Source organism: Vanacampus margaritifer, chromosome 10, assembly GCF_051991255.1.
Source record: "Vanacampus margaritifer isolate UIUO_Vmar chromosome 10, RoL_Vmar_1.0, whole genome shotgun sequence".
NCBI lineage: Eukaryota > Metazoa > Chordata > Actinopteri > Syngnathiformes > Syngnathidae > Vanacampus > Vanacampus margaritifer.
The window spans coordinates 19,718,840-19,942,876 of record NC_135441.1 but is presented as its reverse complement, the minus strand read 5'-3'; the positions used below and the strand labels follow the sequence as shown (position 1 = coordinate 19,942,876).

The following is a 224,037-nucleotide window of genomic DNA, read 5'->3' as shown; positions in this document are numbered from 1 at the left end:
ACCAATTTTTGTGGTTGAGAAGTCATTAACATAATCAGTGTCCTCACATAAATAAATGTCATTACTCTTAACTATTAACAAGTTTTTTTTTTTTTTTAAATAATTGATTATTCTATCGATTACTCCAGCAATCACCCACGTTTCGAGGCATACATTTTTGTGTCAACCAATTTTTGTGGTCAATTTAGGCATCCCCCGCCCCCATCCCAAATAATGATAATAATAATAATAACATCTGATTAAATACAATTTGAGCAAATTTGTTATTTCAAAAGTGTGTTTGAAACTGGCGGCCCTTCAGACTAATCAAAAGTCAAGAAGGAGCTCTCAGCTTCAAAAACACTTACAGTTTTGTGAAGGCATTATTATTTTTGGGATTGTGTTGGATTTCAAGTCTTTTTTTTTTTTTTAAGCGATAAACATAAATAGTTGTGTGGATCTATTGAAAAGTCCATTTCAGTTTATTATTTGTTTTCAAAATTAAAAACATAAATAAAAATACACATACATATATTATGAATTATATATTGTATTCATGAATGGAAATGATTGAATAGAATTATTTATTTATTTATTTGACAGGAAATTAACATACAGATTTATTTAAATAAATCAGAATATCGACTTAATATTAAAAATAAATTATTACATTATTTTTTTTTTAATTAAATTGGAAAAAAATACATTTAATAAATAAAACCAAAAATGAATTAAATATTGGAATCGGAATATCATAACTAATAGGATTTTGTGATAAATAACATCACTTAGCTAATTGTCACGAGAAGCATTCACGAGTTACATCAGTACGGCGTGATTACGCTTATTGTGATTAAAAAAGCCCGTCATTTTTTTTTTATTTATTGTACTGTGCTGCTTTCCTGCTTTATTTTCCTCCCTTTTAAAAGACCCCGGCTGTTTCGGCTGCAACTTAAAAGGCCGGTCTCAGTTTGCCACTTGGATGGTGCGACTATCACCAGCAGTAAAGCCTCAACGTATGAGCGGGCCTTGGGGAGAAAACAGTCCCAGAGCCGCACGGTCTCATCGAGCGGAGGTGTCACCGAAGGCGCTAAAGGGCTGCTGGATCACAGCTGACAGCTTGGATTGTCTAACTGTCATCTATTATTGTCAGAGGTGGAAAAAGGAATCATAGCCTGTACGTCAGTAGAAGTACAACTTCAGAGTAAAATGGACTACGGTAGTTCCAAATTAATTTTTATTTTTTTTATTTTTTTTACTGTTTATAGCGTTAGCACAAAATGTTCAAACTCCTGCTAGAGTAGAGAAAAGCAGAAAAAGCCTACTAGAACATCTGAAATGTATTTGGAGTTAATCAAAGACACTAAATATGAGTTTGAATGTGGTTCTGAACACAGACATATCCCGGTGAAAAGAGGGTGTGCACACTTTTGCAACCACATGACCTCAGTTGGATATTTTACTTCAGGTTTTTCAAACAAATATATTTGAGTTGTAAAAGGCCATATTAATGGTGGGAATAGTTTTGAAGGGGTGTGTAGACTTTCCTTAGCCACTGTTTATAACATTTGTTAAACAGGCAAACTGTTTAGTTTGTTATTCAGAGCGTTTAGTTGTGAAGAAATAGCTTCAGCGGCCATTACTTTGATATGAATTTCATCAGAAACTCAATTGCTTTCCAAACAATAACAACATGGTTTTGAAAATTTAAGCTTTGCAAACCACCAAGGGAATATTGTTATTTTTTTCCCAAGGATCAAACTTGTTGATTATTTTTTTTTTTTTTTTTAATTATGAGAATAAATCCAAAATAAAGCCCGGGTATAAAAAGGATAATAAACACAGTTAAAGTTTTGTTTATTGCACCTGGAAAAAAAAAAGTGGATTTTTGTGGCGCACACCTGCCAGTGGAGCGGAATTTTTTTTGGGTTGCCCCCGTGGGTGTTTGCTCGAAGAACATCAAGCTATGAATGTTAATTTATTAACTTTTTTATCATCTCGAGAACACGCCGAACAGTTGGAGAAAAGACAAAGACAAAAGCAAATTTAAATGTGATCAAGACTATGTAAAATAATCATCATGCTCGTCAAGTTAATTGACGTCATTTGACAGTCACGCCCAGCCAGCAATGACAAATTGACAGAAGATGTCAGACAATGGCAAAATTGTGGAGAAAAACTTATTCGAACCGTATCGAACCGTTCTGCTCTGAAAAATATTGTTTTTCAATCGAATCGCAACCTGTGTATCGAGATACATATCGAATCGGACTCATGTCGGAGATTCCCACCCCTAATACGAAGTTCCTCAACCTTCGGCAACATAGTTCCTTGGCAAAAAGATACTAGAAGATGGCGCCAAAGCACTATTTGAGTTTTCCTAAAAAGGGTTAGAATTGACTATAAATGTCATAAAATGGCGATTTTGGTATAATTAAAGCTCACCTCACTTCAACATAGTTCCTTGGTAGAAGATGTCAGACAATGGCGGCAAAGCACCGCTTTTGTCTACACGAAGCTCCTCAGCCTTCGGCAACATAGTTCCTTGGCAACAAGATACTAGAAGATGGCGCCAAAGCACTATTTGAGTTTTCCTATAAAGGGTTAGAATTGCCTATAAATGCCATAAAATGGCGATTTTGGTATAAATAAAGCTCACCTCACTTCAACATAGTTCCTTGGCAACAAGATACTTGAAGATGGCGCCAAAGCACTATTTGAGTTTTCCTAAAAAGGGTTAGAATTGACTATAAATGTCATAAAATGGCGATTTTGGTATAAATAAAGCTCACCTCACTTCAACATAGTTCCTTGGCAACAAGATACTTGAAGATGGCGCCAAAGCACTATTTGAGTTTTCCTAAAAAGCGTTAGAATTGACTATAAATGTCATAAAATGGCGATTTTGGTATAATTAAAGCTCACCTCACTTCAACATAGTTCCTTGGCAACAAGATACTAGAAGATGGCGCCAAAGCACTATTTGAGTTTTGCTAAAAAGGGTTAGAATTGACTATAAATGTCATAAAATGGCGATTTTGGTATAAATAAAGCTACCCTCACTTCAACATAGTTCCTTGGCAGAAGATGTCAGACAATGGCGGCAAAGCATTGCTTTAGTCTATACGAAGCTCCTCAACCTTCGGTAACATAGTTCCTCTGCATCAAGATATATATATATATATTAAACAGAGAGCAGATGTGCTAATCATTAATATGATGCGAACATTGTTTTCCAAAAATGCATGTAGGCTCTAACTAATGAACTAACTAACTACGGTTGGTAAAAACATACCTTTTGATGGCAATAATAATTTGCCATTAAACAGGGAGGTGGCTGTCAGCCAATTTTTGCCCCCCCCACAGAAGCTTGTGGAATACGACAGAGCCTCCGAGCCTTCCAGTTAGCCAAACAGTTGGCGTAATTGCTCCTCATGTGTCAAGGAGAAAAAAAAGAGGAAAAGAAAGCCGGGAAGACGGAGATTACGGACAGGACAGTGATGAAAATTGGTGGTGGGATAATGAGACTAGTTTTCTTTTTATCCTCCCATCCTGCCTCTCCCTCTCTCTCCCGTGCTCATTATTCAGATTGACTGGCTGGAGATTAGCTTCACAGTCTGCTGCTTATTAAAAAAAAACAGTCCCCCCTTAGATGAGTTCATCAGGCTCTCCATCCCGCTTCTCCCTTCATCTTCCCGCCGGCTTTGCATCCTCTCATCCCTCCCTTTTTTTTTGCCTGCCTCTCAGTTTGAACTACGTCCTCCCTCTCTCCTCCATCTGTTTATTTTTCCACTCGGCTGCAATGTCGGGAAGAAAAAAAAAAATGAGGAAGAGGAGGAGGAAGAAGCGCAGGTTCAGACAGGGAGAACAATCAAAGAGCTCAAAATCCCTTTGAGACAAATGAGGCTTTTACAGAAAAAGGGCTTTTCTTACACAATGTCCTCTTGCTAGCCTCCGTAGAATTTTTTATTTGCTACGCGAGGGCGCGGGGCCGAGACGGAGCACCTCTGTGGGCCCGAGCCACCGGATCGCATCGCGGTGATCGATAAATGCGCTTGTTGGCGGATGATAGCGGTGAAGCGGCTGCCCGCTTGAACACTCATCACACGTGTCACATCCTGCAGCAAACAATGAGACGCTTCGACAGATGTACTGCGGGGAGGCGGGGCTTGATGGCACCTGAGAAGAGCATATTAGGCATTAAAACAGACAAAAACCATCAAGAAGATTAATACAGGAGTTCAATAATCTTTTGTCAAATGTGAGAATTGCACGATTAAAATACATACAAGTATATCCACCTGGGGGAAATTGTGAGTGCGTATAATTTCAAAAGTGGCACCTTTATTTAACATATGAATCCTCTGGGCTCGATGCTGTCTATTTGTGTCGGCCTCACTTGCTGCTTTTGAACCATTTTAGCTCGTTAATGCAAATGTAATGAAAGTTCCCGAGGGCGGGGATTTTTGTCTGATTTGGTCGTTTTCAACTTCAGCACTCCCAAAAAAAAATTCAATAATATACTGTTTACATCAAACTGTACTTTTGGGCTCCATCGAAACTCATGAAAATTACATTTATTGCTTTAATGATTTCTAGTTACTGCATTGAATCAAAACATGGATAAAATCTCTTAGCAGTAATATATTTTTTAACGTTATTTTACAACCTGCAACTAAACTGGATTTTGAAGGGTAAAAATATCAAATTGACAGATTAATTTATCCCAATGACAGCGCAAGCTAAACACATCACATTTCTTCATATATTTAATTATATTTTTCTATGGGACACAATGAAAAGTAGTCATAGTACAGCTTATATAACAACTCAAGTGTCAATTTATTGCTGCCTCAAAATAACTCAAAGTCATCAATAGCTAAACCCCCAGCAACAAAAGTGAGTAGCACAGTAACAGATGTCCATATTCGCATCTGAGAAACTGTGCCTCATTTGGACAGTTTCACCTCAGGATGTACTCACTTTTGTTGCCAGTTATTTTGAGAGAAAAAAATAAATTAACATTGTTACATAAGATGTGATAATTGTGTTAACATGTCATTTCTTCAATGATGTGCCATGAAAAAATTTGATTAAATATCAGCAGAAATGTGAGGGGGTGTGCTCACTTTTGTGAGACATTGTAAATCGAAAAAAAAAATAAAAAATACAGACTGTCTACTGCCGAAAATGGCCACAAACAAACCGAGAGGGCAGTAAAATCAAACAAGTTGCCCAATCTTTTTGTAGAAAATCGGTTTGATATCATAACTTAACGTACACCCTAAAAAGAGAATTGTTGAACCAATTTAAGATTAAACTGAGAATTGTTGACCAATTTAATAAAATTGCTTCAAGTGGTAACACACGATTAAATTAAGTTAATCCAAAGTGAATATATTAAGTTTAATGAACTCACCATATATATACTCTGGATTAATTTAATTAAATTAAGTTTGAATAATTTAATTAATCTAGAGTGAACTCATTAATTAAACTTAATATACTCTGGATTAATCTAATTAATTTAAGTTTGAATAATTTAATTAATTGAAATTAATCCAGCGTGAATATATTAAATTTAATTAATGATGAGTTCATTAAACTCATCATTAATTAAATTTAATATACTTTGGATTAATTTAATTAATTTAAATTTGAATGACTTAATTAACTTAAATCAATCCAGAGTGAATATATTAAGTTTAATGAACTCACAATTAATTAAACTTAATATACTCTGGATTAATTTAATTAAGTTAAATTTGAATAACTTAATTAACTTAAATTAATCCAAAGTGAATATATTAAATTTAATTAATGATGAGTTCATTAAATTTAACATATTCACTTTGGATTAAATTCATTCAATTGTGTGTTACAACTTGAAGCAATTATATTAAATTGGTCAACAATTCTCTGTTTAATCTTAAATTGTTTCAACAATTCTCTTTTTAGAGTGTAGGTAAAAAAACGAAAAAATGCCATCTATTTGTCCCACGCCACTCCAAAAGAACAGAGAAACTATTTCCATTGGAGGGCCAGTGACCTGCCTCACACACTGAGAAATAATCAATTCATACACAAGGAGTCTGTGTGATTAGCTTTAATAAGCTTGCGTGTGTGCGCACACTGCAATCCTATTGATCTACTAAGAGTGCATGCTGATGCCGCCGATGACAAACACGGACAACGGTGACGTCTCTATTCTTACCAGCAAATAAGAGAAGGAAAAGCAGAAAGGAAATTGTCACTTGTAGAGGGGTAAAAAAATAAGTAATCCACTACTTATGAATCATCTTCCCGCTGCTTGAGGTCTTCATCTGCCTACAGCGAGGAAGAGGCGGAGGAGGAGGAGGGGAAAAAAGCCACTCTCACAGTTTGCTCATCAAGGGGGTCTCGGTGGGTTCTGCAAACCAGACATTGAGATTTGTAAAACAAAAGGAAATTGATCATACAACATCAGGATTAAGATTATTTGTGACGTCATGCACATTAGTAAACATTGCGCAGCATTAGTGACACAGTTTGCATTTTTAAATGTTGCTTTAAAATTGCAACATTGAGTTTCTGTGCATAATATTTGATTATTTGTATGTGTTTATTCACATGAATTTGCAGGTTCGCCTCCTTATTAGGAAGTTTGGCAATATTTAAAGCTGCTCTGCTTCATTAATTATAAACATGCTAATTCTCTGGTTTATTCTGCAAAACAAAAAAAAAAAGAAGAAAAAAAAGACAATTTAATATCTGTTGTTTATATGGAGTTAATGTAGCAGACAATGGTTTCCTGGAGACTCCACTTGTTGCCAGGCAACAGCTCAGTAAAAGTACAATGTGAGCCAAAATCCTTCCTGCGTTCACTGTTAACTGCCGTGTTTGTCTGCAAACGGGTAAACGAATAATAAAGCTCTTGACCACATGTTGGTTTCAAGATGAAAGGATTTGATCTGTTTTTTTGTTTTTGGATTTTGTCAGGAAAAGCTGATTCTGCTTTGCTTTAATCTGAGACCGACACAAATAAGGTCTCAGCTTTTTGACTTGATATAACATTTTTGTTTATTAGTTTAGCCGTTGGAGTGTTGATTGAGCCTATACTGTAAAAAGTCTACACACCCCTTCAAAAAAAAAAATATATATTGTACATTTAGAACAGATATAAAATTTGTGATTAATCGTGAGTTAATTATTGAAGTCATGTGATTAATTACAATGAAACATTTTATTCACCTGACACAATTTTTTTAAAAAAAAGAAGAAAAGATTATAAAAAAATTTGGGGCGTCAGGCGATTAAAATTTTAATTGTAATTAATCGCATGACTTCACTAGTTAACTCACGGTTAATCACAAATTTCATATCTGTTCTAAATGTACAATAAAAACATTTTAGGTTTTCACATTCTTGTCAACAAAAGTGGAAAATGTTTTTTTAACTAATAGAAATAGTTCAAATGAATTTTTGACGAATGAAACATTTTATTAACCTGACGCGATTTTTTTTAAAAAAAAGAAGAAAAAATTATAAAAAAATTTGGGGCGTCAGGCGATTAAAATTTTAATTGTAATTAATCGCATGACTTCACTAGTTAACTCACAATTAATCCCAATTTTTTATATCTGTTCTAAATGTACAATAAAAATTTTTTAGGTTTTCACATTCCTGTCAACAAAAGTGGAATAAAAATTTTAACTAATAGAAACAGTTAAAATTAATTTTTGACGAATGAAACATTTTATTCACCTGACACGATTTAAAAAAAAAAAAAGAAGAAAAGATTATTAAAAAATTTGGGGCGTCTGGCGATTAAAATCTTAATTGTAATTAATCGCATGATTTCACAAGTTAACTCACAATTAATCACAATTTTTTATATCTGTTCTAAATGTACAATAAAGTTTTTTTAGGTTTTCACATTCTTGTCAACAAAAGTGGAAAACGTTTTTTTAACTAATAGAAATAGTTCAAATGAATTTTTGACGAATGAAACATTTTATTCACCTGACGTGATTTAAAAAAAAAGAAGAAGAAAAGATTATAAAAAAATTGGGGGCGTCAGGCGATTAAAATTTTAATTGTAATTAATCGCATGACTTCACTAGTTAACTCACGATTAATCACAATTTTTTAGATCTGTTCTAAATGTACAATAAAAAATTTTTAGGTTTTCACATTCCTGTCAACAAAAGTGGAATAAAAATTTTAACTAATAGAAACAGTTAAAATTTATTTTTGACGAATGAAACATTTTATTCACCTGACACGATTTAAAAAAAAAAAGAAGAAAAGATTATTAAAAAATTTGGGGCGTCAGGCGATTAAAATTTTAATTGTAATTAATTGCATGACTTCACTAGTTAACTCACGATTAATCACAATTTTTTTATATCTGTTCTAAATGTACAATAAAAAAATTTAGGTTTTCACATTCTTGTCAACAAAAGTGGAAACATTTTTTTTAACTAATAGAAACAGTTAAAATGAATTTTTGACGTCTATACCCGTCAATGGCAGAGAATGAGTTAATCAGAGGCAATTTAAATGATAACAGGTGTGAGATGACTCCCGTGATGGCTTCATTCTGAACACAGACACCTCCCCAGTAATAAGACGGTGTTATCATGGTCTTATTTTTCCTACCTCACAAAAAACATGTGAACAAGGGTGTGTAGACTTTTGATATCCATTGCATATGGAACATACGGTATGATGTATAAAATTGAAGTGTCTCTCACATCGCATGCATATTTACCGATGCAGTGAGCGATCTAACCCCAGAGGCAGCTCTCTGTTGTCTGCATTGAATATGTGGCTACGGGTTAAAAAAAAAGAAAAAAAAGAAAAAAAAGAAAAAAAAAGTTCGACTTTAATGTAAAATTGAACACGCCTGCTTTGATTTTTGTGCCAGCCGCGCTTCACTGAGCTGGCTTTTAATCGGACTGGCTGCGTCTTTTTGTCTACGGAATTCCTGAACACTTCTTGGCATCTGTCCTGTTCCGCTTGCACTGAAAGAAGTACTCCGTTTTAATCCCACAAGATTATTGTCGTATTTTACAATTGGATTTTTACTACTATTATTAGAAAGAGGTTGCATTAAACTAGCATTAAAAAAAAGATTCCTGGACAAAATGTCCGGCATGAGCAAAAAACAAAACAAAAAATACTAAAGTCGCTAATGAAAATGTTATCACAAGTTGATTCTGATACAGTAAAGAGTAGAAAGTCCAGATATTTGTTTTGAAATGTAAGGAAGTAAAAGTAAAAAGTTGTCAGAAAAATAAATACTCTAGTACAGATCAAAGTTAGTATAGTAATGAAAACCAATAAAATAACAAAAACTTAAAATTAAAATATGTTTAAAAATTAATATTTAATATTGCCTAACAAAATAAAATAAAAATTTGATTGCTTAAAAAAAATGCTGAAATTACATTTTACGCTTATTATTATTATTATTATTATTAAAACACTCAAATTAAAGTAAAAAAATCCTTTGTTTTCATGTTTTTCAATTAATATCATACACGAGCTTCTGTATTTATTTTAAATGTATTTATTTCGGTATTACTGTTCGTTGTATACAACAAGGCAGGTCAAACAGTCATTTGTGAATTGTAGTTTACATAATACTTATTCTGACTTTTTAATCTTGCACTCCATAAAAAAACTTAATCTAATACTGAAACTAATAAAAACTCAACTAAAGCAAAGCATTTTTGAAGAAGGAAAAAAAAAACGTCTCTAAAAACGAACTAAATTGAAAAACAAACAAACAGTTAAAACAAAATATAAAGTATCTACAATGAAACGAAAAATCAGAAACTATTATAACCCAGTCATACCACTATTAGTGATTATTGATTAGTGTCCAGCCCAAAAACAATTTATATGACATGCTCATGTACGGTTTACGGCCACGTCCAAACAGATTGCATCTGACCTACACACATGCTGACGATACATGTTGTACCTGAATTGAAGCTGCTGACTCAGCGGGCTACACAACCACAAAAAAACAAAACACATCTTATGAAAAACACTCCACATTATGCTAATTGATGCGTCCAACTTGGTGGACGTGCATTTTAATCAACAGGTCGTGCCTGTCTTTCTATCAGTGGAACAAAAAAAAAAAAAAACAATCAGTGTGATTTCTATTTTTGAGTTTGTACTCTAGTTCTAGGGAAAACAATGTTATTACTTGCAGATGTGTGAGCATTTGGATTGTCTTCATAATATTGTTTTTAATTGTGGAACGTCCCGGATGTGCAATTAGCACATGAGGGAGAAAGATTGGTATTTATCACAACACGGTGCGTGCGTGCGTGCGTGCGTGCGTGCGTGTGTGTTGGAAGTGACACCTCAGCATGGAAATGTTTGTGTGTCTGTACTGTTCAGCGTTATGGCCAATGGCAAGGTACGCTCTCCCTAAGCAAACCATCCTTGGCGAATTCAAGGATGAGGGTTAAGGTATTAAGGTTTTAAGGTATCGGGCTGCCGATACCAGCCACTGATACTTACGGCAAAAAAATAAGTAAGTCCTCCTCGGCAGTAGTTGGCGCTATACTAGTATAACGCATCAGGAAAAAAAGGTCATTGCACACTTTTGTTTGTCATTGGAAGGAAATTTCAATAATAAAAGACTATAGGTGTTGGTACTCGGTATCGGTGATTACTCATACTGGTATCAGTAAATAAAGAAATAAAAAGTGGTATCGAACATCCTTAATAAAAATATGTTTGTTTTGTAGAATTTGTGTAATTAGTCAAAATTTGTCCTTTAAAAAAAAAAAAATCAATTTATGTGTTTTATTTATTTATTTACATTCTTCACAGTCATTTTATTAAAATATTTCCAAACTGCGAATGGACTGGCACGAGCAATTTAGTAGTGACACAAAAAAGTACAGCACATAATTAATTATTCTTTTTAAAAATCACATTTATAATGAAATAATTTTATAGAAATATGCACACTTGTGCATCCTCAAGAATTTAGAGAAAAAACTTTTTTTTTTAATTTTTTTTTTTTTTTTAAAGGAGAGCAATGATGATGTCAAATCGAATGAACAATACTGAGCTCTCCTGAAAAAAAAGAGAAAAAAAAAAAATGAAAAAAAAAAGAATTTAATATTTTACACAAAAAGTGGAATGGACCACTAAGGTTATTATAAACTTAACGTTAACAAAAACTAACAAAATATATTAATTGAAAATTGAAAAAAAAAATTGTCAATAAAATACGAACATTATTTTTTGTTAACAAACTAAATTTTTACATGTAGAAAGCAAAAAAAAAAAAATTATCCTTTTGTTTATGTCTTTATCCATTAAAATCATACATGAGCTTTCGGTGTTCATTTTAAATGGATTTATTTCGGTGTAGCTGTACAGAAGAAGGAAGGTAAAAAATGTGAAGTATATTTTACTACACAATACATAGAGACTTTTTTTTTGCACTCAACAAAGACTCCATATACAGTACTTAAAATAATAATAATAATAATTTAAAAAAAAAACTAAAACGAATACTAAAACTAATCCCAAATAAACAAAAAGGAAGATTTTTTAGGGGGGCGGAAACAACCATGCTCTAAAAACGAATTAAAACTAATTGAATAAAAAAAAGAAAGGCAAAATAAAATAAAAACTAACTGATGAAAAATCCAAAACTATTATATAACCCTTTTAGACCACAGACTTCTTTGTTGATGACTATTATTTTCTTTCCTTAACACTTTATTATCACCCCGTTGACACAAAAAAAAACATTGCAAATATTTTTTTTTTTGAACATCTAATAACACTCAAGTAACTCATTTTATGAAAGTATTGTGGTCCCCACTTTGGTGCAATATCAATGTGTGTGTGTGTGTGTGTGCGTAAACATACCAACAGGAAAGTAGAGAGGGAGGTTCTGCAGATACAACTCCTGGTCTTTCGGCAAAAACACACAGAAGATAACTCTGTCCAGCTGACACACACAGAAAGCGGCTTTTAAATCATATGACGACATTAGTCAAATGAGTGCAGCCACGATAAGTCGTCGTGCTCTTGAGCTGTTCTTCGATACCGTCATCTTAACACGAGCGTGTACGGATTTACTGTAAACATTGTTTATGTTATCTATCGATGCCGTGCTTTAGCGCAGTCTTTCCATGAAAACAACGACAGCAAAAAGATGCTTACAGGGCTATTATCCACTTTATTTATTTCTCACATCCTGACCGTGCATTATCACCGCCATAATGTTCGAACATCGTTTCGGATTGTTTCTTGTGTTGTGGGCGATGGAGTGTGATTTATAGTTAGGCTGCTTTGTGTTGCTTTCTGCCCGGTGTGGGAGTTTAAGTCTCAGTGCAGCAGCCTTGAAGCAAACAACACATGTTTTTTTATTTTTTTTTTTTTTTTTACTTGTGGCTAGCAGTACAATGACCAGCTTGTACCACAACTTGAGGAACATCACCTCGTGGGCTGAAGTTCAAACTGGGGAAATGGCAAAAGGGCCTCGAACGGAAAGTAGCAGTGCGGAAAATATATGGAAATAAAAACCTTCTCGCCATCGCACTATCACTGCTAAATTTATGCTAACTTTTTGACATTTCATATTATGCTAGCATTAAGCTAGTGGACTTTCGCTAGATAAAATTGTATGGCTTGGTTGAATGTTTTGGTGTTTAAAAATATATTGTTTAACTCTCTTTAATGTGCGATGTTTACAGTAAACAAACAGTGTGACAAATAAACAGCTCTTAGCTAGCTAGCTAGCTAGCTAGAGAAACAGGGGTTCACCGAACATTTAAACGCAATGTTTACAGTAATTAAACAGAGTGACAAATAAACAGCTCTTAGCTAGCTAGCTGGAGAAACAGGTGTCACCGTACATTTAAACGCAATGTTTACAGTAAACAAATAGAGCGACAAATAAACAGCTCTTAGCTAGCGAGGTAGCTAGCTAGAGAAAAAGGGGTTTATCGTACATTTAAACACGATGTTTACAGTAAACAAACAGAGTGACAAATAAATTGCTCTTAGCTAGCTAGCTAGAGAAACAGGGGTTCACCGTACATTTAAACGCGGTGTTTACAGTAAACAAACACAATGACAAATAAATAGCTCTTAGCTAGCTAGCTAAACAAAAAGGGTTTCACCGTACTTTGAACACTGACCCGCACAGTACATGCGACTTGTAGTCAGGGAGACCCTGGGGACGTCCGCGCTAACAATAACCTCGTCAACAGCCTCTCTGGGAGGTGTAAAGAGGAGCGGGAGGAGTCGGGGGCGGAAGAAGGGAGGTCCCGTTTAACGAGCGAATGCATCAGTCGCGCATCATTTGGTCTTTTCTCCTCTCCGGAAAAGCTAGCGTGCGCGTGTCAGCGTTGGACAGTCCCTCAAGGAGCCAATTAAAAGGCAGACGTGGCCCCGAGGATAAGAGCAGGAGGGCGCGCCACTGCAAGCGCACCAACGGTGTGTTTTACCCACACACCCGGCGCAAAAACAACCGTGATAGGAAGAAAACCTGGAGGAAATGGTTGGGAAGATTACCAATTGTGCCCACACTCTCACGCAAACACACACACCTTGTCGTAATGTTCTTCCAGATACTCCCTCACGGTGGCCAAGGCCTCGTGCACAGCCTGCACAGGTGGATACCCTACAACATGAAAGGATATGCACATCATTTGCTAGAGAAGAAAAAGTGACAGGTTACGTCGTCTATTCCGCCGAGATGGGCTTATTGTTACACGGGCCTGCTTCATCCGTGCTCGCTTGGCATCATTTGAATGTTGCCAAGTGAGAATGTGAAAATGTGTCAAGTTGACTGCTGCTAGCCAAATACACAGAACGTTATAATGAACCCAAATAGGATGGCAACGGGAGCAAACATACACGGAACGTGGGCGCGCACGTCAATTATACAGCGACAGACGCCATGTAACATGCCAAAGTGGGCCCACTATACGGCTTGAAATAAACCACGGCACTGCTTGTGGTTGGTTTTTCTGACAAATTGCGCAACTGCATTACATGAGAAAATTTTCACTTTGAGCATAAGAACTCTTAAGTCTATGTTTAGGTACACCTGCACAGTACAAAATGATATCCAATGCAAGACATATTTCCAGGCATATAACCTATCCACAGTGGATATAAAACGTCTCCACACACCTGCTAGGGCTTTTTAATCTAAAAACGAGACCAAAATGATTTATTTTTTTCTCATTTAAGAAACTGTGAGTAAAGGCCTAGCTTCCCATCCTCTCTCCCTCTGTTGGTCATTATTTTTTGGGTTTCTCAGACATTTTTTTCATGTCTTTCTGATGGGCTGTGACTGTGAAGATATATTGTGTTTTTTACAATAAATCTGATTCTGACAACTATGTTCACATGTAACCAATCGCAATAAAAATCAAATTAAATGTGAGTCAGAACATGCCTGCTACCATTTAAAGTGCCTCTGATTAACCCCAAATAAAGTTCATCTTCTATAATGGATTTTTTGCATTTTTCTTGTTTAGTAGCTGCTTTTTCATACTGTTCATAATTCCTTCTACTTTGTTCAAGGCACCATATTAAACTGAATCGCTATCTACCTACCTACCTAGCCACCCATCCATCAGCTAGCTAGTGAGCTATCGAAATAGCTAGCTAGCGATCTAGCTTAATAGCGATCTAGCTTAATAGCTAGCTAGCGATCTAGTTTAGTAGTCAGTTAGTGATCTAGCTTATTAGCTAGCTAGCGATTTAACTTAATTACCAGCTAGCGATTTAATTTAATATATATCCATCCATCCTCCATCCATCCATTAGATAGCTAGCAATCTATCTAAATAGCTAGCTACCGATCTAGCCTAAAAGCCAGTTAGCGAACTAGCTTATTAGCTAGCTAGCGACTTAACTAAATTACCAGTAAGCAATTTAATTTAATATGTATCCATCCATCCATCCATCGGAAGTCAAGGATAAATATTGTTCAAATTACTGTAAAAATGGCTCGTTAACAAAAGATGCTGCAATATCAGAAGATTTTTATTTATTAAAGCCACAGTTCTTACAGCCCTTATATTTGAAGAGAATCATCTGATTATGCAGGCGTACCTAATCTCGTGGTCAGTTAGGGCAATATCTGATCTTTGAGTCATTTCAAATGAATATAACAGTTGTTGGCAACACATTTCACGTGTTAATATCCTTGTTTGCTTTCTAGCAATCCAACACAGGCTAAGCGCCAAACGACCCCCTGGGACTCTCTCAGCACTGTTCTTAACACTCTCTCCACCAGAGTGATGGAGGATTACAGTCAATCTGACACCATCAGCGGACTAATCTGCTTTAATCTGCTGCTCCTAATACAAAAACCTTAATCTGGGAATCACCTCTGGGTGGCACCAGATGATGACTCAGGAAAGAAGCGGCAGATAGAAAGGAGTTACTCTTGTCGTTGTCTTTTAGATATGTAAGAAGGAAATGAGAAAACACGCACTGACCGTAGACTCCAGTGGAGATGCACGGGAAGGCCTGCACATGGAAAAAGTAAGATTAAAAAAGTTCAAAATGACAAATAGGATGAAGAACAGAGTGAGCGAGAAGTTGCATGGGGAGCATCGTCACAAACAAAAGCATTAATTTGTTATGTTATTTTAATAAATACCAAATCAAATGAATGCCTCCCTCCTGCAGGCACTTTCATTATTTTTCACACAATTGAACATTGAGGCAAAGGAAGATGGATGGTCTCACTCGCGTTGCTTATTATAAACATTCCCTCCTCCTTTGGTTGCAGTGTCACCTCCGCGCTAAATATACTGCGTCTTGTCTGGCTCCGCCGCGTCGCCATGCAAACGACAGCTGTCAGAAATGTTTGTTTCGCTCGAGGGCTCATAATACTGTACATCCCCGACACAGCTGGAGGAGTGCGATTAGCGGGGCCTCGTTCAATTAGCTATGTTTACAAGCGGCCGAGCACGTGTACGCAGAGTTTCCTGTCAATCCCTTGCGACTCCGCCGGCCCGTTATTTTTTAAACAAGGAAACTAAGAAAGACAATGAAACATAAGTTAGTCTACGCAAATGTGAAAGTCAGTGAAAATAAATGATCATCTTGTGATATTGTGTCATTCCTGCAACGTAACGAATGTGCCACAAAAATAGCTTCCCTCCCCTCTGAAGCTGTTTATGATGGTCTTAATTTATTTTCCGGGATTGATCGTGACCTGAGATTGACAAAAATCAGCAACAATATGCTGGTAACCGACCTACGGATGGGGAGATAAGAGGATGCCTATGCAATGTTTATGGAACAAAGCTTTTTCATTCAAGACAATCCGAAAGTTGCGATAATTCAAGATGAAGATGGATTAGAACGGGGGGAAAATAAGACAAAAATGGAATTTGCCTGTACAGACGCTCCCCAACTTACGAACGAGCTACGTTCCGAGCGATCGTTCGTAAGGTGAATTTGTTCGTAAGTTGCTTCAGTGCTATATTTTGTATTATAATTTATGTTTAAAGAGAATACGTACAGTACTGTACTACGTATGTTAGAGAGAGAGAGCGAGAGACACACACAGTATGTACATGTACGTAATAAGATAAATAAAATGAAGTTTAACTTACTTTTGGAAGATGTACTCGATGCTTAAGGAGATGATGGAGGAGGAGGAAGAGGAAGAGGAGGATTTTATATCATGAGAGGTTCTTCGTCATCGCTGGAATGGGCTTCAAAAGTTACTTCGTCCTCCGTAACTTCAATGTAGGAAGAAGTTGAGGGTCGAGGAGAAGAAGATGAGGGTTGATGAGTATCTTCCTTGGTGGATTTACTAGAAACTGGCCGAAAGAAGCGATCTAACGACGATTGTTTTCTTCTTTTTTCATCATAAATGATGCGGTAGCACTGTATGGCATCATTCAATTGATTTGCAACCTTTGTGCAACGTTCAATATTTGGGTCTTGCTGCTCGAAGAGTGCGATGGCTTTATCTATGAGCGACAGGCGTTTCTTCTTCTTCCTCCTCCTCGACACGTTGCTGAGCCTCCAATGCTGGGTGAGCTCTCACAGCGCCAAGCGTCGGTATTAGCGGCGGAAAGAAGCACTGCAGTACTCGGAAAAAGGTGCGCAATACAAAATCGAACTTACAGCATCTCTTTCCGAACATTTTTTGACATGCGCGCATGCGCGCAGACATGTTCGTATGTACCGTTGTTCGTAACTCGAATGTTCGTAAGTAGGGGAGCGTCTGTACTGTATCAATGAGCTGTCAGATTTTTACTTTATGTACATCTTACCCACTAAACATCCGATGTCCAGATCATGTCCGTATCGCGTCGGCCGGTCGTGGACCGTATTTCTACGTCCATATGAACGCCAAAATAGGTTGACATATGACGTCTAACAATGGCCTTATTATGGACAGTGATATGAAGCACACATATGGTTTTAAAACAATAAACCAATTGTAACAAACTGGATTAGTACGCTATATTTTTATTTCTTTATTGAGCATTTTCATGCATGATTTCACACCATTATTTTAGTCATTTTAAATGATGAATATAGGTCGAGATAAAGCGGCAAAAGGACGTCCTCGTGACCCGATTTGAACCCGATTTCAACTTTGCACAGACGTTTTATATATGTCACTAATCGAAATTACGTAATCTGACATTGCAATCTGCATCCAAATGTGACGTATTTTCTACGTCGGCTTGCTCAGTGGTTATGGTTGTTTTTAAAGTGTTCTATAAATAAAGTTGAATTGAGTCCATCCACATCCAAGCGGTGCTCTTCCCTTACAGTTATGGGCTGTTTTTCCCCCCTTGCCACTTATTTGTTCACCTGAGAAATTGAGGCACCATTTTGGTGACCTGTCAGGCTTCCCATTCTTTCTCCATCTGTTGGTTTTTATACATCTCTTGGACAGGTTCAATTTCCAGAATTCCTAACAATGAATAAAGATCCATTTTGACCATCTCTAGCTGCGATGGTTATCAAATTCATTATTTTCTGGTATTTTGACACAATCTAAGCCAACTTGAATTTCTCATTTTGTTTTGTATGACTCTGGAGTCTGCTGTCGTCTCCATTTTCACGTCGGTGTTTGTCTTCGACTGTGACACCTCGTTCCGGCGCCAAGCCCCCCCGTCTCGAGCGTTTCATAAAACCGTCACACAAGTCAGCATTGGCCCGCTCCAGCTCCTCGCTCAGTATATCTCAGTTGGGGTGCAATGGTAGGAATCTGTCCAGACACCTTCTTTTTATCGACTCGTGTTTTTTTTTTTAATCTGCATTCATCGACACCGCTCCTATTTCGGCACCTTTTCACTTTCTCACAACAGCAACGCTCACCCGTCCAGGCAATCGGCATGATTTCTGTCATCTCACCACCGAGCGTGCGTTGTTCTCCGTAGCCTTCCGCAGGCTGTTGTTGTAGCATGACCTCAGAGCGCTCTTCTCCGCCTCCCCGACGCCGCCTTGCACTATCGGCCCCACTGTGTGGATCACATCTACACGCACGTAACAACCACATAAAACAATGAGATAAAATAAATAAACAAGGGAATTAATAAAGTGCCAACACTCTAAAAACAATTGGGTCAATAATAACCCAATTATTGGTCAAAAAGTGACCCAAGTAGCGATCCAATACATTTCTGACCCATACTGGGTTATTTTTTAACACAACTGTTTTTAGAGCGTATAATATTGATACGCTCTAAAAATAGCTGGATCAAAAATAACACAAATTGGGTCCAAAAAGGACCATTTCAACTTTTTGGGTTATTTATTTAACCTAAAAAGTTAGTTCAAATGAACAACCCACTAAACAACATGTTTTTGTCATGTTTTGGGCAAAGAGAGATGGGAAAAACTTTTTGGGTTATTTATTTTACCCAAAAAGTTTAATTGACCCAAGTAGCGATCAATCGTTTTCTGACCCATACTGGGTTATAATTTAACCCAACAGTTTTTAGAGTGTAGAGTATTATTTATTCACTCGAAAAATAGTTTGGTAAAAATGAGAACAACTTAAATTATTGGGTTATTTATTTAATCCAAAAAGTTAGGTTGCTTAGTGGGCTATTTATTTGACATAAACTTGCCATTGGGCAAAAAGGTTCCGAAACAACATTTTGGGTTCTTTATTTAACCCAAAGAGTTGGGTAATAAAAAATAAAAAATCACCCCCACAAGTTTGGGTATTTTACAAAACAATATAAACTATACACTTCAATGACTTTTAATTAATACTCAACACAATAACATCAATGAATGTCCTTAAGTGGTGTTGCCACTCTAAGCAAGGCTATCCAACAATAAAAAACACTCAAACCCAGGGCAGCTGTGGCCACTTAAGTAGTTTCCCGGCAACTGAGTGTAAATGTGTGAGAGCACAAATAGTGTATCCACTGTGAAGTGTCTTTGAGTGTCCAAAAAAGCGGTATATAAATCTAATGCATTAATATTATTATTACTCCAAATTTTAGTGTCCACAAGAACTTTGTTCAAAAGTAACAAATGCTTTGATCAGTCTGTGAATGCGGCCTTTTGTTAATTCAGCTCATTTGAGCTTCATTGTAGGTTGAAACCTTCTGATAGAGCCTCTCACGATCTTTGTGTATTGTGCAAATTTGAAAAAGAATCAAATAAAAGTATTAGACCAACTGGGATGTTGCTGTGTGTGACTGTAGAGAAAAGACACTGACATCTTTTAGACCTTTTCATCCTTTGCGCCATTTTTTATTTTGAAGGTTTTGCCAGTATTCAAATGCAAATATTAAAAGACCACAAAGAACTTTTCCCGATGAATTAAAGGTACATTTATTGAGGTCGGTCAATAAATCTTACAATCAATCTGCCCGACCTCAATAAATGATAATGTCCTTTTCATTCAAAAATGCAACTGAAATAAAACCTTAATTTGTCAAATATATAAAACAAAGCATGACCAAAAAGTAGAACATGTTTCTGTGTCAGATTGAGTATTTGATATGTGGTATTTGAAATATGAAGGTCAGTAGAATTATTAGCATAACTGATGTGATCCATCTGTTATGTACTATTATTACATAGGTAGCAGGCTAATGTACACATTTCTATAGGCCTTAAAATATCCGGCAGAAAACCCAGCAGCCTGGCAAGGTTAATTTGCACCCAAACGCAAACAAATCAGCAGGTGGCTTTGAGCTATCAAGGCAATTAGCCCGCAAGCTACTAGCAAACCAAATTAGCAGTTCTAAGCTACATTGCTAACAGCTGCTGACCTTCAGTGCTGCATGCGGAGGATGCGTCAACATGTGACCTTCATGTCCCTTTGTCTTGTTGAGGGACACGGTTTACATCCAACAACATAAAAACGTAGGAGGAAATGAAATAAATAAAAACACAGTATGTGAAACATTCAGTTTAACTCATTTTCTAGGGCTGCAACTTTAGAATTTTTGTTGTTGTATTCGGACATCCTACTGAATAGCCTTTCAAATAATCGAGTATTCGGAGTCTGAGGGCAACTTAGCTTATATGGGGCACTTGCTTAGCGGCTAGCGGTTAGCCACTAAGAGCTAACACTGGGAACAGGCACTGAATTTTACAATGCCAACGTAATTTGACTTCTTTTTTTTTTTTAAGCATTCGGAACTAGCGATTGAACATGATTTTAGGACGACATGTCCATGTTGGGGACAACAGTTTGTGGTGTTTATTAAAACATAAACTGGGCTTGGGAAGACGAGTCAAGTTAGGGGGTTGAGACAGTGACACTAAATAACACTCATTCATTTAAAAAAAAAAAACATTTTGAAGTAAACACTTTCTTTTTAACCTGAATTGCTTTAGTAACCCAACTAAATTAAATGAGTGATATTCTACTAAATTGTTATTTCCAAAATTGTTTAAAATATATATTAATAACATAAGTTTGTATAACAAAGTAAGGCACCATAATGGCTAAAATAACTGTAAATTACATCAAAATGATCTTTTCCATAGTAGTAAAATGTTTTTCTTTTTTCTTTGACAAATCAATTTATTGCATGCTTTATTTCAACTGATTCATATGACAAAGTGATTAAATAAAGTGCATAAGAAGGGCATTGAAGTGAAAATATAGGTGTGTGTGTGAGAGAGAGAGAGAGAGAGAGAGAGGACGGCAACAGGCCGTGCAAGCACAGTGCGCAACTGATAAATCAGCAGTCAATATAAAGTCGCCTTTGTATGATGACGCTGCAGCAAAATTTAATTTGATTTCTTGTCTACGATGCCTTCAAACCTTATATAGTTTATCAATCAATTTCGAAACATATCCAAGTGTTTGAATGTTACCAAAAGACAACTTTGTTTTTAAATGGCACCTTAGAGGATATCAGTTTATAGCTGCTGGGTCAAAAGTAACCCAAATTGGGTAACCCAGCGCCGGGTTTAAATATTTATTTATGCCCAGCACATTGGATTGAGGATGTGACCGAGCACGTTGGGTACAAACTATCCATACTGACGAGTTAAAGCTACTAAGAAATGGGTTACCAGGTTATCAATAATACAGCTGTGGTTCAAAATAACCATTTTACCATTAAAAATGATGATCAGTTTCAGCTCTTTATACCAAACTGCTGGGTGAAAATAATTAACCCAATCTTGGATAAAAGTAACCCAATCGGCTCAAAATTCCCATTGCAGAGTGGGTTAGGAAAGTAAAACCACCCTCGGCTAACTAGCAAAATGTATGCAGAACAAGCTAGCAAAAATGGCTAAAATGAATAAAACACAAGAGGTTTTCAAAGATTTGGTGCTGAAGCGAGATAATTAATCTCCTCTGTTGCTGCGCTGCAGACAAAATGAAGAGCGAGCGATCCCCACTTCCTCGTGGGTCAGATTTATCTCTGCTTAATTAAGACGGACATTTACACAGCACACTGGCCCTCGCACACAAGCACACAGTAAACAAGCTGCGCACTCCGCTCCGCTGGCATTGTTTAATCCGACACCCCCGAGGACCACCGCGGCCGGCCAGCAAACACACTTAAGACACTTAACATGCTGATCTCATGATCTTGTCTTATCAGCAGACATTTGCACAAAAACATGAACCTTGTATTCCCATGTAGCTGCTATTATCACGCACTCTGTTCCGAGACACGCTTGTCAAGCGAAATAAGCCAAAATTGATGGTGCTTTGATTGTAGTTTACATATTAAATACTACTGCAACACTTTTAGGCTACACTCTTTTTTCCCCAAACAAAATAATCAAAGGAAGCGGATTCTAATAAAGCCGGAGTTGATTGAACTTTATTCTAAAAAATTCTGAGTGCGTTGCCAAATCAGATTAAAATAATAATAATAATAATAATAATTTATTTATTTAGAATGAAGAGAGCAGGGACACAAGTTTACAACATACACAAACATAAATAAATAAATAAGGGCTTAAAATGCAGGGTACTTGAGGTTCTTAGCTTCAAATGACGGGACAAGACATTAAACAGAATCTTATAATAGCTGAACGAAAAATACATTTCAATTAGTTTTAACAACACTGTGGCCAAAAGCAAATTTTAAACAGAGATGGATTTATGTGTACTTAAATGTATTTTTTACCCTGATTAAAAAAATATATATATTTTTTTTATTTTTATTTTTTATAGCATATCAGGTTTTTTGAGATATTTAAATTATGTCCAATAAAAGCTTGCCAAATACACATTTTACATTTTACCATGCTTTGTAAAGGTAATTGTAGGTATCACTAACCTAACCCTTAACTTACTTAACTTAAGTAAAAAAAAATGTTGACCAGTGTAATTGTATATCAACATCATATCGTTTGATGAATGATAATAATACTTGATAACAATAATAATTACATTTGTTTAAGGTAAGGTGTAAGCATTTTGTTTGTGGGAAATTCATGTAATTTTTAAACAAAGTGAACTCATGTTTAAGGAACATTTTATTAAATGTTTTAACAATTTATTTCTTCAAAGAAATGGAATTTTGTTTTAAGACCAAAATATTGAAAGGTTAAAAAAAAAATATATATATATATTTATGCCCATAAACATGATTTGTGTTTGTTTGTTTTTAAAACATATTATTTTGCAATTATTTTTAAACAATTACTGAAGAATCGAAACTGACTATTAGGGATGGGCGTGTACCAATACCAGGTATCACATCGGGCCGATACTCGCTACGCCGGCGGACACCAGTGGCGACAGCCCTCTTATGGCCGTTTCACGATTAAGAACTAGAAATGTGAAAAATAGAAAACTGCCATTAATTTCATGTACTTTTAAATGTATATATCAAAAGTACTAGTGGTATCGGTAAATTGAGTATTCATACTGGTATCAGTCTGAAAAAAGTGATATCAAACATCCCTACTGACTACGTGTACAGTGCATTATAAAACTAAAACAGATTTTAAATAGCAAATGAGTCGATCAAATGCTAACGTCGACTTACAGGAATGATTTTTACAAAATGATGTGCATGACTAAAAGTGACTGTCGAGGTGTTGTCATCTTTTCACATGGATTATTTGCCTTGTGGCTCAGTGGCAGCAGCAGACTTCTCCGCATGCTCCCGTGCAGCCTCCCCGCATGAAGGAGCCGTCTCTTATGTTCTCATGTTCAACGTCTCGCTGCCCCCGCCAAGATGAGAAGCTCGTGCATGAAGGCGTGCGGCGGGAGCGCCGCGCTTACAGGAGAGCCGGCAGACTCGGGAATGAAAGAAAAGTTACGACGGTCCTTCATCAAACCGCCGCGTGATGAAGAGCGGCGGTCCCCGAGAAATCACTTAGCGAGACTACAAGCGGACGACGCGTGCCGAGAAATGCAACTTTTTCATTCAAAGACATGAACGTGGATATTACGTGCTAATATTCCTAGAATGTGTCACTTGTCCAATTTTGACTGCCTTTGTGAGACACGTGATCTGTGGGAACATTTGTAGATGACTTGCTTGCTTTGACGAAGCTAAAAAATCCTCTTTAAATATGCACCTCCTACTTTGTGATGCACAATAGGACAATTAATTAGTGATGAAGGCCTTCATTTGAAATAGGCCTCCACTCTGAGCACGGCAAACTTTTCAATTTTTTAAAAATCATTATTAAGACTTTATGTGCTCAGTGGAACAATGAGAACACTTTCATTCAGAATAACAATAATTATATGATATATGTGATGTTGATTAACGCATTCAAACCCAAAAATGTATAAATGTTTTTTTTTTATGCTAGAGCAAACAGAAGGCTTTGATACAGCCTCTGACATGAAGAGGGCTGCTTAAAGCAATGGTAGTTATTACAAAAAAACGTCCAGCAGGTGGCGAGTATAAGAGATCAGCCAGGGCCATGTTGCAAAAGTTCTTTTCCCCTGTGTTTTCAACAGATTTGTGAATAATGATGAAACTTAGCTATATTCTAATGCTAATTGCTGCAAAACGGAAACAGATATACTTCTTTTTTCTTTTTTTTTCTTACTGATGAAAGAAGAGACTCTAATCTTTCTTTTGGTAGGTTCCATGTTTTTATAGCCATAGAACAGAGTATTCTGTGGACCTTGCCAAATCAGTCAAAATCCAGTAAAACAGCCCGGAGCAAAGGGGGTTGCTTGGTGTACTTGTTTATAGTGACAGTACAACACTAAATCTAAAATTTTAGGTCAATCGGGGCAGGAGCTTGGGAGCAACAGCCCACCGCATTTTGACCATTTTGGCAAAAAGGGGCGTGTCCACCTTCATTGAACCCTCTCTTCTCAGGAACTCCCGGGCCAATCGTCACAAAACAGGTATTGTTGGAAAGGGAATTCAACAAGGATTCCAAATCTGCAATCATTTAAAAGATTGGTGCATATTTTAGTAACTTTTTAACCTTTTGTTTTAGTTGACCTTGAAATTGACCTTATTGACTTCAACACATTTTTTCATGAAATGTAATCTGGCACATGTCAACGTGACCAATATTCAATGAATATTCAACTTTCAATGGATATTTACTTATATATAATAATAAAAATAAATAAATAAATAATAATAATAAAGTAAAAATAAATAAATATAAAATATATATATATATATTAATGTCAAATCAACTAAAAAGTGTGAATGACAAATTTCCATGGTGAGATAAAGACCTTTATATCCTTCTTGATGATTCGAAACTAACAAGTGAATCATCAACACTCATATAGAAATTCCCAAAGCCATTAATCAACATTTAATGCACAGCAGTTAGCTGTTATCAACCGAGCGCTTTAACACTTGGCGATGAAAAACGTCCCTCTTGTCACACTCTACTTCTTCTCTACTTCGATCCTCCTGGGCTAACACTGCCTGCAGTGTTATAATAGCATCCCGGGCTCCTGCTGTTGTCAGTTACTCGCATTCGTCACCGTGAAAAAAAAAAGGTTGAAACCTTTTGTAGTTTGCACTCGCTTTCTTCTTTCCTCCACTCCGCCGGGGCAGTAACTCAACTTCATACTCAACCAAGCGTGTCAACAAGTTACGAACGAAGACTGTAAACGCAAAGTAAGAAGATGGAGAAGAACATTGTGCGAAAGAGAGTCAAACTGATTATGTTAGATGAAGAATTTGATGTTTTCAAGGTGCATGAATTGTTATTAAAAAAAAAATAAATTGCCATTTGAGGTCCGAGGCAACTGTCTTTGTTTGTCTAATACGGTTATCAATTTCACCAACTGCTCTAGTGACTATTTTCAAAACAATTGGTATTTGGTCTCTATGACAGCGATTTCGAAGTCGCATTCAGTTGAGCTAAAATGTCCTTCTGTTCCATTGAAATCATCTTGACAACAGCTGCTAAGAAGCATGTTCCTATTCACGCCTTTCAACAGAAAGTATGAACTTAAGCTTGTTCGTGTTAATGTTTTTCTCCGAAGAGTGATTGTAATCATAAACTATTATGATGACTCATACAAACTCACTCATCTATGGAAATTCAAAGAGCCATAAATAAGCAATTATACATCAACCATGATGTGTTTTGGATTCAATTTAATTAGCGCTTAGCTTAAGACCCACTGATGAACCCCTGGTGCAAAATGAACCATATAAAATGTGCAATTTTATGAGCTGCGATGTGACGTTCGCTGAAACAATTATTTGTTAATAAGAATGAGGGTGATGTAGAATTAAAAGTTATTGTAACATTTCACGGTTTGTTTGGTCACACAATAGAGCATCAAGCATTCAGTCTTAAATGCTAAATTACAGTCAGTTTATCTTCCTGGAAAATTAGGATGAGAAATTGACTGTAAAGGAAAACAAATTTAAATACTTAAAGGATTGATCTTGTTAACTTTGGATGGTTGAATGGAAACGAGTTCAAATACATTTACAGTGTGTGAATATGAAATATTTGAATCCATGACATTAGCAGGCCATCATTGGCCAGGCTTTCATTGACATAAAAGAAGGCTTTTGACACATTGGATTGCTCTAAAATAAATAAATAAATAAATGGAGCGAGGGGTTCCACTCAGGTTACCATAATGCAATGTGCTTGAATATTACATGTGGTGTACCGCATGGGTCTATTTTGGGACCCAAGCTATTTACTTCATAAATTAATGACATACGGAAAGTGTCATTTTAAAAATGGTAGTTTTTGCAGATGACACAAATATTTTCTAAACAGGGGGATATTTTCAACAGTTATCATTGATAGTCAAACGTGAAGTACTAAAAGAAAAGCTTTGGTTTAATGTAAATAAATTAGAATAGCCTTAAAGGGATTTTTCAGCAGCAAAAAGTTAATATTTTGTCGAGAATGAATTTGATAACTTCATTATTTTTCATGTACAATTAATACCTTTAAAAACATTTTTTTTTCTGGACAAAATATTAACTTTTTACTGCTGAAAATGGCTCAATGAGTCAACTATCCCTTTTAAAACTAAGCACATGATATTTAGACCTAGTCCAATTAAACAACTGGTATGTTTGGAAATTAAATATTGATTTTTATTTGATTACAAGCTGTGTTGGAAACATTCATATCAAATAATTGTGTCCCGAAGAATGAAGAAATATTGGAACACTACATAAAAACATTCATGTTTTAGATCTGAACCCAATGAAAATGTTGTACTGTGCACTTATAAATCCATTAATGTCATCATGCCGGGTACTTTTCCCGTACAAAATCTGTTATTTTTCAAATCAGGCCTTTCAAAATTCTGGGAGCTAGTTAAATTTGAAAGCAGTCGGTATATTGTGAAATATTTTTCTTTCTTTCGCCTATTATGTTGTTTTTATTCTTGTGTTTTTTTTTTAGACAGATAAAAACCTAATCAAATACAATTTTATTGGACAACAATATAAAAGTCATATGAAAACTTAAAACATGATCATTTTTAGTTTTGAAGGGTAATAAGAACAATAATAGTGTGGTATATAGCTTCAAATTGTAATTTTAAATAAACAGTAAATACATTTTAAATTTGATTAACAATAGCATGAACTAGTATGAATCAAAGCAGACATTATTTGCATTGATTGGAGATCAGACCACAAAGTACAAAGCTAGTTTTGTTATGTCTAAAAACACCAGTGTAAAAAGTGAGAGCATCCCGACTGGATGAATCATTATTGTGATTCATTAGGCGCAGTTTATTTATAATTGAAATCTGGGATGACTTGTCAAGTAGCAGGCGTTAAACACAAACAAATTTGTCTGCTTAATCACAGCCATCGTGCAGGAAATAACAATAAAGGAAAATGGACTCTGTGAAGACGTAAGTGCCGCATACAGCTCTCGGGGTATTTATTGTATGCGTCGTAAATGTGAGTGCTTGCTTTCACCGACTGCTGCGATAGAGTCGAGTGGCACGTTGTGAGCGTTGCGCTCAGTTTGGGGTCAGATCGTGCACACCGACCTGCAATAGGAGAACATTTATGTTGCTGAGCGCTCAAATATGTGTTATGTGTTTTTACCAGATAAAATGCATAGCAAATATTCTACCTGTTGAGCATCTGTGTTTTTAGATACATGCCTTTAAGAGGCGGGGCCTAGTGAGATGTGATGTCGGCGAGTCTGCGTGACTGTTTGGGTCCGAGCTGTGGCCGACAGCTTTATCCAAGTTTGGTACCGGTACTGATGAGATTTGATGTCTAGCATACCCTATGAAAGCTTTTAATATGTCACAACTGTTGCGTCATCATCTTCCCAGACTCTTTTCCAAAGGACTTGGAGCCATGAGTGATGCAATAAATTAAACTGCAAAAAAGTAGGAAATTAACTTTGTCAACAAAAAAAGCTCAATCAAATATAAAAAAATAAATAAATAATAATCTTGACGTTCAATCTTAAAGCAACATAATGCCGCACAGCTCCTGCAGGGTGAGGGAAGAGGCGGAGTTTTAATACGTCAGACAGTTAAGCATCCAATAAATAGAGTTATTAAATTTGTTATCAAGCTATTTCATATCCATTATAGTATCAGTTTGTGAAAAAAATATGAAATTGACCATATTTGGTCAAACAAGGTTTATGCCTGAAAACGACGATATACTGTAAATGACAAGTTGATAAATAACTCGTTTTTATATCACTTAAGCGTAATAGTTTATATGTCAACGGCATTTAATGGGGAAGTAAACCCCCTATTTATTATTATTTTTTTACAATAATTTGTTCTATGCAGCCCCACTGGTCTAAATCCACTGGTTAGTGGAATATGAGTTAGGCAGCAAAATCTAGTTGTTTTTAACCATCTCAGGGTGCGGCCATATTGCCATTTGCTGTCTGTGTCAACAGCAAGTGGCAAAATGGCAACTCCTATTCCATAATTGTAATATTAATCAAAATGTCATGTTTAGACTAGTGAGGTCACATATAACATATTATTGTCAAGAATTTTTTTTTGGGGGGGGGGGGGGTTGACTTCCCCTTTAAGGCAACATAATGCCACACGGCTCCCACAGTGTGAACTTAGAGGCGGAGTTTTTATACTTGTCAGATAGTTGAGCATTCAATAGTTGATAGAGTCATTCTCAAGCTATTTAGTACCATTATAGTATCAATGTGTGAAAAAATATGAAATTGACCATATTTGGTCATACAAGGTTTATGCCTGAAAACGACGAAGTTGATGAATAACTAGTTTTCAAATCACTTAAGCAGAATAGTTTATATGTCAACGGTATTAAAAGTGAAGACAATTGATTTGTTTAAGTGGCCCCACAAAAAAATCACATCTGGCCCCAACCTTGACTTTGACATGACTCGGTGTTCCGTGTGTGTGTGTGTGAGCTTTTCAACAGCGCGTCGCTCATCCTATCTTGTCATTCATCTGCATGTCATTTGCTAAATGTCACTGCCACATTGTTTTAAACAGTCACATACAAGCACGAGCGGTGCGCGCGCCTAACATGAATCATAATCTGTAATTGCCACGTAAACGTTTCCACGCTGTTAAACCAATCACCGCCGTCTTTATTCCCTTCCGTGCCGTCTATTCTCCGCACTCGTCCTTCCGGCCGTCTTAACCCATCCGTCCATTCCTTCCACTTCTCTTCGTCTTTCGGTGTCACTCGCCGCGTCCTTTGTCATCCCGCCCCCCACTTGGCAGTTATCGCATCCCGTCGCTCCATCCCTCTTCTTGCCCCCATTACCCTCTTTTGCATTCTCTCTCCTTCGCTCTACCTTTCCTCATCCCTCCATTATCCCCCTCGCCCCGACATCCTTCCCTCTTTGGTCCCCCTCCCCTCTCCCCCCCCTCCCTCCGTCACCTGAGCTCGACACATCTGTCAGGAGTGGGCCTTATTTACCGCCTCTCTTTGCTCCTGTTTACATTATCGATCGGCAGGGTTGCTTTAGTTCTGCCATACATCAACAACCCCCCCCCCCCCCCACACACACACACACACCCCACCCCACACACTACTCCCCGCTGCCATCATCCCCACTACCCTCGCCTTCTAGTAGATTTGGAGACAGGAAGGTGGAAAGCAAACAGAGCATATTTTGTATGCGTAAACGGGAGAGTGAGCTTTATGCAGAATGTGAGCAGCACTGTTGTGTGTGTTAGTTGATGTTTGCTGAGGATGAAGGGCATGCTGTTCACGCTGGTTCGAACATAACGGCAGTCAACATTTTATCCTTAGCGGCTCGCTCTGCTTTGACTCGCGGTTGTTGGCGCGCACATGTCGTCGCATGCCGCCCGATGAGCGGCGCATTTACAACCGTCTGCCGGCGACGTCATTCGATGCGCAACCTCGTTTAAGGACATGTTGGAGGGAATGAAATGCAATCTGTTGTAGGAAGGTGGTTGAGTGACCTTAAATTTGTTTGGATTTGGAGGCTAATTTTTTTAGCATAGGTAATAATGGAAACGGAAATAATCTGCCCATGTGTTGCATCACACATTTCGTTTTTCAAGTTGCGAGCAAAGTTTTATTTCATTTTGACTTTTGACAAATGTAGCAGGTTTTATGATTACAATGTTCCCTCTATTGTGAGTTTTTGTTTGACCTCGCCATTTTGCGGTTTTCTTGCTATTTTTCTTCCTTGTAAATCGGACCAGTCAGGAAATTGTTAATTTAGAACAATTTTGGCGCACAAAAACAGAGACCATGAAAATTTGAGCTCTATGCTTCTTCCGTACTTACGGTGGGAAGTTTCTTCTTCTTCATCTGCTTTAGAAAAAGAAGAAGAGTAAGTAGATGAAGAAGAAAAGAATGGGAAGGAGAAGAAGAAGTCATCACAATAATCCACCAGGATTTTTTTTAAATGTAGATGAAGAATAAAAGCAGTAGAAGAAGAAGAAAAAAATGGAGAGACGATTTTTTTAATTAAAAGGAAATAGATTAAGAATAAAAGAAGAATAGGAGGAGAAGAAGAAGGAAGAAGGAGGAAGAAGGTAGAAGAAGAAAGAAAAAGGGTAAGTATAGAGAAAAGAATGGGGAGGAGAAGAAGAAGTCATCACAATAATCCGCCAGGATTTTTAAAAATGTAGATTAAGAAGAAAAGAAGTAGAAGGAGAAGAAGAAGGAAAAGAAGAAGGAAAAGAAGAAGGAAGAAGAATGAAGGAAGAAGGAAGAAAAAAATGGGGAGGGGAAAAATAAGGCACAAGGATTTTTTTTAATGAAAAGGAAATAGATTAAGAATAAAAGAAGTAGGAGAAGGAGCAGAAGGAAGAGGGGGAGGAAGGAGAAAGAAGAAGAGTAAGTAAAAAGAAAATAATGGGGAGGAGAAGAAGTCATCACAATAATCCACCAGGATTTTTTTGTTTTTGTTTTAATGAAAAGGAAGTAGATTAAGAAGAAAAGAAGTAAGAGAAGGGGAGGATAAGGAGGAAGAGCAGGAGAGGAAGGAAGAAGAAAGGAGGAAGAAGAAGAAGCCAATAATCCATGGGATTGTTTATAACAAAAAAATATATTTAAAAATTTAGTTTTTGTTATTTTGTTTGTTTTTATTAGCAACAGGGCAATATATAAATTTCCAAACATAAGAAAAATAAACATTTTATGTTGGACAACTGTTTTTATTTATATCTGTTTTATGTTTAAAGAATGTGCTCTGTATGATTTTAATGCTTGCAAAGGCGGCGCTGATACGTTCCTTCAGGTGATTTATGCTTCGTATCTTCACCTGATACAAGTCATATCCCAAAAATATATTCCTTATCCATTTTGCTACGTATGGAAACTTATGGCCCACTCTGTATAACAACCTTGGTTATGAGCCATTGTTTGTTTGATTTCTTGCTTTGAGTTGCGAGTTAGATACAGACACAAACGAGCCACAGCTGGAGTGATCTTAAAAAAAAAATTAAAAAAAAGCCAATCACAAAATGACAAAATTAACAGCATGGTAAATGGCTCAACCAACTGACTGCAGTTCCTGATGTCACTAGGCCACACCCCTTAAAGCCACATATCAACATAATGTCTGCATGACGTTTGTACATCTTTTTTTTTTTATAGGTAACAAATAAATGTGATTTGTGTACATATACACATAATACATATATTTCCTGATAATGTCGGTCAAATCCGGAACTGTACGACCTCATCGGAGGGTGGGAGGAGTCAGTCAAGCTCTAAGCAGGCCAAAGTGATTTCTTCGTGTTTACAAAGGGAGACGGAGAGCTTCTGAGAAACACTTTGATTGTTGTCTAATTAAAAGCAATGTTCCCGCCGACTACTTGATTCTTGCACTTTTCACTTTCCCCCGTCTTTGTTTGCTTACAGACTCCTGCGAGGTGAAAATTGTCTCCAGCTAATTAACAAAATGCACTGTAGCGCTGTTAGTCTATTTACAGTGCACTGATAAGTGAATGCATTTGGTGCGCGCATTATCTGACATATTTAATTTGTGACACCAGCTGCTCTTTTTTTTTTTTCTTGTTTCACGTTTGGATGGAAAAACAATCGCGCCAAAAAGGAATTCCAGCATATTTCTTGCACCGTTATCATGAGCCGAGCACGCGAAGAGCATTATGTTACAATGACAATCACGCAAAGAGGAAAATACAAACTCACGGCAAAATAAACAAACAAAGGAGCTGTGAGCAAATTAGATTAGATGATTTGCTTTGTTTTTATAAAGCAAAGTTTTTCGGTACGGTGTCACAACAACTGTTAATTATCATGACTGAGAGACATTTACTTCCACCGAGTGTGTCCTACTAGTGACAAAATGTTAAAACGTTAAATAATGATCTGTAACGTGTTAATTATTTTATCCAATCAGATTTATTCATTTTCTTGTCTATACTAAATCCCAGGTCTGGAATATTAGTAGAATAATTACAATTATTAATATTGCAACTGGATATGCATACGTTATTGTCAGGTATTCTACAGAATATTTTCCGGGTGATTTAGGCCCAAAATATTTTGCAAGCTGATCATTAGGCACGGGAGACACAAATATCATTATTCCAAAAACAATTACTGTGCTACTTTTTTTTTTTTTACTTTCTTTCCAACTCTTGCTGAAACAAAATGACACTTAAAGTGGAAACATGTCTTGACAATAATGTTATATGTGACTTCACTAGTCTAACATGACACTCTGATAAATATTACATTTTTGGAATATGAGTTATGCAGTAAAATCCAGCGGCGGCCATTTTGCCACTTGCTGTCGATTGAAGAGGACATCAATATTGCTCAGGGCTCAGGCAACGACCACTCAGAGCCCACCTGTTTTCTGAAGCTGCGCTGTGATTGGTTGTTACGTGGCAAAATGGCCGCCCCCCGAGATAGATAAAAACGGCTGGATTTTGCTGCTCAACTCATATTCCACTGATGCAATATTAACTAGAATACCATATTTAGACTAGTGGAGCTGCTTAGAACATATTATTGTCAACAAAAAAAAAATATTGGTGCAAAATCAGCAACATTGATATAATCTTCATTCAACAGCAAGTGGCAAAATGGCCGCCCCCCTGAGATAGATTAAAACGGCTGGATTTTGCTTCATAACTCATATTCCACAAATGTAATATTAATCACAATGTCATGTTTAGACAAGTGAGGTCACATATAACATATTATTGTCAACCAATGTTTAACATTGACTTTAATATATTACTGAGAGAAAGCAAACTATTTAAATGTTGCTGTAGGACAAAATGTGTCTAGCCACCAATCAAATGTCACGTACGGTTATTGAAATATTTACTGTTTACAAAGTGGATCAATAAAAATGACAATGGATGTTTTAGAACTTTTGATATTCCATTGCAGCTTTTTGAGCGTCAATATATTTCAATACTGTTCGTCTACATGGCAACGATCATAATCTCCGCAGAATACCGTACGTGGCTGCCCGTTTGCCAAACTCAATCCGAGACAACATGCTAGACCGAAAAAAAACAACATCTTCATTTGTTTTGCTGACTCTGCGCTATTTTCATCTCCTTCGGCCTTAACAGCCCCTGATTTTGAGAACCTGATTTTCTCATGCGCAGTACGTACTGTTTACCACTTTTTCAAGCTCCCGGCAACAAATTGTTTGTGTTTAACATACTTAGGGAATAAAGTTCTGATTCTCATGGGGTGACAGCCATTTGTGTGTGTGTGTGTGTGTGTGTGTGCGTGTGTGTGTGTGTGTGTGTGTGTGTGTTGAAGCCAATCGTCTCTCCCAGGTAGGCGTCACAGGCGTGAGATTTAAGAGAGCTTGACTAGGTGCCATCCGGTGACACCCATCCTTTGTCTGCCATTGAGGCTGAGTTTTTGTCCGCCTCTTTTTGGCCGTGTCCACCCTCCACCCCTCCCCCCCCATGTGGCCTCCACGCATTCTTACCTGGGAGGCCACGCGTAGCCGCGCCTGCTTTTCACACTCAACGGCCGTCAATCTCCCCCCCCCACCCACCGCCCCCCCCCTTTCAATCTCTCTCCGACGCTGCCTGCTCTCATCACATAGCTCCATCTGGCCGTCGCCTTTCTTCATCTGCCTTTAAATCAGGAGGCAGGAAAAAGGCGAGCTGGCCTTTTGTGCGCGTCGCCTCAGTTTGCGCTCAGCCGAGCGTAGACAGCTCTTAAATTCAGGAAAAAAAAGACGAAGTCTTGTTTGGGCCCTTCAGCTTCATCTATCTCTTTTTACCTTTGTCAGAGAATGAGAAGGAGGAAGGGGAACAGATGGAGAGGACACAAATAGAAACGTGCACAATATTCTTTAGCCTCCCCTCAAACATGCTTTCCGGATTTATTTCATGAGCCGAGCAACAGTAACGGAATACGTATGTTAATTTACATTACAACAGCCACCCCACCCTTCCTCTCCATTTATGGGGAGAGATTTGTCTCAAACTCATTCACACAAATAAAAGCCGGAATTTTCACGTGTTTTTCAGAGTCACAAATATATCTGTGATTTTCATGTGTTTTTAAGATCTGCAAATATATCCATGATTTTCACGTTTTTTTTTAAATCCACAATTTCAGTACATCTGCGATTTTCACATTTTTCAGATCCACAAATATATCTACTAATTTCCCGTTTTTCAGAAGCACAAATATATCTGTGATTTTAAGCATTTTTTCAAATCCACAAATATATCCGTGATTTTCACTTTTTTCACATCCACAAATATATCCGCAAATTTCACATTTCTCAGGGCCACAAATATATCCGTGATTTTCCCGTTTTTAAGATCTGCAAATATATCCGCATATTTCAATGTTTTTTAGATCAACAATTTCAGTACATCCGCCATTTTCACATTTTTTTTTAGATCTACAAATACAAACGCAAATTTACGTTTTTTCAGAATCACAAATATAACCGTGATTTTCGCATTCTTTAATTCCACAAATATATCTGTGATTTTCATGTGTTTTTAAGATCTGCAAATATATCTGCGATTTTCACGTTTTTTTTTAAATCCACAATTTCAATACATCTGCGATTTTCACATTTTTCAGATCCACAAATATATCTACTAATTTCCCGTTTTTCAGAACCACAAATATATCTGTGATTTTTGCATTTTTTCAAATCCACAAATATATCCGTGATTTTCACTTTTTTCACATCCACAAATATATCTGCAAATTTCACATTTCTCAGGGCCACAAATATATCCGTGATTTTCACGTTTATAAGATCTGCAAATATATCCGCATATTTCAATGTTTTTTAGATCAACAATTTCAGTACATCCGCCATTTTCACATTTTTTTTTAGATGTACAAATACAACCGCAAATTTAAGTTTTTTTCAGAATTACAAATATAACCGTGATTTTCGCATTCTTTAATTCCACAAATATATCTGTGATTTTCACGTGTTTTTTAGGTCTGCAAATACATCTGCGATTTTCATGTTTTTTAGATCTACATTTACAGTACATCCGCAATTTAAAAAATATTTCCGTGATTTTTGCTTTTTTCAAATAAACAAATAGGCCTATATCTGTAATTTTCACGTGTTTTTAAGATCTGCAAATATATCCGTGATTTTCATGTTTAAAAAAAACAACAAAAAAATGAATTACAGTATATCCGTTATTTTCCAGATCCCAAAATTTATCCACGACGAATTAGCCATTTTTGGATCTTTTTTTGTTATTTTTTACACAAACATTAACCCAAGTTCTACATATCTATACACACAGATTCCAAACATTAACTTTAAAGTCAGAATTCTGAGATTAAAGTCAGAAGTCAGAATTCTGAGACTTAAATCATAATTCTCACTTTAAAGTCAGAATTCTGAGATTAAAGTAATAATTCTCAATTTAAAGTCAAAATTCTGAGATTAAAGTCATAGCTCTCACTTTAAAGTCAGAACGCTGAGAATAAAGTCACAATCCTGCCAACCTTTTTTTCCCCCACTTCACTGGCCCTAATCCTCTTCTGCATTTATTCAATGCAAGTCTGCAATCAAAATGCGACCGTCATTTGCTTCCCTCAAGCTTGACTGCCTCGACAAGGAAGACAGACCTTCTTCTTCTACTACATCTTCTTCTTCTGTTCCGCTGTAGCAGCAGCAGCAGAAGAAGAAGAAGAACATCTTCCGACTTCAAGGCAAGGCAACCTTGAGGGAAAATTGAACCATCCTTGAATCCTATCCACCCCCATGTATCGACATTCGTACCGAATCGTCTTTTTTTTTTTTTTTTTTGGGAGAATCGTCTTTTTATTGGAGGTGCTCACCCCATTTGGAAAAAACAAAACAAAAGTAAAGTTTATGTAAATTAAATATGATTTTAATCAATATTATTTATAGAATTACTTACACGTCTAAGTGTGTACATGACGGTAAATGTGTGACATCCTAAAGCCTTTGTTCCTGCTGCAGGTGAATTAATGAACGAATTAACACCCGGCCCGCCGCTGTGATCATCATCACCGTCCTCCTCCTCATCACCACCGCTAGGATCAGCAGAAGCTTTGGTGAAGGATTTTAACACCTCCACGTGTCGCACCGCTGACACCGTAGCAGGAAGGAGCTAAGGAAAGTTGTCAGCGGCGTCAAAATCAGAAAAAAAGAAGAAGAAAGTAACAAAGGTACAGCACAGCAGTATTTAGCCCAGAGCACTGCCAAGTTACCACTAAAGCAACACGACTGCCGAAGATGATGGTGACGACGGGAGCACGGGGCGGGGACAAGGTGAGGGGTGGAATACGAGAAAAATGGAGGGAAGAGGAAACGAGAGGAGTGTGAAGAAAGGTAGAAAAGTGAGAACATGGGGGGGGGTTTGGCTTGTTGATGTCACGAGGCAGAAACTGATTTGTCAGAGGAGAAAGAAAAGAGATAGCTTGTCAGGGTGACAGTCGAGGCGGTGAAATGGGGGAGGGGGGGGTCTTGGAGAAAGAGGAAGAGAGAGAGCTTTTTAATTAGCGGTAATTGGCCACTGAGGGAGCAGAACGCACGAGTCGGGTTGGGGGAAGGAACGACAACAAGGAAGTTTTTGACAGAGTGATATCTTTCTCTCTTTGTAGCTCTCCGTTTCCACCACTTCTCCGCCTCCAACTGTGTTCTTCCCCACATGGAATATGTCACTCACAAATATAAAACATTTACTATGTGCTGTACTTGTCGAGGAAGACAGGTGCAACCCAATGAAATATACAACTACTGTAGATTTGATCATAAAGCAACTTCATGTGAAAACTAGGGAACAAAAAAGCAGGCCTCAGCATCGGGGCAAAAACATCTTGATGTTGATTTCACAAACCACATCCACACGTGCGGGTGTTGAAAGTGGCTTGTACTCGTTGACCATTAAATGTTAATGGATGAAAACAAACATGCCGTTTTGAGGGTCTCCTGAAAAGTGATGATTTTGTAGGTACAAGGATGTCCAAACTGATATTAACACAAGGGCTACTTAAACCCTAATTTGATCTAAAGTGGGCCTAATAAGCTAAAAATAACGACAGGTCAAAAAATTATTTTGGTGCTAAAGTTTTCATGTTTTTGCGGAGTAATCTGAAATTCCTTAACAAAAATGAGCACAACATTTTTGCACCAGATCCTCAGTAACAAATTTCCGGATGTCAGTTTATTGGTCGTCAAAATTAGCAACTAGTGCTGTCACTATGGAATCATTTTAGAATCAATTAATTTATCGATTATTCAATCAATTTATCGACTAATTGGATTTATTTAAATTTTGCATTAAAGAGCATTACGAAAGCCTTTTTTTTTTTATCTGATTAATGTTAACCAGTGATTGATCGTTATTTCGTACTTCATATTTGTATAGTGATTAAAATTGATTGATGTTCAACTATGTTACCCGTTTGGTCATGGTTTGCCAAAGTAAAAACAGATGTTTGAAAATGTCTTATTTTGATTAAACACAGAAGATAATCCGTCTTCTTTCATGAAGGACCACAGAAAATACTGATGATATGCTTAAATCAGAGGATTTGTACAATTTTAAATTAAAAAAATGGCTCCAAACGATTACTTGATTATTACCTCATTTGCTCCCCCCAAAACATTTCAAGCATCCCAAAGACGTATTTTTATGTTTTTAATGTTTTTTTTTTTATGCTGGAGAATTGATGCAGCCTCTCAACTGGTTGAAGAAACGGTAGTTATTACAAAAGAGATCAACCAGGGCCATGTTGAAAAAATCTCATTTACCCACAGTTCTAAACAGATTTGTGAATAATGATGAAACTTAGCTATATTCTAATGCGCATTGCTGCAAAACGGAAACAAATTGAAATGTTGAAAAATTGACTCTAATCTTTCTTTTGTTAGGTTCTATGTTTTTATAGCAATAGAACACAATATTTTGTAGGCCTTGCCAAATCAGTCAAAATCCAAAATGTCTGTAAAATGCGAAGAAGAACTTAAATCATGGTACAGATTTTCTGCCAAACTGGAGAAAAAAAGCATTCATTTCACTGTGGCAGAGTGGATCTGACTCATGTGCAATACATTATGCAATTTATAATCACGCAAACATTAGAGGAACACACAAACGCCTCACAGGAAGGCCAAAACTGATATTCAAGCCCAAAGCGCACAACTGTGAAGCAGACGTGCTAACCACAAAATCCACCGCGCTGCCCCTGATTCAAGTTGTAATCAGCTCATTATCTGGCTTTTGTAGTCAGTTGGTGCCTTAGTTTTACATTCAAACAGCCTAGTGGGCGTATGGGGCATATGCTAATTTTTTATTAGCCTACGGGACTGTTATGATTGATTATAATTGCCGTATGAATTCTGCCTAGCAACGGACGCCCTCACAGGCCAGGAAAAAAAGAATCCGAGACGTTCTTTTGATCTACGCTGCGGCATAGACAAGATAGTGAAGTCTTATAATGAAACCCAAACATTTATTATTGCCAGTGCCATTTGTAGCATTCCCATTGGAAGAGAAATTTAACCACAAAAAAATACATTAATAAAAAAAAAAAATAAAAAAAAAAATAATAATAATAATAAATAAAATGTATTTTATTTATTTATTTCATAAATACAATCCAGGTTTAACAACAAAACAGTCAACAATGGCAGAGCAGAACAGAGGAATAAATAAACCCTGAAGGACGCTCAAGCAAAATGCACCCCCCCCCTCCCACCCCCTACAAAAAAAAACAACCTGTAAATGTGTGAAAGATCTCTGAAAAGAGTCCAGTGCAAGGACTGCATATAACAGACTGTGACCTGAGACTAAATAAAATGGGATTGCAGTTTTGTGTGACTATTTGTTATTTGTTGCTAGAATATAAATTATAATGACGTAACATATATAATTCATAAGTAACACACGAACATAATTCAATAGGTCTGCATCTATTTTTCTGGGATATTTTGTATGTATGTAAACTAGAAAGTGCCATTAAAAATTCCATAGGGTCCATCCATCTGGTGTTGTATACATTATTTATACACTGTTTAAATGTATGCGTGCTTGTACATATATTTAGCATCTTTTAGCTTCGTTTTGGAAGCAAATGCTAATGGATTCACAACGGACGCTGATTTTGTCCCGCACAAAATGATTTACACCGACCACTGATGCTGATACTTTTAATCTGCATTATGATCTGAATGTTCTAAATTATGATTTTTTGTGTACAACACTGTTTCAGATATAAATATTGTTGCCTTTTAGGAATGTGGGAGAAAGTCGGAGAAAAGCGAGATAAACTGTAAATGCAACTTCTTTTTTTTATTATACCATTCAAATGCCAGCATTTTCATTTGATCAGAGCATGGATGTGTTACCGGGTGGTCTACAAGGAATCTATGGAAACATTGTGAATAACTGTTTTCTATTCAGTTATTCGTAACTTCATAGCAGGCTCAAATGTCAGGAATATATAAAAATATAAATGTCCAAGTCTTGGTGATTTGATTATGATCTGACCTCACGCTAACAAGCATCCCCCCCCCCCCCTCCCACTTTGTTGCTTCCACTGCCTCCCCTTCGTGCGCTGATGTTCCGCGTGGGTAAGTAGCAGGGGAGCGAGGACCGGCTGGGGAACAGGTTTGCGGTATCGGTACACAAGTGAGCTCTGGGACGTCGGGATCGTCCGGACAACACTTTGGGCCCTCGCTCCCTCGTCAAGCAACAAGAAACAGATGCAAACACACAGTCGATCTGCTCCAAAGCTAAACAAACCCTCATGTGTGGCAGCTCGCATGCCCCAAAGCTGACAGGTTGTTGATTTATTGCCGCTAAGTTTCTCTTAAATGTTAATGAACTTTAGCAAAAGCGGCTCGCTGTTTTCCAGATGTCATTTGTCAACATGTCTAAATTGCATGTGACTCTTGCTAAACAGAGGCGGCGGCGGTGGCGGCGGGCCGCGCGCTCTGCACGCTGTTGCTAGGTTACGGTGCAGAGATGCTGCCGATTTAAGTGGCAGCGGGCTCGTCTGGGGGGGGGCTCTCCGTGGGGACGGCTGACATCAGGTCCGCGTGACCATTCGGCAAATTCTCCGCTATGGAGCGTTTGAAAGCACATCTGGTGGCGAGCCTGGCACAATCGAGATCAAAGCGTGTCTGATTTTAAAGCACGGCTTCTCTCCTGTTGGGCTGCATTTTGAATTTGAGGCTGCTAGGAAAGCTTGGTTTGTCCCGGCTTCCGCTCCAAGACACTTGAGTCACACGAGCATGTCTTCGTAAACACACGTTCATGGGATTGAATTCCTTGGCGTGGGGGGGTCACTCCCTGTTCGCTATACACAACCTGCGAATATCTTCAAATGTCCATCATGTTAATGTTACTTGACACATTCAGTGCCATCGACGACTATAGACGTCAAAGATCCGTTTACTTCCCCAGTTCTCTAAATACATAGAGAACCCAATTTCCATATATTGTTTTTGAAGACAGTTACGTAATGCAATTGTTCTTGCTTTACACATTCAGTCCAACCTCCATTACAGCAGGTGCGGCCAATTAATTTCGCCACATGAGAAACTGGAATGTTTGTCGAGGGCCAAGCCAACATGCTAACTTGAATTTGCCTAAATCGCTTTGAATGTGTTTCTAAAAAGTGTATTGTCTCGTGTCAATAAATTGCTACGTGTCTAGACATGGTATGTATTTTTATGATAAGGAAAAACTCATTTTAAACAAAATTATAGCGGTCATTAAAGTTTTGGAGTTACACTCAGTTTTACTGTAATTTGCATTTTGAGTGGGTTTATTACTTTCAATTTTTTTCTAAAATGTTTTGTTTTAGTTTTGTTTTTATTAGTTTTAGTTTTAGTCTGTTCGATTCGATTCAATATGGTACCGCTCAGTTCCAGAGGGTATGATGCAATGACTTTTTGAATATTTTACATACATTTGACTGAACTTGGCAGTACTGCAAATGTGCCATTTTCTTCTAAAGCCTGGTTCACACGGCAGGAGAATTTAGCCTTAGATTTTAGCCTCGAATTTCCCCTCCCGACAATCGTAAGGACGTGCCGACATCCAAACGATAATCTTACCAGATAATCATGGCGTACACTGCTCAGATCGATATCGGCTGCTCGGAAGGACGTTTGGGCCACTCCGACCTGAAATCGTTGATATTCCGTGCTCTTACTCGGAGGTCCCATTTAATCTCGAGAGGTTTTGCGAGACTTCCTGTCTAACCAGGAAACATTCACGAATGAAATCGTTTCATGTGTGACGTGTTGATTGTGCTGTGTGGCTACACATCCCACACGGTACGTTCAAAACTGATACTCCCGTGATTTTTTTTTCTCGTCACGTGTGGTGTCTTTCGCCGTTTGGAAGTCGGCCAGCGATGATCGTATCAAAAATATATTTATCCAATAATAGACGATTCGTTACGAATCTCGATATATTTCAGAGTGAAATGATTTGAATCGGTTCGATTTGATGCGCTAATTTTTTTTTTCATACAGACGCTCCCCACCTTACGAACGAGTTACGTTCCGGACGATCGTTCGTAAGGTGAATTTGTTCGTAAGTTGCTTCAGTGCTATATTTTGTATTATAATTTATGTTTAAAGCCTATATAAGTATATTGAAGGTTTATATAAGTATGTTTAAGGCTTGTACAAGTAACCTGCATTGGTTTGTACTGAAAAAAACTTTTAATAAAATGGAGAGAATACGTACAGTACTGTACTGTACTACGTATGTTAGAGAGAGAGAGCGAGAGACACACACAGTATGTACATGTACGTAATAAGATAAATAAAATGAAGTTTAACTTACTTTTGGAAGATGTACTCGATGCTTAAGGAGATGATGGAGGAGGAGGAAGAGGAGGATTTTATATCATGAGAGATTCTTCGTCGTCGCTGGAATCGGCTTCAAAAGTTATTTCCTGCTTCATGGGGACCGGCGTTTTCTTCCTCCTCCTCCTCGCCACGTTGCTCAGCCTCCAATGAGCTCTCACAGCGCCAATCGTCGGTATTAGCGGCGGAAAGAAGCACTACGCGCAATACAAAATCTAACTTACAGCATTTCTTTCCGAACATTTTTCGACATACTGTACGCGCAGAAATGTTCGTATGTACCGTCGTTCGTAACTCGAATGTTCGTAGGTAGGGGAGCGTCTGTACCCCAAAAATTTTTTTCATTTTAAAACAGTTTTTGTTACACCCCTATTCATTTCGTCATTTGTTTTCAATAGCAACAAATGACCGTTTTTTTTTTATGTCAACTTTGTAACAGTTTGCATTTTTACCCTCCAAAACAATTTCCACGCAAACAAACAATTTATTCATTTGACAAATTTTCAGTTATAAACAGTGTCGTGTAAAAGTTATTTTCCCCGGCACCACTCACGCGCCGAGTCTCCTCACTGCCTATTTTGTCAGCCCTATTTTGCTTTACCTCCATTGTTGCCGTTGACTTCCTCTTCTCCTCCTGCTGAGAGGTAATCAGAACCCGTTGTGAGTATTTAAGCGCTGATGCGGACGCTTGATTATTCTTGCGGCTCTATATTTTGTCGAGGTGTGTGTGTGTGTGTGTGTGGGGGGGGGGGCTTTAGGGCCCCCATGCTGGGTAGAACCTACACACACAAACATGCACGTCACAGCACATGTCGTCATAAAGCTTGTCCGTCAATCGGCTGTCAGCGGGTGAGACGGTGAGGAGGCGCGACATGCACCTGAACTACACAGAGACAAGGTTGCGACAAGCAGCGCAGCATCCAATCAGCCACGCACACACATTATGCAAATAGACATGCACAAACGCGCAGCCCAAAAAGCCAACAACCATCAAAGAAGAACCTCCCAGTTCTTCAAAGCGTCCTCTCATCCATTCTCCTCAACATATTGTATTTACTCATGCATGCATAAACACACAGGCGAGACAAGTCCAACAAGAATTAAATAGGATTTCAAACAAAAGCTACATAAATTTTTTTTCTAATAACACCATTGAAAAGCCGCTGAAAAATGAAGCACGTTCGGACTAGTATTAGAGATTAGCTTCTAAATACATTATACATGTTTGAAGTTAATTGCCCTAAAACCTGAAACGACTTCTCAAATGTTTTTTCATAATACAACATTTTAGCTTTAGAGCGCCTTGTTGTCAGCTGTGAGTGCACGTGCAACACATCCCACATCAAAAGATAAAATAGTGAGGTGGGATGAGGTGGAATAGAAAAAGAGAAGTGATTTTACAGTGTGAGGCCATTTTAGAGTGCCTCGTTGTTTCCCTGCAACAACCTGGCGGGATATATCCCAGCAATCAGAGGCTTTAAGCAGACATATTTTCACGGCTCAAATCTGTAGTTATGTGTCGGCATAAGAAAGACAGAGTCACATCTATTTTTTTTTTCATGCTGGTACTTGATTGACAAATGACAGTTAAGCAGGGTCAGAATTTAGTGCATTCATTTTTTGAAGCCTCATTCTAGATAATTGGCAATTTCTTCAAAAATTCAGATTTGGCAGGGTTGTTAACGACACTATGTCCCCCCCCCCCAATTTATAGGGACTTTATGGAAAATACTATCAAGATATTGTCTTCCAGTGCTGCATGAATAATCAAAATGAACTAAACAAGGTGCAATTTCTGCAGAAATTGCGTGGGAATGCTGAAAAGCTGAATGCTATTAGCTGAATACATGCGCTTAAATCATTTCAGTGAAATTATAATCCATTTGCTGACATGATAGTCACTTGGTATCAAACCACCGAATGTACTAAAATGTGGTCCAAGGACTGTGGTGGAAGGCAATTGCTCTATCCACCGGGCTAACTTGAATTGTTCGGAATCATGGCTAATGGCGTAATTATTTTGAAAAGTGTCATCTGATGCTAACACGCATTTAATCATTTGAGTGACATTATAATCCATTTCCTGATATGATAGTCAGTTGGTATATATGTATATCACTTCGCATAATGGCCACGGATATATTCACAATGTACAGTGGTAGGTGGGATTCGAACCTGCGACCTTTACCAACCGTGCCACTGAGCCGTATCAGACATACGGTAATGATGATCGGTTGTATGTATGGAAGTGGGCGTGGAAAGTGGGATATAGAAAAAGTTCAATGTCAGTGCCATTGAAAATGAAAAATTTAAATGAATTATTTTCTTTGGTCCTTCCTCGGGTCTCCTGACGGCCTCACGACTCTGGCTGGAAGTGTTCGGTTTAGGTGAACGGTATGGGATTTTTTAATAGGTTTTAGGTGAACTAATGAATACACGCACACTCGCACGCACGCACACACGTTCACATACTCACCCACATACAAAAAAAAAAAAAAAAAAAAAAGAGAGCAATGATGATGACATGTCAAATCGGTAAAATTACCGAATTCGGTTTAGGTGAACGGTACGGGATTTTTTAATAGGTTTTAGGTGAACTAATGAATACACACACACTCGCACGCACGCACACACGTTCACATACTCACCCACATGCAAAAAAAAAAAAAAAAAAGAGAGCAATGATGATGACATGTCAAATCGGTAAAATTACCGAATTCGGTTTAGGTGAACGGTACGGGATTTTTTAATAGGTTTTAGGTGAACTAATGAATACACACACACTCGCACGCACGCACACACGTTCACATACTCACCCACATACAAAAAAAAAAAAAAAAAGAGCAATGATGATGACATGTCAAATCGGTAAAATTACCGAATGAACAATACTGAGCTCTCCAGGAAAAAAAGAATGACAATTAATGGGGAAAATGTGATAATTAGTGTTAAATTGTGCAAAAATTGTAAATAATGTGGAATCAGACGATATATTCACAAGAAGGCGTGAATTTTGAACTGTGCAAATCTGAAGTATTATCTGGGAGTTATTGCATGGCAAAAAAAGTGAGAGGAATAATAAGTGATTAGAAACAACATATGTGGGAATACAAAATTACTAACAAAGCTCCTCCCTGAGAATTTTTATTTTGATGAAAATAGCTACTGTCAAGAAGGACTTAATCATTCAAACTATGAAACTATGACGAAAGGTTTCCCTGTCACTCTCCATGTTCATATTAAAATGTCACTTAATAATTGAGAGCACTTTGCTGCTATAAATGGAAAAACCGCAGGTGACACTATTGGAGATTGAGGATGCTGATGTTGAGATTTCACCGTCTGCATGATTTATGTGACAAGGAAGCCGCTCCGCTTCTATATATCTATTTTATTCATAAAGCTGCCTGACCTTTCCTTATCTGTGGAATTTCCAGCCCGTGAAAACATCCCAGCATGCCCATCGCGCTTGCCGTCATATTCCCACCAGGACGAGCACGCTCAGGCGCTTCCACTGAACACAAACATTTTGTACTCACGCTTGGCGGGAAGGCCGTAGCCGCAGGTGACCTTTGCTTGTCCGGTCTGGCAGCCGTTGAGGGAGGCGCACTCTTTCTTTAAGAGGGGCCCCGCAGCACGGTGGATGGCTCCGTCCACTGGAGGGGGGAGAGACGAGGGGATTTCAGAGAGTTGGCCTACTTGTGGGGAATCACCCGCAGCCAGTCATGTGTTTGAAGTCCAGCTGAGATTTTTTTTCCCGGACTGAAGCAGGTGTCAGTAGGTTTAGCGCTGCAAGGCTCGGGATCGTGTCAAATTTACCGCCTTTTGCAGGTGTTAACCTTCGCCCGTAATCCCCCACTTTGCTCTTAAAGAGCAGAAGCATCTGGATCACTTGATGTCAGTCTGCTTAATGGATTTGGGGGCTACTGCTTTGGTTAATTGCTCAATTTAATGTGTTATTAAGGACTCGGCTGACTTTGACTTTTTGCTCAATTAGTCTCTGGTAATGGCATTTTCATAAATCTACATAATATTCAGGAGTGTCTATCTTTTTAAGCGCGCCAAGCCTTATGACCATGAATGTGTTAAAACAATGTATATCTGTGCCTATCGCAGTTCCACACACAATATTTTGCTCTTCTTAAAATTACACGACTTTTCTTGCATAATTTCTTTCTTTAAAAAAAATAATACTTAGGTCATAACATTTTATAGATATCATTTTGATTCATGGGAATTCTTCATTCAGTTCCTTGTCTCAAATCAGTAAGTAAAAAAAAAAATTAAAAAAAATAAATAATAATTATATATATATATATATATATATATATATATATATATATATATATATATATATATATATATATATATGTACACGGAGTATTGTGTAATAAAGTAAACTATAATTTTTCGAAGTTACATAGGTATGGCCAAACCGAAAAAAAACCTTGAAAGTTCATTTATGATATTAATTAATTAATCGCGAAAACAAAGGATATTTTGGCTATAAAGTATTAGTTAGTTTTATAAACCTAAGTAGTTTCATTTTCTTTATTTTAAAGCATTTTCACTTTTATTTTATTGTTTATTTGTTTTTATTTTGCTAGTTTCCGTCAACTATCAGTTTTAGTTTATTATTTATATCATTAATTTTTCATTAATTTTTCAGTTTTATTAATTTTGTTAGTTATCTTCTTTTTTTTTTTTGCATTTTATTTTTTATTTTTGCAGTTTTAGTTATTTTGTTATGAAATACCCACCAATGTCTGACCAACAAGACAATACTGTCATACATATGTGTGGGTTTAAGAGTATGAAAATCCAGTGGTGGATTAGAATAGCGGCTAGCTTTGCTAGCTGCCCTTCTGATTGCCGATAAAAATAAAACACAAATGAAAATGGCATTTGTCAAAACAAACCTTTCTGAACAGTTTTGTGGATTGGTTATATTATTTCAGCATAATCTTGTTTTTAACATTCATAAATAAACAAACGTTTCAATTCCAAAATGTGTCTGAATAATAAGAGATTCTATAAAAACGTACACTGAAGAAAAGAACAATAACAAAAAATAAAATAACCTTGCAAATCAGACAACAAAATTGCTTCCATAAATTTCCAAAGGTTCCAACCAGTGCGCTCCACAACAACAGAAATCTTCAAGTAGGTGAATTTTCGAGACAAAATCTGATGAAACTTTCCAGCCGGAGGGGACTGTGAACCACGAGAAAAACGTCTCATTTTGTGTGGTGCGGTATCAGATGATAATTTGATTGCATCATGCTATCAAGCATGATGCAATCAAATTACATTCGTAATACATTCGTATTCAATTACTGAAGGCCAACAGTTAACTGCCGTTTCACAGCGGAGGTTTACGAATAAAATAAACATTTCGCTTTGTCCATTAACTTTCCCTGTTAATTTGGCTTTTGTGCTTTTAAAACAAATTATCCTCAATAGGTCCCCATAGTTTAATGGTACAACAGGTCAATATTCCTATTATTACTTCCTACTCCTAAAAAGTACTGCTCAGCCATTTAACCTGCACGAGTCATTTCGTCGCTGCTGTACATCCCCACTGTATTAAATTGGCAAAGAATGACAGGGGCAGAGAAGAAGAAAAAAAAGAAAGAAAAAAAAGAATGACAGGGGCATTTGACTCGACTTGAGCTCATCTAAATCGCTCACAAAACATAAAACAGGCACATAAGCATTCTGCTACGTGTCGTTCTCAACACAGCAAAATCCCAGATTAAGTGACATCTGCCATTGAGAGAAAATCTGCTCCAAGAAAGTTAATTCTATAGATGAATGTCATCTAAAGGCCATGTGACATGTAACCCTTCATCCACGCTCCGAACGTATGATGGATGTACTGTATTGTAGTTGTTTGTGACAAGAGCATAGAAAGCCGCAAAACACAGCGCGATGCAAGCGCCCGCTCGGCTGATTGTTTTTTTTTTGCTTTGACTTGTGAGCAAAATTTGACGGATCGTGGCAGCGAATTCAAGTTCAAGTTTATTGTCAAATTAAAGACAAAACAAAAAGAATTACACAATGTGCATTTAAAACAACCCCGTAGCTTTCTTTGCCTTTGACAAACCTCTGCTAGCTTAATGCTAACAAACGACACAAAACGTCATAGATAAGATAACGAATAGTCTGGCTGTATAATAACCTTTAAAACAACGGATATTTGAACTCACAACATAATGTAGACGGACAATTAAACCTACTCACAGGCAGAAACAAAATGTGGCAACAAAAAAAAAATCAATCAATGTCATTACTGTATGTTTTTATATATTATGTCAGTACTTTTTTTTTTGTATGTGGGTGAGTATGTGCATGTGCGTGCGTGCGAGTGTAGTCATTAGTTCAGCTAAAACCTATTAAAAAAAAATCCCATACCGTTCATCTAAACCTAACACTTCCAGCCAGAGTCCTGAGGCCGTCAGGAGACCCGAGGAAGGACCAAAGAAAGGAAAGGAAAGTGAAATCCACTATTATAGAGTACTAATACAAGTACTATTGTTCCTTGGAGATTTTTTTATTTAGGCTGGGCATTCTAAAGTAAATTCCGACAAAATAAAACTACAGCATATGCCCCGTGTCAGTTATGATATGACATTTGAGCCCTGTTACCGGTACTTCTCGCATCTGGGATCGAATGTCAATCAATATCGCTAGAGTACTTGCTCTTTCCAACAACGTAAGCACTGACTGAAAACTTAAAGAAAAAAGAAGATAAAAGCAGGTTATGTAGTCTCTTGTATATCCCATTGTGGCATATACTTGTGAACCCACGCCCCTAAGTTTGTTCAAATTGGAAGTCAACCAACATTTTCAGGAAAAAAAAACCTCTGCATATTAAAGTTTGGAGTTACAGCCATGCGAGACGTGTTAACGCTGGTGTGTGTTTGCCTTTTCTTTGGCTGTTTCGGTACACAAAGGAGCAGTCTTCGAGTGCGTATTTTTTCAGGAGAAAAAAAACAGACATGGGGAGTTAGTGAAGTTGAGAAGTACAAAATATTCAAAAACAATCTATCTTTATTGTTAAAATTTAAGGGGCCAAAAATAAAAAATAAAAATCATTATTCTTTTTTAATGAATATTTTAATCAATCAGTTATCAGAATGTTATTCTGACAAATATTAGAATCGGAAAATTAGAAAAAGAAAATCCCTAACAGTCGGGCCCTACTTTGCACGAGCCATTTAAGCTAATTACATTTTGTGGGTCTTTTACATTAAAGCGACTAACTTACTTTAGAACTTTAAAATGTTAATTAAAAATTCCTGTAGACTTAATGAAGGTTTTATGATGGTGACAATTTGACCACGGAATGGATTATTTTTACTTAAATGATCTCCTATGAGAAACAAGGTGGTGAGGTGCCCTCAATGGTACTACCTTGACACTTGATTCTTACAGTTTGGGAACGCACATGACCTTTTGCCTAGGTTCAAACAGAGACCCATAATTAGCCCTATGGGGCGCATTGCTGTGCATACCTAAACTGATTCGTACTGCATCCCTATTTGCAACAGTCGTAGATATCTGAAAGTTGAATTTAAATGCATCAGAGAAAAGAGAATGCATTTGAGCCACTCGCATACGTTCTAGCTGTGGACTCAGCGGGAGTTAACCCCGCTTGATCGCCACGCGCTATTCAGTGCACTCAAACACGCTTGCGTCACTTCAATGCGGTTCGAGATATGAAGAAAGAATTCACAGGCAGCAAATGATTGATGTGCTTGAGGTCCTGCGGTATTTCTCAGGTGCTGGACTCCATGTAGGTGTATTACTCTTCAAGGGTGGCCTGTGACTCTCAGCATCAATATAAGCTATTAGCTGCAAAGGACCATGTCTCCTTACTCAAGCCAAACATGTTGCAAAGACTGAAATGAAATCAATTGTTGATGAAATATGATCGCTTGAAAATTTTGGCAAAAGACGTTATTGGGCATGGTTTTTAGGAGACAGAATGTGGGATTTGGGTCTTATCCCAATTCTCAAATTCATTCAAATCCTAATGGCAGCCAAGTCCGCATTGTTGTCTTTTTGTCACTAACTGATTCTAGTTGGATTCATATTTGGTGGGGTTTTTTGTTGCCATAAAAGGTTGAACATTGCTCATATTAGAGTTTTTTTTTTTAACAAACAACTTTTAATTCTAGGGGTCAGTATGTGGGATTTGGGTCTCGTCCCAATTCTCAAATTCATTCAAATCCTAATGGCAGTCAGAAGTCCACATTGTTTGCTTTTTGTCACTTTAACTCAGGGATGACGAGATCCAGTTCTTGAGGGCCGGAGTCCTGCAGGTTTTGGATTTTTTTTTTTCTTTTTCCTGAAATTTTGCAGTGTGAAATGTAAAAACACAGACCTTTCATTGCTAGAATATAGCGTAGCTATCGAATATTTTGGTATTTGAATATTACTGAACATTTTATGAAATAATCGAGTATTCTGATAAAAATAAATAATACATATTTTTGCTTGGTCGAAAACAATTATAAATACTGAAGATTCTCAAATTCATTCAAATCCTAATGGCAGTCAGAAGTCCACATTGTTTGCTTTTTGTCACTTTAACTCAGGGATGACGAGATCCAGTCCTTGAGGGCCGGAGTCCTGCAGGTTTTGGATTATTTATTTTTTTTCCTAAAATTTTGCAGTGTGAAATGTAAAAACACAGACCTTTCATTGCTAGAATATAGCGTAGCTATCGAATATTTTGGTATTTGAATATTACGGAACATTTTATGAAATAATCGAGTATTCTGATAAAAATAAATAATACATATTTTTGCTTGGTCAAAAACAATTATAAATACTGAAGACAAAAAAATCCATTTTATAATGCACGACTAATGGTTTTCATTTTTAGACAATCGACTTTTTTTTTCCCGTTTGTTTTTTTACTTAAATTTAAACAGTTTTGCAGCACACTATTTTCCTCTATAGATGATATGACTTATTCAGTAAGGTAAGGTTTATTTTGAAGTTAGCCTTTATAGTATGAACAATTGTTGCTTGACTACTCTTCCTGACAGTGTACACCTAAATAAGCGCCAAGAGTATCCGAGGCAGAAAAAGTATTTTTCGAACCGAGGTACTCAAATTACTCGAGTACTCATTTCACCCCTAATCGTTACTGATATATTTCTTGGTGCAGCCCATCTCAAATTTGCATGACCACAGTGTCAAAGCAGCCCAGTTGTTCATACCTCAGTGGTTCTGTTGCATGCAAATGAAGCTCATGAACTAGTTGACAATCAGCCATAATTGGCTTCACCTAATGCCGCTAACACACATCAACACATTACCATGAATTAGTCATGAATTCAGTTTACAATTACAAGTCACTAAAATCTTTTCGACAGCGTTAAACTCATTTCCATATTTAAAAAAAAAAAGCCCCCACAGAATTCATTATTTTGCCCCCATTAGCATACAAAATATCGCTTCAACATTTTGTACAACTGAAGGTTGGTCCTCTTGGGATGCAGAGAACTGATGGGGGGATATTAGGAATAAACAATGGGCCGATTGAAAGGCGCAGAAAAAAGACAAGAGGGATTGCGGGGCATGGATGGACAGAGACAAAAGGGTTTGAAAGGGGATGAAATGCAGGTGTACAGAAATAAACAAGGCATGAGATGAATGTTTATTCATATTCGGAGAGAATGGAAGCAAAGGATGAATCGATGGGTACAAAGAGCTGGAGAGCGTTTTTGGCTTCTTTTACTAGGAAGCCCAGTGACCAGTTTAGGTGTAATCATGTCTCACTGGCTTGGTATCGACTGAAAGGGGCGGGGAGGGAGTCGAAGAAACGGGGGACAGAAAGGTGATAATTGGCAATATGCTTAGCTGGCAAGAAGCCTGAGAGCCACCAAGGCAGGACATACAAACAACACACACACACACACAGCGCTTGCAGTGTTACACGCCAGGATGAGCATTACCTTCTGCAAAGCTCCAGTCGCCACCTTTTGCGCACACTCCAACACACAGGTAGATTGACATTAGAGTAAAACCAGTCCTGAGGTGGCTCCTGTGGAATACTAATCCAGCTGCCCTTGCCAGCTGACCCCTGATAGGCCAAACGGGCTGTCCGTCAAACTAATGGGGCGGAACGCTGGCATATTGCTTTCCCACAATCCCTCAGCAGAGCCAGGACACTCATTTACCTCCGTCAGCCTGTTGCCACGGCAACATTTCAGATGGGTTTGGTGGTGGAAACAGGCACGTGCATGCTGTGAGTATACACACACACACACACACTTGCCCCAACTTGTTTAACTCATACATAGCACACACACACACACAGTGTTACACTAGCGACGGCAGGCAAATTTATGTATGCGGGTGAGACACTGACAAGCACCGCCGCTACGCTCCTTCTCTCATTTCTGCACCCCAAAACCAATCTTGCACTCTGCCTTCATTCACAATGCATGCGCTCTGCTTCATTTCGCAGAAGGCCAAGCAGACAAGCCGATTCACTGGTGGTGTGCACGAATGGGTGGTAAATCAGACTTGGGTTCGAGCGGGCCTGGCAAATTAAAAATCGAATCATAATTTGCAGACTCGGATCAGATGGTGTGATGTTTATGGGGACCTGGGAACGGATTATTCTCATTTCAATGGTTTCCTATGGGACATACTTGTTTGGAAGACGAACTTTTCGGCTCACATACTCTCTGTGGGAACCAATTAAGTTCGTGAGCCAAGGTACCACTGTAAATCTATGGTCTCCACAGCTAGCTTGTGTATCAAGTAGCTTGTAGGCTACCAAATCCAGCATTTAGGTTTTTTGCTGTGAGTACTATTTACTGTGGTTTTACAACTCCAAATTGTGCAATAACCGCGATTATACCGTTTGTCACAATACAACGCAAGATTCTACTTAAGGTAAGCCATTTGAAACTTAAAAGAAAAACTCTTCCGTGTGTTATGTTACGCACTTTACATTTTCAAATAATTGAATGTTGGGCTTTGTAAAACACTTTGGACACCATATGGTGTAGCTTAAGCGCTACATAAATCTTCTCCATTTACTATTTAGGGCACAACTGATTTATTTTCTGGGTTGTTGAAGTTGTTTTTTCCCCTCTCAAGTGCGTCATACTAAGTTACGAATCCAACCGGAACGTGTTTGTTTACGTTGACACCATTCGCAAATCCTATTATTGACCCTGCTGAGGAACAACCAGCACCAGGTATCAAACCTTTGATTATGAATATAAATCTCCAGAGAAAAAATAAAAAATTCAAAATAAAATAAAAATAAATAATAAATAAATAAATGTCAACGTTTATAAATTTTGTTTAGCTCTGCGAGAGAGGCCGGAAAATGAGATATTTTTCCCTGCTTAAATTAAAATATAATAATAATATATATATTATATATAATAAGTTCCCAAACCGCCAAAATAGCAAAACCAGTCATGCAGGAAGTAATGTCTAATTGACTGGTTTATATCTTGAGCACTTTGCTTCTTCAAACCAAAAGTATGCTCTCAGAATAAAAAATAAAAAAAATTGCAGAAATACCTGTAGGATGCAGTATCTCCGTTTGACCAGGAGGTTATTACTGATACACAGCACCTCACAAGAGGAGGTTGAACAGGTGATTTGCAGCAAGTCTGATATATACAAATATATTTGTGTGTAGTAAAGCTTGAAGATGGGGCTCTGGATTAGTTTCCTATCCCAATAAAACCCCTCCTATGCTTTATGCATGTTAAATGAGTCGAGAGAAGATTACCAACCAGGAAATGCAAGTAAGTGCCCAAGGCAACATGAGAGAGTGCCGGCATTACCGTGCTTCAAGTGATTTGTGATGTCTGGTTGGATGGATGGTTGATTAGAAAATAGTATAACATAAACATTTACCAAAGCTTATCTACATTTGTGTCCCGTGGGCTCCAAATGAGAGCAATTCCGACCAGAAAGTCAAGGTACAGTAACACCCTCGCTGTCCAAACACAAAGTTTCTCTAAAATCAGGTCATTTTTGACTAATCCATCTGAGAGTTGCCGACTGATGAAAGTACAACTCTGCAAAAGACTGATTTAAATAAATAAATGCCTTTGAGGAAAGGATCACTGCCGGTGGAAGTGTGACTTTATGTTGCTTGGATTAAAACTTCAAAAAAGCCGAGCGAAAAGCCCTCCATGGAGAAAGCTGAATAACTCTTAGCAAACCCCGCCCGTGACCCTGGCGGAGGTCTCTGAGGTAGTAACATTTTAGTAGTATGTTACACAGATCTGAAGGTGCTTCACAATTTTGAAGACCAGCAGATTTGACTGAAAAGTGTTAAGATTCCGGATAGGGTGTGGGTTCAAATCTCAATTCTACGTGGAAGACTAAACTGCCTCGTAATACTTTGAATGACTAACTTCTTTTACGCAGACATCAGGCATACTGTAAAACTTCACAACCCTGTGTAACTCTTCCACGCAAACACAGGCCAGCGTCTATTACAGTTCTTATACGACCGAAGGCATAATCGTTGCCATTCCGTGTCAGCGTTGTTTATACAGAACGGCAACTCTAAGAAAAAAAAAATGTGACTTTTACAGCAGTTTAAAAGGCACTGCTGTCTTTTCCAAAGTCAACTGAGATAGGTTGTGACCCTGAACAGGATAAGCAGTATAGAAAATGAACGGATGGATGATTGAGATCGGAGTGCATGTCCCCACAACAGGAGGATTATACTCCTCAATCTCCCTGATCTTGTAATCTTCAAGACATGCTGACAATTGTCCAGAACACCCTGCCAGTCTTGTGCAGGGTTCACAGTACTCGTGGATTCCTGCGGTGCAGTAGTACGGCATTGCTGCGCGTGAACCGTAAGCCATACGGTCCCCACACAGATATTCTGGCCTGACATTTCCACAAGGTGTTTAAAGTGGGTACTTCCGTCTCTTCCTCTCGTTGAGGGATGGCCACATTCTCGCCGAGTGCTTTCTAACGCAGGCTTATGTCCCTCGATCCTGGTCAGGACAGACGGTTCTTCTCAGTCCGTGTATTTTTTAAGGATTCCCATCATACAGCTCTCTTGGTGGAGATTTTCATGCACGCCAGATCCACCACACCAGCATCTATCGAAACTCAGACACAATCTGCTTCTTCCTCAGATCACTAAATCGGTGGTGTCTGTAGATCTCACTCTGCTTCGTCTGTCCTTCCTTCCTTTCCTCAGTCTCTCTCCTTTGGTCTCCTGAGGTCTCCCTGATTTGTTGGAATTTCGATATTTCTGGGGTTGGTGAAGGACTCTGGTTGGTGGCCCGGTCGGTGCTGGATTTCACTTTCCTTTCTTTGGTCCTTCCTCGGGTCTCCTGACGGCCTCACGACTCTGGCTGGAAGTGTTCGGTTTAGGTGAACGGTATGGGATTTTTTAATAGGTTTGAGGTGAACTAATGAATACACACTCACACGCACACACACACGCACACATTCTCACCCACATACAAAAGGAAAAAAAAGTACTCTATAGTAGTGAAATATATAAAAACATACAGTAATGACATTGATTTGTTTTTTTTTGCCACATTTTGCTTCTGCCTGTGAGTAGGTTTAATTGTCCGTCTACATATGTTGTGAGTTCAAATATCCGTTGTTTTAAAGGTTATTATACAGCCAGATTATTCGTTATCTTATCTATGACGTTTTGTGTCGTTTGTTAGCATTAAGCTAGCAGAGGTTTGTCAAAGGCAAAGAAAGCTACGGGGTTGTTTTAAATGCATTTGCAGATGAAGATTTTGTTGGCGTTTTCAGACCACCAATGAGTGCAAATGAGGTTTGTAGTAGCACGATAGCCCAATTTCCAGCAAGCCTAAGTTTGATTCTGTTTGGTATTATTTACCAAAATGTGCAGTCCTCTGTCGTGCTTTTTCATAGCCTTTTTATTGGTGTCCCATTGCACTAGTCCAGGCTTGTAGAGTGAATCTTAACTGTTGTCCATTGATTGGATTTTATAGGAGTTTGTGTCCAAACTGTTGGGACACCCTAGAGGGATTGTGTGGCCCACCTAGCTCATGAATCCCTTGCAATCACAAAGAAATATCTTCGGTATTTGCTATCATGTCGAAGCGGAAAATAAGCCGATCAATTTTTTCATTTATGAAAAGCTTCACAGAAAGCTTTTCAATTGCAGGAAATGAAAAGCCAGCAAGAAAGGAGACATTTGTGATGACAAAGTACACTTCTGCTTGAGGACACATTTGGCTTCAAAACAGCGAATCTGTAGGATAATGTTGACACCTGTTAGTCATAATATGCAAACATAACCGTCATATGTCTTTCTTTTTTAAATTTTTTTCTCTCTGGAGAGCTCAGTATTGTTCATTCGGTAATTTTACCGATTTGACATGTCATCATCATTGCTCTCTCTTTTAATTTTTATTTTTTTTTATTTTGTATGTGAGTGAGTACGTGTATGTGCGTGAGTGTTTATTCATTAGTTCACCTAAAACCTATAAAAAAAAATCCCATACCGTTCACCTAAACCGAACACTTCAGAATCCAGCCGGAGTCGTGAGGCCGTCAGGACAACCCGAGGAAGGACCAAAGAAAAGAAAGGAAAGTGAAATCCAGCACCGACCAGACACCACCCACCACCGTCATATTTCAATTACAATATTGTTCTCTTTTACACACTTCAACTAGTTTTTATTTGGACAAGGCCTTAAGTAGTGAATGAAAAATACTTATCCAGGAACCTTCAAATGAAATACCGGTAACTGAATAGTATTCACAAAGTGTATACGTATTTCTTTTGGCATGCTAGCATCAGTGAAACGCCGTTACATAAAGTAAGCATAACACGAATGAGTTATCTTCTTCGTTCCTTAACGCAGCAGGAAAACATGTAAAGAATGAAATTGTATTCAGGTACAATTTCATTTGTTGGGGTATCTCGCACAGAACCTTTTCAGTTGCTATGGTATGCAGCAGGGGTGGGTTAACAATTTTGGAGCGTTTGTAGCTTGATCTGATTAAAAGTCCGATGCTCACTCAAGTTTTAAGACCAGTCCGTTAAGTCTTGCCAAGTGCTATGAGTCAGAGCCGTCTCTTTAGCCTCTTAACGTTTCACCGGTTACTCATTCATTTCATCGGTCTGCTGCTGGGCGCTAAGCAGGTAGTAACACAACGGTAGAAAGAAAACAACCGAAGGAATATGGCCCAGTTCCTGGTGAATACTTAACCCTGGAGAACCCACGGGGTCAAATTTGGCCCCTATAAATTCTGCTACTCAAATAACAAAGACCTTTTTTTTTTTCAGCAGTGATTTTGTCCCTGTGTTCTTGTTTCCATTGGCCAAAGTGTGTTTGTACATTCAAAATCCAGTTCTAAAATGCAAAAAAAAAAAAAAATTATATTGTTCAATGTAGCTGTGTAGATTTTAAATAGTTTACTGACTTGTTATTCTGATTTTTTTAAATGATACCCCTAAATCCCAAAAGGGTCAAATTTCGCCCTCATCCTAAATTAGGGAATAAAGGGTTAAAATTGAAAAAAAAAACATATATTTTGGTGTTCAGTGAACTTATAGCAGTCATTTAATGTATAATTCATAATTTTCCAAAGAAGAAAAGGGTTATTGGGTTCTCCAGGGTTAATATCAATGATTTCCCAAAAAAACGTGCTGTTAATTTAGTTAAATTAGTTTAATTAGATTCCATTCAACGCTTTGCATAACAGGATTGTTTCCTGTGAAGTAAAAATGACCTCCTCGTCCCCGCAATGTTGAATATTTCACTGAGGGTTACGAAACCACAAACCTCAAACCATTTCAATGCAGCGCACATGCTTGAGAAGAATATTGACGTACGGTGACCTAGAAGATGAAGCAAATATAAACTTCAAAAGGGAGAATCCTTGCCCCAGAATCATTGATGGTACTCATTCAATACAAAAAAAAGATAGCAAAAAAATATGTACAATCTGAAGAGAGCTGCGATTCTATCAGATGCTAGTTATTTAACCCTGGAGAACCTTTTCTTCTTTGGAAAATTATGAATTATGCATTAAACACCAAAATATATGTTTTTTCAATTTTAACCCTTTATTTTAACTAGCTCAGAGTTGCTAATTTATCAAAATAGATATATAAAACATACTCCTAGGCATTCTGCAACATGACATGAAATAGATTGACAAAAAAAACACAATTTTACCATCTGATGGTTTGCTGAGAAGATGGTTTTGTTTGGATTGATTTCCAGCCATTTTGTCACTACCACTCTGGCTCATGTAAGTGCAATATTCAGCCACTAGATGGCCCCATGCAGGGGTCAGAAGTGGCACTCTGGACTTTTAAAGTTAAATTTGTAAAAAAAAAAAAAAAGGTCTTTGTTATTTGAGTAGCAGAATTTATAGGGGCCAAATTTGACCCCGTGGGTTCTCCAGGGTTGAGAAAAGTAAAATTATGGCAGGGCAGTTTGTTGGATTCAAATAGGAACAGGATAGACCAGTAAGTTAAAATAATGTTCCTTCTCCTCTGGACTAGTAACAGTGATTTACGCATTCCCACGGAGAAATGCTCCTCGATGCTTCACAGCCTCCAAAGTTGATTGCAGGGGAGAGCAAACATAAGGCTTCCTTTTGGCACAATAAACTTTTTTCTCGGAATGTAACTACTCCTTGTAGTGCTTTAAAGGTTTAGTAAAGTAATCCTGAGCCCGCGTGGTTATATAAACTAAAAAAATGAATGATGGTTGGACTCTGCTGCAGTAGCACAAGCGGGGATCGGCAGACAAGACAATTCAAGCTAAGGCTTGTGTCGTCCGGTCTCTACTTTCAAATTGTGGCCTTTACTGCGGTGGTTCAAAATAATTATTTGAAAAAAACAAACTCAGGAAACAGGCCGGGACAAAAATGATGGTCGCCCTATGAAAGACTGAAAATAATTTGACCATAGGGACGTGTTCAACCAAAGTGTGTCCTCTAATCATCACAGGTATTTTCAGGTGTGCTTTCTAATTATCGTCACAGGTGTCTTCAGACTTGTAATTAGCCATTTGGCCTATTTAAAGGGTGACAAGTACTCACTGTGTTGTTATGTACTACTTGACACTAAACGCCGGCCAGAGGAAGCAAATGAGCGAGTCGTCGCAGGATATTCGAAATAAAATCATAGACGAGCATGTTAAAGGTAAAGGTTGCAAAGCTATCGCCAAACATTTTTCAGAAATCTAAAATCCACGGGACTGTAGCCAACCTTCCTGGAAGTGGCCGCAGGAGGAGATTTGGCAAATTAAAAGACGGATAATACGTATATATATAACAAAAGTGTGTAATGCTAATCCATAATCCAAATGGATTAACAGTGTTTTGGAAATGTGCTCTACAACTGCTCAGCCCATTTTGATTCTGTTACTTTGTTGCCATTAAAAAAAAATGACAGCGCCTTTTGAATGCATGCAAATTATATTAAGTGTGGAGTCTTAAAAAATGACTCAGAGATGTAACGGAGTTTCCTGCTCAATAGTAAATAGAATGATCATTATATGGTGATTAGCGGTCCGGACTCGCTCTACAGTGTATCCATTTTTATGTTCTGGCCGTATTTCAGATTAGTGAGGCCCCTTTTGTCTTAGTCTAGCCTGCTGAGATTCTAGAAATGTCTCTGCATTTTCTTTATAATAATGTGTGTATCAGTTGTACTGTTTTTAAGGGTATACAAAACATGTACAATCAAAATTGAATTTGTACCATTAAAGCCCTTTGTAGTTGATGCGACAAATAAAAATGACTCAAATTGTAAAAAAATAAAAATAAAAAATCAAGACTTTCAATCTTGAGGCGACATAATGCTGCACTGCTCCCACAGAGTCGTTTAGAGGCGGAGCTTTACAACACCTCTCAGTAAATTCAAGAGAGTTCATATATTTTTTCTCTCCAGCTATTTCCATCTCCTGGTGTGTGGCGGGGCCGAACCCTCTAATAAACACCTCGCCCCTTATTAGACGCTTGGTCCTCTTGGCAGTTGAGCAAATAGCGTTTATGAGGCCACTACATCAGAGATGCAAACACTCGCCATTTCCCAGCATGCCCACGAGGCCGCTATCAGTACAACTTCCGCCATTACAGATGTCTACTAGATCTTCAAAATAGCACATCTGGCATTATTTGCATGCGTTTCTTTTCTTTTACCACACAGAGCGCGTTCACTCACATTGTACAACCGTGGTGTCGTAAAATTGTGAATTAGTGTGCGCGCACAGCGCTAACGGGCGCCGCCGCCCTTTTTTTATGCAATGCATGGAAAAAAAAGTCAAAGCCCACGGGTAGCCTGCTCAAGCACGAACGCGCGACACTGATGTGTCATATCATTAATGTATTCGGCCCTGTGTGAGTTACCCCTTAATGTACGATTTATGGTAGCGCAGAGATGCACAATGTGCAAGCAGTCAATGTAGCATGCCGGGATGGGAATTGATGCGAATTTTGCGATTCTGATTTCAACGATCAATTCTGCTCCATCTTGTTAATGATTTTCTTATCAATTCTCAATGGGCAAGGAAATGAAATAACACAATTGATATACAATCAGCTAAAAAAAAATTGCACATTGGTATCTTTATGCTACAACTTTGAGATGGTATCTGTCTTTTCAAGCCATATATGCAAATCATGTTTGTGAAAATCAAGTAAAAACAAAAAAATAGGCAATATTAAATGAACAAGCTTGTTTCAATTTTATTAGAGAATAGATGACACGCATTTTTTTTACATCCATTCAAATAAGTGGATGTCATTTTCCGACTCAATTTACTTACTCCCCAGCATTTTCACTGAAGCAAACCCCTTCGCTCCTGGCTGTTTGACTGGCTTTTGACTGATTTTGCAAGGCCCACAGAATATTGTGTTCTATTGCTATAAAAACACGGAACCTACCAAAAGAAAGATTAGCGTCTCTTCTTTCATCAGGAAACAAAGTATGTTTGTATCTATTTCCCTTTTGCAGCAATTAGCAGGGGAAAAGAACTTGTTGCAACATGGCCCTGGTTGATCTCTTATACTTTGCTGCCACCTGTTGGCCGTTTTTGTAATAACTACCATTGCCTCTTCAGGTCAGAGGCTGCATCAAAGCTCTAGCATAAGAAAAAACAACAACATAAAAAACGTATAAATACATTTTTGGGACCATGGCAATATTTAAAATAGAACGTTTTTATACGTTTTTGGAAGCAAATTAGTTAAAATAATAATAAATTGTTGGCCAATGCAATAAAGGATGGCAGCAAATCAAGGCACCATATTATATAAAAGTACAGAGAAAAAATTATTTTGAAGTATGATTTTGGATTATACACGGGTGCGCGTTATACACAGGATTATATGTTAGCTAAAAAGTTGGCGCTAATCTTAAAGCTTTTGAGGAATACAAAGGGCAACATTATAAAAACAATTCACACAGGCGTCAGCAAAATTGGCCTGCCAAATTATATCTGGCGAGTCAGATGACGTTGATGAGAAAAAAAAACAAAAAATTCCCTATTATCATCATGCTCTTGTTTTACTGCAAAATAATGAGTCGTTTGATTGATATGCAATTTTTTGTAACGATTTTTCACTTCCGGGTTGGTTTTACGCGGCTACTTGGCTGCATGTGACTTTACTCCCGCAAGCTACGTAAACAACACAAAAGGGATGCGTTTATGCTAGGAGCTACATTCATCTTTTGATCCCCCCCCCCCCAAAAAAAATCGAGAAAATGTAACGTAAATTGAAGCATATGTCAATTATGGAACATAAACGACTGACTACCTAATGACAAAAAAAAGTTCAGCAACGCATGCTCTAATGCATCCTAAATCTTTTAAATGAACCGTTGACAGTTCGTTTGAAGTGCATTAAGTTTCCCTGCTCCTGATCCTGGTGGGCTCTCTTGAAAGGCATTCACAATAGACTGTTTCACGTTCGAGGGCATGGATTGATTAGTCATGCCTGGAGAGTGAGGTACAAGCGATGATGTAATAAATTACAGTTGTTGGAATACTAGCTCTGATGCTAAGAAGAACTGATAAGCAGAAATACCACGCAAGCTAACCAACAATTCCTCGGAATCAAATACCTGGGAAACTTTTTATTTCCATCCCTTGTAGAAAGACACAGAACGAAGGTCGTGTTGTTATTTTGGAATCATCCGTAATGGCACGGAAAATCTGCAGCGTCTCTTTTCTTTAATGTGAGTGCATATGAGGAAATATGGTAGGGAAGGTTCTGATTGGCACATCTGGTGGACCTGGGAAAAAAAGGTTCATTTCCTGCCCTTTGAGTTTGCTTGTTCATGTGCAGATCGAGCTTGTGTCAAAATAATGCCGACAGGTGTGGCTTGCTGTGATTGGCTGTTGACTAGCTAGCCTTGAGTACATTTTGTTGTCTCAACCCAGAAGAAAATCACATCCCACTCACTCAAGTCCGAAGTGAACGCAGGCTTTTGCTTCCTCGCTGCTCAACGATTATTTTGTCATTTTTATTTGTTTCCCCACCCGCGCCTGCCCGTGCATGCGGCCGTCCCCGATGGCGGCGGCGCAAAAACGCGATTGGACCTGGATTCCGTTGTCGTCATCCCGCCTTCCCCTCCCTCCCATCCTTCCCTTTTTGTTCCATTCTTCCCCTCTGCCTAATTAACACCTACCACAGGCACTATCTGCCTTCGCAAGCCCCCCGAGGACAGGAGGTGGAATAAGAGACGGAGAGAGAGGGAAATAAATACGCAACGAAAGCAACGAGAGAAATCACATTTTGGCTGAGTGATGCACGGAAATACGGCGGAGCGAAACTGGTTAAATATAAAAGCACCTAAAGGGGAGGGTAACTAAACCACAGCGAAGAATATAAACGAGTTTAATGAATTCACATGCCGCAAATGAAGTGCGTGTATGTTTGTGTGTGTGTGTGTGTGTGTGGGCCTCTAGAAAGCATCTGTCTTGGTCGACCCATCGGGGACTTTCAGGACGACATCAAACGATGCCACTGAAGTGCATCTATGTGCATGTACGTGTGAACCACCAAAGAGACTGTTGTTCATTTTTATGGCTTGCGGCCTGCCTGGTGTATATCAGGGAGAGTTCTTTATGTTTGCGTGTGTATATAAAGACTTACTGCTTCAACCAATGCTGGACTCACAGGAGCATGCAAATGAAGAAGGTAAGACCAGGGTTGTAAGAGTTTGGGCATTTTTCCTTTAGGTACTTTTTGTTTCATTTTTGCCTTTTGTTTTTTAAATTCACTTTAGCTTTAATAGCATATTATCATTAATATTTTTTATTATTTTTTTTTAACTCATTCAGTACCATTGACGGCTATAGACGTCAAAAATTCATTTCAACTATTTCTAGTAGTTTAACATTTTTTCCACTTTTTTTAACAAGAGTATGAAAACCTAGAAAAAAAATATTGAACATTTAGAACAGATATAAAATTTGTGATTAATCGTGAGTTAACTAGTGAAGTCATGCGATTAATTGCAATAAAAAAAATTATTCATTATAATTATATTAAATTAATTAAAATTAATTAAATAAATTAATTATATTAAAAATTAGGGGCGTCAGGCGATTAAAAATTTTATCGCAATTAATCGCATGACTTCAGTAGTTAACTAAGCACAAATTTTATATCTGTTCTAAATGTACAGTAAAAAATATACATGTTTTTATACTCTTGTTAACAAAAGTTTCCACTTTTGTTAACAAGAGTATAAAAACCTAGAAAAAAAATATTGAACATTTAGAACAGATATAAAATTTGCGATTAATCGTGAGTTAACTAGTGAAGTCATGCGATTAATTACAATAAAAAAAAATGTAATCGCCTGACGAGATGATTATTAAAAATTAGGGGCGTCAGGCGATTACATTTTTTTATCGCAATTAATCGCATGACTTCAGTAGTTAACTAAGCACAAATTTTATATCTGTTCTAAATGTACAGCAAAAAATATATAGGTTTTCATACTCTTGTTAACAAAAGTGGAAATCGTGAGTTAACTAGTGAAGTCATGCGATTAATTACAATAAAAAAAATGTAATCGCCTGACGAGATGATTATTACAAATTAGGGGCGTTAGGCGATTAAAATTTTTCATACTCTTGTTAACAAAAGTTTCCACTTTTGTTAACAAGAGTATAAAAACCTAGAAAAAAAATATTGAACATTTAGAACAGATATAAAATTTGTGATTAATCGTGAGTTAACTAGTGAAGTCATGCGATTAATTACAATAAAAAAAAATAATCGCCTGACGAGATGATTATTAATAATTAGGGGCGTTAGGCGATTAAAATTTTTAAGCACAAATTTTTTATCTGTTCTAAATGTACAGTAAAAAAAATATAGGTTTTCATACTCTTGTTAACAGAAGTAGAAAAAAAGTTACACTAATAGAAATAGTCAAAATGCTTTTTGGACGTTTATAACCGTCAATGGCAGCGAATGAGTTAATAAGGTTGCAAAGTTCCTTTGTGCTACTTTAATTTCAGTTATTCTGTAACTTTTCGTTAATCATAACAACATTGTCATAGACGCGTGCAGGTTTGTTGCTGCCCGATTTTAAACGACACCACGACTACAAAACAAACATCCAAAGTCTAAAAGCGGAAGTCGCCAATTCGCGAATCCCGCCCAAACAGCCCGTCACGCACGTTGCCGCATTAGCACAAAAGATTTTTCACAAGTATCGATTAACCACAGACGCCCGACATTGCGCACACGTCGCAAAGCACTGAGTCGACAACACACTGAAAAAATGTCTGTTTATACCCACGACACTCCACATCCATTAATGACTATCGACCGCACGCGCCCTCGGGCAGAAAGACGGACAAGCGAAGAGCGCGGCAACGCCACCAAACGCATCCTCAGAGAGTCAACTACGCTACTATCAACAAATGAAAAGATGAACGTTTCCAAATGATTTGGTGCCCACAACGGACTGCTTTCACCGCCGAGCCAATCAGACGTACAACAAACACTTGAGACGATTTATGACTTAAACAAACAGTTTGGACGAGTTATGACTTACCTCCACCTCCTCCGAGCAGAGTCTGGTTGGCTGAAACACAGACAAGGGGAACCAATTACCGTTAATCGTCATACAAGTCCATTCATCAAAATAATAGCAGACAATCATAGATCAAAGCATCTTTGGAGTTTAATCGGGCAAAAAGGCTTCCTGGAGTCGGGATTTAAATTGTGTGTTTTATCAGATGCAAAAAAAACAAAGTCATAATTCATAGTGATTTCCAAATTGGGATTGTTAAATGACACTGGCTTAAGTTGATGCTCTACTGAACAAATTAGATTCTCTAAAGCGGTGTTTTTCAACACATTTTGTGCCAAGGCGCTCATTTTACATTACAAAAAAAATTCTCGGTACACCACCCAAAAAAAATATCCCAAAAATATGAATTCTGAAATCATGTAATTTCAGTGTATTCACAAATATATAAGTGCCGATACCATTAGTACTTATGATACATAAAATTTGCACTAAAAAAATGACAGATATTTTTTTTTAAATGACATACTGTATATCCCAACTACAGCAAATTTCCTTAAAATTTAATAAAATTAATGGCAATTATATTTTTTCAATTTGCTCGTAAAAGTCATTTTGCACAAGGCACACAATAAAATTATATATTTTTTTAATCAAAAAATTTGATAATAATGCAGCGGCCAGAAAAAAATTCCCAATCAAAATATGTGCTTGTACAACTTATTTTTAAGGAATATAGTGAAGTGCAAATAATTCAAATCAATACTTCAAGTAATTTAATAATATCTACCATGTTAAAAATTCCTCAAACTGTTTAGCGTGCGATGTTTAATTCTATCTTGTTTTTAAATCCATGCTTTTAATTTGGGAGGCTGCTCTGTATTTCCATTTCCTGTTTCACTGTCTCCGTTCATTACAAATATAATGTAGTATGTATAAGAGCTATATTAAATAATAAATAATGATGATAATGATGCCTGCGATATATGTACGGTATAAACAAAGCATGTGTTGCAGTAGGTAGCAGAAAATGTTGTTTGAGATTTATTTTATAAACGTTAAGTGCGTTACAAATAAAATCTATTATCATTATTATTACAATGGTGAGAAATGATGACGATTCATGGAGTAAAAGGCAAACACCATGTCAAAAAAAAAGCCGATCGAAAGCCAAATATTTTGCCATCAAAAGTCCTTCAACTTATTATTATTTTTTTTTTGGGTGTTACAAAAGCAAAAATGTCATCAAAGTAACTGCTGTGCTAGATGTTTCTTTTCACAAGGTCTTTGGTAGGAAACTTTTTTTTTTTTTGCTAAAACGAATCCATGTTCTACTATTGATAACTAAAGAACAGAAAAAGCTATTGACAAAGTTTTTTTCTAGTGAAAAAATTGATTCTCCCTTTTTTTTTTTTTGAGTGCTTAAACTGCCAAAGAACAAAATCTTCCGTGGGTCTTGAAAGAACTAGTTAGAAGTAGAACAATATACACAGGAAGTATCAGTCTCCACAGTATGTTATTGTTTTTACATCAGCATTGAACTGTAGAATTACAACACACGTTAAACAGCAAAACTATTTTCCAGCCCCAATCCTCACAATCCTGCTATATTTTTTTTTTACATAGCAATATAATTAAATCACCTGGCACTGGTAGTGTAATTCAGCGCCTAATAAGAATCAGCAGGCTCCTCGCCCCATCACTGAGTACCGAGGAGCAATGTGCAATATGAGCCCAAAAAGTTAATGAATAAACTCACGCTGGGCCTACAAGTCGCAGGAAAATAAACAACCCTGTAAGAAGCAATCGGCAAACAATATTGTTCACTTTGTCTGGCGGTCATAAAAACAGCCACACTGCGGCTTTTTCATCTGAATAATAAGAAGCCAATTTTGTCAATGACACAAGTTTTGCTTTTTCCAATGAAGGATTGAGGCCAGTGAGCTCGATGGCCAAAAGTATATTATCTCCCCGCTTCAAAGCAAATCTATGCGCACGGAGTGTCATTTTTCCATCATTACAATAAGCTATAAGTCTACAACTACGGAAGCGTATTGCATTCACTCATTTTTCGGACTATTTTTTTTGGGGGGGGGGAGCTTTGTTTTTTGTGTGTCATTTTTATTTTTATTTTTTGTTTTTCAGAATCTTTTTTCTGTTTTACTACATATTTTGAATATATGAAAAATAGGGAAAAAAATATTCAGAAAAATAAGAGGAAAAATTACTCATAAAAACAGAAAGTGGGAAAGTGTCCGCCATTAGCGTCACTTGGAGTTCAGAGGTAAAAAAAAAAAAAGAGTCAAAAGTAATTTTTTTTGTTTTTTTCTTCAATAATTTCCCCCCGTTTTTTCAGATTTTTTATTATGACAGAAAAAAAATATTCAGTAAAACAGAAAAAAAACATTTAGAAAAACAGCAAATAAAAAAAAACACAAAAAAACAAATCTCCGCCCCAAAAATAGCCAGAAAAAAAGGAGTTTTATTTTCATTTTTTTCTCAAATAAATGCAATACACTTCCGTACACCAGCTTTTTATTTTATTTTTATTTTTTTACATAATCCCCCCCCCCCCCTCTGTTTTTAAGAATATTTTTATGGGGGGGGGGGGGTAAATTTCAGTAAAACATTAAAAAAATATTCAGAAAAACAGCAAATACACAAAAACTACACACACAAAAACAAAGCTACCTCAGAAAATGATCCTTTTTTTTTTTCTTCTAGTGAATGCAATACACTTCTGTATGCAACAAGATTTGCGGTTAAAAAGACATCCCTCATATCGCCAATTGTCACCTTGCTAGTGGATTAAATTTGATACACTGTGACAATTACAGACAAATGTTAAGTGGATAATGATTCCACACGGGACGTTTAAGCGCAAACTCACAAGCGATCCTCCTGGTTCGAGTCGGCCTTTGCCAGGAGGCCTCCTGGAGCCAGTTGCGTGTGATGCATCAGACAAGTTAGCTCAAAAGGCAAAATCCCACCACTGTCTGGATTCATCAAGATGACTCCACTCTTTTGTCATGTTCACCCTCCCCCGATGCCTCATTAATTTTATTAACACTTCATTTTTTCCGCATCGTGCTTAAGCGTTCTAATTCGCAGCTTGATTTGGAGGGAATGGACTCAATTTATTGTGACGGCGTGACAATACTGTATGTGAGGTCCAGATCCGATGCAGGACAGAAAGCGTCTCTAATTAGTGTCCTGGTGACAAGCAAATGGGAAGCTCAGATGACTTTTTTTTTTTTTCAGACACTCACAAAATATTAATTGTAAATTTGCAGTAATATATTTTTTTTACATTAAATGGCAATTGGGGCATTCCACCAAATTGGTTCATTTGCTTGTCTAAATATGAAAATACACATATGAAATTACTAAAAATGGGTATAGGCTCCAGGGAACTTTTTTTTTTTGCCTTACTAGAATAATGTGTAATTGCACATCCACTACAGTAGGTGGCAGTGACGTTCTCATTGTCAGAGACTGAGAAAGGAGTATTATCTTCTGCAGAGGTGTCGTTAAAACAATTTTATAGACAAATTATACTATCTATAGTCGTGGCGGAAGTTGGGGGGGGAATTTTGTTCTCCTTGGGGAGGTGTTATAAAAAACAAGTTAGAAGCGCTGGAAATTGTTAGGGTAACAGGGCTGAGTGAAAATCCAGGGACATGACAAAAGTGTTTTATTTTATTTTATTTTACACAAATACGGGGAAAAATTCTAAAGGAATTGAAATATGACATTCCTTTTTTTTCCTCACCCACATACAAAAAAAAATAAAAATACAAAAAATATATATATATATATATATATATATATATATATATATATATATATATATATATATATATATATATATAAAAAAGGAGAGCAATGATGATGACATGTCAAATCGGTAAAATTACCGAATGAACAATACTGAGCTCTCTCTCTCTCGTCAAATTTTAGGAAATAGTTTCTGAAAACTAACCCCATTTTTCCCATGTTCCAACGTATTTCATAAGTTAATCTTTTAAACCATATTTACAAAAGATGCAATGACATCATTGTGCAGGACACTATGCGTAGTAAGTTATTTTCAGTAAATATTATCGATTAAATATTAGGGGTGTCAGGCGATTAAATTTTTTTATCATAATTAATCGCATGACTTCAATAGTTAGCTTGCAAATTTTTATATCCGTTCTAAATGTACAATAATTTTTTTCCTACTCATGTAAACATAAAAAGGGGGAAAAATGTTAAATAAAAATATGGCTGCATCTTTTAGTCATTGATACAGTTCATTTCATAATAATTCATAAAATTGAGTTAAAATTAAAAAGATGTACTGTACTGTAAAAAAAAAAAGAGTGTAATATTGATTTGTGTTGAGGTCCTTTTTCTGCCACTAGATGGCATAATTGCATTAGTAAGATGAACCACAGTGCATTTTTCGCTTCATATTAAGAGCTATCTAATCTTTACCATGAAGTAACTGGTGAAATTCTCCACATTTTTAAAATTGTAAAATACAACTTGACCCCAGTCTCCCCAAATATATGCATTATTATTACATTTATTACTGCTAACGTTTGACGTGGATGTGTCCTGCTGCGCTGCGACTGGAATTCCCCCAGTACAGGCTTTCCAAGCAAGGGACGGTCATTAATCGTGCGTTAAAAAAAAAATTGTGACATTAAAGGAACTTTAAATTAACTCAAAATTAACACACTCATTTTGACACCCCTATTAAATATACATTATTTTTTCCTGATGAAACAAAATTACAAATGTATATGGACTTATATTGCACGATGTTTATCTATTTAACTACATTTATGTTCCTTCTTAACGTCGATACATTAATTTCCAATAAATCCTATGTAATATTTCCTATTTTTACAAGTAGAAAAGCTCCATAGAAGTAGCTTCAAAGAGCGCCTGTGGAAATACATTTGATTGGTTCCTCACCAAACTCATCCAAAAATGCCAGTATAGAGAAAGAAAAACATCCTTAAAAATAATCAATACTGTATATGTGGAGAGCACAATTATTCGCCCTCAAACATATTTTTCAAAACAACTTCAAAGCTTTATGAACTGCAACGTTGCCAATAGTGCAGAAGAACCTCACAATAAAGCGTGTGCTTGATTCTGCAGCCTGTGTTTGACTAGTAATTAGCCAAACACGTAAAACAATCATTGCGGCAACTTTATGAAGCAACAATACAGCCAAGGTGGTGCAGTTAGGAGAATAACGGCATACATAGACCACCATTCGGGATTCCTTATGTCATTATCGCCATCAGCAATTGGAAACATATCCGAGCTGAAGAGCCTTCAAGGACACACTGGTTGAGGATTCTTCACATTTGTATCATGCGGTCGTCTCACAAAAGACAATCTGTGTCAAGTACCAATTGATGTAAAGATCGTAGCAGATTTTCAAAGCGGGGGTAGGAGTAAGACATTTTTTTTTTTCCTATATTATATTTCCTTTTTTTTTTTTTTTTTTAGCTAGCCTTGTGGGCAGTGTCAAATGTAAAAAAAAAAATTAATATTCTGCGGGCTGCTGAAAAATGAATAGTGGACCAAAAATGGCCCCCAGGCCGTATTTTGGACACCCCTGCCAGAACATAATTTACCTTAAAGAGGAAGTCAACATTAAATAATAATATGTTATATGTGACCTCACTAGTCTAAACATGGCGTTCTGATTCATATGAGTTATGAAGCAAAATCCAGCCGTTTTTTTCCATCTCAGGGGTCGGCCATTTTGTCACTTGCTGTTGACTGAAGAAGACATTACAGTTGCCAACGACCAATCACAGCCCACCTGTTTTCTGAAGATGAGCTGTGATTGGTTGTTACCCGAGACCTGAGCAACTGTGATGTCATTGTCACTCGACAGCAAATGGCAAAATGGCCGCTTTCTGATAAAAACGACTGGATTTTGCTGCTTAATTTATATTCCACTAACACACTGTTAACCAAAATAGTGTATTTAGACTAGTGAGGCCACATATGAATTTTTTGGGGGGAGGGCGGGGGCTATATTCCGAGAAAAAAACTCACAAATTTGCCACTTCATGAAGTGGCAAATTTGCGAGAGAAAAAATGTCAAGAAACTTACAAGTTGGTTTTTTTTGCGCAAATCTGCCACTTTATAATGTCGCAAATTTGCCCCTGTAAGCAAATTCATGAGTTTTTTCCTGCAAATTTGCCACTTTGTATAGTCACAAATTTGCCACTTTTAAATTCACAAGTTTTTTCTCTCGCAAATTTGCGACATAATAAAGTGGCAATTTTTTTATTTTCTACTTTATAAAGTTGCAAATTTACGATGTGTTTCTCTCGCTAATCTGCCACTTCATAAAATCACAAATTTACCAATTTATAAAGTTACAAATTTGAGAGTTTTTTTCTCACAAATTTGCAACTTTATAAAGTGGCAAATTTTTTATTTTTCACTTTATAAAGTCACAAATTTACGATTTTTTTCTCCCGCTAATCTGCCACTTCATAAAATCACAAATTTGCCAATTTATAAAGTGGCAAATTTACAAGTTTTTTTCTCGCACATTTGCCACTTTATAAAGTCGCAAATTTGCTACTTTATAAATTGGCAAATTTGCAAGTTTTTTGCAATTTTTTTTGCAATGCAGGACACACATACAGTACAATAAATTCAAATGCAGACGGTGTCAGTGGGTAACCATGGCGATGCTAAAGCCCAAAGGTTTGTTACTGAAACCTAGTTAATTAGACAGAGGGACGTCGATACTCTTGAGGTGGGAAATCTGTTTAAATCCGCGTCTGGCTTCATGTACACACAACAAATCGAAAAAGAAACATACTACCACTACTACTACTACGCTTAAACAGTTTTTTTTTTCTTTAGCAGTTCTACAAGACTAATCGGGATAGCTTACAGTGCAGCCGCTAAATAAGGCGCGCTAACGTCTGCTGCCAAGGCACACCAATTATCGCATCAGGGTGATAAGGTATACAAGTACATCTGGAGGAGGCGGAGGGGGGGGGGGGTGAGGTGTCGGGGGACGGGGCGAGTGCGGGCGAGCGAGCCGGCGCGCGAACGGGAGAGAGATGAAGCGAAAGTGAGTTGAGAGTGGAGAGGGGAAGACGCAGGACTAAATTTGCCTGGAACATAAAACAACAAGATGGAGTGGATTTCTTTCTCGGGAGGTAAGTAATCTCCATGGGTGGGTGGGGGCGCAGAGGAAGAGGGATGAAGGGATGAAGGCTGGAGGGCTGGAGAGATTGATGCCTCGGTGAAGGACACAAGTTAAATACCTTAAACATGGTCGGACGCAAGAGGAATAATGTTCATTTGACAAAGAGGACGGAAGAGGACAAAGCTCTCATTTTCTATGCTTGGCTCACACCAATGTGAGTGCGCGTGGGTGTGTTTGAATAGCGGATTAAATTAGGAATAATGACGATGATTATAGTTCTTTAAAAAAAAAAATGTTTCCAATCTCCTTAACACAAAGCTTTCCTAAGGCAGCATTTTCTCTCTCGCAATTGTGCAACCCTCTACCTTGTTTTTTCTCCCTCTGCCTCCGTCTTATTCCCAAAGCCCCAATGCAACTTGTTTGTGTATTCTTACTTCTGCCTGCTGCTTCCTGCTCGCACCATGACGCCGCCGCCGCCGCCACACCACCACTAGACTCCTTGGATGGACACGTTTGCTTTTGAGCCATCACTGACATGACAATGTCAATCAATCGCACCAAAGTGTCATTAAGGGAGGAAAAAGCTCATGATATGCCTGGTATACTTTTAATTAAGGTTAATTAACTCATTCACTGCCATAAATTTATTTTTTAAAAATTATTAAAAATGAGGGTCAAGAGGCGATTAATTTTTTTAAATTGTAATTAATCACATGACTTCACTAGTTAACTCACGATTAATCACTAATTCTATATGTTCTAAATGTACAATAAAAAAAATCTAGTTTTCCATACTCTTGTTAACAAAAGTGGAACATTTTTTTTTTTTACTAATTGACGTTTATAGCCTATTTTTTTAAAAAAAGAATGAAAATTTTATAAAAAATTCGGGGCATCAGGCGATTAAAGTTTTTAATCGTAATTAATCGCATGGCTTCACTAGTTAACTCACGATTAATCACAAATTCTATATGTTCTAAATGTACAATAAAAAAATTCTAGGTTTCCATACTCTTGTTAACAAAAGTGGAACATTTTTTTTTACTAATTGACGTTTATAGCCTTTTTTTTTAAAAAAAAGAATGAAAATATAAAAAATTCGGGGCATCAGGCGATTAAAGTTTTTTATCGTAATTAATCGCATGACTTCACTAGTTAACTCGTAATTAATCACAAATTTGATGTACAAAACTAAATGTACAATAAAAAAATCTAGATTTTCAACAAAAGTGGGAAAAAAATTGAACTAATAGAAATAGTTAAAATAATTTTTTGACGTTTATAGCCGTCACTGGCAGTGATTGAGTTAAGAGCAACTGTGTCACAGGTTTGACTTCTATTTTGTATTGAGCGGAAAGTTTGGAATTTTTTAAGCGAATTCACTGAAAATGCGCAAAACGGACATGCGACTTATGCTCGTTTTCCATCTGTGAATATTGAGAGGGGACTCCGCCCCTGTAGGCGGCGGTATACACCATAGAGATGTCATCCACTTTTATTTTAAAAGAAGAAGAAGAAGAACAGGAAGTGATTACGCTGTGCGATGACATCTTATGAGTTTTCTTTCGTAATTCTTGTTAACCGTAACGTTTCTTTGCTGTTTTTAATATTCACTTCTTTAATTAATTTCAAAAAGATTTTCATTTCGTCGTCCCCCAAAACATACCTTACTTTATCGTCCGCCATTGCTTTGTGACTACAAACGTTCGTGTGACGTAATATCCGGTCAAAACGTGTGACGTGTATCCGGTCTTGAAAGCCAGTTTCGATACGCTTCAAAATTCAGCCCCTCTGAGCATGAAAACTTTTTTTTAGCGAATTTTGGGCCCTTTTTCGAATTTCAAGCGTTTCCATTCAGTTTTATTTTCGCATTTCTTGAAAATTCGGATAAAAATGGGTGGATGCATTTGTATTTACTGAGTACTAATCCAATTTATGGAGCATATGACCAGAGAAATGTTGCATTTATCCATCCATCCATCCATCCATTTTCTTGGCCGCTTTTCCTCACTAGGGTCGCGGGGGTGCTGGAGCCTATATGTTGCATTTATTTATTGTATATTTATTTCATGTAGTTTCTCCGTTCTTTTTGTATGTCTTCATGAGTTGTAAATAAAACTCATGTTTGTAGTTGAAAGAAATAAAAATTTGACCGTCCTGTCCTGCAAATAGCAAAAATGTGCATATAAGCGACGCCCATTGAAATGCATTGGTCAAATGAAAAAGGAAAATTAAATAAACCCCCAAAAAAGATGTTCAAAAAGCAGTGATGAAAATGGTGATGTATAAAAAAAATATTCAAAAATATTTGGGGGAAAAATTTAAAAAAAAAATCCGCAAATATGGGATTTCGCAGGTGCCAAACTGCGAGAATGTGGCGGTCCACAATATTTGAATAAAAATATCTAAGCTTTTTTACTCCATTTGATTTATCAAAAAAAATAATTTGTAGATTTATAGATTATTAAAATACATATTTGTGATTATTATTTTTTTTAATCAAATCATCATCAAATCATCATTATAAGGCCTTTTCACACTGCACTTAGCAACGTGCTGCGCACTGTAGATGAGCGCATTCATTGTGTATGTGCTGCAAAGGCACAAAGTTCGAACCTTTTTCAATTGAAAATCAACATAAGAAGGCGCATCCAATTGCAGAGCGGCTCTGCTGAGTGATTTCAGAGCGCTAACAGCAAGAGACCAACCGGCGGGAAAAGCCTCCTTGTTACTTCCTGGTTGGCTGCCTCACAAGCACTTCCAAATATGGGCAAGCTTGCACTGGGGCGCTGTCGTCCTTGAGCGCTGACTTGTGGTGAACAGGGAAAACAAGTGCAGTGTGAAAAGGCCTCGAGCTTCATATAAGATTAGTTTGAAAGTATTTTTGAGGTCATCATTTTAGAATATTCGTTGTTGGCAAACACTTTTAGAGTGTCACTTACTTATTTGGTAGGACTTGGTCCTTCTTCGACGCAAATACCCGGGATATATTATAGTGTCTTTTTGTCTCAAACGACACCTTGGGCAGTGTAAGAATGAGAAACAACAATAAAATGGCAGCTGGTTAACTCGACTGATAATCTATTTCCGAGGAGGGCGAAAAGTCTTACTGAGGCGGTCACAGTAAATACACTTTCCATTTATGTGCTGTGCATTATTTTGATAACTCAGTTGTTGCTTTTATAAACCTGCTTGCTCTATTGGATTGCCGGCCGTTATGCGAGGAGCTAGGACTGCTTATATTGCTTTAAATATCCTGAAGCAGTTTAGTGCAACTGAACAGAGTAGTAAATAATTGATTTGGATGTTGTTGCCTTGCAAATGCAGCATGTTGACATACTTTGCTTTTATTGCGCAAAGGCTGCAAGTCGGCCTTTATGGGCAAAACGCATTCGCTACGTGGTGATCACTAAACAACTGTAAACACTTAGCTGACTAAACATCCACCTACGGTTGATGTTCACCTGGTTGGCGCACGTTTTGGGGCAATATTAAATCATCTTTCACCACTGAAATGCTATTAATCAATTTCAGCATCATTAAAAATAACTAACACAAATTTTTGCAAGGATGTTTTTGTTAAGGAAAACAGCACTCTTATTGTTGTACAGAATAGTAATAACATAGTAATAACATAATATTAACATTTAATTCCAGTCTCATGAAATATAACTAACAAAAATGTTTGTAAGGATGTTTTTGTTAAGGAAAACAGCACTCTTATTGTTGTACAGAATAGTAATAACATAGTAATAACATAATATTAACATTTAATTCCAGTCTCATGAAATATAACTAACAAAAATGTTTGTAAGGAGTTTTTTGTTAAGGAAAATAGCACTCTTAATGTTGTACAGAATAGTAATAACATAGTAATAACATAATATTAACATTTAATTCCAGTCTCATGAAATATAACTAACAAAAATGTTTGTAAGGAGTTTTTTGTTAAGGAAAATAGCACTCTTAATGTTGTACAGAATAGTAATAACATAGTAATAACATAATATTAACATTTAATTCCAGTCTCATGAAATATAACTAACAAAAATGTTTGTAAGGAGTTTTTTGTTAAGGAAAATAGCACTCTTAATGTTGTACAGAATAGTAATAACATAGTAATAACATAATATTAACATTTAATTCCAGTCTCATGAAATATAACTAACAAAAATGTTTGTAAGGAGTTTTTTTGTTAAGGAAAATAGCACTCTTAATGTTGTACAGAATAGTAATAACATAATATTAACATTTAATTCCAGTCTCATGAAATATAACTAACAAAAATATTTGTAAGGAGTTTTTTGTTAAGGAAAATAGCACTCTTACTGTTGTACAGAATAGTAATAACTTAGTAATAACATAATAGTAACATATTTCATTCCAGCCTCATGAAATATAATAATGCAGTAATAATAATAATATAAGGAAAACAGCACTCATGTTGTACAGAATAGTAATAACATAATAATAACATATTTAATTGCAGTCTCATGAAAGATAACTAACAAAAATGTTTGTAAGGAGTTTTTTGTTAAGAAAAACAGCACTCTTAATGTTGTACAGAATAGTAATAACATAGTAATAACATAATAGTAACATTTTATTCCAGCCTCATGAAATATAACAAAAAGGTTTTGTTTTGTTTTTTTTGTTAAGGAAAACAGCACTCATAGGGTTGTACAAAAATAGTAATAACAGTAATAACATAGTAGTAACATATTTGGCGCCTTGTGTGCGCACCTTGGCCGACTGGGGGCAGTATTATACAGACATACAGTAAACATTAAGGAGAGACCCCGATTATCGTCCGGGTCAATTATCGGCACTGATAGTCGGCATTTTGACGACTAATGGCAAAAAAAAAAAAAATATGAAGGCTGATAAGAGATCAATTTAAAACTGTAAGCTTTAGGGAACGTTCTATTTACGTTCATAAGAGATTTTGATGATGCTGAGAACTCTCTACACTATTTTTGTTTGAAATTTAAACAAAAGTCACACAACTGTTTTTTTTTTGTTTGTTTTCTTTTTTTTACTGAAAATTAATATCGGCTCCAAATATCAGTTATCGGGCTCCTTGACTACTAATAATCGTATTGACCCTGAAAAAAAAAACTATAGCGCTCTGTATAAAAAAATACATGAGACGGAGATGACATCTCAGTAAGCTACAATAATATTTGTTGTTTGTTGCAGAGGATAAAGAATATATGCCTGTGAGCACTGATATCGTGCCTGTGTGTCATCCCAGGGTTTACGTTCAAATGTTCGTTATAAATACAACTTCGCCGATGCTATTCAACCTTCAACAACTTGATTTGGACTTTAGACACTTGATTTGAGTGTTCAAGAATGTGAAGGCTGTCCTGCTCACAAATAAATGTCAATTTCTTCATCCGTGTGTACTATATGCCAACTTGTGTATTAGAAGGCCACTTGAGATGAATGAATGAATGAATCCTAACATTTTTGGAGGACAAATTTTATCATGACATTCTGCAGACAATAAATAAATAAATAAATAAAATAAGAAGTGAGAGGTCTTTATACAAGTAAATGGGATCTTCCTGAGCATAAAATCACAAAATTTCAAGAAAAGCAGCTGTTAAATATAATTGTTTTTTTTAATGTAATTTTACACTTGGCGGGGGAACTGAAATCAGATGACAGAGATAGTTACACAATCAATTAGCATCACAGAGTCAATACTGTAATGACTTACCCCTTGACACTTCATCATTTTGGAATATGCGTGTGTTTTATGTGGAATATGGGAGATAGCGGCACAAACATGGCTTAACCCAGTTTTACTTAAGAAAATAATTGCCTTTGCAGGGCCATTAAGTTGATACCGTGAGGGATAACTCCACCATAAATTACTGCTACAGTCGTCGAGCTAATAGTTCCTGTAGGAATATGGCTGCCATATTTTTCATTAGGCGAAGTGCAGGAGCAAATGAAAGAACCGATACGGATTTCAAATGACAATTAGCGGCATCGTTTCGTGTTGGATTCTCAACGCCGCGCCAGGATATAAAAATATAGTAACCTTGGCAACATTTTAGGAGTGCCCACACAAACATAACAACGGATGTTTGAACACAGACGATGGAGTAACATGTAGACAAACAATATAACAATACTCATAGGCATGTATTCTTTATCCTCTGAAAGAAAAGGACTAATATTGGGTTTCTGCAGGTATGAACAAAAACTAGCTTAATGCTTTTTAACTCATTCACTGCCATTGACGGCTATAAATAAATGTCAAAAATTCATTTAAACTTTTTTTATTAGTTTAACATTTTTTCCCCACTTTTGTTAACAAGACTATGAAAACCTAGATTTTTTTATTGTACATTTAGAAGAGTTATAAAATGTGTGATCAATTGAGAGTTAACTAGTGAAGTCATGCGATTAATTATGATTACATATTTTAATCGCTTAAAGCCCCCAAATTTTTAATAATGTTTTCTTTTTTCTTTTCTTTTTTTTTATTCACTGCTATTGACGGCTATAAACGTAAAAAAAGAATTTAAACTTTTTCTATTAGTTGAACTTTTTTTTTCCACTTTTGTTAACAAGAGTATGAAAACCTAGATTTTTTTTATTGTACATTTAGAACAGATATAAAATTTGTGATTAATCGTGAGTTAACTATTTAAGTCATGCGATTAATTACAATTACAAATTTTAAACACCTGTCGCCTCTAATTTTTAATAATCTTTTATTATTTTTTTTCTGAATTTATGGCAGTGAATGAGTTAATGTCATTTTTTTTTTTTAATAATTGAATACCCCAGTCGTACTGTACATACAGGTAATTTTCTGCCACTGGGTGGCATTAGTGTCTTATGTTAGACGTTGGTGGGGGAAACGAGATTTTTGCAACATGGCCCTGGCTGATCTCTTATACTCTGCTGCCACCTGCAGGCCGTTTTTTTTTATAATAACTACCATTGTTTTAAACGACCTTTTCAGGTCAGAAGATGCATACTCTAGCATTTAAAAAAAAAAAAAAAAAAAAACATTTAAAAACGTATAAATACGTTTTTGGGAGTGAGTACAAAGTATTGGTTTGAATGAGTTAAAATAATTATTTTTTTGCCTAAACCCTCTCCTCATGATGGAAATAGTTAATTTTTTTTGTTTCCCGAAAAATCTGAAAAAAATTACTTCGGCGATCATTTTAAGAAGGTGTCGATATATATTTTCCAAACCACTTTTTAAACAAAATATTGAATATTTGATACACAACAAACTTGTACCATGTTGAGTTTAGATAAATAAATAAAGAAAGAAAGACATGTTAACATTCTTCCTCTGTTTTAGTGTTCCATCGCTTGTGAACTAGTTTTAAAACAGACCCATGTGCTACTCATGAGTAGATTTCCGTCCCTTCCCCGTTCTCCGCTTACCAAGAAACTAAAAAGAAAAAAAAGCTAACTAGAAGCAATTAACTTGAAAGAGGTGGCATGAGACTTGATTGTTGCCATTTTGACACGGCTGTGTCACATTATTGATCTTTGAAATAGATTATAAAACGTTACCACGTACCCCGGGTGGGAAAAACGGGCCTAATGGATCGAGGTTGTCACACCACCCCGTTGCTATTGAGTATGTATTTGACAGCAAACGCGTTTTTACCGGGACTGAGATTTTATTCCCCGCCTTGGGGAAGTGACAATTTTTCCATGTGGACATCACTTTCTTTGGTAGTCCCGCCGAGGCAGGCGAAACACCAGAGGGTGCCGGTGATGAGTCTGCACCCGTGCCGAGACCCCCGAGGAGCCCATCGGGGCCTCTACGGCCATTAAAATAGGTTTATTTTTAACTTGGCATGGGAGTGAATGTTTATCACACCCGGGCTGGCGAGTGGGGTTTTGTTGTGTACAGTACAAAGCACCCAAAGGGGCCAAGTGTGTTTTTGTGATGTAAAAATCCTCAAGCTCCCGTTCGCGATACAAAATGGCCGAGTGCATGCGCGCTTTTTTATTAAGTCTTCTATTGTTTTGGGCAAGCCTGACACACGTTGCAGTCCCTTATGGCTTCAAACGGACTGTCAAAGGAGGCTCCGAACCGGCTGCATGTCAGACCGAAAATCTGACATTTTGTGTGTGTGTGTGTGTGCGCGCGTACGTGTGTGCGCGCGCGTATGTGTGTGTACCTGTCAGACTAACACTCAGTGAGATGTTGTACTCGCTGGACCGTGGCGACCTGCTGAACCTGTAACAGAGCTCAGAGAGCCCTGGAAAAGTAGTGCCACACACACACACGCACAAACACACACACCAGTTTGTCTTACTATATTTGTGGGGACATCTCATTGACATAATGCATTTCCTAGCCCCTCCCCCTAACCATCAAAAATGATTGCCTACCCCTACCCCTATTCCTTACCCTAACCTCAACCATAACCCAATTCAAACCTTAACTCTAAAACCAAGTCTTGACCCTCAAAAAGAGGTCTACACTAACAATGGCCCCACATTGACGGGTGGCCCCCACATCTCTATGTTGGCCCCACTATGTCACAAAAACAAGACCGCACACACACAAAGACACATACATGAACACTGAACATATACTGTACACACAGGCAGCCTTCAAAATTCAAACCGGTATCGGGAGAGGCCCCGATACTGCATAAAAACAGTGGTATCGACAGGTACCAACAAGTAACACATGCCGATACCATTATTTCCGACGCTGATATAGGACTTTGGATGCAGCATCTTGTGTCTTGCTTGCGCACGGCATTCACTGACGTGCGACGTGTTCACTGCACGCCGAGCCAAGATATCCTAAAGGCCCCTGAATGCTCTGAACTAATGGCGGGGCAGCTTTTTCATGTTGAAAAAAACAAACAAACTAGGTATCGGTACGATATCGGCACAGGCCGATACTGCCAAACTGGGTATTGGGGGCCCAAATAACGGTATCGGAATAACACTACAAATAACGAGTACCGATACATCAGAAAAAACCCTGGTATCGGCCCGATATCGATACCTGGTATCGGTACTAGCTCATACCTAATAAGTATAACACATTTTTGACACATTCGGACAAAAATGTCTAACTGAATTTTTTTTATTTTTTAATGCATTGTTTAGACTAACAGAAACATTTAGGGATGGGCGAGTACCGATACCAGATATCGTATCGGGCCCGTGCCTGGCCTTATTTCAAGGTTGTTGTGATGCCCTCTTGTGGCCGTTTTACAATCAGGAATTACAAATTAGAATAATAGAAAAATGCTAGAGATGATCGATACCAAACTTTTTTTCTGACTGATATCATTATGAGTATTTGAACTCTTGAGTAAGTATGTTCTATACCACCTTTTTTTAGACCGATACCAATACTCACATTTTCAGTACTCACAATACAGATACGAAGTGCCGATACCATTAGTACTTATGATACATAAAATTTCTATTAAAAAAAACAATGACAGGTTGTTTTTTTTTAACTACAACTATAGCAAATTAATGTAATTAATGGCAGTGCTCAGAAAAGTCATTTTGCATAGAGCACACAATAAAATATAAATAAGATGAAACTTTCGTTCCCCACCACAAGAGCATGGGCCGGTACCAGTATCGATATCTGTTGCGAGTACCGATACCATTAAATTGGCCTGGTATCGGCCTGATACCGATACCTGGTATCGGTACTCGCCCATCCCTACTCTTGAGTAGTCACTGATAACGATCCAATACCAAGCACCGACACCACTACCCCCCCCCCCCCAAAAAAAATATGACAGATAATTTTGAAGAAGGATCTATATATCCCAATCGAGCATTTTCCCATAAAATTGCGTGGAATTAATGGCAATTTTTTTATTCTCATTTCTAATTTCTAGTTCTTGATCACAAGAGGACAGCCGACACTGGTGCCGATACTTACTACATTATATAGAGTTTTTAACACATTGCTTACACATTTCGACACAAAAAAAAATATATGTAACAGAAAAATGTAGCGATGGGTGAGTATTGACCTTATTTTTTAAAACCTTATTTTATTGGTATCGGTACTCACGATGTCAGCCGATACCAGTATCGGTCGCACACTTGTGGCTGTCTGTCATTGTTTTTGTTTTGGAAAATATTAGGTATAAAAAGATAAGCGATATTTGGGTAATGAATGAAGTGCTACTGGTATCGGTACTTGGTGAACTTGCACTGGTATCTGTCTGAAAAAAAGTGGTATCGAGCATTTAGAATTTTTTTTAAATAAAGCAGGGATTACTATACACAAGCACAGGCATCCATTATATACACGTGTGCACACACACATTATAATGCACAAACACACACGTGACCTGATGAGCATTATGTTTAAGAGAAGCATCCGCGATATAGTGGGGGATTACTACTATTATATAAAATGCGCATACAGACGAATATACACAGATTTAACAAATACACACGCACGCTCACACACATCAAGGCACAGTCGGCACGTACACGCATCAACACGCTCCACACGCGTGCGCGCACGCAAAACGGACGCGCGCGCGCGCGCTCACTCCGCCGGCACCAGACGACGCGTGAGAGCAGCAGACAGCAAAGTGCGCTGAAGGTGACCAAAGTTTCCCCTGAACGCATCAGGTTTAGGTTCCGGTCCGGAAGTACTCCGCGTCCAGAACCCGGTTCGGAAGTCAGACTTTTTTTTTTTTTTTCGGCGCACGCACGCACGCCGCTATTTTGCGCTCAGGGAGGGACACTGCGCCCTTTGACGAGGAAGAGGAGAAGGAGGAAGAGGAGGAGGAGGAAGAGGACGAGGAGGCTGCGCTGTGCTTGTGCGCGATGACGAGACGCTGTTGTGGACTTGCGGGGCAGCCAAGTGGACTCGAGTGGACCTCGGCTGTGAAAACGCTTCCTCCGAGGTGAGTGCCGCGTCGAAGCGCTCTCGCTTTTTTTTTTCTGGACGTCGTGTTGGTTCCGAGGTGAGGGTGACAAACGGCGGGAGAAGTCGCCGATCGGCGGGAGAAGTCGCCGATTGAACGCGTGTTAACTTGGGGGGGGGGGGGGACGCTTTTGACACGGGAGACCCGGATGGGGGGGATTGGGGGGGGTGCAGGTAGGACGCGTGTCGATTTGAAGCAGGCTGCTCTCTTTTTTTGGGGGGTAAACGCGACCAACACAAAAAAGAGACAGTTGGGAAGATTAAAGTACGTTGTGTGTTCCTTTCTCATCCGTGCTCGTGTGACACAAATTGTGTATTTGTGTGTGTGTGTGTGTGTTCCCCAATGGACATGCCCTTCTTATGTTCCACTTGCAGCACCTGCAACCTCCCTCTCTCTCTCTTCCCCTCACACACACACACACACACACAACTCATCTGAGGCTGTAAACACACACTCATATCGGATTAGTAGTCATCGCGGGCCGTATAGTGTGACTCCAGATTAGAATGAGATTCTTCCCTCGCCAAAGCTGCACGGGACACTGGATTAATGAAGAAAGGATGTGTGATGGAGTGATAAAAAAAAAGGAGTGATAGGCCAGATGAGTTGGGTGAGGCTATCTTGCGAGTGGGGGGGGAGCAAGCCACCAGATTAAAGTGTAATGTCCAGTGAAGGGGGGGGGGGGGGAGGCGTGAATCCAGGGCAAGTCGTGCGGTGGAGGGAATGTGGTGAGAATGAAGAAGAGGAGAAGGCAGCAAATGCTCGTCCTCCAACCCCCCCCCCTTTTTTTTTTTGATCTCCTCTTATTCAGATCCAACAGCAGAAGAGGAGCGCCGCTTACATAACGCGCCGTTCCGAACACAATTAAACCAAAAAAGGAGACGCACGATAGGCACCGTTTGGGATTTGCTCAATTAAAAGAAAAATGCGTTTGCCGGTCAAGCAGACGTCACTTGTGCCTAAAACCTCTTACTGATAATTCTCCCCCCCCACAAAAAAAAGCTAAAAGTCTTTAAACATTGCTCAGTAACGGTTCCTGGTGTGTGTGTGTGTGTATGTGTGTGGTCCTTAACTGTCCGCCAAAGAATTAGTTGGAACAGATTAGGCCGTTAAACAGCCTTTGCACTATTGTGCTGTTGAATCAGCCGGAGCAATTAGGTTGCCGAGGGGATATATGAGGTCAACGTCTGGCTAATAATAAAAAAAAGAAGCCGTTTTAGAGGAAAATTGTGATGAAAGCAAAACCCGATGTAGCGATTAAGATAATATATCCACATATAGTAGATTAGATTACTGGACCCGACGCAATATGAGCTGTGTCAGAAAAGTTCCAGGACTGCTGTACAGTGAAGAAGAGAAGCGGGATTACTTTGAAGGAAACTGGTAGTTTAGATTTGAAATATAGATTTTCTGACAGCTCATATAGCGCGAGAAGCACGTTCGTTGAATTTGGAAGTGTTTTTTCCGACAAATTTAGAGCTGTCAAAATGAATCGACAAGTAATCGATAATCAAATTACTTTACCAATCGAGTCAGCGTTTGGAGCTGGTGTTTAACGTAATTGTGCAAATCTTCTGATGTATTTTCTGACAGCTCATATAGCGCGAGAAGCACTTTCATTGAATTTGGAAGTGGTTCTCCCGACAAATTTAGAGCTGTCAAAATGAATCGACAAGTAATCGATAATCAAATTAATTTACTAATTGAGTCATCATTTGGAGTCATTGTTTAACTTATAATTGTGCAAATCTTCTGATATATTTTCTGACAGCTCATATAGCGTATGAGCTCGTTCGTTGAATTTGAAAGTGTTTTTCCCGCAAATATTTTGACGAGTAATCGATTATCAAATTGCTTTACTAATCGAGTAATCGTTTGGACCCATTGTTTAACTTATAATTGTCCAAATCGTTTGAATTCAGCCCCTCAACAGTAATTTTTCACTGATTTCTGTAGTTCTTTATGAAAGCAGACTGCTTATCTTATGTTTAATCAAAATAAGAAAATTTGCAAACATCTCTTTGACTTAATTGAGTCATTTCATTTCAAAATGGTTGGTGAGTACAACATCAATCCCCCTATTTTAATCACTAAACAATATGAAATAAACAATCATTAGTTAAACAGTAATCGGGGTGACATGTATTTTTAATACACAAATTAAAAAATTATACAATTATTCACTTCAATAATCGATAAAATAATGCATTATAAAATATTCAATAGCAACAGCACTACAGATATTAATTATGACATTACGCCTGCGTCCGCGCATTGTCACTTTTGTGAAAATTCTGTCCTATCAGGGGACTTTTCCATTTTGACACCCCCCACCCCCTCGATTATTTTGTAAATAATTGCAATCCCGATTATTCAAACGATTAGTTATTTTTTGGTACAAAACAACAACATGTTTAAAATGTGAAAAAATATTAAGACTAGGCGAGGAACTCATGCACATGCCTCCAAAACAACTCAACATTAGCATGAACTCACTTGCTCCCAAAAACGTATAAATATGTTCTATTTTATTTAGAACCATGCTCCCAAAGATGTATTTATACATTTTAGCAATAGAACACAATATTCTGTGGATCTTGCAAAATCAGTCAAAATCCAGTAAAACAGCCGGGAGCGAGGGGGGTTGCTTCAGTGAAAATAACTGGGAGTGAATAAGTTACTAATATTCTTATTATTATTATGCCAATTTTGTAATCATGTTGTATTATAATCCCAATGATAATTGAATTTCGATTGATTGCCCGTCCCGAGTCCTTTCCATCGGTAACCGATGTGACGCGTCTTTCAGGGTCGTCTCGCCTTTGTAGACGTGAGGTGGCAGCCAGCCCGCTAATTCTTTACCGTCAATGTTTTGATGGCTATAAGAGCAGATGAGTCAGGGCGCCAGAGTGCCACATCCTCCGCAAGTTCACCTCGTCAAAGGCTCTTTAGCTGACGAGTCCGGCTCAATCTTTTTCAAGCGTCTTGAAAAAAGAGACTTCTGCTTTGATTTTGGATGAGGAGAGCGGGGGAGAAAGAAAGATTGCAAATGACAAACCCCCAAAAAAAATCTGACATTTTAAACAGAATGCGCACTAGGAGTTGCACGACTTCAGATTGTTCGCGCAAGTCTGCGCTTATGTGATCAAGGTCTCGTCGAAATAGTCGCTGATGACGTCATTGCTATTTTGTCTTTTCGGTGTGTAAAGTCCTTGACAAAAGTCTTGTCGCTTGGGTACGAGTTGACGTTAAGCCTCTGTCTTAAGTCGATGTCATGCTAGTCCACTCGTCTGGACTTTCATTGCTGACTCATTCACTGCCATAAATTCATTATTTATTTATTTTTATTAAAAACTTGGGTCAAGAGGCGATTCAAATTTTTTATTGTAATTAATTGCATGACTTCACTAGTTAACTCACGATTAATCACAAATTTTATATGTTCTAAATGTACAGTAAAAAAATTCTAGGTTTTCATACTCTTGTTAACAAAAGTGGAAAAACACGTTAAATAGAAATAGTTCAAATTAATTTTGACGTTTATAGCCGTCAATGGCAGTGAATGAATTAAAAAAATATTATTTTAAATTCGTCAGGCGATTAAAGTTTTTAATCGTAATTAATCGCATGACTTGACTAGTTAACTCGCGATTAATCGCAAATTTCACATCTGTTCTAAATGTACAATTAAAAAAAATCTAGGTTTTCATACTCTTGTTAACAAAAGTGGGGAAAAAAATGTTAAACTAATAGAATTAGTTAAAATTAATTTTTTACGTTCATAGCCGTCAATGGCAGTGAATGAGCTAAAAAGCCCCCAACCCAACGCAGCTGGACGGGGCACTGCAAGCCCGCCAGGCACCCCACCGGTCCACAGCCCCCGCCCCCCCCACCCTCCATCCAACCCCGCCATCCACCCCAACCCAGCCCCAGCCGCCCCCAGGCCCCCAAACCCCCCCCCCCCCCCCCCCCACACACACACACCCGCGCCTACCCCACCTCCCGCCACATGGAGGGACGGAACACAAGAAGGGGAGATGGGGGCACCGGGGGACGGGCGGCACCCCCGAACCCCGGGCCCAGCGGGGAAAGGTCCCGGTCGTCACTCTAATGTTCTTAGTGAAAGCTAACCCTGTTACTGAGTTCGCCACTCTCGCCGACTGGTGAACTCGACCCCCTACACCTTGAATATGACCCCACCCAGTGTATATACAAGTGTGTGTGTGTGGTGCATTAAAATTGGGAGCAGTCATACTTTTAGAGTGTGTTGCTGTAGGACTCTGCATCACTGCAAGGGCAGTTGAGGTAACGCTGCTGGAAAAAAAACCTGAAAAAAAAACTTCCATTCGAACCCAATGCAGCAGTTAACGATTTGTACCATTTACAAATGATTTATCATAAGAAGACGTTGCTCAAAGACGCAAACATTGTATTCCGTACCGCGGTGTGCTCAGTGAACGGGTGGGCTTGAAGGTGGTCTTGATTACAGTTTATTTGCTGCAAACAGCTGTCGACGCAGCTGCAAACAATGACGGCAGCCAGCGAAGCAAACAGGCCGACTGAAACAATTATTGGAAAGATACTTTTGAGAAGGCGTGAGGGACGATTATGTTGTTGGGCACTTATCACATTAACTCATTCACTGCCATAAATTCATAAAAAAAAATTAAAAAAAAGATTATTAAAAATTAGGGCCAAGAGGTGATTAATTTTTTTTATTGTAATTAATCGCATAACTTTACTAGTTAACTCACGATTAACTCACAAATAGTTCAAATGATTTTTTGGCGTTTATAGCCGTCACTGTAAGTGAATGAATAAAAAAAAAGATTATTAAAAATTAGGGGCAAGAGGCGATTAAAAATGTTTATTGTAATTAATCGCATAACTTTACTAGTTAACTCGCAATTAATCACAAATTTCATATCTGTTTTAAATGTACAATAAGAAAATTCTAGGTTTTCATACCCTTGTTAACAAAAGTGGGAAAAAATGTTAAACTAATAGAAATAGTTCAAATGAATTTTTGACGTCTATAGCCGTCAATGGCAGTGAATGAGTTAATAGCTAAAGTTTGTGCGTAAGTGACACCCATTGAAAAGGAATTAGGTGGGGGAGGGGTCATTTTATGCATTAAATATATGTTTCTAAATAAATTGGCAGATTAACTCATTCACTGCCATTGACGGCTATAGACGTCAAAAATTCATTTGAACTATTTTTATTAGTTTAACATTTTTTCCCCACTTTTGTTAACAAGAGTATGAAAACCTAGAACTAATTTATTGTACATTTAGAACAGACATAAAATTTGTGATATATACTATTGAAGTCATGCTATTAATTTTAATTGCCTGACGCCCCTAAATTTTAATAATCTTAAAAAATAAAAAAAAAGATTATTAAAAAAATGTCTAGGTTTTCATACTCTTGTTAACAAAAGTGGAAAAAAAGTAAAACTAATAGAAATAGTTCAAATGAATTTTTGACATTTACAGCCGTCAATGGCAGTAAATGAGTTAATCGGTAATCTGTATTTTTTTCTGCCAAAAATCAGTATCGGCCTCAAAAAAATGCATATCGGTTTACTTCATTTCGCCCAGTTAAGTCTTCATTTCAGATATGTATCGAGGTCAAAATTGAATTGAGGGGAACTGACAGACCATGCACGAGAACGGCAAAAGTGACATCATTTGTCATACAAATATCCGACTTGTCATTATGGGCACCTGTGATCGGTTCTAAAAAGCCAGCTAAGTGACCACGGGACGGAGTATTCCGTCTTCCACCGGAGGAGGTACAACTAAAGTGCTTCCTTTCCAAAAAGAAGCCACTTGTTCCCGTGGTGAAATTTTGTTCCCACGTGGAGTTTGACGCCGCAGGTCAGCGGCGGCCAGACGCCGCACGCTGTCAAGAGGACGCGAATGTCTGTCAGTGTTTTCCCGCTCTTTGAACAGCGCGTCGGCTGCCCTGCGGCCATATGACCTTCTTTTCTCATAAATCCACCTCTGTGATGTCTGCCTCTCATTATTTTGCCAAATAAAATCTCACCTCCCCAAAACCTGGAGGCGCTCCAAGACAGTAGCGTGCCGGAATTACCTTTTTTGGCGGGCTGCGCTCAATCCTTTTTTTTTTCTTTTTTTTTTTTTGCGCTCCATCCTTTTTAAAAGACTGTCAAGCTTTTGTGTGCGCGCCTCAAGCCATGACATTCAACATGAATATTTCACAGCAAATGTAAATAATTGATCGGTATGAAAGCAGGACCGGGCAGTTTTCTCGGCATATCAATGCTCATTCTTTGGCAAGCTGTTAACGTTTCCTTCGTTCAAGATTCAAGATATGAATTAGTCTCCGTCCAAGTCAATAGCGAGACGCGACAAATTGCCGGTGATGGTTGTTATTATCGAGAAATTCATTTATTGAAAACGTATTGAAAGCGACGCTTTTACTAATTCAGCCCATTGGAATGACTCCCTATTGATTCCTGATTGGATTTTCCTTGGGAGGAAACACGCTTGTATCGTGAGAGCGAGACTGGCAAAGTCTTTGTCGTCATTTCAAGAGACTGAAAGGAGCGCATCGTTAACACCGGCGTTAAGAAACGACGAGCTAAGCCCGCTTATGTTATTCCAACAAAGGACATTTGGCCTCAGAAACAGATGTGCCGCACTTCTCGGAAGCAGCTGCGTTCATGCGCAGCGTGCGCAATACGTGAAAATCCCACATTTAATGCCTGGAAGGCCAAATGATGTATAGTAGAAGCTATAAGACACAGGGAATGCTGTTTATGCTATTTATTATGTTTAACCAAAATTACAAGATGTGATTCATCTGATTAAAAAATGTAATCGTTTGACGGCCAATTAAAACACTACAAAGTGGAAAAGTGTGTTGTGGTCTGACGAGACCACCTTTCAATTTATATATATTTTTTTACATCTTCCTGTCTCAACCTTTTGGAATGTTTAGTAAACATCACATTCAAAATAAGTGAATAATATTAACTCATTCACTGCCATTGACGGCTATAGATGTCAAAAAAATGAACTATTTCTATTAGTTTAACTTTTTTTCCCACTTTTGTTAACAAGAGTATGAAAACCTAAAAGAAAATGATTGTACCTTTAGAACAGATATAAAATTTGTGATTAATTGTGAGTTAACTATTGAAGTCATGCGATTAATTACAATTTCAAACGCCTGACGCCCCTAATTTTTAATAATCTCTTCTTAAAAAAAAAGATTATTTTAAAAAATAGTCTAGATTTTCATTCTTTTGTTAACAAAAGTGGGGAAAAATATTAAACTAATAGAAATAGTTAAAATTAATTATACAGTTTATAGTCGTCAGTGGCAGTGAATGAGTTAAGATTCTCTGCTTGGAATGACCTTATCAACAAATTTTAATGAAGTATACAAGGTTATTGTATAGATTTATTAAGTACCACTGTCTCTGTCACTGTTTAGTTTTTTTTTCATTTTTGTTAACAAGAGTATGAAAACCTAGAATTTGTGATTAATTGTGAGTTAATATGAATTCATTCACCGCCATTGACGGCTATCGACGTCAAAAATTCATTTAAACTATTTCTATTAGTTAAAAAAATGTTCTTCTTTTGTTAAGAAGTGTCTGAAAACTTTGCTTTTTTAATATTGTATTAGAACAGATATTAAATGTGTGATTAATCATGAGTTAACGAGTGAAGTCATTACAAATTTTAATCGCCTGATGCCCCTATTTTTTTTTTATAATCTTTTTATATTTTTAGAAAAGATTATTAAAAATTAGGGGCGTCAGGCGAGTACTATTTTTAACCGTAATTAATCGCATGACTTCACTAGTTAACTCATGATTAATGACAAATTTTATATCTGTTCTAAATGTACAATCATTTTCTTTTAGGTTTTCATACTCTTGTTAACAAAAGTGGGAAAAAAAAGTTAAACTAATAGAAATAGTTCAAATTAATTTTTGACGTCCATAGCCGTCAATGGCAGTGAATGAGTTAATATTATTCACTTATTTTGAATGTGATGTTTACTAAACATTCCCAAAGGTTGAGACAGGAAGATGTAAAAAAAAATAATAAATTGAAAGGTGGTCTCGTCAGACCACAAAACCCTTTTTACGATTACATTTTTTAATCAGACGAATCACATTTTGTAATTTTGGTTAAACGCGATTAATCGCTTAATAAAAAAAAAAAGGCTTTTTTTAATCAAAAAAAAATTCTCCTCTATATTTGACATTTTTCCTTAAAATTGCATGAAATTAATGGCAATTTTCTACATTTGTAACTTCTTTTATATTTCAATTTCTGTCATATTCTAATATGCCGTTTCAAGCCAATCAATAACCACCTCTGTACAAAATGATTCACGATCATCCAGCCAGCCATTTTCTATTGCGTTTGACCTCTTTAGGTTCAAAGGTAACTGAAAGCCTCGCCCAGCTGACCTTGGGGTCAAGTGGCAAGATTGTTTTTGTTTTACATTAACTGTAACAAAACCATACGAATTCGCAATCAGTATTTACATGACGAATTGCTGCAAGCGCGGTTCGGACATTTACGGTTGCTATGCAGCAGGTGTTTTTAATGAACCCAAAGTGAAACCCGGGCTCCGATGCCTGATCAATTTTTCCACAGAGTGCGCAATCAGTGTCTGAATAATTCTGAATGTACAGTAGTGTAAAGCACTCACAGCGGCGGAGCAGCACTCTGCCAGCGCCGTCCATTTGGCGTATTGTGTCGAGGCTTTCACATGCAAATTTCATCCGGAATGAACCCATCGTGTTCCCCTTTTCTCTGGTAAATTTGTAAAGAAATGTCGAGACACTGCCGCTGTCAGGTTTTTTTTTTTTTTTTTTTTGCTATCTCTTAACCCGAAGCATCACGATAATGTGTTCATCATGTCACCATAATGTCTGCCCGGATTAGTTGTGTTGTCTTTTGTGAAAGCGCAGCACTAAAAGCTTGGATTCTTCATCCTAATCTGTTACAAGTTCTACTTTATTTCAAGCGCCTTCTCAAAGAACAAAGGCAGCATCTCTCGGGTTAGCAATCTATAAAAGATCAACAAAACGTCCCGAAAATTTGGATTCAATCCCATGAGATTACGGGAGCCTTTAGCTGCAATCCTCAAATGGACGATTGTGTGGCATTATTGCCGGTAGAGCAACTCGAATTCAAATTGTTTGCCTTGACAAGAAAACACTGACAGAAATTTAAGGACGATGAAGTGAAGGAATAAATGAGCGCCAGTTACGACTTCACTTGCATATTAAGATTTGTGCTCTGATGCAGAATTTGTACATCTTAATTTACTGGCCACTATGAAAGTGTATTGGTGTCATAACAGGAAAAATGTATTTTTAACGTGATAAATTTCCCGATTTATCGTGAGAAATTTTACATTTGAACAAGTTTTACATGTAAATGTGATAATGCTCATGTTATAACATATGTTTATAGTTAATAAGAAAAACTTCCACATTTGGCTTCAAATTAAAAACAAGTGCATCTTTTTGTAACTCATTTGCTCCCAACTACGTATAAATATGTTCTATTATAAATGTTTCAAGTGTCCCAAAGACGTATTTATACGTTTTTTTTCATTATTATTATTTTTTTTTAAATAACACTTTGACTGCCAGACGTTTTCAGAAAAGGGATGCCGTGGGTGCCAGCCGATTTAAGCATTTTTGACTGATCTTTCAAGGTCCACAGAAAATGTGGTTGGTGGTATGTGTTTGGACTATGGAAACACACATACTACCAAATGAAAGATTGGACTCTCATCTTTCATCAGAAAAAAAAAGTTTGTTTCTACCTTATTCCGTTTTTCAGTAACCAACAATAGAAAATGGTTAGTTTCACCTCTGTTTTGAAACAAACGTCTTTTAACGTCTTTGGCACTCCATATGATTTTACTAAACGTTATTTAACGTTTTTGGCAGTCAAAGAGTTAAGATGGAGCATACAAAAGGCTTTGACGCAGCCTCTTAACTGCAGAGAATAGTTGAGAAAATTGTAGTTATTACAAAAAAAACGGCCAGCAGGTGGCAGCAGAGCAAAGAGATCAACCAGGGCTATGTTGAAAAAAAAAGCTCATTTACCCACAGTTCTATACAGATTTGTGAATAATGATGAAACTTAGCTATATTCTAATGCTAATTGCTACAAAACAGGAACAAATAGAAGTATACTTTTTTTTTCCCGATGAAAGAAAAGACTAATCCTTCTTTTGGTGCGTTCAATGTTTTTATAGCAATAGAACACAATATTCTGCGGGCCTTGCAAAATCTGTCAAAATCCAGTAAGACAGCCGGCAGTATCGGTATCAGTATCGGTATCAGTATCGGTATCAGTATCAGTATCAGTATCGGTATCAGTATCTGTATCAGTATCTGTATCAGTATCGGTATCAGTATCCTTAATTGTTAGGATTTTGCCAGTTAGACTCTGTTTTCCTGTTGGACAAAAATGGATTCGGACTACAAATACAAAGTCAAGTTCCTTTGCTTTTCCTTTGTGGGGGGGGAAATAAACCTATAGAAGAGCAACAGTTATGTAGGGGACGTCTAAAATGAAATGTGCTTAAGCCTGAGGTAAAGTACTGCAGGAGGCCGTATAGCACTGAAACAAACAGGCCTTTATAAATAAGGTTATATCGCGTTTTGGTCTGAGGCTGTCAGGAGAGAAATTATGGAGAGGAAATACCTCACAGTACCTGTCAGAGACGCATTGCTCCACAAAAGAAGCTTTTAATTATTTAAGAGTCCTCTCTCGCGCATACACAATCGCATACGTTATTTGACGTTTCATTCTTGTGTGGATGGAAGGTCGATTGTTTATATGGTAATCGGAAAAATGACGGTTGAATACCTCCATGATGCGAGTTGGTAAGAGCCGCACGAATGCAGCCAATTTACCATCCGATTAAGCAGATACCGGTAAAGCTGTGCGGCATAAAAAAAAAAAGCTGAACAAAACTGTAATTGTATTCAACTCCATTAAAATCGAAATTATTCTCCCTTATCCAAAACGAGGCGGCGCCGTAGACGTGACTGATAAACCAATAAATAACTTACGCCGCCGCCGCCGCAGCCTGATTTCGCCGATAAACGGTGGGAAAAAAAAAACGGATGTGACGGCGGGATGTAATCAAAGTGCTATATTGAAAACGCGCACACAAAGGGCAGGATAGTTTGCAAAAGAAATATTCGGCGAGTCACGCATCAGCCACCGGGTTCTAAACAAGGAGCGCGCATTAACTTGGTGCCATCTGACTAATCATTGCGAGTCATCAGATAATTAGCAGCGCTGCATCACACTTGCGAAACACAAATGACCTTCTGTCATTCGGCTTTTATACGCCGGCTAATGAAGGATAATTATAAACAATAGCAAGGCCAGACGGAGGAGATTTTGGTTGCATCACGGGGAGAAATTCACCTTAGTGGATGAAGGGGGGGGAGAAAAAAAATGTTGCCTTTGCACAAACAGCTCACGCGTTGCAGCAGTTGAGTGCTTCGCCTGAAGCCAAAACCGGCGTTAAAAAAGATGCAAGGTGCATTTAATTCACTTGGAAGCCTGCCTTTTTAAAAAGAGCTTTTCCGTTTTGCCGCCGACAGAAAATGTGGGAATACTCTTTTTATTCTTACCATTCACTCTTTAGCTGTTGCCTGACAGTTTCATTTCCGATTTGAATGTCCTGACAACACATTTGAACAATCATTCAAGCAACCCCTTCCTGAAGGCGTCATTTCAAAATAAAATAAACATGACCGCTATATTTCACAAAACTGTCAAGTCAAGAAATGTCCAGCCATAGGAACACCACTCAAAATCTCGTCAACTCGGGGCACACGATGGGTATAAAAAGTCTACACACCCCTGTTCAAATGCCATTTTTTTGTGGTCTAAAATGTGAGATCATTAGAAATCATTTCAAAGAAATAATCAGTCCCACCATTAAAGTGATCTACAGTCAATTGAAAAAAATAAAATTTAGAGAGTAGTAGCCACTTTTTTTTTTTTTTGACTAATACCAGTACTCGATTTTTGAGAAGCCACCGATACCGATACCACAAATACTACATAAAATTCCCCCCGAAAAATTGACAGATCATTTTTTTAATAAAGACCTACTGTATATATACATCTTAATATAGCATTTTTTCCCAAATTTGCATGAAATAATGGCTATTTTCTAATTTCTACTTCCTTATCCAGCCACAAGAAGTCGAGCGATACTGATATCTTAAAACAAGGCTGGTATCGGCACTGCCCCACTCACCTATCCCTCTTATGAACTCATTCACTGGCAGTCCAGTTGAAATAAAAAAAATTATGTCTATAGCTATCAGTGGCATTCAATGTGCTAAAGGGTTCGAAATACCATGGCTATTGATGCTAACATTTAGCATATTAATGGTGTTTTCCATTATGTTAGCATTAGTGGGCTATTCGTAAGGAAATGTTTTCATTCTTTTTCAGGCTAATTAATGCCAAAAGTTTTCCTTCTTTTTTTTTTTTTTTCCAGAAGAAACCACAAGGTTTTGATATTTCAACAGTGTTTATTTTTATTTCCCCACTTGAAATGTTTTTTTTTAATATATATATATAACAAAATCCTGGTATTCAAACACGGGCATGCAGATTTTTTTTTTTTTTAATCCACTCCACCTTGAGATAAAAAAATATGTCACTTAATAATAATAATGATGATGACAACTTGTTCTCTGCATCCTTCTGTATTAAATGTTTTTTTTCTTTTTTTTTTTTAAAGAGTTTCGTTGATGTCAACATATTTTCTAGTTTTAATCAGAACAGATTAGAGTATGCAAATCGGTCAAGCAATGTAGCGTGACCCCCAGCAGGGTGCGGCGTATGATTACGAAACATTTGAGTCAGGTGCGTGTCCCCAACCGAACCCCTGCTCGACAGCAAATTGCCCAAACGTGATGTTCATCAGTTTAGATCAGCTACGATAGGCTTCAGCTCGATAACTTGGTCCTAGAAAACCGAAACGTTTCCTGTATCGGATCTCATTAGATGGAGCAGGTGTACCTAATGTTATGGCCAAGAAACCGTTAGAAAAGGTCAACGCCGCTCATTTCCGCATTCCAACTTAGCGAGCACGGCAACAAAACTAAACGCTGACACAAAATCAATGATAATGAAAAGGGCAAACAAAGTGAATTGCGCTCAAAGCGAAGCGTGACAAGGTGACGATTAAATGTGAGCGCGCGCGACAGCTCGAGTGTTTTGTATCCCGTTAAAAATATCTCAAAGTGTACAGGGATTTTGTTGAACTTTGATTATTTTATTTTTTTCCCGTAGAGCGAAGCCTGTCACTTTCGAATGACATCCTCACGAGAAAATAACTCGTCATCTGCTTTAGTTCTTCTAAGTTGCTCACAAACAGCACATTTTCCTCCAAACTCTTTTTTTTTTTTCTCAAACGGTTTAGCTCCGATGTCAGTTTAAAAAAAATAAAATAAAATGTATTCCCTTTCACGGATAATAAGGAAACGCAGACTGACAGAAACTAATAGAGAGATAAAGCGTTGCGGCTGAAAAGTAACAAAGCTTCCGGGCTCCGTTTCAAATTTTAGCTTCTCACCTCAGCTTGCCACCTGCAAGCCACAAAGACTTTTTAAAAAAAATGACTTGTTTCGCTTATTATCATGAGCGCACGCGTGCACACAAATACGCACATACATACGTGCACTCACTCGAGGAATTCTGCTCCAAAGGCGTACGTGCCAAGTTCAGTTAGTTAGTTAGTGACAGTTATTGTGACGTTTTGGCAGAATGTGTGTGTGTGTGTGTGTGTAGATATATCCTGTTCATACCTTATTCAGAGCCAAAGATAGAAAAAAAAAAGAGCGAGGCACAGAAAGAGAGGGAGAGAGAGAGGGCATGTGCTCTGAGCTGGAAAAACTCTCAATCACTTTTTAATGGGATTATTTATTCAAATACTGTCATGACATGATGTGCCCACATTCTAGGCAGTACGTGTATTTCAATGTGAGTTTATAATATATATATATATAACTATTAAAAAAAATAATTATATATATATATATATATATATATATATATTTAAAAAAAAATAATATATATATATATATATATATATATATTAGGGGTGTGAATTGCCTAGTACCTGGCGATTTGATTCGTATCACGATTCATAGGTCACGATTCGATTCGATACCGATTAATCCCGATGCGAATCTACAAATTAATCATTGCAATTTTTTTTTTTTAACTCAAATTTAGAAAATACAAATCAGTAAACTTGTACATGTACGCTGTGAGATTTGTACAAACATTTATTTATTGCATTATTGCATTTATTGCTGCATTTAACAAACAGGTTGCGGACTGTTTCATGTTTGAACAGCACTGAAATCAAATATTAAGGCTTAATGTTCCGTTAATATAACATTCTACCATGTTTAATGTGTGAATCCCAACCCTAAGTAAGATGTTTTGTTGAATATTCCCATAAAAAAATTTATGTTTAAAAATCGATTCGGCTGCATATTGAATCGATTCGAGAATTGCGTGCTGTAATATCGCGATATATTGCCGAATCGATTTTATAATATATATATATTGTTTTTAAAAAAATAAATCAGACTTCATGTTCAAGCAGTTACTCAGCACTTGAGTATTCTTTTCAGCGAATACTTTTTTACTTGTACTTGAGTGATTTTTTTTTTTGACGACTACTTTTTACTTTTACTTGAGTAATATTACTTTGAAGTAACGCTACTCTTACTTTAGTACAATTTTTGGCTACTCTACCCACCACCGCTCCAAACCCAATACTAATCAGAATGCAGTGTTTAGACTTGTGGTGGTGCATAGACGATAATGTGAAGAATATTTTATTGGGTTGATTTCCGCTTTCAAAAATATTTCATTTATTTTAATCAATTTATTGATGATGAGAATGCAGTGAAATGCATTACAAAGTGTTTCTGACCCGCCCGGAGTGTAGCAGAATGCACTTGGAGGTATTTTCAAACGCGCCGGAGATTTCAATGTGCCATTAAAATGCATTAAGAAAAAAAAAAAAAAATTTTTTGCTAACCCAAAAAAATCTTCGGAAATCACTGATTCAATATGCATTTTTTCACAAAAAAAACAAGCCAGACAAAAAGAAACAACACAAATATGCAAATCTGTGGATGCTGAACTGTGCACAAAAACAGTTGGGTCGAAAATAACCCAACAAAAATTAACCGATCCTCTACTTGGGTCAATTTGACCCAACTTTGAGTCCAGAAATGGGTCTTTTAGTGTAAAACAAGTATTGGTCAGATCCTTTACTTGGGTCAAACAATTGGGTCATTTTGTATTAAACAACCCAGAAAGTAGGGTCAAAATGACCCATAAAGTGTATCGGCCCATCTTTTATCCAAAACTGGGTTACTTTTGACCCAACTGTTTTTAGAGTGTGAGTATGAGTGGGGTCCATCTTTAGTATAATTTATATTAATATTATATCGGTAAGGCTTGCCTTATGTTGTTGTTAAAGGTCATGTGATACAAAATGGCTGCTACATCTGCATTGTTATGACAAACTAGTAGCCGAAGTTTCAGCTGTTCGTGAAAGATAGATGCCGAACAATACACTTTGTGCCAGTTCTGTGATTTTGTGTGCGGTGGGTCTTATAATATAAACATTTAATCCCCAATGTTTTTTTTGTTTGTTTTTTTAAATCGTCTGCCCTTCTGAACAATTTCTATCATCTCCTTCCCAGATGTATTTCTGAGTGTTTGTGTGTGCGCGTGTCATCTTATCAATCCATTGTCACCAAACAAGATATAAACCAGAGCAATTCCACAATGGACAACAATGTTGAACTCAAAACACAAAAAAGGGACGGGACTCAACTGTATTACATTTTTTTTGGACTGCACCCACACCGTCGTAAATCAAACTCAGATAAAAGATAAGATTAAAAAAAAAAAAGTGTCTTAGAAGCTTACCGTGGGATATAAGAACTCAGCAGGACGGTGGCGAGATTGCCGATAAAAGCCCTGCCCTCATCAAAGTGGCCTTACCCGGATTTGTAATAATTGCCTATGATCTTAAAGCCTTCCGAATGTGTCCCGCGCATGTGTACGCCTCTCATCACGCGCCGACATGAAGCGCGGTGCACGAGCGGCGAGCTCCCTCAACGCAGCTGCCCCACAGTGCACCCTCATCAGCATCATCAGCCCCGCAGCGCCCTGCTGGGTTGTGCGCTGCTGAGGGGACAAACGATCTGCTTCTGACCCATATCCAAAAAGTTACTGTAAAAGGCCACTTTGCTCAGAAGTGCTTGGTGGATGTTCTTTAAAAGGTGCCGCAGAAATGGGGTATAAAGGAAATGCTATTTTTCCCCTGCTGTACGAGAATAATGCGTAACTGTACATCCACAACAGTAGGTGGCAGTGGCGCTCTTATTGTCAGTGAAAAGAGTATTAGTGCTAAGGTAAACATCGGCCAAAATAATCCGCCAAATGACCAATTGTTTTTTCCATTAAAACGTTACAAATGAAGAAAGCCACATTTTTCGACGTTGTGAAAGTACCCTGAATGCACCATTTTGCTTGCGTAGCATTAGCAACTAGCAAGTTTGTCACCTGAGTTTGATTCTGGTGTCCCTGAGTGTTTTTTAAAAATGTTTACTGGCGCCCAGTTAGAATACTGTAAAACTAAACACACAACAAGAAGAATTACACACATCGTATATTTAAATACAAAATGCGCTTCATTTGAGAAAAGTGTGTCATGTATGTTATTCTGGTGTCCCTAAGTGTTTTTTTTTTTATGTTTAATGGCGCACAGTTAGAGTACTGTAAAACTAAACGCATTTGAGAAACACAGCTAGCGTTAGCGCTAAAGTCAATGGGGGATCCCAGGAATAAAAATGCAAGATGCTTTAGCATTAGCAACTAGCAAGGGTGTCACGTATGTGATTCTGGTGTCCCTAAGTGTTTTTTAAAATGTTTAATGGCGCCCAGTTAGAGTACTGTAAAACTAAACACACAACAAGAAGAATTACACACATCGTATATTTAAATACAAAATGCGCTTCATTTGAGAAACACAGCTAGCGTTAGCGCTTAAGTCAATGGGGGATCCCAGGGATAAAAATGCAAGAGGCTTTAGCATTAGCAACTAGCAAGTGTGTTATGTATGAGATTCTGGTGTCCCTAAGTGGTTTTTTTTTATGTTTAATGGCGCACAGTTAGAGTACTGTAAAACTAAACGCATTTGAGAAACACAGCTAGCGTTAGCGCTAAAGTCAATGAGGGATCCCAGGAATAAAAATGCAAGAGGCTTTAGCATTAGCAGCTAGCAAGTGTGTCACGTATGTGATTCTGGTGTCCCTAAGTGTTTTTTAAAAAATGTTTAATGGCGCCCTGTTAGAATACTGTAAAACTAAACACACAACAAGAAGAATTACACACATTGTATATTTAAATACAAAATGCGCTTCATTTGAGAAACACAGCTAGCGTTAGCGCTAAAGTCAATGGGGGATCCCAGGGATAAAAATGCAAGAGGCTTCAGCATTAGCAACTAGCAAGTGTGTCATGTATGTGATTCTGGTGTCCCTAAGTGGGGTTTTTTTATGTTTAATGGCGCACAGTTAGAGTACTGTAAAACTAAACGCATTTGAGAAACACAGCAAGCGTTAGTGCTAAAGTCAATGGGGGATCCCAGGAATAAAAATGCAAGATGCTTTAGCATTAGCAACTAGCAAGGGTGTCACGTATGTGATTCTGGTGTCCCTAAGTGTTTTTAAAAATGTTTACTGGCGCCCAGTTAGAGTACTGTAAAACTAAACACACAACAAGAAGAATTACACACATCGTATATTTAAATACAAAATGCGCTTCATTTGAGAAACACAGCTAGCTTTAGCGCTAAAGTCAATGGGGGATTCCAGGAATAAAAATGCAAGAGGCTTTAGCATTAGCAACTAGCAAGTGTGTCACGTATGTGATTCTGGTGTCCCTAAGTGTTTTTTTTTATGTTTAGTGGCGCCCAGTTAGAATACTGTAAAACTAAACACACAAGAAGAAGAATTACACACATTGTATATTTAAATACAAAATGCGCTTCATTTTTAAAACACAGCTAGCGTTAGCGCTAAAGTCAATGGGGGATCCCAGGAATAAAACTGCAAGAGGCTTTAGCATTAGCAACTAGCAAATGTGTAACGTATGTGATTTTTAAAACACAGCTAGCGCTAGCGTTAGCGCTAAAGTCAATGGAGGATCCCAGGAATAAAAATTTCAAGAGGCTTTAATTTCACATGCTGTATATGCAAATAAATAAATAAATAAACATAAATAGCCTACCACCAAACCGACATGAAGCTTTTTTTTTTTTTTTTTCGTTCAAAATCGCAGCAGCCATTCAATTAATCGTTCATCCCTATTATGGAGCAATGACAAATCATGTATCAGGGACATAAGCACGAACCATTTTTCATGAAGTCGCATTATAGTTCACAACATTGTGCGCCGAAGAAACAGTCAACCCACGCTGGTTTTCTTTTCATCTTTGTGTATTTCCCTGGTGCCGTGCGCTCTAATAGGCTTGCAGAGTCTCATCTGTCCTGCTTAGTATGACATGCCGCAGGAAACAGTCAATTACAGGATTGTGAAGTGAGCTTTCTAAAAAAAAAAAAAAACTAAAAAAAAAACGCCATGTTTGATTCAAAATGTACAACTGAGTGCACAGGTTGGCCGAATGACAAATTAGAGCGTCGGACTTATTTGTACATTTGCGCCACCCTTGAGAAAAGATGTTTTGATTTGGTCCTTGCGCATGAAGACGCCTTCCCTGCTGTTGTTTTCATGATTAGCTGCTGTGTTTAAAATGAAACTGACAGCTTTTATATGCTTCTCAAGCTGTATTTATAAAAAGCGCATTCCCCATGAGTGTATGCAACATAGTCTCAATTTTATTCAATAATTGACCTGCATTGATGCATGAACCAACTGCACCACAAACACTATAAATGACCACAAAAAAAAAAAACACCATTTATGTTATTTACGTCCACTCCATTAACCACAGAGGTTCCCTGTGTGCAGAACACGGCGCAGTTGCTTTGGAACATGTTCACATTTTGTGTGTTTGGAATAGCAGTGGAACAAAAATAGTACAGTAGAACTTTGAGTTGGAAGTTTAATTTGTGAAATAAGAATTAAGCAGATGAATCCACCATATATAAATCACAAATTCTACAGTTCGGTTCGGTTTTGAGCTCCCAGTTTTCGGTTCAGTTCGGTATGCAGTTTTAGAAAAAAAACGTGAAAGGGTATATTATTCACAGCTATTATTATTATTATTGTATTATCATTTAGAATTATTATTCTATTTATGCCAGTGGGATATATATATATATATATATATATATATATATATATAATTATTTTTGCTGTGTGTTTATGTAATGAGGAAGTCAAGTCAAAAAAATATATATATTTTTAAAAATATATTCTGTGTGGCCCCACTAGTTTAAATACAGTATTTCAATTTTATAGCGCATTTGTGGAATTGTACACTCTAAAAACAGTTGGGTCGAAGTAACCCAATTGTGGATCAAAAATGGACCGATCCACTATGGCTCAATTTGACCCAACTTTCAGGGTTGTTTTATACAAAACAATCTCACTAAGTTGTAGAGGATCGGTCCATTTTTGACCCATAGTTGGGTTATTTTTGACCCAACTGTTTTTAGAGTGTATGAATTAATCCGAAAAATCCACCCGTTTTTTTTAATCGTCTTGGGGGCGGCCATTTTGTCACTTGTTGTTGACTGAAAATGACATCACAGTGCCGAAGCTCTCAGTCACACTCATCATCATTGCACCAACATCGCACATCCGTTTCACAGCTCACCTGTCCGCTAGGTTTGGTCATGTGACATGTGTAACCTCAGCCTTAGGCACTGTGATGTCGTTTTCAGTCGACAGGAAGAGGCAAAATGGCCGCCCCCTGAGATGGATAGAAACCGGCGTATTTCATATTCCTCAAACACTGTATTAATCAGAATGCGAGAACACAGAGACAGAGAACGCACACTTGCTGCTAGCGACACGATGCATTCAGAGTGATTTCACAATGCAGGAACTTCCATACACGCGGCAACAACGGCTCACGTGTTTTACGATTCTTGTCACGTAAATAGTTAAATAATTGTATTATTATTATCATCACCGCGTATTTCTGTGTTTCATAAGATTGATGAATTCAATCCTACTTGATGATACATCCTTTCTTTTCTCGAACCTCAGCGCATTATTCGTGTATGACATTGTCGTGTCTAACACAGTGTGCGTGCCTTTCAGCGTCTTCCATCACTCGCTTCACTCTTTCCCGACTCCCTCTCTGCTCTTTATTCCACCTCCTCCTCTTAAACTCTCTTCACTGCATCCCCGAGTCTTCGCTTCCCTCTTTGCAAGCGGACTTCCTCCGGGGCGCAAAGATTTTACAGCTCACTTTGTCTGCCCGCCCCGTCCTCATCTCTGCTCTCATCCTTCCATACTCTCTTTTTACGCCACCTTTTATTCATCCGTCTCAATCTAACAATAAGTTTAAGAACCTATTTACAGTCACAGCGTTGAGCGTTTATTTTTTTTTAAACTGTCTATATTTACAAGGTGCAAAATCAGCAGTTTGCGGGTCAATATTTGGATTTTAAGCCTCATTAAAACGCACTGAATAACAAAACTGAGTAATTTTTCCGATCTATGCAGACTTTTCCCCCAAAAATACCATTGAGGCAGGCTCGGCGCTACTTACGCCACAACCAGCTAGCTAGCAACAAGCTTCGCTGACTACTACTGTGACTAAACACGTAGCGGGCTCGCTAAACAGGAATCGTAAATGAAAAAGAATTACGCTACGCCATACTTTAGCCAGGAAGAAATTACCTATTAGCTTTAAAAAGCTAGCTAGCAACAAGCTTTGCTGGCTAGTAGTGTGGCTAAACACGTTCCGCGGCTAAACACGTTCCGCACTCCCTCATGGCGAATGAGCTGACAATAAGAAAAGACGGAGAAGCCATGCTAATTGCTATGCTAATCTAAGACTGGCATAGCTAACACGTTTAATACCGAAATTAAGCGCTTGGGGTGATCGAGTCCACTTTTCACAGACATCTGGCTGGAACTGTGTAAAAAGAGGAGAACATCCAACTTTTAACAACAAAATAGCAGGCAAATAAGTGTTTGGACTGCCGAAAGAAAATCTACTCGCTAAACAGGAACCGTAAACGAAAATGAATTACGCTACGCTAGCAAAAGAGATCAACCAGGGCCATTTTGAAAAAAGCTCATTTACCCACAGTTCTATACAGATTTGTGAATGATGATGAAACTTAGCTATATTCTAATGCTAATTGCTGCAAAATGGAAACATATAGAAAAATAAAAAAAATTCCTGATGAAAGAACAGACTCTGGTCTTTCTTTTGGGAGCTTCCATGTTTTTATAGCAATAGATACAATGTTCTGTGGGCCTTGCAAAATCAGTCAAAATCCAGTAAAACAGCCGGGAGCGAAGGGGGTTGCTTCAGTGAAAATGGCTGGGAGTGAATTAAGTGAGTTAAGCGGTTTGAATCATGAATGATTGAATTAGTTGATTATCAAATGAATTGATAATTATTTTTTGATAATCAATGGCTCGTTTAGACATCTTTCATTTAAAATTGTCCAAATGCTCAGAATTTTGGCTCCTTAATGGTAAATATTCTCACATTTCTTTAGTCCTCCATTAGAACAGACTATTATTATATCTTCATTTTGAACCAAAATAAAACAATAGTTTTTAGTTTGGAAAACAATGATCAATATTTTTGCCCATTTTTCAAATTTTTTAAAATCTGATTAATCAATTAATCGAAAAATAATCGACAGATTAATTGATTACTGAAATATTCATTAGTTGAAGCCCTGGAATGATATACAACAATATCAGTAATATTATTCTACTTGTCTGCCCTTAGTTTTGATTTTACCTTTCGAGGTCCACACAATAAATGTTCTAAAATCACATTACAGTAGATCTTATCTATGTACGGCAAACCTTGACAAAAACCCCAATGAAGGCAAACCTACAGGAAGAAATCAATACATGTTATGATGCCACTGCAGCATCTTAATGATTTCCTCACTGCCAAAAACGTATTGAACGTATAGAAGACTTTGATGCAGCTTCTGACATGAAAAGGTCGCTTAAATGGCCGGAGAGTATAAGAGATCAGGCCAGGGCCATTTTGCAACAAGCTGTGTTCATCAGGAATGTTGATGAAACTTAGCTATATTGCTGCAAAACGGAAACAGATACAACTATACTTTTTTTCCCCTGATGAAACAAGAGACTCTAATCTTTCTTTTGGTAGGTTCCATGTTTTTTTTTATAGCAATACAACAGAATATTCTGTGGGCCTTGCAAAATCAGTCAAAATCCAGTAAAAAAAAAAAAAGCCGGGAGCGAAGGGGGTTGCTTCAGTGAAAATGGCTGGGAATGAATGAGTTCAGTAAGTATGTTTTATAATTGCCATTAAAAGTTCCCAACACATTGAAACCCGATGCAAAACAGGTGAGATTTTCAAAAAAAAGAAAAGAAAAAAAAGGCAAGAACGAATGGTGGGAGATTGCAAACATGATGATGACGATGATGGATGTCAGTTGGAGGAAATGCTGAAACATCCATTTTCCTATTTAACACCTTGCTGCTGCATGAGTAGACGGCCCTCACTGTGGCAGCACATCCAGAGATAATTGACCTCCACAGAGTTGTGAGAGATGGAGCTTCGCCTAAAGTGTAAGTGGGACGTTGCGTTGTCACAGGGCAAAAGGGTACGATTATTACTCGCTGGAGGGAAAGAAAAAAAAAAAAAAAAAAGAACACTGGGCTTGAGTAACTGTGAGAAAGTCAGAAAGTTGAGAAGAGCAGATAAGTTTGAGTGAGCGAGCGAGCGGGGTGACGAGGTTTCTTCCCGACAGCGTTCGCATGCGTGTGCTTGTATTTTGTGAGGAACAGCTGATACCGACATGTTTGTGACAACGTCAGACACGTTCATGTGGACCTTTGTCAGCATTATGACACGTTTTGGAGTGCTCGGCCTGAAATAGCAAAATAAAACGGGGCGGGGGCGGGGGGGTATTTGACGATCAGAATAAACGTCAAGTGGATCACAGGTGGACTGAAAGTGATAAGAAGCTCACGTCACTATAAGCAAGTGAACGGCTGCGTGCGCTCGCATCTCGCTCATTTATTCAATTTCTGATAGGAAAGGATTAGTGCTCAACTTACTCCGGGGTTGTTGTACACTCCTGCCTACATTTTGCTGATATTATTTTCTGCTCCAAATCCTGGATTAGGTTTGAAACGGCAACACTTTGAGCAGGGCTTTTCATCTTCCTTTTTTGCAAACGCGTCATCGCGGTCCACATGAAGCCGCGAAACTGCAAGGGTTCGATTTGGCTACGGGTGTGACAATTCAGCAGGAAGCTTTCTTATTTCTTTTTGTAATGACATAAACACAAGATGGTGGAAATAGGTCACTCTAAAAATCAATGCAGTGCGTGTTCCCTTTTAGCACGCAATCCATTTTCTGCACTTTTCACGTTCACCAGCCACGTTAGACACAATAGAGACGATATAAAATAGACTTTAACTCATTCAAACACCCAAAAATATAAATACTAGGGCTGTGCCCAAAAATTTATTCTCATAAGAATCGCGATTCTCATTTAGTACAATTCAGAATCGATTTTTTAAAATTATTTTATACTGTCTTGCCTTTGTCTGCGTGTGCCTTAATTTTGAGCGCAGTTCATGTTGTACCCGGTTTGGCCACTGAGGGGCAGTGTGGTTCAACGCGGTCTAATACACTGTTAAGTTGTAGCCATATTAGAGAGTAGAAGGAAAAAGTCACGGTCAAGTTATTCGAATAAAAGTTGTTTTTTTTTCCAGCGTGGAGCCGTTCTTTTGAGTGATAAGAGTGCCGCGAGTAGCGCGCTAATTAGCATTAGCGAGTCAGACTGGAGTAGATCATTACAATTCCTTGCACATCGATAGATTGAAGCAAAAATCATTGTCAATCAAATCATTTTGAATAAAAAAAAAATCGCTCTTAATCGAAACACACACCCAAAAATCGGAATCGAATCGTGAAACATTCAAAGTTTCCCACCCCTAATAAATACGTTGGTTTTTTTTAGGCTAGAGCATACAGAAAGCTTTGATACAGCTTCTGACAGAAAACAATAAAACAATGGTAGTTATTACAAAGAACGACCAGCAGGTGGAGGCAGAGTATAAGAGATCAGTCAGGGCCATGTTGCAAAAATCTCGTTTCCCCCACCAACGTCTAACATAAGACACTAATGCCACCCAGTGGCAGAAAATTACCGGTGTTTACAACAGGTTTGTGAATAATGATGAAACTTAGCTATATTCTAATGCTAATTGCTGCAAAAGGGAAAGAGATACAAATGTACTTTTTTTCCTGGTGAAAGAAGAGTTTCTAATCTTTCTTTTGGTATGTTGCACGTTGTTGTAGCAATAGAACAGAATATTCTGTGGACCTTGCACCTCAGAATCCACTAAAACAGCCGGGAGCGAAGCAGGTTGCTTCAGTGAAAATGGCTGCAAGTGAATGAGTTAATAGATTATAACAGACCCCAATATGTTAGTATAAAAGGTATAGAGAGGCTTAAGATACAATGTGGGGTACCACAAGGTTCGATTTTAAGGCCATTATTGTTTCTTATATACATATAATATTTGAAAGATCTTGCTGGAGTATCAAACACTTTATGTCCAATATTATTTGCAGTCTTGTAGATGACACCAATTAACTTATTTAATAGAAACGTTTCTGTACTCATGAAGTTAATGTGATCAGTCGTGAGGTTGTCAGGAGACCCGAGGAAGGATCAAAGAAAAGAAAGGAAAGTGAAATCCAGCACCGAACCACACATCACCTACTACCCCACCGGGTTACCAACCAGAATCTTTCACCAACCCCAGAAACATCTAAATTCCAACAAATTAGGGAGACCTCAAGAGACCAAAGTCATGTGTACCTAATGTACCTAATACTTGCTACTTGACACAATTGAATCGTCCTTTCAAGGTTTTACACGGAGAGCAGGAAGTTCACCGATTAGAAGTCATTAAATGCTTTTGGGCGTTTTGCATTTTCTCTATCATTAATAAAAATCCAACGACTAGAATGTTCCACTAATCATAGGTAAGAGGTTCTGCCTCATAGAACTTCAATGGCCTTGGTATGTAAATGGGCGCCATATGGGCTCATCATTACAATGAACACGACCGCACGCACCGACATATTAAACACGAGCGACTGAACCAGCGGCGGAATCCCCAGCACAAATTCAAGCCTTTGCACCTTCATAAAAATAAAAACACAGCACATGCCAGTTGTTTTCGTCTTTATAATGACGTCTTCTGGAAGGATGAACGCGCTTGAGGACGTTCATTTTTCCGCATGTGAACGAGCGCACTGTTCTTTTTTCTTTTTTTTTTTGCTGATGTACGTAGAGAGGGGAACAAAAAGAGAAATATCCTGACTGTGTCCACTAGTTTTTTTCTGATGAGAATATATTAGAGGCTCACATGTCATTTCATGTGTTTGTGTGAGTGTGTGTGTGTGTGTGCGCCACACACACACACAAAAAACACTATCGCCTTGAGATGTCTGCTGATTATCATTGCTCGGCCGCTCGCCTCATCTCTCGCCTCCTCTGGCCGCCCGCCGCTAAATGGAAGCTGTGTGTCTCGTCTTTAGAAAGCCGCTCACATCCCTCACACTCTTCATTTCAGCCCCCTTAAGAATCCCTCGCTCGCCCTCATTTCCATTTCTCACCTCTACCTTCCTCTACGGTCGCCACTTGTCACTCCGGCGGGCCCGAACCCACACGCAACCTTCATCCCGTCCACGCCGACACCCCCGAGCGACCGCGCCGGTCCCCGCAAGGGCTGACAAGACTGACTGTGTGTGTGTGTGTCTATCTGTGTCTTCAAGCATGGATGAAATATGAGCTGCTAAATATGAATGCTGGGTTATGTTGCGACGGCGTGTAGTCGCATCGCTCATGCATGGGGGGGCAGCGCGCTCGCCGGCGCGCACGCACGCACTGGCGATGAAAGACAAGTAGCTGCAGGTCAGAGCTTCCGTGGCGTTTGCCTGCGACGCTGGCCGCGCGTGGAGGCAGGGCCTGGATTCAGGCTTCAGCGACTTTAAACCTCGCACAGGCTGACAGTAATTTCTGCCTCCAAATTACATTCCAATGGCTTCATAAATCTGCCGCCTCCTCCTCCGCCTCTTTTCCTTCTGCCTCTCTATCTCGCCTCTTCTTTCTGTCGTCATCACCCCACCCCCCCTCACCCCCACCCCTCCATGCCAGCTCCCCATTTTACTCCAGCCAGACTTCATTTTTCCCGCATGTACCTTTGCACCCCCAACCGCCTCCCCCCCCCCACTCTTCCTTCCCAATCACTTGTTTTCTCATTCAGCCTCCCTCTACACTCCTTGTTTCTGCTGCCTGCTCCATAAATGAGAAACAGGGAGGCAGAGATGGGAATGTTACGTGTGCGGCTTAGTTAAACAGTCGCACGCACACACACATAAATCCACAAACACCGATACACAAACCCTGGTGTGAAGGATAGTAAGTTACTACAACTTGTATCTTATTAGTATAAAATATTTAAATTCAGTCTTGGGGAAAATACATTAACTCACTGAATGAATCAGTTATTTTCCCTTTTTTTCCCCTTCTATGTTAATTTTAGATTTTCAGCCGATCAGCGTGAAAAAATACGATAACCGATCACCGATTCGATCAGAAGATGGAGCAATACATTTATTTAAAAACTTTTGTAAACCGCTACCATTCGCGGGGGATAAAGACTCTGCACGGCCAATTGAAATAAATGCATTTATTTAACGTAAACAACGTTAGCTAATATAGCTTACCACCACTATTTAGAACGTATTGTGAGGCCCGACACGGGGTCAATTAAGGATAGACACACCCGCCAGTGCACTTTTAACAGCTTTATTGAACAAACGGTAACAAAATAAAGACATTCGTAAACTGCATCATCGCGCAGCCATTTGCTGCCTCCCACGTCACTCACCAGAATTTCACAGATACTACAATGTAGAACGCAAGTGGACCCACACCCCCACCTCCACCTCCCATGCATATATATTATATTGATATGTATCTTTTAAAATGATTTTTTTTTGCTTATTGCTCCAATGGGATAATTGGCAGAATATGAGTAATTGATTCTTATATGCATTTTTTTTTTACGCTGCTAAACATTAACTCATTTGCTCCCAAAAACGTATAAATAAGTTCTATTTTAAATGTTTTAAGTGTCCCAAAGATGTATTTATACGTTTTTCTTTCTTTGTGTTTTTTTTTTTATGTTCGAGCATATAGAAGGCTTTGATGCAGGCTCTCAACTGCCAAGAATGGTTGAAGAAATGGTAGTTATTACACAGACGGCCAAAAGGTGGAGTATAAGAGAGCAACCAGGGCCATGTTGAAAAAAAAAGCTCTTTTACACACATTTCTAAATAGGTTTGTGAATAATGATGAAATTTAGCTATAATCTAATGCTAATTACTGCAAAAAGGAAACAGATAGAAACATTTTTTTTCTTATGAAAGAAGAGACTTTAATCTTTCTTTTGGTAGGTTTCATGTATAGACGGCCAAAAGGTGGAGTATAAGAGAGCAACCAGGGCCATGTTGAAAAAAAGCTCTTTCACACATTTCTAAATAGGTTTGTGAATAATGATGAAATTTAGCTATAATCTAATGCTAATTACTGAAAAAAAAGGAAACAGATAGAAATATTTTTTCCTGATGAAAGAAGAGACTCTAATCTTTCTTTTGGTAGGTTCCATGTTTTTGTAGCAATAGAACACAATATTCTGTGGGACTTGCAAAATCCAGTAAGACAGCCGGGAGCGAAGGGGGTTGCTTCAGTGGCAATGGCTGGGAGTGTATGTCTTATTTCGTGGCGCTGATGAATAATGTCATTGATCGGTTGCACAAAATAAGAAATTACAAATTGCCTTTGCTGATGTTATGTTGTTGGTCTTTCGCTCTAACTATTTCTGACTGGGGGAAAAAACTTGACTATAAAAATAGGTCAACTAAAATTGTCTGCCAGAACTGTTGACTGCACCGCCGTCCATGTTTCTACACGGACCTTTATTGCAGACGCACGCAGAGGACAGGAGTTATTTAGCGTATTTATAGCTAACAGGCAGCTCCACTTGTTTAATCAGGGACAATTGTTGAGACATCAACTGTAAGTGACTTAAGACACTATCACTGTACATGTGTAATGTAGATATAATGATGTATGTGTGAAATAAATGGTAGTTAGTGTTTGTTTACCTTAAATGGTAAGCGCTAGCGCGCTAATGCTCATCGTGATTGCTAAACATTAAGCATAGGTTAATTTTGATGGTGTTTAATAGTGTATAAATGAGTAGTTATATCCACTCAACTCAACTGACATTTCATTCAAGAAGCCGTTCTTCAACATGTATAATTATTATACATAATTGGCATAATTTTAAATAATGTCTTCTTCGCCTTATCCGTTATTATGACCGTCGCTAATCACCATGTAACTGAACAAGAGAAAACTTTCTTCTTCTCAATTTATTTCACACTAGGCATACATAATTACAGAATTGGAAGAAGTCGAGTGGAAAATATATTTTTCCAATTAACCATTTTTTTTTTCAGCGGCAAGATTCACCGCTAAGCATTTAATAAAAATCAGCTTTTAATGAACGGAAGTGCATTTTTACGCAAAGAGTGTCATGTTATGAATACACATGAATTGGAATTAGCATTACTTATATTTTAATGGCGAATGTCCACTTGAATTTGACCTGCGTCTCCCATATAATTTCACCGCCGCAATCGAAATAGTTTCAAACGCACGCACACACTCTTGACTTATAGACACGACACGCGCGAGTGAACACCCACTGTGCCGTTTTCGAGACGAGCATCTGCGCCGCTACAGACTTTGCTAAACTGCAAGCACGCATTTAAATGCACACGCGTGCGCGCAGTGAGCACACATGGCCAACTTTAATGAGCGTGTTCATTTTAAGAGATGGCGCCTCCAGGTGAAATAATTGCCGGCATTTGGCCCCGACGGCTGCTTCGATTGCTCTCGAGCCGCTCGTCTTTATGGGCCACGCCGGGCCGCGAATGCCCCACCCATCACCCTGACTGCCGTTTTTAACTGCTGCTCGGCTGCGGACGGCCGCCACATGCTGCGAAGATGCGGGCCGTTATATGCATAAGCACACATTGTAGACACCGATTTGCGCATTAATACTAAAAACACACAGACGCGTAGCGGGCCAAAGGCCAGGAGAGAACAATAGGCCCGCCTGACAATGGGGCTCCGAGGAATTCTCCTCCCCGTTTTAATATTCAGCGGAGTGGATGTGGAGAGTGAGCGTCAGCGGGGACGCGTGCTCATCAACCTCGCTAACACCGAGGTTAGACAGCCCCATGATTACAAAGTGCTCACGATTCCGTCCCACTATTAATCCCTAGCTCCTGCTCCCCTCACTTCCTGTCTCCGAGCTCCCCTACAGAGCGAGCGGGGCCTGCCAAGTATCACAGCTGTCACTTTTCTTTGCTCACGATTTTTCCTCAACAGCCTGATGGAGCGAAGCTTTGATGGAAATTGAGATTTGATACAGTTAATTTCCCCGCCGCTGTCTATTAAAATGTTTCAAAAAATGCGCTAATGCAAATAGAAGGTCATCTTGAGGAGCTTACAGGAAATGGGAAGGCTGGTTGAGAGCACCTGTGTTAAGTGGCGGATTGTCCTCGGTGTGTTTTACTCGCACGCAGATTGTGTCGACGTTTCTGCAATGATGACAACAAACTATCAAAGAAAACTAATTCTGAAGGTTTGTGACAGAAACAGAGAAGATATATTCAGCAAATCCCCACATCTTGGTGACAAGGAACTACGTTGAAGGGAGTTGAGGAGCTTCGTTTAGACAAAAAGTAGAGCTTTGCCGCTACCTTGTGGCATTATTATAACACATACTTACTGAACTCATTCATTCCCAGCCATTTTCACTGAAGCAAACCCCTTCGCTCCCGGCTGTTTTACTGGATTTTGACAGATTTTGCAAGGCCCACAGAATATTCTGTTGTATTTGCTATAAAAAAAAACATGCAACCTACCAAAAGAAAGATTAGAGTCTCTTGTTTCATCAGGGGAAAAAAGTGTAGTATGTTTCCGTTTTGCAGCAATATAGCTAAAGTTTCATCAACATTCCTGATGAACACACTGACAAAAAGAGCTTGTTAAAAAAGGGCCTTGGCTGATCTCTTATACTTTCCGGCCATTTAAGCGGCCTTTTCATGTCAGAAGCTGCATCAAAGTCTTCTATATGCTCTTGCATCGTTTAAAAAAAACAAAAAAAAACGTGTAAATACGTTTTTTGGCAGTGAAGGACAAAGTATTAAAAAAACGTTTTTACACGTTTTTGGGTTTGAATGAGTTAATCTTGCTAACTCTGGCACGGCTATAATGTGTATTATATAGCAGGTTTCATATTAGCCTTTTACATTATCAGGATTTTTTTTAGCCAATCAGCGAAAACAAACTAACCAATCACTGATTTGATCAAAACATGAAGCCATATATTTATTTAATTTTTTTAATATTTACTTTACAGTCGAATGACGCTACAAATAGCAAAAACAAATATTGAAGCCAATTAAATTAAATTAAAATGTATGGATTTTTTTTTTTTTTTTTATTCAAAAATGTCAGTTTGGGATTTTTACATTCATAAACAAGTGCAACAAAAGAGCATGTCTACGACTGCCCTCAAAAGATAACGTAAACAACGTTAGCTAATATAGCGTACCACCACTATTTAGAACGTATTGTGAGGCCAATTAAGGATAGACGCACCCACCAGTGCACTTTTAATCGATTCATTGAACAAACGGTAACAAAATAAAAAGACATTCGTAACCTGCACTGGTGTGCAGAGGAATCATTGCGCAGCCATTTGCTGCCTCCCACGTCACTCACCAGAATTTCACAGATACTACAATGTAGAACGCAAGTGGACCCGCACCCCCACCTCCCATGCATATATATTATATATATTTTTTTTTTTTTATGATTTTTTTTGCTTATCGCTCCAATGGGATAATTGGCAGAATATGAGTAATTGATTCTTAAAAATATATTTCACAGCCCAAGCCCTACGCTCAATGTTTAGCTTCACGTGTATTCATTATCGTGCTAGGCAAGGAAAAGGGGAAAACAATGGATGGTAGAAGGCACGATGAATGTCACATAGTGCAAGTAGGTTACATGGACTGTCACGCGCAAGCACAATGATTTGTGTCCCCTTCAGCAATGAGATGCTCTCTCTTTTATACAGGACAAAACAAGTTAACAGGGGGAGTTGGTGGGGTGAGGCGGTTGGGGGGCGGTGGGGTTGTCGATTGATCATTCTGAGAGGATATTGCCAGCAACATTTGTGAAAAACAGCGCAGAGGCTCTTTTTATTCTTCTATTGCTCAGTAAAGTCCAAGTGAATAAATGTCACAATGGGGAGGAATGTCTTTCCTTTGCCTGCAAGCCGATCATTGTTTGCAGCATTTTAATAATCGGAACAACTGACAAAAGCTATCAACCTGTAATGCCTCAACTCATTTCAGTCCAATCCAGAGACATTAGTTTTTGATCATGGAGTGAATACAAATATCCGCCTTTTATTCGGTCTAGGGTGGGAGTGAGTTTTTTTTTCTCTCATTTTCAAGAAAAAATAACCTGATTTCACCTTTTACCCTCCGCTGCATATGGAAAAAGCTTTACAGATGAGTGTTGTCTGATAAAATGCACACTATATTCTGCAAAAGCCTCGAGTTACCACTTGCATCGTGATGTGACACCAAAAGTGTCAGAAAATCCTTTCCAGTGTTCTTGCAACTTTTAGTTACAAGTTGTTTTCACTTCGAACTAAATTCTTCGCTTTTACTCTCTTGTCTGATTCACGCTGCCTTAAACCTCCTCATATTACCCGTCACAAAACTGACTGCTCGTTTCATTGAAGGTGGCATTTGCTGTTCATGCATGGCCAGTGAAGGTCACCACAACCCCTCAGTGATCATTTATACAGTTGATTATCTAAGGTCATTCCAGAACAGTGGTACAGATTTCGAGACAATTTTCTTTGCAAATAAAGCACAGGGAGAAAAAAAAAAAATTCTACTGCCACCAACAGAAATTCTTTATCTTACACTATATCATAATCTGAGCTGTGGCATTCCTTTGTAGAGTTGACATGTTCTCACCATTTCCTCCCACGTTCCAAGAACATGTTTGTGAGGTTAATTGAAGGCTAGTCTGTCTACGGGTGTGAATCAGGAAGGCATAATGAGTCACATCGGAGATGCACATTTCAGTACATTCACAACTTGCAAGTGAGTGTAAAATGCAGCAAACCACTGTTAATAATGAAATACTCAAATTCTGACAGTATGATAACGGACACCAAAAATATTGCAATTTCACGGTATCGCGGTTTTGCAATGACATCATCAATGAGTAGTTAATTCTATGCTCTTTTTGTAAAGAAACATCAGAGCAGAAACAAGCTGATTTTAGCCATGCTAGTTAGCTAGCTATCCGCCTTGGTAGCAAGTTTACTGTATTTATTTCACCAATTAACCCCTAGGCGTTATTGTGACCATTTTTTGGCTTTTTGTTGGTTCTGACCAAGCCATTTCAAAATAAAATACTGCCCACGGGTTAAACACGCTAACTCTTGTAGAGTTAGTATGTTTAACACTGATCAAAATGTTGGTTTTAATTTTGAGACAGCGCTAACATTAGCTAACTTATTTTCGTATAAAAACATTCCATTTATGGTCCCAAAATGTTTGTTTTTTTTATGCTACAGCATACAGAAGGCTTTGATGTAGCCTCTCAACTGCAGAGAACGGTTGGAGAATGGTAGTTATAACAAAAACGGCCAGCAGGTGGCAGCAAAGCAAAAGAGATCAACCAGGGCCATGTTGAAAAAAGCTCATTTACCCACAGTTCTATACAGATTTGTGAATAATGATGAAACTTAGCTATACTCTAATGCTAATTGCTGCAAAACGGAAACAGATACAACTATACTTTTTTTTTCTGATGAAAGAAGAGACTGTAATTTTTTCATGTTTTTATTGAAATAGAACACAATATTCTGTGGGCCTTGCAAAATCAGTCAAAATCCAGTAAAAAAAATAGCCAGGAGCGAAGGGGGTTGCTTCGGTGAAAATGGCTGGGAGTGAATGAGTTCATCTCTCGATTATTTTTTCAAATAATCGATGAATTGGAAAAAAATATTTTTTATCCTTTAACTGAAGAACAGGAAATTATTTCATTTGATTCGGTTATTGATTCGGGTCAGAAAATGGGCTAACGATTTATATTGCTAAATCACAAAAATACTCTACTGTTATTCTATTTCAGTGTGAATTTTGTTGGTCATTGCTACCGTGTTGAAAAAAAACTTCGCCGGACTTACTGACTGTTCATACCAACAACGGGATTGTCAAATTTTGAACCGTGTAACTTCTGTTGTTTTCAATTTTGGAGAATCAACTGGTTCTCTAAAGTACATCAGGAGACCGAGTTGTTCAAAGTATTGATCTGGAAGATTGATGGATGTAGAACTTGGACGGATTTGTCAGTGTGTAATGCACAAGAGGTGCGAAGCGCAACGCTCCGTCTATGATTATTGACATCATCTCACTACTCCCAAATCCAGTCAACAAGTGGACGTGCTTTGCAGACAGCTCTTGTTCAGCCTTCCGTTTCATGTCGAGCGGTTTTCACTACACATGTTCACCATTCTCCGCGCATACGTTATAAATCTGTTTACTAAGCCACAAACGAGATCTCACCCCAGGGTTGTTTGATAAAAAGGACAATTCACCACATCACACACGGCTCTAACTGCCACTCCGAACAGCAACCGGATTCCATTTGTGGCAGCAACCAGAGCTCGGTTTAAGGATAAAAATATCTACAGGCATAAAGTTCCTCTAAGCATGTGCGTCCTTTGAAAATGAAAACGAGAACAGCTTTATTTGTCTCTATTTGTGTTTAAGCAAACGGCATGATAATGTCCCAGTTGGTTATGTAGTCTACTTAATTCCGGGATGGAGTGAACGAGCGAGCGAGCGCAGCGGAGCAGTTAATGGCCTTGATGAGTTTGTCTCCGTACACTCTGTATTCCTGATGAGGACTTTGTCTTGCTAAAGCCAGTGTTCATCTGGGAGCTTGATTCTGCACTCAAGGTACAAACACTTAGCGAATGGCGCTTAATGAAAGAGCCAATGCTTTGTTTAAATACAAAAAAAAATCAAAAAAATCCACGCACAGCTATAAAACATAGTTTCCTTAATGGCATGTTTGCACCCACTGGGAATTATCTGCTGCATAGATAACGGGTTGACCTTCAGGAAGTATTTTCGCAGTCTGCTTTATTTTGACGATAACTAATCAGAAGGGGATAATTATTGAGCCGGTGAATTTTAGTGTGACTTATTGCTTTAGGTTGCAAACTTACTGGCATCTGAATAATGAAATACAATTTTCTCTTGTTGGTTCTCCTTTTGTTATGACTTTGGGTTGGGCCATTAGGTCAATTGTGTTATGACGTTGTTGATGTCAGTTGCTATGCAGTTTCTGAGTCCCTTATGGTGATGATGCATTTGTCTCTTATTTTTTGTAGTCATTTTTATTTTGTAGTTGCTATGCAGTTGCTATGTCCCTTTTGGTGATTATGTCAGTTTCTAGAAAGTTGCTATGTCCCTAGTGATATTTGTGGTTGCCATGCAGTCACTCTGTCCCTTATGATGACGACGAATTTGTCATCATTTTGTAGTTGCAATACAGTTGCTCTGTCCCATATTAAAATGATGTTGCCAGTTGTGTCCTTTGTGATGATGATGTATTTGTCACTCTTATCTTGTCTAGTCCCTTTTATTTTGTAGTTGCTATGTCCCTTATGATGATGTCAGTTGCTATCAGTTGCTATGTAGTTTCTATGTCACTTATGATGACATTTGTGGCTGCTATGCAGTCACTATGTGCCTTATGGTGATGGTGCATTTGTCTTGTTTTTTTGGTCATTTTTATTTTGTAGTTGTTATGTAGTTGCTATGTCCCTTTTGGTGATATTGTTGTCAGTTTCTATGAAGTTGCTAGATCCCTAGTGATGATATTTGTGGTTGCCATGCAGTCACTGTGTCTCTTATGATGATGACGAATTTGTCATAATTTTGTAGTTGCAATACAGTTGCTATGTCCCATATTAAAATGATGTTGCCAGTTGTGTCCTTTGTGATGATGATGTATTTGTCACTCTTATCTTGTCTAGTCCCTTTTATTTTGTAGTTGCTATGTCCCTTATGATGATGTCAGTTGCTATGCAGTTTCTATGTCACTTATGATGACATTTTTGGCTGCTATGCAGTCACTATGTGCCTTATAGTGATGATGCATTTGTCTTGTTTTTTTTTGTCATTTTTATTTCGGAGTTGTTATGTAGTTACTATGTCCCTTTTGGTGATATTGTTGTCAGTTTCTATGAAGTTGCTAAGTCCCCAGTGATGATATTTGTGGTTCCCAGGCAGTCACTATGTCCCTTATGATGATGATGTATTTGTCACACTTATATGTAGTTGCAATACAGTTGCTATGTACCATATGATAATGATGTTGTCAGTTGTTGTGGCATTTGTGATGACATTTGTAGTTCATATGCAGTTGCTATGTCCTTTGTGATGATGATGTATTTGTCACTCTTTTCTTGTCCCGTCCTTTTTATTTTGTAGTGGCTATGTGCTTTATGATGATGATGTCAGTTGCTATGCAGTTGCTAGGGTCCTGTATTAGCCACTCTTAATGTGTTTAGTCAGGCTTATTTTCTCATAGAGTTCTTTATTCTGTCATGTAGATTTGTGCACCGCCTAACAATAGTAACAATAATAATGAATAACAATTTTGTGTGCTGAGATTACTTAGCCGAGGTTTCTCTCAGCACATTAAGGTTTCTCATCCCTACTCTTTCCACTAGCTGTTCTTCCATGTATTCTGCATCCAGTCCTGCTCACTGCGGTTACTTTGTACTTTTGAGTTCTGCATCCAGCCCACTCAAGGTTTCTTCATCAAGTGTTTTCATTAAGGCCATACGAGTCCAGCCCTGCTCTCTGTTACTTTGTATTTGTGTATGTAAAGACTCCATTTCCCACCTCACACGTCTTGTCTGCGTTTGGGTCCGAAATCCACACCTCACGTGACACGTTAACATTGGTTTTCATTAAACAAGAAACATAAATCCATACACTAAACATGTAGCTTTAAATCGTATTGTTTTTTAACCAGTTGAACGTTGCATCACTGCTTTCACATTGTGAAAGAATGACGTTCATCACTTGAAACCTAATTTGCGCAAGATGCACTGCGCTATTAGCAGCAAGTGACTGGGAGTGCAAGCAGGCATCACGTCATTTAATGAGTGTCATGAGCCAGAAATATTAAGAGCTCCCGTGTCCAACAGTTTTAGTTTGATCTTCCCCTAAACTGCAGTTAATGAACTGGCCCGCAACCAATGCAAAAAAAAAAAGGCTGACATTTATGCATCCTCATCACGCAGCCCCGTCTCACTAATTAAATTTGATTCACTCAGACTTTCTGTTGGTTGGTTGGTTTTCAGGCGAAACTGCAAACAAGACTTCAGATAATATTTGCACTCTTGTTTGTAGTGGTTTTTGAAAAGACATCCGATTAAGTTTATATATTTAACGGTGTAATTGTAATTGGGATTAAGAGATCGTGACATTTGATTGTGATTGAGAACACCGAATCACTAATTCCCTGACTAATTCTGGTCATTTATCCCAAAACAATGAACGTTGACTGCACTCATTTATTGCATGTCTGGAACTAGATCAACAAAATACTATTTCAAACAAAGAAGACTTAACGATGTGTTCTTCTCTGTCCTTGCAGGCAACAAAACGACCTGCTGAAGCAAGCATCAGTGAAGTGCACCTTCAGCATACCCAGAAGAACAGTTCTCGAGACCCGTGAGAGACTTTTTACCCTGGACCGGCCATCAAAGCCCTGAATAGAGTGGACTACTTTTAAAGGCGAGGCAGTAACTGAGAGGAAAGGAGTTCAAAACAAGGCATCACAGAAGAAAAAAAAATCATCTCTACATGACTGAACTCTGAATTGAAATCCTTCAAGTGGACTTTTTTTTTTTTGGGGTGGGGGGGACGTTTATCTTCACTTAGCTCACTGAGGTTGTGTGCTCCAACCCTTTTTTTTTTTTTTTTTGCATGACCCACTGCTAACATGAGCATCCTGAAATGTCTTTGACTTCCAAAAAAGGACCCTAGAGCCTAACATCGGTCTTGTGGGACTGTCTGGCCAAACTGTCGCCTTTTTGGTGTTGGAGGAGTGTTTTCTGAATTAGGCCTCTGGACGCTTGCTGAAGATGACTTGAGTTGGCAGGCCTAACAACCCTCCCCCCCCCCCGTTATTCACAGATAGAGCGAGAGAGGCTGGCAGTAAGAAAACACAGCGCGCAAATGTGGTGGCCCTAAGCCATGCTGGTGTTGCTACTGGAGCCCTGCAGTAAAGACTATCATTATCCCTATCATCATTTGTCCAAGCTGAGGAAGATCCCGGGGCCCCGAGGAACTAGACTATATATCTGAACGGCTCGAGGAAGACAGAGCGCCGAGACCCACTGCGACATCCTCGGTCGCTCAAACAAAACCGACTGAAACTCCTCTCGGCCAAATTCCTCACTAAGAAACACACAACTGCGGCAAGTGAAAGGCACGGATTGAACAGGTTAGCAAGCCCTAAGCAATCATACTTAAGGTCGCTCTTACACACACTCTTAGTCATCCTCACACAAACACACATGCACACACTTGCTTTCAATTATTTGAAAACTGCAAACGGCTTTTATCTAGGAAATGATTCCTTCCATCCACTTTTGTAATGAGATGCTAGAGTCACTAACAGTCTCCAATTAACCTACCGTGCCTGTTTTTGGATTGTGGGTAGAAACTGGAGAAATAGGAAAGAAAATAAACATGGTTTCTGCAGGTATCACCAAATCTAATTTAATGCTTTTTAACTCATTTGCTCCCAAAAATGTATAAATATGATTAATTTTAATTGTGTGTAAAAGTGTCCCAAAGACGTATTTATATGTTTTTTTTTATGCTCGAGCATACAGAAGGCTTTGATGCAGCCTCTCACCTGCACAAAATGGTTGAAGCAATGGTAGTTATTATGAAAACGGCCAGCAGGTGGAAGCAGAGTATAAGAGATCAAAAAGCGCCATGTTGCAACAAGCTGATTTCCCAACAGATTTGTGGATAATGATGAAACTTAGCTACATTCGATTGCTAATTGCTGCAAAACGGAAACAGATAGAAATATACTTTTTTTTTGAAAGAAGAGACTAATCTTTCTTTTGGAAGTTTCCATGCTTTTATAGCAATAGAACACAATATTTTGTGGGCCTCGCAAAACCAGTCAAAATCCAGTTAAACAGCCGGGAGTGAAGGGGATTGCTTCTGTGAAAATGGCTGGTAGTGAATGAGTTAATGCCATTTTAATGCACCTTAAAACTGCATATAAGCACATGCACACACATATACATACATATATGCATATACTGTTAATAAATTAGGCCTGTCAGTCGATTGCAATTTTTAATCATAATTAATCGCATTATTTCCGTAGCTAGCTTGTGATTAATCGCATGCTATGCCTATTCTAAATGTACAATTAAATAGTGTTTTCAAGTTTTTCATACTCTTGTTAACCATATTTGGCCACATTTATGTTACCAAATACAAATGAGGTTGTATCTTTCAGTTCATTTATTTAGTAATTTTATAGTAATAAATTCATAAAGTTGTTTGAAGTTATATATATATATATATATATATATATATATATAAATATACACACAAAACAGTTATAAAGAGTGTGAAACATTGAGTCATAGATTTGTGTTTATTTTCTGCCACTAGGTGGCATTAGAACTTCATGTTGGACGTTGGTGACAGGAACAAATTGTGCGCAATTCAAATTGAGAGCAATTATATTGTATGCATCAATTAATTTTTAATGCCTCTAGTCATCACATTTAATGCTTTATAAGGCCTTGGAATTTATCACATCCCATTGAATGACTTTTAATGTTTTTCAATGACCCACAGAAACCCTTGTTGAAGGATGTGAGAAGTAAAAGTAAGCCAGATGAGGGCAAAAAATGTATCCACTCATATTCATTTATTTTCTGAAGAGCTTTTGACCGGTTGCCAACCAATTTGCTGGGCAATTATTAATGAGGTATTGACAAAGAATCGAGTCTTTGCCATCTGCAGAAAAAGCAATGTGAAACACTTGACTTTCACAAGTTCTTCAGATAAATTGAGCAAAGGAAACTGAAGGAGAGATTAGACGTGGGCCAAATAAATGAACTGGAGTTGATTGATTGAATCTGAGTACGTTCGATTCAACAGACGGAGGAGAAAATAGCATATGCAGGAGGTAGAGATGAGGCGCAGGAGGCAGTGAACACCCAGAAAGTATAAATAACAATTCTGAGGATATTTATGAGGATGCTTTTAAAAAGAAAAAAAAAATCTTAAAAATGTGAAGTGTTATAGTGTTGCATCGAAGCATATGCGTGTCAATATTCGTAGACCGTTGCCAATGTTTTTCTACTTTTGAAGTCCCTTTTGTGCCCATATGTTCATTTTAAATTCTGGCAATGATTGGAATGGTAAAATGGAAAATGGAAATTAGATTTGGAGAAGAAAAAAAAAAAAGACTGGATCCATACCAAATGACATGGCATACAGTCTGTTTCTTAACCATTAAGTATCAATTTGCACCGACAGAGCTGGTGGTTGATCTTTTACAAACATGAGTGCAAATCAGTCATCAGCGGGGGCGGAGCTATGGGGTGGAGCTACGCTCTGGCCACGCCCCTGGACACTCCACATCTAGGGGAAATGTCTTGACAACCTATGACTTTTCCTGACAGTTTTACATAGATGAAATATTTCCCTGCCACAACTCATACACAGTAAATTCTGTAGAGGAAACTTGACTCCAAACAGACTCAGTTTTAGAGGAATACTTACACTTGAAATAGAGTAAAATAAAGAATTAAAAAATAAATAAATAAATAAAAGTAACTCTGTGGTTGAGGAACGAACTCACGACCTTCAGCTTGGGAGACAGCCGATCTACTCCCTGAGCCACACAGTTAATACAGTATGTCGCTCGTGTCAGCTGGAATCTTCCTAACTCCGAGACCAAAATTTGATGTTTTTGGTCTCCTCTCGGAGATAAGCAAACAGTAGGAGGGGCATAGCTCAGGTGGTAGTCTGGCAGTCTCCCAAACTGAAGGTCGTGAGTTCGTTCATCAACCCTTGAGTGACTTTTATTTTTTACTCTCTTGCAAGTGTAAACATTGGCCTACTCAAAAACTGATTCTATTTTGTCCCACTATAAATAGAGTCCAATTTACTGTGTATTAACTGTACTATATAACTATACTTTAACTCTTTGACTGCCAGACGTTTTCAGAAAAGGGATGCCGTGGGTGCCAGCCGATTTTAAGCATTTTGACTGATCTTTCAAGGTCCATAGAAAATTATATGTTTGGACTATGGAAACACACATACTACCAAAAAAAGATTGGACTCTCATCTTTCATCAGAAAAAAAAAGTTTGTTTCTACCTTATTCCGTTTTTCAGTAATCCACAATAGAAAATGGTTAGTTTCACCTCTGTTTTGAAACAAACGTCTTTTAACGTCTTTGGCACTCCTCCATAGGATTTTACTAAACGTTATTTAACGTTTTTGGCAGTCAAAGAGTTAAGAGCAAATTTCCAATTCATCTGAACGTAAACTCTAAAAAAATAAATTAAAAAAAAACTGTCTTTGGTCAAGAATATTTGATTCAAACTTGATTTGTGTGAATGAATGGGACATCAACTGCAGTATGTAAAATTGTGCTGGCCGTTGTGTCACGCTCATCACCTATTCACAACCACTAAAACTAATAATTAGCTCTTTCCTCACGTTTCTTCCTAGCCCTTTCCCCTCTCCTCACGTGTCTGACAGAGCAGCTCTCCATCTGCCTCTGTCCCTCATTTCCATCCGTCCCCTCCACAACAAAACCCCCCCAACCCACCCCTCTGTCCGTTCTATTGTTGCCATGTCTCGTTCGCTTTGCATGGATTTTGACTGCAGCTAAGGGGCAAGTTTGCATCTAGCAAGTTGGAGTTTGTATACTAGCACATGCGCACGGGGCGCATTTGCACAGAAAGGAAAGAGAAAAAAAAAATACTTGCCTTAAGAGGATTTGTTTATCAAATGATCTGTCAAATCACGACAGGGGAAAAAATAGAGCCTCGGGCAAAAGAAAAAGAAAGGACTCAAAACGAGGCGAGGCCAACCCTGTAATCAACACAACTTTAACCACTCTATGTTATGCATGGTCTAAAAATAGTTCAGTCACAACTAGTGAGATTGAGAGCAAATCATTATTTTGCATGTTATGTTATATTGGTGCTCATTTGCGCACGTCATAAAACGGGAATGTGGGACCACAGTCACGTTGCAAAAAAGATATTTCAGGCCTGAATAATTTACAGACAATAGAAAAACAAACAAGATGTGCATTATGCATACTGGCTTTCATTGAGACAATGGAAAAGTATGTGAGAGCTTTATGATGGCGTCTTTAGTTTGAGTGGGCATTTCATCAAGTATGAAGAAATTCTGCATTTCCGTCGTGGGGTTGGATGCGGCGCTGTCACACCGAGGTTATTACGTCTGTTGTCTTCACAGTTATCAGTAGCACTGCATGCAATTAATCGGATTTCCTCCTCCCAATCATTTGGCCATTTTAGTTTCATGTCACTCACTCCATTTCAGTTAATCTCTGTCACTGTCCAATTTTCTCCATCCCTGTCATCCATTTGCTTTCCCCGATTCTTGTAATCTTCTTCAGCCAATCACTCCACCTCACATCTCTGGCTGCGTTAAATTGCCCATTTGTCTGCTCGGTTGCGCTGACCCAAATAATAATGGACGGGCTCTCCAAAGTATGTTTCAGCTTTCAAATCCCCAGATCTCCTACTAAACTATGAAGAACAACTTTGCATTTAGGAACAGTTGACTGCAATTACGTCGAGCGATTCAACAGAGACAGGCGGATTAACAACATGGGTGCTTTTTTTTTTCTTGATTGCTTTTTGGCTGTTAAGATGTACAAAAATCTTTTTTAAGTCACGGAAAAATGGCATTCTCAGCTGTTTGCGTTGAGACGAGAAACCTATTTTCCAGTATATACTCGGTATGACGTCATACCTGTAATGTGTGCACTATTTTTTTACTATTATACCGTCTCCAAATTATTACGATTATCGTGTATTGTAACAGTCACAGTCAGTTTCTTGAAAGCTGGGAGAGCAGTAAAACATTTTTTTTTTTTTTTTTAACCTTTTGCGAGTCTGGAATGCATCCGATGCGATAAAGGGGAGTTCACTCTATTCTTGAATGTGTTTTGGCCCTTTTAGCTTTACAAAAAATTGCATTTAGGTCACTGAAAATACTGTAATCAGCTGTTTGCATATACATAGGAAACCTATTTTCATCCTACCCTTTTGTGTGATGTAATTTTATTAGGCCAGATTCTTATGTCGATGCTTGTTTTTGTTCATTTTTCCAAATAGTTTTCAATATGGTATAAATCAGGCTATGATTGTGGATACACGAGGTGATTTTATCACTTAATATCCATAGGAGCTGAAGCTTTAATGGTATTTACTGCAGCATGAGATGGCGCATTGTCTTGCAAGAGTTATTTTCCTGCAGAAGGGACAACTCTTCCTTTTATACGAGGAAATGGTCAGCTCGAAACACTTTTTGGATCACTAACACCCTAAAGTTGATAATTATTACTATACTTGTGCTGATTAAGTTTTCTTGGATTGAGTAGTGTTTCTAAAAATTGCTAGTGATTGGTAAAATATACGTTTATATAAAGGTAAATACAGTTCCTGCTGGGGTTCGGTTCCAAAACATACCCGCAATAAATGAAATCTGCGAAGTATGTTTTGCATTTACTTAAAATGTTTTAAGGCGGTAAAACCCCTCACCAAACAGTTTATACACTTTTCTCATCAAGGCAGTTGCATTTTCTCTAATTTCTTTCTTGTTTAAACATTCTCAATGTTCAAACCTTCATAAAAAATTAAAAAATAAAAAGGTATATTACTATAAAAAAAAAAAAAAAGCATGTTAAATTGCAGTAATAAAAATCGGCGATACAGCGAGGCCGTGAAAACACTTATATGCCATGCAAGGCATTGCCAGGTCCACTTGGAGCAGATTGAGGTTCCGTATCGTGCTCAGGGACACTTCGACAAGTGTGGAGGATCAAACCTTCGGGATGAGAAACCACTGAGCGCACCCTACTTCCGCATTCGTCAAAACGTGTAAAATCCTTGCCATCAACTGGTCTTGCTAGTTGTTTAGCGGAATAGGCAGAAAACCCGCTAAACTGTTTTTTTTAGATTTGGTCATGTGATCTTCCGAGTATATTGGATTAGGATTTGCTGTCAAATACAAGTGGAATAGTGTAGCGGAAGAAACTCCTCACTGAGCTTTTGTAGTCATTTTAAAACTGTTTCTCCTTTCTGTTTGCCATCAGGAGCTGCGCACCAACATGGCAACTGAAAGTCTTGCTGAGCTTCGCGACTGGCTCTTCCTGCTCCTGCTATGCCTCACCTTATTGGCCGAGGTGCTGGAACTGGCAGCGGCCGCGATTGCCTTGGAGACGGGTGAGGGGGATGAAGGAATTGTTTGTCCCTCGGTCTGCCGCTGCGACGAGGGTTTCGTCTACTGCAATGACCGCGGACTCAGTCTAATTCCTCCTCTGCCGTTGACGGCCGCCATCCTCTACCTGCAAAGCAACCGACTGAGTAATGCCGGCCTGCCTCAGTCGCTGGAGCGCAGCACTTCCATACGAGTGATTTATCTGTATGCCAACCAGTTGGATGAATTCCCTATACACCTTCCACCTTCATTACGAGAGCTCCATTTGCAGGATAACAACATACGAACGTTACCACGATCATCTCTGGCCAAGTTACCGCTACTGGAGCGTTTACACTTGGATGATAATTCGATATCTACGGTTAGCATCCAGGAACGCGCTTTTTCTGGGACTCCACGGCTCAGACTCCTGTTTCTCTCTCGGAACCACTTGTCAAGCATCCCCGCGGGTTTGCCTTCATCCTTGGAGGAGCTGCGATTAGACGATAACAGAATCAACACGATCCCCACGCATGCCTTCCGAGGACTCTCCTCCTTACGCCGTTTGGTCCTGGATGGGAATCTGCTCGCCAACACGCGCATTGCGGACGACACATTTTCCCGCCTCTCCAATCTGACAGAGCTGTCACTCGTCCGAAATGCCTTGCAGTCCCCACCAGTCAACCTGCCGTCAGCTCATCTCGTTCGGCTCCATTTACAAGACAACGGGATGACTCACATACCGCGAGGGGCTCTGGATGGAATGCGACGGCTCCAGAAGCTCGACCTATCGGGGAACAACCTGACCAGTCTTCCTCGAGGGCTTCTTAAGGACGCAGATAGTCTGGAGTTGCTGCTGCTGCGAGGAAACCCCTGGTACTGTAGTTGCAGCCTTCGCTGGCTCCATGCATGGCTTCATAGCTGGGGGACTGCCGTAACAGTCAGGGGTTTGACCTGTCAGGGACCCGAGGCCGTGAAGGGCCAGTCCCTTAAAGACCTTACCTATCTAATGGAACAGTGTGAAGGACCTCCAGCTGGTCCGGCCACTGGAGGCGGGGGAAATCCATCAGAAAAGAACGGAGGAGGCGATGACGGTGTTGGACGGGATGGGCAAGCTGTGGGTTCAGTTCCCCACGGCAGCACTACCACTAACTCTTTATTGGTCCCCACACAAGGTTCTCTCTTCACACTCCGAGCCAAGCGGCCCGGTCTGGTTATGCCTCTGCCTGCGGGGGGAGAGGGACATGTATCTGGAGGGGCGCTGGAGCTGACTGTGAAAGCTCTGTCTTCGGACAGCGTTCTGGTCAGCTGGTTGTGCCCGGAACCGGCACCCTCATTCCGTCTATCATGGCTGAGGTTAGGTACCAGTACGGCACTGGGTTCCATCACAGAGACTCTTGTTCCTGGAGAGAGAAGGCAGTACCATCTCACCCAACTCACACCGCGCTCGCATTACCTCATTTGCCTGCTGCCGTTACGACAGGAGAGCTTTCTCGGCTCCAACATGGGGACTGCTCGCGTCGGCAGCGTTGAAACGAACAATAAAGATTCTGCCTGTGCTCAGATAGAAACTGGAGAGAATGTGGTGAACTCCAGGGGTGAGGGGTCAGATAAGGACACACAAGACTCTGAGCTATCGGCCTTGCCGTTGGCAGGGATCATCGGGGGAGCCACAGCGTTAGTAAGCCTACTGCTCATCTTTGGTATTTTTTGCTGGTATGGACAAAGAACAAGTTACAAGTCAGGGGACTCGAATTCTTACACCAGAGGGCGGGGTGCGAAAAATTTGGACGACTATGTAGAGTCGGGCACCAAGAAAGACAATTCCATCTTAGAGATCAGAGCGCCACCTGCAGGGTTTCAGATGACAGCCATGGCTCACCAGCCACTGCAGCCCAAACTGGAGGATGTCACCTACATCCACACCATTTTCCCTTCTTCTTCTTCTTCTTCTTCCCACGCAAACGGGACGTACAGGAGCAACCACAGAGCCGGCAGCCTCAACGGCACCATCCTTAGCCAAACCAGCCACCATCATGTCACTTATGGTACCAACCGTGGCTACAGAGAGGGCGGCATCCCTGACATAGATTATGCCTACACGTGATGAAACGGGGCCGCATCTCCCTGAGCCTTGAATGCCTGGCGCCATTTCTATGATGACGACCCTGTGGCCACCGGCCATTTTGTCCTTGGTTTCCAAAGTACCCTTTGTGCCTCAGCTGGTTGAAGTCTGATATGTTTGCTAAGTAGAAGAGACTATGTTCAGCCATGTTGATTGGATATTGCTATTGCGTGACAGAAGTAATTGTCCTGCTACACTGTACTCTACTACTGTAATAGACTTTACAGTGGGGCCCTTCTTTCAGTGCTATTTATATATGGTTCCATTTTTCTCTTTTGGCTATCTCTGTGTCTTTCAAAACTGCTGTTCTTCATACACAGTAACTTATTTGAGGTTGATATACTAGGCTTAGCTGATGTAGAAGGAGATATATTTATAATACGCAGGAAAGGCAATTAATGTGTATATAGATAGCTCCCATATCTTCCGACCAACTGTATGCTCTTTGCTGTGTAGATGACGGGATGACAGAGGGTGAAATTGATGGCTGTTATAATCCACAGATGACAGTAAATCGTGGTTGACATGAAAATACTTGTTCCAAGCGCCCCCCCCCCCTCCTCCTTTCCCCTGGATTACTTCACCCAATTTAATTGTTCCTCCTTCCTGCCTCTTTGTTTTTCGCCGAGGCTCTTTCATTTCGCTCATGTCTTTTGTGGTGCCGTGAGTAGAGGACAACTTTGTTCTCGCCAAAGGAGCTGACAGCAGTGATAACAGTTCTGACAAAGACATGAGACACAAACCGCCACATGGGGAGACTAATGAGCAGGGGGGAGTGGGGGGGGGGGGTTGAGATCGAGAGGAGAGAGAGTCTATGTGATGGATAGATAGATGTTTGGATGGAAAGAGCAAACATGAAAAAGAAGAGACAGTGAAGGCTGCTGTTTTGGGAGTGAGATCGAAAGAATCGTGTTGGTTTTGCGCAGAGGAGGAGCAGAGGGGGCACATAAGAAGAAGAAAGGCTCTGGAAAAATGAAGATGAAGTCAAAACATGGCTAGACAGCTTGGAGGAAGGTGAGGTGCATCAGAACCCCGTCCCATAAATACGAATACTGCACATCTGACATACTACGAGGACCATTGGCTTCAGTTAACCAAATATGGTAAAATAATCCACATGGGAAAAAAAAATATTTCTCACATTCTGAAATGAGGAAGAGACATTAACTCTTTGACTGCCAGACGTTTTCAGAAAAGGGATAATGTGGGTGCCAGCCGATTTAAGCATTTTTGACTGATCTTTCAAGGTCCACAGAAAATTATGTGTTTGGACTATGGAAACACACATACTACCAAATGAAAGATTGGACTCTCATCTTTCATCAGAAAAAAAAGTTTGTTTCTACCTTATTCCGTTTTTGAGTAATCAACAATAGAAAATGGTTAGTTCCACCTCTGTTTTGAAAAAAACGTCTTTTAACGTCTTTGGCACTCCTCCATATGATTTTACTAAACGTTATTTAACGTTTTTGGCAGTCAAAGAGTTAACTGTCATTTCTATGATTCCTCATTATCAAGTCATCCACACTAATGTTAAGAAAGAAACCAACTCGTGAATCTTAGACTCCTAATTTAGGAATCCAAATTATCCGACTGAGACTAGTTTAAAAAATGGAAACAAATTTTATAACCTCATCCTTTTCTGATGAAACTTAAAACAATGGTGTTCTAATTACGCTGCAGTAATGGACTCATTAACATTATAATGAACTGTGTTTTTTAAACCTTAATAAAAAAAGTATGGTTTAAACGTTTTTTTATTTACAGTGCAATTATAACGTCATAGACAAATGTCAAATTAAGTCAAAATTGGGTCGAAAAAATACACTGGTGGATAAAATGATCAGTTATTTGGCTATAGTTAACTCTTTGACTGCCAAAAACGTTAAATAACGTTTAGTAAAATCCTATGGAGGAGTGCCAAAGACGTTAAAATACGTTTTTTCCAAAACAGGTGAAACTAACCATTTTCTATTGTTGATTACTGAAAAACGGAATAAGGTAGAAACAAACTTTTTTTTCTGATGAAAGATGAGAGTCCAATCTTTCATTTGGTAGTATGTGTGTTTCCATAGTCCAAACACATAATTTTCTGTGGACCTTGAAAGATCAGTCAAAAATGCTTAAATCGGCTGGCACCCATGGCATCCCTTTTCTGAAAACGTCTGGCAGTCAAAGAGTTAATTTAAAGTACACAAAATTCAAATTTTGCTCTGTTACCGTCAATCTCATAACTGTCAAATTGTTCACAATGGTAAAAAGTAGGGGCGCACTGATCAATCATCGGGATCTATATTGGGGACAATTTCCTTAATTTTGGGGGAATCGGTGATTGCCCGAACCCTTAAAATAAAACCGATCTTATCCACCGATCTCATCACCCTCTGGAAAGGTCTGAAAAAGTCACCAACTGTCTCTTCTACTCTGAGATGACTTTTTTCCTTTTTATTTGAGACAACTACTTCATGCGCATTTAAAACAACCCGTTTGTATTATTTCAAACTTATTGTTCAATATTTTTACTATAATACAGGAATATAACATTGAAGTTCAGTTATGAAAAATAATCGGGATTGGCAAAAATGGGATCAGCCGGTCAAGGTGTTTGGATCCGTGATAGGCCAGAAAATGGTGAACGTGCACCCCTAGTAAAATCTAGAATTAGGGCCACACTGAAAAGAAAAATATTGTAAAATTGCAGCTAAAAGTTAGAAATCTACAGAAATAAATGTCAAAGTTAGAGGGGGCAGTTGTACTATGACAAAATTAAAAAGTAGTTTAACACTTATTCAATATTGCGTGAATTAACTAAACCCCAAACATGTTAACATTTGCTAAATTCACTCCAATTTTGGAATGATGGTATAATCTCTTAGCATTGTTTTTTTTTTTTATTATTCTTTTCTGTGTGGTCCTTCTAATTGTTATTGCAAATTTGAATAGATTCGACAATTGCAAATCTTCTGACGCACGGTGCACTCTTAACAAAAATGGCATCATAACACTTTAATAAAATATAATCTAGATAAAGATCATCGCCTTGACTCAGCGGATATTTACTTTTGTGAGGTGAACTAGTTGGAAAGACGCAGTTGACTCAGGGCCTGTCGTCCGGTTTCAGTAGCCTTCATGCAGCAAAGACACACGAGGGGATGTTTTGATAACAGGGAACGACAGCCTGACCGCCACACTGTGCACTTCAACATACACAGCGAGACAAGCAGGGAGGGCGCCAGCTGCTTTCCAAATGCCCCCGCCGGTATATTCCAAGGGAGGAGGAACACTAGCAGCGATATTGGCAGAGCTACTGTGTTGTTTTAATTTGATTTTTTTTTTTTTTTTTATGTCTGCACTTGTTTTTGAGGTTTCTGTTTTAATAGCACTGAGGCTACCTTTCACTCTGTAGAAATCCTTATTCCTTGAAAAAAATAAATGTCACCCTCAGATGTGATCATGAGAACGCTGTTATGTATAAAAATGGGTGCAAAATTCTACTCCAGTTATTGGTCTGTTGTCTTTTTTTTTTCTACACGAATGAATAAAGACTGAATATAAGAGAAGGGCAATTCTAAGAGTTATCTTTGTGTATGTGTGAATACAGTACATGTGTGGGAGGAGTGTCATTAAAACTAAGAGATGACCCAATATATCAACCTAAAAAAAAACATTGAAAGCCAAGATTATTAGTACGATTTGTGCTGAGTCGAAGAGGACCTCATTAAATGAAACACGCAGCGTGACTGCATCAGCGGACGTTGGGTTTAGAAGAAAACCGCAAAACAATAAGCAGACATATCCATCTTAATGCTGACACATTTGTGCGTCAAAGCACACCAGGAAGTTGCCAAGTGTGCATTTGTTCAGATGCGTTTACGGAGTGGAGACGCCGGGACACATTCCAGTGAGCGCTAATGCTTGCGTGTTGAATGGATCGATGTGAGGAATGTATGAGTGGATCTTAAGTGTGAGTGCTTGTGATCGGCGTGTCTGGGTGGGAAAACGCCGCGCATGTGTGTGTGTTGTTTTAGGATGGAGATCAACTCATTTGCTTCCAAAAACGTACACTCTAGGAACAGTTGGGTCAAAAATGGACCGATCCTCTACTTGGGTCGATTTGACCCAACTCTGAGTCAAGAATTGAGTCTTTCAGCGTAAAACAACTCATAAATATTGGTCAGATCCTTTACTTGGGTCATTTTGGATAAATCACCACAGAAAGGAAAGAGTAGATCAGTCCCTTTTTTAAAATCCATAATTGGGTTATTTTTGACCCAACTATTTTTAGAGTGTATAAAAAAATTATATTTTAAATATTGCCATGGTCCCAAAAACGTATTTATACGTTTGTTTGTTTTTTTTATGCTAGAGCAGGGGTGGCCAAGTTCGGTCCTCGAGAGCCACTATCCTGCCTGTTTTCCATGTTTCTCTCCACTAACACACCTGATTCATGATCAGGATCGTCATCAGGCTTCTGCAAAGCTTGCTGATGAGCTAATCATTAGATTCAGCTGCGCTGAAGGAGGGAGACATGGCAAACAGGCTGGATTAGTGGCTCTCGAGGACCGAACTTGGCCACCCCTGTGCTAGAGCATACAAAAAGACTTTGATGCAGCCTCTAGTATTTATTAGAAAAAACGGCCAGCAGGTGGCAGCAGAGTATAAGAGCTCAAACAGAGCCATGTTGCAACAAGCTCTTTCCCCCGGTGTTTTAAACAGATTTGTGAATAGTGATAAAAGCTATATTCTAATACTGATTGCTGCAAAATGCAAACAGATACAAACTTACTTTTTTTCTGAATGAAAGAAGAGACTCTAATCTTTCTTTTGGTAAATTCTATGTTTTTAATAGCACTAGAAGACAATATTCTGTGGGCCTTGCAAAATCAGTCAAAATCCGGTAAAACAGCCGGGAGCGAAGGGGGTTGCATAGTGAACATGAATGAGTTAAAACTGAGATTCCAAGCTGAAATATTAGGCAATATTCCATGGCACTCCTGTTGATCTGTCAAGCCACAACTGTTACGAATAACTGGTTTCATTTAAAATATAGAGTTCTTTTCACTAAAAGCAGGGGGTAAGGGCAAATTATGTTCCACCCACTCTAAGTACGCAAAAAAAAATAAATGTTCTTCATTCCTCAAAAAAAAAAAAAGTTCAAATTCCAAAGTCAGAGTCCAAAGTGACCCGCACTGATGGTGTGTGGGTGGCGAGCGCAATGGCGGGATGAACGCCGTCTGTTAACGATCCTGATTCCCTTTGTGAGTCGGCGGGTGTTTGGCATTCTGCTGGATTTCGGCACAGATGCTTGTGAACCCGCTTCCCCAGATGGCGGAGGCGAAAACAGATTGCGAGGACGGCGGCGGCCATCGTTAATGATGCCGGGGGGGCTCTAAAAAGACGTCGGCAAACGCTACGCCTCCAGCACGACCAGGTCTTGCAATGTACGGCCCCGCTCTCCCTTTCAGTGGATGTTGTTTGCTTGCTTTGGGGTTAATGGACCGTGAAGCCGCACTTGGATTTCTGTGCAGAAGGTCATGTGGCAGGAATAGGGGGGGATGGCCTTTAAAAACTCTGGAGAGGGTAGAGTCTTTTTAACAGCACGGCCAGGGTGCTAATGGTTGTGGCAGGGTGGTATGCCAGGTGTGCATGGTAAACATTGTATTAACGCCGTTTCCTAGCCGTTAAGTTATCGTTTCTTTGAGGTTATTTTTATTGGTTTGGGTCTTTTTCTTGTATACAGGGATGTGATTTGACCAAAGTGAAATTATCTGAAAATTTAGCCGGGGGTCTGGGGGCCGCGGAGCTCATGGGTTTTCCGTGTTTTTAAGTACTTTCAATGCACTCACATGACAAAGAAATAGACAAAACAACAGCATAAATTTTCAATGTATATTGAACTATCCCATATAAAATGGCAGTTTTAGTCAACTCAAAATCAGTCACATTCAAAAACATTGGACTGCCTTTGCTTTTAAAAACTATCACTGAGAATATCATCATATCTAACTAATGTGATTACTAAGTTAACACATAAATAATGTTGAAGAGTTCAAATTTCATGAACAAATAATTGTATCATGACCAAATGAAAAGTAACTCATATTAGAGCATACCACAAATGTCTTTGTTATAGCAGAAGATGTTATCTGTCGGAGTCATGTGCATACACAATGAACTACTACTACTACTACTACTACTACTAAAAAAAATAAAATAAAATAAAAAATAAAAAAAATTTTTTTTGGGGGGTGGGGTATAAAAAAAGCGGAATTCCGCGAATTAGCGGAAAAATCACATCCCTGTGTATATTGTATATACATCTACTTACGGTGCAACAAACTTTAAATAGGAAGTCAACAACAATTTTCATTTACAATATGTTGTATGTGTCCCCACCAGTCTAAACACATCAATCTGATTAATAATATTGCGTTTGTGGAATATGAGTTAAGCAGCAAAATTCACTCTCAGAGGGCGGCCATTTTGTCACTTGCTGTCGACTGAAAATGACATCACAGTTGCCCAGGTAATGACCAATCACAGGTCACCGGTTTTCTGAAGCTGACTGTGACTGGTCGCTACCTTAGTCCTGAGCAACAAAGTGACAAAATGGCCGCCCCTTGAAATGGATAGAAACAGGTGGATTTTGCTGTTTAAGTCGTAAAGAAAATGTTGGGGTTGACTTTCCTTTTAATTTTGTTAAAAGGGGGAAAATACTTGATAATAGTAGAGAATAAAAAATTTGGATAGTGTGATATAACAATAAATCAGTTATAGAGTTCATTTCATGTGCGGAGGAATGTGTTAGCTCTGTTGCTACACCAATGTAGCATTTCTATTAAATCCTCCTGCTTCACCGATCTGCATAGCTCCTCTTTCACGGATGTTCCCATTCGATTTCATTGAGAATCTGAACAATGATGACTTCATGACAAATTACATTGTAAATCCTCCAATATTTTTGAACGATTCAGTCAACACTTAAACAGAAACTCAAACTCTGTTTGGCTATTTTTTTTTTACTATTTTCAGGGATGTGATTTGACCAAAGTGAAATTATCTGAAAATTTAGCCGGGGGTCTGGGGGCCGCCGGCACCCAGCTAGGTCCATTAATAAATTAATAATAATTATAAATTAATAAATAAAATAAAATAAATTTTCAATGTATATTGAACTATCCCATATAAAATGGCAGTTTTAGTCAACTCAAAATCAGTCACATTCAAAAACATTGGACTGCCTTTGCTTTTAAAAAACTATCACTGAGAATATCATCATATCTAACTAATGTGATTACTAAGTTAACACATAAATAATGTTGAAGAGTTCAAATTTCATGAAGAAGAAGAAGAAGTAGATCCAGGGAAAACTAATTTTCTATTTTTCGGATTTCAAATTCCTAGTTCCTGAAACACCTACTTTAACAAATAGATCAGACAAATATATTTTATTTGCCTGTACAGGAAGTTTTTGGTTTACGACTGACCAGGCATATAAAATTCCAAGGTTAAGAATCAATATGTCAAATCAAATTTCATTAGACTCTGATAACAAATTCAAATGACACAAAAATCCTATTTAACATGTTCAGAGGTTAATATCCCATCAGATCTGTTTTTAATTGCTTGAGCTTATTAAGAATCTTCCAGCATTTGTCATTTGGCTCCAGACTTCTATTAGCAGTCTGAGACACTCTGCAGCCTCTCCACCGAAAGGTTGAGGACCCAGGTGAGGCGTACGTATCCATGACAACCTTAGCATCCCTGATAAGACAGTTTTAAATTACCGTAATCTTCCATTCCAGAGGTGACAGCGAGGTGGAGTGGAGCATAATCAATATTGCATCTTTTGTACATTCTTTATGCAAACTGTAGGTTCATGCGCTTGCTTTTCAAAGCAAAGGCCAGGTTAAGTGCAATTCTTCCCGCGTGTTGCGGGAGGAGCGTGTACTCTTCCCCACAATAACCCGAGATTATTATGGAGATATATCATTGTTGCAGTCCATTATCTACTGTCATCCACTTTCAGCTAAATTATGCTCATATTCAACGCAACTAAAAGATGCATGCTCGTACATTCAAGTGCTTATCGGCTGGCTTTTATCCTTCCGCTGTGGCAAATGAGATCCAGGTGGGGTTTTCAGATAGGCTTCCATTCAGTCACATTACTTAGTAGGTCATTCATTCAAATTGAAATACACTGAAAGAGGGAAATGAGGCTAAATCATCAGCATGCAGTATGGAGTGAGAACCCACGGTCAACTTTTATCAACTGTACAGTACACTTTTTGTATTCTGAAGTGTCATTCAAGTGTAAAAGACATGATCAAGCATAAATCAAGCGCAGCGAATGTGGATAAAGAGAGAGGACTTTTGCACAGCTCTCTTAGGAATGTACAGTCAACTCTGACTCCTTTCTGGGTATATTATTATATAGTATTTATGGGGACATGCTGCAGCTAAGCATATTATTATATAGCAATATATCAGTGTTGACAGGACAGTGACCTGTACAGCTTTGTCATTACCGCTACGGTTTTTTTCCAGTTCTACGGTCATTGTCATATTTCTTCTTGTTGGTATTGCTAGTTCCCTTCTGTGATGACATCACACACACACTCCCAAAAAAAAATAAAAAATAAAAAATAAAAAATCTCATGAAGTACAGTTATCTCACAGGAAAATGCATGAGGAAAATGACGTTTCGAGGTCAAAGGTGACGTACAAAAAACAATAATAATAATAGTCAAATCAATCTTTCCAATCAAGAGTGAAATTTAATAAAACAATCTATTATCTACCATTTCAAAAAATAAAAAAAAATAAATCTCATGAAGTACAGTTATCTCACAGGAAAATGCATGAGGAAAATGACGTTTCAAGGTCAAAGGTGACGTACAAAAAACAGTAATAATAATAGTCAAATCAATCTTTCCAATCAAGAGTGAAATTTAATAAAACAATCTATTATCTACCATTTCATATGTGAGTGAGTCATTTTGCAGTTCTGCCCACAGTGACAAAACAGTAGGCCTAATTAACATAATAGCCACTCCCACACTGAGTATTTCCACCAATGAAGGCCTAGCCTAACGATCCAAAGCGAATGGACCACTGAAGCATCCTTGTCAAAGCCAAAAAGGCAGCCAAAACTGCAGTGCTAGCGTAGACTAACGTTAGCTAGCAGCATTAGCTTCTTATAATAATGCTATGATAATCTCCGTCTTAAATTGTCAAAGTGTGAGTAGGCGGTGTTAGCGTTTGGCGATGTCATACATTAATTGACAAGTTCAATTCTGTTGCCTGGTGATGAAATTCTGCATCCACCGGTGATAAAGCAACGGAATATCCATAGGTGCTCGCTTGAAGTGAGATAACGGTGTTTACTTCTGAGAAACGATCCTTACTTGATTGCTCTGTGAAGTTGTTGGCGGGGGTGTTTGTGTTTGGCGTGTTCATGTTCCATACAAACGCTTTCATTTTCTGTAAGCTTAGGAACGCTCACTTGTTTTCTACACTGTGGAATCTGCTTATTAGAAGAAAGCAGTCGGCCACCGCAGAAGAAGAAATGACCAAAAGCTGACCAGAAAGATCCAACTTACTGATTGTCGTTCTAACAAAAGCAGCCCCTTACTTTACTTTAAAATGAGACAATTTCACCAGGGCAAGAAATGTCTGTCTTTATTTGGATAAAAACATGTTGAGTGTTAATTTCGTTAACGAAACTTAAATGGAATATTTTCGTCACCGAGACTAAAACCCTCATTAATAACATAAGTGGGACTAAATCAGTCATCGACTAATGAAAACATGAACATTTTGCAAAGAACGGGCTAGAATCTATGGATATTTTAGTTCCGAACGAAGGCGAGACAAAAACTATATGATCTCATCTGCCACTAACATACATCGACGTTTCCTCCTTTCAAATCTGCAGCGAGCGAGCACAGCAAGTGACAACACATGGAACAGGCAGGAAATGGATTCACAGGTAAAAGTTCAAAGTAAAAACTTAATGGCCCTGCTTTGTACGGGCCCGGGAGAAAGAGAAGACGTGATATATAGACACATTTTCACTACACTCAAGTGGAGAAGAAAACCTTATGCTTGATTTTAGTCAAAGGGAAGGAATGTGATCACAAGGTAGCAAGAAAAAAAAAAAGACAACAAACCTGAAGAGAGACGTCGCGGTTCACCACAAAGACATCACGGTAAGCTAACAAAAAGTTTGGCGGTGGTTGTTTATTACGTAACATTAATAAACCAACGGGCTATAACGTTCCAACAAATAACGTTAAACTAACCGCAAACTAATACTGGCTAACCGTTTAGCTTGTAGCATTTAGCGATAGCAGCCACTTGTTGATATTATCTAATTGTGTGTGAAGTTGATTTTGTCCTAACTGAGATGTTTCAGTTGGATTGCAAGTTTAGTTTTCAAACTAAAACAACTCAAATTCAAATCTAGATCAAATAAAATAATATTAATACTTTTTTTTTAATCTAAAAGGGTCAAATGCTCATCCTGATTAAAACTAGACTAAAATGACAGTTTTTGTTGACTAAAACCAGACGACTAAAATTATATTTTCTTGGACTTTTTCACTTATTTTCTGCTTCAAACTAACCACAAACTATCTCCACTGCGCCCTCTTCGTCCGCCATACTTATTTACTCTTAAATCACGTTTTGTCTCAAGAGAGTTTTGCGAGAGTTCAGTACGTCATTTTAAGTCAGGCAGGTTATTGAACAGCTAAGAGTCCTAAAAAGGGGAGTTGTAGTCTAATGCTGCATTTGAGGATGGTCGGAAGTCGGATTTATCTGAGTTGGTTTTTCCCAGTTCCGACCTGAAAGCGTTCGAGGCCAAAGTAAACAACCAAAATGGCGGATAGTGATAAATTGTTTTATAATTTGGTCCTCAAAACTCATTTTGATCTCCAGCAAACTTGCCTTCTCGCAAATTTGCTTCATTTATTGTTTTTATCTTATTTCATAAGCATTTCATACAGTTCAGTAGTTCACCGTATAATTTCATACTGGGAGATAGCGGCATACGTTGTGTTATGTGGACTTATGTTGAATATTTATGAATGAAGAAAGCTATTTCGTTTTATACTCGAGTAAATTGAGTTTTACCTTTTACGGTCTGTCGCCATTGTCGAGTGACGTCACGTTGTAGCCGTCGGTGAAGCCGGGGTACTTTTTTTTTTTTTTTCCCAACTTCGCAAGTGGAATTTCCGAGTTCAATGGAGCGAAAAGTCCGATTTCCGACCATCCTCGAATGCAGCATAATAGTCAATTACTGCAATGATGAATGATGGAAACATTGTCATTCCTCAGCAAAATGGCCGCCCGTCAGACTGACGATTTCAATGCAGTTTGGCTTGAAATATCGACGGGTTGATGAATGACGGGCCACTCAAAATTCATTTATGTGCCCACCTCTAACTAAAACCTGACTAAATGTGATCACAACTAGCAAGCACGATTGAAACTGGACTAAAACTAAGACTAAATAACGGCTGATAAAATGAAGTGTAAGACAGCTGGGAGCTGTTTTAAATGTCTCCTTAAGGCATTTATAAGCGTAGATGTTAGAACCATAACAGTATCACAGCATTCATATTAACATTTGTTATACTTTAGCAGGCAATACACCTGTTAAATTCAATTTCTTTTGCTCCGTTTCACACACAGCTGAAATAAACATCTGACACTTGCGCAACTACACGTTCCGCTGTGACTGTGCCGCGCAGGTGAGGGTGAAAAGATGGATTTTTCCTCATTTTTTTTTATACTATGAACAGCTTCCTGCTGAGACCCAAAATGACACTCAGAGTTCAACTGGCAGAAAAGACTTCAGTTGCAGCAGTGAAGCTTAAACAATGACACGAATCGCACCGTGAAGCTCCATAAAGCCGGAGGCAGCTGCAGTCGAGCGATAATTCTCTCTGGGTGGGATTTTATACACTGTCATTTAAGGGATTATTATACAACTATTGATTACAGCCATTTTCAATTCAGGAGCTTAGCTCCAGTGCAATAAAAATGTATTTTAATAAATTCCAATTGTGTATGTGTTTTTTTTTTTTTTTTTTCGCCACTTCACCTCCACGCTTAAAGACTTTGCAGGATAGCAGTGAAGCATCTTCGGGTGTTTGCATACATTATGCTCCTTTAGCAAAAGGTCAATGTATTCCTGTTAATATATGCATTCCAGGAAATGTACGTGGGCTCGAATGCATATATTTCACACATAACTGTTTTCACACATCCGTACTTTAACATGTCAGTTTCGAGTCCAAATTGATGATAATGAAGGTATTTAATTCACAGGGTGAAAGGCAAAAAATTAAGTACGTGTGACTGAGCCTATTTTTCTTCAGTGTGACTAAACTCTAAATAGACGGGGGGGCAAAAAGAGAGAAACGTGACTTAATGCAATGTAAGAATCAAAGTCCAAGGACATCGCCGTCTAATGATACTATAACATATACTGCAGTGATTTAAAACAGCACACATCTGTCAAAAATGCACACACCCTAAGGAGGAACAAAAAAAAACAAAAAAACAATATTCATCACACATGCTCAGATTTTCAAACATCTAACTCTAATCCGTCTCGGAGCCCCAGTCTGCATTGGCAATCCTTTCATGAAGTCATCGTCGGAAAGTGGACAGACCCCACCGCAAACAAACCAGAGACGGGTAAACAAGCGCACCTGTTCACCCCTGAGCGACAGGGGACTGATGGTCCCCCGAGGATGGAGCCAGCTGCAAAACAAACAACTGATTCATTCTCTCTGCAAAGACAGAAACGGCGGCTACCTCGCAGCTATGAAGTGATCCAGCAACAACAAAACATTAAGCCGTGGCCTGAGAGCCTCTGAAGCAATAGCTGGAGAGGACATCACAAGAATCAACAAGGTAGAGGGAGAATAAAAAAAAACAAGAAAAAAACAAGATAGCCTCCAGGGATTAGACAGACACAAACTGCGTGAACAAGAGTGTCCAACGGCCACTTTGGTGTCACCGCTTGATGCCTTAGCAAAAAAATTGCCTCACATTCATGCCTTAATTATGTCATTAAGATATATTTTACGTAACTTGAGTTTACTTCAGAAAGGACTATGCCACGCTCTAAGAAAAAAAATGTATCCTGCCATACATTTTTATCCTGTATGTACCTTTTTTTCCATCCAAACATACCTTCTCGTGCTTAAGGGGAGGATAATGGCGCTCATGAGTCATGATGTTCGTTAATCCTCTCTTCGCCTCCATTATGATTAGAGGCTATAGATAAAGGCTTTACAGTGGGAAAAAAACTGTACTGTACCAAAAATAGCACGTTCGAGAGACGTGTACACAACTAGTGTCTGAGTAAAAGCTGCTAAGCTAATGTCCATGCTTTCCATTAGCTTCGATGAGCCTGCTAACATCCATTAGCTTCGATGAGCCTGCTAACATCCATTAGCTTCGATGAGCCTGCTAACATGGCCGCCGTGTATGTCCATAGATTGCATTAGATTAAGGTGACCAGATGTCCCTATTTAACGGGACAGTCCCGGGTCAATTTCCAATGATACTATGCGGGCTAAAAAGGTTAGCGCTGTTGAACTGTCAACCAAGATAGCATTTAGCATTAGCTAAAGCAATAACACAACCACCGGCCACCAGATTGACTAGTAATTAAATTTGTTATAAATAGTTCCTGGTGAGAATCTATTATTTGATTTTCAGCGGAATTATAATTTCACGGTTTATAATTTATTGGTCACTCTACCTTAGATGGGAACATCGCCACTGCCAACATGGCCGCCACAACAACAGTGAAGTGTTTTAGCCTGCTCTAGTCTACGAGAGGCGGTAAAATAGAGTCATGCAAGACACAAACGAATAAGAACTACTACTGTAAGTGATGTATAAGATACTAGTACTAGATATTTTCTGTCTATATGTGCTGTAACAGTATAAACAATAAAGTTGTTTCTTTGTGATTATTATTGAGTATATTAGCAATATACAGTACAGAGACTGACATTTGGTAAGAAATGCACTGATGGTTTTTTTTCTTCATAGGCTTAAGAATCCGAAATGTGCTTTCATCTTCCTCCCGATATGAACAATCTGTGAGCAGAGGCAATTTGGAGAAGAGCGCACTGCAGGCGGTGGGCTCTGGCTTTGGACGTCTAGTTCCAGAGCTCTCAGCCTGCACTCACGCTCGGCTTACGGCCCAACTCGGCAGGGCTCCACTCTGGACTGGACTCAGCACTTGTAGTTGGGGCATATTGCGGCATCGCTCAAGTACTGACATTAGCAAAAATAGTAAGAAAGTAAAAATGCATAGTCATCAACAACTACATTGTATCTTGTTTTTTTCTCATATTTTTTTTAAGTACAATTTTAATGTAGTTTTATGGTGCTATTTAATAATGTTGGTAAATTACTCCACCCTTTCTTGCTTTGACAACAAATATATCTAATCAAAATTAAAGGGGATACCATTGTGGCCTGTATGGTGGAACTTCATATTCGTATGGCCTACTTTGTTTTTCTGTGATCTGGTTTTCGATTATTGTTTACGTCTAAACTTTGTCCCAAATTGTATCTACTCGGTTTTCATACAAATAAAACTTGACTAGGACATTCTTTTCCTGGAATCAGTGCGCATTTATCCGAGCATTTCATAGATTGTGTATGAAGGTGTCAGTCATTTGATAAAGGTGAGAAACACAATAGATTTCAAGAAAGAACTCGGTAATGTCTCTCTTCTCTCCTTACCACACTGTTCTTATTGCATAGGCCATCAAAAGCCTTCAATAAAGCTAAAAGTGATGTTAAATGTTCATTTATCCACTTCAAATTGTCATTTATACAATTTCACTTTTGTATGTACAGCTATTGTTGGGTGTTTGGTACGGATTCATTTGATTTACTTTACTTTCTATGGGAAGTCTTGCTTTGGATTTCACATGTTTCGGTTTTAGTCAAATTTTGTGGAATGGATTCACTATACTGGTATAATCACACAAATGCTGCATATCACATGACTTGTTCAAAGCCGAATAATAAAATAAAAGTGGGAAAAAATCATTCTTTTACTAATGGATTTTCTGGAGAAACCAATTAAAAACATCATAAAGCAACAATGCAAAAATAATAACAAGCACATCCGCGGATCGTTTTAAAAGAAGAAAGGATCTGCTTTATTGCTTAATTTCATTGTAGAAAAAAATGTAAAAAGTAATGAAAATCAGCAAGCTCATTTTGGCATCATCCTGCTGCCACGCAGACAAACACAGAAATCTAATTAGAATGAACAGATGCAATATAGTTATCATGCCGATTAATATGTGTTGGAAAAAAACCAACAACTGGAAAATCTTTTTTTTCTTCTCAATATTATCAACCTCAGTTTATTTGTCAGTTTAATGGCGATCCATAAAAAAATATATACATATGCACGCTCTATTGCGGCTGAAAAAAAAAATAGCTTTACTGGTGCTTTTGTTGATAGAGAATGAAATAAAATTATTATTTATTATAATAGAGAAAAGTTGATATAAAGAATGATGTATAGTTAAAAAAAATAATATTTTTTTAAGATATACTGTAGATGTCTAACAATTCAATATTAGACTGTATGGTTGGTCAGAATATGTCATATTGATTCAAAGTGAACCGAAATGAACAAGTGCTACTTTATGAACTGGCCCTTCCCCCCCCCCCCCAGTGTTTGCCAACCTCCAGAAATACAGCGTATCGACGACCGGCAGCATCATCCCACAGCTATGCAACCTCTGCTGCTTGCGCGCGCATTAACAATGCATGAGCGTCTTTAAAAAAAACATACAAACAGGCAAACATTTGCAAAACGCTGACCGAGCACTTTCACTTATAATAATGTGACAATGTGAACGCCGGCGCGCGGACGAGCCTCTTGCAGGATAAGAAATTGTCAGCCCGCCGTGATTGAGGCATCCTTTGAATCCCAATACATCACCTTGGCCTCATTTGTTTTAATGGCAGACAGCACACCTGTATTTTGCTTTCAGTTTAGTTGATGAGCACGGCGCCCCGGGGAGAGGGATAAATAATCCTCTTTAATCACAGCACGGCATGTTAAGAGTGAAGATTAAACCGGAGATGTGTCCTTGTGTGGGTACTTAAAACAGATGTACGTATTCCGGCGGACTGCTAAACACTGCGGATGAATTAGAACATCACGAGCACGGCACAGGTTGAATAGAAGCCTTTTTAACGCGTGTATAAAAGTGCCTGGAAACGAGCTGATGAAAAATGTACTGCATGTTATAAAATCAAACACTTTTATTCACTCAACGACAAACTGTATAAAAGCGTGCAGCTTTGTTATTTAAGCTAATTTCATCTTTCAATGGATTGTGTGTCACATTTAACAGTATGTGCTTAAGAGTAGCGTAATCCCTAAATGGATTGTCGTCCAACCATGTGCGCTGCGATACAACGGCTTACTTTGGGGTAATATAACATGTAAATTGATTCTTGATCACATATTTATTCAATTGCATTCAACACAATGCTGTGATGTACTGCAAGCTGCTAAAAAAATCGGATCTAATGAGGTTTAATACAAGAATTGGAACAAACATTCTTCCTTTATGAAGATAATAAAGTTCAGTTTGGACTGACACTGACTTTTCATTTAACTTCTTTTGTTTTTTAAAAAAAAAACATACAAAAGTTTTGTTGGTGTTTTTGCAGGGCTGGAACGGATTAATGGCATTTCCATTCAATTCAATGGATTAAGACGATTTAATACAAGTATTTGATTTAAGTCAAACTTCTTTTGTTTTTAAAAAACATACAAAAGTTTTGTTGGTGTTTTTCCAGGGCTGGAACGGATTAATGACATTTCCATTCAATTCAATGGATTAAGATGATTTGATACAAGTATTTGAGTTAAGTCAAGACACCTCTATCTGTATGTACTGTATTTTGTTTACTGCTGTGTTATCAATAGCCAATATTTTACACCAACACTCAAATGGTTTGGAATGTATCAATTGAAAATAAAAATAAAAAACAGCGGATATGGTAGGCATTGAATCGGAATTGGGCATTTCGATTTGTGGTAAATCCAGCGTCTCTGCAAAGGCAGAATTTTTGCTGCACAACTTTTTCTTATCACAACTGGGGGGGGAAATACGCTGCTGAGACCTTTCGTGCTGAACATACAGTATATTACGCACAAAAACGAGGCGTTTGACACATTAATGAGGGAGTCGATATGAATCCCCATAAACTAATCAAATATGCGCTGCCTCTAAAACTCAACACTTTTTCCTGAACAAAACAAGCACACAGTGCACAGCCGCCAAACACACTTATCAAATCATTTGCGAAATGAACAAATCAGAGAAAAAAAAAGTTTGGACACAGAACAAAAAGTAGCGCTTGAGAAAAAAAGCCTGATGAGAAATCTTTTCATTATCGCCCCAAACGGCGCTCTGTATTTCATCAGCATGTTTTGTCGGAGCGCCTCCGACCAGAGCTGCCCGTTGTAGCTTTGGACAATAGCGACAATAGGATAAGTGGATAAATACCTCCCATAAATAGTCATGTCATTTCCTAAGCTCTGATAATGCAGCTGGGCCGCCGCACAGCACGCCTCTATCAGATGCCTCTTCACAACAACGGCGGCGAGATGGGCAATTATAAGACGGTAATTGTGTGCGGTGTTTGTCGTGTTTTTCCCGACGTGGCGCTTTCGCCTGCGATAAGGACATGTGATCACACAATGACAATGATCTGCTGGCGGTGGGGGGGGGGGGGGGGGGGGAGCCAGCCCTCGGGGTTGCTTTGAAGCCTTTGAAGGCTACGCTCACACTTGCGGGCCGCTTTTGTTCAGCATGTCGGGATTACCTACGAGTCACGCTTATTGTCATCGTGCGTTAGGATGCGTTGCTGAAATAACGAGGATAAACTCCAGCGCGTGCTTGAAAAATTCCGTTCATGTTTTATCATGATTGCACGGATTTCACGCTGAAATGGACATGTGCAATAAATGTTATACTTTACGAGGTATCGGAATTAGCACTCTTTTCTTGCTTTTCTTTGGTCCTTCCTCGGGTCTCCTGACGGCCTCACGACTCTGGCTGGAAGTGTTCGGTTTAGGTGAACGGTATGGGATTTTTTAATAGGTTTTAGGTGAACTAATGAATACACACACAATCGCACGCACGCACATACACATACAAAAAAAAAAAAAGAGCAATGATGATGACATGTCAAATCAGTAAAATTACCGAATGAACAATACTGAGCTCTCCAGAAAAAAAGAAAAAAAAAGGAATTAGCACTCTGCAAATTAGCACAATATGATTTTGCCATACAACTATCTATTTAGGAAAGCATTTTCCCTCAATCAAATAAATGGAAATGCCAATAATAAGAAAAATAGCGGTTTATAGTATTGTACATTAAAACACATACAAATAGCATACCTTAAAAGAATGCAAATTATGAATGAATAAATGATGCGTGAAATCAGCGCCATAGAAATATTTAAATACTCCCTATAGGCATATTTTTATAGCATTTACATTTTTGAAGGTGAAACAAAGCAACAGCAGTTGCTTTCTGTAGGCAGAAAAATCAGGATTACACAGAATGACGTTTAAATAATTTTCAACAAAAATTAAGCAGTGATAAAATACTTCCTGTTTTCGTTTCTTCTTCTTTCAAAATTGCACCATCTCAAACCAACTAGTGTGCCGCCGTCTAGTGGTCGACAGTTGAATGACATCCAATATAAACAAAATATTTTTAACGATAAACAAAAAAAAAGGGGGGGTTTGCTGTAAATGAAGGACAAGGTCAGTATTAATCATGTAATTATTTTATTCATATTATTTTTTGCATTATTATTAGATTAGATAATAACAAATATATGTGTTAGCATTACTTACTATTAAGCTAGCTGGAAAAGTTTGGAAAAACATATAGTACTTCACTTCGTTGATCACTATATAAATCTGATGCATTCTTCTTCTTCTTCTTATTATTATTATTATTATTATTATATTACTTTGGCAGTAAACTACAACAAAAAGCAGCAGTAAAAATACTGAAGCCTCTTTTACAACAAAAAAAAAGAATTGCTCATTATCTGCCAAAATGTTTCTTGTTGTGATGTCACTTGAGATGAGCACGCTGCCACCATCTCAGCACTCATATCTCAAATGAATGCAAAAAAAAAGAAAAAAAAAAAGGTTGCAAAACGGTTAATCTCGGAAACTGTATATGATTTTCCCCTCACATATGAATTAAGTCTATCCATTTAAAAAAAAAAAAAAAGACTAAAATTGATGATATATTCTTTAAACCAAACTGTTCCCTTAATTCAACCACATTTTTAACAACTTAACTGCAGCCATCAAATCCTTTGGCGGCCCAGCCGGCATCTTTTATGCTAAACTGATTATCTGGCTGTCAAGTAGAGCCAATACTTTGCAATGATGGGCAGGCGGATCGCTATTATTGTTACAAAGAGCAGGAAATATAAAATCATTAGTCATCCCCGAGAGTACTTTAAGCGAGTCAAAGACTGACGTGCAAGTTTGACAGTTTGGCTGCTTTACAACATGCACATTACTGTCACACTGTCAGATATGCTCAAAGGACGATATCAATAACCTGGGTCACATTGAGTTGATCATTTTTAAAGTTAAATAATGCTTCAAATGACGTGCATGTCATTCAGTCCGGTCGCAGCAGTCATTCATGGATTTTTTTTTTTTCTTTTCATCTGAGGTTGGGGTGACATTAGATGTGGCTGCAACCAGACGCTTTGCCGTATTTAAATTGGTCTGAGGGAGGGCTTAGAGCAAATAAAGCAGCAATTTCAAGTCATTCTCTTTCCCAAAAAGGAACAAAATGATGGCTGTCTTTGTTCAGATGGTTTCAAAGTCACAATTTGCTACTGGAGGGGGAGTTTTGGAGTTAGAATTATGAAGCATTTTATTTTTTTTATTTTAAAAGGAACAATAAAAAAAAAATTACAATCTAGATGCAAAAAATAGAATAGCAAATGAATCTGTCAGGTCATAAGTCAGCCAACAGGAAAGATCATCTATTGTGGATGGATGGATGGATATTAAACTAATCGCTAGCTGGCTAGTGAATTAAATCGCTAGTAAGCCATTAAATTAAAATTGCTAGCTAGCCATTCAATTAAAATCACTAGCTAGCCATTAAGCTAGGTAGCTAGGTAGGTTGCTAGCTAACTAGATCGCTAGCTAACTAGATTGCTAGCTAGGTTGCTAGGTAGCTAACTAGCTAGGTCACTACATAGATAGCTAGATAGATCGCTAGATCGCTAGCTTAGCTAGGCCGATCGGCAGATCGCTAGCTTAGCTAGGCCGATCGGCAGATCGCTAGCTTAGCTAGGCCGATCGGCAGATCGCTAGCTTAGCTAGGCCGATCGGCAGATCGCTAGCTTAGCTAGGCCGATCGGCAGATCGCTAGCTTAGCTAGGCCGATCGATAGATAGTGATCTCGCTAGCTAGATACATAGCTAAAAACATAGCTAGATCGCGAGCTAGATCGCTAAATGGATCGATAGATCGTAGTTTACTGAATCTCTGTGAGTTCCTGTATATTTTACCACATGCTGTACGAGTACAAACTAAAAAAACTTCTCAAAATAGTTTTCTATATGACTGTAAAATGTGTCACGCCAGCTATTTAACACCTTGTATCTCTCAGCGACATAATGCAAGCTCTATTGCGGTACAATACGCAATCACAAGGGAAACTTGGTGTGAGTTCTCGTGTTACCCGGGCAACACGTCTGCAGCCTCGATTACTCCGACTTGTTGTGACAGTTCCGAGGGTGAGCACATAAGCCACAGCTCGGCTCTACAGCACAAGTCCTACTACTATCGTAGGTAAACAAATGACACGGTTTATACAGTCAAGACCCCGTTTTCATCAACCTCGGCCCGACAGCGTGAGTCACAAGCGGGCAAAAACAAAAGCGTTAAACGTTAAAGTTTCCTCCGGATGACAGCGGCTCTGATGGGCCAAGTGCTGATGTTCAAGCCGACTCCTTTTCTTGTTTATTTGCCGATTCACTCCATCTCTTTCCATCTCCCGTATCGGCGCAATCAGGCTAATGAGGCTAGCGCGTGCGTTTTCCCTTCCTGCTCGCTAAAGTGCCGATTGATTGGAGGGGTGGGAAAGCGCTTAACAAGGGAGGGGTGGGAGAAAAATAATTAGCAAGAAGGAGCTTTTTTTGCAAACGCCAACAGTTTAGCGTTTCTTTTTTTTTAATGTATTTACCGACACGGACAACATTAGGGATTAACTCCGCAAGGGTGTACGTTAACTTTTCAATGTCAGGGTGTAAATCTGTCTCAAGCTTTAAACCCGAGACCGTTTGTCTGTGATGATGTCTAAAAAAGAAGCGGGAAAGGGGGGGGGGGGGGGCAAGAAAACTCCGGAGACGTGCAAAAGAGCGTGAAGCGGTTTTTCATCCATCTTCCCTGACACAAACGGCGCCGGAGCATCCCGCACAAAAGTCGCCGCAGTGAACCTTGAAAGCTCCAAATTTTCAAGCACGCCGAGGACATTAACGCCGTCGCCCAAATGACCAGTAAAGTCATGTTTCTGACAGTCGTGGCGTGATTAACTCGGACAGATCTGGACTGGAAAAAGTGGAGCAGTCCAAAGTCATACTGCGGCTAATTCGCACCGCCACCGCCGCCTCGCGAGCGCGCCGCTGGCAAAGACGCAGATACGAGAGGACGGAGTGGACGGAACAAACGCGACTCCGGAGCCGTGATGTTAAGTGATGAAGATTCCAGATTAAAAATACGATTAGACAGGACTAAGGAGCAAACTTACAAAATATAACTTTTGAGAACTACAACCTACTGTGGTAGACGTCCAGGATCACATTCATCAACCGTTAAGTGGTTAATTAAGAGTAAAGTAATTAAGTGTAATGTCAAACAAATTTCATATTTGGCAATCATTAAGGCTCATTAAGTCAGAACAGTTCTTAAGTGTTTTAGGAGGTTAAACACAGGTCTGTACTGTGACAGGCTACTATATAAACATTCATTTTACTGACACACATCCGTAATTATAACATAATAAACATGTATTGTTTTTGAGAAAATTAATGGGAGGGATCAAAGCACACAAAATAATACTTTTTTATGCGGTATGATAAAACTAGTGTGTGCCTCCGGACAAATAAAAAAAAAAAAATTGGCATTTGGGCTGTAACTAACGATTATTTCAGTAATGGGGAAAATTATCTGTCGATTATTTTTCCGATTTATTTTTTTTTTAACAGAAAAGTACATTTTTATTTTGCATTAAAGTGGATTACAAATGCTGTTGTCACTATCTAATATTTTTAGAATTGATTATTCTATCAATTAATCAATCGATTAATCGAATAATCAGATACATTTTTATTTTGCATTAAAGTGGATTACAAATGCATTTTTTTCCTTGATTACCATTGAGTAATCAAGAAATCAGCAAATAATTACTGTTGAAATGCTGGAATCAGAACACTTGGACAATTTTAAATTCAAAAATGACTCGGTCCAAACGATTATTCGATTATCAATAGAGTTGTCGATTAATTTGATAATTGATTACTTGATTTGGACAGCTCTAGAATATTTATTGTTAAAACTAGTGTGTGCCTGCGGACAAATAAAAAAAAAAAAATTGGCATTTGACGTTTAGGCTGTAACTAACGATTATTTCAGTTATCGGAAAAATTATCTGTCGATTATTTTTCAGATTTTTTTTTTTAACAGAAAAGTGCACAAACATAAATTGATTATGATTCAGTTACCGGTTTGGTCTTTAAAGTGAGGAAAATGGGCAAAAATGTTTATCATTGTTTTCAAAAGTAAAAACAATTATTGTATTTTGGTTTGAAACAAAAATAAAGTACTACAGAAATCGGAGAATATTTTAGTGTTGTCACTATCTAATATTTTTAGAATTGATTATTCTATCAATTAATCAATCGATTAATCGAATAATCAGATACATTTTTATTTTGCATTAAAGTGGATTACAAATGCATTTTTTTCCTTGATTACCGTTGAGTAATCAAGAAACCAGCGAATAATTACTGTTGAAATGCTGGAATCAGAACACTTTTTAAATTCAAAAATGACTCGGTCCAAACGATTATTCGATTATTAATAGAGTTGTCGATTAATTTGATAATTGATTGCTTGATTTGGACAGCTCTAGAATATTTATTGTTGAGGAGCATTTGGAATTTTTTGAAAAAAGATACCTAAATGATTAATTGATTATAAATATATATATCATTACTGTGGTCATCGATTCCATTGTGAACGAATCGAATAATCGTTGCACCTCTAATAGACCCAAATTGAAAACTAGGATCTGGAGTTTTTCATGAATTTCACTTGAGTAGCAGATGCAAGTCCTATTAGGGAGTAACAAGAATCCTTGAATACTTCTTCCGCCCCCACCCCAAAAAAAAAGTCTGCAAATTGTTCAAAGAAATCAAAACTTTTTCACCACGTTTATGTATTCGCTGTAAACATGTATTTGCCTATAGTGATGTTAAATGTTACATTGGATGCTGTCTGTTGTCTCTGCCAGCATCCAAGTGTGCAAAAGCTCCTTCCAAATGTAGATGTGTTTCGCTGCGTTCAATCTCTCCCGCTAATGCCGCATCTCAGTAGGTGTAATTGCAGTGGCTTCGTACGCCCACCCTCTAAAAGTCCCCGTTTCTGTTCTATCCTTGCCAGCTTGTCTGTTGTGTGTGTTAACATCTCGGCACACAGCCTAGCTCTGTTCAGTTTTTTTTTTTTTCAGTATTTCATTCATCAAGCTTTCTGACATTTCAAACCGTGAACAATTGACGGGAGATTAACCGATAATGAAAATAGCCTTTAAAGGTCGCACCGAAGGCTACGGAAAGTCTTTTCCCGCCGATTTTAGAGTAAGTGACGAGCCAAATAAAAAACAGATAACCCATCCTGACTAAACTGAAAGATAAAATGTCATCGCACTCAAGAACGTTTACATTCGACGGAATCAAATGCTAATAAACGCTTCTTTGGTTTTCAGCACCGATTACAATCTGATATACTGTACTTGACTACGATGGATTTGTTTCCTCTTTATTTTTGATCTGCTTTTATATATGTTTGTATAGAAGGCTAATTACTCATTTCTCGTTCCTGATCGGGAAAAAAAATGTAAAAAGTAATATCTTGAAATAAGCCCCCCCCAAAAAAATCAATTAATCAATATTAAATCAATTTTCCCTTTTCATAGCCCGATATCGATTCATAAAACCATAAATCGATTGTTTCAAGATGTCTTTTTCTCATACATTCATGAGAAAATAGAATTTTGAAGGCCTAAATGTTTGTTTTTTTAATCTTGCTGTTTTCTTGAAATTTACTGTCACTTAAAGACAATTCTGAATCGTTGTCATTTATATTTACAATTAGTGAATGAGTTACTATTTTTATTATGAAAATTGTATTTTCATCTCATCCTTACCGATCGACGTTTGTGTAACACTTAAGATTATAACATGTTACTTTGATTAACAAAAATAAACTAAATCATGGAATCATAAACTTCTCCAGGATTTTTTTTTTTAAATAAATAAATAAATAAACTAAATCATTTGACTACTTTGGATAATATTTGTGGGGATTTGATCATTTCCTTGACTATTCAAGAATTGACGTTCCATAAATATAAGTATATTAATTGATTGAATTGAACTGAATCGGAAAAAAAAATCGAAAACAAATTAAATAGAACTCTTGTGAATCAAAACGGAATCAATTCAGGAAATTCGTATCCATACAAAGCACTAATATAAACATTAGGGGTATCAGGCGATTTAAATTTTTTAGAAATGGATTTTAGATTTTAGAAATACAGATATAAAATGCGTGATTAATCGTGAGTTAACTATTGAAGTCATGCGATTAATTACGATTAAAAATTTTTATCACCTGACGCGACTTAAATATTATTAAAAATTCGGGGTGCCAGGCGATTAAAATTTTTAATCGTAATTAATCGCCTGACTTCACTAGTTAACTCACAATTAATCACAAATTTTATATCTGTTCTAAATGTACAATAAAAAAAATGTTTTTATACTCTTATTAAGAAAAGTAGAAAAATGTTAAACTAATAGAAATAGTTCTAATGATTTTTTTTTTGTCTATAGCCGCCAAAGGCAGTGAATAAGTTAAGAGTAGAAGACATTATTAAAGAGAAATTGTTTATATCAGTATAAAGCTCAGCAAGATGAATACATGAAATCCCAAATCTGTATTCGCAAGGTTAATAACATGATTTTCTCAAGGGATTAATGAAGCAAGCATGCCACTGAAATGGTTCAAAAAAAAACGATTTCACTTTGAAGCGCAAATGCCACAGCTTTTAATTGTTTTGAATCAAAAAAGTGCAGAAAGGCTTTTTGTTTCATCTCAAAGCGTCAAGCGGCACACGCGTCGATAAATAAAAGTCTTCTTTCTTCGAGCTGAGGGTATGTAAAGTGTTTGTCTGCAGTCGCAAACTTGGTGTGACAAGTTGCATCTTGTAATATGAGCCCGTCTTAAGAGGAGCTGACAAGAGCTCGAGGGTAGATGTATGGTAAGTGCAGCGCGGAGAGGCATCGGGAAGGCACGCCGAGCGCCCCGTTGGGACCGCAGCCGCACGAAACCGTCTCTTCCTCTGGGCTTTCCATCATCTACTCAGACCCGTGTTACTGGCGGGACGGCCCAACGGATCGCAACGTGCCTCTCGCCATTAAAGGCTCACGTCAGTGACTTGATGACAAAGAGGATAAAAAGGCAACCTTGAGAAACACTCAAATGCTGAGACGGATGAAAATGTTAGCGTTGAATGCAACGTGGGTCGGACGAGACAATGTTACCAGAGTCTCGGAAAGTTTGGTATTTACATTGGAAAATCAAAAAAAAAAAAATAATCTGGGTGTTTTCCTAAATAGAGGGTGGGGGCAATATTCCGTGAACACAATTTGTGAGAAAAAACTCGTAAATTTGCCACTATAACGTGGCAAATTTGTGACTATAAAGTGGCAAATTTGTGACTATAAAGTGGCAAATTTGCGACTTTAGAAAGTGGCAAATTTGCAACAATTTTTGGGGGTAAATTTTCGATTTAGAAAGTGGCAAATTTGCAACAATTTTTTGGGGTAAATTTTCGATTTAGAAAGTGGCAAATTTGCGACTTTAGAAAGTAGGAAATTTGCGAGAATTTTTTTGGGGTAAATTTGCGATTTATAAAGTGGCAAATTTGCGAGATTTTTTTTGTGTAAATTTGCAATTTCTAAAGTGGCAAATTTGCGACTTTATAAAGTGGCAAATTTGCGACTATAAAGTGGCAGATAGACGGGGAAAGAATTGGGAAATTTGCGACTTAAGAAAGTGGCAAATTTGCGATTTATAACGTGGCAAATTTGCAATAATTTTTGGGGTAAATTTTCAATTTAGAAAGTGGCAAATTTGCGACTTTAGAAAGTAGGAAATTTGCGAGAATTTTTGGGGGTAAATTTGCGATTTATTAAGTGGCAAATTTGCGAGATTTTTTGGGGAGTAAATTTGCAATTTATAAAGTGGCAAATTTACGAGATTTTTTTTGTGTAAATTTGCAATTTCTTAAGTGGCAAATTTACGACTTTATAAAGTGGCAAATTTGCGACTATAAAGTGGCAGATAGACGGGGAAAAAATTGGGAAATTTGCGACTTTAGAAAGTGGCAAATTTGCGATTTATAAAGTGGCAAATTTCCAATAATTTTGGGGGTAAATTTACGATTTAGAACGTGGCAAATTTGAGACTTAAGAAAGTGGCAAATTTGCGAGAATTTTTTGGGGTAAATTTTCAATTTATAAAGTGGCAAATTTGCCCCAAAATAAAAAATAAATAAATAAAAATAAAAATGTTAGTAAAAAATATCACACAAATGTGATTGGACAAAAAAGAAATCGAACATCTACATATAAGCAGCCAAGAAAAACACTACATAACAATGAGAATAGACTGTTGGGAATAAATTAATACAATTTCATGGAACATATTTCAGCAATTCATCTTGCAAATATAGGTCAGTGTTTGTGTTTGTTTTTAGGCCAGCAGAGCAGACCTTGTTGGCCCACAACAACCACAAGTGGTGTAAAAGGACGCGTACGTTTGCTCTGACCGGTCAAGTGTGACCGCTGTCCTCCGAACCTCGGTACACACCAAGCAAGCAGACTGAGACCACTTGACGTGGGTTCCGCTTCTTCTTTTCGCAAAGTCAATTACAAGGGTGAAAAGAGCATTCATCTTTCAGCAAATGTAAAGTATAATTACTTGAGTGATGCTATCCTTTTAACTTTTATTTCGTATAGCTGGATAATGCAAAAAAGTGTCAGTCAAGAAAAATATGTTGTTTTTTTTCTTTTTACCCGATAGCATCTCACACACATTTTTCAACAGATTTACATAAACCTTTACTCATTAGCCTCAATTTTGATTATTTTTATTAACAACAATGACATAGCAATGCATGAGCATTTGTCTCTTAACTCATTCACTGCCATCGACGGCTATAAACGTCAAAAAATCATTTGAACTATTTCTATCAGTTTTACATTTTTCAGACTTTTGTTAACAAGAGTATGAATACCTTGATTTTTTTTTTATTGTATAAGAACAGATAATTTTTAATAATCTTTTCTGTAAAAATAAATAAATAAAAAGATTATTAAAAATATATATAAAATAAAGTAAAATTGTAATCATAATTAATCGCATGACTTCACTAGTTAACGCGATTAATCACAAATTTTATCTGTTCTAAATGTACAAAAAAAATCTAGGCTTTCATACTCTTGTTATGGAAAAAAAATGGAAAAAAAATTAAACTAATAGAAATAGTTCAAATGAATTTTTGACGTTGATTGCTGTCAATGGCAGTGAATGAGTTAATATCGCACATGATTAAACATTTTGTAAGGCAATTAAAAGAATGCTAATTATTTTTGTTGCTCTTGATTGAAATGAATAAATACTAACTGTAGTAGTTTTAATAAAGGCAACCGATAACCGTCATCAAGCAGACTTTAATGGTATCATAATCTCAAAATGGTTCAAAATGGCCGGCAGAACTTGTACTCAAGAGAAACTAATAATAATTCTTTGTTGTTGTTTTTTTTTTTTTAGAACTCCTCGAGCTTGACAGTAATGTTCCAGTCCAGGTGTATTACATGCTTATCAAAGCAAGCATTTTATTTTTAAACATGTATTTATTTCAGCCCCCTCTCACTTTACAACAGCTTTGATTACAATATCTATCGCTCACTCTTGTGCGGCGGCGTAGGCGTACCTGCCTGAAATAGAGAACACCTCTGGCGAAATGATAAAAACAACACTTTGATGAAGTCGCTTACTGACCTTTCCACTTTAAGGAGATGCACAGTAAAAGCTTTTTTTTTTTAATTACTGCACCTTGACACTCAATAATCACTCAATATGTGACATTTCATCCAATTACGGTATGTACGGTAGAATGGCAATAACAATACGAGATAAAAAAACAGTAGGTATGCCCACCTGCCCAAACATTAGGTACACTAGCTCAAGCCAAAGCAATACAATGAGCAATCAATTGTTCATCCGGAGCTTTGTGAGTAGAGACAGTGGGTGTGTGTGTGAGACATGCAAGCGGTGGAGAAACAAAAAGGTAGAAAAAGAAAGAAAGTTCATGCAAATACAATGTGCTTTAAAACCAGAAAATACTGAAGAAAAACGACCTTAAAGCTGTTCAGATTGTTTTTAGTGAAAATATTTTTTAAGTAAATATCATGTGGAATGTCATTTGTTGTCTTGGATAAGATGGATTTATTAAAGTTGGACTGGTTTGAATCAGTCGAGGAATGTGAAAATTATGTAAATATGTAAAACATCAATCTTAATTCATGACTTTTATTTTGAAAATGTGGCCATTTTTAAAGGGACTGAGTTTGAATATTTAAAAGTTGAAAAGTCAAGAAACGTGAAAATAGGAAGTAAAAATTTCCTAATTTGGGCTTTTATTTAGAAAATTCTGAAATTTATAAATGGGCTTCAGTTAGACAGTTTGAAGGTGGAAATGTTTTAATTCTTTAAGAAATGTTAACAAGACAACAAAATTCATGTTTTTTATTTTGAAAATGTGGCCATTTTTAAAAGGGACTGAGTTAGAATATTTTGAAGTTGGAAAGTCAAGAAACGTGAAAATAGGAAGTAAAAATTTCCTAGTTTGGGCTTTTATTTAGAAAATTCTGAAATTTGTAAATGGGCTTCAGTTAGACAGTTTGAAGGTGGAAATGTTTTAATTGTTTAAGAAATGTTAACAAGACAACAAAATTCATGGCTTTTATTTTGAAAATGTGGCAATTTTTAAAAGGGACTGAGTTAGAATATTTTGAAGTTGGAAAGTCAAGAAACGTGAAAATAGGAAGTAAAAATTTCCTAATTCGGGCTTTTATTTAGAAAATTCTGAAATTTGTAAATGGGCTTCAGTTAGACAGTTTGAAGGTGGAAATGTTTTAATTGTTTAAGAAATGTTAACAAGACAACAAAATTCATGGCTTTTATTTTGAAAATGTGGCCATTTTTAAAAGGGACTGAGTTCGAATATTTTGAAGTTGGAAAGTCAAGAAACGTGAAAATAGGAAGTAAAAATTTCCTAATTTGGGCTTTTATTTAGAAAATTCTGAAATTTGTAAATGGGCTTCAGTTAGACAGTTTGAAGGTGGAAATGTTTTAATTGTTTAAGAAATGTTAAGACAACAAAATTCATGGCTTTTATTTTGAAAATGTGGCCATTTTTAAAAGGGACCGAGTTCGAATATTTTGAAGTTGGAAAGTCAAAAAACGTGAAAATAGGAAGTAAAAATTTCCTAATTTGGGTTTTTATTTAGAAAATTCTGGAATTTGTAAATGGGCTTCAGTTAGACAATTTGAAGGTGGAAATGTTTTAATTGTTTAAGAAATGTTAACAAGACAACAAAATTCATGGCTTTTATTTTGAAAATGTGGCCATTTTTAAAAGGGACTGAGTTCGAATATTTTGAAGTTGGAAAGTCAAGAAACGTGAAAATAGGAAGTAAAAATTTCCTAATTTGGGCTTTTATTTAGAAAATTCTGAAATTTATAAATGGGCTTCAGTTAGACAGTTTGAAGGTGGAAATGTTTTAATTGTTTAAGAAATGTTAACAAGACATCAAAAACAAATCTAAATTGTAAGCTTTTTTTTTCCAAATCTGGATTTTTTTTTTTTTAATTGGAATGCGCAATTGAAGAAGTTGGAATGGTATGAATTGTTAAAATGTGATCAACTTTTGTAACGGAAATGAGCTGAACAGTTCAAAATTTTGGGAATGTGAAAAATAGTATCCCGCAAGGCGTGAATTTTATAACTATGTCGAAGTTGGAATTGTTTGAATCGGTCTTGAGTTGTGAAAGTATACTTCAAGGGTAAACATTTTTGAAGTTTTTCAGTATACTGTAAAATAACAAAACTGCTGGAAATATTGACACCATTGCAATAATTTGCTCTTCAAGTGCTCACAAAGTGTTTCGTGTATTTCAAACGATTCCGGTTGTGTTTGAAATGAAGGTCACTAAAGTGCTTTTAAGGAGAAAAGTGTCATTTGCTGTATTTGAGGAAACCCGCATTTGGTCTGATTTGTATTGGTAATGTAATTGAAACCAGGGGAACACTTTTCAACCTGACACATTCAGAAGCTCCGGAGTGACTGTAGGGCGAAACCCGAAAGATTCTGATAGAGCAGCAGCAAGCCGACAACACTTGGACGACACAAACATGAGTGACAAACGACTCCGTCATCGACCATCTGTCAGGCGCCGTCAGGAAGGACAGTTTCCTTTTTAATGCCTCTCTCCGTCTTACGGTAGAACTCTGAAATACTGTATGTGTTATGAAACGGATTTGCAAATGTATTGTCCTCTTTGTTAGCGCTGAATCGACTAAATTAATAAATCAATTACAAAAAAGTGGAAGCAAAAATCTCTGCCTTGAAGGTTTGCAAGGTTTCATTTTTCCACACAGACGAATATTACTGCAAATACACGAACCACTCCAAGTAAGGAAAGAGTGTGTAAAAGACAGAATGTCCAAGTTGGCAATCATTCCATACTTACAAAAAATGAAGAAAACGCGCAATATGTCTAATGCAAAGGAGTACTTGCTACCCGCTAGCATGTCTACGACCACCAACACAAGGTAGCATTTTACTGTTAGCTAACTTAGTATAGGCTACTAACACTGAAACTCTTTTTAACGTCCCCTTCAATGGTCTAGGTGCACTTGTTATTGTTTTATTAAATAAACTGCAACAAAATAAACAAACACATTATATATTAATAAATGATGTAGCCACAACTAAAACCCAGGTAGTCAAAAGCGCTAGCTAACTAACCTGAGCTAACTACACTCTTGGTAACTATCTGCACCTGACATGAACATTTTGTATTAGTATTGTTGTTTAAAAAAAACAATTCTGTTTTGTTTTGTTTTTTAATTATTATTATTGTTCAATTAATGGATGGGATAATCGGTAGAATACTAGATTCTAAAAATATTCAACAGATTCTAGCTTAACATACCAAATTCAATGTTTCCAATCGCAAAGGCTGCAATTTGGGAGGGGGGGAAACTATTTTATTTTGGCCGGTTATTATTTTTGATATACTGGAAAATAAATGCATATTTTGGTTGATTGGTTGGTTGGTTAGTGTCTAAATAACTTCAGTGCTTAAGAAGTGCAGTCCACATGTTTACAAATCATTGTTGCAAACATGGAAAGTTGAAGTGATAAAGAGCCACAGGTTTGTTTGCATTATTTTTGAAAATCTGACATATACGGTACTTACGTACGCTTAAAAGACTGCAAGTCAAAGTGTTTAATGAGTTACCATCTCGTGAAGTGGATAAACTGTATTTTATATTAATTCATGGTTCAATTGCATTTAGTTTAGGGAAAACCTAACTTATTTTTTATTTTTTATTTTTTTATTTTTTTTAAGGAGAGCTCAGTATTGTTCATTCGATTTGACATCATCATTGCTCTCCTTATTAAAAAAAAAAAAAAATTAAAAAAAAGTTTTTTTCTCTTTTTTTTTATTTTTTAATTTTATTTTTTAAATATATATACATATATATATATATATATATATTTTTTTTTTTTTTGTATGTGGGTGAGCATGTGCATGTGCGTGTGTGTGTGCGGGCGCGCGTGCATTCATCAGTTCACCTAAAGCCCATTAAAAAAAATCCCATACTAATAATATAATAATATAATAATAATATAATATAATAATAAATTGCCAAATGCAGAAACATCAATGTAAGTTATCACGATGTAGTGGCTCTCGCTAACAGACAGAATTAAGTAACCAGAATTAGGTTAAAAAAATTCTATATACGTAGACCATGTTTCTATAAATTTTGATATTTGGTTTTTATTTGAGGCAGATATTTTTTCCATTAAAAAACCTAGGGAAAACCTAACTTATAAAACCAAAACATTTATGCATAATGTAATGTTTGTTAAAAAAAAATACAAGGGAAGGGGGACCTTGAAAAAAGAAAAAACGCATGTTAATTATTTTTTTTTAAATATTTCAGCCCTAGCTCCTATATATCGTCACCCTATGTATTTTTTTTCCTATCAAAAATGTTTGTTTTTTTGCCTAAATCAGCTCCTCATAATGCAATTGGTTCGATCTTTGTGTTTCCTGAAAAATCTGAAAAAAATGACTTAGGTGATTATTTTAAGAAGGCATCGATATGAACTTTTGATAAATAAAAGAAAGCCCACATATTTTTTTAATTGTAAGAACAGCAAAAAAAAATTGTATTGTTCCTACAAGTTTTTGCTATTTGTTTGTTTCATTCTTTGCCGCTGCTTCCTGCGCATTTTTAATGTCAGATTCACTTTTTCCTCACTGAACATGCACACCCACCCGTTCATAGTTTTGAATGCAAAGTGGCAATTTCCTGACACGTCCTTCCGGCCAACCATGTTGCATTAAATGACACGCTTTTTCCATGCTTGCTGAAGCCACCTGTAACATCGTGCATTTAGTGCAATCCTTGACCCCGCCTCATGCGTCCCCATCTGCGCTCGCTTTCTCGACTTCTTATCAGCAAGGACGTTAGCGTCGAGTGCAAGCGCACACACCGGCAGTCGCCGTCGCTCTCGTCCTGTCTGGCACCTGCGGCCCAGGAAAAAAAAAAAAAAAAACTACCGAGCCTAATCTTGTATCTCTCAGCTGTTGCCAGCTTGAATGTGTTTCCAGCAGCGGCCAACAGCTTTATCTGCTACCTGCAGAGAAAAGCTAGAGGGAGCATATCTGAAAAAAACACACACATGCAACATGCTACCTGCACACAACACACAATACAATCATGCGCAACGGCAAAAGGCAGATGTGAATGTGTGTAATCACTTATGTTTAGCCTTATTTAGCCGGCAGCATATATTGTGACTTAGACGATGAAGATGAAGCACTGCAGCAGCACTAAAGATATATTCTTTATCACTTGATGGCGCAGGGCTTAATTTTAGAGACAGATTTCCCTATTTTAATAGTCCGGCCTGAAAGATTTATCAGACGTCGCAGTAGCATTTATTCGCACGCGCTGGGGAAAAAAAGGGGCTTTATAGAAAAATAAGAGAGCAGAGCAAACAGTTCAGTTCAGTTTTTAAATCTTTTTTCCATTATTAAAGTTTAATCTTATGCAAATGGTGCTCAGGCCACAATAAATGGCATTTAACGTCAAACACAAATATACATTAAATACTACTCAGGGAACTGGGAGGAGGAAGTGCAAGAAAGCAATTAAGGAGTCAAACTTTTGTGAATTCAAAATATAGCAGAGCATACTTGCATTAATCAAATTATTATTATTATTATTTTTTAAAGGTTTTTAGCTGTCAAGGTTCCCCCTACACACATTCATGTATCCAATCCCTGAGAAGTCCTCACTTCATCGACGTTTCACTGTGCAATCCATCTTAATCAGCGAGCCCATCAGAGACAATATATCCTCCCCTCCATCTCGCCTTCCTTCGCCGGGCCAAGTGATTGAGGGGTGTAAAGAGGAGGATGCTTTGGCCTAGCGTCTCCTCCCACTTCGCATCGTACCTCCCCCTTCCCCACCTCCACAGCTCTTAAGTGCTTGTGGGTTTTTATGTTTGTAATGTTTTATAGGCGTGGGCAGAAGCCAGGGGCAGTTAAAGTGTAGAAGCAAGGAGGGAGGGGGCGGGCCAGGAGGCGGAGTGGGGAATTACTGTAAATCCAATCTTTATTGAGAGCGACGCAAACGACATGCAGCGCCCGCCCACATTCCTGCAACGCCCCGCTCGCCTGATCAATCAGGGCGTGCTGACAAACGTCGTAAATGTGCATTCATTGCCGTGTATCCTGCAGGAACGTTTTAAATGGAAAATTATTTGGATGCCGTCACACAGGTAGAAAAAAAAAAACAAAAATGACAGTTTTCTCCCTTTTGATCAAATGTTATATATGTAGCAACAATTGGCTAAGATTATTTTCACTTGTTGCTAGCAGGGTTATTATAGTTCTGGAATTTTTATTTTAGTTAGTTTTGATTTTGTTTTCAGTTTTGTTATTTAAATTTTGTTTTAATTTTTTAATGCTTAGATTTTGTTTAGTTTTAGTTAGTTTCAGTATTAGTTTTCATTTTTTATTAATTTAATTATTTTTAATGTGCACGATATTTAATAAACACCATGATAAAATGAAAACATCACTTCAGTGTGACACACTTTCAAACGTCTTTATTCCGGTTAATATCGAAATAAATATACTTAAAATCAAATTTAAAATCATCCCCAAAGGCTCATGTATTAAATTAATTACCAAAGCCTAAAACGACGATTTTTGCTATAATTATAGTTTTAGTTTCAATTAGTTTTTTTGTTTAGTTTTTTTCTTTTAGTTGTAGTTTTTTCGTTAGTTTTCTTTAAGTAAAATAACCTTGGTTGCTAGGCAGAATTCATAGGGCACAAAGACAACCGCCCCACTGACCAATAAAAATATTGGTACAGCTTAATCCAGTCACATTCTTTAAGACAGGGGTGTCCAGACTTTTGCATTTGAGGGCTGCATATAGAAAAATGGAAGGATGCAAGGTCCACTTTAGCATTTGTTGACTATGCTAAAAATCAATCACGTAAGCAATTCTATTTATAAAAGGTGATACGATTTTGCACTGAACAGCAGTCGAATCCCATTTAGATATTCAGAACCAAAACCCAAACAACAGACTAGAAAATGGAAGAAACTATTTTTGCTTTTAAAATTGCATTATCTTTAGTCACTAAAATGTTTTGAAGAGAAATAGTGCTATTATTGTAGAAATTGTTCATTTGTATCTTTGCATTTTTAAAAAAAGCTCTGCAGCAGAGTATAAGAGATCAGACAGGGCCATGTTGCAACAAGTTTGTTTTGACAGTGTTTTCACCAGGAATGTGAATATCGATGAAACTATATATAAGATATATTCTAAAGCTAATGGCTGCAAAACGGAAACAGATACAAATGTTTGTTTTTTTTCCTGATGAAAGAAGAGACTCTAATCTTTCTTTTGGTACGTCCCGTGTTTTTATAGCAATAGAACACAATATTCTGTGGGCCTTGCAAAAATCAGTCAAAATCCAGGAAACCAGCCGGGAGCGAAGGGGGTTGCTTCAGTGAAAATGACTGGGAGTGAATGAGTTATCACTCAACCTATCTAGACACTATATAAATAAATAAAATATAGATATATATGTATATATATACAAAAAATGAGCAAAATGAAGCATTTTTCCCCAAAAAACAGTAGCCTTTACAATTCGAAAAATTACATTTGAAATTGCGATGTCGATTTGAATTTGACCTTATCGTACCTAGTATGCCCATTTCTGCCAACGGAAATGCTTTAGTAGAGCCACGCAAAGCCGAGTAGAGAGTCACGGACACACTCAGGAAAACACTCCCAGCACTGTGAGGATTGTGAGACAGGTTTATATAGACACATTCATTTGAATCACTTCTCTATATTAAATATAAAATATTTATTAGGGCAAGAGTCCTCCCTTCATTTAATGCAATGTCACCACTGGTGTGTAATATTGTACACATTTGGGAGTATTTCTGTGTGTTCTCTGGCCATAAAGAACTCACCCCACCTTATATTGGTCTACCAGTCAGATAGTATGGCGTATAATTGGCCACAGTTGGCTTCAAGTGAATGTTTGCTGCCTGCCTAAGGCTAAATGATGCCGCCACAAAAACAGCTACAGTCCGAGCCGCACGTCAACCGCTAGTTTAACTGCTTTCCCCACGCACCCGCTTGCCCGCCAGCTCCGTCACAAGAGAATAAGTTTGCTTGTTTTATTTTCTTAAATAACGCACCCTTTTTTTTTTATATATATATATATAATTGCTCTCTTGTCCTTAACTGTCTGCCCAAAGTCTCGTTTGAACGTCACGCGTCGAAGTGACCTCGCTCAAAGCTTCTGAGTCAATCAGTTAGTCAGCACGTGAAAAGGTCGGCCTCTTAGTCAACAAAGGAACGCGGAGGATGTCGGCGGGACAGCAAATCAGTCAGACAGAAGAAAGGATGGTCGGACGCCGCAACCCAAAAACCTTCCGAGGGCGCCCTGTACCTGCCTGTTGCCATGGTGATGCCGTCGGTGATTTGCATCACTTTTATCTTATTTTCTTCCCTCTTCCAGTCTCCCATCTTTCTTTTTTGTCTGAGTTGTGTGTCTGACAGGCATGTTTTCTCTTTTTGTTTTGTTTTTTTTAAACCCCTCCCACCTCACCTTTCCCCATCCTCTCATTTTAATGACACTTTCCTTTACTGGTGCTCCTGCCATTTGCCAAGTCGTAAAAGCTTTTGTAAAACGTGCACAACACGCAAAAGTTGTCATCGCGGACGCAAATTACCATCACATTCTGTATACAAGCGCATAATCCCCTCTGTTTGTGTGCACTTTTAATGTTTGCCGACACACACACAGCAGTGATGCCGCAAATTAGAGCGAATGATCCACACACTCACACACTCACTCGGATGTTGGCACCTGCTGACTGTCAGCTGCCAAATGGAGATCTATCATTTTCTGCTACAGTCTCATCATCAAGCATCATTTAGACATGCTGGCCCGCCTTTTCCCCTCCCTTGACACACTCCTGTGCCAAGACACAGATTACATTTCTCCCAAATGCATTAACAGTTTTGTGGGGAAGGTGAAAGGCTCATGAGTGGGATACCACCGCCATCTAATGGTTACTTTAAGGCAGTCTTTCACAACTTGAATTGAGCGAGGTACATTTTACATGAGAAAAATCTCACAACACTCCACCAGACATACACAATTTACATGTTTCAATTTACACAAAAATGTGCATACTCAGTGTACATTCTCAGCCCGTTCTTTTGCACGAATTGGTAACAGATGGATACACAGGTAAATTGACCCTGTGCCATCTAGTTGAAGAGCATTATATTGTTTAGCTTGTCATTAAACATTACCGGTATAAAGAGATGATTGAAGAGACATAAGTTGTGGTAGATAAATAACTATTTTCAGATCAAATAAAAATTACTGAGAATACTCATAGCATTAAGCTGTTTTTCATCATTTCAGCTAACACAGTGTGTCGTTAGCTAGTGTTGGAAATATGGCATTTTACCTATATTTTTAAAAGAGTAATATACAATTCGGCTCCAAAAAGTTAATGATCGATCACTTGCAAAAACATTGTATCGTTGATCTAGGTCAGCCTTGACAACTTTAAGTAAATGCCATCCACTGCCACTGTTTATACAAGATGTATTTTGGGCACGGTGAGATGTTTGTGCGACTTTGTTTAGCAGGTGCGGAAAACAGGTTAGGAGATTTCAACCAATCAGTGGACTGCTGGACGTTTTTTGTAATGACTACCATTGGGCCTCGTTTTGTTTTTTTCTTCCTCACCTATTTTTGCTTTTTTTTCCCCAACTAAGAAACCCGGTACGCTAATTAGCAAACCGTCAGGCTTCTTATTCTGTCTCCCTCTGTTGGTCACTGGTATTTTTTGTGACTGTGAAGACAAATTCTTTGTGTGTTTTTTACATACTTTGCCAATAAATCAGATTCGGATTATTTTAAAGCCTCATTTTATAAATATGTAGCTTTTTTTTTTTATTCATTCAAATATGGCTGGATTTTTAACAACACTTTTCTCTGCAGTATGCCAAATTTAGAAGACATTTATTTTCAAGGGACTTTGAGTGAGAAATTGATCATTTCCACCACCTTTCCTAAATTAGCTGCTGCACAATGATTTGGAATCACTGCTTAATTATCTTGACTCACACCGACTTTATCTAGAGTCAGTTCGCTAAAAGCAACATTTACAGTCTCACATACCTGCGTTGACAATGGCATCTACCTCCAGCAATGTGATGTTGCCACTGTAAACCGAGATTTTCCCATCAAGCTTTTCATTCCTGGGATAGCGAGTCACTTCAGGACAACCTAACATAGAGATAGAAATGAGCAAGGCTGTAGCTGGTGAATTACACCGATTATAGTGCAATAAATGTAATGGAAGACATTGTGGTGTTGGTTGTCAGACCTCCAGCATGAGTCCAAGGTGGGATGTCGCCCAGCCGTACAGAGTCAGTCCTGTAGTATTTGCGCCTGACGTCCACAGGCTGAGACAGCAGGAATTCTTGGAGAAACAATGGAAAAGATACATATTTAACTCAATTAAGGGGGGAAAAATAATTTAAAATTTAGAGCAATAGATTTCACTAAGAATATGTTCTACCGCCATATTTAAGTATTTACTCTGAAGGCAAAATGGTTTAAAAAATGAGACATGCAACAAACAACAAGAAACATAACTTGGTGTCCTCGAGGGCTGAAGTCCTGCAGGTTTTGGATGTTTCCCTACTCCAACACTCCTGAAGCTCACCAGCAAGCTCTGCATAAACCTGATAGTGATCCTGTTCATCTGAAACAGGTGCGTTGGAGCAGGGAAATATCCAAAACCTACAGGATTCCGGCCCTCGAGGACCAAGTTTGGGCATCACTGCACTACACAATCTGACTCTGGAAGTGATTTATTTATGTATTATTTATTTGAAGTTTACAAGATTTTCCAGTTAGAAAAGTTTTACATTTTATTTAGTCAAGACCAGTAAAACAAAGTGCATCCGTCAACCTCACCCTTGATCTCCTTCCATTCGCCCCCAGTGGAGTTCAAGTCAACTTTCATGGCTGCCATCGCCCCAGTGTAGAGAGACGCTGTCAGCGCGCACGTGCCAATGACAGTGCCCGACCTAACTCGCTTTCCAGGCGGCGAGGAGAAACAATTCCCCTGGGTGGACCTCCAGCGGGTTGCGGAGGTAGTTGTAAAGTGCGCGGTGTTAATATGGCCGCTGACGGGACTTGTCGCTGGCTTGGGTCCCAGTTGGACCCTTCCAGGAGTTAAAATAATATGCTTGAACCTGACACCGGCGGCGACCACACGGGACACGGGCCCACCGGTAGAAAGTAGCGGGGCTCTGATACGTGAAAGTAGGTTTAATATTTGTATCGCCATCTCAATAGGTAGTGGGACGTTTTACTCAAGCTCCACAAAAGGTTACGTTTGTGTCAAATACAAACGCAGACGTCTGGTTTCGTTTTCGCTAGCCTACATCTACTTCTCATGTGCCATTTTTGTTTTGGTTCTGTGGAATGTACCAATACACTTATAGGGGGAGGCGAATAAATTGTAGTAAAGGATTTTTGAGAAATTGTCGCGTCAGGGATCATATTGTACCAATTAATAACACCCAAATTTGTCAGTTTTATGTGAAACGTGTTTATTTTTCTTACAACTCGAACTGTAGATCCCAATTAATAAAACTCAGAATCGAAGCGACCAACTACTATAAACTGGTGCTCCCTTTAAGGACTGTAGGAAATTTGACAACTCATGAGTTGCCAACACACAACACAAAAATAAAATAACAATTTAAAACGCATGTTTAACTCGGGTGGGAAAACTTTTGTCCGAGGACTGCAATTATTATTATTATTATTATTATTTACGTTATGTAAAAATAATAATAATAATATATACAAAATGTGCATGTGTATAAGTGGAAATTGGCTCCCTCATAGTTTATTTTTGCCTAATATTGTTAAATGTCATTAGGAGAATACTTTATTGTTTATTCAAATGTGTAGTTGTTTTTATCGCAATTAGTCTTGCTTTAAAATTGTTAATTTTCACCATGACTCTCTCGCCCTTACATTTTAATCCTTTAATGCAATATCACATACTGTATGTATCCATGTTTGCTTAATAGAACAAATTAAATTGGGTGTGACAATATATTGTGGTTAACGCAGTTCCCCACCTATGCAGCATATCATCCACAGACCACATTGCAAACTATGTATCACCAGCCTGTCACTCATAAGATGGAGGCCTACCTCTTGTACATTTCCGCCAGACGGAAACTGACAAAATGAAATGAGAGCGAGAAAAAAAGGAACATGCAACATAGACACAGTTACAGACCACAGCCCATCCAGCCAGTGAGAGGAGAAACTGCTCTAGTACACTTTTGGACTTCTTCACTGATCTGACAGAGGTGCTAGGTTCTCGGGTATCCATTTTTAAAAAGACCGAACAGGAGAGACTGACGGTATTGTCCTTATATTGTATACATTTGTATGTGTGTGCAGGATAGACATCGTCATTGAGTAATTAAAAGCTATGGTGTGTAGGTATTGTTTTGTACATTTTTTAATCCATTTCAGGAAGGTCAAATGTCACAATTCTTTCATATCTAATTTTTATTTAAAAGAAAATCAACATAGATACATTTTAGTCTTCCAGAAAGAGACTTAGATGTGTCATCTACTGGTTGCATGTAAATCATGTTATCAGCAATATCAGTTTTTCAGTATCATAAGTTTTTGGACAAAAAAAAAAAAACACCTTCAATCCACTCATGTATTTACTTTTGCCTTCATGTATTCACATACAGTAGATGACCTTATTGGCATTGGATGATCGTTTCGCCTTTGGTAGCTTAAAAAAAAAAAGGGGAAGTGTGTTTCCCTGGCGATTAAAAGCAGGAAGTGTTTGTCACATTGGACAGGCTCACCCATCAAGTATGTGTATCATGTGAGTCTGAGCCTGAACAGTGCACTTAAACTTCATTAGTTGAATCGTCGTTGTTAATGTAAAAAAAAAAAAAAAAGTATTACGCCATATTTATTGTGATATAACCCAAAAAAATGTCCCTTTCAATTGACCTTTCTTCCATGCAGCATGGCGGTGTGGGACCTGTCCATCACAGTGGTGGATCTGGGGCCTGACGCTTCACCTGTCAGCCTCAGCGTGACCTCTGAGCTCCACGTGGGAGGCGTTATCCTCAAGCTTGTGGAGAAGACACGTGAGTCACTGTCTTGTCTCAGAAGCATGCACACTGTAGATACGCCGAATGGACATTTAGAATACTCTACATACACATACTGTATTATTTTTTTTTGCATGTGTGTGATTGATGATCTACTAATAAACCTGACTGATTCATTGACATGATTAAATACAGTCAATTCGGATGATGATTTATAAGAGCAAAGGCATATTTTTGTAACAAAAGAAACTACTTTACATTCAACTCAGCTCATCCTCAAATGGCCTTGCACATTTGTTTTGAAAACCAAATCTGGTCCTTGAGCCCAAAAGGTTTCCCACCTCTCCTCTAAATCAAACAGCTTCAATATTATTCCGTGTGCATTTGAAAAATATCAAAACAGTGTATTTACAAAATACAAACTGTATGTGTGTGTGTGTGTGTGTGTGTCCTGCAGAGATCCAGCGCGACTGGTCGGACCATGCGCTGTGGTGGGAGCAGAAACAGTGCTGGCTGCTGCGGACATCTTGGACGCTGGAGAAATACGGCATTCACGCCGATGCCCGTTTGCTCTTCATGCCCCAGCATAAGCCCTTAAGGCTGGGCCTGCCCAACGGCGTCACCCTGAGGCTCAGTGCCTGCTTCTCCAATCCCGTCTTCCAGACTGTGATGGGCATCTGCACACTGCTCAGTGAGTGTGTCACTTTCTTTAACATATTTTAGCGTATAGTCAAGATATTCTCACAACATAGTGAAAGCTGCTGCTGTGAAAAATGATACTGAACTGATTCAGTTTTGTATACCAAGAGAAGGTGGAATAAGATGTATTTTTGTATTCATATGCAAATGGTTAGCATCAGGTGAAAGCTAATGAGGTCTTGTGGGAGGCCAATGAGCGCCTGACTTCACCATAGATCTGTTGTTTTACCAGTTATTGTAACAGACCTGTGACGTGGTATTATTTGGTTGCAAGAGTTTTGTGCCAAATGTGAGAAATGTTTTATACACGGACAGGGCTGGCCTGGCCATCTGGCATACAGGGCATATGCCCGGTGGGCCGACCTCTTTTGTATGCCGATGCGGTGTGTTTTAATGATTATTTTCCTTCATTTTACCCCAAGTGACTGGCACACATTTTAGAGGGACCAGTCCATTCATCTATTTCAAATATCGATAGCAAATTGAAACATCATCAATAAACATCAGAAGCAGAACTACATTTTAGGCAAGAGTCAAGTTGGGCTGGGCCAGGTCGGGCTGGCGGACCGAAGTCAAAATGCTAGGGCCGATTTTTTTTTTGTGTCAGTCCAGCCCTGTACGGGTTAGAATGAGGTGGGTTGGGTTAGATGGGCTAAGTTGCTAACAAATAGAATCTATGTTGTGGAGTTATAATGATTTAAGCATTGGATAGTCACTGAAACGAGTAATGAAGCGCTTCCTCATTTGTGTCTTCACGACTGTATTATACTGCCCCTTGGTGGCCAAGATGCACACACCAGAAGGCGTTGCAATGAATTAATCATGATTCAAAAATGGTTTACTTTTTTACATTCTCTTTCATTATGTTCTTAATATATCTTTTTTTAAGTACAACATTATAGAGTGCTCTTGTCTTTTTTTTTTAAATCACATGGCAAAATGCTTTTGTTTTTGGGAAGGTCGGAACGGATTAATGGCATTTGCATTCATTTTAATGGAGAAAGATTATTTGAGATACAAGTGTTTTGAGTTAATAAGACACACGTGCAAGTATTTGAGTCATTGTTTGCGTCTTCTATTCATGTGGCTGTTTGCTGAGGGTACCCCCCCCCCCCCCCCACCCATCCAGTTCCCCTACCTTATAGAGCACAGTTTGGGATTTTTCCCCCCACTTTTTCTCCTTTTTATCGAAGAAAATTGAGGTGCCATAATATAATAATCAATTAAATTCCATTATATTTCATATTTATCATATCATCATGTCAAAACCAAATGGTAAGCAAAGCTGCAGTGTTAGCACACATTACCCTAACCTAACAATGGTACCAGCATTAGCTTCTGATAGCTGGCAAACACTTAAGTGATGTCAACATTTGCCACTAATTGACAAACGTAATTCAGCAGCTTAGTGATGAAGTGCCGCCTCTACAAGTGAAAATGCAAATGATGCTTTTATGTGGTTCTCTTCAGATTTGGGGCTTTTTGAGAATGTTGAGAACTCTCCTGGCTGCAACGCCTTACCTTTGCCCTTTGCCGTCTACTCACTTGCAATGACCCTGAGGTGTCTTGAATATATCACCTACTGATCTGAAGTCAGACGCTCTTCCATTGCGGCACAAACCTTGTGATGATAGCGACCGAAATGAATAAATTGACGGAAAGCAGTTGGAGACACAACTTGCATGACAAAACAGGTTACAAGTTGGCTGCAGACTTCCCTTGCGAGTTGATAAACAAACAAGCGAAAAATCAGTTGTGATTTTTCACAGCCAATTGACTGAATGTTAAGCAGCAATATATATGCATAGTGTTGAGTCCCAATTGACACTGTTGTGACTTGAACACATAACCTTGGATACAGAGTCAGGCACACTACCTCTGCACCATGTGGTCAAACACGTTTGCCTAGATTTCCCTCAAGTATTTGTCTTGTGCCTATCTATCTGCTATTTCATCGTACCGCGGTCAGTTTGAGGTTAAAATTCTGTTTGGATGGACCTAAATTCTAATATTTGATTAATTAGGGGTGTCAGGCGGTTACAATTTTTAATCGTAATTGATCGCATGACTTCAATAGTTAACTCGCGATTAATCACAATTTTTATATCTGCTCTAAATGTACAATAAAATTTGTTTTTCTCAGTTTTCATACTCTTGTAAACATAAAATGTAGGGGGGAAATGTTAAACTAATAGAAATATGTATGTATAAAATATACTTTTAGTTATTGATACAGTAATTTCATAATAATTCATCAAATTGAGTTAAATTTAAAGCGATGTATTGTACTGTAAAATATGAGCGTAATATTGATTTGTGTTGAGGTCATTTTTCTGCCACTAGATGGCATAATTTTGTAAGACATCCAAAACAGCTAAATGCATTTCTCTTTTAATATTAAGAGCTATCTAATCTTTAACATTAGGTAACTTATGAAATTCTGCACATTTTAAAAATTGTAAAATACAACTCGACCCCAGTCTCCACAAATATATGCATCATTATTAAATTTATTACTACTAAATTTTGATGTGGTCGTGTCTACTGCGTTGCGACTGAAATTCCCCCAGTACAGGCTTTCCAAGTAAGTGGCGGTCATTAATCGCGTGTTAAAAAAATTTGTGGTGTTAAAGAAATTTTAAATTAACTCAAAATAACACACTAATTTTGACGCCCCTAGTAAATAATTCCCAACAGTCTATTCTTTTTATTTTGTAGTGTTTCTCTTTTCGGCACTACTTTCAGTATGCGTAAGTGTATGTTTATTCTTTTTTTTGTTCATTTAAATTAAACTTTTCAATAAAGACTTATTAAAGTAACTTTTTATGAATTATTCTCTGCACGCGTACGAGCACAGGAATAAAAAACCCTGATGTGACTTGACAGTCTTCTGACCTGCCGTCAGACATCTTTTAGAGTCACATGAAGGTTTTACCATTTTGGCACCTTTGACCTCCGCAGACATCCGTCACCCAGAGGAGCTTTCACTCCTTCGGCCTGTGGAGGAGAAGAAAAAGAAGAAAGAGAAGAATTCCGCAGAGGAGATTTTTGACCTGACTGTGGTGCCCCTTTCCTCAGGTACTCATTTTAAATACACAGGTACCCGAGTTTATTTCAACTGTTTGTTTTTTTGGGGGGGCGGGGCGGGGGGGGGGTACACACTGGACCATTGCCAGCCAATCACAGGGCACAAAGAGACTAAAAACATGCACTTGAAATGTTTTTCTATTACAGCAGTGTTGCCATTTCAATCAGATCTATTCAATTCTCTGATTGTCCCCTTAAAAAAACTAAAAGGATTATTATTTTTTTTTTTTTTACCCTAAAAATGAACATGTTTTCTGAATCAGAACCACTTTTTGCACTACTCCTGGTTCGCAGCCTCCTTGTCCAGTTTGTACAACGGCATGCCCGCTCATTTTGTCGGCTCGCCTCAGTTGGAAGCCATCTACAAGATGTTGTCGGTCCCTCAGCCTCCCCCGGCCCCTGAAGTTTTAACCAAGCAGTACCGCCCGGCCAGCGTGGTGGACAAGGCCCACATCAACGGCAGGTACACTCACCGTACACGCACGCTTGCATGATGAGCCTAATGTGACGTAAAATGACCTGACTGGTTGTTATAGTTTTGGAATTTCCATTGTAGTTTGTTTTTAATTCATTTTGAGTGTTATTTTTTAATTTTAGTTTGTTTTAATTCGTTTCCAGAGTGGCTCTGTTTGTTTTTATTAGTTTTAGTATTAGGTTTTGTTTTTAAAACATTTTGTGTATTCTTGTGTGCAAAATTTAATAAACAAACATGGTAAAATGAAAAAAAGTACCACACTTCTTACCTAGTGTTGCGTTCAGGCTGAGTTAAATGAAAAAGCAGTCAAAAAGTCAAACACGCAAAATTTTCGCCGAGGAGCGACGTCATCTGAAAGTGTTTTTTAAAAAAATATATTATTTTTTTAATCTGAAGGTGTTTTTCTATTGCCGGCTGCTAGATGACGTCACTTCTTGTGCGACACACTTTCAAATGTTCTTATTCCAGTTAATATCGAAATAAATACGTGAAATAAAATAAAATATAAAAATCACATTTCAAATCAACCTCAAAGGCTCATGCATTAAATTAATTATCAACGGTGAAAACAAAGGACATTTTCGCTATAACTATAGTTAATTTTAGTTAGTTAGAAAACGTAAAATATAGTTTCATTTAGGTTTCGTTTTTTAAAAAGCATTTTTTTACATCCTAAAAGAAAATGTTTTTATTTTTTTATTTTAGTTATAGTTATTTTGTCATTTTGCAACAGAGTAGATATGGATGCACATGCACTTCAAACGAACTGTCAACGGTTCTTGTGTACTTTTGAGATTGGTGTTGTAGTGACGACTTAAATTGAAATCTGCCATGGCTGATATTGTCGTCATTGTGTTTAAAATTGGTGAACAAATAATCTACTTCCTATTTTACCCGGAATAGTTTTTTTTTTAACTCATTTTGAACTGCTCACTCTTCTTCTCTTCTGAAGTGCAGTCTTGGCATTGGAGGCGCTATTGAGCGATGTCTGACATCTAGTGGTGAACACTGTTATTACATCTTAAAACTGCTCAACAGTAAAGATTTTTACTATCAAAAATTAATCAAGTGGCATTGTGAGTGTGGTTATGGGTCGGCCACTGGTCGTCCATTTAGATCAAATAAATACATGTGACCTTATGTGACCATCTTCCAACTTTTTCCCTCAGGTGGTTGGATTCGTCCCGTTGTCTCATGCAGCAGGGGATCCAAGAAAACGACCGACTGTGGCTTCGCTTCAAATATTTTGCCTTCTATGATATAGAACCTAAGGTGTGTTGTTGGAGTACACGTGTATAATTGTATGCGCTGGCAATGTCCTCACCTTCTTTCAGAATCCATGCTCAGGAGAGATGTTTGTATATTTTCAGTATGACGTGGTGCGTCTGACCCAGCTGTACGAACAGGCTCGCTGGGCCGTCCTGTTGGAGGATATTGACTGCACAGAGGAGGAGATGATGTTGTTTGGAGCTTTGCAGGTATAACACAATGCTGCGGGGTGCAAAAAAATCATGAAAAGCTGAATAATAATCTGCACATTTGAAGAATCCGTATCATACAGTGCCAAAAGGATGTTGCTGTGATTCACAATCTGGAATGCGTCTAAAATCCACTTTTGCAGTATCACGTCAGCAAGGTGTCACAGTCGGAGCCTCAGACGATGAACTCGGCCGCAGCCATGGACGACCTTGAGTCGGCACTCCAGTCCCTGGAGGTTAAAATGGAAGGCGAGAGCAGCTCCGCCTCCGAAATGCTGGTCAGACACGATGAATGCATAATGCTGTCTTTCATCCAATGTCATCAGCCTAATGAGCAATTAAGAATTCAAGTAAGAACGCCAAGCAACTGAAACCTTATCTTTTCTTTTTCTACAAGGATAACATGACCGCACCAGAACTTCACGATTACCTGAAGATTTTCAGGTACTCTTTGATACTTGGGTGTTTTTTCTAAATTAAAGCCATTAAAGCAATCCTCCACTATTCGTGTGAATAAAGAACAAGCACAAAAAAAGAAGAAAAACACTAGAAATTGACAGCCCAGGCTACTCCACAATATCATATGCAAGCTTGTCTCTCAGTTGAGATCACTTCAACATCGTTCCTTGAAACCAATTCCTATTTAGATCTAATTTTTGGGGGCCGTCTTGTGGAATGTTGGAGTATTACAATAAGAGCAGTTAAAAAAATGTGCAAACAGGGTTTGCTAGAGAGCGCAGGCGGGGTGTCCAAAGTTTTTCTTCCAAGGGTCACATATAGAAAAAGGTCCGCTTTTAATAACCACAATCCAAGTCCGTCAACATGCAGAATCTGGTTTGAATGGTAACTTCAAACACACGTCAAACACAATCCATTCTGGGTTGCTGGTTGACATCCAATTTGTTTGCATTTCAAAACACCATTGAACTTTTATATCAGTGGTTTCAAACCACTGTCCACTAGACAATGCATTGACGACTACTTATACTAATAAATGAGAATATTTTCAGATTGTATTTGTTAGAATTTGCACCCAAAAAAAAATGGAAATCTTTTTGACCTAGCTTATTAGTTATGTGGGATTTTAAAAGACTTATTCATTCCATGATTTTTATTTTATTTTATTAATTTTTTTAGAAAATTCCACAAAGATGTCAGCCACTTGTCACATTGCTACTTTGACAACTTTAATTTATAACACACTAGAAACGACTTGGGCTGTGTTAATTTTAAGCTAGCCATGGGCTGCTAAAAAAATGGCAGGCTGCAGTTTGAACACTCTTGCAAAAGAGCATATTTCTCTCCATATTTACTGTTTATCCAGTTAAATTTGAGAACTCACATATCTACCTGTACATTTTTTTTTAAATACCTTTTTATGCCAAAATAGACAACATGATACTTTCAATGTGTTTCAGGCCAAAGAGGTTGACTCTGAAGGGATACAAGCAGCACTGGTTCAAGTTCCAGGACACCTCCATTTCCTATTTCAAGAGCAAAGAGGAGAGCATTGGAGAGCCTATTCAACAGATTAATCTCAAAGGTACAAAACTGTATTGTAGCGTTAAAGAGAATTCTGTTAAATCCTCTTCCCCTGTTCAGTTAACTCTTAACCGTGGTACAGAGACTGAACAGGCATGTTCTCTTTTCATTGTTTTCGTACCAACTTTATTTGAGCTTTTTCCACCAACGTACTGTGCGCTCAGGGCAAGCTCCACTGCTCTCATTCACTCCCTGGACCAACACCGCCCCCTGTGCCAAACTGCGGCACTGCAACACACTATCCCCCATAAGACTAACAATTCGGACTCAAACGCATTTCGGTTTATGCCGAGCAGGACATGAAACATGCACATATTGCGTAGCCCAGCACAAATTAGTGCGTAGTGTCAAATATGACTTTTGACATACAGGCTGTGAAGTGGCGCCAGATGTCAACATGGCAGCTCAGAAGTTCCTCATCCGGCTGCTGATACCAGCTCCTGAGGGCATGAACGAAGTTTATCTCCGCTGCGAAAATGTGAGACCAAACCATATGTATCTTACGTTCTCAATGTTTTGTGTATAAGTCTCAACCATCGCTACGTCTTCAATCTATAGGAGGAGCAGTACGCACGGTGGATGGCTGCATGTCGCCTGGCCTCCAAAGGCAAGAGCCTGGCAGACAGCAGCTTCCAGTGCGAGATACGCAGCATCCGCTCCTTCTTGGCGATGCAAACCACCAGTTCGAGCTCTCACGGCAACGCAGCCGCTACGGACGAAAGCATAAACACACTCAGTTTGGTGTCACCTCGTTACCATAAAAAGTACAAAACCAAACAGGTGGGCACTTCTCGTTAAAGGGTTTAATTTGACATGTGTTGATTTACTGAAATTGGACCCACTGAAGGTTTTTTTTGCATTCCTAGCAACACAAATGTGAATCATTTTGACTATGTGTGTGACCATGCAGCTGACTCCTCGTATCCTGGACGCGTACCAGAATGTGGCTCAGCTCTCACTGGTGGATGCAGTCTCGCGCTTCCTGCAGATCTGGCAGGCCCTGCCGGACTTTGGCCTCTCATATGTAGTTATCAGGTTCCGTCACATATTTGTATTCAAGCCTTTTTGTTGTTGTTTAAAGTGGAAGTCAACCTTAAACATTTCTTGACAATAATATGTTATATGTGACCTCACTAGTCTAAATATGAAGCAAAATCCAGCCGTTCTTATCCATTTCACGGGGCAGCCATTTTGTTACTTGCTGTCGACTGAAGATGACATCACAGCTGCCAACGACCAATCACAGCCCACCTGTTTTCTGAAGCAGTGGAAAAATGGCCGCCCCCTGAGATGGATAAAAACGGCTGGATTTTGCTGCTTAACTCATATTCCACTAACACAATAATGACCAGAATACCATATTTACACTAGTGCGGCTGCATAGAACATATTATTGTAAAAAAAAAAATTGGGGGGTTGACTTGAAAATGAGTATAGTACTGTCATAACATAACTAATCAACAAAGGCTTGACAGAATTTTGTTGTCTGACAGGTTCAAAGGAAGCCGTAAAGACGAGATACTGGGCATCGCTCCCAACCGTCTGATCCGCATCGACCTGGGTGTGGGTGACGTGGTGAAGACCTGGCGCTACAACAACATGAAGCAGTGGAACGTCAACTGGGACATTCGACAGGTGAAAATAATTTGATAGCGTCAAAGCAGTGCTACTTAACCCCGGGGTTCGATCGATCCCCAAGGGTTCGGCGGAGGTCAAGACACACACCCGACTCAAATGATTCGGGATGATACTACACCCCGCTTGGCCTATCTGTGCTGCAGGGAATTTGGTGCGCCCAGTTGTCGACTTGTGGCTGTTGTGTTGGTACATCGTTTGATTTCTTAATTTTTGTAATACCGTCATACTATGTCGAGCAAAACAAGAAAATGGTCGGATAAATATGTGCAATATGAATTTCACATGTACAACGAAACGTATGGTGTTCCACAGGGTTCAATTCTCAGGCTGTCATGTTTCGGTTCTGTGGGGGTTGGGTTTTTGTTATGGGTGTTCTTGTTTTTGTCCGTGGTTGGTGTTTTTTGTGTTGTGTTCCTGGTTTCTTCCCTTGTCTCGTTACTGTATGTCTTCCCTTCCCCAGGTGTGTCTCATTAGTGTTGGTGTATTTAGTCTGTTGTGTTTGTCCAGTCGGTGTGGGTGCATTGCCTATGTTATGGAAGTTGGTGAAGTTCATGCATCAAGTCTTCTTCGTCTCAGCTAAGTAGCCATTGTCACCGCCAAGTAGCCTTTGCTCCCGCTAAGTCGTCCTTGTCACAGCCAAGTCGTCCTCGTCACAGCCAAGTCGTCTTTGTTGCAGCCAGCCAAGTCGTCTTTGTTGCAGCCAGCCAAGTCATCCTCGTCACAGCCAAGTAGTCCTCATCACAGCCAAGTCGTCTTCGTTACAGCCAGCCAAGTCATCCTTGTCACAGCCAGCCAAGTAGTCCTTGTCACAGCCAAGTTGTCCTTGTCACGGCCAATCAAGTCGTCCTCGTCACAGCCAACCAAGTCGTCCTCACGTCAAAGCCAACCAAGTCGTCCTTGTCACAGCCAAGTCGTCCTCGTCACAGCCCAGAAGCCATAGCCCCAGCCAAGTCAAGTCAGGTCGAGGCAAATCAGGTCCTGTCACGTCACGCTCTGTTCCAGTCATGGCGACCAGTCTACTCACGTCCTGGCCAGTCACGGCGACCAGTCCTATCCAGTCAAGGTGACCACTCTACTCACGCCATGGCGGCCAGTCTACTCACGTCCTTTTCAGTCATGGCAACCAGTGTACTCACGTCCCGTCCAGTCATGGCGACCAGTCCAGTCACGTCCTGTACAGTCATGGCGACCAGTCCAGTCCCGTCCCGGCGACCCATCTAGTCTCGTCCCATCAAGTCATGGTTATCTGCTTACCTTTTTCCCTATGGTTAATTCAAGTTCCACGCATTGCACTTGATTCCTGCTTCCCAGCATTTGGGTCCACCATCCCTCAACCACTCTCGTTCCATCATGATAGGGGCCTCTGCTGTTTTCATTGTATCTGGGTTTCTTAAGTAACTTATACGCATGTCTTGAATTTGAAAAAAGTATATTATTCCACCAATTGTTAAGAACCACTGCACTACAGGGAAGCGCTATCGATTTATTCTGTAAAATAAATAAATAAATAATCGCTGCTGTTGTTTTGTACGGTTTCAATCACATTTCAGGTGGCCATTGAGTTTGAGGGGAACATCAACATCGCCTTCAGCTGTGTGACGGCCGACTGCAAAATCGTTCACGAGTTCATCGGGGGCTACATCTTCCTGTCGACGCGCAGTCGCGACAAGAGCAGCAAACTCAACGAGGAGCTCTTCTACAAGTTGACTGGTGGACACGACGCGCTCTAGAACTCAAATACACCAAAAGATCTTGATCTTTTTTGGTTGTAGGCAGAAAATCATGACTAGGTATTTTTCCTTCCACTGTGGCAAATGTCAAAAATATCAGAAGCAACAAAGAAGTATTACCCACAAACCCCTCATGAACAATGTTCTTACCTCATTGTTACTAGCTTGATACAAATAGCAAATAAATTCTGCGCGAGAACACAAACCGATGCCAACAGCCAATGTTGCACTTACACTTTTAATAAAATTAATTCAGCATTTCATCCTCTCTTGTGTTTGATATACTGAGGAATCATCTCAGGTCAATTTACGTCTGCCTATTGATATTATTATTCATTAAAGGGGAAGTCAAACCCCCCCCCAAAAAAAATCTTGACAATATGTTCTCACAAAAACGGTATTTTGGTTAATATTGTGGTTAGTGGAATATGAGTTAAGCAGCAAAATCCAGCAGTTTTTACCAATGTCAGAAGGCGGCCATTTTGCCACTTTCTGTCGAGGGAAAATGACATCACAGTTGCTCAGATCTCAGCTAACAACCAATCACAGCTCAGCTTCAGAAAACAGGTGAGAGTGATTGGTCGTTACCTACACCCTGCGCAACTGTGATGTCATCTTAAGTCGACAGCAAGTGGCAAAATGGCCGCCCCCTGAGATGGATAAAAATGAATGGATTTTGCTACATAACTCATATTCCACAAATATAATATTAATTCTAATGTCATGCTTAAACTAGTGAGGTCAAATATAACATATTATTGTCAATAAATGTTTAAGGTTGACTTCCCCTTTAAAGACAATTAATTGTCCATAGGTGTGAATGGTCGTTTGTCTCTATGTGCCCTGCGAATCACTGGTGACCAGTCCCAGCTGTAGACTGCCTCTCCCGTGACCCGAATCCGAAATACAGAAAAAGGATCGACTTGTTGATTGGTCTTCTGCTGACATCATAACGGCAGGATGCTCCCTAAAAAGAAAGGACATATCTACTTATACCTTTAGAATAAAAAAAAAAGCACTCATCAACCTATGTGATGAATGTCTTACTCGTAGGTCTGAGTTGTATGGCTCGGCTAAAGTACGCCGGGGGTAGTTTTCCTTCGGCGTTCCCGGTTGTCAACAACACACGGTTCTCTGACCAGAAGAACTCAATACCATCTGTGCAGTCACATTCCCTAAAGTTAGTTTTTTAGTTTAATGACCTCTACTGGATGTCAATCATCGGTGCGTAATCTTACCAGCAAGAGCTTTGGGTACGTCAATAAATATGGCTAGATTGCAGTCTTTCCTCATACCTGGTTAAAAAGACAGACAAATAGAAACACTTTCATCTAAAAGCTAGTGTGTCTTTGCATGAAAGACACATAAATATTAGCGTACCACTTATTACGCCATCTTCTTGTGGCAAGCCCGGGGCCAGATGAATGTGCGTCCTCCTCATGCGACTCAAGCCCTGCTGCTGAATGGAGCTCCAGTTACGCATGTAGGATCCGTGAACAGCCTCGGCGGGGCAGTCAGGAGCCCCGACCAAAACCGGCGTCAGCTCCAAATCCGTTACCTAGCCACACACATTCAACAAGTGGAATGAACAATACATTTGTTCAAATTTGGCACTGGAGATTCCTGGATAAAATATATGCAAAAAAGATAAACCAATCCCAGCCATGTACGATTAAGCTTGACTACAGCACATACCTGCATTGTGTGTCCCTGATTGGCTCGAATCTGCAAGCGGCCATCTTGTGGGTGAGGACGAAGCTTAAAACGCTGCTTGTCATTTGTGGCCACCACTCTCTCAACATCTTCCAGTTTATATGAACGGAACTGCGGGTGAGCCAAGACATCTTCCACAAACAGGTAGCCATCTATAAGAAGTTAATATAATTTAAATTCATTTTAATCTATTTTCTGCAATGTTTATTTGGGCAGAACGATCTTGAAAAATAACCTAGTTGTAATTTTTCTTCCTTAAAATTGCAAATACTGTACAATTTAATATGTTATCTTCGTATGCGTTTTTTAAACAAATATAAGCAATACATTACAGTGTATTGCAAAACCCAATATCAAATTTATGATACATAAATGTTTTGGTTTTACAGATTAGGTGCCTAGATTCTAACTCTAAACACCAGAACAGTATTTACCTTGCTATAACGAATGGAACTAAAATATAAGTATTTTTTAAATACAGTTTTCGTATTAAAAATGTATCTGCAACTTTTGAGAGGCAGCTGTTTTCAACTCACCCGAACTTAATTGTAGACCCATCTGGTTGGCACCATGGCGAAGAGCATAGCTCATGGATTTAGACAACCTCACATCTCTGTCCTGGCAGGAGAAAGCTAATTATTTTTGTATTAAAATACATAATATTGTTTATTTGAACCAGAAGGCCGAATAATAGGTGGTTACAATTAAGCCTGTAAATAATTGCCCACTATTCCAAACAGTGGTATGAAGTAACAACGTAAAAATACTTTCTGCAGATTTTTCAGGTAACTGTCTTTGAATATTTTTCTTCCCTTTAGCCTAGTGTGCATCTCTCCAGTAAAAGACGATTATTTACATATCTTGATACTTGTGGTGTGATACGATTCAAGAATGATACATTTTCAAATGCAATGATTCGAGTCAGTTATATTCAGCGGGATTGTGATTCAATTGCTCATGATTATTAATCGGTATCAACATGTAAGATTGCTTCAAAGACCAAACTATTCATTCAAGTTAATTAAATTCATACAAACAACATATCATCGGCAACATTAAACAGATTCATACCATGGTGTTAATCTCGCTTTATTATTATATTTTTTTCATTGTGAATGTGAAACGTAATCAATATGTGTAACCTATTGTATATAACTCACAGCATAAATACATTTTTACTTTCGTAATTCATACGCACATACATTTCGGCCTATGCACTTACTGTATTTTAAATAACTCGAATCATGCAACTCACCTCTCCACCACCACGTCTCTCTCTCTTTCCTCTTCTTCCTCCTCTGTCAGAATCCATTTTGAGACCAACAAATGTTTCTGTCAATCGCCACTTGCAGTCGCTGCCATAAACGGTTAAACTCGACATACTGGTCATGTGGCTACGGGAACCTTGTCACGTGATAAGCATATTGTCAACAAACGAGCACTTCCGGTGTGTGTGGCGTGGCTTGGCTAGTTTTCTTGTCTGCTGGTGGAGAGTTACGATTTGTAGTGGCAGACAACAAGCTGCTGAGGGGTAAGAACATCATCTTCGTATGTTCATGAACATATGGAACAGGCTATAAAAGCTGACATGTCTTCTAAGCAGAGTTTGGAAACTAAGGTATCCAGATCTGGAGGGATATGCACAGCTAGCTAAAAATGTTAGCTGGACAGACGAAGTTGTGTTTGTTGTCGTTTTTTGATGCTACACGTGTTGCTCTGAGGGTGTTTGTGTTTCGTTACATTTCGTTCCTGTAGGTGTTTTGCCCGCAAAAATATAAAATTGTTATGATTTGGCAGCGTTGATTAGACAAAGGTGATTTGAGTAGGCACACAGTGTATGAGTACCGTTACTTTTGAATTATGTTACTCAATTAGAAATCAATGTAGCTCTCAATTACTTGAATAAGAGTAAGTAAAGTAAGTACTGAGTAACTGGTGAGTAACTTGTGATTATTATTATTTTAATCAAAGCATGAACATCAATTAGACAAAATATAAGATGAGAATGTGGAAATTCATTGCCCAACATCACTTTACTAGAAGCAATAATTAATTTAATATGTTTTCATCCTTTTTTTTGTCTTCCTTGTTGATCAGAAAATGGAGTTTCCTCAGCATTCCCAGCATCTGCTGTCAGCTCTGCGCTCCCAGCGTCAGCGCGGCTTCCTGTGCGACTGCACCATCCTGGTGGGCTCATCTCGTTTCCTGGCTCATCGAGCCATTCTGGCCTCCTGCTCGCCTTTCTTCCACATGTTTTACTCGGATTCACTCTGCAGCGCTGGTGCAAATGCTTCCAGCAGCTCTATCACACTTGACAGCGACATTGTCACGGCGGCCGCCTTCAGCCTGCTCCTTGACTTTGTTTATGAAGGGGTGCTCCAGCTGGAGAAGTCTCCGCCGGTGGAGGATATATTGGCAGCGGCGAGCTTCCTTCACATGAACGAGGTGGTGAGGGTGTGCAAAAAAAGACTGCAGAGACGAGGGCCTTTGGCCGAGGCGGATAGCACTCGCTCCGAGGAGAGCATCGGGGCCAGGATGGTAACAGAGACACGGAGGCAAAATGGGGGAGATGTTGGCCTTGAGCCTGTGGTAACTGTAGCAGCTGATCTCTTGAATCCCGTCGCCATGACAGCAACCCTCTCACCAGTTCCCGTAATGGCAGGACGAAGTACGTCTGTCAAGTCTGAATACAGGATTGAAGCGGGTTCATCAGATGCACGGGTTCAGACTCCCCCGAGTCCTGATCTGGCTGACACCACGCAGCCTGGCATGGATGGCCCTAATCTTCTACTACGTGGAGAACTGGTACAAGGACCCGCTGTAGGTCAGTCTACACGGGAGTCGGGAGGTCCCAACGGGTTGAGGGCTGGCAGTCGGGGTGAAAGCTCAGCTCTCTGCAGCCCATGCAGCACCACTGAGACATACAGGTACAAGTCGGCATTCTAAGCCCTTGGTATTGCCTGAAATAGCTATCAGCGAAACAGTGCATTATACATACATTTAATCAAATATGCTCCTATTTCCATCTAATCAACTTATTCTGTCTCTCTTCCACAGCAGCAACCAGCAGCCTTCCTCGTCTTCACTAGTCTCAGACGTCCAGGCTGGCTATCCGTCAGTGGTTGCCCCTCTCCAATCCGAATCCAACTCGCCAGATCTCCAGCGGGCTCGTGAGAAAGAAGTTCGAACAGAACCTTTAGTGTGTGTTCGCAGAGGTACTGCCGAGGGAGAACAATACATGGCGATGGTGGCGCGTACACAAAACAAGTTGTCACTTTCACGTTCCCAACTCCAAATCCAGAGCGCCATCTCACTCCAACATGGAGGCCAGCACTCCCAACTCCCCGCGCCTCAGACCCCTCCAAACATGGCTGCCACTGAGAGCGAGACAGACGGAAGAGCGCGCAATCATTGTGACAATGCCAAAGTCAAAGTGGAGGCCATTGTTATTTCTGATGAAGAACAGGATGATGAAAAACATGGCGAGCCAGTGATGGACGACGACTTTGAAGACGACATCCAGGATGAGGAGCAGAACACACTCCCTTCCCGCCAAATGACGTCCGACTACACCTTCCCTCTCTCGCCTTCGTCGGCCATCTCGTTGCTTCCTCCGCCGTCCACGGCGCAGCAACACTCGGACCACGCCACCTTTTTAGCAGACTTTCAGGACACCATGGGGGGCATCGTGGAGGATGTCCCCACGTGCTGCGTCTGCGGCAAAACCTTCTCGTGCACGTACACGCTAAGACGCCACGCCATCGTGCACACCAGGGAGCGCCCCTACGAGTGTCAGTACTGCTACCGCAGTTACACCCAATCCGGGGATCTCTATCGACACATCCGCAAGGCTCACGACCGAACGCTTCCGCCCAAACGCAGCAAGACGGATGTGGAGCACATGCTACTGCCACAACCGCCACCACCCCCGCTTAGCTAACAGGCAGTTATTTGTTATCTTTTTATACCATTTACACTATTGAGTGTGGTAGCGAGCAAGCTGACATCAAGTGAGAGGTGGTGATTTAAAAAAATAAATACATTGTGATTATTATTTTTCCCACCCATGATTGCGATTATTTTTTCAAGTTCCTCTTCGCATGTGTTTTTTTTTTTTTTTACCAAACACAAGCAACAAATTAACGAGGCTCGAAATAAGCGACTTCGCATTGCAGGTTGCGAGGCAAAATTGGGTTCACTATTCCAATTGAAGGTGAGTGTAATCTCCTCCCATTTTGACATCACTTGCTTTTAAATGTATTTTGTTTTTGACCCTAATGATAGTTTTAGATGATGTACGGTAATTCATTGTGCTATTGACATGTTACTGTATTAGAATAAACAGTGTCCTTAATTTTGCCAATCTTGGTCATACAAAAGTGATTGACAAAATTTTAGGAACATCTTATTTTACCAAAAATTATAATCATCATGGATTTGTATTGCCGAGCTGATGTGCTGCATTTGTTTACCTGTGTGCTTAGTAAGTTGATAAGAGAGTACAAGATTGCAGCTAAGCAGCTAAATATGCCAAAGTCAAAATATTAACATGAAAGCAATGAGACAAAAAGGTTATTGTATTTATTTTTTGATGTGACAAGTGTCTGCCAGTGGCTCAAAGTTTGTATCAGTCTTGTTGGCCGTCTGAAATTTTGGGAATTAATTCATATAAATATACATAATGTGGATGTGTCAGTGTATGGTCACTGTCATGAACAATTGAGTTAGCACCAAGATAGCCAGTGTGTCTGAATTAAAACAGATGGAATAATATAAACATGTTTGAGTGAAGTCGTTTTTTTTTTATATATACAAACCATACATTCACTTTTTGCTCACCATTAACTCACTTTTTGTGGACTATGGCCAGTAACCAACAAACTTATTTTATTTCAACGTTTCTCCTGATTGCAGGATTGTCTTTAGTCTTCTACTGCTCCATGAATCTGCAAAGAGAGAAAACATGAACATAAAACATTACTGCAAATTTTCTATATTGAGTCTCATCATTAGTGTTATGGGCAAACTGGAGCCTGTCTCAGCTGATTTTAGGTGAGAGGTAGCGTACACTGAAATGGTCAACAGTCATGATTTTGGAATGCGATAGTAACCAGGAGAAACCCACACAAGCACAGGAAGGACATGCGAACCCCAAACCTCAACTGTAATTCCACAATACAGTCACATATTTATATTGGGTAGGATATTACTATTAGAATAGCTTCTTAAAAGTTTACTGTAAGTTAATATCTTTACCGCTTCAGCAAGCTCAGGCCAGTCCATCGCCATCACCACTGCGTCGTCCGAGTTTGGAGGGGTCTCGAGGTTCCAGTAGGTCAACTTGTCAAACACACAAGATACCTTCAGGGTCCTATCCTAAAACATACACGAGCAAAAATGAAAGAAGTTGTTTTAACAATGTATTGTTTTCCATTATGTTTACACGAATCAAACAACGAGACTGGTTATGTCTACCTCCTGATCCGAGCCCGGCTTGTTGATCTCCTTGAGCACCAGGCCAGTGTAGCCTTGGGGACAGGTAAGCTCCTGCCCTTTCAGGCCACGACCCCGGAATGAAACCGTTTTCTCTGTGATGGGAACCATGCATGCAAGGTCGAGTGACATGCAAAATAAACACATAACTATGGGCATCTCTCAAATTTACTATACCATCTTTGCGGTCCTTAATGGCAGTATTGAAGTACTGTGAAATCTGTGCAGGCCCATTGTGTTCAATCTCACAGGGGATCAGGTGCAGTGGTTCTCGAGGTGCCTGGCCCACAGATGATGCATCAACACGGGTCACACTGCTATAACAGGACATCCTGCAACCAGGTTAGCATACTTAAAATGTTTAGGGATTGAAATGTATTGGTCAATTCATGGCTCAAACAACTGTTTGGAATATTATTGCCCTTTTACTCCTTGTTAGAGAAGATCAAGCTGTGCAAAGGGTACTGAAATATTGAACAGTCGGACATCCCAAATGTAAGAGCATGTCAAATGTACTAAAATTAAAGGTTATAGTGCATTTTAGGTTAATTCGGAATATTCACCTGAACGTCGACTATACTTGTTTTTGTAAGTGGTTGTGTATGTTATGGTATGTTATGATAGATATCATATATTCATGCATGTTTTCACTTTTAATTTTAGCACATTTAACATATTCCCCCATAATGTTCAACGAATTGACTAGTATCTTTGAAAATTACTACGTTTCTGACATACATACCCTTAATGCCATGTTTATCATATTCAATTATGTAAGTTTACAAAAATTATCTAACTTTACCTTTTTTTGTGTTGTATTCCTGAGTTTTGAAATGTACGCGGGTGATTTCCGGGTCGCTTTGAATTCGGACTCTGATTGGACGATGAACTCTTCTTCTACGTTCAAAAATAGTTTGGCATAATTTTGTCAAGTGTTGCAATGTCTCCCCCTCTTGATAAATGAACAAATTACAGTACAGTACTGCGTATTGATTATCTCGTGTACTTGTGCTAGATTTCTATTGTTTAAAAAAATACATTTATAAGAGAATAGTATCAAGTGTAAAAATCGGTACAGTCAAAGGGGAAAGTGGTTCGTAATAATTATTCATGAATGTATGTGTTTGCCAAAATTGGGGGGATTTTGGAATAAATTGAAAACTGCCAAGTAACAAGATTTACCAATTGGAATCAAGACTAATTGTCCAAGGACCAATCACATCCTCTGCTGGTGTGGCTCTGGCCAATCCGGTTCCTTCTTGTTTAATCGCAGTTTTTGCGCTCTTAGTGTCACTGGGTAAAGCTGGTCGTAAACTGGGTAAGCATACGTTTTAAATAAAAGTAGTAATATAACAATCCTGAATCTTATTGGCTAGTTAAAAAGTTGGTTAAATAATAGTTATGAGTAGTGTTGACGTTGTGGCTAGTGAACTAGTAAACATTTGAGGCTGAAGTGCTCAAAGTGTGGTTTGCCGAGTCAAATGTCTGCTAGCAAAACCAAACTACGTACGTATTTAAATTATGATAAAATGTCTCCGTGTTTAGTGAATGCTTAACCTAAATTGTGCTCGTAATGTAATTTATAAACACTTGTACATTTCTGAATTAGTTTATAGTCAAGTAATTTCACAAAATGGAAGACTTCAGAACTTCAGCCCATTACCTTTGTCAAACTAATTTCTGTTTCTCTCTTTGTCTTACCAATAATCAGCAAACCTGTCCAAAAGTATAACTAATGGAAATTCAACATTCTTTGTCAAACATGTCAAGTGACAACTTACATAGGTAAGAGCAGTACAAGCACAAAATATGTTATCCCTTGTGTAACTGTATACACAAATTGACATTAATTGTAATACTTTTTTTCTTCTCCTTCTTTAGTTTAGATGATTACTCTGATTCAGATGAAGACTTTGAGCTCCCAGTTAAAACCACCAAGCGGAAAAAACAGGCAGAGCCAAGCTCGCCGGTAAGCACAAACCTTTGGTTCTCAGCAATTATCCAAACTAAGAAGCAAATCACAAATGTAAATGTATAGTGTCTTATTCTTCAAGCAAGCCTCATCATGCCATGATTAATGCTAACCCAAGAGTCGCCTCACTCAAATTTCTGTCTCTCCGTCACCCCAAGCCATCCAAGAGGCCAAGGCACAAAGATGCAATGAGAGCATCTCCCACAAGCATGGCAATTCTATCTCTGCCAGAAACTTCTCAGGAGGATCAGTCTTGCCAAGGCGCACCCAGGCAGGCCACAGCCAAGTCTAGGAAAAGAGCAGTCGACAGGGTTGACCAGGCCATCAGTGCAAAAGATATCTACGATGCTGTTAGCTCTGGAAAGAGTGGCCTAGTGGTGAGCAAAGCCCCCATTTTGACCATTGTTTTCATGTGCTATGATGCTATGAGATGGGAGATGTTTTTGCTGTAACCCTGGAGGAAAATTCCACATTCTGGAAAACTGGGAAGTTTGTGTAGCAACACACTAAAAAAAACTTTGCCTTGACTTACGAGGTTAATATGTTACATGACCACATTCAAATTATCTTGTCTCATTGAAATAAATGAAGAGACCAACCAAAAAAAAAAGATTTATTTTAATTAGAAAACTAACTATCTACAGTCTTCTACGTTATAAAACATGCAGAAATACCATAATTAAATAGAGTGTAAAATATTAAATATTTTGCATATCATGATTTTATTAAGGTGCCTTTTAAGTGAAAATGCCAGTGAAGATATTTGTGTTCATCTTTGGAGTTCCACTGCTTTGTTTTGTACACTCGTACCACTTATTCAGAATCAAGTTGTCTGATTGGCTGCCTTTTTTCCGGCCATCTCTAGACGGTGGTAGACGAGTGGTTGGACTACTACAAGCAAAGGCGTGAGCAGGGACTGCTGGTGCTCATTAACTTCATCGTTCAGTGCTGTGGATGCCAAGGTCGGGGATTAATGAGAAGGCCAGATGAGGAGAAGTGGGGCACATATGGTCAGCGATAATGTTTAGGGATAGACGATTATCGGCCGGACCGATTATTGGTGCCGATATTTGTCAAAATGCCAATTATTGGCTTCGCCTTTTTTTCAAATCTGAAGGCCGATAAAGCTGGTATCTCACTGAGCGGTGAATGCTTGCGAACGTAACGAATTTAGGGTTTTCATCAGGATTTTTAAGATATTCACAGACAGTTTTTACTTGTTGCGAAAACATTTCGATCATGTAGTCAATTTTTCACTGTCTGCAAAGATCTTTTGAAACCTTTTAGGAAACCCGTCGAAAACCCCAAATTAGCTACATTTGCATGCATTTGTTGCTCAGTGAGAGACAGGGAACTTTTCATTTATGGATTTAAACTTTCCACTTCATAAAAAAATATGCTGACACTGAGAGCTCCCTACACTTTATTTAAAACAATAAAATAAAAATAAGAAATTATTTTGAAATTTTGGAAAACTTTTATTTACAGTCGAAAACTTTAGGGAACTATTAACATGCTTAATTTTTCATTTATCTTTACAGATGCTCTGACTCTGGAAGCATCCTTCCAATTTTTTAATCATTTTTAAACCAAGGTTTTAATTCTTTTTGTTTTAAATTAAAAGAAAATGTCATTTTTTTAGAGATTTGACGCCAATATTTTCTCATTTTCTCGGCTTGAAATATCGGTTATCCACTTCCTTGACTACTAATAATCAGTATCGGCCTTGATCTGTCACTGCCACGGGCCTTGTATTTTCAGAAATGGCAAATAAATGAATTACTGTACACAATTAAAAACAACTTAAGGAGTCAAAAGCTATTTTAGGCAGGCTTTTTATTTTATTTTTATTTTTTTGGCCAAGAGCAATGTTGACTGTGTTTCTTATTCCGTTTGCCCAGGAGTAGTTAACAAAGAGATGCTCGACACCATGCAAAATGCAGAAATCATCGCCACGCTCACCAGACAGTTTGATGTGGTAAGTGACAAAACATTTTAGGCAAGTTTTTGCTGTTGATATATTTGGGGGGAAAAATAATGGCATGAATGATGCATCTTCGCAATTTTTTCAGAGTTCAGGGAGCTACCCTTTGTCTGGAACGGGCCCCTTGCTGAAGCAATTTCGAGCGAACCTTTGCAAGTTTGTCCACATCCTGGTGCGCTCTTGTCAAAATAGTCTCATCTATGATGAGTACCTCTTCCCCTCCTTGCTGTCTCTCCTCACCGGGATGTCCGACTCCCAAGTCAGAGCATTGAGACACACAAGCACCCTGATCGGTGAGCACCGATCAATGACTGCTGCATCAGAACTATAACAAAAGATACACGTTATCAACTCGCACCTTTTGCATAATACTGTAATATACAAAATATAATGATGACATCAACTCACATATGGTAACAAAAGATGTGACATTGTTTCTTGGTAGCCCTAAAGCTGATGTCAGGAATGGTGGAGGTGGTTGTGGCAGTGTCCCTTCAGCAGCAAACCATCCAGCGGCGGTACGACGTGGAGCAGGGCAAGGATGTGGAAGATCAAGAATCTCAGCGACTGCAAGAGCTCATGACTTTGATAAGAGAGGTCACTGAGATCACACACACACATGCATACATACTGCACTTAGGCCCTGATTTACTAAAGGTTTGTCAAGCAAAAGCTTGATGGCTCACGCAAAAATGTTATTGTCTATTTTGGAGCTTCTAATTGCTTTAAGGGCTAACTTAAGCCAGTCACAAGAAGGAGTCATGCCATATTACCAATTACAAAACACCTTTCGGCTCTGCATTTTCTTGCATCAGCATGGGTCATTTTAGTGCACTGTGGCAGTTGGTGCTGGCCTAACCCAGGCAGTTTTTTTCAGCTGTGCTGTCCCAAATTTTAAATGCAATGTTACGCAGGATGGGCACATACAGTACATCCAAAAGTCACTCACTTGTGGCAGGTTAAGTCAAACAAAACATGGCTTTTATACAGTTGGTGATTTCTTCCAATTTTATTTTGCGCTTGCGATGATTCTCAAATGTTCCAAAGGGAAAAATAGGGCCAGACTGAGGCACATTACCTCTTTAAAAAATATTATTTTGTTAATAATTTAAATCGTAATTATTCAAACAATCATTTATTTTTTTGGGTAGAAAACAAGAACATGATTAAGATTATTAAAACAAATACACACTATAATTATGTAAGTTCCTTTTGGACCAAACAAAATTGATCAAATTAGTTATTTGTGATCTTAGTAAATCAGTCTCATAGCAGTGCGTAAGACTCAGCTTGTCTGTTTACACTACTGTGTGATTGCACCGTAGCTGCTGGAAAACAAAGAGGAGCTGTCGTCCATGATGAACGCCACCTTCCGGGGCATTTTTGTGCACCGCTACCGTGACCATCTGGTTGATATCAGGGCAGCTTGCATTGAGGAGCTGGGCGTGTGGATCAAAACAGACCCTGAGAACTTCCTCAATGATGGCTGTATCAAATACCTGGGCTGGATGATGAATGACAAGGTGTAGCACTAAATGTTATACTCACTTTTACTTTCTTTCTTTTTTTTATTATTAATTACTAAAATTAACTCTTTGACTGCCAGACGTTTTCAGAAAAGGGATGCCGTGGGTGCCAGCCGATTTAAGCATTTTGACTGATCTTTCAAGGTCCACAGAAAATTATGTGTTTGGACTATGGAAACACACATACTAGCAAATGAAAGATTGGACTCTCATCTTTCATCAGAAAAAAAAGTTTGTTTCTACCTTATTCCGTTTTTGAGTAATCAACAATAGAAAATGGTTAGTTTCACCTCTGTTTTGAAACAAACGTCTTTTAACGTCTTTGGCACTCCTCCTTAGGATTTTACTAAACGTTATTTAACGTTTTTGGCAGTCAAAGAGTTAAGTAAAGTTCATAAGGGTTATATATGGATAGAAGAGAACAAAAGTTACAAATTTTAGGTGTAAGAAGGAATTTGGAAGAAAAATGATTTGCAGTAATATGTTCTATGTGCTCCCACTAGTCTAAAGATGGTATTCTGATTAATAGTGTGTTCGTGGTAGAAGAATTAGGCAGATTAATCCATCAATTTTCATCAATGTCAGGGCACAGGCATTTTGTCCTGCGCCACCCTCTGCTGTCGACCTGAAATAAATATCAATGCGCCTTCGGGCTCGCATTGCGAAAGTCATGTGACCAAACCGGGTAAGCAGGTGAGCAAAGTAGACGGTGGTAGCGGCCAAAATGTCTGCACCCTGATTTTGATGAACGTGGATAGATTAATCTGTGTAATTCTTATTCCACAGTTTCAGTATTAATCAAAATTCGACTTGTTAGGGCATGTAGAATTTATCATACCCCCTTTTAAGTCTGAAGAGAGTGCTCTTGTTTTAATTAGAATTCCATTGGCGATAGGTTGTCAGAGTTTGTTCCAGCAAACTCTACATCACAAAGTTACACTCCTCTGCTTGATGTCCCGCAGCAAAGTGTGGTGCGTCTGCGTTGTGTGCGAAGCCTGCAGGGTCTCTATCAGGAGAAAGAGTTTCACGGCCACCTGGAGCTTTTCACCAGCAAATTTAAAGTAAGATTTCCCTCTTGATTGACTGTTTGCTTTGCATATTATTTTTTATGACTCCTATAATTCATAAAGTATGCCTTTACATCTTGTTAGAATCTCTCGCTGTCTGACTTCAAGTCAGGGATGAAGTCATGTTAATGCTGCAATGACCTCATCTAAAATAGAATGTTTTGCCAGGAAAATGTCGTTTGTGTGTGTTTAGAAAAGGATGCTCAACATGGTGATGGACAAGGACAGCAACGTTGCTGTGGAAGTGATCAAGCTGTTGCTGCAAATCCATCAGTAAGTAGCATATATGTCTCTGTAACACATGCATTGCGAGGGTGTTGTTTTGAAATCACACGATCCATGTGATCTATAAAAAGAAAATTAATGTACTATGCCTAAATTCAACTGAACCTGGTATGTGTGCATGTGCAGGGGCATGGATGAAGGCCTGCAGGAGGAGGAGTGTGCTCATGTCTATCCCCTAGTTTATGCCGCAAATCGCAGTTTGGCGTCCACAGCCGGCTTGTTCCTCTATATGAAGTACTTTTTTTTTCTCCTTATTTAATTCTAGCCACAATTAGATCTGTTTTAGCAATGCTATAATAACCACTGGACTATCACTGTTGTGTAGTGTGTGCTTTGTACGACGATTTCCTGTTAGGACAAATCCATTGAGTGAATCCTGACTTTGAATGGCAAATTTTATTTTGTCCCCAAAAGTGGCTTTTATAGTGATATGTGTTTGTCTTAGGCTGAAAACTGTGGTTGACAGTGAGAAGGGCACAAATTCGGACTTCTTCCAAATCCTCATCTCCTTCTACTTCCAGAGTGAGGTAGCTCTTTTTGGCTTTTTACTTTTAGTTCTTTTTTTTTTAGCAACCAGCCTCCTCTAATTTTACAAGAAAACGGTATAGAATGAATACATTTACTTGACTGACTCCTGTTTTCCACTTGTGGACAGTTCCTGTATGAGCATGGAATTTACCTGGTGGACAGCCTGTGGGATGTTGCAGGTTCTGAGTTAAGGGACTGGGAGTGCATGACATCTCTTTTGCTACAGGAAGCTGGTGAGTATTGAAAATCACTCGCATACATTCACAAACATACCAAATTTTTGCTCCAGCTCAGTTTTGAGATATCACCTCAGTGCACATTGATTTTTTTGTTGTGTGTGTGTTGTTGTTTTTTTGAGCATCCGAATCATTACCTCCTGTGTGTAGTGTTGTCACTATCGAATATTTTTTGAATTGATTAATCTATCGATTAATTGACTAATCAGATTCATTTTAATTTTGCATTAAAGTGTATTGCAAGAGCATTTTTTCCCTAATTACTGTTTTTTTAACCAGTGATTGGTGGTTATTTCATACTTTGTATTCGTATAGTGATTTAAAAAAAAAAAGTGTGTGTGTGGTGGGGGGGGGTTAATGTTGTACTATGTTACTTACCGTTTCGGTCATTGTTTTCCAAAGTAATAACAGATGTTTGCAAATAAAAAATAATCAGTCTTCTTTCATGAAGCACTACAGAAATCAGTGAACAATTACTGTTGATATGCTGTAATTAGAGGATTTGGACAATTTTAGGTTGAAAAAAAATGGCTTGATTCTTAAAATAGTTGTCGATTAATTTGATAATCGATTTACTCATCGATTAATCAATGACTTTTGACAGCTCTACTTGTGTGGTCAGGTTTGATGAACGAAGAGGAAGACATACTTATCGAATTGATGATATGTGCAATCCGACGGGCAGTAGAGGCAACCCCACCCGTTGGGAGAATCCCGGTCAAGAAGGTGGGTGCACATACACCTATAGTGAGATTATATAGTTTATGCATGATGCTTTTTTTGGAGGTTGTATGTCATGGCATTTATGAGACTACGCTTAACATTTTACAGGACTCAGGTTACGCTACTACGCTGTATGGCCAAAAGTATTATAATATCCACAGAATGTGACTTTTTGGGGGGGAAGAGAGAGAAGCCGTTAATCTGCTATTCACATTTCAAAACACAGCAGAATAGTTTCCAACGGCCGGCCACTCATGAAAGCTAACTGCAGAACTGTACACTGCAAACCAGTTCAGTCACGTTCAGTAACATTGCTCGGTGTGCATAGGCTTAAATGGTAAATGGACTGATTTTGATATATACAATTCCTCACTTTCACTCATCCGCACACACATTCCTACACTAGTGGTCGGCTGCCATGCAAGGAAGGTGATGCCAGGTCCACTGGGAGTAAAATGTCTTGCTCAAGGACACTTCGACATGGTCACCAGGGGTGAGGATCGAACAGACAACCTCACGGATGGGAGCTGGCCACTCTACCACTGAGCCATGCCACCCACATTTAAGCCTTAATTCAAGCATATTATGTTGTCATTTATCTTCTGGTCATCCCTCCACATCAATTGATGTCCTATGATCTGTGTTCGTATGTTCACCCAAAGGGTCTGATTCGCTTGAATGCAAAAGAAAAGAGGACCCAGGAACAGGACAGGCAGCGTATCACTGCCCATTTCGTCCCTTTACTAACACAGCTTCTGGCCAAGGTAACAGTTGTGGTTTCTTAGTCGAGTCCAGCTCAAATGTTGAATGTTGTGTTGCGCGTTTTCTTTAAGCTATTAAACCAAAACTCATTATTTTTAGTATTTAAGATTGAACATTTATGTGTGTTTGCTCCCCCCTGTGCAGTACTCAGCAGACACAGGGAAGGTAAGATTCCTCCTGGAAGTGCCGCTCTACTTCGACCTGGACATGTACAGCAGCGGAAAGCGGATGGAGAAGGTAGCGTGTTTTCCTACCAGCAACTAATGAAAGCTCAAAACTTTGTAACCCGAAGAGTCGGGTTTCATGGCAGCTCCTCCTTTCTCCTAGCTTTTACTTTCATTGCGTCACCTTGAATTGTTCCTCTTTTCCTAGGATATGCTTAGATGACAAAAAAATCTTCTTTTTCTTTTACATTGGACGTGAATGTAATTTTCTCTTTTCTCGCCTTTCCCTCACGTAACAGCATCTGGACCAGCTGCTGTCCCAAATATGCCTGATTGTCGAGAAGCACACGGATCACGCTGTGTTGGAGATGTGCAGCAAACTGGTTGACAAACTCTGCTCCAACAGCCGCTCCTTCTCCTCCCGCTCTCACCTGGCATTTAGTCAGCTGTTTGACAGCCTGACTGAGCAATTCAACACCTATTACAGCGACCTGATGCAGGTTGGACAAACTCGACTTTCATTTTTTTTGATACATGTATTGTTTACGGCTGTGCAACATGCATAGAAAAGGAGCTCAAGAGCTTTTTTTTTTAGTCTCACATTAAAACCCTGGAGAACCCACGGGGTCAAATTTGGCCCCTATAAATTCTGCTACTCAAATAACAAAGACCTTTTTTTTTTTTTTTTACAAATTTAACTTCAAAAGTCCAGAGTGCCACTTCTGACCCCTGCATGAGGCCATCTAGTGGATGAATATTGCACTTACATGAGCCAGAGTGGTGGTGACAAGATGGCTGGCAACAGGCTGTTTTGTTGAGCTGGAAATCAATCCAAACAAAACCATCTTCTCAGCAAACCATCAGATGGTAAAATTGTGTTTTTTTTTTTGTTAATCTATTTCATATCATGTTGCAGAATGCCTAGGAGTATGTTTTATTTATATATTTTGATAAATTAGCAACTCTGAGATAGTTTAAAAAAAAAAGGGTTAAAATTGAAAAAACATATTTTGGTATTCAGTGAACTTATAGCAGTCATTTAATGTATAATTCATAATTTTCCAAAGAAGAAAAGGGTTCTCCAGGGTTAGAACACATTATTGTCTGCTGTTTATGTCTACTTGCTTGAGGTGATGACATTAGCAGCACATGTCTCTTGTCTTGTCTGTGTCTCCTGTGTATGTACGCAGGCCCCAACTGATGATGATGTTTTCAGTGCAGCCATGACCTTAAAGAGGATCACAGCCTTGGTCAGGTGTGTAACACACGACAGTATTTGCTTATAACATCTAGCCATTGTCAAACAATGGTGGGGGAGGCTCTAAATATAATTCTGCACAATTGTGTGTGGGGGGGGTTTCAGTGCCAAAAACCTATCAGGTGAAAGGCTGTTTGACTCCTGCATGGACCTTCTTAAAAGCAGGATGGAGTCCAGACATCTCGACGAGGAAGTCTGTGATGAGTTCCGCTTATAGTGATATTTAATCATGAAAAACAATCAAAATAAAGTGTCCGTTTGTTTTGTTGTAGCTTGTGGTAGCAGCTTTGAGGTGCTCAGCGATTCACCTGATGTGGGCCAGAGTCAATCTGCCCGCTCTTCCATCACAGGTGCTCGAGTAACAACAAAGCTTTCTTTTTTTTTTTAAATATATGTTTTATCATTTGACTTCACTGAAACTTCCTGTCATCTGCCCTAGGAGGAGGTGAAACGCCTGAAAAAGGAGGTGCGCTCCTTCTGCAAAATCTGCCAAGTGTGCCTGTCTCTTGGCCAAGCTGCGATCAGAGATCAGGTCCGAGCATCAGCGCCATCAGTATTATGACATCACATGTGTACAATTTAAATTAAGTGAGTAGAATTGCTCAAATGGATCACCCCCCCCCCCCCCCCCCCCCCCCACAACAGGCATTTGAGTTACTGTGTGACCTCCTGGTGCTTTACGGTGCCAATTCTGTCCGCTCTGCACCCGCCCTTCAAAACTTGTGCTACCGGCCCTCTCACATCCTGCGTACAGAGATGTCAGCTTTCCTTCTGGACTACGTCTTCTCGGATGAAACAGAGGTGGAAGGTATTTCGCAAACAAAATCTGTCCAAAAGAAGATTTACCAGATTGTTTTTTTTTTGTAATTTATGGGAAATGAGAAGAATTTATGCTTTTTCCTTTGCATAATGCGATGCGCCATGTAGGATCATGTGGGCTGGGTACCTTTGGTGTATGACTAAAATAATGTATGTCTACAGTAGGCATGGGCCGATATTAATTTCTTCTGATGAAATTAATAACCGTGAGCAAAAATATCGCTGTATCGTGGTATTAAAATTACAGCTCTAAAATGACCCTTTTTGAAATATTTGGTTGTTGTTTTTTTTATTCCCATTGAATACAATATATTTTATTTTTAAACCAACTATAGAATATTTGGTACAGAAGAATCTTTAAATAATAAATGTTAACATTCTTCTTCTGTTTGATTTCTCAGTAAGTCACAGTGTCCCATCACTGGTGAGCGATTTTTAGCTACTCGTGTTGTCCTTAACTATTACCCTCTGGCCCAATTTTTTATGTCTACTTGCTTCAGGTGATGAAATTTGCAGAGGGAAATTACAGGTGTTGCTAATTACCTTTTTGATTTGGTGCTATTTTTGGCTTGCCTGAACCTTTTTCCTCCTTTCGCACGTAATCAACTGTGGCTTGTTTGTCATCTCCAGATCAGCAGGATGAGGAGATCAAACTTCTTCAGAAGAAGCGCAACCAGCTGGCCGGCTACTGTAAGTTGGTCATCTTCGGCGTGATGGACCTCACCGCTGCCACCGAAGTCTTCAAGTACTACGACAAGGTACAATTCATAAAAACATCGTTCGGCTGTGTGAATCAAAACAAATTCTACCAATTCATAGGATTTTTTGTTGTTGTTATTTATGAGTAACTTTCTGTCTCGTTTTTGATGAATCACCCTGTAATTCTCACATAGGCCAATGTATTCTTCCAAAATATCGTTCATATTATTAACTCATTCATTCGCAGCCATTTTCACTGATGCAACCCCCTTCGCTCCCGGCTTTTTTTTTTTAATGAATTTTGACTGATTTTGCAAGGCCCACAGAATATTGTGTTCTATTGCTATAAAAACATAGAACCTACCAAAATAAAGATTAGAGTATCTCCTTTCATCAGGAAAACATTTATATTTGTATCTGTTTCCGTTTTGCAGGAATTAGCATTAGAATATAGCTAAGTTTCATCATTATTCACAAATCTATATAGAATTGTGAGTAATTAAGGGTTGTTTTTTCAACATGGCCCTGGTTCAGTTCCTTTGCTCTGCTGCCACCTGCTGGCCGTTTGTGTAATAACTACCTTTTTTTCAACCGTTCTTTGCAGTTGACAGGCTGCATCAAAGCCTTCTATATGCTCTAGCATAAAAAACGTATAAATAGGTCTTTGGGACACTTAAAACATTTAAAATATAATGTATTTATACGTTTTGGGAGCAAATGAGTTAAAAATCCACGTTTTGGTGATGTCATAAAGCCATTACAAAAATAAATTAAATGCAAATAGCGATGAAACTGTCAAAGCTGAAGATTTTCCTGTTTTTCCCGCAGAACTTTAAGGGCTTTGGTGACATCATTAAAGAAACCATAACTCAAACAAAGCTCATCAATCCTGTAAAGAGCGCACGGACTCTCTGCCTAAGTATACAGCAGGTATGCTATTTGCGTATGCTCATACAAGGGTTTCTCTCAACATTGGTGGAGAGTAGATCAATCCTTTGGTGATTGGCTATAAATGTCGATCCAGCTGTTCACAGAGATGCTGACACAGGGGGTCACCAGCAAGGATAAAGAAGAGATCAGCGATTTGGCCAGGAAGCTCGCCATGACTTTCAGCAATAACCTTGAAGATATTCGCAAACCACTGGTAGCCCTTCACATGTGAGTCACACAGACACACACAAATCAGCAAACAACATCGTTAGGCTTGCAAATTCATGTTCAATTGTATTTTCAGGGACGGCATACGTTTTGCCTTCAAAGCATGTGAGGAAGGGGAAGAGCTGCACCCGAATGTGCCCTTCTTGGAGATGCTCTGCGAGTTCAGTTTTAAGCTGTTGCAAAAAGACAAGACCCTGCTGTGAGCTGTCATCCTCACACACATTACATCAATCACCGTGGATTGTATTTGTGCTCAGATGTATTCAATATTAGGCGAGAAGAAAAACTCAATATAGAGGAATGCTACTGCAAAGTATAAATATTGGATATAAAATTATACTTGATTCTAAAAATAAGAAGTTACAGCAAACCTAGTTCTTTGTTCCCACCCAGGTCCGCTTTCATGACATCCCTGTGTCCCGTTGCTGCCCTCTCCTGGCAATCAGTCAACATGTATCAGCGCTCCTTGGGCGTGACCTCTGCCGTGATGGAGGACAGAGTTGAAGCCGTCAGTCCGCAAACCGTCCCGGTCGCCAAACGCCAAAAAACTGATGGTCAAGGTTAGAAAACCATTATGTTGATACCGTTTATTTGTAATCTACTTTTCATTTGCACGCTACTTTTTGAATTGTGTTTTTTTTTTTTTTTTGAAAGTGTCAAGGTCTTAAAGGGTAATTTCATGGACCACAACAGTCAATCTAGCTGTGGGATGTGGCTTAGATGTAGTGGCTCGGCGCATTTATTTACTAAACTACAGATAGGGAAGTCTGTCTTCTCTTTGTACAAGCACATTTTTGGATTAATATGCAATTGCGCAATAAAAGTTTGAAAACGTATCATTGAAAATGCTTGAATGAAGGTCTTGAATGGGTCTGACTTGCGCCTCATTCAGGTGCAGCGGCCAGCCCCAAGAAAGGATTCTGGTCGGACAGCAGCAGTATCCACAGTGGGCTGCCCACCCCGATCCTCACCTCCACTACCCTCAAGCAGCCCAACACTGGAGTTGGGCCCACGGAACACTTCTTGGAATCCGATGTTGGAAGTGGTTTAACCGAACCGGAGTCTGAGGATGAATTCTCCTCGGGGTGCGTGTTTTTTATTTTTATTTTATTTATTTTTTATCTCATAGCACATACTGGAGGTTACAATAAATAGTGGAAAAACAAAAGTGAATCACATTACTGAAATATGCTCATGTAAACATGCATCTTGGTGTTCATTTGAGACATGTTACATGTTTCAGATCACAGATGCCATCCATGATTCCCACCAAGAGAATGAGCTCCACACCAGCTCAGAGAGACCTAAACACCCAACTGACCTTGTAAGAACATTTGGAGAGGGGCGGGGGGGGGGGGGGGTATTGTGCCGCGGCAGAATTATCAACGCTTGCGTGTACTCTTCTTGTGTGTCCGCAGACTTACACTGATTGAGGATGAAGTCGCAGAGCAAGAAGAAGAAGAAGCGTCTGATGAATACGAAAGTGAGTCTTCATATATACTGGTAAAACAAATCTCAATGATATAAATTGTTTTGTTTTTTTTGCTCCACGCAGCCTACCACCCGTCAAGTGTCCGTGATAAACTGACGCAACAAGACCACAGCTGAGTTTTGATATCATGGCTGTTTTGTATGTTACAGTACAGGTGTTCCTAAATGATTTCAGCCATGAATTGTCATAGGATTAGTGAGCAGGATGAAATTGTTTTGGTTTTTTTTTTTTAAAGAAGAAAAAAAAAAGATCCACGTTTTTGTTACGGAATACTATTTGAGAAATGTTCAAAAAAGATGTTATGTTTGGATCCCTGCTGCTCTTAGTGTCCTTGTTTTGAAAGATGAGTGTTTTTTCGTGTTAATTTAAACACATGAATTTCCTTGTTTTAACTAAAGATGTGCATTATCATTACTCAAATAAATTTCCAAAAATGTTAAGATGAATTTCACAGTACCTTTAATTGTCGTGAGATAATAGTTGTGCATGCATATTTGTTCAAACAACCGCATTCTGTATCTATTAATCAGATGTGATTAAACAGTATTTTTCACCACATTGATGGATGATATGTATTGTATCTCTTTGACTGCCAGACGTTTTCATAAAAGGGATGCCGTGGGTGCCAGCCGATTTAAGCATTTTTGACTGATCTTTCAAGATCCACAGAAAATTATGTGTTTGGACTATGGAAATACACATACTACCAAATGAAAGATTGGACTCTCATCTTTCATCAGAAAAAAAAGTTTGTTTCTACCTTATTCTGTTTTTCAGTAATCAACAATAGAAAATGGTTAGTTTCACCTCTGTTTTGAAAAAACGTCTTTTAACGTCTTTGGCACTCCATAGGATTTTACTAAACGTTATATAACGTTTTTGGCAGTCAAAGAGTTAATTATGACAGTAGGAATGCAATGTTTTGTGTGAGGAAATTTAAGTATGCTTGAAAATTGCAGTTTGTTTAATAATAGGTAACCCCATAAACCAATATGTCAATATGCATGATTAAAGCTTTTCATAAAGAGCAATGAACCATATTTTGTAAAATGATGTCCCTTGTTAGAGAAAAGTTGTGCAATAACTAACTGAACTGTTGAACTTGTGCTTTCAAAAGTTTTAAGTTTAATCTTTGTTCGTATTTAAAACAGTCACAAAATGCACCAGTTTTTTATGGGGTTCAAAATTTTAATTACCAAGTACTCATATTACAAGAGTCTCGAGTAAGTGTTGGTTGAACAGCTACCCGATGGTGTTTGAAATGTGTGGATTTGTATTAGAATTAAAAAAAACTGATAAATATTCAACTGTTGTGAAAGGAGTTTGCCTGCGGTTTATCCCTTTGAATGAAAGCCAATCGCCCTCTTTCGCGCCATTCGCTACGAGCAGGAAGTGGACCTGGTCACGTGACGTTCTGTGACCCAGCAGCTTTCCCGCCACGGAGAAGGCCCGCCTTTTCCGCGCTCAAACTGGCGACGCGATTGGTCGACGACGACGTCAGACTCGCGCCACTTCTCAGCGGCGAGCTCGAGAGGACAACCAGTGACTTTCTGCCAGCATCAACACGATCACTCGAATAACGACAAAAAGGCGGAATTGGTTGAAACGCTCGCATCGCTCGACCTCCGGGATTGTGGAATTAAATCCTGTCGGCAGTAGATATGGCGCGCAAAGATTACGCGGCGGAGAAAGGTAGGGGTCGCTCACCAGCGGCATGGCTGCAACAGGTTGGCATGAACAAGTCCTAGAAACTCATTATCGCGATACCCTCTTAATTTGAAAACAAAATGAAGTTTCTTAAACATTCCAGAAAACAAAATGGAGTTTCCTTAGATTCCAATGTAAACGTGTGTTTGGTTTAGCAAATTATGTTGTAGTCAGTCCTCGTGTGTACAATACGTATAAGATGTTGTTGTTTAAAGTGTATTAGAAAACGAATAAGTGGTCAAAAAAGCAATGAAGTTGTTAAAACATAGCGACCGTCAGTAAGTTTAGTAGTCATGCTTCTTTGGCGTGTGGGTGGGGGTTGTGACTGTTCACTGACCCGGATGAGACCACAGGAACAAAGGGAGCAGGCGTTCAGCGAGCACATGTCCAACCACTTGTAGTCTAGTCACTTGCTACCAAGTTACTGTTCGGCCAATTTAACTCACCTTTTTCCTCCCCACTTGCACAACATGCTAGATTGCAAAAATAGTCCGGCTAACACTGTTCACTTGCTGTTTAAAAAGTAGCTTCCGATTCACCGTTCAATACAAATGCAGCTACGTTAGCATGCCAGCCAACTAGTCATGTTAAAAGTTGAAAAACTTTCTTTTGAAGACTATTTCCTGGTCAACTGTGTAAGTAGACGCACATGAATGTGTATATTATAGCATTTGAATCACAATAGGTGCAGCTGATTTTTTTTGTCATTGGTTGAAAGTTGAATGACTTACTTTGAGTCAACTTACCTGGTTAATAGTATAATTTGTAGCACATGTAAAAGCACCCCGAATGGTAAATACACAAGTTGTTACAATCGAAAAAAACATTTCGGTGGGTGTAACCCAAAATGCTTTTCACTCCACTAATAAACATGCTATAGTTAAAGTTCAAGTGTTGGTGAGGTTATTGTTTTTTATTATTATTTTTAGGTAATTTAATTGAAACCGCCTTGACAACCAGTTTACGACTAGAAACCGGAGCAGCGCTATTTCTCCTCGCGGAGCAGCCGCGCAAGGATATCGACGGTAACGAGGCGCCAAAGCCATGTGCTGCTTTGTTTACAAAAACATCATCCAGCTCAGAAACGCCAAAGCTGCGCGGCGAGAACCGAACTATGTCGTCAAAGTGCGCGGGCCGCTTCCCTTTCTCGGCTCCGTGCTCGGTGACGCTCGCTTGTGACGCGGGACTGAAGGTTTGTTTGTACTTAAGGGGCTTTAAAGAAGTGCTGGCTGTGTTTTTGCCCCTTCCAAAAAAAAAACATGGACCCCGAAGTGAGCGCGCGCGTGTGTTGTGTATTGTCATCCTCATCCGGAAGCAGATTCGCAGCATAATGACTGTTATTTAACCTCGAAACCTACGAGAAAACAAGCCACGGTGGTTTTGAGTCGTCTTTTGTACCGACGGTGGTAGTTTTTAAGAGGCACTAAATGCGATAGTGACTCATCGAGAATACAGGATGCCATGTTACTCAACAAAGAGGAGGAGGAGGAGGGGGTCGTGTCGTCGCAAAACAACAAATTAGCTCCCAGCGTGGAGGCCCCTCTGCGGCTTCTCATCAACGTCTTTAAGCGCCCCAGTTTCATTGTAATGTGTCTGCGCATGAAAAAAAAAGGGGGTCGGAACAATGTTTGATTTCGTCTGTTTTTTTCGACTTTGTGTTCCTTTACAGATAAATGCAAGAGGTTCCTGCAGGAGTTTTACTCCGAGGATGACAATGGGAAGAAGGTGTTCAAATACGGAGCGCAACTCGTGAGTACATGTAATATTACTTGTCGTTTATGATATTGCGTTGAAGGGTTTTTGATGGAACATTTCAAAGAAACAATGAAAGTTTGTTGAAAATAGACATTTGGATTTGAACTTCTTTTTAATAGAAAATGGAGTGCTGCATAGTGCTTTTAAAGTATATGTGTATTGTCCAACTTTTTTTTTTATGGACTTGAATTCCCCACCCAAGCATTAAATTTGTTTATGTGCTTTATTCTGTTATTTTCTTATGGAGAGATTAAAATTAGGGATGTTAGATCAAATTTCATAACATTTTACAGATAAAACAATACGCTGTATCCCTGTATAGTGTATCTCCTTAAAAATGCATAAAATGAACGGCAGTTTTCTATTCTTTATTTCTAATTTTTTAGTTCTTGAATGTGGAACGGCCACGAGGCTGTTGCGACTACTGATAACTTAAAATAAAACTGGCTATGACCTGGTTTATGGTACCCACACATCACTAAATAAAATACACGGTCATCAACTTTCTTTCTCTGCTGTGAACAAAAACAATTCTAATCATGTAACACCAGCAAAATAGGTGCAGTGTTTTAATCAGCAACTAGGATGGATTATCAGTTTATAATCAATTAATCATTCCAAAACCTTAGTAAATATTCTCAGATTTCTATTGACCGCCATGAAAACAGACTGATTCTGTTTTTCATTTTCAAATATACTGTATACTTTTACTTTGGAAAACAAAGATAAAAAAAAAAAATCTGATTTGGACATGTTACGGACCAAACTAGTGCGTTTTCTGCAACATCAATTTAAAATAGGTTTTTAACAAAGCAATCATTTATTTATTTATTTTTTCATTGAAAATCATTAGTTGCAGACCTTACCTTATGACAAAAATAGTCGGGTTTGATTATAATTGTCTGAAAGAAGAAGGAGAAGCTTTTAGTGCTATCGTCGCTAATTGTTCGCGTGCCTCCAGGTGGCGCTGGCGCACAGAGAGCAGGTGTCTCTCTATGTGGACCTGGATGACGTGGCTGAGGAAGACCCCGAGTTGGTGGAGAGCGTCTGCGAAAACGCCAAGCGCTACACGGGCCTCTTTGCCGACGCCGTTCACGAACTGCTGCCCGAGTACAAAGAACGAGACGTAAGCGGAACCAGCGCAGCTCGCTGCTTCGTGTGTATTAACAAGACGTACTTTTACATCGTCTTGTCCAGATTGTGGCCAAAGATGCACTGGATGTCTACATCGAACACCGGCTGATGATGGAACAGAGGTCACGCGACCCCGAAGACGCGCGCAACGCTCGAAACCAGTACCCGGCGGAGCTCATGAGGAGATTGTACGTTTCTGGGTTAATACAGTGGAATTGATAATTGAATCTGTTTGGACTCTTTTGCTGCCATTGACGGCTATAGACTAGGGGTGCGATTTGATTCAGAATTGATTTTTGATTAAGAACGATTTTTTCTTCAAAATGATTTGATCTAAATAATTTTTGCTTCATTCTATAGAGGTACAAGGAATTGTAATGATCTACTCCTTTCTGACTCGCTAATGCTAATTAGCGCGCTACTCGCGGCACTTTTGTCACTCAAAAGAACGGCTCCACACTGCAAAAAAAAAACTGTTATTGGAATAACTTGATTGTGACTTTTTCCTTCTACTCTCTAATGTGGCTACAACTTAACAGTGTATTAGACCACGTGGAACCACACTGCCCCTAAGTGGCCAAATCGAGTACAACATGAACAGCGCTCCAAATAAAGGCACGCACAGACAAAGGCAAGACAGTATAAAATAATTTGGGGGGGGGGGCATTTAAAATAGATTCTGAATCGCGATCCTTATGAGAATCGATTTTTTTTTTTGATTTTTTTTTTCTGGCACACCCCTACTATAGACGTCAAAGATCTATTTGCACTGGGCTGGATCCGATGAACGTGTTTTTCTTCCCAGCGAGGTGTACTTCAAGCCCCCCAGCATAGCAAAGCATAAAGTGGTGCGCGACGTGCGGGCCGACAGCATCGGGCACCTGGTGACCGTCCGAGGTATCATAACCCGCGCCACTGAGGTCAAGCCCATGATGGCGGTGGCCACGTACACGTGTGACCAGTGCGGCGCCGAGACGTATCAACCGGTAAGGCCCGCAATTTTTCACAGTCTGGGGCCAAGACGCACTTCCTCCGCTCATCGTCTCGCTTTCGTGCAGATCCAATCGTCATCCTTCATGCCCCTCGTCATGTGTCCCAGCCAAGAGTGCATGACCAACAAATCTGGAGGTCGCCTCTACCTGCAGACCAGAGGCTCCAAGTTTGTCAAATTCCAAGAACTTCGGATTCAGGAGCATGTAAGCACATTTTGGACCGCCTGGAATTGATGTCGGCATTTTCTTGTCTTAAGTTTTCCATCTACAGAGCAAGGTTATCTTAATTGGTTTTTATTTCATTTAGATTTTTTTCCTTTAATTTTTAGAGGTTCAAAATTAGCTTTTTTTATTTATTTTAATTTTAAAAAAAATACTATTTATTTCATTTAGTTAGGGGAGAGAAACTTTTTTTTTTTTTTAAATGTAATCCGTTATTTTCCGGTAACTTCTTAACAACCTTTCCACAGAGTGACCAGGTGCCCGTCGGCAACATCCCGAGAAGTATGTCCGTGTACGCACGTGGTGAAAACACACGCCTCGCCCAACCGGGCGACCACGTGGCCATCACGGGAATCTTCCTGCCACTTCTGCGCACCGGCTTCAAACAGGTCACGCAGGTACCGTAGACACATTTTCATTTCTTTGACCAATGGGGTTCTTTGAGATCTTTGTGGGAAGCGTCTTGAAATCTTATCATCTTAAAAATGCAATTTTGTCCTTAGGGTCTTCTGTCCGAGACTTACATGGAAGCTCACACCATCACGCTCATGAACAAGACCGAGGATGACGAGTTAGGAAACGAGGAGCTGACCGAAGAAGAACTGCGCAGCATCACCGGTACAAGTTTCCGTCGGCGTGGTGCGATGTTGTTTTGTTGAAAGGAACCAACAGGATTATTATTATTTATTTATTTTTTGTAGAGGAAGGCTTCTACGAGAAACTGTCTGGATCAATCGCACCGGAGATTTATGGCCACGAGGATGTGAAGAAGGCCCTGCTTTTGCTTCTGGTCGGAGGTGTGCAACAAGCTCCTAAAGGCATGAAGATCAGAGGTGAGGGCGCCCTCTAGTGTTATGCAAGCACTTAATAGGGAAGTTTTCTTTACGATAATGTTCTATGCAGCCCTACTAGTAGTCTAAACACGATATTGTGATAAATATTGCGCTTGTGGAATATGAATTAAGCAGCAGCAACATCCACCCGTTTTTATCCATCTCAGGGGGCGGCCATTTTGCCACTTGCTGTCGACTGAAAATGACATCGCAGTTGCTTAGGTAGCGACCAGTCGCGGTTCAATTTGTGACTGTCACGTGACCGAACTCGGAAACGAGGTCCCGTGTTTAGACTAGTAATACGCATACAACAGTGTGTGTAAAAATTGTTTTAAAAAAAAAAGACTTACAGGGATGCTTAACTCATTTAGTCATTTTCAGCAGTAATAATGTAATAATTTGTCCAGAATGAATTTGGTAACTTCATTATTTTTCATGTTCAATTAATACCTCTAAAAACATATTTTTCCACTTGCTGATGAATCACGGCTCACTTGTTTTCTAGGTTTTGTCATGTGATGTTGGCAAACTGAGCCATGATTGGTTATCCCTTTTAAGTTGAATAAATTTGCATTTCATTTTTGGTAACTTTTTATTTATATCTCTTTGACTGCCAAAGACGTTAAATAACGTTTAGTAAAATCCTATGGAGGAGTGCCAAAGACGTTAAAAGACGTTTGTTTCAAAACAGAGGTGAAACTAACCATTTTCTATTGTGGATTACTGAAAAACGGAATAAGGTAGAAACAAACTTTTTTTTTTTCTGATGAAAGATTAGAGTCCAATCTTTTTTTGGTAGTATGTGTGTTTCCATAGTCCAAACACATACTTTTCTATGGACCTTGAAAGATCAGTCAAAATGCTTAAAATCGGCTGGCACCCACGGCATCCCTTTTCTGAAAACGTCTGGCAGTCAAAGAGTTAAATATATATATATATATATATATATATATATATATATATATATATATATATATATATATATATATATATATATATATATATATATATATATATATATATATATATATATATATATATATATATTTAAGGACTTAATTCTTAAAAAATTTTATGCCTACAGTGTCTTTCTATTAAATATGAAAAAGATTGTTTGATCTTTGATATGATTTTTTTTTTAACCGCTTTCATGCACATTGTTTTTCTGCTTTTTTTTTGCACGCATCAGGTTAACCATAAGGAATAGCTGAAACAAAATATGACGCCCAGAAAATATCGATTGTTGTTTAGTCCGTTTTTATACTACAAAATTTCTACAAGGAAATGTATTTGTCTTAAAGGCTAAAATAATACAGTACAAAAAGATAGAAAATGGAGTGCCGCCACAACAACGCCTCTGACTCGTATACATTAAAACTACTTTTAAGACTTTGAACTTCTGTCAAAATGTTTTCCTATTTCTTTCCGTAATGTCCCATCTTGACGCGCGTCCTGCAATGTCCACTCAGGCAACATCAACATCTGCTTAATGGGAGATCCTGGAGTAGCCAAATCCCAGCTGTTGTGCTACATCGACCGCCTGGCTCCTCGCAGTAAGTGCCCCAAATCATTTTCAGATAATCACGCATGTGTATTGTGGGTAACCCTCATCGTCGCCTTCAGGCCAGTACACGACGGGCCGAGGTTCATCCGGAGTGGGCTTGACGGCAGCTGTGATGCGAGACCCCCTGACGGGCGAGATGACCCTGGAAGGCGGCGCCCTGGTGCTGGCCGACCAGGGCGTGTGCTGCATCGACGAGTTTGACAAAATGGCTGACGCCGACCGCACGGCCATCCACGAAGTGATGGAGCAACAGACCATCTCCATCGCCAAGGTAAACTCTTCTTCTTCTTCTTTTTTTAATTGATATTTTGGAGGAGTCCTAACGCCCCGCCCGCCTAAACAGGCCGGCATCATGACCTCCCTGAACGCCCGCTGCTCCATCCTGGCCGCCGCCAACCCGGCGTACGGCCGCTACAACCCCAAGAAGAGCATTGAGCAGAACGTCCAGCTGCCGGCCGCGCTGCTCTCGCGTTTCGACCTGCTGTGGCTCATCCAGGACAAGCCGGACGCCGACTCGGACCTGCGTCTGGCCCAGCACATCACTTACGTACACCAGCACTGCCGCCAGCCGCCCACACACTTCACCCCCATCGACATGAAGCTTATGAGGTGTGTGGGGGTTATTTACAGTTGACATTAAAATCTAGCGCTGGGTTTAAAAAAAATCAAATAATCTATTGAATCAATTTTCCTTTTCGAGCCTCATATCGATTCCTAAAACCATGAATCGATTATTTTAACATTCACTTACAGCCATTTTCACTGAAGCAACCCCCTTCGCTCCCGGCTGTTTTACTGGATGTTAACAGACTGATGTTGCAAGTCCCACAGAATATTGTGTTCTATTGCTATAAAAACATGGAACCTACCGAAAGAAAGATTAGCGTATCTTCTTTCATCGTGACAAAAGCATATTTGTATCTGTTTTTAGCATAGTAGAATATAGCTAAGTTTCATCATCATTTACAAATCTGTTCAAATTAGTTAGGTTGCAACATGGCCCTGATTGATCTCTTATGCTCTGATGCCACCTGCTGGCCGTTTTTTGTAACTACCATTGCTTTAAGCGACCTCTTCAGGTCAACCTTCTGTATGCTCTAGCATTTAAAAAAAAAAAATATAAAGACATTTTTGGGACCATGGAAATATTTCAAATAGGTTTTTATACGTTTTTGGGAGCAAATGAGTTAATCTCTTTTTCCCATAAATTTCTAAGATAGAATTTTAAATTACGATTAAAAAAAAAAGTATTTTAATGTTTTCTTTACATTAACTGTTCACATGAATAGTATTTTCTTACATTTATGAAAGACCTGACTTATTGTACTTAAGCACAATTTGGAATCTTTTTAATTTATATTTAGAATTATGAAAATATTTTAATCTGATCTGTGTCAATGCCAATGTTTGTGTCACACTCGTTTACTTCCTCCACAAAATTTAATTTAGACTTTAACATTTGCGGAGCTTTTATCATGTCCTTGATATTTAAGAAGACTTGATTCTCTATATATATTTTAATTTTTTTAAGTTGGGAAGTGGCATGTTTTGAGTGAGGCTTGTTCTAGTGCAGCTAATGTGTGTCTTTCTCCAATTCCCGTCAGACGTTACATTTCCGTGTGTAAGAAGAAGCAGCCGGTGGTTCCCGAGTCGCTGGCCGACTACATCACCGCCGCCTACGTGGAGATGAGGAAGGAGGCGCGGGTCAGCAAGGACACCACCTTCACCTCAGCCCGCACGCTCCTCTCCATTCTCCGACTCGCCACCGCGCTGGTGAGAATAATATTGGTCACACACATTTTTCTGTCTTGATTTGTGACGATTTGGTTGACTGCATAATTACTGACCTGAAGACTCTTCGATCGGTTTTCATTAGTGGTTCAGTGTGAGCTAAAGTGCTTACAGTGCAGGTAGTGATGAAAAGCCAATCTACTGCACCGTGAGCACTTGTTTCCCACGCTGGACAAAAACAAATGGAATGCAAGTTCTCTCATAGTTCTTAAGATGTCTTCACATTCGGTTTGCCTCTGGCTGCGAAAAGTGCTGTTTGTGCAGGTAGCATTATGGGCCTACTGCAGAATCAGCACTTCCTGCAGCTGAGTGGCGCTGCACTGCAACTGTGTGTCCACCAGGTGTCGCACTCCCTCCATTCCCCATGTGCGGAACATCCGCGATGGTCCAAGCGCGCTTAGCTTTGCAGGGTGGGCAGTCAGCCCCTGTGTGCCAGCTGTGCAAACCCATGCAAAACTGAGCGCGCTCGGAAGTGACATCATCATAATCCCGTCGAGAGAGACTAGCTGGTGTTGAGAGGCGGAGACTTGGGCAATTGCCGGCCATCCCAGAGGGCATTGCACTTGTCTCGGTCTGACAGTGCCGGCACAGCGCAGCCGACTTCATCAAGAAGCTACAAAGTCACCGAGCGGCCATGTGGGATTTTGTTCCGATCTCAGTACTTAAAAGTAATTGTACTCAAGTATGTATGATGGATGGCTGGATGGATGGATGGAGTATCTGTGGAGCGCAAGATATAAATAAAAATGTCACAATTATTGTTAGGACTGCTCGATTATGGGAAAAAATAATAATTGTGATTATTCAAATGGTTATTTTTCGGTACAAAACAAGAAAATGTTTAAATATTAAAACCAATTTAAAAAAAAAAAAATAGAAGCACTATAATTCTGTAAATTCATTTTAGACCAAACAGAATTTATAATATTTATTTATTTATGTTGGCAAATAACTTGTGCACTGTCCAGTGGGACGACTACGTTTTTGGTACAAAACAAGCTAATATTTAAAAACAAAAACATTTAAGACAAATAAAATCCTTTGAAACACTATTTATTAGGCAAGTTCCTTTTGGATGGAACAAAACTGATTTAAAAAAATAAAAAATTTAAGGTGCAAATGTCTAAATTCAAACGACTCAAAAATTTGTATTAATAATCTTTTTGGCAATTTATGCTGATTTTGTAATTGTGGAGTGTAATAATTGTAATTATTTCTTGATTAATTGCACATCCCTAACTGTTGTTAATAAATTGCATTGGGCTCTTTGCACAGCTCAACTCCTTTTGTATCCTGTCTTTCATGATCGGACAAACTGATTAATCCAGGTGTGTCTGGCCATTGTCGTCGTGGTTACTGAGGTCAGGCACACCTGGATTAATCAGTTTGTCCACTCATGAAAGACAGGAAATGAAGGAGTGGTATCGAGCCCATTTCCAAACGACTGTTCATTTTACAGTAAATTTTATGTAAAAATTAATCCCTGGAAACTCGTGTATGAAAATAACTGACAGATGAAAACAAAGGACTTTTTTGCTATGTAGTCTGTTTTATAAACGTAGAACAAAAGATGTTTTTTTTTTTTTACCTTTCGTTCACAAAGTAGGCCCATGCCAACTTAACTGCATCCCATCAAGGAAATGGGATCTAAAACAGGAAGTGGAAACATATTGGTGGTTCTTTGATGCCAACTGTAATGACGTCACGTGATCTGCTGCTGTCTTATTAATTTTCCCGGCCATTTTGTGAGCCACGCCAGACACTCAAATCACACTCCATTTTTCCCATAACGTCTTCTCCCCATGCAGGCCCGCCTCCGCTTGATGGACGGCGTGGAGAAGGAGGACGTCAACGAGGCCATGAGACTGATGGAGATGTCAAAAGACTCGCTGCAAACCGACAAGTCCAGCAACGCGAGGTTTGACGCCAACTTTTAACGACTGCTTAGAACAAGTGCCCGCAGGTCCCCCAACCCTCAAAAAAAAAAAGTCCTTTACGAGTTTCTCGCATACCATTTAGAAGCTGCATGTCCTGCAGGAAGCTGTAAATTTATTTTATGGACGGAGCCGCATGTTCAAATGTTTAAATTAAATGACTCGCCCTCTGCAACGTGGCTGTAGTCTGAAATGTCCACCGTTCACATTTGGGTCCTCATGATTGGTCCACAGGACTCAGCGCCCGGCCGACGTCATCTTCTCCCTGGTGCGCGAACTGGCCGCGGAGGGCGCGACGGGCCGCGGCGGCGTGGTGCGCATGTCGGAGGCCGAGCAACGGTGTGTGTCGCGGGGCTACACACCCGCCATGTTCCAGGAGGCCCTGGAGGAGTACGAGGAGCTCAACGTGTGGCAGATCAACCAGGCTCGAACCCGTATCACCTTCGTCTGAGAGGAGCAGGAGACGCTGGCACTTTGAGTTTCCTTCAACATTCTGTTTAAAGTTGAACCTTTTTAGTGTTCGCTTTTTACGAACGCCGCTTGTAAATATGTCAGAACTTATTCCAGCGCTTCATTGAGCTATTCTGTATATTTTTACACATTGTAATGCAATGTTACCTTGATTCTTCTGTTGTGACGCATAGCTATAATAAATTTATCATTCGCTCTTTGCTTTACGATGTGTGAGTGTGTGTGAATGACATTGGAAAAACGCTCATATGAATAAAATGGCGGCTTGCAGGAAACTTAACTGCGTGTGGTGGCAGCTACCAATTACATTACGTTCAGGAGTCTGTTTCAAATACCCTGCAGCATTTTTTTTCTCTCCTGTAACATGTTAAAGACAGATGTTAGTCTGTTTTATCTTTTTTACTCCCGAATGTGCATGTTCCAATTATGCACGTTTATACATGTATTCACAAATTTACACTTTCCGACGGATGTGTTGAAGTTGTCAGGCTTTAGCCCAGATTGAGGCGTTCTCCCCCACCCTCTCCGAAATCCTTTATAGGGCAATCAATACTGGTAATTTAAGATGGACACCACATTGAGGAAGTAGAACAATTTGATTTTTAATTATATTTATATATACACGTATATACACTGCTCCCCAGAAAAAGACAAATCTACCCAATACAGGTATCACCCTGAGAAAACTTTAAAATTTATCTTTTCCCAAAAGTTTCTCCATAGTACTTTATTATTATTTATAGTACTGTAGTCAACTGATCATGTTATTTATATGTTGTATGTGCGCCCCCACTATCTGAACACGGCATTCTGATTAAAATCGAGCAGCAAAAGCCACCCGTAGCCATCTCGGGGCGGCCATTTTGTCACTTGCTGTTCTGAAAATTACATCACAGCCAGGTGCTCAGGAGTCAGGTAATAACCAAACACAGCCCGGCTTCAGACAACAGGTGAGTAAATATTACAAATATCATGACCAAATCCAGAAAAACAGGTGAACCTTAACGTTCATGAGGATACTAACGTCTATTTTAGTCAACAACAGAGGGCGGTACAGGACAAAATGGCCGTGCCCTGAGATTTACGTATGTAATAATCTCATGTATTCTTATCAAAATACCATGTTAGCTTTAGTTTCTATTTTAACAAACATAAATTGAGTTCTCCCTCTCTGGTTCTCTTAGCTCAAATGCTATGTATAGCTCCACGGTCCGAAAGTTGCCCACCCTTGTTTTAATTTTAAAAAAGAATCTCAGCAGCAGGTGTTGCCACAAGTCCAAGAACTAATAAGCACCTTTTTTTTTGGTGCATGCAGACTCTCGTCGTCCATAAATTTTAAGTAGCATGAGGTCGACATCTTTTGATTTTTGTTTTTTTCGTCATCCTGGCAAGTATATCGTGTTAGTCTGCAGCATTTTCCCTCCCAGTTGCACTTTTCTCAGCAGGGCTCTCGCTTTAATGGCCCCCTTTCCACCCCGAGTCGACTTTTACTGGCTGCTTTTTGTTTTTAATTGTCGCCAAAGGCCTCGCGTATAAAAGTGTATTCACAACAAGGGAGGTGTGCTTCAGGATTTTGATCCCCCCCAAATGAGGGAGGGATCCTATTGGATAGCCGCTCCCGGGTTAGGATGAGCCTGACTCACTCAGTATTTAACCTGCCTGCCACATTGTGAGCTGTGAGGACAGCTTCCTGAACCAGGTAAAGTAACCTTTATTCACTGGATTTAATAATTCATGAAACGTGTATTATTGTGCTTGTGGTTGTTACAGGCAAAAATATTGTTCAATTATTATGTAAACAATGGAGCATTTTTAGGCTATAGTGCATGCACAGTAATTAAGTGGTAAAATATTTTTCAAGAAAATTAGAATGTTGATGTTTATTTGCCTATGTTAAATGTTGGAACATTATTTCTTAAATGAAAGTACGTTTTTGTTGTTTATATAGTTTTAAATATTCTTTTTTTTTTTTAAATAAAGTCGCTGTTTACTTACCTACATTAAGAGTTTAAAAAAAAGGTATAATGTTGCCATTTATTTAAACTATTTTGTAAAGAAAAGTATCAAATTAATGATTATTAACTGACAATTATTTTCAATATAGTTTCATATCTGGCAGCTAATTTGACAAAAAAGATTTGAATTGAAATGTGATATGATGATGTAAAATTATCATCATATTTAATTCAATAACTGAAGTCAATAAGGTGTATTATTATGATCATAGTCGAATATGTAATCAAGTACATATAGTATGCATACACAAATGAGTATTGTTAGTTTTTAAAGTTGCTTCAACCTGTTTTCAGGGGTCCAGATGATTTCCTCGTTGTGTTTGTTGGCGGCACTGAGCTGTCTAACATGGCTTCCAGGTAAATTAGAATCATTCTTATGTGACTTGATTTGACATCAAAGTGTCACAAATCGAATCTTGTGAATCTTTTGTTAATGTTCCCTTTTGCAGGCTTTCTGGAGGCCAAATCCTTGCTGACTGCCATCCAGCAGGAAGGTAACACAACATCATCACTTGATCACCAATCGCCCTGTCTACATGCTCTTCATCTTCCTCTTCCTCACTCTCGGGACAGGGTTGGTTCCCGTCGCTGGCGTCGGCCTCGACCCTCAGAAAGCCAACCACTTCCTGAGCCACTCCAGGCCCAAGAGGAACATTGACCCCAAATGGTACCGAGGAAACCCGGACTTCCAGGCCTACTACCGATACTACAGCAGCATCGGACACACTGAGGGGGTAACTCATGTCTGTCTTAATATCTTTGTGGGGACATCCCATTGGCATAATGCATTTCCTAGCCCCTTACCCTAAACTTTATAGAGGACCAAAACTGCCCAAATTAAAAAGGAATAAATGACGAAATAAATAATTAAAGCAACACTAAGGAACTTTCCATTTATGTTGATTATGGCGACGCCATATGGACAAAAGTGGTATTGTTATGTCCGAAGGAAGACCACGTTTCCTATGAGGACAAGCGCATAGCATTGCCATAAAGCAGTCAGCACATTTGTCGTTTTTTTTGTGCGGCAGTGTTCCTACCATCCTCCTCAAAGTTGCTTTGTGCCAGTAAAAATGATACAGACCCCCTCAGGCCATGGCAAATGTACCATATAACTACGTTTAAGTCAATGTTTCATCAGAAGAGTTATGAAAATATTTTATTAAGGTTGAAAAGTTCCTTTGTGCTACTTTAAATGAATAAAAGTGAAAATAAAAACGTACATAAAAAATATAATTCAAAAAGGAAATAAAAACAACTATATATGTAAATATATATAGTCATAAATAAATAAATACAAGTAAAAATAATTGCAAAAATCAAAACAATATATTTTTTAAATATATCAATCAATAAATAAAAAAGCTCTGCTCACATTTTTTTTAATTCATGCTGCAGATGCAGATGTCAGGTTGAAATATTATTCAAATGAGGGGGTGGTCCTAAGCATGTCTTGGATTTGTCCATTGCTGGAGCTCTCCATGCAAGCCGGTGAGACTCCCTTGTTCGCCGACCCGCTCACTCTAAACAGTTTGCAACAGCGGAGCCCAACCCAAGAAACGCTTAGAACTGCCCCCTCAATTTGAATAACATTCCGTCCTGACAAAGCGTCTGCAGCATCATGAAATACATAAATGTGAGCAGAGTGATATTTATTTGTATTTATATATTTATTTTTGTATTTATTTCGACATTTACTTTTATATTTTATTTTATTTTTTTAATCTTGTTTTTTATTTAAATTATTATTTTTAAACTTTTTTATTTATATATATACATATATGTAGCTGATGGTTTATATGCTGGTTTGAGTGACATACATTACAGCTGAAAACACTGAAATAATAAGATGTTGTCATTTTGCTGAGTCATGTGACTAGTTTTTTTTTTCTCTGGCAACTCTAGTTAAACATATGTTTGATAAAAAAAAAACTCTTCATTGTGCGTCCCTCAGCTGTACGAGATCGACAAACTGAGGATGTTGTACCAGCAGATGAGGAACTTGGAGCAAACGTACGGCCCCAACGCCTCGTACTTCCAGAACAAGCTGGGGGTCCCCCAAATCATGTGCGACCCCACCACAGACAAAAAATGCAAGGTGGTGGCCCCCCCTCCTCCTCCCGCACCCATGAAAGGCGTCCCCATGGCCACCGAGCCGCCCGCCACCGAGCCTCCCCCCCTCCCCCGCGCCCCCTCCATCTCCCAGGCGGACGTGCTCTACCTGTGCAACACTAAAGACCCCCTGTGCAAGCCCCACATCGTCTACCTTCCCGCCGGCGCCGTACCCGTCCTCTGCGACCCCCGCTACCACCCCCACTGCGCTCCCCAGAAGGCTCCGCCCGCCCCGGTCTCGGCACCCCAGCCGCCGCCGCCACCGCCCCCTCCCTCGAGGAAATTTGTCCCGCCGCCCGTCCTCGTTAAAAAGTCTCCCCTGCCCGCCCCCATCCACGCATTCAAAGGCATGGAGTACGACTGCGACCCGTACTGGGACCCCGACTGCCTCATCGACCACCCGCCCAGAGCCATCAAAGGGAAAGTCATGGGGCCCCCGCCCCCTCCGCCGCCCCCACCTATCAAAGAGGAGAAGGAGGAACCTGTCGAGGAGCCTGCGCCTCCTCCGCCTCCCATCCAGAAGAAGGCCTTCCCCTTCCCTTACTACTACCCCCACATGCCCTATGACCCCCGCGATGATCTGTACGACCCGGTCCGCTTCCAGTACCCTCAACCGGAAGCACCCGAAGACGAGCCCGAAGACGAGACCCAGTAAAGTCGCTATCAGTTTCAATTGACCCAAAAATTGTAATTTATTTACTACAAACGATGTATTTGTGTTCATCTATCTACGCCGGTGACATATAGTGACAAATGCTCTTTGAGATCATCATCATTGTAGTCCACTTTTTTTCTGACGTCTTTGTTCGGTGGTGTGCTGTGAGGGTTTTCTAATGTAAAATGTGCCTTGGCTCAAATAAAAGTTGGGAAACACAAACGGGGTTAGTTTTGAAAACTCTGTGAAAAAACAAAACAACTACCATACTTTTTGATGGCTTGTATTGCACAATTCCACAAGTAATTGACAAAAGGTTTATACTAGCCTATAGATGCCACAAGATGGTGGCAAATCACTACTTTTCTCTAAATGAAGCTCCTCAACTTACTTCAATATAGTCCTGTGGCAACAAGCTGCCACAAGATAGCAGCAAACCACTACTTTTGTCTAACAACAAACTTACTTCAACATAGTTCCTTGCCACCATAATACCGCCAAAGCTCTACTTTTGTCAAAATGAAACTCCTCAATTTACTTTTACTTATTAACAAATTCTCTTGGCACCAAGAAGCCACAACATATTAGCAAATCACCTCTTTTGTCTAAAAATGTTCACACTTGCCTTTTTATGGTGGCAAAGAACTATGTTGAGATCCTCGCCACCATAACACCATAAGGTGGTGCCAAAGCACTACTTTTGTCTAAATAAACCTTTCCTCCTTTCCTAGTACCGAAATGCCACAAGATGGTAACAAACTTTTTTTTTCCCAAAATGAAGCGCCATTAACTAGTGGTGTGCGATACTGCAAATTTTGGTATCGATCCGATACCAAGTAAATAAAGGGCCAGTATCGCCAATACCGATACCAATATTGATACTTTTTTAAATTTATGCTATATAATTATTATTATTTTTAATTAAGGTAGCTGTATCATCGAATTACAATCAATTTTCAACCTTTAAGTGTTTTTGTGTTGTTTCTTTTTAAACAAAGGATAAAATTAGGACCAAGTTTATTGATAAATAGGAAATACTTTATCAATGTTTTTTTTAAAGAATATATATATTTTTTTACTTTCTTTAAAAAAGTGCACAAAGTGATCATAGGAAAAAATAATTTAAATAAAAATTTAACATATACTGTTCAGAAACTACAAGTACAAAACTAAAAATTCTGCCCTCATCCTTTCTTTTCCAACGTAAATAAACAAGATGTTGAAGATTATCATGCAACAACAAAAAAAGTCACACTGAAACTAAACTACTAGATCGATATTATAGTGCCAGTATCGATCGGATATCGATACTGACTTGGTATCGATATTATCGATATTTGAATCGATCCGCTCACCACTATCCGTAACTCATTTCGACATAGCTTCTTGGCACTGAGATGCTACAAAATAGCAGCAAAGCACTACGGAACCAACTTGTGGCATTTCAAGGTTGCAAAATAATATAATCAGGGATGTGATTTTTCCGCTAATTCGCGGAATTCCACTTTTTTTATCCCCCCGCCCCCAATTTTTTTTTTTTTTTTTTTTTTTTTTAGTAGTTCATTGTGTATGCACATGACTCCGACAGATAACATCTTCTGCTATAACAAAGACATTAGTGGTACGCTCTAATATGAGTTACTTTTCATTTGGTCATGATACAATTATTTGTTCATGAAATTTGAACTCTTCAACATTATTTATGTGTTAACTTAGTAATCACATTAGTTAGATATGATGATATTCTCAGTGATAGTTTTTAAAAGCAAAGACAGTCCAATGTTTTTGAATGTGACTGATTTTGAGTTGACTAAAACTACCATTTTATATGGGATAGTTCAATATACATTGAAAATTTATGCTGTTGTTTTGTCTATTTCTTTGTCATGTGAGTGCATTGAAAGTACTTAAAAACACGGAAAACCCATGAGCTTCGGGGGGCTTTGCCCCCGTGTCCCCCCACCAGGGCACTGCCCTGGACCTAGCTGGGTGCCAGCGGCCCCCAGACCCCCGGCTAAATTTTCAGATAATTTCACTTTGGTCAAATCACATCCAATAATATAATATAAAAATTGTCACATAGCACAAGAAGGTACGCTCAGTTAATGCAGTATTATTTTTCATGACTACCTACGTGTGTGTGTAATATTTATTTTACTACTGCGTTAATGTGAATTAGTAACAGACTACAAGCATGTTGTGTACAAATCCTGAAGTTTTGAGGTCATATTTATTTCATATCTAAACGTTATGCATCATACGGAAGAGTATACTTTGTGGCAACGTAAAATGAGAAACAAAGGTCACAGTTCAGATGCATCTTGTGTCACCTTCAGAAAAAGCTCAATCAGGAGGCCTAAAAACTACACCAGCTGATTTGAGTTGCACTTTGACTTTTTTATTATTACATATCATGTAAAAGCAGCCCTCGTCTACAGTATATTCAGCATGGGAGACATGATATCTTAGATTATTGTTTTTGATTGTGCATGTTTTAAGATGGACTTGATTGGACAGTCCTTCACTTAAAAAAAAAAAGAAAAAATGCTGCATTTCCCACCTCCAGATACAAATTAAAGTTGATTAAGTCTTCACCATGGCCAGGGCTAGAAATAGATAATATATACAGATATGTAAATATCTGCATTCATGTGTCTTTTTCTTCTTTATTATGACATTTTTGTATTAAATTAAATGTTATGGGGTTGGGACTTTTTATAACCGAAATTTTGTTTTGGATCAAAAGCTCCCATGAGCCTTAGACTACACATTTTTTTTTAGTAAAGCATTAAGCAAACAACGTAACTTATTGCCGGTTCTGTTTTGTCTTCTCGCCTCGTCAACGCCACATGAGGTCATTAAGTCGAGT

At 38.6% G+C, this 224,037-nt stretch overlaps 9 protein-coding genes across 22 annotated transcripts; 6 read left to right on the top strand and 3 right to left on the bottom strand.

The window, feature by feature from the left end:
- Positions 1-6,072: 6,072 nt before the first annotated feature.
- On the bottom strand, positions 6,073-169,755 carry macrod1 (mono-ADP ribosylhydrolase 1). Of its 3 annotated transcripts, XM_077577458.1 has the most exons (11): positions 169,264-169,755; positions 168,668-168,763; positions 168,460-168,567; positions 65,678-65,707; positions 46,167-46,283; positions 18,361-18,482; positions 15,468-15,498; positions 13,560-13,633; positions 11,872-11,953; positions 9,950-9,976; positions 6,073-6,388 (listed from the first exon to the last, which is right to left on the bottom strand). In XM_077577458.1, exons 1-10 carry the CDS (start codon positions 169,637-169,639, stop codon positions 9,969-9,971), a joined length of 1,044 nt encoding a protein of 347 aa, XP_077433584.1. In that variant the 5' UTR covers positions 169,640-169,755; the 3' UTR covers positions 6,073-6,388; positions 9,950-9,968. The 3 variants fall into 3 exon arrangements, with proteins under 3 accessions (XP_077433584.1, XP_077433583.1, XP_077433585.1); XM_077577457.1 differs by lacking the exon at positions 9,950-9,976; XM_077577459.1 differs by lacking the exons at positions 9,950-9,976; positions 46,167-46,283.
- On the top strand, positions 72,753-131,138 carry flrt1b (fibronectin leucine rich transmembrane protein 1b). Of its 2 annotated transcripts, none has more exons than XM_077577456.1 (3): positions 72,753-72,850; positions 120,940-121,791; positions 127,698-131,138. In XM_077577456.1, the coding sequence occupies exon 3, from the start codon at positions 127,713-127,715 to the stop codon at positions 129,906-129,908; it is 2,196 nt and encodes a 731-aa protein (XP_077433582.1). In that variant the 5' UTR covers positions 72,753-72,850; positions 120,940-121,791; positions 127,698-127,712; the 3' UTR covers positions 129,909-131,138. The 2 variants fall into 2 exon arrangements, with proteins under 2 accessions (XP_077433582.1, XP_077433581.1); XM_077577455.1 differs by lacking the exon at positions 72,753-72,850 and adding an exon at positions 83,392-83,744.
- Positions 169,756-170,602: 847 nt separating the features above from the next.
- Positions 170,603-182,365, top strand: fermt3b (FERM domain containing kindlin 3b). Its single transcript, XM_077578133.1, has 15 exons — positions 170,603-170,735; positions 171,367-171,491; positions 171,913-172,146; positions 175,116-175,232; positions 175,536-175,704; positions 176,886-176,988; positions 177,087-177,194; positions 177,338-177,472; positions 177,592-177,638; positions 178,613-178,737; positions 179,108-179,214; positions 179,295-179,516; positions 179,647-179,771; positions 180,230-180,371; positions 181,925-182,365. The coding sequence occupies exons 2-15, from the start codon at positions 171,368-171,370 to the stop codon at positions 182,102-182,104; spliced, it is 1,938 nt and encodes a 645-aa protein (XP_077434259.1). The 5' UTR covers positions 170,603-170,735; position 171,367; the 3' UTR covers positions 182,105-182,365.
- Positions 182,324-185,234, bottom strand: trpt1 (tRNA phosphotransferase 1). 2 transcript variants are annotated; one of them, XR_013295597.1, is made up of 7 exons: positions 185,073-185,234; positions 184,354-184,435; positions 183,800-183,969; positions 183,485-183,662; positions 183,343-183,399; positions 183,152-183,279; positions 182,324-183,071 (listed from the first exon to the last, which is right to left on the bottom strand). XR_013295597.1 is itself a non-coding variant. In XM_077578136.1 (7 exons), exons 1-7 carry the CDS (start codon positions 185,205-185,207, stop codon positions 183,052-183,054), a joined length of 753 nt encoding a protein of 250 aa, XP_077434262.1. In that variant the 5' UTR covers positions 185,208-185,234; the 3' UTR covers positions 182,324-183,051. The 2 variants fall into 2 exon arrangements, 1 of the variants encoding a protein (XP_077434262.1); XM_077578136.1 differs by having other exon boundaries at positions 183,152-183,262.
- Positions 185,197-188,594, top strand: zbtb3 (zinc finger and BTB domain containing 3). Its single transcript, XM_077578135.1, has 3 exons — positions 185,197-185,348; positions 185,915-186,744; positions 186,875-188,594. The coding sequence occupies exons 2-3, from the start codon at positions 185,918-185,920 to the stop codon at positions 187,755-187,757; spliced, it is 1,710 nt and encodes a 569-aa protein (XP_077434261.1). The 5' UTR covers positions 185,197-185,348; positions 185,915-185,917; the 3' UTR covers positions 187,758-188,594.
- On the bottom strand, positions 188,373-190,219 carry rnaseh2c (ribonuclease H2, subunit C). Of its 2 annotated transcripts, none has more exons than XM_077578137.1 (5): positions 190,113-190,219; positions 189,488-189,642; positions 189,293-189,405; positions 189,074-189,193; positions 188,373-188,763 (listed from the first exon to the last, which is right to left on the bottom strand). In XM_077578137.1, exons 2-5 carry the CDS (start codon positions 189,639-189,641, stop codon positions 188,740-188,742), a joined length of 411 nt encoding a protein of 136 aa, XP_077434263.1. In that variant the 5' UTR covers position 189,642; positions 190,113-190,219; the 3' UTR covers positions 188,373-188,739. The 2 variants fall into 2 exon arrangements, with proteins under 2 accessions (XP_077434263.1, XP_077434264.1); XM_077578138.1 differs by having other exon boundaries at positions 189,074-189,157.
- Positions 190,220-190,513: 294 nt separating this feature from the next.
- stag3 (STAG3 cohesin complex component) lies at positions 190,514-204,541 on the top strand. Of its 2 annotated transcripts, none has more exons than XM_077577947.1 (32): positions 190,514-190,628; positions 191,022-191,095; positions 191,192-191,279; positions 191,441-191,659; positions 192,148-192,244; positions 193,184-193,260; positions 193,355-193,559; positions 193,712-193,863; positions 194,592-194,789; positions 195,755-195,853; positions 196,053-196,132; positions 196,271-196,378; positions 196,590-196,671; positions 196,800-196,905; positions 197,531-197,634; positions 198,294-198,395; positions 198,538-198,630; positions 198,857-199,057; positions 199,748-199,812; positions 199,921-200,008; positions 200,088-200,165; positions 200,255-200,347; positions 200,461-200,623; positions 201,265-201,392; positions 202,162-202,263; positions 202,358-202,491; positions 202,568-202,690; positions 202,885-203,051; positions 203,384-203,576; positions 203,735-203,815; positions 203,910-203,974; positions 204,047-204,541. In XM_077577947.1, exons 2-32 carry the CDS (start codon positions 191,046-191,048, stop codon positions 204,097-204,099), a joined length of 3,594 nt encoding a protein of 1,197 aa, XP_077434073.1. In that variant the 5' UTR covers positions 190,514-190,628; positions 191,022-191,045; the 3' UTR covers positions 204,100-204,541. The 2 variants fall into 2 exon arrangements, with proteins under 2 accessions (XP_077434073.1, XP_077434072.1); XM_077577946.1 differs by having other exon boundaries at positions 197,513-197,634.
- A 910-nt stretch (positions 204,542-205,451) lies between these two features.
- Positions 205,452-216,592, top strand: mcm7 (minichromosome maintenance complex component 7). 2 transcript variants are annotated; one of them, XM_077578882.1, is made up of 15 exons: positions 205,452-205,675; positions 207,360-207,439; positions 208,407-208,571; positions 208,643-208,767; positions 209,385-209,565; positions 209,638-209,775; positions 210,042-210,191; positions 210,297-210,411; positions 210,495-210,626; positions 212,096-212,179; positions 212,250-212,461; positions 212,534-212,799; positions 213,795-213,963; positions 215,790-215,899; positions 216,150-216,592. In XM_077578882.1, exons 1-15 carry the CDS (start codon positions 205,645-205,647, stop codon positions 216,364-216,366), a joined length of 2,175 nt encoding a protein of 724 aa, XP_077435008.1. In that variant the 5' UTR covers positions 205,452-205,644; the 3' UTR covers positions 216,367-216,592. The 2 variants fall into 2 exon arrangements, with proteins under 2 accessions (XP_077435008.1, XP_077435009.1); XM_077578883.1 differs by lacking the exon at positions 205,452-205,675 and adding an exon at positions 206,766-206,882.
- Positions 216,593-217,178: 586 nt separating this feature from the next.
- and4 (actinodin4) lies at positions 217,179-221,390 on the top strand. 7 transcript variants are annotated; one of them, XM_077578113.1, is made up of 5 exons: positions 217,179-217,336; positions 218,696-218,758; positions 218,851-218,895; positions 218,975-219,135; positions 220,356-221,390. In XM_077578113.1, the coding sequence occupies exons 2-5, from the start codon at positions 218,704-218,706 to the stop codon at positions 221,166-221,168; spliced, it is 1,074 nt and encodes a 357-aa protein (XP_077434239.1). In that variant the 5' UTR covers positions 217,179-217,336; positions 218,696-218,703; the 3' UTR covers positions 221,169-221,390. The 7 variants fall into 7 exon arrangements, with proteins under 7 accessions (XP_077434239.1, XP_077434237.1, XP_077434234.1 ...); XM_077578111.1 differs by having other exon boundaries at positions 217,956-218,758; XM_077578108.1 differs by having other exon boundaries at positions 217,910-218,758.
- The last annotated feature ends 2,647 nt before the right edge of the window (positions 221,391-224,037 follow it).

Excerpts from the sequence above, each read along its gene's own strand:
- mcm7 (XM_077578882.1), top strand. The coding sequence starts at position 205,645 with ATGGCGCGCAAAGATTACGCGGCGGAGAAAG. Across the intron at positions 208,572-208,642 it reads CCGAGTACAAAGAACGAGAC|ATTGTGGCCAAAGATGCACT; the intron begins GTAAGCGGAACC and ends CGTCTTGTCCAG. Across the intron at positions 209,776-210,041 it reads AACTTCGGATTCAGGAGCAT|AGTGACCAGGTGCCCGTCGG; the intron begins GTAAGCACATTT and ends ACCTTTCCACAG.
- and4 (XM_077578113.1), top strand. The coding sequence starts at position 218,704 with ATGATTTCCTCGTTGTGTTTGTTGGCGGCACTGAGCTGTCTAACATGG. Across the intron at positions 218,759-218,850 it reads CTGTCTAACATGGCTTCCAG|GCTTTCTGGAGGCCAAATCC; the intron begins GTAAATTAGAAT and ends TCCCTTTTGCAG. Across the intron at positions 218,896-218,974 it reads GACTGCCATCCAGCAGGAAG|GGTTGGTTCCCGTCGCTGGC; the intron begins GTAACACAACAT and ends CTCTCGGGACAG.
- stag3 (XM_077577946.1), top strand. The coding sequence starts at position 191,046 with ATGGAAATTCAACATTCTTTGTCAAACATGTCAAGTGACAACTTACAT. Across the intron at positions 191,660-192,147 it reads CTGGAAAGAGTGGCCTAGTG|ACGGTGGTAGACGAGTGGTT; the intron begins GTGAGCAAAGCC and ends GGCCATCTCTAG. Across the intron at positions 196,906-197,512 it reads TCTTTTGCTACAGGAAGCTG|CTCTACTTGTGTGGTCAGGT; the intron begins GTGAGTATTGAA and ends GACTTTTGACAG.
- trpt1 (XM_077578136.1), bottom strand. The coding sequence starts at position 185,207 with ATGACCAGTATGTCGAGTTTAACCGTTTATGGCAGCGACTGCAAGTGG. Across the intron at positions 183,663-183,799 it reads ATCAGGGACACACAATGCAG|GTAACGGATTTGGAGCTGAC; the intron begins GTATGTGCTGTA and ends GTGTGTGGCTAG. Across the intron at positions 183,263-183,342 it reads CGTACCCAAAGCTCTTGCTG|ATGGTATTGAGTTCTTCTGG; the intron begins GTAAGATTACGC and ends GTGACTGCACAG.
- flrt1b (XM_077577456.1), top strand. The coding sequence starts at position 127,713 with ATGGCAACTGAAAGTCTTGCTGAGCTTCGCGACTGGCTCTTCCTGCTC.
- fermt3b (XM_077578133.1), top strand. The coding sequence starts at position 171,368 with ATGGCGGTGTGGGACCTGTCCATCACAGTGGTGGATCTGGGGCCTGAC. Across the intron at positions 177,473-177,591 it reads GCTCCGCCTCCGAAATGCTG|GATAACATGACCGCACCAGA; the intron begins GTCAGACACGAT and ends TTTTTCTACAAG. Across the intron at positions 179,215-179,294 it reads TTTATCTCCGCTGCGAAAAT|GAGGAGCAGTACGCACGGTG; the intron begins GTGAGACCAAAC and ends TTCAATCTATAG.
- rnaseh2c (XM_077578137.1), bottom strand. The coding sequence starts at position 189,641 with ATGTCCTGTTATAGCAGTGTGACCCGTGTTGATGCATCATCTGTGGGC. Across the intron at positions 189,406-189,487 it reads CATTAAGGACCGCAAAGATG|AGAAAACGGTTTCATTCCGG; the intron begins GTATAGTAAATT and ends TTCCCATCACAG. Across the intron at positions 188,764-189,073 it reads GGCCTGAGCTTGCTGAAGCG|ATTCATGGAGCAGTAGAAGA; the intron begins GTAAAGATATTA and ends CTCTCTTTGCAG.
- macrod1 (XM_077577457.1), bottom strand. The coding sequence starts at position 169,639 with ATGGCGATACAAATATTAAACCTACTTTCACGTATCAGAGCCCCGCTA. Across the intron at positions 13,634-15,467 it reads CATCTCCACTGGAGTCTACG|GGTATCCACCTGTGCAGGCT; the intron begins GTCAGTGCGTGT and ends TTCATGTTGTAG. Across the intron at positions 11,954-13,559 it reads TGGAAGAACATTACGACAAG|CTGGACAGAGTTATCTTCTG; the intron begins GTGTGTGTGTTT and ends TGTGTGTGTCAG.
- zbtb3 (XM_077578135.1), top strand. The coding sequence starts at position 185,918 with ATGGAGTTTCCTCAGCATTCCCAGCATCTGCTGTCAGCTCTGCGCTCC. Across the intron at positions 186,745-186,874 it reads AGCACCACTGAGACATACAG|CAGCAACCAGCAGCCTTCCT; the intron begins GTACAAGTCGGC and ends TCTCTTCCACAG.